The following is a 288,358-nucleotide window of genomic DNA, read 5'->3' on the forward strand; positions in this document are numbered from 1 at the left end:
CTTGTGGACTATATATAAACATCTTTATGTAAAATATCTTACTCAGGACAGTACTAAATAAAAAAAAAAAACATGCATTTTGTATGATCTGTCTTATTTTGTTAAATTGTTTACATTTTCACAGATTCTGCAACGGGTTCCCAAAATTTTGCATGCCACTGTAGTTGTAATTGTTTCTATACTGTACAAACTGTATTTTCTATCCCCTAACCCTTTCCCTAAACCTACCCTCACACAAAACTTTCTGCATTTTTAGACTTGTAAAAAGAATTGTAGTATGATTTAAAGAGGACATATTTACACAAACATACCATACTTATCTGAATTGATGGGTTAGTATGTTCATCATGTCCATCATGTCCACCAGAAAGAAGCAAAAAGAAAACAGAGATAGCATTAGTATAAAAGTTACTGAGTTACATAAATAACAGTGGCATTTATATTACAGTTTTTCACATTTACCTATTTGATAAACCGTATTCTTAATAGCCTAAACCAATTTGTCAAATGAATCACTCTTTCTGCAAAACCTTAAACACTGTTTGCAGATCTCATGCACTCTTTTTCCAAAACTCAAAACACATTCTCACTCAGTAAGACACAGTTTGCTCTGTAATGAACTTGTGATGCAAATCCTTAAACACAAGAAAGCAAAAGTTAAGCACAACTGCAACATGACTGTCATCATTTACACACAATAATTCAAAATTCTTCACACTTCTTTCTAAATATTTAAATATACAAAATATAAGCCAGTTCAAAGTGCACAGAAGGCACGGGTGCATCTGTCAATCTGAGAGGTACAGAAGAGTGTGAATTTATATATATATATATATATATATATGTATATATATATATATATAAACAAAAACAAAAAAAATGGAAAAATACACACATATATGTATGAGTGTGTATGTGTATATATATATATATATATATATATATATATATATATGTGTATGTGTGTGTGTTTTTTTTTTTTTTTTTTGGTTCTTTTGAGTGTGTGTATGTTTATGTATATTTTTTGCTAAATAATTATTATTTTTAAATAATTTCTTTTTTTTTTTTTATAACTACATGCACTGGACACTGTGTTGAACACAGGTGCAATGATTCTGAAGCGATTGTTTGATTTTGCCAGAAGAGTCAGGGGTTCAGTGAATTTAGTTTAAATATTTGGACTTGTGTTTAAGGTTTTGAGAAAATGAGCGATGGTTTCAAAAAATGTGTTTTAGCAATTCAGAAAAACTGTAATAGATAAACAATATGTTACTTGTTTTTCCCTGATTTTTATTTTTTTGACTAAGAAGGTATATTTGCTCACCACTGTAACAGAAGAAAGGCAAACTGTCAAAGCAGTTCTCATCTGTCCACTGGCCAAAGAATTGTAAAGACACTGCTGTACAGTGTTCAGCTCCATTCAGTGGTTGGACACTTGCACCATTATCTGGTTGTGCATCAACACCTTGAGTGTATGGCAGCCAATATGTGAAGGAAGAGTTGCTCTGATCTGACCACAGTCTGTTTCTGTGCAGACCAATCCATACATAACCATAATAACCATAATAACCATAATAACGATAAAAACGTGTAACATTCATTATCTGTTGACGCTCTGTCTCATTTCTCACACTGGCCAGGTCTGTGTATTTCTCTCTGCAGTAGCTCTGAGCTCCAGTCCAGGTCCTATAATCGGATACCCAGATATATTTCTGAGAGGCATTTCCTCTATCTAAAAAAAACAACAACAACAAAAACATAATTTAATGGATGTATACGAAAGCTTCAGTATCTCTCAGGACTGAAAACAATTCTAAAATCTTCAAGCTTTGACTTCAGTCATACAACAAACATTTTTTTTTTTTTTTTTTACCTATAATGTCTTACCATCATAGCAAACAAATGTGTAATATTTGCCACATGATGAATCAAACCAGTTTCCATTGGAATCTATGTAAACACACAGTTCATTTTCTCCGTTGTTCGGTTCATGATACCAGTTTCTGAAATCTCTCTCTCCTTCCTGATAGAAATCATTGTCTTCCAGTGACCATCTCCAGCTGTTCACATCATCATACAGTCCAATCCAGGCTGAAACATTGTAACTCCCATTAACTGTGTTAATCAGCCTGTTCATTTCCTCCATGTTCTCAATGGTGGCCAGATCAGTGTAATTCTGTCTGCAGTATCTCTGAGCTTCAGTCCAGCTCATAGACTCATTCACAAAGTGATACTGACGGGATGATGCTGATGCTGTCAAAGTGGGGAAAAAGAGTGAAGATAAATGTTTAAAAATGTGCATTCATTCATAAATATTCTATAGATAATGTGCTTGTAAATGTTTACTAATTCATTCAGAACATTAGTTAACATAAAAATTAAAATGGTTAATTTAATTCAACATTCAGTTAATATATGGTCATGAATTATATGAAAAACTACAAATTATTTGTCAGATGTAATGTGCATTTGAATGCTTAGAAATGTCATTGATTGTTGTTTAAACCACTTTACAGACTGTGGTTTAATTAGAGTTAATGAATCCTATGCCAACATGAATAATGTATAAAGTACTTAATATTACTAACATTATTACAAAATTTGCAAATGTAAAAAATTGCATTGTGATATACAAATCATTTTAATCAGTTTAAACAGCAGTTTAATGGCATTCAAAGCCTTTAAGCATTCAAATGTACATTAATAAATAAGCTCTTAATCACTGTATAATATCTGTTAAAATTATATGTAGATTCATTGTAAAATATGAATTGAATGTTTAATGATATTTGTAAGCATTTTTATTTTTGTTAACTAATGTTCTGTTAATCATTATGTAATATTCAGTAAGTTCATTAGTAAACATTTACAAGCACATTACCTTATATTGTATGAAAATATATTATCTAATAATCTGCTAAGCATTATAAAATGTTTGGTAATGATTTATGTAGTAATTATAAAGTATTGCCTTTTTTCCTAACACATGTAGTTTTATCTTCTAAAATAATTTGAAGTTATGTATTTCTTAACAAAGGTACGCAGCCAGCCTAAGAGTGTTTGTAGCAAGACTGTCGTTGTCTAAATGATCTGCTCACCATTGTAGCAAATGAAAGGTAATGCAGTGTTGCAGTTTTCATCTGTCCAGTTCCCAGAATCACTAAATGACACTGCAGTGCAGTATTCACTGTTTCCAGCATTATCTGGCTGTCCTGTTCTCCAGTTACTGAATGAAGAGTTGCTCTGATCTGACCAAGATCTGGTTCTGTACAGTCCAATCCAAAAAGAGAAATAATATGGAAATAATGATAGAAGTTTGAAGTTTTCGGTCTCATTCCTGATACTGACAAGGTCTGTGTAATGTTTTCTGCAGTAACTCTGAGCTGCAGTCCAGGTTTGGGACGGGTAAACAAACACATAACTTCTATTAGCATTCGCTCCTCCTGTGGGAAATATACATGCATATGATAAATCTCGGTATCATAAATATATTGTTTTTAAAATGTTAAAAAGTCAATAGCAGTTCTCACCATCATAGCAAACAAAGGGAAGTGTATAGTAACAAGGGGCTTCACTCCATGTTCCACGATATGACATGTACACACACAGACTCTGTCCATATGAGTTCACTGGTTGCTGAACAAACCAGCTTTTAAATCCTCCATCAAGCACTACATTATCCAGAGACCATCTCCAGCTGTTTACATCATCATAGAGACCAATCCAAGCTTTGCCATAGTAAGTTCTATGTACTCTTTTAAAGAGCCTGTTCATTTCCTCCATGTTATCAATGGTGGCCAGATCAGTGTAATTCTGTCTGCAGTATCTCTGAGCTTCAGTCCAGCTGATAGACTCATTTACAAAGTGATACTGACGAGTACACGAAGATTGTGTGCAGGTTCCTGTAAGTTTCAAATATAAAACAGATAATTATATTTATTTGATATATATATATATATATAAATGGTTTTCTCTGCAGAACTGCAATAAAAATGAGAAAGATTTTTACATGTAATAAAAACTAATGAATAAAGTAGAAATTATTAAAATTATAATTAACTGTATATTATATTATAACTATATCTATATTAACGCCTGCTATTAACAATTTGAAGAACAGCTTTTGCATTTTAATGCAAATTAAAAAATGTAGTAAATCAATTATAATAATAATACATTTAAATATAAATAAAATCTATACATTAAGTGGACATTACAGAAAGTGTTATTTGATGAACACAAGTGATTAAAAAAAGACCAAAAATAAACTTACTGTTGTAGCAGATGAAAGGCATGTTGGATAAGCAGTTCTCATCAGTCCATCGACCTAAATGACTGAATGATACAGCAGTACAGAGCTCAATACCCCGTTGGCCATAAACATTTTCACCATTATCTGGTTGTTGTTGTGAGTAGGGAATAGCTGGTCTCCAGTCTTCATATTTAATAATCTGACCATTTGACCAAATCCTGTTTCTGTACAGTCCGATCCAGACTCCTCCACCTGCTGTCTCAAGAATCCTCTGGTTCTCAGTCTGATTTCTCACATTGACGAGATCTGTGTAATGATCTCTGCAGTATCTACGAGCATCTGACCAGGTTTTCCCATCATTGATTCTTACGTAACTCTGTGTTGCATTCCCTCTACCTAAGATATAATATATATAACAAATTATACATATGTACAGAAAAACTCACAAAAAAACCTACAATAATAATAATGAAATGTCCTTACCACCATAGCAAACGAATGGCAGGATGTTGTCACATGACATATCATACCATTTGCCATTATAATCCATGTAAACACACAGTTGTTTCCCACCATAGTTGTCTGGTTCATGATACCAGTTCCTGAAATCTCTCTCTCCTTCCTGATAGAAATCATTGTCTTCCAGTGACCATCTCCAGCTGTTCACATCATCATACAGTCCAATCCAGGCTGAACCATTGTAACTCCCATTAACTGTGTTAATCAGCCTGTTCATTTCCTCCATGTTCTCAATGGTTGCCAGATCAGTGTACTTCTGTTTGCAGTAACTCTGAGCTTCAGTCCAGTTCTTAGACTCATTCACAAAGTGATATTGGCGGGAAGATACCAGAGATGACACTGTGGAGAAGGTGTAAGATGTTAACATTTAACATTTTTTGACAGTCCTGGCCACTAAATAGATATCCACTCACCATTGTAGCAAATGAAAGGAAACCTATAACGGCAGTATTCATCAGTCCAGCTCCCAGAGTCACTGAATGAGACTACAGTGCAGGATCCAGCAGTATCTGGCTGTCCTGTCCTCCAGTTACTGAATGAAGAGTTGCTCTGATCTGACCAAGATCTGGGTATGAATAATCCAATCCAAACACTAACATCATAATTCTCAAATAAATACTGGATTTTCTGGTTTTCAGTCTCATTCCTGATACTGACGAGGTCTGTGTGATGTTCTCTACAGTATCTCTGAGCTTCAGTCCAGGTTTTGTACTGGTAAACCCAAACATAACTAGCACTACCATTCCATCTTCCTGAAACATTCAAATACAATATTGAACTTTAGTGAAAGTTGATTTTTTATTTTTTTATACCTATAATACAACACAATTGTTTTTTTATTGTCCTATACATATTATTAATAAAACTGCTTACCATCATAGCAGATAAAAGGATGATGATAGAAACAGTATGATGTAAACCATATGCCACTGTACATAGACACACACAGACTTTGTCCTCCATAATTGTCTGCTCCCACGTTATACCAGTTCCTGAAGTCTTTCTCTCCCACCTTGAAGAAATCACTGTCCTCTAGAGTCCATTTCCAACTGTTCAGATCATCATAGAGTCCAATCCAGACCAAATCAATGGAAGCATCATTCACTGTGTTTATTAACTGGAGCGTCTGTTGTTCATTTTCAATGGTGGCCAGATCAGTGTATTTCTCTCTACAGTATTTCTGAGCTTCAGTCCAAGTTTTGGATTTATTCACAAAGACATACTCATGAGGAACACTCAAGGCAAAGGTGAGAAACCCTTTTAAAGACAAGTTTAGTGTTTCAGTAAGAAACCAAATATCAAAGGGGTCAGTTTAAATATCTGTATTCTCCCAAATTATTAAAAAAAAAAACAGTAACTATAAAAATTCCACATCATAGTTTTATATAAAATGTCAGGTTAATTAATGCTAAAATATTTTATGAAAGTATTCATCTTACCCGATAACAGAAGCAATGGAAACATAGCTGTGGAAAATAGTATGCACATGTAAAAGCAATTAAATAATTGTATTTATTTTCACTACTTAACTCGTCTTTTCTCTTGCTGCTTTTGTTTTAGTCTTGCTGCTTTTGTTTAAGACTGACTGTCTTAATATTTATAATCTTTACTAATGTGGGAGGGATCATTTTTATCAGCACTCCTGATAATAAACCTGTTGGGTCACATAACTGCTGTATTAAATGTAGCCAAAACAAAATGAAAACAAAAATCTTAAACATAAAATCTTCCACATTCTGCTGTTACATGAAACAAATGCTTTACACAATCCTTGTTCCAACTCTGTTCCTAAATAATTCTACATAAAATTTCTAAATAACAACTTAAGACTAAAGCATTCCTGCAGCTCTTATGTTTGATTGATCAACAATATCTTAACAAATAGATTAACAAAATATAAAATTAAAATGTGAGCCCTGGTGATCAAATCCCCTAAATCTAAGAAAAACATTTAAATTGCAACAATATCATTGCTAAGGGATTTCTTAACTAAACATCTTGATTCTACAAAAAATCAAGAAGAACACTTTGGATAATATGAATACAGACAACTTACATTAATCATTATTTAGCTATTAACAAGAAACAAGAACTGATCATGTTGGATTATTTGCATTAGCTGTAAATTGTCTTATTTGTTAAACTTTTGAATATATCAGACAATAATATAAATAAAATAATATATTAGTAATGCCACTTAAAGGTCAAAATTTCTGTTAACAATAGCTTATCCCATATGAAAATTAACCATTGTTTTACTACGAAAAAAAAAAAAAAAAAGAACATGGTTACTACAGTTAAACTACAGTCTTGCTACACAACCATGGTTTTGCTACAAACCGTAGTTTAACTATGGTATTTGTAGTAAAGCTGTGGTTATATAAATGTTAATCAACACACACACACAAAAAAAAACATGATTACTACACTTTTACTATAATAAGACCATGGTTAACTTTTGTAGGGGAGAGAACATGCTGAATTTAGGTCAGTGATAATTTGATAAAACATAAAACCTAAAACCATTTGCAAGAATGCTCTCCTAACCTCTCATAGACCAGTTTTAAGATTTCTCAAATGCATTGTGAAGTTGCAAAGAAGTCTTCATCTGATAAATTCTTCCTGGAGCTGAAACGTGATTTGATCTATGTGAGATATATCTGACCTAAATATATCAAAACAAGATCTTTACATAATATTGCTGCTGTTGTTCTCAAAGTAATTTTATTTATTTATTTTGGGTTAAGAGGATACTGTATATAAAACAATAAAAAAAGGAAAACCATTAAAACAGCTGAGTGTTTTACATTTTTATGTTAATATACTAGTATCATCACAGTCTCTTCAATGTGACCAGTACTGAACATACAGTAAATAAGTGATGTGTTAAAAAAAAACACCCATTTAGGATTGAAAACAGCAGAAAAGAACACAATTGACTCTACAAACATACTTTTTAATGGACGTTAAGTACAAAAGAAGTGCCTATTATGTATATTTCAGATGCAACAATAGACATGTAACATTTAATAGATAACTTGTAGATAACTACAAATTAAAGATGTCCACTTCCAGAACAAAAAGTTACAGATAATGTACTCACCCCCTTGTAATCCAAGATGTTCGTATCTTTCTTTCTTCAGTCATAAATTAATTGTTTTTTGAGAAAAAACATTACAGGACTGATATGGTGCCCCGAGTTTGAACTTTCAAAATGCAGTTTAAATGCAGCTTCAAACGATCCCAAATGTGGTTCAAACTCCAAACGACTGAAGAAAGAAAGACATGAACATCTTGGATGACAAGGGCGTGAGTACATTATCTAACTTTTTGTTCTGAAAGTGAACTTCTTTAACAATTTGAAATACTAGCTATGAAATTAGCTTTCCCTATTTTATTTGAGGAACATCGATTTGTAAGTTGTATTTGTTGAGGAACACTTGTGTGTAAATTGTATTTTTTCGGCTATATACAAGTAGCTCTTTAACACATTTCAGAAACTTTTCAGATAACACTGGCTCCAATGAATATCTTTTAACATATATCATATTAAAACATCACTTGTAAAACTATTAAGATGAAGATCAAGAACTGAAGAAAATATGAAGATCATTTTCAAGTTCACTTAAATTTTAAATATTTTATTACTTTAATATAGTATTTTCTGTAATATTTTATTATGAAAAGTTATAATATTATATATTATATATACTATTAAAGCCTTTTAAATGAAAAACTGGTAAAATAATTATTTCATTGCCAGTAATTAAGAGAAAAAAATCTGTTTACTAGTGTCATCAGTAGCAGTATTGGTAATACTAGTACTAGTACAAAATATTTAAACAAATATTTAAAATATACCGTGTTTATGTTGGTTTCTACTTTAGTTTGGAGATTGGACATGTTACTAATTGCTACTAATTACAAAAGTAATCAGTTGACTGCTCTAATTTTTAATAATGTGAATTTCTATATTGACTGTTGAGTTGAGTACTTGCCTATATACTGAATACTACCTATACCTGAACTAGTTCAAAACCAAATGCAAAGACACATGGGAAAAGGAGCACAATATAAATTGAGCAAAACACATGAGAATCAGATGAACACAATCAAGCCAACAAGGACTAGATGGGTCTGTTCGAAATCACATACTCTCTTGAGTAGGTACTTTGTTAAATAAGTAATTACTTTGCGACCACAAAAAGAGTATGTTCTATTTAGTATAAATGCGTGTAGTATGAATGTAATCTGAATGTACCACATTGGCCATGTTTTCATTGTCACGTGACCTACCAGTGTCAGCTGTGTTGCTTCACTGCAATTCACAATATAAGTACTGTGAATTCAGACATACTTATTTGGTCACATACTGTTTTTTGCCTACTATACAGTAGGGATGTATGCGATTTTGGTTGCAACCAAGGACTAAACAAGGGGATCACATGGCCAACGAAATCAAAGACAAAGCCATGTGCTCAAGCACAAGACAAAGAAACATTAAACAGTGACAAAACAGACTGTTAGGGCAGGACTCTGAGACATTAACTTTAAAATGCAAAATAAAATGAAAAGCTTGTTGCATACCATATCCCTCAGTACATCATTTATAGAATTTAATTTTGTTTGTTCACACCACAATATATTATGTAGCTCTCTGTTTTTGTGGTAACTGTGTCAATCAAAAAATGATCCTGACTGGAGATATTATTCTCAGTGGCAGGGTGTTTAGATGTTTTAATTTTTTATTTTAACTAAACTGTTCCTTGATCAACACCAGTGATCTTTATAGGTCCAGAACTAAAGAAAGAGACCCACATTCTTGTAAGTATTTATTAAATTGTATGATAAACCTTCAAATAATATCAAATACCTCATGATAACTTAATCCATAAAACTGATATGCAAAATTTCTAAACAACTAAAGAAAACTCATGCCACCCACATGTACAGTAACATTTCCTCCAGACACATTTGTTCTAATGTGTACTGTTGTACAGTAACACTCCATTGTACTGTAGACAATACAGTTGTATTCCTGAAGTGCCAAAAATTCTCCAAACAGCTTGTCTTGTTGGGTCATATGGTGCTGGAGTCTATCAGTGTCTTAGGCTGAATTAACAAATTATTGCAGCAAAAATATAAATGTAAAACAAAAATAAGTCATTGCAGCTAAGATCTCATAACACAAAATGTTTGAAAATTACATTCTGATAATATGAGTACAGTCAATCTACAATCTAAAGTGAAAAGTCTGCAGTGAAAACATAATCAAAATGAACATGATTGTTGTTATAATTATTATTGAGATATGAAGTTCAGAATTTCTGTTATCAGTAGCAGGTCCAGTATGAATGTCTAGTTTCAGAGTTTGAAAACAAAACAAAACAAAGACATGAAATTTAACCCATTTTCTTTGTGTGCTGGAACACTGTCCTCATCTCTCATGGACCGATTTTGTAATAGTTTCTCAAATTCATGGTGAAGTTGCTGGGAAGTCCTCGTCTGATAAATTCTTCCTGGAGCTGAAATGTAATTTTTTTTTTTCTCTGTGAGATATTTCTTAATTAAATGTATTACAACAAAATCTGATAATATTGCTTCTGTTGTTCTTAAATTGATTTATTTTCTCTGTGTGTGGATACTATTGTTGTACTACAATAAAACTTTAAGTAAGATTGAGTGTTTTATATCAACATGTTTCTCACCTGTAGAATCACCAGCTCTTCAATCTGAGATTCTGACAGATTCTCCAAACTTGTAACTTCCACTCTCAGTCCCATCACTAATCAGAAAAAAAGAGGTCAGTAGTGCATAAACACACATGTATGTGTTTTACAGGGACTACATAGTTGTGATTGTTTTTATACTGTACAGACTGTATTTTCTATCCCCTCACACAAAACTTTCTGCATTTTTAGATTTTCAAAAAGCACTGTAGTATAATTTAAAGAGCACATATCTACATAAACATACCATACTTATCTGAATTCATGGATCAGTGTGATGTTCATCATGTCCACAAGAAACAAGCAAACAGAAGACAGAACTAGCATTAGCATAAAATTAATTGAGTTACATATAACATCCCTTATTTTTATTCTTTTGACTAAGAAGGTATATTTGCTCACCACTGTAACAGAAGAAAGGCAAACTTTTAAAGCAGCTCTCATCTGTCCACTGACCAAAGTATTGTAAAGAGACAGCTGTGCAGTGTTGAGCTCCGTACATTGGTTGGACACTTGCACCATTATCTGGTTGTGCATCAACACTTTTAGTGTATGGCAGCCAATATGTAAAGGAAGAGTTGCTCTGATCTGACCACAGTCTGTTTCTGTGCAGACCAATCCATACATAACTATAATAATGTGTAACATTTATTATCTGTTCATGCTCTGTCTCATTCCTCACACTGGCCAGGTCTGTGTATTTCTCTCTGCAGTAGCTCTGAGCTTCAGTCCAGGTCCTGTACTCAGATACCCAGACATACTTCTGAGAGGAGTTTCCTCTACCTAAAATAAAACACAATTGAGGATATATATATATATATATATATATTTATATCAAGTGGCAACCTTCTGGTCTCTTTCTTAAAACCAACATGGAAGTGGCTCAAAGCAATTCATTGACTGGGTGCTAGAGACTGGCTCCAAAAATGGAGCTAATGTCTTACCATCATAGCAAACAAATGTGTTATGATTCCCACATGATGAATCATACCATTTTCCACTGGAATCTATGGAAACACACAATTCATTTATTCCATTGTTCGGTTCATAATACCAGTTTCTGAAATCTCTCTCTCCTTCCTGATAGAAATCATTGTCTTCCAGTGACCATCTCCAGCTGTTCACATCATCATACAGTCCAATCCAGGCTGAACCATTGTAACTCCCATTAACTGTGTTAATCAGCCTGTTCATTTCCTCCATGTTCTCAATGGTGGCCAGATCAGTGTAATTCTGTCTGCAGTATCTCTGAGCTTCAGTCCAGGTCTTAGACTCATTCACAAAGTAAAACTGAGATGATGATGCTAATGCTGTCAAGGTGCGATAAAATGGTGAAGATAGAATATTAATAAGTTGCATTAATGGTTATGCCTCAAAATGACATGAGATAATGTGCTTTGTGTTTAATGTATTTGCTCATTAACGTATTGGAAATGACAATGATTAACAGAACGTTAGTTAACAAATTAAAATGCTTAATTTCATTAAACATTTGATTCATATATATAACATATACATATCATGCACTTTATAAAAATCTACAAATAATTCTAACAAATGTTATACACTGTTTAACAGCTTATTTATTAATGTGCATTTGAATGCTTAGAAATGCCATTAAACTGGTCATTTAAACCACTTTACAGACTGTGGTTATGAGTTAATGAATCATGTACGAATAGTGCAGTTTTACAAAATTTGTAAATATAAAAAGTGCAATAGATGATATATAAATTATTTTATTCAATCATTTAAGTATTTAAATGCACATTAATAAATAAGCTGTTAATCACTGTATATATAACATCTGGAAAAATCGTATGTAGATTCATGGTCATATATGAATTGAATGTTTAATGATATTTGTAAGCATTTTTATTTCCGTTAGCTAGTGATCTGTTAAGCATTATATAATGTTTCTGAATGATTCATTAATGAAAGTTATTATAAAGTATTGCCTTTAAAAACATTTAGTAGTTATATCTTGTAAAATAGTGTCAACCTCATATGATTCTTAACAGTGGTGCACAAAATATCCCAGACAGCTGAGAATGTATTGTATGTTTGTGGCAAGACTGTTGGGGTCTAAATGATGTACTCACCAATGTAGCAAATGAAAGGTAATGCAGTGTTGCAGTTTTCATCTGTCCAACTCCCAGAGTCACTAAATGACACTGCAGTGCAGTATTGAAGGTTTCCAGCATTATCTGGCTGTCCTGTCCTCCAGTTACTGAATGAAGAGTTGCTCTGATCTGACCAAGATCTGGTTCTGTACAGCCCAATCCAAACATTGTTATAAGGTAAAAGTAATGACTGAACCCTGTAGTTTTCAGTCTCATTCCTGATACTGACGAGGTCTGTGTGATGTTCTCTGCAGTAACTCTGAGCTTCAGTCCAGGTTTTAGACTGGTAAATAAACACATAATTTGTACTAGCATTTGCTCGTCCTGTGGGAAATATACATGCATATGATATATCTGGGTATCATAAATATATTGTTCTTAAAACATTAAAAAGTCAATAGCAGTTCTCACCATCATAGCAAACAAAGGGAAGTGTATAGTAGCAAGGGGCTTCACTCCATGTTCTACGATATGACATGTACACACACAGACTGCTTCCATACCAGTTCACTGGTTGCTGAACAAACCAGTTTTTAAATCCTCCCTCTAATGCTGTATTATCCAGAGACCATCTCCAGCTGTTGATATCATCATATAGACCAATCCAAGCTTTACCATAGTAAGTTCTGCGTATTATTTTAATGAGTCTGTTCATTTCCTCCATGTTATCAATGGTAGCCAGATCAGTGTAATTCTGTCTGCAGTATCTCTGAGCTTCAGTCCAGCTCATAGAGTCATTCACAAAGTGATACTGATGAGTGCATGAAGATTGTGTGCAGGTTCCTGTAAGTTTAAAATACAAAACAGAAATATATTTGATTTTTCTCTACAGAACTGCAGTATATAATTAAAAAACAAAAATTGGTTTATTGTGAAGATTTTTTAAAAATGTAATAAAAACTGATGAATAAAGTCTTAACACCTGCTGTTAGCAACTTGAAAAACTGCTGTTTCATTATGCAAAGTTAAATGTGTAGTAAATGATTTTCAAGTCTTTAATAGTAATAATAATAATAATAATAATGATTATAAATATATGAACAGTTCAGATGCAAAACTAGCTAAAAGCCACCTCGGTCAAAAATGAGATAATGATACTACGTGAATGCTTTTGACACATAGTATACATCAATCAAATACTTTTTCTTCATATTTGCTAAATCCCAGCCTCTGCTTAACTAGAAGTGCCGGTACTTACGTAGAAACCTATACGTTGGAGCCTGATAAAAATGCTTATTTTAAAGAAAAATGTCAGATGGATTTAGAGGCTTTTGCATCTAAACTCTTCATATATGAAATCTATGCATTAGACATAATTAGACATTACAAAAAGTGGTATTTGATGAACATAAGTGATAAAAAGACCAAAAATAAACTTACTGTTGTAGCAGATGAAAGGTATGCTGGATAAGCAGTTCTCATCAGTCCATCGGCCTAAATGACTGAATGATACAGCAGTACAGTGATGCAAACCCCACTCCCCATAAACATATTCACCATTATCTGGTTGTTGTCCTGAATCGGGAATAGCTGGTCTCCAGTCTTCATATTTGGTAATCTGACCATTTGACCAAATCCTGTTTCTGTACAGTCCGATCCAGACTCCTCCACCTGCTGTCTCAAGAATCCTCTGGTTCTCAGTCTGATTTCTCACGTTGACAAGATCTGTATAATGATCTCTGCAGTATCTACGTGCCTCTGACCAGGTTTTCCGATCATTGATTCTGACATAACTCTCTGTGGCATTCACACTACCTGAGATGTGAAATATAACAAATTATATATGCACCAGAGCATGTAAGCGAAGCGTGTTGTTTTAAACACCTTAGCAAACCTACCTAAAATGCAAAAACTGAAAAAGTGTATTTGATTTTCGTTAACTTTATTTCTGTGAAAATATCTGTTGCTGTGCGCACACACAAGATGACGCACACACACAAGATGAGATCTACAGTTATTAACAGATATTATTTAATAACTACGGAGCTCCGAATATATAATTCGAAGGAACAATTCATTTCTGCGACGTCGGCAGGTTTTATTATTTTTTAATTAATTAACTATTATTTATTCATTTTAAGCAATAATAATTTTAATAATTAATTACGAAATATTATAATTCGTTCCACGATTTAGGCCTACTAAAACTAGGGAACGAACGAATCAATTTGTGGCAGTTAAGCATAAACAAGAGAACGAATACTTAATTCGTGGCCATAATTTAGACTAAAGGAGAAAAATTATTCTTAATTTGTGGCCATTATGTAGGCCTAGCATAAAATATAGCTATTCTAAATTTGTGGCCGTGATTTTGTCTACATGTCATGATCAGGGCTCCATACAACAGAATATAACCTTGGCCTACCTGTTTATCTATTCATTTATATAACTAGCTCACCTTTTGCTGCACTACCATGTTTGCATAGCACACCGTCCTGCTTGATGGCAATGTGCCGCTTCAGATTCCAATTAGAATCTTTGCTAACTTTCACTCCCTGCACTCCCTCTCAGTTTCTTCTCCCTGCTCATTCTTAACTTTGATTTTTACTTTACATTTGTTATGCGATATGGGAAAACCCGTCGGATGTCGCGCTGGGACGTTTCCCTATCGATACTACACTCGTACTGCGTCGATTAGACGCTATGGGAAAAAGTCCTTTTTTCTCCTTGACTAAAGCCTTTTTTAATAATGCAGTGAAACTGCACAGCCATTGGATCGTGCAGAGAAATGAAACGAACCAATGCCTCGGCAGCGGTGCTGCACGAGCCTATGGCAAAGAAGCCCGCCGAAGCCCGCCAGAAGGGGCGGGGCCAATGGCTATATAAGCAGCCATTTCGCCATAGGAACCCAGATTTCTTCTCCTTCAGCGACGACTCTTCGCGCTTACGAGACAGAAGCCCTCACCGTTGACAAGCACCTGCAGCGGAGTGATTCTGCAACTGACTCACCGCTCGGTTGACGTCGGCTGCAGCGCATCTTCTCCCCTGCCGTCATCCGGCCCTTTATCTCTCTTTTCTAAAAGAGCAAATTAGGCGTTGTTCCAAATGCTGCACCGTTTTTGTCGTGCATGCAAGGCCCCCTTGCATGCTGCTGACACTCACGGCGAGTGCGTCTCCTGCTTGGGAATTCCCCATGTGGAGGCGGCACTTAAAGAGACGGAATGTCCCCATTGCGGGGATATGAGTCTCCCCTCTCTGCGCTCGCGGATAGCGTTCTTTTCAGACTCCGCCCCTCGCGCCCTCCCGTTTCCTCCTTCACAGGAACCTGTGAAGAAGAAACAGCGGGGTAGAGGATCTCAGCGCACGGAGTTAGATGAGCTCACGTCGGCTCAGCCCCCGCATGCCTCACCTTCTCCACAGAGAGAGGATTCTCCCGTTCTCTTCACCCGCCCAGATCTGTGTCCCTCAGCGGCTGCGAGTGATCTGGTATCCTTCAGCGGGAGTGAGGATGACATGCTGGACAGCATGTCATTGGCTGCATCGGACGCTGAGGAGCTGTGGGACTTTATCAATGACCCCGCCCCCCTACCGTCTATCGATACCAGCAATCCCAGGACCAGAACTGGCATGGACGCCGAGCTCTTCCGCGTTCTGACCAGGGCTGTGGACGAGCTGGGACTGGAGTGGTCTCCTCCAGAGGAGCCCCCACGCAGCCTCCTCGATGGGTGGTACCTGCCAGGGCGCCGCCAGGCCCCTCGCCAGCGGGCTTCTCCGTTCCTCCCTGAGGTCCACGAGGAACTCACCAGATCTTGGCGCGCCCCCTACTCAGCGCACCTCGTCTTCCTCCGCCCTCACCTTTGTCGACGGCGCTGAAGACAAAGGATACGAGAAGCTACCTCCCCTGGATGAGTCAGTGGCCGCCCACCTCTGTCCGCCCACTGCTATCGGCTGGAAGGCTAAAGCTTCCCATCCGTCCAAGCCGTGCAGAACAACTTCGGCCCTCGCCGGACGCGCCTACACGTCGGCCGGACAGGCCGCCTCAGTGCTACACTCCATGGCAATTCTCCAAGTGTTCCAGGCCAAACTTCTCGCTCAGTCAGACAAGTCTGCCCTGGACCCCACCACTCTGACAGAGTTGCGAAGCGCCACGGACTTGGCTCTGCACGCTACTAAAGCCTCGGCGCCACCTATGGCTCACGCTGACAGAGATCAAGGACGCGGATAAGGTCCCCTTCCTCGATGCTCCTATCTCCCCCACAGGCCTCTTCGGGCCTTCTGTGGAAGGATTCGCCGAGCGATTTTCTGCAGCTCAGAAGACGTCCCAAGCTATGCGACACTTCCTGCCAAAGCGCTCGAGCGCCACGGCTGCTTCCGGGTGCTCCAAGCCTACACCGCCTCAGCAGCCTGTGAGACCTGCGTCGACCGCTTCCTCCGCCGCCGCCCGCCGCCGCTGCCGCCGCAGCTCAGCCAGCCAGAGCCGAGTCGAGACTACGTTCCAGCTCGGCTAGACGCTACCCCTTCCCCAAGCGCCAGGGACCACGGCCCAAGCTGGCGCTGGATCCGGCGCCTCCGCCGTCGTCCTGATCCAGGCGAAAGGAAGAGGAGAGGGCAAAGTCTCGCGTTAGCCGGACCACCCCCCAAAAGGCCTCTGTTAAACCTTCAAGCACCCCGCCTAATGCCGGGTGCCGAGGTCGATGTGTTTTGTGTAAAACCGGTTGTAAACACTGGGTCCATTTTTCTTGTGCCCACACAACCAGTCACTGTGATAGCGAACAAAATAAAACACAAACATTCTCAAAAAGAGAGCAAATTTCCTCTTCCAATCATAAAGGGTGTCTCGTGCCATCACAATGGCCAGCTACCCGAACCAATTATACCCCTGGCCACTCGGGCAGAGGCCTGGCAGACTATCCCCGGAGTGTCAGATTGGGTTATGGGGATAATAAAAAGAGGCCATTCACTCCAGTTCGCTCGAAGGCCCCCGCGCTTCAGCGGCGTGGTCCCCACCGTGGTAACGAGCAGGGACACGCACGTCCTACACTCGGAGGTGTTGATATTGCTGGGAAAAGGCGCCATAGAGATAGTCCACCCAGCCCAGAGCGAGTCAGGATTCTACAGCCGTTACTTCCTCATCCCCAAGAAGGATGGAGGTCTACGACCCATCCTCGATTTAAGACATTTGAATCGGGCCCTCATGAAACAGCCGTTCAAAATGTTAACCTTGAGGCAGATCCTATCGCATGTTCGCCCAGGGGACTGGTTCCTTTCACTGGACCTGAAAGACGCGTACTTTCACATCCAGATAGCCCCCCCATCACAGACGATTCTTGAGATTCGCCTTCGAGGGTGTGGCTTATCAATACACGGTCCTGCCCTTTGGCTTATCCCTGGCTCCCCGCACGTTTACAAAGTGCATGGACGCGGCTCTTGCCCCTCTGAGACAGAAGGGAATCAGCGTCCTCAACTACCTCGACGACTGGCTCGTTCTGGCCCAGTCAGAGGCGGAGCTGTTATCTCACAGAGCCCTTCTTCTCAGCCGCTTAGAGTGCCTAGGACTCAGGGTCAATCTGACCAAGAGCGCGTTGCACCCCAGCCGACAAATCTCGTTTCTGGGAGCAATTTTCGATTCGACTCAGTTGAGAGCTATGGTTGTGCCAGAGCGAGCTCTGGCAATACGGCAACTAGCGGGCTCGTTCAGGGTCGGAGCCCTTCACCCCCTCAAGAGGTTTCAAAGGATGCTAGGCCTTATGGCTTCTGCATCCCCAGTGCTAGAATTGGGCCTGCTGCGTATGCGGCCCCTTCAGCGTTGGCTGAAACCACGGGTTCCACCTCATGCATGGTGTCACGGACGTTTGCGTGTCAGGGTGGACCAGGCCTGTGTGGAAGCCCTGGTCCCCTGCAAAAACCCACAATGGTTGGAGAGGGGCGTGCCCTTGGGGTCGGTTTGCAGAAGGAAGGTGGTCACGACAGATGCCTCCAACAAAGGTTGGGGGGCGCTGTGCGATGGCAACCCAGAAGAAGGGTTTCACATCAACTGCCTGGAAATGCTGGCAGTATGTCACGCCCTTCGCTCATTCCTGCCAGACCTGAAGGGACACCATGTACTGATCCGCTTGGACAACATGACTGTGGTGTCCTACATAAATCGTCAGGGGGGACTCTCCTCCAGACACCTCTTCACCCTGGTGAAGGGCCTTCTGAAATAGGCTCAGCTCAACTGGCCCAACCTCCTCCTGTATGCTTTTCCCCCGACATCCTTGATTCCTCAGGTACTCAAGCGAGTCAGGGAACAGAGTCACAAGCTCCTCCTGGTGGCCCCTCTTTGGAGGAACCAACCGTGGTTTTCAGAACTGTGCCAACTGCTTTGTGCAGCCCCTTGGCCGATCCCCCTGAGGCGGGACCTCCTCTCTCAGGCGAACGGGACAATATGGCACCCCCAGCCCAGTCTGTGGGCCTTACACCTCTGGTGTCTGGACGGGAGTCTGAGAATCTCCCAGAAAGAGTTCTGAACACGATCTCCCAAGCTAGAGCTCCGTCTACAAGACGCCTCTACGCCCTTAAGTGGTCTGTCTTTTCCACCTGGTGTTCTACCCGTGGCAAAAATCCAGCCTCCTGTGACATATCTGTGATATTGTCTTTCCTTCAAGAGCTGTTGGATAAGGGTCGCTCCCCTTCCACACTCAAGGTCTATGTGGCTGCTATAGCGGCTTTTCACGCCCCGATAGCAGAAATTTTTGAAGGGGTCTAGGAGGATGAATCCCTCTCGTCCCCACACTATCCCTACTTGGGACCTATCTACGGTCTTGAGGGCTCTGAAGAGCCCTCCCTTTGAACCGTTGTCAGTTGCAGATCTCAAACCCCTGACACTTAAGACCACCTTACTGCTAGCCTTAGTGTCAGTCAAGCGCATAGGAGATCTGCAAGCACTCTCTATAAGCCCCTCCTGTCTTGAGTTTGGGCCAGGCGACTCCAAGGTCATCCTGAAACCAAGACATGGGTACGTGCCTAAGGTGCCTTCTACTCCGTTTAGGGCACAGGTTGTTACGCTCTCTGCTCTCCCTTCCTCAGAAGGTAATCAGGAGTTAAGTCTGCTCTGTCCAGTCAGGGCATTGAGAATATACATTGAGCAATCCGCCCCTTTTAGGCAGTCGGATCAGCTCTTCGTCTGCTTTGGTGGCTGCAATAAGGGACACCCGGTCACAAAGCAAAGACTCTCTAGATGGATAGTTAGCTATTACGCTAGCCTATTCCTCCTTGGGCCTGGAATGTCCCGTCGGAGTGCGTGCCCACTCAACTAGAGGCGTGGCCTCCTCTTGGGCATGGTCTAGCAGTGTATCCATTGCAGAATTTTGTGCGGCGGCTGGCTGGGCCTCGCCGTCCACCTTCACTAGGTTCTACAGCCTAGACATCCCCGCCTTACAGGCGGGAATCCTTTCTGCATGAGTAAATCACAGGAGGACGACCTCAGGCCAAGCCTTGTCTTACTCATCATAAATGGGCCCCACGGGGCCTAAATACGAGTTCGGCCGTTCTCTCCATGGCATGGCGTGTATGGATCGGTTCCCATAGCGTCTAATCGACGCAGTACGAGTGTAGTATCGATAGGGAACATACTCGGTTACTGTCGTAACCTCGGTTCCCTGAGATACGGGAACGAGTACTGCGTTACGAGCCATGCCATGTCGCTGCACGACCTAGTCGTCGCTTCAGTCGAAGTAACCTGGGTTCCTATGGCGAAATGGCCGCATATATAGCCATTGGCCCCGCCCCTTCTGGCGGGCTTCAGCGGGCTTCTTCACCATAGGCTCGTGCAGCACCGCTGCCGAGGCATTGGTTCGTTTCGTTTCTCTGCATGATCCAATAACCGTGTTTTTTCACTGCGTTATTAAAAAAGGCTTCAGTCAAGGAGAAAAAAGGACTTTTTCCCATAGCGTCTAATCGACGCAGTACTCGTTCCCGTATCTCAGGGAACCGAGGTTACGACAGTAACCGAGTACGTTTCAGGGAATTCGAAATGTGTTTTTTTTTTGTTAAAATTAGGATTCATTAAATTATTATTCTGTAACGTCTTGTCTATCATCTCTGAAAATATCTTGGCAAAATTCACTTGTTTAGTGCAGAAAAATGTGTTGCAGCAAGCAGAAATTACTGACTTTCTCTTATGTTAAGAACTCGAACCCCACAAAAACAGTTAACCTATCACAAATAAACCACGTAACATATTTAATAAAGGTGTATCAATGCACATTCCTGCCTGTCCTGTGTAAACTACGGCACACAAAGTTTATTTATTTATTTATTTATTTTATAACTTGAGGTGGCGGAGCGCAACAACGCAGTCTAAGGTACTGTAGCTGCTCACTTAAACAATCTTACTCATCTCATTCTGCTCAATCTTGGTGATGTCAGTGCCCTAAACGATGTTATAATGGACTATTTCACATCTAGAGATGGAGGTTTGGATGATGAAGTTACTAAAGAGGAGGAGTCCGATGACAGTCTGTTTTTTGGACAGTGCGTGAACAGTTGCACTGCGCTGGCTTTTCTAAAATGTAATCTCGAAACATACAAGGGGTGAGCAAAAGTTTAGAAACTATACCCATGATAAACAACGTCAAATTTACTGTCCCTCCCATAGATGCGGCATTAGAAACACCCTCGCATAGCGTTAACTAGTTTTTTTGTAACTTGATGAAAAGGTGATATAGTACAAATAGTGTTATAAATGTACATACATATTTTTTAAAAAAAAAATATAAATAACTATAAAAGGAAGGCTTTGAAAAGGGTCCAAAGGCGCTCAGAATCTCTTAAGGAAATGCTCCCGCTCCACTTCGCCCACATGCTCTGATATGCACAGAAAAACTCACAAAAAAGAGAAATATAATAATAATAATAATGAAATGTCCTTACCACTATAGCAAACGAATGGCAGCATGTTGTCACATGACATATCATACCATTTGCCATCATTATGCAAGTAAACACACAGTTGTCTCCCACCACTGTTGTCCGGTTCATGGTACCAGTTTCTGAAATCTCTCCCTCCTTCCTGATAGAAATCATTGTCTTCCAGTGACCATCTCCAGCTGTTCACATCATCATACAGTCCAATCCAGGCTGAACCATTGTAACCTCCATTAACTGTGTTAATCAGTCTGTTCATTTCCTCCATGTTCTCAATGGTGGCCAGATCAGTGTAATTCTGTCTGCAGTATCTCTGAGCTTCAGTCCAGCTCATAGACTCATTCACAAAGTGATACTGACGGGATGATGTCAAAGATGACACTGTGGAGAAAGTGTAAAATGTTAGCATTAAAAAAAATATTGACAGTCCTGGCCGCTACATAGACATCCACTCACCATTGTAGCAAATGAAAGGAAATCTATAATTGCAGTATTCATCAGTCCAGCTCCCAGAGTCCCTGAATGAGACTACAGTGCAGGATCCTTCAGTATCTGGCTGTCCTGACCTCCAGTAACTGAATGAAGAGTTGCTCTGATCTGACCAAGATCTGGTTCTGTACAGTCCAATCCAAACATGATAATAATAATAATATTCATTCTGTAATAAATACTGGATCTTCTCGTTTTCAGTCTCATTCCTGATACTGACGAGGTCTGTGTGATGTTCTCTGCAGTAACTCTGAGCTTCAGTCCAAGGTTTGTACTGGTTAACCCAAACATAACTAGCACTGGCATTCTGTCTTCCTGAAACATTTAAATACAGAACTGAGCTTTAGTGAGATTTGATTATTTCAGAATACCTGTAATAAAACACAGTTCATTGTTTTTCATTGTCCTGTAATATTAATAAAACTGCTTACCATCATAGCAGATAAAAGGACGATAACTGGAACAGTATGATGTACGCCATATGCCATTGTCCATGTACACACACAGACCTTGTCCTCCAAAATTGTCTGGTCCTGGGTTATACCAGTTCCTGAAGTCTTTTCTCCCACCTTAAAGAAGTCATTGTCCTCTAGAGTCCATTTCCAACTGTTCAGATCATCATAGAGTCCAATCCAGGCCAAATCAATGGAGTCATCATTCACTGTGTCAATCAACTGGATTGTCTGTTGTTCATTTTCAATGGTGGCCAGATCAGTGTATTTCTCTCTACAGTATCTCTGAGCTTCTGCCCAAGTCTTGGATTCATTCACAAAGACATACTCATGAGGGACACTCAAGGTAAAGGTGAGAAACCCTTTAAAAAAAAAGTTTAATTTTTTAATAAGAAAACAAATGCCAAAAGGGTCAATTTAAATATCTGTATTCTCCAAATTATAAAAAATAAATTACTGTAACATTAGTAGCTAGAAAAATTCCACATCATACTCTTTTTATTTTTTATAGAAATATTTGTCTTACCTGATAACAGAAGCAATCGAAACATAGCTGTGAAAAATAGTATGCACATGTAAAATCAATCAAATAATTTTATTTATTTTCATTACTTAATGTTTTAAATGTCAGGAGGAAAAGCCATTCTAAAAATGGTCAGTGTACCTTTTGATTTGAAGCCTCGTCTGTTCTCTTGCTGCTTTTGTTTTAGATTATCTGACTGTCTTAATATGTATAGTGTTCACTAAATGTGGGAGGGGTCATTTTTATAAATACACCTGACATTAATAAAACCTGTTGGGTCACACAACCGCTGTATTAAATGTATATATAAAAAAACTTAAACATAAAATCTTTCACATTCTGCTGTTACATAAATAAGAATCATTTGAATTTTCTGAACTTGTGAGTGCTATGACCATTTAGACCGTAAAACAAATAACTTACAAAACTGTACATTTTGCATTATTTTTTATAAATTGCCTTATTTGTTACAAATTTAAAATATATCAGACAATAATATAAAATATTGGTCTAAATTTCTGTTAACAATAGCTTAACCCTTACGAAAATTAACCAAAAAAACAAACAAAAAAAAAAAAAGCTAGTTAAACCATGGCAACAACAAATTAAAACAAAGTGGTTATACAAATGTTAATCAATATGCCAAAAAACATAGTTTTACTATGATAAGCTGTTACTATGACTTTTTTGGAGACAACATGCAGGATATAGTTCAGTGTTTGATGAAACATGAAGCCTAAAACCCTTTGCTTGTGCAGGAATGCTGTCCTAACCTCCCATAGACTGGTTTTACAATAGTTTCTCAATGCATTCCTAAGTTGATGGGAACATGATGTTCATATGGCAGAAATCTTGCAGTATGACGTGTACTGATACAGATGAACATGATGAACAATGATTATGTTGTAATCAAAATAGTAGGTCAGGAAAATGTGGTAGTTTTGTCAACTGGTTTAGGTTTGGCATCATCGGAGTAATAAGTAGCTAGTGGAGAGATTGTAAAATTGGGGTAATTTGATCATATTTTCATGACCTGGTAAGGACTCTTGCAGCTGCATTTTGGACTAACTGTAATTTGTTTATCAAAGATGCAGGACAACTACCTAGCTGTGCGTTAAAATAATCCAAACTAGAGATGGAAGAAGGCCATTTTTGTAATGTGAAATATGATTTTCAGAAGACAGATATCATATATGCCGTTAAAAATGATGCAGTGAATGAGAACAGTTCTGGTTCCCTGTTTTTATTTGAGCTCCTTCATATGAGGCATGTTACACCTAGGAATATTCTCTTGCCATTTTCTGTCACAGGAACTACTTTTTAGCGGAAGGATAGCATTTAATGAATGTACTTAAAAAGGTAACATATTAATATAGACAATACATTTTTGGTTTTAATTTGTGTGCCAACCATTTTATAAAAGCAAAAAGGTACTCAAGGCGTGCCGTACTGTAACTAAGTCACAGTTGAAGGGTGTTGTTAGGCACGACAACCGGTTAGGCTTGTCTAAAAATATACGTTTCTCAGTACTACTGTTTGTTGAACTCTTGTGCAAAAGTCACACTTACTCATGCTGCTGTCACAAAAAAAATATCACACTTACAATTATGGTCATAAATGTGCTTCTAGTTGTGCTTCTAATAATCACAGTCATAACTGTATGATTACAGCAACATTTGAAAAAAAAAAAAAAAACATGCGGAAATGTTGCTTATATATGTTTATAGAACGGATTCTAAAAAATGCATTGTGAAAATGTTGCCTTATGTTATAAATTCTTCCTGGAGATGAAATATGTTATTCTTCTGCTTTGCACATAGCTATTTCTAGATGCAGAATTCAGATTCAGTTGTAGATACACTTGAATTCAACCATTAAAGGGGTCATCGGATGCTAAGATCACTTTTACATGCTGTTTGAACATTAATGTGTGTTGGCAGTGTATGTACAAATCTACCCTAATCTGTAAAAATAATACCCCCTTTTTCAAATCGAGCCATTCTCAGATGCCTGTCATTGTGCGTGTTTGACAAGAGTGTCTTACCTTAGATCAGTTGTAACACTCGATGTTTTGATGACAGAGCAGAGATGTAAGTTAGACAAGAGTTGAGCGATTGAGGTGTTGTGTTGCTGGATGTAATAATGAACGTCGTTGGTCGTCATTTACTCCTGACATCTGAGCTACTGAAGATGCAATGGATTACGTTTGTTTGTGAAGGAAATGCACCTCCCGATCTGCATATATCCGTCTATATTAGTGCAAATAATTTGTGATCCAGTGAGTATAAGGGTTTTTTTATGAATCTTTGCGATTGCCTTTCCTAATAATGTGCTAGTTGCGAGTTTAGTGTCTAAATTTGGCTAAAGTAAACAGGCTCGTCAATCCACAGAGAGAAGAGAGGGGCGGGGTGAGCAGAGCTCTTTTGTATTTAAAGGAACCACCCCTTAGAATGAGAGGATTTTTGCAGACCTCATTTTGACAAGGTAAAAAGGGTGTTGTTTTACAAAACCACTGGGAATTTTTAATCAAAGTATATTAGAGACTTTTCATTAAGACTCAAAGAATCATATCAACCTGTGGAAAATGGGCATCCGATGACCCCTTTAAGCAAAAACCAAGACCAAATTCTCATCACACAACAGCCTCATGAGCAAATGGCACTTCTAACTAACTGACTACACTACTTTGAATACAAGTAAAGAGTTTACAGTTCACATCTGTTCAAAACTGTTTTTTGTATACAGAGATGAATGTTTTATCAGATAAACAATTGGTATGTTACACAGCAGTAAATGAGTAAAAGATGACCATTTTTGTTTGGTACTAACATTCTTCAAAATATCTTTATTTGTGCTCATTTTAAGTGAGTAAATGAGTCATACTGACTACCTGTATAAACTCTTTAATCTGAGATTGACAAATTCTCCAGACTTGTAACGCCTACTCGCATTACCATCACTGATCAGGTGCCAATACAGTTGATTTCTATATGTTTTGTCTAATATCAAAATAGGAGGTGCAGTTTTACCATATATTTTTATTATGGCTTCACATTCCAATCTTTTGCAGACCTCTATACAGATACAAATACATGACTATAATAGTAGAGTAACTTGATACATAAATCTGTATTCACATTGTGCAGGAATGTTGTCCTCTTCTCTTATGGTCCGATTTTATGATAACTTCTCAAATGCATTGTGAAGTTGCTGGGAAGTCCTCGTTTGATAAATTCTTCCTGAAGCTGAAATATTTGATTTGTTCTCTGTGAGATATTTCTGAGCTAAACATATCATGACAAGGTCTGAAAATAATATTGCTGCTGTTGTGTTTTACACTGACATGTTTCTCACCTGTAGAATCACCAGCTCTTCAATCTGAGACTCTGACAGATTTTCCAGACTTGTTACTTTCACTCTCAGCCCCGTCACTGATCAGAAAAAGCAGTAGTTAGTGCAAAATACAATCCAGCAATCAAACAATCAGTCAAGCAGTCTGGTGATGTTGATGTATGTGTAAAAACACAAATTTTGTCCTGAAAGCAGCAGAAAGAAGCACATATCTGTACAAACATACCATATTCATCTGAATGGATGAGTCAGTATGATGTTCATCATGTCCACCAGAAAGCAAACAGAAGACAGAGCTAGCATTAGTATAAAAGTTACTGAGTTACACAATGAGTTTCTTCAGTGTTTTTTTTTTATTTTTATAAAAGTTATTTTTTACCACTGTAACAGAAGAAAGGCAAACTGGCAAAGCAGTTCTCATCTGTCCACTGGCCAAAGTATTGTAAAGATACAGCTGTGCAGTGTTGAGCTTCTTCCAGTCCTGGGACATAAAAACCATTATCTGGTTGTGCAGCAACAGCTTGGGTCGCTGGAAGCCAATATGTGAAGGTAGAGCTGCTCTGATCTGACCACAGTCTGTTTCTGTACAGACCGATCCATACATAATAATTATAATAATGTGTAACATTCAGTATCTGCTTGACGTTCTGTCTCATTCCTCACACTGGCCAGGTCTGTGTATTGTTCTCTGCAGTAGCTCTGAGCTCCAGTCCAGGTTGTATAATGATATACCAAAACATACTTCTGAAGGGAATCTGGTCTACCTAAGAAAAAAAAAAAAAAAAAAATGTTTATTAAATGTATTATTAATTAATGTAATAGATGTATGTAAAATTAAATTTATAGCTGTAAACAAAAAAAAACATTTTGAAAAAAACTTTCTAAACTAAAAAAATCAAAGAATGAAAAATGTAATGTCTTACCATCGTAGCAAACAAATATGAAATTGTATTCACATGATGAATCAAACCAGTTTCCATTAGAATCCATAAAAACACACAGTTCATTTCCATCAATGTTGTTCGGTTCATGATACCAGTTTCTGAAATCTCTCTCTCCTTCCTGATAGAAATCATTGTCTTCCAGTGACCATCTCCAGCTGTTCACATCATCATACAGTCCAATCCAGGCTGAACCATTGTAACTCCCATTAACTGTGTTAATCAGCCTGTTCATTTCCTCCATGTTATCAATGGTGGCCAGATCAGTGTAATTCTGTCTGCAGTATCTCTGAGCTTCAGTCCAGCTCATAGACTCAGACACAAAGTGATATTGGCGGGATGATGCTAATGCTGTCAAGGTGGAAAAAAGGATGATATAGATAAAAAGTTAATAAGATGTACAAATTGCATCATAAAGGTTCCATGATTTTGAACTAATAATAAACGTTTTTAGAATGTTTGTAGAGTAAAGAGGATTATAATATTAACATGAGACTAAAAAACCAAACAGCATATCTACTTTTTTTTTAACCAGTTACATTAAGTATGAGACAAATAATCTGTAGCAGCACTGTGCACACTACTTGTGTAGTGGTTTACTCTTAATTTTTTTTTTATTTCATTACAGTAATGAAAGTGGCAAACCTATGTTTTCTAAAACAAAAGCATAACAGAGGCACATATTATTACAGTCAGCTCAGAATGTACTAAATGTTTGTGGCCAGACTCTAGGGTCTGAAAGAAGTACTCACCACTGTAGCAAATGAAAGGTAATGCAATGTTGCAGTTTTCATCTGTCCAGCTCCCAGAGTCACTAAATGACACTGCAGTGCAGTATTCACTGTTTCCAGCATTATCTGGCTGTCCTGTCCTCCAGTTACTGAATGAAGAGTTGCTCTGATCTGACCAAGATCTGGTTCTGTACAGTCCAATCCAAACAGTGTAATAATCAAAAATTAATGACTGAACCCTGTAGTTTTCAGTCTCATTCCTGATACTGACGAGGTCTGTGTGATGCTCCCTGCAGTAACTCTGAGCTTCAGTCCAGGTTTTAGACTGGTAAACATACACATAACTTGTGCTAGCATTTGCTCTTCCTGTGGGGAATATATATGTAGATGTAATATATCTTGGTGTCATGAATACATTGTTCTTAAAACAAAAAAGTCAATAGCAGTTCTCACCATCATAGCAAACAAAGGGACGTGTTTGCGAGCAAAAATCTTCACTCCATCTTTCTCGATTATATGTCATGTACACACACAGACTCTGTCCATACAAGTTCACTGGTTGCACAACATTCCAGCTTTTAAATCCTCCCTCCAGTGCTGTATTATCCAGTGACCATCTCCAGCTGTTCATATCATCATACAGACCAATCCAAGCTTTGCCATAGAAAGTCCCACGTACTGTTTTAATAAGTCTGTTCATTTCCTCCATGTTCTCAATGGTGGCCAGATCAGTGTAATTCTGTCTGCAGTATCTCTGAGCTTCAGTCCAGGTCTTAGACTCAGACACAAAGTGATACTGACGGGTGCATGAAGATTGTGTGCAGGTTGCTGTAAGTTTAACATATAAAACAGAGAAATGCATTTGATTCTTCTCAGCAGAATTAATATAAAATATAAAAATAAAATATACTGAGCAAATATATACACTGACTTCTAACACCACTTTTTGTAATGTCTAAAAAGTAAACTCACTGTTATAGCAGATGAAGGGCATGCTGGATAAGCAGTTCTCATCAGTCCATCGGCCTAAATGACTGAATGATACAGCAGTACAGAGCTCAATACCCCACTGGCTAAAAACATGTTCACCATTATCTGGTTGTCGTGCTGAATTGGGAATAGCTGGTCTCCAGTCTTCATATTTGGTAATCTGACCTTTTGACCAAATCCTGTTTCTGTACAGGCCGATCCAAGCTTGATATCCACCTGCTATCTCAAGGATTCTCTGGTTTTCAGTCTGATTTCTCACATTGACGAGATCTGTGTAATGATCTCTGCAGTATCTACGAGCTTCTGACCAAGTTTTTCCATCATTGATTCTTGTGTAACTCTGTGTGGCATTCTCTCTACCTGAGATGTGAAATATATAACAAATTGTAAATATGCACAGAAAAACTCATGGAAAAATTAGTAACACATCTCATAAACATCAAACAAATGTCTTTACCATCATAGCAAATGAATTCCAGTATGTTGTCACACGGCAAATCAAACCAGTTTCCATCATAATTCATGAAAACACACATTTCATTTCCCCCTCTGTTGTCTGGTTCATGATACCAGTTTCTGAAATCTCTCTCTCCTTCCTGATAGAAAACATTGTCCTCCAGTGACCATCTCCAGCTGTTCACATCATCATACAGTCCAATCCAGGCTGAACCATTGTAACTCCCATTAACTGTGTTAATCAGCCTGTTCATTTCCTCCATGTTATCAATGGTGGCCAGATCAGTGTAATTCTGTCTGCAGTATCTCTGAGCTTCAGTCCAGCTCATAGACTCATTCACAAAGTGATACTGACGGGATGATGTCAAAGATGACACTGTGGAGAAAGTATCAAATTTTAGCATTTAAAATTGTTGACAGATCTGGTTACTACATAGAGATCTACTCACCACTGTAGCAAATGAAAGGTATAATGCAATGTTGCAGTTTTCATCAGTCCAGTTCCCAGAGTCACTAAATGAGACTACAGTGCAGGATCCTGCAGCATTATCTGGCTGTCCTGTCTTCCAGTTACTGAATGAAGAGTTGCTCTGATCTGACCAAGATCTGGTTCTATAGAGTCCAATCCAAAAATTCCGATAATAATAAAATAGATACTGGATTTTCTGGTTTTCAGTCTCATTCCTGATACTGACGAGGTCTGTGTGATGTTCTCTGCAGTAACTCTGAGCTTCAGTCCAGGTTTTGTACTGGTCAACCCAAACATAGCTAGCACTGGCATTCTGTCTTCCTGAAACATTTAAATATGGTATTAAGCATCCATGAGAGCTATAATCAAATGTAACTACTTTTTTCTCCGCAATTGTTACATATTATTAGTGAAAGACATACCATCATAGCAGATAAAACGCTCTATAGAGGAACAAACTGATGTATGCCATACTCCATTGCTCATATACACACACTGATTTTGTCCTCCAGAATTGTCTGGTCCTGAGTTATCCCAGTTCCTGAAACTTTTCTCTCCTGCCTTGAAGAAATCACTTTCCTCTAGAGTCCATTTCCAACTGTTCAGATCATCTTTGAGTCCAATCCAGGCCAAATCAATAGAATCGTCATTCACTGTGTCTGTTAGCTGAATTGTCTGTTGTTCATTTTCAATGGTGGCCAGATCAGTGTATTTCTCTCTACAGTATCTCTGAGCTTCTGACCAAGTCTTGGGCTCATTCACAAAAACATACTGACGGGGAATACTCAAGGCAAAGATGAAAAACCCTTTAAAGACAAGCTTAATCAGAAACTTTACAATCAGAAAATAATGAACTCAAATGGGTCAATATTAATAACTGTATTCTCTAAATGATTAAAAAAAAAATACTGTAACATCAGTAGCCAGTCAAATCATCATACTCTTATACAAAATGTCAGTTGATGATATTGAAATATTTTTTATCTTACCTGATAACAGAAGCAATGGAAACATGGCTGTGAAAAGTATGCACATTTAAAATCAATCAAATAATTTTATTTTCACTACTTATTACTTTAACATTTTAAATGCCAGGATGAAAAGCCATTTTAAAAGTTTACCTTTTGATTTGGAGCCTCGTCTTTTCTGCCACTGATTTTGTTTTAGATTATCAAACTGTCTTAATATTTATAGTTTTTTCAAAAATGGGAGGGATCTGTTTATCTGAACGCTCCTGACATCACAAAACCTGTTGGGTCACACAGCTGCTGTGTTAAATGTGCTCAACATAAATCTTCCACATTCTGCTGTTACATGAAACAGATGCTTTACATAGCAATTTTTTTTTTCTCTCAGAATAAGAATCATTTGACCTTTTTAACTGCAGATGTCTTTGTTGGTTTGTGGATATAATGTATAATATACTACAACTTAAAAACCATGAAGAAAGATTAAGTATGATAAAACTTCATACAGTATCAAATCATTTCTCATGACCATGTGGACCATAAAACAGAGGAATACATTTGCTAAATTACTAACAACTCAAGACTGAAGCGTAGAAGTTATTCCTGCAGCTCATTCTTTGATTTATCATTATGTTTGATCAACAATACCTTAGCAAATAGAATGACAAATTATTGCAGTCAGATTATACAATTAAAAGTTTGCCCAGGTGACATGTCTTATTTGTAAAACATCTAAAATATATCAGAAAATAATGTAAAATATCATTTAAAGTTCAGCATGGAGAACATGCCCATTTTTTGTGATAGTTCGATAAGCATGAAAGCTAAAACCATTTGCTTGTGTGCAGGAATGCTGTCCTAATCTCTCATAAACCAGTTTTACAATAGTTTCTCGAATGCATTGCAAAGTCTTGATCTGATAAACTCTTCCTTGAAGTTGTGTGTGACATTTTAGATGCTTGTAAATTTCACTCTCAGTCTAGTCAATGATTGGTAACAAATAAAGAAAATGGTCAATACAGTATGATTTCAAATAAAACAAAATCATCATTCTTTTAATTATTTACATTCAGATCAAAATATCACATTTTGTCAGCTATATTATACTGTACTCTAAATAATTTTCCATCAACACTGAAATTTAAGCAACATTGTATGTATTTTGATTTATAAACCCTTTCACCGGTTTAGAAGGTCCATTAAACAACACATGCCAAAGACAACATTTTGGAAAAACAAAAACTGTATCATTCACAACTGATTTTTGCTACAATTTTATGCACAAGTATTGAGCCCACAACTGCAGAGCGTTGTCCTTCTCCATCAGGCATTGATCTTACGATAGTCTCTCAAATTCATGGTGACGTTGCTGGGAAGCCCGAGCCTCATCAGCTCCTCTTGTAACTGAAAATATATGAGGTTTATGACAGTCATGTGTTATATATCATTCATATTGTTTAAATATCATTGATTTATTTCATTTATTTAAATTTGTTTACTAAAGAGCTTTTGAAATGAAATGTTTTTATAGAAATTTATATTTAGTATCAGTCAACTAAAAGTATAAAATACAATGTTTATGTAAAAACATGATAAATATTCATTACTGTAGGTAAATGAGCCATATTGACTTACCTGTATAATCACTAGCTCTTCAATCTGAGACTCTGACAGATTTTCTAGACTTGTAACTGTTACTCGCATTCCAGTGACTGATCAATAAAGTAACAAAATTACAAAACAGGTCAGATATTATTATAGGTTTATTACACTTATGCATTACAAGTTAACAATTTTGTATGATGTAATTGGGAAAAAAAAACACCCGCAATGTAAAACATTTTGGAGGACAAAACTTCTACTGGCTCAATTAAATGATGTAAACTGAATATCATTTGAACCAAACACAATTTTTTTATTGCAACAATCAACATAAAACCTTGGGTTTTGACCTCCAAAATTCTGCTTTTACAGTGCATTATGTGTTGAAAACTGCAGAAACAAAGCACAAAACTACACAAACATACCGTACTCATCTGAAAAAGTGGTTTGATGTGATGATCATCAGGTTCAGCAAAAAAAAAAAAAAAAAAAGGCTTGCATTAATAAAAATGTAGCACAAGTTGACATATAGTTGTAACGCCAAGCCAGCAGAGGGAGCCCTCACCCTAGGACTGCCTGCATGCTCCCTCTGCTGCTTCTACTGTTACTTCCTGTTTGACACTATTTAAAGACTGACCATGTGCTCTATACTTGGCGAAGTATTGCCAGTTTCACCTGCCTTACCGAGCGTTTCTATATTTACTCTGTTGGATTACCTGTTGCTACCTTGCTTTGTTTATGGACTCTTGAGTTTACGGATTACCCCTATTGGATTGTTTGCTGTTTCTGGACTGACTTCACGGTATTCGACCCACTGCCTGCTTTATCTCTCTGCTGCTTGGATTACGTTTATGTTTTGTATGCTGTTGGACTGCTTTTCTGGTTAACGACCCTCTGCCTGTTTCCACGTTTATGTTTGCTGTCGTTTGCAATAAACTTCTGCAATTGGATTCAAACGCCGCCTCAGCGTCCATGTTACAATAGTACACTTATGATGCAGACTTTTTTATTAATATTTTACAGAATCTACATTTACATCCACATTTCTGCTTTTGTGTGTAACAGCCTGTATGAACTTGCTTACCACTGTAACAGGCAAAAGGCAAACTGGCAAAGCAACTCTCATCTGTCCACTGGCCAAAGTTTTTTAAAGAGCTCAGTGTTGAGCTCCATTCAGTCCTGGGACATTTGCACCATTATCTGGTTGTGCAGCAACACTTCGAGTTGATGGAAGCCAATATGTGAAGGAGGAGCTGCTCTGATCTGACCACAGTCTGTTTCTGTACAGACCGATCCAAACATACCCATAATAATAACTATAATAACGTTTAATGGTCAGTATCTGATGCTCTGTCTCATTTCTTACACTGGCCAGGTCTGTGTATTTCTCTCTGCAGTAGCTCTGAGCTCCAGTCCAGGTCCTATATTCATTTATCATAACATACTTCTGAGTTGTGTTTTCTCTACCTAAGACAAAAACATATATTTAATTAATAATTACATTTGTTACTTTGTCTGTCCTTCTATTTTCATAATACATATATGTATACAACCCAATACATCTGTAGTATTATACTATCCAGAATGATGTTTCAGAGTGGTGTACTTTTTTCCCTACCACAATACTGACAGTAAAGTTTGTTGCGACTTTGACTTAGTGTAATGATTTACTGAAAGGAAACTCAATATGTACATGTACAAAAAGACATTTTAATTTGGAATGTCTTACCATCATAGCAGACAAAGATATAATTACTGTTACATGATGAATCAGCCCATTTCCCATTACTATCCATGTAAACACACAATTCATTTCCACCATTGTTATTTGGTTCATGATAGAAGCTTCTGAAATCTCTTTCTCCTTCCTGATAGAAATCACTGTCTTCCAGTGACCATCTCCAGCTGTTCACATCATCATACAGTCCAATCCAGGCTGAACCATTGTAACTCCCATTAACTGTGTTAATCAGCCTGTTCATTTCCTCCATGTTATCAATGGTGGCCAGATCAGTGTAATTCTGTCTGCAGTATCTCTGAGCTTCAGTCCAGGTCTTAGATTCATTCACAAAGTGATACACATGGGTTGATGCAGATGCTATCCAAATGGGAAATAGTGTAAAGATTAAGACATACCTTTATTTTAACAGTCCCTTAATTTGTGATGTGTCTCAGTGTTTAAAATGTTAGGTTTTTAGACTAGAGAGCTACTTACCACTGTAGCAAATGAAAGGTAATGCAATGTTGCAGTTTTCATCTGTCCAGTTCCCAGAGTCTCTAAATGACACTGCAGTGCAGTATTCACTGTATCCAGCATTATCTGGCTGTCCTGTCCTCCAGTTACTGAATGAAGAGTTGCTCTGATCTGACCAAGATCTGGTTCTGTATAGACCGATCCAAACCACTGAGTATATTGGAATTACTGACTGAACTCTGTAGTTTTCAATCTCATTCCTGATACTGACGAGGTCTGTGTGATGTTCTGTGCAGTATCACTGAGCTTCAATCCAGGTTTTGGACTGGTAAACAAACACATAACTTGTACTAGCATTCGCTCTTCCTGTGTGGAAACAATTTAAATATGTAATTTATCATGGAATCATATAAATTTTCAAATGACTGGTTAAAAGTCCAGAAGCATTTTATACCATCATAGCAGATGAAGGAAAGTCCAGAAGAGCAAAATGCTTCACTCCATGTTCCCTGATAATATGACATGTACACACACAGACTCTGTCCATACAAGTTCACTGGTTGCTGGACAAACCAGCTTTTAAAACCTCTCCCTAATGCTGTATTATCCAGAGACCATCTCCAGCTGTTCATATCATCATACAAACCAATCCAAGTTGATCCAAAGTAAGTTCCACGTACTGTTTTAATGAGTCTGTTCATTTCCTCCATGTTATCAATGGTGGCCAGATCAATGTGATTTTGTCTGCAGTATCTCTGAGCTTCAGTCCAGGTCTTAGACTCATTCACAAAGTGATACTGACGGGTACATGAAGATTGTGCGCAGGTTCCTGTGATTTTTTGTTTTTTTTACAGCACAGAAAAAGTGGGGCATGAGGTCACTGATAATGATAAACCATGATATTGTGAACAGATTAATGCAAACTAAATTTTGTGTGAAATGCATGTGCAGCCTATTTTAGGAGGACTTTGAAGAAGAAGAGTAAAAACTGTATTGCTGTGCTTGGGCCCCTAATTAAGAGTTGTTATATCTTTAGTCCATTTGGTGGAATTTTATTGTAAAAAATCACCATTATGGTGATTTAGTTTTTCTTGTTCCTACCATATAATTGGAAACAACAAAGCAAGTGAACTTACTGCTGTAGCAGAAGAAAGGCCTACTGGATACACAGATCTCATCTGTCCATCGGCCTGAATATCTGAATGATACTGCAGTGCAGTGCTGATATCCCTGTTCATAAGCAAGGTTAACACCATTATCTGGTTGTGCCTGGAACCCAAGAATTTGTGGCTGCCAGTTTTGATAACTGGTATTTTGACTGTTTGACCAAACTCTGTTTCTGTACAGGCCGATCCAGGCTGCTCCACCTGCTGTCTCAAGAATCCTCTGGTTCTCAGTCTGATTTCTCACATTGACGAGATCTGTGTAATGATCTCTGCAGTATCTACGAGCTTCTGACCACGTTTTCCAGTTATAGATTCTGATGTAACTCTGTGTGGCATTTACTGACAGCGAGTTGTCACATGATACATCATACCATTTTCCATAATAATCCATGTAAACACACAGCTGGTTGCCCCCACTGTTGTCTGGTTCATGATACCAGTTTCTGAAATCTCTCTCTCCTTCCTGATAGAAATCATTGTCTTCCAGTGACCATCTCCAGCTGTTCACATCACCATACAGTCCAATCCAGGCTGAACCATTGTAACTCCCATTAACTGTGTTAATCAGCCTGTTCATTTCCTCCATGTTATCAATGGTGGCCAGATCAGTGTAATTCTGTCTGCAGTATCTCTGAGCTTCAGTCCAGCTCATAGACTCATTCACAAAGTGATACTGACGGGATGATGCTAATGCTGTCAATAGAGGAAACATATTATTATTATCATTATTATTATTTTATGCATCAGACTATCCTAAATATTTATAATAGAACATTATACACATAATATAATGGAAAATATTTATAATAGAACAAACATTTTAGAATATCTAGTATTTTGTCTGTCTTCCTTATGCTTTAATTAACTTCTCAAATTTGTGTAGAATCTTATTCTCCAACATGATTAAAAATCTTATCTTTTTTTGTATTCCAAATAATACAGGTTTGGAATGACAGGAGGGCAATTAAATATTCATTTCTACTCACCACTGTGGCAAAAGAAAGGAAATACATAATTGCAGTTTTCATCAGTCCATTTTCCAGAGTCACTAAATGACACTGCAGTGCAGGATCCTGAAGTATCTGGTTGCAATGTGCTCCAGTAAGTAAATAAAGAGTTGCTCTGATCTGACCAAGACCAGGTTCTGTACAGACCAATCCAAATATTGGAATAATACAAATTATTATAATAATTCTGTAATAAATACTGGATCTTCTGGTTTTCAGTCTCATTCCTGATACTGACAAGGTCTCTGTGATGTTCTCTGCAGTAACTCTGAGCCTCTGTCCAGGTTTTGTACTGGTACACAACGAAAGCATAAGTAGCACTGGCATTTTCTCTTCCTGAAAGACATTTATATCACATTAAGTTTAGAAAGAGTTTGGTTAGGTTGTATTTAATTTAGTTCACTGTTTTATACATTTTAATAGAACAGCTCACCATCATAGCAGACGGTAACAAATCCAGCGGAGCAGCTTGTCGTATACCATAACCCATTGTTTATATAAACACACAGATTTTGTCCTTCATAATTGCTCGGCCCTGGGTTATACCAGTTACTGAACTCTTTCTCTCCCTCCTTGAAGAAATCACTGTCCTCTAGAGTCCACTTCCAAGTGTTCAGATCATCATAGAGTCCAATCCAGGCCAAATCAATGGAATCATCATTCACTGCATCCATTAACTGGATCGTCTTTTGTTCGTTTTCAATAGTGGCCAGATCAGTGCTGATTTCTCTCTACAGTATCTCTGAGCTTCTGCCCAAGTCTTGGACTCATTCACAAAGACATACTGACGAGAAACACTTGAGGTGAAGGTGATAAAACCTGCTGAATACACAGAAGTTTTTTTTAGTTGTGATGACGTGACCATGCTGCATGGTACTGTCTTAGTTATCTCTCTGTTACCACATATGCAGAATGGCTGACTACAGAATTTCCATTGCTACAGTGGCTTTGGTAAGCAAACATTATACTGATGTGTCAGTATAGAGGCAAAATGCAGTATAAACCAACAAAGTGGATATTCACTTCCTAGCCTGGTCCAATAGGCCACGTATTGATGACACATTTTGATTTTCTCAAAGTGACCTCTCCATCAGTGGCGTAGCGGATGGGCATGCAGGGCATGCAGTTCAGATTAAAATACAGATTAAATGTTATAGGCTTTATTTTTTCTGTTTTTTTCTTATTTTTTCTGTTTATTTGACCTGTTAAACGGCCTATTACGCCAAATAAACAGAAGCATGATTTTTTGTTTATTTGGCGTAATAGGCCATTTATAAGCAGAAATTGACTTCGGCGTGCATATGAAATGTAATGATCAGGGGTGTTGGGTAGGTGCATATTAGACTATATGTACGCCAAAACTGCGTATCCTAATATGCACGCCAAGTCAGTTTCTGTGTATATATAGTACGCAAAATAGACACAGAAATTAATGCTACTGATACGCATTTTTATGAGATCGGACTACTACGGAGGAACAGTGAGAGAGCGGTTCGAGCGAACGCTAATCAATTGTGAAAGCACCGACTCAAAATACTTATAGTGAAAGAAATGACATGGCTGGTTAATAGTGATGGGTCGTTCTTGAACGATTCGTTCATTTTGAACGAATCTTTAATGTGACTCGGGACGAACGAGTCGTCTCGGGGAGTGATTCATTCAGTCGTGCATGTGCAACATCCTATTAGGTTCTGTACTGGAATTAGTTCACCTGTTTCGAATCTTTGGGTTTTTCGAGTTGTTCGTTTTTATGGGGCTGTCACGTGATGAACAAACGACTCGAATCTGAAGACTCGAGATGATCCCCCCACACAACATTTCTGATAAATATTGTTGGATATTTACGATTTGAGATCGGTGCAACTTTCTTCCGAGCAGATTCAATTACTCTTAAAGGGATAGTTCACCGAAAAATTAAAAATTCTGTCTTTAATTACTCATCCTCTTGCCGTTCCAAACCCGTAAAACATTTGTTCATCATGAAATCCGAAAGCTTTCTGACCCTCCATAGACAGCAAGGGTCCTACCATGTTCAAAGCCCAGAAAGGTGCCATGAACATCGACAAAAAGGTCAATGTGACATCAGTGTTTCAGCTGTAATACTTTTTGTGCGCAAAAAAATAAAAATAATGACTTTATTCAAGCCATTTATTCTTTCAGAGCCTTAAAAGTTGTAGGACCTTTGCTCACTATGGAGTGTCAGAAAGCTCTCGGATTTCATCAAAAATATCTTAATGTGCGCTCCGAAGACAAAAGATCTTACAGGTTTGGAACAACATGAGGGTGAATAATGAATGACAGAATTTTCATTTTTGGATGAACTATCTCTTTAACACATAACACAGGAAAAACTGATAAAATAATCTTTAGAACCATCAGGATAATCCTGACTTTGATTATCTTGTAGTGTGTGCCCCACGTTACTTTACTTGCCATGTCCATGTTTGTATGAATCATGAGTACATTACATGTTCATACAGTATGTATAGTAGGACAACCATAGTTTATGAACTGTTAGAAAGTTGTCAGAGCTGTCTAAAGTTTACTAGTAAAATAAATGTACGGTGAAATAAGATGATGTTCTGAGATAATAACTGCATCATCAAACTTACTTGCCACGCACCGTTTTTGTCAAGTCGTAACATTACAGTGTGTGAACTCACTATGAACCCTGCTACAAATACCATTACAAACCATCAACCTTTAACCATTAAAACCATTAAAAATGTGGCATATTCCATTAGTATTGAGTGGTTTTAGTCAGCAATAGAAGATAGAAAGTGACAAATTAACAGTAGAGTCCCACAGGGTCCATTACAGTCTCCATTAAAACCAATAAATACATTACAAATTGTATTTGAAAGCTATGTCTGCATTCACAGGTGCCCTTTCTACTGACATGAACGTAGACATGAACGAACACTTTTGAAAGACACACAGACTGAGGTCATTCTTATTTTAAAGTAATTCAAAGTGACATCATTGTACCCAATTTACCCATAAAATATTTATAGTACTGTACTTAAGGTATTGACATGTATCTTTTATGGTCCAAAGTTGCCTTTTTAAGGGCACCACCACAGTGAAAAGCAGTTGTACCTCAGTCTATTTTTGCAATTTTGGTTACATTTTTTTTTGATAGTCCACTTGCAGTTGCAAAGTTACTTACTGTTAGTAGAATGTCTAAAGTGGACTATCAAAATAAAGTGTTACCCATATTTTTCCTGACAGTGTAAGGACTAATGTAGTTAGCCGAAATCAGGAGACTACACCATATAATGACTCTTTTATTTACATTGTGTCACTTTGTTGGTGAAGGTAAACATAACACTGTACACCACACTTTTCACTATTTGTGAATCGCAGCAACTGTAATCATAATTGTGTTTCAACACTTCTGCATGTATAGTACTTGTTTCATATGTAAAGACATGCCCTTAAAAACTGAATGTTAAAACCAGAGGGTCAAAAACAGGTTAGAAAATTGACATTTATATCCACCATTTCCCTGAGTAACAAATGAACGCCATCATGATGGGTTCTGTCTTCCATTTGGGTGCTCTCTTGTTCCGATCTCCATAGAAATCAGTGTTAAAACTGGGTAAAAAGATAGACTGAATTAATTAAACTGAAACTTTTTTCAATACAACTAAATATAATGTGTGCAAAGTTGTATCTATTGCATAATATTTTTGGTCCCACTTTATATTAAGTGGCCTTAACTACTATGTACTTGCATCAAAAAAATAAGTACAATGTACTTAATGTGGTAATATTGTATTGCAAAACACTTTTGCTGCTATTGAGGTAGGATACGGGTAAGGTTTAGGAGAGGTTTGGTGGTATGGGTAGGTTTAAGGGTGGGTTAAGGTGTAAGGGATGGGTCAACAGTGTAAAATGTACAAATGTATTTACAGAAATTAATTACAGATGTAATTACATGCAGGTATTTTTAAAATCTAAGTACAATGTAAATACATGTAAGTACACAAGTACATTGTATTAAATGATTAATTTTGATGTAAGTGGGACCATATTTTTCAATTGGCACTGATAACAATGGACACATACATATTCGTTTTTCAACTTGTGTGCTAGAACCAAGTGTGCCAGACACATTCCTGAAAAGTGAAGCCAAAACATTTTAATCTCCCCCTGCTGCAGTATAGGTCATAAACCCTACCCCCTTCATGTAAACAAATGAGACATTCAAAATGTCAAACTTTATTTAACATTCAGTACCACTGTTATGCATAACTTCAAAACAAACACAAAATCCCCCATCATCCTATATATGATGTCAAAAATCACTGAAATAATATAATGAGTATATATTGAGTATAATGTTACTGTTTTCACCTGATATGCCTTTACATGAAAAAAGCGATTGATTAAAATATGCATAAGCCCAATTTCCCATCATTCTAATGTTAAATCAAGCCACAATCATTTTGATACAAAGCCTTTCACTGATTCAGTAGGTTTATTGGAACATCCTCTGTCAGGGATTGATCATCCGATAGTCTCTTAAATTCATGGTGACGTTGTTGGGAAGTCCGAGCCTCATCAGCTCCTCTTGTAACTGAAAGTACAGTATATGAGCTTTATGATAATCAGGCACTGATATGTCAGTCATGTATCAAATGTATTTAATTTTATTCAGAATTAAAAGTATTTATTGCACTGTTGCCTAGAGATCTTTCGAAATGAAATGTTGGTATAGAAAATCATATGTAGTATCAAGAAAGTGAATAAAATGTAAGATGCAATGGTAAATATTTATGTAGGTAAATTAGTCATATTGACTTGTACTTACCTGTATAATCACAAGCTCTTCAATCTGAGACTTTGACAAATTTTCAGACTTGTAACTACTAAAACTTGCATTAAATCACTGGTCCTTTAAAAAAAAAAAACTTTATTTAACATCAAGGTCAGGTGTTAAAATGAACAATTATTACACCCATACTGTAAAAGATTTTAGAGGTCAAAACTCAACAAGTTAACTTACTATATTTTTTTTTTTCTCATTCTCAATTAAATCATGTAAACATAAAACACCAAGACCTTCAAAATCTTTTACAGTGCATTATACATTTAAATTTACTTAAACATACCATACACGTCTGAATAGGTGGGTCGATATGATGATGATCAGGTTCAGAAAAACAAACAGAAGGCTTGCATTAGCAAAACTTTGGCAGAAGTATGACTTGCTACACTCATTATGCATTTTGTTTATTTTTATTTTACAGAATCCACATTTACATGCATTTTCTTGTTTTTGTGTGCAACAGCCTGATTATTCTTTTATTTCATTAAAGCAGGTATATTTGCTCACCACTGTAACAGAAGAAAGGCAAACTGGCAAAGCAGCTCTCATCTGTCCACTGACCAAAGTATTGTAAAGACACAGCTGTGCAGTGTTGAGCTCCATTCAGTCCTGGGACATTTGCACCATTATCTGGTTGTGCAGCAACACCTTGAGTGTATGGAAGCCAATATGTGAAGGTAGAGCTGCTCTGATCTGACCACAGTCTGTTTCTGTACAGACCAATCCATACAGTATACCCATAATTTACATAACGTGTAAGGGCCAGTATCTGTTGACGCTCTGTCTCATTCCTCACACTGGCCAGGTCTGTGTATTTCTCTCTGCAGTAGCTCTGAGCTCCAGTCCAGGTCTTTCCCTGAGATACATAGACATACTTCTGAGTGGCGTTTTCTCTACTTGAAATAAAAACATAAATGTAATAAGTTTTAAATTCACACTTTTACATTACAATACACTGACATTTACCATTATTTTTAAATTTACAGCTTGAAAATCTTTATTTTGCTACAAGTGCCTGCTTGCATCTACAAGACACTCTATAAACCTAACATTTTTGGGTGGTACAATTGGTTTTTGACCAAGACCAACTAAGCCAAGCCTTCGCTGTGTTGAGACTTTGACTTAGCATCTAGTGTTTTACCAAAATCAACATGTCAACATGTAAAAATAAAAAAAAATTCAAATGGAATATCTTACCGTCATAGCAGACAAATGAGTAATAATAGCCACATGAATAATCAAACCATTGCCCATTATAATCCATGTAAACACACAGCTGGTTCCCTTCATAGTTGTCTGGTTCATGATAAAAGTTTCTGAAATCTCTCTCTCCTTCCTGATAGAAATCATTGTCTTCCAGTGACCATCTCCAGCTGTTCACATCATCATACAGTCCAATCCAGGCTGAGCCATTGTAACTCCCATTAACTGTGTTAATCAGCCTGTTCATTTCCTCCATGTTATCAATGGTGGCCAGATCAGTGTAATTCTGTCTGCAGTATCTCTGAGCTTCAGTCCAGGTCTTAGACTCATTCACAAAGTGATACTGACGGGATGATGCTGATGCTGTCAGGGTGGAGAAAAATGTAATAATGAAACATGTTTAATCATGTCACACATGTCATACATCTTATTGTTATTTGTTACTTTGACTCACAGTTTGAAAAATAGCAGAGGTTTTTTTTTCAGTCTAAAGATCTACTCACCACTGTAGCAAATGAAAGGTAATGCAATGTTGCAGTTTTCATCTGTCCAGTTTCCAGAGTCACTAAATGACACTGCAGTGCAGTATTCACTGTTTCCAGTATTATCTGGCTGTCCTGTCCTCCAGTTACTGAATGAAGAGTTGCTCTGATCTGACCAAGATCTGGTTCTGTACAGTCCAATCCATGCAGTGTAATAATTTGAAAGTAATGACTGAACCCTGTAGTTTTCAGTCTCATTCCTGATACTGACGAGGTCTGTGTGATGTTCTCTGCAGTAACTCTGAGCTTCAGTCCAGGTTTTGGACTGGTAAACAAACACATAACTTGAACTAGCATTCATCTTCCTGTGCAGAAATAATTTAAATATGTCAGATATCATGAAATTAAAAAAATAAAAATAAAAAAAATGTTTAAATTACTGGTTAAAAGTTCAGTAGCATTTCATACCATCATAGCAAACAAAGTAAAGTCTATAAGAGCAAGAGGCTTCACTCCATCTTCCCCGATAATATGACATGTACACACACAGACTCTGTCCAAGCCAGTTCACTGGTTTCTGAACATACCAGCTTTTAAATCCTCCCCCTCTAATGCTGTATTATCCAGTGACCATCTCCAGCTGTTCATATCATCATAGAGCCCAATCCAAGTTGATCCATAGTAAGTGCCACGTACTGTTTTAATAAGTCTGTTCATTTCCTCCATGTTATCAATGGTGGCCAGATCAGTGTAATTCTGTCTGCAGTATCTCTGAGCTTCAGTCCAGGTCTTAGACTCAGACACAAAGTGATACTGACGGGTGCATGAAGATTGTGTGCAGGTTCCTGTGAATTGTTTCACAGCACAGAAAAAAATAGTTGCCATGAGCTGATAATTGATGCACCAGTAAACAATGATATTGTGAACAAATTGTCATTGTACAAATTTGTTTAATTAACAATTTTTCTGTCATGATTACATACCAAATGCAATGGATTGATATAAAACAGATTAAATATGTTGTATATTTGTTCAAATTTAGAGAAAGTTGTTTGAATTCAAAGGTGTTTGTTCTCATTCTAGCAAAGCAAGTGAACTTACTGCTGTAGCAGAAGAAAGGCATGCTGGATACACAGACCTCATCTGTCCATCGACCTGAATATCTGAATGATACTGCAGTGCAGTGCTGATATCCCTGTTCATAACCAAGAGAAACTCCATTGTCTGGTTGAGCTTGTATGCCAAGAATTTGCGGCCTCCAGTTTTGATAACTGGTATTTTGACTGTTTGACCAAATTCTGTTTCTGTACAGTCCGATCCAGACTCCTCCACCTGTTGTCTCCAAGGATCCTCTGGTTCTCAGTCTGATTTCTCACATTGCAAGATCTGTGTAATGCTGTTTGCAGTATCTATGAGCTTCTGTCCAATTTTTCCCATCAATGATTCTGATGTAATTTTGTGTGGCATTCACTCTACCTGAAATAACAAATATGACAAATACATGCAAATGTTGGGACACTGAAAATAAAAAAAAAATCTAATTTATATAGAAATGGACCTTACCATCATAGCAAATAAACGACAAGGGTAGGGAACATGATGCATCAAACCATTTGCCATAATAATCCATATAAACACAGAGTTCCTTCCCCCCAACATTGTTTGGTTCATGATACCAGTTCTTGAAATCTCTCCCTCCTTCCTGATAGAAATCATCGTCTTCCAGTGACCATCTCCAGCTGTTTACATCATCATACAGTCCAATCCAGGCTAAGCTGCTATAACTCCCATTAACTGTGTTGATCAGTCTATTCATTTCCTCTGTGTTATCAATGGTGGCCAGATCAGTGTAATTCTGTCTGCAGTATCTCTGAGCTTCAGTCCAGGTCTTAGATTCATGCACAAAGTGATACTGGCGGGGCGATGTTAGTTCTGTGAACAGCAGAAAAAAAAAAATCCAGAATGACCTAGGCCTTTGACGCACTAAATGATTTTCTGTCAAACAATTTTTAGCCTTATAATCCTATGAACACACACTGGTCAAAGTTGTCAGATTTATTTTTTTGCACACATTTAATGAAATAATCATATTCTAAATGATATGATTAGTATTGAGTGAAAAGTTGAATTGAAAATTGACAAAGTAAAAATTGTTCAAAGAAGTTCACATGATCAGTGTCCGGTTTTTTTGCTTATTTGATCAATGGTCTACTTTTGTGGCATGTTTTTGGGTGCCAAGTTTCAGCAAAAACCAGCAAAGGACCAGCTTAAACCAGCATCAAAACCTACATAACCAGCATTCCAGATACCAGCATATGTTGTTTTTTTCTAGGAATAGATTACTTTTTGACAAAAATAGTATGTGACAGGTAAATGTTCTTACGCAGGTGCAGAACACACATTTACCGGGTTTTGATTTTGAGGATGCTCCATATTAATTGGGACTAGTTAAATAATTGTAATGACACTGCACCATAGAGGATTTTTTTGGACAAAAATAGTTTGTGACAAGCACAAGAGCATCTTGTTCATTAATGGAACATCCTATCATTTTTGGGGATCAATGCTACAGATTTACTTATTGAATTATTGACCTCAAAATAGTGCAGAACAGTAAATATTTCTTTTTCATGTTGTATTGTAAAGCTGTAATTTTAAATTAAATATATTTTGATTTTTGGACCATTTTTTCTGAAATGAATCACGATTAATCCCACCTAACATCGCAATTTTTAATTCACAAAACATGTCTTGCAATACTTTCAAATCAAGGAACAACATCTGTAAAGTATATTTTTGACATGATTTTCATGCCATCTTTAGAAAATGACTGAAGGCAAGTATCATCTGATACAAACTCTTGTCTCTATGAATGTTCTGAATGTTTTTCATGGCCCTATAGCCATTCAACATTTCAGTATAATTAACAGCTTTCAATTTAACATTTATTAGACTTGTAATTTAAGTGAACTTTAAACAATGTTCACATAAACCCATTATACTAACTGTGCCCTTCAGCAAGAAACATTAACACTAAACACAAACACTAAAATCTAAATTAAATAAAATATGAAAAAAGCACAAATGTCAGGGCATGTGAAAACTTCTTTTCGGTGCCAAAACAGTTTCAGACCACAGAGCTGGTTAATTTTTTTGGCTGCTTTGCAAGCAGTTCTGCCTGGCAACAAGATGGAACTAATGCTTTAATTGTTACTCTTAAATAATAAAGGGGGACATGCACTCTTTTTTCAGTCAGGTTGCAGTAATCTTTTCCTCAGTCCACATTATCTGATGTGTACGACTCAATTACATCAATTTCATTTAATTTAATTATTTAAGTACGGTCCAATACACAAACAATAAATCAAGTAATTTTAAAATTCAAACTAGAGTGTACCTAAACATGGTGTTTTAGGACACCAATTACGCAATCCATTTAAGGGAATGAGCAGTGTTTCAACCAGACTGAATCAACTTATTTTAGGTTTCAGTTTTGTTGTTCACATTGTACTAGTAAAACAATACATTTAGCAATGCTTAATTTGAGCCAGAAAATGTTCCAGAATGTCAGTATTTGTTTTTAAATAACAATCCATTCAAGTATAATTTGCATTAGATCGTGTTTGATTTATATCAGAACACATAATGCAAGCGTGGGTTTATGTAGATCCATTCCTTTCCCACTATTGGTCCTCAGCATATTTTTGACCAATCAAACATGGTGCATATTGCAGGTTATAGATCCCAATCCAGATCATTTATAAAGAAAAATACACTCACTTAACATATTCTTTAAAATATCAGATAGTTGAAGACATGGTAAGTCATTTTTGTGAATATTTTGAATAAAATCTGAAAACCGAAAGAAACCGGAAGTCTGTCATACAGCACTATAGTGGCTGAGGTGTCAATGTAAACAATAGGAAAACAAACAATAAAGTGACCATTCTAAAATAACGGTCATTTCAAATGTTTATTTACACTTGGGGGTCAGATAGAATATTTTAAACTCACCAGTGAAAGGGTTAAATATGATACAGCGCTTTAATAGGCTATAGAAGAGCATGCACTACGAGCACAGTGTAACAGCTGACAGGACAGGAAGATTTGTTTTTATTGACATATGACAAAACAACATCTCATCTGTCTGCAGTTCACTGATGTTCTACTAAAGCTCTGATCGTCACCGGTAAAGTTTCCGTGCTTCTAAATAAATGCAGTTTTTAGTGGTTGTGGGTGGGGTGGCCAAACCTAGACCCATCCCTGTGTTAACTGTGTTAAATATTTTTAACGCGTTAAAATGAAAAAATGAATCGCATCCGTTAACATTGCTAATTTTGACACCACTATTTTAAATATAGTCTCAAACTTTTGGACCCCATAATGTATGTTTTCTTGAAAATTGTGCATTGAGGCAATAGACGATGGATGTCATTAATTAGTATCCAAAGTAAAAAAAAATATTAATATCTTCTCACCACTGTAGCAAATGAAAGGAAATGCATAATTGCAATTTTCATCTGCCCATTTCCCAGAGTCACTGAATGAGACTACAGTGCAGGATCCAGCAGTATCTGGTTGCCATGTGCTCCAGTAAGTAAATGAAGAGTTGCTCTGATCTGACCAAGATCTGGTTCTGTACAGCCCAATCCAAGCATAGTCGTTATAAGTCGTAATGGACTGGACCTTCTGGTTTTCAATCTCATTCCTGATACTGACGAGGTCTGTGTGATGCTCTCTGCAGTATCTCTGAGCTTCAGTCCAGGTTTGGGCCTGGGGAATGAAAATATAAGTAGCACTGGCATTTTCTCTTCCTGAAATAAATGAATGCCGTAATAAAATTAGAGAGAGGTTAGTTTGGTTGTTTTCAGTTGTTTTCAGACCATTGCCATGCACATTATAATGAAACAGCTTACCATCATAGCAGACAAGAGGATAATATGAACCGGTGCAACTTGTTGTATACCATATCCCTCTGAACATATACACACATAAACGTTCACCAGAATTGTCTGGTCCTGGGTTATTCCAGTTCCTAAAGTCTTCCTCTCCTGCATTAAAAAAGTCACTGTCCTCTAGAGTCCATTTCCAACTGTTCAGATCATCGTAGAGTCCAATCCAGGCCAAATCAATGGAATCATCATTCACAGTGTCCATTAACTGGATCGTCTGTTGTTCATTTTCAATGGTGGCCAGATCAGTGAATTTATCTCTACAGTATCTCTGAGCTTCTGCCCAAGTCTTGGATTCATTCACAAAGACATACTGAGGGGCACACAGCGTGAGGGACTTAAAAGAAATGCTGAAAATATTATTGACTCCAGGTGGAGATACAAAAAAAAAAAAAAAAATGCACATTCTAAAGCACATTTTTATAAAGCTGAGTCTTCTTAAACTGTGCTGATTTCTGTACCCAATGAAATACTCTCTAGAATGAGAATATGTCTTTAATACTTCCTGCAACCAACTAATAAATAATGTTTATGGCTGACTTAAATAAAGCTTAATTGACTTAAATTTGTTTTTTAAATATGCTAAAGAAAAGAAAACTGCACACTACAAGGAAATAGTTAATGTGGGCAAGTGACATAACCGGAGTTGCAGCTTAAGACCAGTAACACCATTGACACCAAATATCGCAACAAATCTACTGGGCGGGGGTTTGATTGTTCAAAAATTGACCACTGCAAGTTGCTGATGGTTTTTAAAATGTTTGTTTGTTTGTGCCTCAGTACCAATAGTCAGTTTGTGTGCAATGTGTCCATATTTTTCCAATTGAACCATCTAAACAATTTCACAATAAAAAAAATTCTGAGGAGAGTGAAAGACAAGAGGATGACGATTTGGTTTCGGAATGAAATGCAACAATACCTTTATTGAAAATATTTGGATTTTGAAAAGCCTGTTGACTTTTGCCCTTTATCCAAGGTGATTTTGAAAATTCTTTTTATTTGGTTGCAATGTATTTGCAGATTTTTAGTTTGTCATGTTTAAAATTTGTGGAAGTTATTTGTTTTATAGTTTTATAGTTTTATATTAGACCTATAGCATGATGTATTTTTATTTGTTTTGTTAATAAAAATTGTGTTTAATTGTAACGTGGGGAAAAATGTGAGCTTTTATTAACAGGACGAGACAGAGACATGGTCGAACAGGCAGGGTCAGCACAACAGCAAACAGGTGTAACAAAGGCGAGAAGTGGGGATTGTCCGTGTAGCAGGCGTGGGTCGATCTGTGGCGAACGTAATCCATGGGGGGAAAGGCGGGGAATAATCTGTGAAACGAACGAGAGTTCAGAAGGCAGGCGGCAAGACAGATGAGACGAGATGGCCAGGCGAGAAAGCTAAACACAGGGAACTAGGGAACTAGGGAACAAAAGCGAATCAACAATGAAAACACAACAATAACCACAATACTCCGTCGCAAAAGGATTCAGCAGCTTTACACACGGACAATACACAGGTATGGACACTACAAAGATACTGTTCCGACTCAAGCAAGGCCCGCGTTCACTGGAATGTTATGTTTGTAAATTCCTTCCCATAGCGAGCTATTCAGACCTCCCGGACTGTCTTTTAGTCAAAATTTTTTGTGATGGCATAAATAAGCCTTTAAAGGCGAGACTGAGATGCGAGGGTCCGCGTTCGTCTCTGGCTGCTTTTATGGACTGTGCTTTATTGACTGTGGGCTCATCTTTCACGGTGGGTGTCGTGGATGCCGGGCACGCAACCCGCTCGTGAAATGGCGGCTTCACCGAAGCACACTCTCGTAATGGCGGCTACTACGGAGCCCGCTCTCAAAATGGCGGCAGCGCCAGAGCGCGTCCACATAATGGCAGCTACAACGGACCCCGTTCGCAATATGGCGGCCGCGCCGGAGCACACTCATGTAATGGCGGCGATGGCGGAGCCCGTTCACAAAATGGCGGCAAAAACTGTGCTCCGTCACGTCACAGCTGCTACCCCTGAGCTAAGCAAAGCAAAAGCTGTGTTTCCCGAGTTAAGTCAAGTTACAGCTGCATTTCCCGAGTCAAGTCAAGTTGCAGCTGTGTCTCCCGAGTCAAGTCAACATTCCGAGTCCAGTCAAGTTACAGCTGTTGTTCTCAAGTCCAATCAAGCTTCCGAGTCAGGTCAAGCTACAGCTGCTGTTCCAGAGTCAGGTCAAAATACGGCTGTATCTCCTGGGTCAAGTAAAGTCACAGCTGCCACTCCAGAGTCAAGCAAAATTACAGCTGCCGTTCCTGTGTCAAGTCAAGTTACAGCTGTATTTCCCAGGTCAAGTCAAGTTAAAGCTGTGTTTCCTGTGTCGAGTCAAGTCAGAGCTGTCGTTCCTGAGTCAAGCAAAGTCAAAGCTGCCATTCCTGATTTAAGCAACATCAAAGCAGCTGTTCCTGGACTAAGTACAGTGGTTCTTGTGTCAAGCAAAGTCAGAACGGATTTTCCTGAGTCAAGTCAAGCCACAGGCGGTCTTAGTAAACCAAGTCACGTCACAGTTGGTCTTCATGAATCGAGTCCAGCCACAGCTGGTCTTCACGTGTCTAGTCAAGCCATAGTCGATCTTCACAAGTCAAGTCAAGTCACCACTGGTCTCCACGAGCCAAGTCAAGTCACCGCCGGTCGTCACGAGCCAAGTCAAGTCACCGCCGGTTGTCACGAGCCAAGTCAAGTCACCGCTGGTCTCCACAAACCAAGTCAAGTCACAGTTGACCCTCATGAGCCAGGTCAAGTCTCTACTGGTCTCCACGAACCAAGTCAAGCCACAGCTGATCTCCATGAGCCTAGTCAAGTCACAGTTGATCTTCATGAGCCAAGTCAAATGATTGCTGTTCGTCCAGAGTCAGGTCACGTCCCATCTGACCGCCCAGAGTCAGGTCACGTCCCGTCTGACCGCCCAGAGTCAGGTCACGTCCCGTCTGACCGCCCAGAGTCTAGTCACGTCTCGTCTGACACCCCAAAGTCACAGCCTATCATGATGGCCAGCATGCTGGACCCACCACTAGTGTCAGTGCGAGCTGCAAACATCCCAGTGGCATCAACGCCTTCTTCTTGGACTATTCTCGTGTCTCGCCCCTACATACCTGTTTGCCATTGTTGGACTCTGCCTGCTTGACCATGTCTTTGTCTCGTTCTCTAAATAAAAGCTTGCATTTGGATCTGCTCGCCTCTTGTCCCACTCCCTACGTTACATTAATATAAGTGAGTTTGTCATTGTACTGATTTGTTGTGTCTGTTCAAGCAATTGACACTGAATTTGAAAGTAAAAGTAAAATGTGCAGAGGCATTTACAAGCTATTTGAAAGCAAAGAACAATGAGGAAAGGGGGGAAAACTCTAATGAATTACCTGCCCCCTCAGTGACACCAGAGTTGTCCAGTGTTGGGTAAAGTAATGCATTACAATATTGCATTACTCCCTTAAAATGTAACTAATTACATTGCTAAGTTACTTTTTATGGAAAGTAATGGATTACTATACTTGCGTTACTTTTTTAAATCTGGCCAGGGCTTGATTGTTTTTAATATAAAAAAGTTTTATTTCGGCAGACGTAAAAGCCCTTTTACACCAAAAGTAAAAATGAATATGCCTCAGGCTTGAGGAAAAGTAAATTCATGTCTGTACAGTATAACGCAGGAGAAGAAAGTTCAACACACTTAAGCAATAAAAAAAAGCACAAATGTTTATCTTGAGTAATTTTTGCTTATTAGTACGGTTGAATTGGATCATCAAAGATCAGCATCAAAGACACTGGTTAATAAAATGGGATTAAATACATAAAGGATATTTGGTTTATTTAACATTTAATTATTGCAGTTTCGCATCATATTCTGAGTTGCATTTCACTATTTTATTAATTTTGAGGAATACTGAATCTGTTTTGTTTTTTGCAAGTAAGATGAATTAACACACGTTCACATTTATTCTAGAACTTCAGTAACATCCTACTCCTGATTTCTCTTAGCATGGGGATAGGAGAGCTGTCAATCAATAAATGGGAAAAAAAAGTAACTCAGATATTTTACTGTGAATTAAAAAGTAATGCATTACTTTACTAGTTACTTGAAAAAAGTAATCTGATTACGTAACTCAAGTTACTTGTAATGCATTACCCCCAACATTGGTGTTGTGACACATCGATTAACCGGTGAGAAAATTACCTCACCATCACAACCTACCACCCACTCAAATAATTTCTTAAATGATCAAGATGAAGCTAAAGATAAGTAAAAATGTTCCATAGCTGACAACACTAGGAGTGAAAACATGGCTGTGGAGTAAAACTAAGCCTGTTTTATTAATATTATAAAAATAATCTATACATTTGTTACGAAAGTAAGTAACAAAATTATTTACTGTTAGGATTTAGTACTTTAATACTTAATCGCCTGGCTTGGTGTCTGTGACCATCATTCAGTATGTGATTTTCTATGGAATCTGTTGACTCAAATCTGCAGACTGGCTCTGACGTTTGCCAACTAGTGTCAGTTTGACTGTCAATCAGCGGAAAATCGGGGTAAAAATTGTGTAGTGTATTGCAGGCTTCAGGAAAATCAAATAAGCACATTTCTGACAATGACCATGTTAAAAGAACTGATTTTCTTGCTACTGCTGAGGTACACACACACACACACACGCACACACACACAGAAAATTGATCAAAATGTAATAATTTAACAGGACTGCAGAAACAGAAGTGTTTTGTAGTGGTCGACTGTCGGACCCTCTCCCCCCACATATATTTTTAAATAACCAAGATAAGGATTAAAAATAAGTAAAAGGTTCCATACCTGAGAATAATACCAGTGAAAACATCCCTGCAGGAAATGACGCCTGTTTTATTGTAATAGTTAATTTATACATGTGTTTAAAAAAAATAATAATTAAGCAGCCGTTTTGTCAAAATTGTTCTTTACCATTAGGATTTCTAGACTTGCAAGTCCTCTGTCTTGCTCATCAGTTTATGCTGGGGCTGTCTTTATATCTGCTGCAAAATGTGGGTGGCTTCTTTAAACTCACAAAACCTGTTGGGTTGCCACTAATCTATCAGAAATGTACAAATTATAGATGGGATCGGTAAAAAAAAAACCCTGTTAGACTACATTAGTAGAAGCATAAAGTAAGAGACATTCTGTAATTTAAAGAATACATGAATAAATTTCTGTTCAGCAGCTTTCCATTCAATTTCTACAGTAGCTTTTCATACAAAAAAAGGCATCAGATCACCAAAAAATATGAATCCAGAACTTCAAATCATGAAACACAAGGGAATCGTGTACCAAAGCACAAGACAAACAGTAATTAGACAGGGAGAGGTAATAAAAAAGCACACCCACATGAAAACTTGCAAGTTACACAAGACCAGTACAACAGCAAGATATATATATATATATATATTTGCCATTGTAGTGAAAGAAACCATCCAAAAATATAATCTACAGCTAGTTTCAGATTGTGAAGTGTTAACCTGAATTTAGTAGCAACATTTATCTAACCTACTCTACTAAAATGTATGTATAAAATTTTTATTGCATTATTGGTGATTGTACTAAATTGACATGATGGGGCTCAATGTGTTTTAAAATCGAATGCAACAGTTCATACTGTTCGTACATAATCCAAAACCAGATGAACAAGATGCCAGAGAGTTTAAACAAGCTCCGTGAGATCATTGGCTACAACACGAAAACTGAAAGTGAGGAACACATAAAACCATATAGAAAACCTCTGATGTTCTGAGACCTTAATCAAAAACACCTGTGTATTTACAACATTTCCCTTATCCACCTGAATCCAACAGCTTTGTTGAGGCTTTGAAGTAATAAGTGCATCATCAAACGTTTTTCGTCCTACATGCATGGTAACACTATAGAGACACAATTGTCCCAGGTCCAGCTCTTAACATTATGTGAACTGACAATGAAATGTTTCTTTAAAAATGACAAATATAGCCAGCATTTTATATTGTGCTAGGATCTTTAATTCTTGAATTCTTTCAGCACTTCAGCACAAACACCACCAAAACTGATGTACTATACAAGCCAGTTTGCACATGTTTACATACTGTTTTGAAAACTGATAAACTTAAATTTAAAGCTTAGCACAGTACAAAAAAGTATGAATAAGACAGAAATTTGCAACAGTTGTACAGTAATATCATATAGAAAAATATTCTGAATGTAAAAAATAAAATATTATCAAAGCAGTTGCATGTAGCTGAACATCTTCACAAGTGTTAGACCTTCATTACCATCTGTACAAAAGGGGAAAACTTTGGACCATATAACATATGCTGCAGTGAAGTATAAACAATAGAGAGTATTATGCTTGCTCTGTAAAGACATTTTACAAAAGAAAACACTGTATAATGCTACCTGTTGTTAGTGGGGTTTTTTTTTAGGTTGTTGTGTTTTGAGTGATAAAGTCCATTGGTTTGGTGAAACCTTTGCTAGTGTTATGCAAGAATGTTTTAAGACATTAATGGTGTTTTGGTAGTTTTAGCGCATTTTAAATGTGTCAAGTTGAAAGATGGTTAGGAGAAAAGTGACTTTAGTATTGAGAAATGTATCCTAGCAAAAAAAAAAAATGTAAAGGAATGTTGTGGTTTCAGATCAAGTTAAGCTCTACTAACAGCATTTGTGACATGCTTTTGATTGTCACGAACTGTGTCAGAGGGACGATGCAGAGACATGGATCAAGGAAGTGTTTAATGTAATCAAAACACCAGGGGTAATCCACACAAGGAATAGCATAGACACACAAACTTGATGTATTTGAGACCCGACAAAGACAGACAGCACAGACTGAGACTTAAATACAGAGGAAACAATGACAATTAACTTGATACACCTGAACTAAATGACATGAGACAGAAACTGGGTTACACAGAGCACATAGGGAGAAAAACACACACACAGTCTAGGGGTGTGGCAGACAGTCCAGGGGTGTCCTTGCGCCACAAGAACAGCAAAGGGAGGGACGGATGGGAACTTAGGAGGAGGCTCGGGTGGAGGACAGACACCTGGGAGGAGGATGGCAAACAGAGTCCAGGGTGAAGACGACAGAGGAGGAGGAGGAGACAGGAGGACCCATGGTGGAGCCGATGGAGGGAGGAGTCATGGTGGAGGAAGGGCTGAAGCGCCCAAGGCAGAGACGGAGAGCCGATGAGCCAGGGCAACGAGGAGGATCTGGAGGGCCAAGGCGGAACTGATGGCTCAGGTGACCAAGGCGGAGGTGGGGGCCTGCTGTGTGGGTCAGACATATTTGAGACCCAACAAAGACAGACAGCACAGGCTGAGACTTAAATACAGGGAAAACAATGACAATTAAAGGGTTACTCCACCCCAAAATGAAAATGTTTTCATTAATCTTTTACCCCCATGTGTCTTTGTTTGTCTTTGGAACACAATTTAAGATATTTTGAATGAAAACCCGGACGTTTGTGACGGTCCCATTGACTGCCAGGTAAATACCACTGTCAAGACCCAGAAAAGTATAAAAGACATTGTCAAAATAGTCCATCTGCCATCAGTGGTTCAATCTGAATTTTATGAAGCGACAGGAATACTTTTTAGATTTTATTCAACAATTTGTCTCCTCCGCATCAGCGTAGAGCCATTTTGGAGAATATCCGCTGGACGCAAACTGCGTACGCTGTTCTGTGTCAGCCGCACCACACGGATACGTTTTCTACGCTGACATGGAGGAGACGAATTGTTAGATAAAATTTTTTTTTTTCTTAGCATACAAATAGTATTCTTGTCGCTTCATAAAATTCAGATTGAACCACTGATGGCAGATGGACTATTTTGACAATGTCTTTCATACTTTTCTGGGTCTTGACAGTGGTATTTACTTGCCAGTCAATAAGACAGTTGCAAGCCTCCTGGTTTTCAAAACATCTTAAATTGTGTTCCGAAGACGAACAAAGCTTTTATGGGTTTGGAACGACATTAATGACAAAATTTTCATTTTGGGGTGGAGTAACTCTTTAACAAGACACACCTGAACTACATGACATGATTAACATGAGACAGGGGTGTGACACATATCTGACAAATCTAACATTTCTTTCGATTTTAGAAGCAAACAGGAGTCAAGCACTAACATTGGAAGTTATGCATTATGGAAGGTTAAAAAAAACACAAATGTTGTAAAGTTGTGCAGACCATTCTTTATAAAAATGTATCCTGAATAAAATTAAGGCTGTTGTTTACAACATGCAGAACAGGCTAGATTTTTTAATTGTTAACTAAAACTATTAACATATTTATATTCACTAGAATTAAAGCTGAAATATAAACTGGATTAAAATTAAATAGCTATGAAGATATAATTAGACTAAATTTTAAGCAAAGATCTTAAGACATCGCAGGTGCTTAGGTCATCTTAAAATGAACAGTTCTCTTCTGTATGAGATACAGTAATCTTATCAACCAGATCTAACATGGTTTATTAAATTAATAAAAGTGACTGTTATTCTTGTCTGCTGAATTGTTGAATGATTGACAGTCTATAGCAAATGACATCTTTGTTTCACTCTTCCTGTTTTGTGGTTGATGCAAGTATATAATTAACTTTGTTGTAGATTAAAATAGAGATTAATATTAACTAAATGGTGTGTGAGTGTGTGTGTGCACGTGTGTACCTGGTATTTATCATGTTATGGGGACCAAATGTGTGTATGTGTGTGTGATGTTTCTTTTGCCTTTTCTTTGGGCAAATATCCAATCCCTGCATAATTTTGGGAAAATGTGCAAACCTGTAACCCATTCATGGATAGTTTTGTTTAATGTTTTAATTATATATTTAAAACCCTTGTTTAAGCTATATTTCGAAATACTGGTAACAGTGTTGAAATAATTGCAAACCCCACTGAAAGTTAATAGAAAGTAAAACAACTAATCACAACAATTTAGTTTGAGCTTTTTTTATGAATTTCAACTCTTCTCTGACTTCCTCTGACTTTGTTTCTGTGTTCAATACAAGTTTACAGCATGGGTCAAATCTGTGCTATCTGTCTAAAAAATTATATTTAATTTTATCTGTGTTATATGTCATATGCAGCAACATTGTGAACTTTTAAAGGCATTATTATGCAAACACATGAGTAGAATTCTCTGCATAAAAACTCACGACTGGAAATCAACGTGCCTCTTCATTTCTGTCCAGTACAGATGAAAATCAAATGAAATGAAATGTAGATAATGTTAACAAGATAATGTTAACAAGAGGTGACAGAATGCACATAACTAAGCAACTGAGCGGTCCATTTAAGACACAGTTATTACAAAGTAGCCTAGTATGTCCCAAAGCTTGCCTAACATTTTGCTACATACTCAAAAGTATGTACTTTTCCTTACAAAAAGAGTACATATTTTTAGGGCTTAGTATAAGTAGGTGAATTGGGATGCAGCATTAGATTTTTATGAATAAATGGTAAACTATGGTAGCAGGGGTTCACTTTCCTCCATGCTACACCTCACCCCAAGTGTATAACATGTTATTAACTATATCTATAGGACAATACATAATTCTTACCCTCTCACCACAAGCCTGGTTCCAGAACAAAATCAGTGCTTCAAATTTGTGGGGGTTTTACATTAGTAAACATTTTTAGTGTTATGTTAACATACAAAAGCTAAGACTTTCAGAATAAACTTGTAATGTTTTAAGAATAAAATAGAATGAAGTCATATGACATTACAGATAAATAAAGTCTGAAAGAACATTAAAGCTTCTTTTTCAAAGTTCTAAACTTTATTGACACAACATTCATAACATTGCATAACTTGCAAAAAAAAAATAATTTTATTTTTCTGATTTTATATTGAAAATATCATACTCATGTCAGCAATTATTAGTATACTTAGCATCATGTAATTGTTTAACCTGCTTTGCTTTACATGTAAAATGTATTGAATAAGCTATGTACAGCTGTATGCACTATATACTCATGTAACTCATTTATTTTAAATTTGTAAAAGTGATTATAGTATTGCTTAAGAAAGTAAGTATTGGAAAACATAAAGTGTTGTCCTCTTCCTTCAGGGGTTGATCTTATGGTAGCCTCTCATATGCATGGTGACGTTGTTAGGAAGTCCAAGTCTGACCAGCTGCTCTTGTAACTAAAAATACAGTATATGAACTTTGTGACAAACATTTCATGTGCTGATATCCAGTCATATTATTTACATATCATTAATCTATTCTATTTCAAATTATTTATTGTACTAGTCTATAACTGTTGTGGTAAAAAAAGTGTGTATGTATGAGTCATTAGTATCAAAGTATCAAATCTAATGTTTATGTGAAAACATGATAATTTTTAAAACATTACTGCAGCTAAATGATTCTTATTGATTGTTGAGTTGCTTACCTGTATGATTACCAGCTCTTCAATCTGGGAATGAGGCAGACTTTCCAAACTTGTAACTTTTACTTGCATTCCCATCACTGATCAGTGAAAGAACAGACCAGATGTCAATACAGTTTTAAAATTAAAATGTGACTATTTTAACAATTTAAATTCCAAAGATCATTAATTTGTATGTATGAGTATGAGTAACCCTTGTTATGAACTGAAAAAGCAGATGGATCATAAATGTATTTAAACATACCATACTCATTTGAAAACTTGGGTTGAAGTGCTGGTCATCCAGATCACCAAATAACAAACAGAAGATTATAGCATTAGCTCTTTGTACCCTCTTTAACAAAATCAACATTTGTTTTGTATGTAAAAGATTGATGTTTATTTTTTAATGATGTTCATAGTATATTTGCTCACCACTGTAACAGAAGAAAGGCAAACTGGCAAAGCATCGCTCATCTGTCCAGTGACCAAAGCTTTTTAAAGACACAGCTGTGCAGTGTTGAGCTCCATACTGTCCTGAGACATTTGCACCATTATCTGGTTGTGCAAAATCACCTTTGGTCCATGGCAGCCAATATGTGAAGGAAGAGCTGCTCTGATCTGACCACAGTCTGTTTCTGTACAGACCGATCCATACATCATAACCATGAATAGTACCATCATAACCAGTGAAACATTCAGTATCTGTTGATGTTCTGTTTCATTCCTCACACTGGCCAAGTCTGTGTGTTTCTCTTTGCAGTAGCTCTGAGCTCCAGTCCAGGTCTTACTGTTATATACCAAAACATATTTTTGACTGGCATTTACTCTACCTAGGATAGAACATAATTGAAAGAATTGTAATCAGTTAGTCAGTTTGTTTCTTTGTTAGCCTATCCATCTTCTTCTGCCAACACATGGAAAGCTAAAGCTAAGGGGCCAGTGAACACTGGCTAGAAGAAGATTTAAATATGTTAAATGTACATTTAGAGAAAAAAATTGTAATATCTTACCATCATAGCAGACAAAATAGTAATTAGAGTCACATGAAATATCAAACCACTGCCCATCACCATTCATGAAAACACACAGTTCATTCCCTCCAGTGTTTCTTGGTTCATGATGTCAGTTTCTGAAATCTCTCTCTCCTTCCTGATAGAAATCATTGTCTTCCAGTGACCATCTCCAGCTGTTCACATCATCATACAGTCCAATCCAGGCTGAACCATTGTAACTCCCATTAACTGTGTTAATCAGCCTGTTCATTTCCTCCATGTTATCAATGGTGGCCAGATCAGTGTAATTCTGTCTGCAGTATGTCTGAGCTTCAGTCCAGGTCTTATTCTCAGACACAAAATGATACTGACGGGATGATGCTAATCCTGTCAAGAAAGGGACAAAAATTGAAGATAAAAATAAAACATTTGAGCAAGTCAAAATTTCCCTTGTCTGAACTGAAAACAATGCCATTGATTATGTTATTTATTTTATTTTTTTCAGGATATAGATCTACTCACCACTGTAGCAAATGAAAGGTAATGCAATGTTGCAGTTTTCATCTGTCCAGCTCCCAGAGTCACTAAATGACACTGCAGTGCAGTATTCACGGTTTCCAGCATTATCTGGCTGTCCTGTCCTCCAGTTACTAAATGAAGAGTTGCTTTGATCTGACCAAGATCTGGTTCTGTACAGTCCAATCCAAACCTCTGAATAATATGAAAGTAATATCTGAACCCTGTAGTTTTCAGCCTCATTCCTGATACTGACGAGGTCTGTGTGATGTTTCTCTGCAGTAACTCTGAGCTTCAGTCCAAGTTTTGTGCTGGTCAAAAAACACATAACTTGCACTAGCATTCACTCTTCCTGTTTGGAAACAATTAAAAAATATTTATTTTATTAAAAAATATTTATTATAATATTATATAGAATTGATATTTCTCCTATTTTAAACATGTTGCTAATTATTCTAATTAAAAGCTCTCTCTGAATGTTCTCACCATCATAGCAAACAAAGCGATATGTAGAGGAGCAAGATGTGTCCATCCATACCCCCTGGTAATTTGACAAATAAGTACATAGACGCTGTCCACCTGAATTCACTGGTTGTGAAACATACCAGCTTTTAAATCCTCCATTTAATGCTGTATTGTCCAGTGACCATCTCCAGCTCTTCAGATCATCATACAGACCAATCCAAGCTTTGCCATAGTAAGTACGTACTGTTTTAATCAGCCTATTCTTTTCCTCCATGTTCTCAATGGTGGCCAGATCAGTGTAATTCTGTCTGCAGTATCTCTGAGCTTCAGTCCAGGTCTTAGACTCATTCACAAAGTGATACTGAGGGGTGCATGACAATTGTGTGCAGTTTCCTGTGAGTAAATGCAAAGCATATAAAAAAACAAATACAGATAACAAAAAAAACAGTATTCTAATACCATTAATTAACAACATAATAGTTTACAGTATTCTATGCTATCACACTATTCTGATGCTATATGCTTTTATTCTCTTTGTTGTTTTTTAACTAATTCCTATTGAAAAAATATTTCCAGAAAACATGACCACTGAAATAGTGGGCAGGCACTGTTGGACTCCACTTCATTTTATAGCAAAAAAAAAAAAAAAAAAAAAGAAAAGAAATTACAGGATTGTGAAAATAACACAAAGCTTTGTTGCCACAATTTTAATGTCACCATTAGTAATTACTGTTCCCTTTGAAGACATGAGGGTTTGTAGTGTTTAGAGGTTGTTGTTTTTTTTAATTCATAATAAAAGTTAAACCCATTTATTTAAAAGCATATTGTCTTCAGCCTATATAACATAACATGTTGAAATATTTATACAAGGAGCTGCTACAGGACAGTCCTGCTAAGAAAATGTTGTCCGGAAAATGACTGAACTTACTGCTGTAGCAGAAGAAAGGCATGCTGGATACACAGACCTCATCTGTCCATCGGCCTGAACGGCTGAATGATACAGCAGTACAATGCTGAAAATAGCGTTCTGCCACAAGTGCGTAGAAATATAATCTTCACCATTATCTGGTTGTGTTCCATAATCAGGAATCTGAGGCCTCCAGTTTTGGTAGCTGGTAATCTGATGGTCAGACCAAGTTCTGTTTCTGTACAGGCCGATCCAGACTCCTCCACCTGCTCTCTCAATTATCTTCTGGTTCTCAGTCTGATTTCTCACATTGACAAGATCTGTGTAATGATCTCTGCAGTATCTATGAGCCTCTGACCAAGTTTTTCCATCATTGACTCTGATGTAACTCTGTGTGGCATTCTCTCTACCTGAGATATGAAATATGACAAACATATACAGTACAGTATGTACATTAGCCCAATTTCTTAGTCCAATTTCTATACAATTGAAATGTCCTTACCATCATAGCAAATGAAATTATGTTCTGTAAAGTCACATGGGAAATCAAACCACTTCCCATAATAATCCATGTAAACACAGAGATTGTTCCCCCCAGCATTGTTTGGTTCATGATACCAGTTCCTGAAATCTCTCCCTCCTTCCTGATAGAAATCATTGTCTTCCAGTGACCATCTCCAGCTGTTTACATCATCATACAGTCCAATCCAGGCCAGGCTAAAGCCATTACTGTGTTAAAGCCTCCCATTAACTGTGTTGCCAGATCAGTGTCTGTTCATTTGAGCTTCAGTCCAGGTCTTGACTCATTCACAAAATCATATGGTGGCCAGAGTCAAAGTGTAAATATTTCTTCAGTGGAATTCAAACATCTGAGCAAGCAAAATATCATTTTCTGAGCATGAATAATATTATATTAAAAATTTCTGTGAATATGAAAATGAAAAACAAAGTTGAGTGATTGAAAAGTTGACAAAGGTCAAGTGGAGTTATGAAGTTCCATAGTATGGAGAAAAAAAACACTATGCACGTCAAAGGGGACCAGCAACTGAAAGTGAACTATCCCTTTAAAATGCAGCGCAACCTCAATTCCTACAGCTTTGCTGACTCATCTACAGAAAATTGCCAGTGGAACTGTATCACTCCACTTGCAGCACTTCTTAAAGGGGTCATCAGATGCCCATTTTCCACAAGTTGATATGATTCTTTAGGGTCTTAATGAAAAGTCTCTAATATACTTTGATTAAAAATTCTCAATAGTTTTGTAAAACAACACCCTTTTTACCTTGTCAGAATGAGCTCTGCAAAGATCCTCTCATTCTAAGGGGTTGTTCCTTTAAATGCAAATGAGCTCTGCTCACCCCGCCCCTCTCTTCTCTCTGTGGAATGACGATCTTGTTTACTTTAGCCATATTTAGCCGCGTTTAGCCGCTAAACTTCCTAACTACCATGTTATAAGGAAAGGCGGTCACAAAGATTCATAAAAAAACCCTTATACACACTTCTGCTGTAAGTGAAGCTGGATCATGAATGATTTGCACGCACATAGACGGATATATGGAGATCGGGAGGTGCATTCCCTTCACAAACAAATGTAATCCACTGCATCTTCAGCGGCTCAGATGTCGGGAGTAAATGACGACCACTATGTTCATTATTACAACACCTCAGTCACTCAATCAGAGATATTCTTCGGAGTCTAACTTACATCCCTGCTTCGGCATCGAAACAAGGAAAGTTACTGGACTGTTACAGCTGATCTGAGGTAAAACGCTCATGTCAATCAACTATCGTGGGAGCGGCCTCTGTCGGTGTGACGCCACACCACAGGCATCTGAGAAGGGCTCGATTTGAAAAAGGACATATTATTTTTACAGATTAAAGTAATAGTATTCAATAATAGTATTTGGTATTGTGAAACAGTCTGTGTGTTGGTAATGGTGATTTTGAAAGGGACTGAAACAAGATTGTAAGCAAGGACATTATTTTTACTTTTAACAAAACCTTGTAAGAAGCAACCAACAAGTGCATTGGCCAGTTTTATCATGCAAAATTCTTTTACAGTTGAATGGATACTGCAAAAAAGATATCGCTCTCCTCAGCGGACATTCAAACTAATGTTTGAAGATTGAGCTGAAGAAGGAATGCTGTATCAGATGCAGATAATCACACTCCCTCAGTCCATCTCTTTACCATATCACTCTACATAATACAATAAGCTTGAAATTATGCAATAGTCCTTCATTACTAGTTCTTAAAAGTTCTCGAATTAGTAACGGAGGCTTGGGCTCATCTGTTAAATGTCAAACTGTCATGTAAATGCAATATCACACTCTTAGCCAAGTAATATCACTCTGGTATAAAAATGGTATATGCTTTCACTTTAATTTTTAATGAAAAAAAGTTTTGTTTGTGTTTGTATCTGCTTATTTATAGGCAATTATTGTTATAGATACTATCAAAACTAGATGTTTAAAAGATGTTTAAATCTACTCACCGCTGTAACAAAAAAAAAGTGAATGCAAAATCGCAGTATTCATCTGCCCATTTCCCGGAGTCACTGAATGAGACTACTGTGCAGTATCCTGCATTATCTGGCTGATCTGTTTTCCAGTAAGTAAATGAAGAGTTGCTCTGATCTGACCAAGATCTGGTTCTGTACAGTCCAATCCAAGTTTCATAAAGAAGAAACGTTTGTAATAAATATTGCATCTTATCGTTTTCAGTCTTACTCCTGATACTGACGAGGTCTGTGTGATGTTCTCTGCAGTAACTCTGAGCTTGAGACCAGGTTTGGTACTGGTTAACCACAACATAGGTAGCACTGGCATTTTCTCTTCCTGAAAGAAATCATTATCATTAAGTGACAGGCTCTCTGCTTTTAGTATTGTTCACTGTCATACACATTTTAATGCAACAACTTACCATCATAACAGATAACAGGATAAAATGAAGAGCAGCCTGTTGTAAGCCATGCGCCATAGTTCATATACACACACAAACGGTGTGGTGTAGAAATATCTGGTCCTGGGTTATTCCAATTCCTGAAGTCTTTCTCTCCTGCCTTGAAGAAATCACTGTTCTCCAGAGTCCATTTCCAACTGTTCAGATCATCATAGAGTCCAATCCAGGCCAAATCAATGGAATCATCATTTATTGTGTCTATTAACTGAACCGTCTGCTGTTGATTCTCAATGGTGGCCAGATCAGTGTATTTCTCTCTACAGTATCTCTGAGCTTCTGCCCATGTCTTAGATTCATTCACAAAGACATACTGACGATCGACGCTCAAGGTGAAGGTGAAAAACCCTGTTAAAGACAAGTTCATCTTTTCAGTGTGATCAGTCTATTTATCTCTACAGCATGTGTCAAACTCCACTCCTGGAGGGCCACTGTCCTGCAGACCCTTGCTCCAACCAGCTCCAAAACACCTGCCTGGAAGTTTCTAGTAATCATGAAGACCTTGATTAGGTTCTGGTGTGTTTTTAAAATCTGCAGGACAGTGGTCTTCCTGAGTTTGACGTCTCTGCTTTACAGTATTTCTGAGCTTCTGTCCAAGTCTCAGACTCATTCACAAAGACATAATGAGGGGCAAACAGTGAGAAGGCAATGAAAGATGTTGGAGTGCTCTGATTTGCCAGCTTCCCCAAAGAGGTTTTGCTTCCACATCGAAACACACAGTGTCCCTGCTACATGGCGACAACACTACAATTCACTTAAGACTTGCCTTTTTTCTTAGTGTATTTCATTTGGCAAGCATTATGCTAAAATTTCAAATGTAGACATAAGTAATATATTTAAAATGTCTTTATCTTAAAATTTTTTTTTAAAGGTTTTACACTTTGCTTATGCTGACAATAGAATTTGTATTAAAAATGTTGTATTAACTCATTTGCATGAAAAAGTAGGATTCAAAATAGTAGGATTTAACTAATCATGGTTTTAAGAAAAATACATAGAAGTACAGACAATACCTGAGAATAGAACGAGTAGAAACATGGCTGTGGAGGGAAAAGTAAGATGCATGAAGTTTTAAGTTTTAAAGTTTTCAATCATAAACGTTAGTAAAATACACGAGAGCCGCTTTTATATACCTTCAATCCTACAAGTCTCCTGTCTTGCTCTCCAGTTTCTGTTTGCTGTTTGTGTGTGGGTTTCTTTATACTTGAGCAACTTCAAAAATGTGGGCGTTCATTTCTTTAGTTTCACTTTAGCATTAAAGACCTGTTAGATGGCATAATTAAGAAACTGATCAGATAAACGCAGTAATACAATTACCACACTCTAGGCGGTATTGACTGACTGAAGCATGTTCTTCAATTTCTTTGGGGTGAATTCTAGTAAATTTGGACCTTTTAGATAATTATCAGTTTAAAATCAACAAAAATAAATAATTTCCAAAATAGTCTTTATAAGTTATATAATGCTTTACTATGGTATAAGAAATATATATGAAATAAATCTTTATGAAATAACTCTTAAAGTTCACACTCTCAGTTATGTTACATTGATTTCAAAATGTCTGTATGCAACAAAAAATATTTAAGCTTTCATGCTAAGTTTCGCTTATATACATGTCCTTTATTAACCTATGCTCAGGCAAATATATTCCATGTATGCTCATATAAAAAACAAAATCCTGGTTCAGTGCAAGTTAAAAACAGGTTAGGCTGAACTAACAGCATTTCTTTTCTCATCCCTTATAATGTAAAAACAAACAAACAAACAGATGTCAAGTAGAAGCACTAATGGAAATCTATAAGGAAATGAACTGTCTTATTCCTCCAGTTGAGATCCTGCTACTTTTGCATGGCATTTTCTCTTTTTAAGATAAAAACATAAATTCAGTTTATTTTTTACTTTGCCTGGCTATCCATCTTTTAAATGCGCATATTTATATCATATTTATATGAGTGGGTGGAAGCCAATATGTAAAGGAGGACCTACTCTGATCTGACCACAGTCTGTTTCTGTACAGACCGATCCATACAGTATATCCATAATAATACCCATAACTATAATAACATGTAATGCTCAGTATCTGTTGACACTGTCTCATTTCTCTGGCCAGGTCTGTGTATTTCTCTCTGCAGTATTCATCCTTATGGCTGTACTATACTAAAACTTAAGACCCACGAATCAACCACAGTTTCCTTTCAAAATTTCAAACTTTATTTAATTTTACAGACACAACATTCAGTACCATTATTATGCATGAATTCAAAACAAACACAAAATCCCCAATCATCTTATAGTCATATATTTCGTATTCAGATCATATTGAAAAAAAAAAAATCATTAAGTAAAATGATTATAATGTATTATAAAATATTGTTTTCACCTGATATGATTTTACATGAAAAACTATTGATTAAAATATGTTTAAGCCCAATTTCCCATCATTCTGATATTAAATTCAAGCTACAGTTATTTTGATACAAAGCCCTTCACTGATTCAATATGTCCACTGGAGCATCCTCTGTCAGGGATTGATCTTCCGATAGTCTCTTAAATTCATGGTGACGTTGTTGGGAAGTCCGAGCCTCATCAGCTCCTCTTGTAACTGTAATACAGTATATGAGCTTTATGATAATCATGTGCTTGTATATGTCAGTCATATTGTATCAAATTTATTTTATGTTTTTATTAATTTAAATTTAAATAATTTCTTGCACTGTTGCCCAGAGTTCTTTAAAAAAAATTGGATATAGAAAATCATATGTAGTATTAATAATCTAAAAGTATAAAATGCAGTGTTTATGTAAAGCCATGGTTAATATTCTTTAATGTTGATAAATAAATTATATTGACTTTTACTTACCTGTATAATCACAAGCTCTTCAATCTGAGACTCTGACAAATTTTCTAGACTTGTAACTTCTACTCGCATTCCCATCACTGATCAATAAAAAAAATCAAAAATAAAAATTAACAATTATTTCGCCCACACTGTAAAAGATTTTAGAAGTCAAAATTTTGTGTTTCAGTTCTCAATTAAAAAACGTAAACACAAAACTCCAAAACCTCCAAAATCTTTGCAGTGCAAAATGTATTGCTCCAAAGTCCCTTGATTGAAACTAATAGATCACATATATACAGTACTTTTACATACCATACACGTCTGAATAAGTGGGTCGATATGATGATGATCAGGTTCAGCCAAAAAAACAAACAAAAAAAAACAAACAGAAGCATTAGCAAAACTTACCAGAAGTATCATATGTTACACTCATCATGCAGACTTTTGTTTCTTTTTATTTTACAGAATCCACATTTACATCCACCTTTTCTTGTGTGCAACAGCCTGATGTTCATTTGTTTATTTATTTATTTTTTAATTTCATTAAAGCAGGTATATTTGCTCACCACTGTAACAGAAGAAAGGCAAACTGGCAAAGCAGTTCTCATCTGTCCACTGACCAAAGTATTGTAAAGACACAGCTATGCAGTGTTGAGATCCCCACTCTCCTGGGACATTTGCACCATTATCTGGTTGTGCAGCAAGACTTTGAGTTGATGGAAGCCAATATGTGAAGGTAGAGCTGCTCTGATCTGACCACAGTCTGTTTCTATGCAGACCAATCCATACATTATATCCATAATAATACCCATAATAATAATCATAATAACGTGTAAGGGCCAGTATCTGTTGATGCTCTGTCTCATTTCTCACACTGGCCAGGTCTGTGTATTTCTCTCTGCAGTAGCTCTGAGCTCCAGTCCAGGTCCTTCCCTCAGATACCCAGACATACTTCTGAGTTGCATTTTTTCTACCTAAAAAAACAAACAAACAAAAAACATAAATTGAATGAATCAGTTCATTGGTTAATACATCTGGCTATCCATCTTTTAAATGCATACAATTATATCTACAATCTCACATTTACAATTCCGTAAAGACTGAACTTACAATTCAATGTGAACATTTAACCAGTGCCTGCTTGCATAGATAACATTCAATAAAAGTGTTTGTTTTTGGTCGAGGTCAACTAAGACCCTGTTCAGACTATTTTTTTGTTGGTTGCAACAGTCACTGTGTCAGATTATGCAATTTTGACTCATAAAATCTTGTGGTGTCGTGAACAAGAAACATGTCAGACTACACGATGCTCCTGACCATTCTTTGCATGCCATCTTTAACAACGTGCATTACAGTGAACACAAATCTGGATTGCATAAAGTGTGGACTGTCAAAGAGAACTGTGGTAAAATTGTTTTTATATTTTTCACTCTGTTGCAGTAGTCCCTCATAAATGCATGAGTATAGTTGCCATACTGTAGCTTCACAAATATTTCCTCCATTGTAAAATTCCACCTAGCAGGACCAATACCATTGTCTCTCTACCATTTCAGCATGTTTGAAAGCTTGTACAAAGGTGTTTCTGTGCTCCTATTGGCTAGTTTTACAGATGTGATGGAACTTGTGGACGACGGAAAAAAATAAACATGCTTGTCTTTCTGCGTTGACATCATGAAGCATCGCAGACATGACGTGCACTATGACACACTACACAACTGAATCATGCTTTACAAAACATATTGATGTATCGCCACGACACGACCAAAATCGGGCTAAAATCGTGTAGTCTGAACCGAAGCTTTGGCCAAGACATCTTCCAGAGATCTTACCACAGTGAGAGTGATATTTGTTGACCTAGCAGATAGTGTTTTACCAATAGGAAACTTAATATGTACAATATGTATATAAAAAAGACAAATGTCTTACCATCATAGCAGACAAATGTGTAATAATTGTCACATGAATAATCAAACCAGTTTCCATTATAATCCATGTAAACACACAGTTCATTCCCAGCAATGTTATTTGGTTCATGATAGAAGTATCTGAAATCTCTCTCTCCTTCCTGATAGAAATCATTGTCTTCCAGTGACCATCTCCAGCTGTTCAGATCATCATACAGTCCAATCCAGGCTGAACCATTGTAACTCCCATTAACTGTGTTAATCAGCCTGTTCATTTCCTCCATGTTATCAATGGTGGCCAGATCAGTGTAATTCTGTCTGCAGTATCTCTGAGCTTCAGTCCAGCTCATAGACTCATTCACAAAGTGATACTGGCGGGATGATGCTGATGCTGTCAGGGTGGAGAAAAATGTAACGATACAAAAGAAACATGTTTAATCACATCACACCTTCATTTTATCAGTCCCTTTATTTTGAGATGTTATAATACGTCTTAATCTTATTAGAAACTTTGTCTCACTTTGTAGTTTTTTTTTTTTTTTTTTTTTTCAGTTTAAAGATTTACTCACCGCTGTAGCAAATAAAAGGTAATGCTACGTTGCAGTTTTCGTCTGTCCAGTTTCCAGAGTCACTAAATGACACTGCAGTGCAGTATTCACGGTTTCCAGCATTATCTGGCTGTCCTGTCCTCCAGTTACTGAATGAAGAGTTGCTCTGATCTGACCAAGATCTGGTTCTGTACAGTCCAATCCAAACAGCTGAATAATATGGAATTAATAACTGAACCCTGTAGTTTTCAGTCTCATTCCTGATACTGACGAGGTCTGTGTGATGTTCTCTGCAGTAACTCTGAGCTTCAGTCCAGGTTTTGGGATGGTTAACCAACACATAACTTGAACTAGCATTCACTCCTTCTGTGGGAAGCAATTTAAAAATGTGATAAATCATGTAACCATAAATATTTTGTTCTGATTACTTCTTTCAAAAAGCAATTCTCACCATCATAGCAAACAAAATAATATCTATAGGAGCAAAAGATTTCACTCCAGGTTCCCTGGTAAAATGAGATATATGCACACAGACTCTGTCCATTCGAGTTCACTGGTTGCTGAACATACCAGCTTTTAAAACCTCCTTCTAATGCTGTATTATCCAGAGACCATCTCCAGCTGTTCATATCATCATAGAGTCCAATCCAAGTTGATCCATAGTATGTGCCACGTACTGTTTTAATCAGCCTGTTCATTTCCTCCATGTTATCAATGGTGGCCAGATCAGTGTGATTCTGTCTGCAGTATCTCTGAGCTTCAGTCCAGGTCTTAGACTCATTCACAAAATGATACTGACGGGTGCATGAAGATTGTGCACAGGTTCCTGTGAATTGTTTAACAGAATAGTAAAAAAAAAATAGTTGCCATGAGCTGATCACTGTTTTAGGGGAGCAAGGGACAGAGCCTAACAACTTAACTTTTGACTTTCTCAGTTTGTGTAAATCCACATGGGGTTCAGAGTATAGTTTCTTATCCGCATTAATTTTACACTTGTCTAATACAAATATGTCACTTTGTTTTATAATTACAGTGTATACATTTTTTTGTCATTTACCTCAAAAGAATGGAAGTGTAACATAACCACATGATATATGACAACTTAAAATGTTATCTGATCTAATGAAAAAATATACATGACAAACTAACATATTTTGTCAGTGAAATAAAATTATTAACTTTTTCAAATAAAATAATTTTTAGAATTTGATGGGGTGAAATCGTGTTCTGGGTGACAAATTTGTTTGCGGGACAAATCGTCTTCCTTCATCCACGATAGTGTGAGAAATCGCAGCAGTTGTGCTTTGTGTGGTGGGTAAACACGCTACTGCCTGTGTTAGTTTGTGCCCCGTGCTCCCCTATCAATAAACCATTATATTATGGACAAATTGTCATTGTACAAATTAGATGTTAATTAATTATTGTCCTGTCATGTTTGCATACCAAATATAATGGATTAATTATAAAACAGATGAAATATGTTTTATATTTCTCCAAATTAAATCTTTCATGTTGGATAAATGTGATGAGAGTCTTTCTCATTCCTAACAAATAATGGCATCCAACAAAAAAGTGAACTTACTGCTGTAGCAGAAGAAAGGCATGCTGGATAAACAGACCTCATCTGTCCATCGGCCTGAATATCTGAATGATACTGCAGTGCAGTGCTGATATCCATGTTCATAAGCAAGGTTAGCACCATTATCTGGTTGAGTTTGTAACCCAGGAATATGTGGCCTCCAGTTTTGATAACTGGTATTTTGACTGTTTGACCAAGTTCTGTTTCTGTACAGTCCGATCCAGACTCCATATCCACCTGTTGTCTCAAGGATTCTCTGGTTCTCAGTCTGATTTCTCACATTGACCAGATCTGTGTAATGATCTCTGCAGTATCTACGAGCTTCTGACCAGGTTTTCCTGTTATAGATTCTGATGTAACTCTGTGTGGCATTCACTCTACCTGAGATATGAAATATGACAAATGTATATGTACATTAGGTCTAACTGAAAAAAAAAAATCTAATGTCTAGAAAAGAAATTAAATGTCCTTACCATCATAGCAAACAAATGACAGTGTGTGGTCACATGAGATATCATACCATTTCCCATAATAATTCATGTAAACACACAGTTCGTTACCCCCATTATTGTCTGGTTCATGATACCAGTTTCTGAAATCTCTCTCTCCTTCCTGATAGAAATCATTGTCTTCCAGTGACCATCTCCAGCTGTTCACATCATCATACAGTCCAATCCAGGCTGAGCCACTGTAACTCCCATTAACTGTGTTAATCAGCCTGTTCATTTCCTCCATGTTATCAATGGTGGCCAGATCAGTGTAATTCTGTCTGCAGTATCTCTGAGCTTCAGTCCAGGTCTTAGACTCATTCACAAAGTGATACTGATGGGATGATGTTAATGCTGCAATAGAGGAAACAAATGAAGTTTATTTTATCCTTCCTTCCATCCATCCATTCCATTTATTTTATTTTATTTTATTTTATTTTATTTTATTTTATTTTATTTTATTTTTTTTTTTATGTATCATAGTATCCTAAATATTTCTAATGAGTTCAGTGGAAGTCCAGTCTGAGACTGCTAGCAAAGCATTAAGCACTTTTCTCATTTATTGAAAGCTTTATTATGATAAATTACATAAACTGTATTGAGTGATTTGTTTATTTATTCTTTTTTTTTTTTTTTTTTTTTGATCTATTGAACTTAATTGCTATTGTTATAGTTATTTTCCTTGGTGTGAACCGCTTATAAGATCTACTCACCACCACTGTGGCAAAAGAAAGGAAATTCATAATTGCAGTTTTCATCAGTCCATTTTCCAGAGTCACTAAATGACACTGCAGTGCAGGATCCTGAAGTATCTGGCTGCCATGTGCTCCAGTAAGTAAATGAAGAGTTGCTCTGGTCTGACCAAGACCTGATTCTGTATAGTCCAATCCAAACACTGTAATAATAAAAATTCCGTAACAAATACTGGATCTTCTGGTTTTCATTCTCATTCCTGATACTGACGAGGTCTGTGTGATGTTCTCTGCAGTAACTCTGAGCTTCAGTCCAGTTTTTATACTGGTAAACCAACACATAAGTTGCACTGGCATTTTCTCTTCCTGCAAAATATGAATATCATATGTAGTTCAGAGAAAGGTTTGTTTGGTTGTTTTCAGTTTTGTTCACCAGCTTATGCATTTAATAGAACATCTCACCATCATAACAGACTGTAGGATAAAATGTATTTGAGCAGCTTGTTGTATACCATAACCCATTGTTTATATAAACACACAGACTTTGTCCTCCATAATTGTCTGGTCCTGGGTTATGCCAGTTCCTGAAGTTTTTTTGTCCAACCTTGAAGAAATCACTGTCCTCTTGAGTCCATTTCCAACTGTCCAGATCATCATAGAGTCCAATCCAGGCCAAATCAATGTTATTATCATTCACTGTGTCCATTAACTGGAGAGTCTGTTGTTCATTTTCAATGGTGGCCAGATCAGTGTATTTCTCTCTACAGTATCTCTGAGCTTCTGCCCAAGTCTTGGATTTATTCACAAAGACATACTGGGGAGCACACAGTGTGAGGGTAACGAAACCTGTTGAAAACACAAAACACATAATTGCCTTCTGCTGAAATCACATTACCACATCACACAATACTATCTCAGTTATGTCCATTATCAGACACTAGAGCTACACCCCAATTCACCTACTTTGGGACATTTTACGTCATAAAATTACATCTTTAATGGACATCTTTAATGCACATTTTGTCAGAGAATGATGACATGAAATAGAGCAAATTCTAAATTCTGCACTGTTTCAGGTTCACAAATCAAGTAAGCACATTGAATAATAAGTGACAATGAGCATGTGAAAAGATTTTCTTACTAATATTTGCAGTGATTGACTGCTGGAACCCCTCCTACCACGTATATATTTAAATAAGAAAGATAAGGATTAAAAATAAGTAAAAAGGTTGAGAAAAATAACATGAAAACATGGCTCTGTAGAAAAAGTATGACTGTTTTATTGTAATAGATTGTTTCTACGTGTGTTAAAGAACTAATTAAGCACCAGTTTTGTCAAAATTATTGTTTATCATTAGGATTTCATGACTTACGTCCCCTATCTTGCTCACCAACTATTGTTTTTAGCTCCCTTTATATTTATTGCAAAATGTACAGTACTGTGCAAAAGTTTTAGGCCACTAGTATTTTTCATCAGCTAAAAAATGGTTTAAAGTAAGTTATTTCTATCTTTTGCTGTAGTGTGTCAGTAAAAAGGGCAAAAGCTGCTGTAAACGCAAAGAATGGTCGCACCAAATGTTGATTTCATTTAGTTAATAGAAGGTAATTGATAAAGAAAATCTATTTATGACAGCATCCTCATTTTACAGCATTTTTACACAAGTGCCTAAAACTTTTAACAGTGCTGCAGCTTTGCAGGTAGGTTACTTGAAACATCCTGGAGACTTTGTCACAGTTCTTCTGGATTTAGTCTGTCTGAGTTTGTTCTGTTTCTTCATGTCATTCCAGACAGACTGGATGATGATGAGATCAGATCTTGCACTCGCTGTTGTCAGACTCCTTGTGCAAACAAAAATCTCACTGGATTATTACAATTAATGGCAAAATGAATGTTTGGAAATGTAATCTAATATTTCCTACTGACACACTACAGCAAAAGACAGACTTTAACTGACTTTAAACCATTTTTCAGCTGATGAAAATACTAGTGGCCTAAGACTTTTGCACAGTACTGTAGGTCTAACTATCTTGTTTAAAATCAAAACCTGCTGGGTCACCTAACTAGCTACCACTATGGTTTTGTTCAACAAGAGATTTACAAAACATACATTAGATCTGTATGTGAACATAACTTCAACAAACCTGTTAGACATATATTTTTTTTTTTTTTTAAGAAGGTTGAGACTGTATGTGTTTTTTACCAAGCCATGTTTGAAAGTCTTATCTGCTATGGAATCACAGTCTGGTTTGGAAAGTTGTCTGTCCAACTGAAAAGCAAACCGACACATATTCACAAAACAGCCATGAAAGTTATATGAATAAAGCAATATGTACCCATACAGACTTTGTACGAACAGGCAGTGACGAGAAGAGCAATAAGTATCAGCACTAATTCTGAACACCCTCTTTTTAGCGAATACCAGCTGCTGCCATCAGGAAAGAGACTGAGAATGCCAATGTGTAAAACCAATAGACTGAAACTTTCATTTGCTGCACAAAAACATACATTAATTCAGTGATTCATACATTTGTTTAAATAAATAACTAAATTAAGTAATTAAGTTGCCTGTCACACTAGCCAGTTTTTTTTATTTTCTCTTTTTTATGTACATTTTTTAATCACAAAATGCATAATGTGTGACTATTTTCTTTAACATCACAAAACCTGTTAAAGAAAAAAAGACAAAAAAAGGAACAAAACAAAATTATTACATGAAATAGGGAAATTTCTAAAGAAAAGAATTTTGATTTAAAAAATGCACTGTGTCAAGGTCACAAATCAAATAAGCACATTTGTGACAATGAGCATGTGAAAAGATTTACTTACTACTTATTGAACTGATAGTGACTGAAAAATGTCATGAAAATGTAATAAGTATTTTGCAGTGATCGACTGCTTCTCCCACATATATTTTTAAACAACAAAGATTTTAAAAAATAAAATAAAATAAAATAAAAAGGTTCCATACCTGAGAATAATACCAGTGAAAACATGGCTCCACAGGAAAATTATTCCAGTTTTTTAGATAATTTTAACATGTGTTAAAGAACTAATTAAGTACCAGTTTTGTCAAAATTGTTGTTTATCATTAGGATTTCAAGACTTCATGTCCTCTGTCTTGTGTGCCAGCTTATGATTTTGGCTCCCTTTATATTTGCTGCAAAATGTGGGTGTGACTGTAATCTTTACAAAATATACATACTGTAGGATCTGTATGTGAACACAAGCTTCAACAAACCTGCTAGACTTATGAAAGTATAAAGTTATAAACATGCTGTAAATTGAAGAATACATTAATACATTTCTGTTAAGCCATTTTTCATTCAATCTCTACATCACCTTTTCATAGAAAACAAAACTAAAAAAATCAGGATCTTCAAGAAATATGAATCCAGAACTTGAGATCATGAAAAACAAGGAAATCTGCCACCAAAGTCGAGACCTGACAAAGCACAAAAACAAACAAACAGTAATTAATAATGGAGTGGTATTTTTTTTAAGTCTAATAGTCAGAAATTACAAATCAAAATAAATAAAAGTAACACACCCACATACAACACACAAGAGCAGTACAACAGGGAGTTCATTTCTTTTCAAATGAAAATATTGTTATTATTATTTTTAACATTAAACCAGGTCTCTTCTCTATTATTCTATGTAACAAATATTTCAAAATAAATAAATTAGTTAAATAAAAATATAAATAATAAAAGTACAGGTTATGTCAGATATAAATATCAGATGTGTGTCATGGTTATGTGTAAAAAAAAAAACGGCAACATTTGTCTAACCTACTTTACTAAAATGGACCAGCATTTACAGAGTTCTGTCATAAAATCATCATTACAAAAATAAAGTTTAACTTATTCATGTTCATAAATATGGTTTTAAGCTACCTTTTAGTATTGTTTTGATAAACATTACACAATATAATATTAAGAACACATTGCTTGTTACAGCAATGTGAATTGGTGTGTGTGAATCTGAAGGTGTCAGAATAAACATGAAAACAGTTACCTGCCACCAACTAGCAAATATACAAAATCATATTTATGGTTGTGACTTAACTAGAGGTTTTTTTGTTTTTTTCAAAGGAATAATTTGTTATGTCCAATTCCAGCTTTGTGTTTCAAGATGTCAAAGAAAAGAAGACTTATCTTTTTCCTGAACAACCAATGAGTGGTCACTTTGCAAACTGGGCACTGTTTACCATGTCTGAATTAAGCGGGTAACATGCTAAACAGTGATCACTCTTTAAACATTTTTACAACATCATTTTTAAAGCAGCAATGCATGCTAAGAATGGTTTGTTCAGATCGCTCACTTTGGGTAGGTTTGGGTCCCCAAACCTGTTGGATTGCCTAACTAGCTACCACTATGTCTTCGTTTAACAGACATTTACAAAACATAGATAGGATCTGTATGCGAACACAACTTCAGCAAAACTGGTAGAACCTGTGAGTTCACGTTTACTAGCTACACTCTTAAAAATAAAGGTGCAGCAATGCCATAGAAGAACCATTTTGGTTCCACAAAGAACCATTCAGCCAAAGGTTCTTTTGTGAAACTGAAAGGTTCTTCAGATTCTAAATGTTCTATATGAAACCATTTAAACAAAAAAGGTTATTCTATGGCATTGTGAAGCACCTTTATTTTTAAGAGTGTACCATATGAAAACTGAAAGTGAGGAACATATGAGAATAACCATATAGAAAACCTTTGATTATCTCAGTCCCTTATCTCAAAAACCTGTGTATGTAGGACATTTCCCTCATCCACCTGATTCTAACAGCTTTGTTGATGCTCTGAAGTAAACAGGGCATCATCAAACTTACTTCTCACCCCCTTTTTTGTCCTACATGCATGGTAGCACTAGAGACAAAATTGTTCCAGCTAGGGATCCAGCTCTTAACATATGAATTCACAATGAAAAGTGTCTTTGTAGCATTTCATATCTTATTTCAAATCAAGTTAAGCTCTGCTAACAGCATTTGTGACATGCTTTTGATTGTCACAGACATATCTGAAAATCTCTCTGTTTTGAAAACAAACAGTGCTCAAGCACTAACAATGCAAGTTATAAACTGTACTTATAGGACAATACAGAATCATAATTCTCAAGATTCTAAACTTTATTGACACCACATTCATAACAGTGTTATACATAACATCAAATAGAACTAAATCTTCATTTTTTAATATTTTTCTGATTTCATATGCAGATCAAAATAGCATGCATTTGTCATAAATGATTAGTATAATCAGTAGTATGTACTTGTTTAACCTGCTTTGCTTTACATGTAAAATGTTTTGATTAAGCTATGTACAGATGTATAGCACTATATACTCATGTAACTCATTAATTTTCAAATTTGTAAATTACATTATAGTATTTCATGCTTAAGAAAGTAACTATTGGAGAATGAAAAGTTTTGGAAATACAGATGTGTCATCCAACTTGGTCAACTTGGGTGTGATGTCTTTCCCAGCTTCGACATCTGACTTCTAAGGTAAATGGAGCTTTGAATTTGTCATGGTTTAATGCGTCTAAATTATGTCTCCTCATAACTAACACTACTGCTATCGAACAACATCAAACATTTAGAATACGTATTAATTAAACTAAAAATGGATGGAAAACATGTATTTAAGGGGAAATAAAATTCCTGGCACTTTGGATGTCTTGTTCATCGTATTTATTTTCATATAAAGCAACAGAATTTAAATTACATTAAATGTATAAACAACAAAGCACATTGTTGTGAATCACACAATATCAGCCTTTGATCTTGTCGGTGACTGATCCACTGCAATCCATTATTTGCTACGTCTTAATAATTAGTAAAGCAATAATTCACCTTAAAGTGAAAACCCTACTTCGTATGATCTGTCTGTTTTCTAAGTCCAGATAAAGAAAATAGCTACTGTATGTGCAAAGCGTATCCATAATCGTACTTATTTTTGTGCATGATTTTAGTTACATGTACTTAAGCACCTTACTAGGTAAGGAGAAGAAGGTGCCGGGTTCACTATTTTAATCTTACTTTCATCTCTTTGGTTGTACTATACTCAAACTTAAAACCCATAAATCAACCACAGCTTATACTTTCAGAATTTCAAACTTTATTTAACTTTACACCCAACATTAGGTTCCATTGTTATGCATAACTTCAAAACAAACACCAAACATCTTATTTTCATATTCAGATCATACTGATGTCAGAAATCATTGATATAATGAGCATAATGTTATTACCTGATATGCCTTTACATGAAAAATTATTGATCAGACTATATACAGTTGTACTGTAAGCCCAATTTCCCATCATTCTGATATACAATTCAAGCTACGTTCATTTTGATACTAACCCCTTCATTGATTTAAATGGTCCATTAAAACAAAATAAAGCATAATGACAACATTTTAAAGGAAATATTTCATGCACATTTAAGTATTGAGCCCACAACTGGGAAAACTGCAAAGCGCTGTCCTCCTCCATCAGGGATTGATCTTGCGATAACCTCTCAAATTCATGGTGATGTTGCTTGGAAGTCCGAGCTTCATCAGTTCCTCTTGTAACTGAAAATATACGAGCTTTATGACAAACCTCTCATGTGCTGATATGATATGTCAGGCTTTTCATTTAAGTATCACTAATTTATTCAAATTTAATAGTATTTAGTGCACTATTTCCTAGAAGTCTTTTGAAATTCAATTTTTATATAGAAAATGCTATGTCATATCAAACTAAAAGTATAAAATACAATGTTTATGTAAAAACACGGTAATTATTCATTACTGTAGATGAATGTTTCATATTGATTTTGAGTTGCTTACCTGTATAATCACAAGCTCTTCAATCTGAGACTCTGAAAAATCTTCTAGACTTGTAACTTCTACTCGCATTCCCATCACTGATCAATTAAAAATAAATAAAAAGATGAAAATGTTTACTTATGCACTACAATTTAACACTTTTGTTTGATGTATTTGATATATAAACTTGTAAAAGATTTTATGTTGACTTGCTACATGGAAATTTTCTGTTGGCTCGATTAAATACTGTAAACCTAAAACTTTTGCAGTTCATTATGTATTGAAAACAGCAGAAACAAATAATCACATATCTAAATAAACATACCATACTCATCTGACGAAGGTGGGTTGATAGGATGGTCATCAGGTTCACCAAAAAGCAAACAGAAGTTATATGTTACACTTATGATAGCGTATTTTGTTTCTTTTTATTTTACAGAATCCACATTCATATCCACATTGTCACTGTTGTTTTCTTGTTTTGGGGTGTAATAGCCTAATGTTTCTTCTTTGTTTATTCTGTTTCATTATAGAAGGTAAATTTGCTCACCACTGTAACAGAAAAAAGGCAAACTGGCAAAGCAGCTCTCATCTGTCCACTGGCCAAAGTGTTGTAAAGATACAGTTGTGCAGTGTTGAGCTCTTTGCTGTCCTGGGACATATAAACCATTATCCGGTTGTGCAGCAACACCTTCAGTCCATGGTAGCCAATATGTGAACGTAGAGCTGCTCTGATCTGACCATAGTCTGTTTCTGTACAGACCGATCCATACATAATAATAGTAATTATAACTATAATAACTTGCAGCGGTCAGTATCTGTTGGCGCTCTGTCTCATTTCTTACACTGGCCAGGTCTGTGTATTTCTCTCTGCAGTAGTTCTGAGCTTCAGTCCAGGTCCTTCCCTCAGTTACCCAGATATACTTCTGAGAGGAGTTTTCTCTACCTAAGATAAAAACATAAATTTAATAAGTCCGTTCATTTGTTACTGCATCTGGCCATCCATCATTTAAATGCATGCATTTATATCTAATACATTTATATCTACAATGCACCTGCATTTACAGTTTTTCTCAATTGTTTAAACACATTTCTTGAAATTATGCCTCTTTCTTGCAAAACTCTAAACGCAAATCCATAACTTCTAACTCAGTTCCCCAAACTTACTATATTCAGGTCAAAATGAAGCTCTCCACTCAAAACAACTCAATCTTGCTGAAAAAAAAAACTTTGCTCTCAGACATGACACACAAACCCTCAAAAACACACACAATACAACACAGTTTTACACACTGATGAGATCAATTCAAAACAGTACTACGAAAAACGGTAATAAGTGTTGCTTGGGGGGAAAAAAAATCACGATTAACACCACAAATGTATGCATTTGCAAGTGTTTTAATCCTTAATTTATTGTACTGTAGAGTACAGTACAAAACAGCAACAACAACAACAACAAAAATAATTATTCTGCCCCAGCATCCTGTCTTTGGTCTGGGACAGGCCAAAGAACCTCTTCAACATTACAGGCTAAATTGGCCCTGGACAGGCAGTGGGGGTAAAATCCTCTTGCATGCCTGATCCAACCCTGGCACGCATCAACTAAAATATATGAGACGGCTTGTCTTCTTGCCCTTGCCCTTCCTATTTCTCTTCCATATTATCGTCATTCTTCTCCTTCTTCTCCTCCTCTTTCTCTTTCACCTCCTACTCTTCCTCTTCAAAATTACACATTACCATATGCAGGATATCGATTAAAAAAGACCAGATAGGATTCACAGTTACACTTTTACTAGTGGTCTGACAAAAATATATATAAATAAAACCTTTTCAAAGTCATTGTGAAATAGAAAAGAAAAAGAAATATGAGCAAAGGCGAAAGTCTATTGTTAGAATTCGTAACTGTTGTGTTGTCCTCTGTCTATATATGCTTTCCAATTGAAGGTTCATGAGATGTACCTTTGAGCTATTTCAGAGAACTGCTTTATCATTGGTTGATCTGTAGTCTCTACATTAGTGAAAGTCAATATTCACTTGAACAATTCATGGCAAATTTACAAGTCTAATAGAAATGTGTAGAATACATTTTGAGCAACATGACAATAGCAACTGATAATGTAGGAAACTGCAGACAAATCAGTTCCATAATCAGTTGCATAAATGTACCAAAGCAAAAGCAACTTGTTCAAAAATGAGAAACATTTTATGATGTGCACAAGTGACTAGATGATGTGGAGGTTGAACAAGTAGTTTTGAGAATTTCATTTCTTATTTGAGAAATGCACCAAAGCGACTGTGAAAAACTGTAAGCTGATTGATGTGTGATAATAATTGTGTGCCAATTGAGCTCAAACTTTGCAGACTTGAATAAACAATATTGAATGCTTTGCTTTCTAAATGACCACATGGTGTAAGCACTGAGAAATGTAGGGATGTGTGCTGTAGAGTTTCAGTAACAGTTCATCAAATCTGACTCATGTGTTAAAGCAGGGGAATAGTGTTTATAGTTTAGGGAAATAGTTATGTTACGGTTAGTGCTGGACTGACGAGACTGGAAACGAGATACGATACAAACAAATAACAATTTATATAAATCTTCGTAGGAACAGGCAGGAACAGAACGAGACATACACACACTTCAAAATAACGTCAAGGACCGACAGCAAACTCAGAACACAAGCAGACTTATAAAGGGTGGGACTAATTACAGACAGGTGTTGACAATCATTAGGGAGAAACCAAAGTAAATACAACAACAGGGGGAGACAATGGGAGAAACCAATGACAAACACAGACATGAATGTGACATTACGCCCCCCTCCGAATAGGCGTGTCTCGCGCCGTACAACATACAACAAAAAACAAGAGAGTAGGTGGGCGGTTCAGGAGTCCATGGCATATCGAGGAGTTCAGGAGGCCATGGCCGGACAGACAGTTCAAATAAACATAACAGTCCAGGGGGGTGACGAAGATGGAAGGAGTCAAGGAGGAAACAGGAGGGACCCGGAGCAGGAGAAGCAGAGGGAGACCCAGACCCCGACGGAGGGAGGAGCCATGGTGGAGGAAAGGCTGACGACTCCAGGGGGCCGACCGACGGAGGCGGAGCCGCTGGCGGAGGAGCCCGAGGCGGAGACGGAGAGCCGAAGATCCAGGGCGACACCGAGGATCCGGAGGGCCAAGGCGGAGCCCAAGGCTCTGGCGACCAAGGCGTAGGTGGAGATCCGGAGGTCCGCGGCGGAGCCGGAGCGACAGAGGCTGGAGGCTGTGCCGGAGGGAGGGAGGAGTCCTTAGGAGCCGGTGGGATGGAGTGACGAGGCGCAGCCGGAGGAACAGAGTCCTGAGGTGACGGAGGGACGACGACCGACCAGGGCGGAGCCGGAAAGACGAGGGATCCCGGTGGAGCTGGTGGGCCGACGGGCGACGATGGAGACGAGGGCGCTGAGAGCCGTGGTGGAGCCGCAGGGTCGGAGGGCTGAGGCGGAGTTTTGGACTCTGAGGCTGGAGGCGGAGATAAGGGATCCCCCAGCCCTGACGCCGATGGAAGCTGGCAGACCCGCGGCGAGCCCACTGCACAGGTGGAAGACTGAGGGTGAGCAGAGGGGCTGTCAGGGGACAGCGGTGAGCAGACAGACGTTGACATAGGCAGAAGAGGGAGGGGGGTGGGGATTCCATACAGGCAGGCATAACGTGACAGGTAGATATTTCTGTAAAGAAGTCTATTAAATCCCCAGAGTCATTTTCTAGAACTTCCATAGAAAAATCAATTAAGTCCCCAGAGTTTTCTTCCAGCTCACCCCCAGCAGTGGTGCAGTGGGCAGGGCTCTCCATAGCCCTCACTTGCTCCATCTTGCACTCCCCCGTCACGGTAGTTGTGGCTGGCTCTCGCACCTGATCGGACGTGTAGGGCTCTGGCTCTGTGGCGATCTTTGACTCTGTCGCTCGTGGCTCTGGCTCGTCATCCGCGGTGGGCTCGGGCTCAAACTCCGCGTGTCGAGATGCTGGTTGGCTGGGCTCTGGGTCTGGAGTGGGGCTGGTGTCATCCTCCGTGGTCAGCGAAGATCTGCAGGACACCAGCACCCACTCGATGTAGTTGGCAAAGCTCTCTCGTGGACCCTCCCCGGACAGCAGCGCTTTCGTGGCGATGTTTAGTCCTGCACGGTAGAAAGTGCAAAGGCTGCTGTCCGGGTAGTGTGTGAGTGGTACGAGGTGGACGAAGTCTCTAGTGTGGTTCACGAGAGAGCGATTCCCCTGCTCCAGGAGAAGGAGGAGGACGGCGGGGTTATCCATAACAAAAAACCAAAACAAAACACTCAGAAAAAAAGCGAAAAATATTGGTCGGTCCTTCTGTTACAGTTAGCGCTGGACTGACGAGACGGGAAACGAGATACGATACAAACAAATAACAATTTAATATAAATCTTCGTAGGAACAGAACGAGACATCCACACACTTCAAAATAACGTCAAGGGCCGACAGCAAACTCAGAACACAAGCAGACTTATAAAGGGTGGGACTAATTACAGACAGGTGTCGACAATCATTAGGGAGAAACCAAAGTAAATACAACAACAGGGGGAGACAATGGGAGAAACCAATGACAAACACAGACATGAATGTGACAAGTTATGTGCTTTTTAAAAATGGCGCTATGGTTTTGAAATTTTATTTTAAAAGCCTGGTTATAGTGTTTTAGAAATTGAGAAAAACTGTAAAAAGCACAATTTTTGGGTGCCAAAACATGTTCCAAGGACAATAAGATTTGCTGAGACTTTGACTTAGTGATTAAGGTGGACAAAGTAAATGCAATATGTACATATGTGACCCTGGACCACAAAACCAGTTATAAGTAGCACCTACAATGTAATTGTAGCAAAATTATGGGTTAATTATATAGGTCAAATTTATTGATATTTATTGATTATGCCAAAAGCCATTAGAATATTAGGTAAAGATCAAGTTCCATGTAGAAATTTTGTAAATTTCCTACCATAAATATTGATTAGTAATATGCATTGCTAAGAACTTCATTTGGACAGCTTTAAAGGCGATTTTCTCAATATTTCGATTTATTATTATTATTATTATTATTATTATTATTATTTTATGATTATTATTATTATTTTTTTTTTTTTTTTTTTTTTTGCACCCTCAGATCGCAGATTTTCAAATAGTTGTATCTCGGCCAAATATTGTCCAATCCTAAAATCCTGGAAAGCTTATTAATTCAGATGATTTAGATTCATTATTTCAGATGATGTATAAATCTCAATTTTAAAAAAAAGACCCTTATGACTGGTTTTGTGGTCCAGGGTCACATATAAGAATAAAATTTTCTATTGGAATGTCTTACCATCATAGCAGACAAATGTGTAATATTTGTCACATGGTGAATCAAACCACTTTCCAAAATTATCCATGTAAACACACAGATCATTCCCCTCATTGTTGTCTGGTTCATGATACCAGTTTCTGAAATCTCTCTCTCCTTCCTGATAGAAATCATTGTTTTTGAGTGACCATCTCCAGCTGTTCACATCATCATACAGTCCAATCCAGGCTGAACCATCATAACTCCCATTAACTGTGTTAATCAGCCTGTTCATTTCCTCCATGTTATCAATGGTGGCCAGATCAGTGTAATTCTGTCTGCAGTATCTCTGAGCTTCAGTCCAGCTCTTAGACTCATTCATAAAGTGATACTGGCGGGATGATGCTAATGCTGAGAGGACAGAGAAAATGTAATGATATAAGAAGAAACATGTTTGATCAAGTATTTTTGTATTATCAGTCAGTTTATTTTGTGGTGTTCTAATATATCTTATTTTTATTTGTTGTTTTGTCTCACTGTTGACAAATGGCAGAGATGATTTTGTATTGTCATGTATTGTATTTATTTATTTTCCTGGCTACTTACCACTGTAGCAAATGAAAGGTAATGCAGTGTTGCAGTTTTCATCTGTCCAGCTCCCAGAGTCACTAAATGACACTGCAGTGCAGTGTTCACTGTATCCAGCATTATCTGGCTGTCCTGTCCTCCAGTTACTGAATGAAGAGTTGCTCTGATCTGACCAAGATCTGGTTCTGTACAGTCCAAGCCAAACAACTGGATAATATTGAGTTAATAACTGAACCCTGTAGTTTTCAGTCTCATTCCTGATACTGACGAGGTCTGTGTGATGTTCTCTGCAGTAACTCTGAGCTTCAGTCCAGGTTTTGGGCTGGTCAACATACACATAACTTGTACTAGCATTTGCTCGTCCTGTGGGAAGTAATTTAAGTATGTGACTGATGACAACCGTACATATTTCATTCTAATTACTTTGAAGTCCAACAGCAGTTCTCACCATCATAGCAAACAAAAGGATATTCATTGTAGCAAGAGTCTTCACCCCATGTTCCCCGAAAATATGACATGTACACACACAGACTCTGTCCACCCGGGTTCACTATTTGCTGGACAAACCAGCTTTTAAAACTTCTCCCTAATGCTGTATTATCCAGTGACCATTTCCAGCTGTCGATATCATCATATAGACCAATCCAAGTTGATCCAAAGTAAGTGCCACGTATTGTTTTAATGAGCCTGTTCATTTCCTCCATGTTATCAATGGTGGCCAGATCAGTGTAATTCTGTCTGCAGTATCTCTGAGCTTCAGTCCAGCTCATAGACTCATTCACAAAGTGATACTGACGGGTGCATGAAGATTGGGTGCAGGTTCCTATTTTGTTTTACAGCACAGAAAACAAAAAGGTTGCCATGAGCTGGTAACTGTAGTATCAATAAATCATGATATTGTGAACAAATTGTCATTGTACAAATTAGTTTATTCATTCATTTTTCATTTTCTTGTTACGATTTAATACTAAATTAAATAGATTTTACAACAAAAATGTATTTAAAAAAAAAACATAAAAACATTAATAAATATGAACTTTGATGATTTAGTAAGAGCAACTTAACATTTTAACAACATTTTATACAATCAATTTTAATATATTTGAATCCACATATTTATAGGTCTTTAGCATTAAACATGCTGATCTTTCATGCAGAAGAAAGGTGTTAAAAGACTTTATTTTTCCTCACAAATAATGACATCCAAAAAAGCAAGTGAACTTACTGCTGTAGCAGAAGAAAGGCATGCTGGATACACACATCTCATCTGTCCATCGGCCTGAATATCTGAATGATACTGCAGTGCAGTACTTATATCCATGTTCGTAATTTTGACTGACACCATTATCTGGTTGTGCCTGGAATCCAAGAATTTGCGGCCTCCAATTTTGATAACTGGTATTTTGACTGTTTGACCAAATTCTGTTTCTGTACAGTCCGATCCAGACTCCTCCACCTGTTGTCTCAAGAATCCTCTGGTTCTCAGTCTGATTTCTCACATTGACAAGATCTGTGTAATAATCTCTGCAGTATCTACGAGCATCTGACCAGGTTATTCCATCATTGATTCTTATGTAACTGTCTGTGGCAGTTTCTCTACCTGATATTAAATATTACAAATGTTTATGTGCATCAGCTCTCATTGAAAAAACAAATTCTAATGTGTAAAAAAAAAAAAAAAAAAAAAATTGAAATGTCCTTACCATCATAGCAAACAAATGGCAGTGTGTTGTCACAAGACATATCATACCATTTCCCATCATAACTCATATAAACACACAGTTCGTTACCCCCATTATTATCCGGTTCATGATACCAGTTTCTGAAATCTCTCTCTCCTTCCTGATAGAAATCATTGTCTTCCAGTGACCATCTCCAGCTGTTCACATCATCATACAGTCCAATCCAGGCTGAACCATTGTAACTCCCATTAACTGTGTTAATCAGCCTGTTCATTTCCTCCATGTTATCAATGGTGGCCAGATCAGTGTAATTCTGTCTGCAGTATTTCTGAGCTTCAGTCCAGCTCTTAGACTCATTCATAAAGTGATACTGATGGGATGATGCTAATGCTGTCAATAAAAGAAACAAATTAAGTTTGTTTGTTTATTTATTTATTTATTTGTTTGTTTTAATGTATCTAAGTATCCTAAGTATCCTAAATATTCCCAATGAATTGTGAGATGTGTCCAATGTGAGACTGCTAGCAAAGATTAAGCACTTTTCTCATTTAGTGAAACCTTTATTATTATAAATTATATAAACAGCATTGAGTGGAAAATTGAACTGAAAAATGAACACAAATTTCAAAATATATAGTAGTATTTGGTTTATCTTGTTTGCTTTAATAACAGTAGCCATTAAACTGCATGAACATGTCTGTACTTTCTTGTGATAGATGTCATGTACTATGCAAGCTAGAAAATGTTAAAGCCAATGAAAAGATTTTGACTTTTTTTTTTCTTCTTTTTTTTTTGACAGTGACAGAATTAAACATTTTGTGTGCACTATTAAACCTTTAGAGCCCCCTTCACACCAATGATTATAACGGTAACTACATTAGCATCCACACCAATGCACAATAAAGTTCTGTTTATAAGAGCACTACAGTTATATTGTCTGACACTTTAAATGCTCAAGTTTTTTTTTCCTATTCTCATGGAATTAGAATGATTTTTAAAACTTTATCTTTATCGTTATTGCTATACTTCTCGTCCTTGGTGTGAACAGCCTTTAAGATCTACTTACCACTGTGGCAAAAGAAAGGAAATTCATAATCACAGTCTTCATCAGTCCATATCCCAGAGTCACTAAATGACACTGCAGTGCAGGATCCTGCAGCATCTGGCTCCCACAGTTCCCAATAAGTAAATAAAGAGTTACTCTGGTCTGACCAAGATCTGGTTCTGTACAGTCCTATCCAAACATTGGAATAATAATAATTCCGTAATAAATACTGAATCTTCTGGTTTTCAATCTCATTTCTGATACTGACGAGGTCTGTGTGATGTTCTCTGCAGTAACTCTGAGCTTCAGTCCAGTTTTTGTACTGGTAAACAATAACATAAGCTGCACTGGCATTTGCTCTTCCTGAAAAACATGAATATAATTTTTAGTTTAGAGAAAGGATGGTTTAGTTATTTTCAGTTTTTTTTCTCTGTCTTATTCATTTTAATAGAACAGCTCACCATCATAACAGATTGTAGGAGACAATGTAGTGGAGCAGCTTGCTGCAAACCATATGCCATCATTTATGGAAACACACAGACTTTGTCCTCCAAAATTGTCTGGTCCTTGGTCATACCAGTTCCTGAAGTCTTTCTCTCCAGCACTGAAGAAATCACTGTTATCTAGAGTCCATTTCCAACTGTCCAGATCATCATAGAGTCCAATCCAGGCCAAATCAATGTTATTATCATTCACTGTGTCCATTAATTGGACAGTCTGTTGTTGATTTTCAATGGTGGCCAGATCAGTGTATTTCTCTCTACAGTATCTTTGAGCTTCTGCCCAAGTCTTGGATTCATTCACAAAGAAATACTGAGGGGCACACAGTGTGAGAGTAAAGAAACCTGTTGAAAACACAAAAGTTGTCCATGTTGAGATCACATGACCACATCACATGATACTATCTCAGTTATAGTCATTATCAGACACTAGAGGCCCTGTCCCAAATCTTCTAAGTCCACAATTTTGTAATGTAATGCTGTTTTAACTGTCGGGTAGAAGTCTGCTGCAGAGCTCACCTTAATGTGGGCTTGGCAGAAATGTGCATCGAGGTTGCATAGCGGCCACAATAGGGGCACTTGCAAGCACTCTTCTGAAATGAATGGGACAGCCTATGGTCTTGTTGACTTAATAGACAAGCGCATACAAGCAGCCAGCTTGGGAAGTCCCCAAGAAATTCCATTTCCACATCTTCCACAAGTGAACAAGGATTGCATAAGTAACTGAGACCTTTCTGTCGGTCACTTCAACGTATGTCACAACACTGAAACCATGTTATAAAGTCTGGTGATGCATATGGTGACAGGACCTGCGTGTCATACAAATGTCACCACTACATCAAAACCTACCCAGTGTCCCACTGGGAGCATATACCTAAATAGGGATCAAATGGACAAGCTACACCAGTAGGAAGGTAGAAGCTGCCATGTCTGTTGCTTTGAGAGTATCTGTGTGTTCTCTCCATTTAAAAATGGTGTACCCATGGAAGAATGTTTGCGGTAGGCCCTACCTATTTTGTTCTTTTTATTCTAGGAATGGACTGCTACAGCTGCAGATATAAGACATGCTTTGTGCAGGGGAAGACACGCCCAGCCCACAGCTCTACAGATGTCTGCTAGAGAGGCACCGTGTGCCAACGCCCATGTGGTCACAACACTCTGAGTTGAGTAAGCCATCACTCCGAAGAGGTACGGCTTGCCTTGCGATTGATACAATGCGATAGTGTTCACCGTCCAGTGTTGATTTTTACACAAACAATAAATAAATCATTGTTGATGATGGTTTAAATTACAAGTTAGAATTTTTACATTTCTGAACCGTCTACCAAAGTATAATTTAAACTGGAAATCTAAATCTAAAACTAAAACGGACAGACTTTCTTGCTACTAAAACACACACACACACACACACACACACACACACACACAAATCATATAAATTTAATAGTTAAGCAATAATACAAAAACAAGTATTTTGCAGTGGTTGACTGCCTGGACCCCCTCCTCCCACATATATTTTTACATGACCAAGATAAAGATTCTAAGTAAGTAAAGTAAAGTAAGTAAAAAGGTTCCATACCTGAGAATAATACCAGTGAAAACATGGCTCTGGAGGAAAATTATCCCTGTTTTATTGTAATAGATAATTTATACATTAAAAAAAAAAGTGATTAAGCACCAGTTTTGTCAAAATTGTTGTTTACCATTAGGATTTCAAGACTTCAAGTCCCCTGTCTTTCTCACCAGTTATCTTTGGGGCTGTCTTTATATTTATTGCAAAATGTAGGTGTAACTACATTCTTCAGTGTCACAAAACCTGTTGGGTTGCCTAACTAAATGTAAACAAACATCTCTCACCATAAGCCTGGTTCCAGAACATAATCAGTGCTTTGTGGATAAATAATGGATGAAATTAATTAATTAATTAAGTAACAAATAAATACAGTTTTTATAAAACCTATAACCTAACAGTAGACATGTTTGGTGTTATGTTAAAATAAGAAAAGCTAAGGCGAATAAACTCTTAATGTTTTGATAATAAAATTACAGGAATAAAATTGTATTATGATATTAAAGAACAAATGAAAGTCTATAAGAACACCAAAGTGTGTTTTTGAAGATTCTAAACTTTATTGACACAACATTCATAACATTATGCATATAACATCAAATAAAATTAAATGCTCACTTTATTTAACATTTTTTATGATTTCATATTCAGAGCAAAATAACATACTTACATAAAAAAGAATTAGTATAATGACTATTATGTAATTGTTTAACCTGCTTTGCTTTACAAAATGTCTTGCTTAAGCTGTGTACAGCTCTATAGCACTGTATACTCATGTAACATTCATTTTAAAAGAGATTATAGTATTTCATGCTTTAGTAAGTAAATATTAGAAAATAGAAAGTGTTGTCATCCTCTATCAGGGATTGATCTTACGGTAGCCTCTCAAATGCATGGTGACGTTGTTAGGAAGTCCAAGTCTGACCAGCTGTTCTTGTAACTAAAAACATATAAGCTTTATTGTAATGTTGTCTATAACTGTTTTGGTTGAAAATGAAAAGTTTCTATAGGAAGTTATATAAATTGGTCAGTAGCAAAACAAATCAAAGTATCAAATACAACGTTTATGTAAAAACATGGTACATTTTCATTACTGAAGCTAAATGGGTCACATTGACTGTTGCTTACCTGCACAGTAAATTTGCCCGAGTAAAATTTACTCAAATTGAAGAAAATTTTACTCTGTGCCAGATAACATTTGGTCCCTCTCTGAAAAGAGTAAAAGTTACTCTTTTGATAGAGTTGTTTTTCCAGAGTTAATTTTGCTCAATTTGGTGTTAATATTTTACTCTCTCCTGTTACATTTGACTCTATTTAGTGTTTTTTGAAATTAACTCTTGTACTATTTTACTCAGTTCAGAGGTACAAGAAATTTACTCTGCTACTTTTTAACTCTGTTCAGAAGAAAGTCAAATTTACTCTGCCAAAATTTACATCTCTTCCAGAGTTGTTTTTTATCAATTATGAGTGAACTTTAAAGACTAAATAACTCTATCCAGAGTTAATCTTTTAAATTACATCATTCATATTCTATCCTCAAAAACCCCTAAAAATAGAAATGAAAAACTTGCTTTTCAATCTGAAAAAAAAAAAAGAGTCTACAACAAACTGTATACTCATGTCTCACAATTTTATTTTTTCAATCTCCTATTTAAATAATACACTTACATTTACAATATTACACTTGTGATCATGATCATTTGGTGGTTTCTGCATCTATATCATAGACAGTGTTTTGCAGAAAGCTATACACAATGGACAGGTCTTACAGAGTAGAGCATATTGGACAATTACAATAAAACAAGACTGGACCCTACTTCTCATCAGCCCAACAACAAGTAGATACAGCTGGAGACTCTCTCGAATGCCATCCAACTGCCCTTGGATACTGGTAACAGTCTGTAAATGAATGAAAACACATTATTGCCAATGTGACTTAAAAGTTAGTCAATATACAGCATGAATAAAGAAACAAATGAATAAAGATGTCTGTCTTCCACCAAAGTTTATGTTTTACATAATTCCAACAGATTGTTACTAAATATGTGAAGTAGAAAATAGCAGCACAAGAACAATAATTTAGAGGACAGGTGATTAAAAAGATTTCTCCCAAAAATGAAAATTCTGTTATTAATTAATTACTCTCATGTTGTTCCAAACCTGTAAGACCTTTGTTCATCTTTGCAACACAAATTAAGATATTTTTCAAGAAATCTAAGAGCTTTCTGACCCTGCATATACAGCAAGGGTACTGCCACATTCAAGGCCCAGAAATGTAGTAAGAACATTGTTAAAATAGTCCATGTGACACTGATTCTACCATAATTTTATAAAGCTACAAGAATACTTTTTGTGCACAATAAAACCAAAATAACTACTTTATTCAACAGTTCTTCTCCCCCAAGTCACTGTCCTCCACCATTAAAGACAGTATCATGATGCATGCGCATGCTTTGTAAACAAACGCAGCGCATGCGTGTTCCTGTGTCAGCAGCATCACACGTATGCATCAGGGTACTCTCGATTATGGCGGAGGATGGTGACTTGAAAGAGAAGAATTGTTGAATAATTATATTATTTTTCTTTGCGCACAAAAAGTATTCTCGTAGCATTGTAAATTATTGTAGAAACACTGATGTCACATGGATTATTTTAACAATGTCCTTGCTAAGTTTCTGGCCTTGATCGTGGTAGGACTCTTGCTGTCTATGAAGCTCAAAGATCTCTCAAATTTTTTCAAAATTATCTTCATTTGTGTTCCGAAGATGAAAACAAAGGTTTTACAGGTTTGAAACAACATGAGGGTGAGTAATAAATGACAGAATTTTCATTTTGGGGTGAAATATCCCTTTAAGAGCCTTTCTGAGAAATAAGCACGTTCAAGATCATACAGTATTACAATATTATCAACTAGTGTCATTTGATATGCTTCATTAGTAGCTTCACCTTGATGAATTTCACAAGACGATCACGCTTGCCTAGCTGAGATCTTTCCCGGTCTTACGTGGCGGTGACTTGAGAGGGTGGCAAAAGGTGAACCAGCATCAAAATGGAAGACAATTTGCTGTTCCAACCTGGAGATACAGAAACAAAATAAAAATTTATTTTAGGTTTTTAGTTTTTCATCACAACCAAGTCTTGATGACTACAGATGTGTGGATGAACTGAGCTGAAACCTCTACAAGTATTGAAATGAAGTCATAAACTTATACATTATTTTTTTTTATTCAGAGTCCTAAATGAAGACAATTTCTAACTGTAAATCTGCAACTCCTGTACTAGGCCCTTGCGAAAATATCAGGGTAGAAGTGTTGGAAAATAAATTGAAAATATTTGCAACAGCTACTTACATAACGAAACTTGCTCCTGGGGTCAACCAAGCATAGGAATAGGGAGATGATTCTCTTCGCAGATTCTTCCTTTAAACTACAGGAAGGGCTTTTTCTACACACACACAAACATAAACCAATAACATCATAAACATCAATTAACAAAGTACAGTATAAACAGCCTACCCATGTTCATTTGTCAAATGTGCTACCACGATTTTCACCATTTCACCATTATTAATGAAAAGTATTAAAGATATTAAAAATGTTAAAGTTTCTCTTACCACGTTCCCAAAACATTTGAAATGTAAAAGGTTTTGAAGAAAAAAATATATTTCTTTGAACTTCATTCTGACAATGTTGTTGGTTTACATCCTGAAGAAACCAAAAAGACAAAGTTACAAAGTTAAACACAAGGCAATAACACTCAGTCAGATGATGAAAAAACATTCATTAGTGCACTACACAACATGAGTTATCTTTGTTCACTAATATGTTTTTAATTTGTAATAATTGCTTGGTTTATATCTTTAATGTATATGGCCTAATTGTAGGCTAGTATTAACATTGCACTGCACTGTATGTCCCATTTCCAACGTTTTTCCCCTCTTTCTCCGTCACTGAAGTGGAGCGAAATGAAATATTGTTCTTATAAATTCTTCCCATTATTTCCGTAATTAAAGTTTACATATTAAAATGCTTGCAAACTACAATGAAGTGCAAAAGTTATTGTACGTGTTCCGCAGTGGTCAAAAAGGATTCAATCGAATTGTATTTTGAATTGAAACACTGACATTCTGCAATAAAATCACCGACTAGCCCTCGTAAATGTTAAAAATACCTTTCGTTCTCATGAGAAACAGTTAACTTACTGTCTAAATAGGACTAATCCACATCAAAATGGCCTTCAACAATCCAGTTAAGGCTAACGTTAATTTAACTCTTTTCCGAGTCAAGTACATGTGGTGAACTCGAGTCTATCGTCACAATAGTTTAGTGGAGAAACATTGATAGGCAGCTAACGTTAGTTAATTTCAATTAACGTTCAAAATAAATGTTCAAAATATATATGTTAGCTATTTGATTTCAAACTTTGCCTAACATTAACTAGTTTTCAAGCTGACAGGAGAAGGCAAGCGATCTCTTAAACATTCAAAACACATGGCAAAACGATCCGAGCTCAAAGCAAAGGCGAATATAATTAAAATAAACAGTAAGACTTTGAAACTTTACTTACTTTACCATCCAGCAGAAGCGTGCCGTCTTCTAAACCCAAACCAGCAGCAGTCGATGGCCGTGATTAACAGTAATGGCGGATCAACGAAGGGATGAGAGTAAATTGGGGAGGAGTCACAGTTACTCTGTAATTTTGCTCCCACTCTACGGATAAATTTTACTTTGTACACTCAAAATAGAGCAAAAACAACTATTTTTGAGGAAAAAAAATTTAACTCTGGAAAAACTACTCCGCCATTTTTCCTGTGTGTATAAGTTGCTTACCTGTATAATCACAAGCTCTTCAATCTGGGAATGAGACAAACTTTCCAAACTTGTAACTTTCACTTGCATTCCCATCACTGATCAGCAAAGGAACAGACCATGTGTCAATACAGTTTAAATATTAAAATGTAAATATTAAAGGCACTTTAATTTTGTAGGATGTATGTGGTGAATAACACCCATTATGAACTAAAAATAGCAGGAACAAATAGATCTATTCAAACATACCGTACTCATCTGAAAACTTAGGTCGAAATGCTGATCATGGTTCAAAAAAAGCAAACAGAAGATTATTGCATTAGGACAGAAAATAAATAAAAAATAAAAATTGTGTGTAATAGCTTGAAGTTTATTTTTTATGTTTATTTAATGTTTATTTGAAGTTTATAGTATATTTGCTCACCACTGTAACAGAAGAAAGGCAAACTGACAAAGCAGCTCTCATCTGACCACTGGCCAAATTTCTTTAAAGACACAGCTGTGCAGTGTTGAGATCCAAACATTCCTAGGGCATTTAAACCATTATCTGGTTGTTCGTAATCCACTGGAGCCCCTGGGAGCCAGTATGTGAAGGAAGAGCTGCTCTGATCTGACCACAGTCTGTTTCTATACAGACAGATCCATACAGTATAAACATAACAATTGCCATAAACACAACCACTTGTAATATTCAGTATGTGCTGATACTCTGCCTCATTCCTCACACTGGCCAGGTCTGTGTGTTTCTCTTTGCAGTAGCTCTGAGCTGCAGTCCACGTTCTGCTGTCACGTACCAAAACATACTTTTCAGAGGCATTTACTCTATCTAGGAGAGAACATAATTTAAAGAATTGTTATTAGTCAGTCCATTTGTTTCTGTCTGTGCCCATCCATCTTTAAAATGCGTACATTTTTAACGACGCGCATTGATATTTGCATTAATTTATGAATATGAGCATAAAATAATAATTTGAATGTCTTACCATCATAGCAGACAAATGTGAAGTAATTGTCACATGGTAAATCACTCCATTTCCCATCACCATTCATGACAACACACATTTCGTTCCCTCCTCTGTTGTCTGGTGCATGATACCAGTTTCTGAAATCTCTCTCTCCTTCCTGATAGAAATCGTTGTCTTCCAGTGACCATCTCCAGCTGTTCACATCATCATACAGTCCAATCCAAGCTGAACCATTGTAACTCCCATTAACTGTGTTAATCAGTCTGTTCATTTCCTCCATGTTATCAATGGTGGCCAGATCAGTGTAATTCTGTCTGCAGTATCTCTGAGCTTCAGTCCAGGTCTTATTCTTAGACAAAAAGTGATACTGACGGGATGATGCCAGTCCTGTCAAGATGGGAGAAATGTTGAAGATAAAATGAACCATGAGCAAATCAAACTCTGTCCCTTTAGACTGGTTAGTCTATACAATTTTTTTTTTTTTTGCAGCGTAGAAATCTACTCACCACTGTAGCAAATGAAAGGTAATGCAGTGTTGCAGTTCTCATCTGTCCAGCTCCCAGAGTCACTGAATGACACTGCAGTGCAGTATTCACTGTATCCAGCATTATCTGGCTGTCCTGTCCTCCAGTTACTGAATGAAGAGTTGCTCTGATCTGACCAAGATCTGGTTCTGTACAGTCCAATCCAAACAACTGAATAATATGAAAGTAATGTCTGAACCCTGTAGTTTTCAGCCTTATTCCTGATACTGACGAGGTCTGTGTAATGCTCTCTGCAGTATTTCTGAGCTTCAGTCCAGGTATTAGACAGGTAAAGAAACACATAATTTGTACTAGCATTCGCTCTTCCTGTGGGGAAACAATTTAAATATGTGATATATACTGGATATATATATATATCATATCATAAACAAGTTATTTTTTTAAAAAATATTTTTTTAAAAGCCAACAGCAGTTCTCACCATCATAGCAAACAAAAGGAAGTCTAGAGGAGCATGAAGTTTCACTCCATATACCCTGGGAGTTTGATAAGTATGCACATAGATTCTGTCCACCTGAGTTCAGTGGTTGCGAAACATACCATCTTTTGTAACTTCCATCTAATGCTGTATTATCCAGTGACCATCTCCAGCTGTTCAGATCATCATATAGACCAATCCAAGCTGAGCCATAGTAAGTCCCACGTACTGTTTTAATGAGTCTGTTCATTTCCTCCATGTTATCAATGGTGGCCAGATCAGTGTAATTATGTCTGCAGTAACTCTGAGCTTCAGCCCAGGTCTTAGATTCAGACAAAAAGTGATACTGACGGGCACATGAAGATTGTGTGCAGTTTCCTGTGAGTACAAAATGCAAAGCATAGGAAAAAATGTTGACTTTAGCTGGTCAAAAAATGTACCAAGAAACTATGAAATTGTAAACAGAGATGGTCCTCCCACACTGTAAAAAACAATTTGTTGAGTCAACTTAAAATAATTTGTAACCTGGCTGCCTTAAAATTTTAAGTTCAGTCAACTCAAAAAGGTTTATTCAACTTGAAATGGTAAATTATACTAAGTGACAACTTTTTTATTTGAGTTGAATCAACTTAAAATTTTAAGGCAGCTGGGTTACTTACCGATCTGTTAAGTTTAGCAAACGCAAATATCTAAGTTGTTACTTAGTACAACTTAACAGTTCAAGTTGACTAAACTTATTTTAGTTGACTGAACTTCAAATTTTAAGGCAGCAGGGTAACAAATTATTTTAAGATGACTCAGCAAATTGTGTTTTTTATTTTTTTTACAGTGCATGGACAAGACATTCTAAGTTAACATACTGAGTATCATGAACTTCTGATGCCCAGGCTTTTTAAATAATTCAGACATAATGCTAATGTTGTCCACTAAGGAATCAAAGGATAGCAAATGCTTGTAGTTCTCATAGTCTAATGGTTCAATGGATTTGTATTTCATTATAGTTTTATAAAGTTTAATAAATCTTGATAATAAAAAAATAACTTATCTTCAAGCTACTTACAAGTCATTAATCTTTTATCATATGTTTTATATATCTTAATTGAAAAAATATATTGAAAACATACTTGTCAAGTTGCTAGACATGACTGGATGTATTGCTGTCTAACTGTAGCTAAGAGACAATATTATTTAGCTGTTTTATATAGTAAAGAATAATACTTTAATAAGGAGATGCTTGTAATATATTTGTAATGAGACATGGCTATTTGTGTAATTGTGCCATCTACACAAGCCATGTGTGCTTGGACCCTGATAATTGCCACTTGTTATATTTATTTATAATTAATGTATTTTCCAACTCAGTATAGCTTTTTGATAATGTTTTCTTGCAACAATTTGTAATGATGATGTTTTCTTGCACCATTAGTAATTACTGTTTCCTCTGAAGATGTCAGTGTTTGTAATTGTTAGAGTGTCGAAGAATTTCAGAATTTAGCCCATTTATGAGCTTGGTGTCTTTAGCCTACATTAAACATTTTATAATAATTATACAAAGCTGCTACAGGACTCTCTCATTCCTGTTAAAAAAAATATTTACAGAAAGCAAGTGAACTTACTGCTATAGCAGAAGAAAGGCATACTGGATACACAGACCTCATCTGTCCATTGACCTGAATGGCTGAATGATACAGCAGTACAGTGCTGAAAACCACGTTTTTCCACAGCTGTTTGAGCATAACCTTCACCATTATCTGGCTGTCCCACAGAGTCAAAAGTGTAAGGCCTCCAATTTTGGTAACTGCTAAACTGATGGTCAGACCAAATTCTGTTTCTGTAGAGTCCAATCCAGACTCTTCCACCCGTTGCCTCAAAGATTCTCTGGTTCTCAGTCTGATTTCTCACATTGACGAGATCTGTGTAATGATCTCTGCAGTATCTACGAGCCTCTGTCCAGTTTTTCCAATCATTGATTTTGATGTAACTCTGTGTAGCATTCTCTCTACCTAAGATATGAAACATGACAATATATATGCACATTAGCTATCACAGAGAGAAAAATCTCCTATTTCTAAACAATTGAAATGTCCCTACCATCATAGCAAATATAATTCATTGCTCCAAAACCACATGACATATCAAACCATTTCCCATCATAATCCATGTAAACACACAGATCGTTCCCTCCAGAATTGTCTGGTTCATGACGCCAGTTTCTGAAATCTCTCTCTCCTTCCTGATAGAAATCATTGTCTTCCAGTGACCATCTCCAGCTGTTCACATCATCATAAAGTCCAATCCAGGCTGAGCCGCTGTAACTCCCATTAACTGTGTTAATCAGCCTGTTCATTTCCTCCATGTTATCAATGGTGGCCAGATCAGTGTAATTCTGTCTGCAGTATCTCTGAGCTTCAGTCCAGGTCTTAGATTCATTCACAAAGTGATACTGGCGTGATGATGATAATGCTGTCAGGGGAGGAAACAAATAAAGTTGTATGTCTACAGAGGTCATCAACTGAAAATTTTCCATGCACTACCATTATTTACATGTACATGCTCTATTTTCATGCACTAATTTTGTACTGATAGTATGTTAAAAGCACATTGAATGCAACATTAGTAAATTAGTGAATTTGTTTTGAACACTAAATTGTAAAGCAGCAGAACAAAATTAAAACTGGCAAAGAAGTTGTGCATCCAAGGCAAACACAAAATATCTGAAAATTGCCCCTGTATCAGCCTCCCTTGATAACGTTTGACTGTGCACAGGCTATCACCTACACTGTAAAAAACAATTTGTTGCGTCAACTTAATGATTTGTTACCTGGCTACCTTAAAATTTTAAGTTCAGTCAACTCAAAAAAAGTTTATTCAGCTTGATATGTTAAATTATACTAAGTGACAACTTAGATATTTGAGTTGATTCAACTTAAAAATTTTAAGGCAGCTGGGTTACTTACCCATCTGTTAAGTTTAGCAAACACAAATATCTAAGTTGTTACTTAGTACAGCTTAACATTTCAAGTTGACTAAACTTATTTGAGTTGACTAAACTTCAAATTTTAAGGCAGCAGGGTAACACATTATTTTAAGCTGACTCAACAAATTGTGTTTTTTTATTTTTTACAGTGCAATTGAAGTCCATGTTATATAGTTCATTTCAAGCTAACTATCAAGTTTATGGTCACTCAATGGAATTTCTGAGTAAAATATAACACTCATGACATATTGTTTCCAAACTGTTGATTGATCAATGACATATGAGACATGATACGGATTTTGGTATGTTGTACTGTGACTTTCAACATACCTTCTAATGTTCATTCATACTTATTTTGTGCTATAACTAGTATTAAAGAGAAAGAGATGATCAGCAATGCGTTGCCGCTTACAGGTGATCTGTCATGGCACATTAAAGAGTGCCAAAATGGTATTTTGTTTGAATTTCCTCATTGCAAATTTTTGTATATGAGGCATGCTACAATGTTCTGTTCATTCATATGCTGAAAACAGCATAGACCAAAAGATCGATTCATCTGCTTCTGTGTAGTTGATTTGAACACAAAAAGTGATATACAGACTGTTCATCTGTTCATAATTCATAATTAAAAAATGAAAAGGTGAACAAATAAACCTGCATTGATCATGTTTGATTTCAGCCAAGGGAGAATAATTTTAACATAGTCACATTAATCTACTAACAGCATGCTTTTGAAATGCTAGTACTAGTTATTACATTAAGGCAACAGGTAAAAAATGTGATAGACTACTATCAAAACAAGTAAAGATGTTTAGATCTACTCACTGCTATAACAAAAGAAAGTGAATACATTATTGCAGTATTTATCTTCCCATTTTCCAGAGTCACTGAATGAAGCTACAGTGCAGAATTCGGCAGTATTTGGGTGTCCTGTTTTCCAGTACGTAAATGAAGAGTTGCTATGATCTGACCAAGATCTGGTTCTGTACAGCCCAATCCAAGTTTCATAAAGAAGAAACGTCTGTAATAAATATTGCATCTTATTGTTTTCAGTCTTACTCCTGATACTGACAAGGTCTGTGTGATGTTCTCTGCAGTAACTCTGAGCTTCAGTCCAGGTTTGGTACTGGTTAACCACAACATAGGTAGCACTGGCATTTTCTCTTCCTGAAAGAAATTATCATCATTTAGGATAGTGACAGGCTCTTTCAGTCTTATTTACTGTCATATCAATTTTAATGAAGCGGCTTACCATCATAGCAGATAGCACGATAATAAGAACCAGAGCAGCCTGTTGTTTGCCATATCCCACTGGACATTAAAACACACAAACGGTGTCCTCCTGAATTGTCTGGTCCTGGGTTATTCCAGTTCCTGAAGTTTTTCTCTCCAGTCTTGAAGAAATCACTGTCCTCTAGTGTCCATTTCCAACTGTCCAGATCATCATAGAGTCCAATCCAGGCCAAATCAATGGAACCATCATTTATTGTGTCAATTAACTGAACCGTCTGCTGTTGATTCTCAATGGTGGCCAGATCAGTGTATTTCTCTCTACAGTATCTCTGAGCTTCTGCCCAAGTCTTGGATTCATTCACAAAAACATACTGACGATCCACACTCAAGGTGTAGCTGAAAAACCCTGTTAAAGACAAGTTCATCTTTTCAGTGCGATCAGTCTTTTTATCTCTACAGCACGTGTCAAACTCCACTCTTGGAGGACCACTGTCATGCAGAGTTTTGCTCCAAGCAGCTCCAAAACACCTGCCTGGAAGTTTCTAGTAATCCTGAAAACCTTGATTAGCTGGTTCAGGTGTGTTTAAACTCTGCGGGACAGTGTCCCTCCAGGAACTGAGTTCGACACCACTGATCTACATTGTCTTTGAACTTCTGTCCAAGTCTCAGACTAATTCACAAAAACATAATGAGGGGCAAACAGTGAGAAAGTAGTGAAAGCTGTTGGAGTGCTCTGATTTTAAGTTAACGCAAAGAGCTTTTGCTTTCACACTGAAACACACAGTGTCTGCATAACATGGCGACAACACTACAGTTCACTCAAGTAATATCTTTAAAATATCTTTGTTTTTAAAAAAGCATTTTTGCTTATGCTGACAACAGAATTTTTATTACAAATGTTGTATTAACTAATTTGCATGAAAAGAGTAGGATTGAAATAATCCTACATTTATGAAAAATACATAAAAACTACAGACAATACCTGCGAATAGAACGAGTAGAAACATGGCTGTGGAGGGAAAAATAAGATGCATGATTTAAAGTTAATAAGTTTTAAACTGTAAATGTTTATAAAATATGCAAGAACATACCTTCAGTACGTCAAGTCTCCTGTCTTGCTCTCCAGTTTCTGTTTGCTGTTTGCACAGCTCTCTTTATACCTGAGCAATCTCAAAAATGCATGCAATCATTTTTTTAGTTTCATGTTTGGCATTAAAAGACCTGTTAGATGGCATAATTAAGAAACTGATCAGACGATAGCAGTTAAGAAATACAATTACCACATTTTAGACCATAGTGACAGACTGACTAACGCATGTTCTTTAATTTCTTTGGGGTGAATTCTAGTAAATTTGAATCTTTTAGATAATTATCAGTTTAAAATGAACAAAATGTCTAATTTCCAAAACAGCCTTTATATGTTAAATCATGCTTTACTATGTTGGTAACAAATATATATTAAAGAAATAGATATTAAATAACTATAGTGCACGCTCAGTTATGATAAAATAATTTTAAAAATGTCTGTATACAACAAAAGATATTTAAGGATTCATGCTCAGTGTTGCATATACATGACTTTTATTAAGCTATGTCCAAACAAATATATTTCATGTATACTCATTTATAAAAAAAAAAAAAAAAAAGGAAAAAAAGTTAAAAACAGGTTAGGCTCAACTAACAGCATTTTTTCTCATCCCTCACAGTGTAAAAACAAAAAAAAAAAAACAGAAGTCATGTAAAAGCACTACTGGAAATCTATGAGGAAATGCATGTGTTTATTTAAGCTGTAAAGTCACCTTAGCAATGGGGACTACTCTTCTAGGCAGATGAACGGCTGTGGTATTTGATTTTTTTTTTTTTTTCTGTTTTAAACAATCATTTTGTGGTGTCAATCCTTTGATTTTCATTTTGGGCACTTATGTAAACATATGTTGCCAGAATTTGGACTTAGTAGTGTATTTTGTCTTAAGTACCTCTTATATAATATAGTATGAAGAGCATATAGAACGTGAAATTATTTATGTATGCAGAGGTATATTTTTTATTTTTATTTTTTGATGCATTAAAATCTTTATAAAATCTTTAGATGGATATTTTATGTACAGTTTGAGGCCCTAATCTCTACCATACCCTAAACCATAACCACTTTTCAACATAACAAAAAGTAAGCGGTGATCATCTTTTTTGTCAGAATAAGAATAATTATATAGATATATTTAAGCCATTAAACCCACTCCTAAACCTAACCATTTATTGATAATACAAAACTGCATCAGGTTCAGTCACAACAACTTATTTACAATATAATATATACTATATATTATTTACTATTACAGTTTACACAGCAGAAAAATGTTGTTGTCAAACTTGTATTTGAGTGCTTAATACAGTTACATTTACACACGGATGTTTACGAGAGTGAAAACTCACGACTGCATTTTCAGCGAACTCACACCATGTCTACGTTGGACGCAACTGTTGTTGCTCACGTCGCAACATCAACGCAGCCATTGCAAATTGTCGCAAGCATTTGTCTTTTGTGTCAGTTCTTATAAATAGAACAAGGCTATTGGGAGATTCATTGACAGAATCACTGTTTATAATAAGTTTTATTGTCTTCAGTCATGTTGTCGCACCCCTCATGTTTTGGTATAGACATGATATCAGTGTGAACAGAACTTCACTGGACAACTTGTCTGTCATGCCAGACATTGGCTATCTGTTCATGCAGTTTTGAGTGGAAAGCAGACTCGTGTCTGCAGCTCTTTCATTTTAAATATTTAAATTTCGCTGTGGCGTTAAAAGGTTGCCATGTTAAAAGTGGTCAAAAGACACATGGCATTTGAAGTCACTGACGTTAAGTCTGTGTCGTAGCTCTTGAGGCTGAAGCTGATGAGTCTGAAAATAGCTATGTGCAAAGCAGAGGAATTAGATCAAGCCATTAATAGGAAAAGTTCATGTTTGTTTACACTGATGTTTTTTATGCATGTATGTGATTTATTCAGTGGCATGTTAATGTGCCTCATCATCTGACAGTAGGTTCTACTCAGACTTAAAACCCACAAAACAACCGCAGCTTTCCTTTCAAAGTTGAACACAACATTCAGTGCATTGTTAAGCATAAGAAATAAAATAAAAAAAAAACATAAATGATAAATGATAAAATTATATTCATGACCTTTCATTTATTCGGAGATGTCACATTCAAAAATACAACAAGCATATTGTCCTGTACTGTTCATTATATTTTTCCATCAACATTAAAATTCAAGCTGTGTTCATTATAAGTATTTTGATTTACAAACCCCTTCACAGATTTAATAGGTCCGTATAATAGCTGCTCACATATTGTAGTCCAGAATACAGTGTAATCAGACTTTAGACATCAATATATTTTAAGATACTGAAAAAAACCCCACAAAACCAGTCATAAGTCGCACAGGTTTGTAGCAATAGCCATCAATACATTGTATGGGTCAAAAATATAGATTTTTCTTTTATCCAAAAAATATGGATATTAGGATATTAAGTAAAGATGTTCTATAAAGATATCTTGTAAATTTCTTATTGCAAAACGTAATTTTTGTTTAGTAATATGCATCGCTAAGAAGTTCATTTGGACAACTTTAAAGGCAATTTTCTCAATATTAAATTTTTTTTGCACCCTCAGATCCCAGATTTTCAGCTGTATCTTGGCCAAATATTGTTCTATAACAAACCATACATCAGTGGAAAACTTATTTATTCATCTTTCAGATGATGTAGAAATCTCAATTTCAAAAAATGTCAAAACATTTGAGCATGTCAAAACATCTCCAGGGCGCCAAAATCCCTCAGACCCCAAGGGTTAAACAACACCAATATGCCAATATGTTTGAAAAACAAAAACTGAGATTCATTCATTTGTAAAAGTCAAGAGATTATAATATAATTTCATGTTCAAGTAAGTATTAAGCCCACAACTGTATTGGAAAGTGACTATCCTCCTCCATCAGGGACTGATTTTACGACAGCCTCTCAAATTCATGGTGACTTTGCTGGGAAGTTTCGTCAACTCCTCTCGTAATTGAAAATATATGAGCTTTATAACAAACTTATCATGTGCTGACATGATATTCAGTCATCCTAAATATATTTAGTTTATTCAAAATTACTTTGAAAAGTATTTATTGTACTTTGTTTCCTAGAGTTATTTTGGAAAAACTGTTTTTATAGCAAATTATGTAGTATCAATCAACTAAATAAAGTATAAAATACAATGTTTTATAAAAACATGGTAGATTTTCATTACTGAGTCAAATTTACTTTTTCAGAAAATTTAAAAATGTTCAAATTTAAATGTTCTTGACGTCTTTTACTCGCATTCCCATTACTGAAAAAAAAACAGGTCAGGTGTCAGTACACTTATGTACTACATTTTAAGATTGTGGTTGAGGTAAATAACAATGTAAAAGGTCAAAATGCAAAAATGTATGTTGAGTTGTTGCACTGAAAAATTCAGTTAGCTCAATTAAATTATGTAAACTGAATGTCTTTTAATACGGATTTAATTCTAGCTGAATCAAGTGAAAATTTATAATCCAAAGATTGACATAAAACTTTTCAACCTCCAAAATCTTTTACAGTGCATTATGTATTAAAAACAATGGAAACAAACATACCATACTCATCTGAATCTGACGTGTGATGATCATAAGGTTCAGCAAAGAACAAACAGAAGGCTTGGATTAGCAAAGTTTTAGCATAAATTCTATATGTTACACTTATGATACGGACTTTATTTTTTTCAGTTTAATCCACATTTACATTAATTTTCTTTTGTGTGTGTGTGACAACCTGATGTTTATTATTTTATTTAATTAGAGAAAGTATGTTAGCTCACCACTGTAACAGAAGAAAGGCAAACTGGCAAAGCAGCTCTTATCTGTCCACTGGCCAAAGTACTGTAAAGACACTGCTGTGCAGTGTTGAGGTCCCCGCTCTCCATATACATTTACACCATTATCTGGTTGTGCATCAATGGGAACATTCCATGGCAGCCAATATGTGAATGAAGAGTTGCTCTGATCTGACCACAGTCTGTTTCTGTACAGGCTGATCCATACAGGAGTACTTTCTGCAACATTCATTGTTTGTTGATGCTCTGTCTTATTTCTCACACTGGCCAGTTCTGTGTATTTCTCTCTTCAGTCCAGAACCTTGCCTTAGATACCCAGACATACTTCTGAGTGGCATTTCTCTATAAGAAAATAAATAAATAAATCCCATTAATTTGTTACTTTGTCTGACCATCCATCTTTCAAATGCATATATCTACGAAGTAAATATGTATATATAAAAAAGAAATTCTGTCTTACCATCATAGCAGACAAATGAGTACAAATCCTCACATAATGCATCAAACCATTTTCCACCATAATTAGTGTAAACACAAACTTTATCCCCAGCATTGTTGTCTGGTTGATGATACCAGTTCCTGTAATCTCTCTCTCCTTCATGGCATGGTTATTTTTATTTTTCATCTGTCCAGCTCCCAGAGTCACTAAATGACACTGCAGTGCAGTATTGACGGTTTCCAGCATTATCTGGCTGTCCTGTCCTCCAGTTACTGAATGAAGAGTTGCTCTGATCTGACCAAGATCGGGTTCTATACAGTCCGATCCAAACAGTGTAATAATTCAAAAGTAATAACTGAATCCTGTAGTTTTCAGTCTCATTCCTGATACTGACGAGGTCTGTGTTATGTTATCTGCAGTAACTCTGAGCTTCAGTCCAGGTATTGGACCGGATGACATATTATTCCAGTTCTTGAAGTCTTTCTCTCCCACCTTAAAGAAATCACTGTCCTCTAGAGTCCACTTCCAACTATTCAGATCATCATAGAGTCCAATCCAGACCAAATCAGTGGAATCATCATTCACTGCATCTATTAATTTGATTGTCTGTTGTTGATTTTCAATGGTGGCCAGATCAGTGTATTTCTACAGTATCTCTGAATTTCTGCCCAAGTCTTAGATTCATTCACAAAGACATATTGATGAGAGAAACACAACGTGAGGGTGATGTAACCTGTTGAAAATACAAAACTTGCCTACTCAGTTATTTCCCTGTCTTAAGACACATTCACATATGCAGAATGGCTGGCTGCAGAACATCCAATTCTACATTGGCTGAGATTGACTGACCATAAAAAAAACACACCTCAACATACAAATCTTGAACATGGTAAAAACTAAAAACTATCCTCCTAAAAACAAATAAACAAATAAACTTTGTTCAAGCTACTTTTAAACATTTGTTACAAGAACTTTTGAACATTCATGCTTCCACCCACCACACATACATTTTTAATTAACTAGGAAGATGATAAAAATAATTAAAACTGTTTCATACCTGAGAACAATACCAGTGAAAACATACCTACGGAGATATAATTATACCTCGTTATGCCAAATTCTGTATTATTGTAAACACCTTTGTTTAAAAAAAAAAAAAAAAAACAACTATTTAAGCACTAGTTTTGTCAACACTGGTATTTATATTTAGATAAGACTTCAAGTCTCCTGTCTTGCTCTCCAGTTTATGTTCAGAGCTCTTATTATATTTACACCAAAATGCAAATTGTGGGTGTGACTATTTTCTTTCACAAAACCTGCAAGGTGGCATAAATAAGCTACCTGTATGGTTTGTTTAACAGAAATGTACAAAATATAGATACAATCCGTATGTGAACATAACATCAACAAACCTGTTAAACTATGTCTATTTAAAGTTTAAAGTAAGAGGCATGCTGTAAACTGATTTATTTATTATTTATTTATTTATTTATTTATTTATTTATTCTGTAAATGCTTGTCTATAAATTTATCTTTATAATACATTATAGAAACATGAGTCCAGAACATGAGAACATAAAAAAAGGCAAGGGACCAACGTCAAGGACTGAACAAAGACGAACAGTAATCTGTAAGGGAAACGTATCGAAAAACAAATAAACAGAAACAACAAATCAAAATGACATAACAGAAAGTAAATATCTAACCTGCTCCATGGAGCAGCAATTACGGAGTTTTTGTCATGAAATCATTATTATTTATAATAAATGTCCCATGAAGCTTGACCAAAACATTGATATCTTATCCACCACTTTCTTTTACATTTGTTCTCACTGACCTGTAAATTCTTATCAGATCAATTGTGATGATGAACACACATGATTATTGTTGCTGAATGTGTTTTAAAAATTAAACTACCTGTCTGTACTTACATAAAGCAGAACCGGACAAACAAGGTGACAGAGAGTTTGGATAAATCCTGTCAGTTCACATTTTTTCTGGCTACTGAAAACTTAAATGATCAAAAGCAACTTACATTGCATTCAAGGTACACATTTACATTTTATCAGTTCTTGCTTTCCTTTGAAATCTAACCCATAATTCTCTACTGTTTGAGCTACAGTAAAGCATACATACATACAATGCATAAAATACATTCTGTGGTCTACAAAATCTAAATACGTTTAGAATATTGTGAATTAAATAGTAGTTTCTTGTCTATCTTAGTAATGGATAATGTATGTCTACATTCCCAAGCCTATGTTTTTATGAATCATTATGTGTAAACACATAGCACACATTTCATCCATTTAAACCAAACCTTAACATTATGACCTGCAATGAAATGAAATCTTTAAAAATGACAAATACAGCCAACATACCGTGCTACATGATCTTTATTAAGCTATGCATGGGAAAATGTTCACATGCGTCATTTCTGTTGAGATAAATATAGACTCATTTAAAACTCAAAAGCTAGTAAAGGGATTTTGCGGTTTCAAAACACGTTAAGCTTTACTAACAGAATTTTTGACATGCTTTAAATTACCACAGACGTATCTGACAAATCTCACATATTTATTTATCGATCAGTTTTGGAAAGTTTAAAAACACAAATGTGTGTTTTAATAAAGCACTTCAAAATATCATTCTTCCATACAGAATGGTGTCTATTTAAGCGGAAGTTGTGCAAATCATCCTACAAGTGTGAATGCACCTCTCATCGGAATACTTACTCGTACCTGCAGGAATATATTAACTTGGCCTGAATAAAATTAGTCTGGCATCTTTAACATGCAAAGACACCGGTTTATTGTCATTAACAACAAGCAAAACTATTTAAAAAACTGTTAATTGAAACAAATCTAAACTACAATAAAGCCCAAGTATTACATGAAAAAAAAAATGTTGTGTTGGCAACTAAGCTGAAGCACATAAATAAATAAATAAATACTTAAAGAACACTGAAAATATAAAAATAAAAGCTATTAAAAAATATTAGTCAAAACTTATAATACTAAAATAACACACAGACAGAGGGCTTATTAACAAATTATCATGTAGTTTTGTTTAATGTTCAAACTGTAAACCCTGCTGAAAAAAAAAAAAAAACAGCTAAAACCAGCCTAGGCTGGTTGGCTGGTCTTAGCTGGTTTTAGCTGGTCTCCCCTCCTGGCCAGGCTGGTCTTAGCTGGTTGTTCCAGCTGGTCTCTCAGCCTGACCAACTAAGACTAGCCTGGCCAGCTAAGGAAGTGGCCAAAACCCCTCTAAAACCAGCCAACCATCTTTAGCTGTTTTTTTTCAGCAGTGTATTTAATATTTATACTTAGAAAGTAGCTTGCTAGAAATCAGTTTTTCGATGTGACCCAAATAATCTACTGGTTGCAGAGCTGCAAAAGTTGCAAACCCTGTTGAATAGAAATAGAAAACACAACAACTCATATAAATTTGGTTTGTGCCCCAGAGCGCGAAGTTTACTTCCTTTCACTGAGCATTTGTATAAAAAGAAAAAAAGTCAAGTTCTAAACGGAAACAACCCTGTCTCATGCATAAACAAAATATACTTATCACATTATAGCCCAATGTAAACTACTTAAAAACCGTTACAGGCGTTTAACTTAAGTATTGTTGAATGAATACCTACTGTCTGTTTCTCTGCCTTTTTTTTTTTTATCCAAGAAAAAAGATTGAACATTACACAAATATTAACAAGTAAATCCAGATACACAAAATATCAAAGCAATCTTATACAGTAGAACAGAGCTCTAAAGGAAGAGAAACAAATAGATAATAATAATAAACAAATAAATAAATAAACATAAAATAAAACAAAAAACATAGAAACAACTAAACAATAGTTCACATTTTCTTCCTTTTTCCTTAGGACATATTCAAAGGTTGCAGCGGGGGAGCTATATCATAAAAGAATTTCACCATGAAATCTAACAATATGACATTCTTTTTGTTATTAATTTGCTTTAGAGACTTTTTTTTAAAAAAAATCTCCATTTCTGATAAAAATAAATTACACTTTGGTACGCATTTTGCAAATTTCTGTTTATGAATATAATATTTACCTTGTAAAATGTAAAAGTTAACAACATAATCATTTTACTTTTGTGTGAATAAGTACAAATAACATCTTTTAAAGAAAGCATATAGTTGACATTTCTTTGCAGAAATAGAAAGGCCCCTAACATCAGACCAAAATCTAAGAGACGTTTCTCTGACTTTCTGTTTCTGTTTTGCATTTACATCGTGGGTCTTTATCTTTGTTTTCACGTTGATGTTTTCGTCTTGAATTGGAACGATAGTCATCTGTTCTATCTAAGTGCATACCAAAAATGTTTACATTTTATAAATTCTCACAAATTAAATCCAAATAATTTTTAAACTAAATTAAAACAGCAGCACTGCATTCTAACGAAACACAACGCACCGAATCTGCGACTCTAAAACGTAACATTCTTCAACACGCCATATTTGTTTCAGCAGTGTGTTGATATGTGTTGGAGCAGTTGTTAGCAGACATATTTTATTTCACTTTTCCCACCTTTAAAGAAATGGTTATACATTTCTAGCAGTTTATTACTTGTTTTACGTGTCTTACGGATATTATCAGGAATGTACCGGCGCGGGGGAGGCAAGACGGACCATACTAAAACGACTAAGGAGCAGAGCGACAGTAGCAAGTATGCGGAGCTGCTGGTGTTCGGCTACGCCTGTAAGCTGTTCCGGGACGATGAGAGGGCCATCTACCACGATCAGGGCAAACACCTTATCCCATGGATGGGGGACAAGAACATCATGATCGATAGGTCGGTTAAACAAACCTAATGGGAATCATTACTTAACCAACTTAATGTCTTCCAAAGGGACCTTGGATGTATTTGTTGTTTTGCAGCACAGGAGGAGCTGATGGCATTGTGTGATGTTTACATGGCCAAACGTGAATAAAACAAACTTGACATTGACAGATCTAAGATAACTTGCTTGGATTGTGATTATTTGTAAGCTCAATGCACTGACAAATATTTCAACAAAAACTTTAAATCAGCCTAAGACGGTTTGCTGGTCTTAGATGTTTTAAGCTAGTCCCCAAGCCTGACAGTGTAAAAAGTGCCCAGACCCCTCTAAAGCTATCGAGGAGAGCAGCAAACCAGCTTAGGCTGGTTTAAGTTTGTTTTTTTTTCTTTTCTTTTTAATACAGGGTTAGGGGATGTTTGAAATCCAAAGCAGAGTCCTTGCTCACTTGGCCCTTATATAATTTTAAATTGAAATATAAATATGAATGACTCATTTATTGTACAATGTTACAATAAGTGAATATGAATCTAATGTACTGGTCATGTGAGGCCTCTGCTTATTAGCACTTGAGGGATTTTCTGTGGTTGCGTTTATTCAGTTAAACGCAAACCACAGCAAATTCAAATTAGATTAACCTGCCACTGTAAATTAGTCCGTGCATTAAGGTGGTTCTCACAGTTGATTACGAATTCTGTCTTTGTGCATAGATCCCAAGTCTAACATTGTTCTTTTGCAGGAAGTATTGTTAACACATAGTCAGTCAGATATTGCATTCTTTATCTGTTTTGTCTTTTTCCTCCACACTTTTTCCAGTTCAGCTGCAATCCTGTTATAAAATGTTACAACTGGTAAAGAGCCAGGAGTGTGTTGCAACGCAGCGGGTTGCATTGAGCCACCTTAATCTGCATGGATCTGTTTTCTTGTTTCCAATGTGTATGTGTGTGTCTCTCTATCACGTAATACAGAACTTATTTCCTCAGCAATTAAGGCTAAGGGGTCCCGCCAGGCCCCGATTGCCACCTCATCGCCCACTTCTCTCTTTTGCCGAAGAAACTGGAACTGAGAAGTGGAATACAGGAGCGAGCGCAGGAAAATTTCCTCCATATGGGTTCTTACGGATAGGTATTTATGTGCTCGGGCTTGTGTGGATGTACATCTTTTACAGTATATGTAGGAATGATGAAAAGTCTCAAAAACTTGGAATGGTTTGTTAAACCATGTAAGGTAAGATGAGAGTTGTTGTTTGCGTTTTTTTTTTTTTTTTTTTTTTAATTCGTTCTTTAGGCCTGTTGCGTCTCTTCATTAGATGGATTTAGTAAGTTTATCATGCAAGTGCACTCGTCTGTTGACCCGTATACCATCTGGAGTGCATCACATACAGTAGGCCGTCTGCTTTTTTTTCGCGCCTCCTCTTGCAAACCTTGTAAGCGAAGTAGCATTTTGAAAGAGAAGCATATATGTGAATATAAAACTTGGCTTTACTTTTAGGGTTCTTCAGTGTGGTGAGTATTTCTTGTATGTAATCCAATGTTAATTTCCTCTCGTCTTTAACCACGTGATTCGTATTGCAGGTACGATGGCCGCGGTCATTTACACGATCTTTCGGAATATGACGCAGGCTCGTGGAATCACGATTACCAGCTGTCTGAGGAGGAGGCCAGGATAGAGGCTCTGTGTGATGAGGAGAGGTACCTGGCCATGCACACTGATCTACTGGAGGAGGAGGCCAGGCAAGGTAAATGCAGATTGATCTATCAACTCCATCAATCTTTATGCATAATTCAAGCGTGTGTAGTTTGTGTCAGCTTGAGTGCAATGTTGATTTTTACACATCTTTTAGACCTTGTTTTTGGCCTTTTTTAAGTCATTTTTATTCGTGACTCAAGTGGCATGTGGTTTTTGCTCATTTAAGATACTTGTGGGTATACCAGTTTTTATTTACTATGTTTTTTTTCCATATTTTTCAGAAATATTTTTTCAAATGAGTTTTTGGCTTTTCTTTTGTTTTTTTTTATATGTTAAATTTTTTTGGTCAACAGTGCTTTTTAAATTAGAATTTATAAAAAAATATATTTTTCGTCAAGATTAGGCAAATACTTTACATATAAGAGATTCTGAAAGAAAAAAATTCTTATAAATACTTTTTATAATAATAAAAAAAATTATAAAAAAAATAACATTTCCTGAAATACTGATAACATGGTTGCAAAAATACTCATTGTAAAATAGAAGCTTTTTAACTTGTGGTTTCAGTCATTTGGACCCTATTTGGGTGCAGCATTATTTATTTACTAGCTTTATTTGAAACAATCACATTTTTTGACTTTTTTCAGATATGTTATATTAATATAGTTTACATTTTTCTTTCATATTTTTTATATATTAAATATTTTTTGTCAAAAAATGTTAATTTGTAAATCGTTTATTTTTCATCATGATGCACATTTTCCATTTTGTTTTTGTTGGCAAAAAAACAAACAAACAAAAAAACAATCTTTTTGTCATTAATTTCTCAAGTGCGCATTGTCATTAGGCAAATACTTTACCTATTACTAAGAGATTCCGAAATACTTTTTCTTCTATATTTAATTTCTTATAAATACTTTGGTATAATTAAAAAAAATATATTCTAAAAAATATTTCAAATTTACTGAATTACTGATAACATGGTTGCGAAAAAGCTAAATGCAAAAAACAAAATAGAAGCTTCTTCACTTGTGGTTTCAGACTATTGGACACCACTTAACCCATTTAAAGTTTATAATTTTTTTAAACTTTTTTTATTATACGTTCATGATCTGTAAACCTTTTCTGTTAATGTTCTATTAACTTAAATAATAAATAAATAAAAAATAGTCTGTTTAGCAGTTTCACACTTTTGAACCCCTCTAACTTAAAGTAAGCTTTTAAGTAAGCTGTTAACTTTCTGTTAACTTCTTCCTTTAGAAAAATGTGCAACAAAAGTTTTTCCACTAGCAATTTCAGACTTTTGGATCCCACTTAACCCATTCAGCCCATTTTCTATGCACTCATAAACTATGGAAAACATGTTCTGAAACCACAACATGTCTTTCTGGTCCCTTTGAGAGATTATTTCAATGTGACATATATATATGTTGAGTCAGCTTAAAATAATTTGTTAACCTGCTGCCTTAAAATTTTAAGTTGAGTCAACTAAAATAAGTTTAGTCAACTTGAAATGTTACGTTGTACTAAGTAACAACTTAGATATTTGTTTGCTAAACTTAACAGATGGGTACGTAACCCAGCTGCTTTAAAATTTTAAGTTGATTCAACTCAAATATCTAAGTTGTCGCTTAGTATAATTTAACATTTCAGGTTGAATAAACTTTTTTGACTGAACTGAAAATTTTAAGGCAGCCAGATTACAAATTATTTTAAGTTGACTCAACAAATTGTTTTTTACAGTGTAGAAGAGCATAAAGAGGCCCTTTCATAGTGGCAGTGGCAGAAAAAAAAAGACATTTTCAGTCTGGAAATAATTCATCTAGCTTGTTTCACTTAGGACAACCAGATCATGTAAACTCTGCTTTTTATGGTTGTCGACTTTAGACTGGTGCGGTCAGGCTTTAAGTGCTTTTCTCCAATATCTTTTTGATTGTATTACATTTAAGAATTGTGAAAGGTACTTGTGCTTGTTTTGTACACGTCGAAGAGCGTAAAACTGACATGGCTGAGTTTTCTTTTGGAATAAATCAAATCAAATAAGTTAAGTCCATAGCATGTGAAAGTGTTGTTCTCTGGGTTATACTAGGTCGCCAGACTGGCTACCATGTTAGATTGTCATTGTCTTGTCATTTTTAATGGTGTAGATATGTTGGTTAAAACTTGTTGTGAAATGTTTATTTTCTAGAATGTGGTTTAGAATGAAGTTTGTACCTTGACTACACCCAGCAGTTAAACTGTTTATTTCATTGAGGCACATTAATGTAATGCCCGACCTGTTTAACACACGACAATATCTTATATGTGTTATAAGAAAGCAGTAAGCAATGTATTGCTTCGGATGCACTGAAATATCATTCAGAAATCTCATTAAATTCCTTGTTTGTTTGTGTGAATGAGAGATTTTACAAGGGCATCAATCATGGCTCATCCAAATAACTTTTTAGAGCTAAAAAATATCTGTTTTTTATTCCTTTTCAGAATGTTGTTTCTTAACTTCTTGGTCTTCTAACTATTCTGATGACTCAAACAGAGCTAAATCAGTATGGCACGTATACACACTCAGTATATACTTCAGCAGGTTAAAAAAGTCTAAAATGATGCTCTTCGACTCAGTTCGCAGTTTAACAATCTTTAAACAGAGGTGTAGAGTAAGTAGGACTGAATTATGATGTCCTTTGCTGGTAGTGTCAGTATGCCATAGTCATTATCTCTGTAGTCATCATGTGGGTTCGCCCTTCAGGGTGAGACCTAACCTCATTAAACTTTTATCAATCTGTCTACATTAACATCCTATAAACTGTAATAAAGCATTGTGATTGTCTAATATTGGATTGTCCTTGTGCTCTATTGCAGTTTTAGTAGTTGTGATTCTGTAGTGAGATCATTAAAGTTGAGAACTCACTGTGGCTATTTGGTAGGAATATATGAGGGTGTCCATTCCAAGTTTTCCAGTTTTACATAAACTGGGTTTTGGATTTAGGCTAGGGTTTACTTTCAACTACCCATGAGACATTATGCACTTTTTGTGCTGCTTTTTTGCTATAGATAAACTAGATGTAAGAAAGAGAAATCTAAAGATTATATTGATTGCTATCTATTTATTTATTCGCTATTTTTTTTTTTATTCTGTGTATTAATCAATCTAATATAATAATCAAAGAACCCTAAAAAAAGATACGATTTTCACAAAAATATTAGGTAGGGATGTATGATTTTATCAGACCGATCTTGGAATCGGTCGATAATGGCTTTAAATGTAAATATCAGCATCGGCCCAGTATGAAAAATTATGGCAGTATATCTTGCTGATAAGAGGAGTATGTTAACTCGCATGTGCTCAGGGTGTGCTAGCGATTAAATGTTGTCAGCAGTCTGGCTCATTTTTGAAGCTTTTCCTGAATGGTGATTAGATTCATTGTTTTGGATCGCTGCATTTAAACTGAGAATGCACGTTCAGAATGACACATTCGGTATGTGTAATAGAGTAAAAGCAATAGCACGTGCAGTTGCTGCTGCGGCATCCTCCACGGGTCCTAATGCCTGTTCCGTAAGGAGTTTTAATTCCGTAGGAAGTGCTGTTGGCCTGCTTCTAATAAAATGAAAATAAAATATGCAAAATAACATTTAGACTGTGTTTCTGATTAAATAAAGCAGTTGATGTTAATTGATGTCATAAAATCAAGAGTATGTTTTAATTTAAAAATCGTTCGCTGTGCGTTTCCCTGAAAAATAATGCACACATTAGAACGTTCCTCAGCCAATCAGATTCAACATTCAACGGCCCCGTAGTATAATACTTTTTATTACACGGCTCTGTGGAATACTCCATTCTGATTGGTCAGTCACCGAGGCATGTTAAGGTGCGTTCACGCCATATCGGAATTACCGTGATTACGAGATCGCCAACAAAATAAAGTGCAGCTCTTCCAAAGCATGCAATGACTGTGGCAACTTTAACATTTGAAAGGATACTATGGCAAAGTTATCGCTTTCCTTATTCAAACTGATATTTTTTCAGAATTATATGATTGACCTGAAGAATGAAAGCTATATCATACACTTGGAAAAAAAAATGCAATAAATATTATATAGTTTATTTATAGTTATTTTCAAAGCTTCAATATACTGTCATTATAAAAGAACTTCGGTATTGTTTATTTAATTCTAACAAATAAGTTAATGTTAAAAATGAACCAACATTTAAAATAATAATAATTTTTGCACAGGGGAGACTTGGTGCTGTTTCCAAACAAAAGGAAATATATTGGTATCAGCAAAAATCCAAATTTGTGCATTCCTAATAATAAGCACTGTGTGTTTTTAGCAGCATTGGCTTCTGAAAATTCGGCTTTGCCAGCACAGGAATAAATTACTTTTTAAAATGTGTTTAAAATGTTAATATTTTTTCACATGTTTTTTTTTTTTTTTTTTTTTTAATTTAATGCAGCTTTGGTGAATGTAAGGGACTTTCAAAAGCATTACAATTCTGACCAAATTTTGAATGCTGTATGTAAAAAAAGAAAACAATCAAAAAGCATTTCTATCTGAATTAGGCTAGTCCAGTAATAATTTGTTTAATCAATTTTTTTTAAGCCCTTTAAGTGTCAGTTGGAGCAGTTTTAAAACAACCATTATATTTCCCAACATAAATCCGTTAATCCAACAGCCAGCTTTATAGTGTTTGAAACTTGTGAAACAGCTGTAAAATTGTGAAGAAGAATATAAAGAGTTTAAGGACGATGAGCACTGCAGTAAATTCAGAAGTGTGTATATATATTTTTTCATGTTTGCAGAGGAGGAGTACAAAAGGCTGAGTGAAGCCTTGGCTGACGAAGGGACCTACAACGCAGTGGCCTTCCGTTACAGCGCTGACTACTATGACCCCTCCCAGCCCACTGAGGAAGACGAGGCCAGCAAAGAAGCAGGTGGGATCCGTAAGAATGTAGAAACCACACAACTTCAAAAACCACATACTTACTTTGAAATGCAGTTTGTAAGTCTGCCTGAGGAGATTCGGTTTCTCAGACAAGTTTCTGTGCATACTTTAGCCTACGAACTTCAGAATGCTCCCGGATGAAAAGAGGCCATTTCCCTTAGGTCAAATAAGTATCATTTTTGAGCCTCAAGGCACTGAAAAGCTCAAAGTTTTTTAAAGACTGAGTGAGGCAGGCAGTGGATATGCAGAGACTGTTAATGACCAGCAAGGTCCGGCGGTTCACCACTACAGGGTTTTAGCAAAAACATCACACTCCATGGCTGATTGCTTTATAAATACAGGAGCCTGGAATTAGTTTGAATCCTCAGAGCTCGTCTCGAGCAGAATTTTGGTGACAAATTAGTTTCTAAAACAAACAGTAATCACCCTCAATGCTTTTGTACTCCTCATTCACACCTGCTCGCTCCAGCACTCTTCAGAGAACAAGACTTGGCCCACAGCACATAGTCTTTATCCACCCACTCATTACACATACATAACTAGGGGCATTGATGTCTTTTTCTTATTGTGACTGTGATGAAGTCATACATTTTGGAGGTGCTGAACTGGAAGCCATACACATTTCTTTCCACCTCAGCATCAGAGGAAGCGCATTAACAATCATCATCCCCAAAAGTTCTCCTCACGGAGCGCTCACAAGTAAGCACAACGGGAGCGTTTGAGAGCCGCATCTGTCAGCGGATCCGTCTATATGCAGATGTATTAGGGATCCGCTGGTGAGGAGCGTGAAGTGCTTATCATTGTAGCCAGTCACAGTCATGTCTGTTGAGCGTGTGAACACTATGGCCAATCAGTGATGTTTAAAAATCGACTCAACAGCGCTCAAATGTTAGCGGGAAATGGACTTTTTTAAAATTTCAGAACCGAAAGTACCGAACCCGGTACCGTTTGACAGCCCATTTGAGGAAAAACTACCATCAAATGCTAACTGAAATTCAAAGATCTTCAAGACAAACCGCCAAAATAAAAATTTGGTTTAACTTGAAGAAATTATGACACAAGTATATTACTGTTGTATGCTAAATTGTACTTCTGAAAGAAGTAGTAGTAATAATAATAATACTGTTGTTTTTAAGGAATATCATACAACCAAGATATTTTTTCATTCATTTTTTTAATTTACACAATTCTGTTGTGCAGCAACTTGTTCGACCAAAAAAACATGTTTTGTTGTAAATTATATTTTCAAATGGTTATATTTTAGAAGATTGATGAAACTGTTAAAATTCTATTTATCAATTACACTAAACATTTTTTCATTTTTAATGATAAATTTGTCACAGAAATCCATAAATCCATCACAGAATCAGTAAAAAATTGAGAAAACATAATTTAGGGAAAAATAAGGCGTCCTGAATTAAAAAGGTAAAAAAGTTATGTTTACATTCATTCTCAAGGTCTAATAAATGCAGTGCTATTGTATGATATGTAAATATTTTTGGCCATGTTACCCTGCCCTGTTTCTGAATTATATCTATGAAATATTCTATGCTTTTTACTTTAAGACTGGCAGAATATAAAATTTCATCATGTTCTTTAGTGTTCTCTGTATAACTAAACGCTATTTAATGGCAGTCTATTATTGTGGTATAATCTAAGCATTAAAAAAAAAAATCTGCATTGTAGATCTTATGCCACTTACTCAAAAAGCTTTGTGAGACTATGCGAGATGATTTGATTGTAACCATTAGTGTAAAAAAAAAAAAAAAAAAAGTGACGTCTGTTAGGTTTAAAAGAGCTGTTTGATTTATTAGTGACTAATGTGGGCCTTTGTAACTGCTAGATTTGATTATTTCCTCCATTAATGCACCAGCAGTGTGTTTCTCTCTTCTGCCCCCATTTCCCTTCACATTGAATTCAGCATCAAATTTTAATTTGGTTTTTACCTGTCTTGGCCAATTCGTGGAGGCAGAGGGTGGAAGAGTGCATAGAGGCAGCAACAGTAAACAGAGCTGACGGGGCTTGTGGTGTTTCAGAAAGTTGTAGTAACTCAAAATGAAACTTAAAGTGCCTCCGGTTCTTTCAAAGTGCCTTTAGTTAAAGAAGCTGCATAGTTGCATCTGTGTGTGTGTGTGTGTGTGTCTCTTCCTGCTCCTGAAACTCTGATTCTTTGTGATTCTTTTGCCTTGCCAATCTGATTTTGTCTGTTCATTTTGTTTTCCCACCTTTGCCCTTCTCTCAGATCAAGAGCAGCAGGAGGAAGAAAGCGAAGAGCCATTTGTGGCGCCCCCTGGCCTCCTCATCCCTCCAGATGTAGAGCTGGTGAGCAGATTTTGAAGCATTCCCGTTTTTACACAGTTTCACTTAGGGATGCACCAGTAGTAAAATTCTGGTCAATAGCCATAAGACAGTTATTATTAGGAATGGGGGGAAAAAAATAAATTCACATTTAGTCTTTAGCGATTTAATCTTGTAACGTCTAGGAAGTGAAAGTAAAATGCAAGCGTGCATTCAAAAGCGATTTCAATCCCCGCATGATAATAATGGCTCCCTGCAATTTATGTACTGAACAATTACCCAGCGATTTCTTCTTATTCGGACACATCCCTAATGGGAAGTGTAATTTATTTATTTATTTTTTTTATTAGGAAGTTAATAGATAATAGGAGACACAGATTTCTTGAGTCAGGACTACCCATACTGTAGACTGGTGTGTTTTTTGTATCACACCAGTCTATAGATCGATATTTAATTGAATCGTGACCTCCAAGAATTGATATGAATCGAATCGTGAGGTACCGAAAGATTCCTACACCTAGTTATTATTTTCATGTCATGGCCTTTCATAGACAAATGACTAATGGCTTCTATGAATTCAATACTGTATTATCTGAATAAATTAAAATAATGCACCAAAAATGGAAATCATTCATTTTAAATGCTGTGAGTGAATTAAAGGAGAAGTTCACTTCCAGAACAAAAATTTGCAGATAATTTACTCACCTTCTTGTCATTCAAGATGTTCATGTCTTTCTTTTTTTCTTCAGTCGTAAAGAAATTGTTTTTTTGAGGAAAACATTTCCGAATTTCTCTCCATATTGTGAACTTCTATGGTGCTCTGAGTTTGAACTTTCAAAATGCAGTTTAAATGCAGCTTCATAAATGAGCTCTATAAATGATTCCAGCCAAGGAAGGGTCTTATCTAGCGAAACAATCAGTTATTTTCTAAAAACAATACAATTTATATGCTTTTTAGTTTGAAATGATTGTCTTGTCTAGCTCTGCGTGAACTCTGTGCATTCCGGTTCATGACAGCTATGTCGAAAAACTCCCATCTCATTTTCTCCTCCAACTTCAAAATCATCCTACATCGCTGTTTTACCTTTTATTTGTAAAGGATGTTTGACCCTCCTTGCTCGTTCACTTTGTAAACACTGGGTCGGTACTTCTGTAGCGATGTAGGATGATTTTGAAGTGAAATGAAAATGAAGAAAATGAAATGGACATTTTTTGGGACATACCATAACTATATTAAACCTGAGTTTACATAGAGCTAGACAAGACAAGCATTTGAGGTTAAAAAATATATAAACTGTAAATTGTTTTATTTATTTATTTTTTTTTTAGAAAATAACTGACACTTCTTCCTCAGCTGAGATTGTTCAGAGCCCTTTAAAGCTGCATTTAAACTGCATTTTGGAAGTTCAAACTCACAGGCACACTATATGGAGAAAAATCCTAAAATGTTTGCCTCAAACATAATCTCTTCACGACTGAAGAAAGGGGGTAATCTTTGATGACAAGGGGGTGAGTAAATTATCTGTAAATTTTTGTTCTGGAAGTGAACTTCCCCTTTAAGGCGTCACAGCTTTTAAATTGAACGGGATTAAAATAAATATTTATTTGGAGATTTGCTAAAGATTACATATAAGAGTGTTTTTAAAGATTAAATTTAAGTGAGTTAGATGTTGATCTAAAAACCTAGGAAATGAGCACACAATATTAAATATTCAATATCGGGGATGCAGAACAATTAAAGTGGTGGTTCACTCAAAAATGAAAATTTTGTCATCATTCACTCACCTTTAAGTTGTTCCAAACCTGTTTTTTCCCTAACATTCTTCAAAATATCTTTTTTTGTGTTCATCAGAAGAAATTAATTCATACAGGTTTGTAACCGCTGGAGGGCTTGTAAATCATGACAGATTTTTCATTTTGCCTCTAAATGAAAGCCTCTAATATTTGCAGAAAATTGATACTGAACCAATACATTCTGCATGCCTACTTGTAATCACCATTACGTACATATTTTAATTAAATACGTACTTGATTTGCATTTTAATTGTTGGATGTCTGATAACTGAAGCCGAAAGATTGTTGATTTGCACTCTGCAAGAGACCATTTATGACTGTGTGTCAAGTAAAGACTCTGTTGTCTGTTCTTTTCTATTCAGAAGTTTCTGATTTTGATTGAGGTATAAAGATCTTCCTTTGTATAACCGGCGTGCACACGGTGGGATGCAAACGTCAATCTGTACAAACCAGACATGGGCTTTTATCTCCGCAGGATCCCTCGTTTGGGAGCCACACACAATCACTGATAATTTTTTTTTTTACTGTGCCTCTAGCTGAAAGCAAGTTGATCCCTCAAATTATACTTCTCTAAAAGCTCAGGAGTCTCGATGCTCCTCCTTTATCCTCTTAAACCGTGGATTTGTCAGCGCTTTCCCACCAAGGCCTATTGGAAACAGCAACATAAATACTTCACCATTCAGTGAGACACTTGGAACAACCAGCACTTTTTTTTTTTTTTTTTTTTGGTGGAGGGAGATATACATCTCAAGGTTGGAGGATTAGTTGAAACCTTCAGTTTCACAGCCTTGAAAAGCCCAATTAGTTTCAAGTCTGCGAGGTTCTTTGAAGGAGCATTGTGAATTATTAATCTTCAGCCGCTCTGATTACCTTGCTTATTGTACAGCAAATAGCTTGAAGCAACAAAAGAATCCGATTTTCAAGACAAACGTTGGGTTGTTTATCTTCAAATTAGCAAGTCATTATTTGACTCTCTTGGTCTCTGGGGCTTTGAAAGCAATAGATTCTCTGTTTACCTGGACGTTGGAACTAAAGTGCAGGCTTTCGAAAAATTCTGCTCTTGCAATATTCATTCTTCCTTTCTAATGAAGGATATGTGTCATTTGGACAACTATTGGTGCCATTTGTCATTTAAAATACAGCCTCGCTGTAAATCAGCTCAGCGCATGAATATGATTTTGTCTGCAGCTTGAAAGATTTGTGACTATTTTAAATCTGCATGTGTAGCTGGAAATGAATTAATGACGTCCCTGGTTAGATTCATAGAGTGCCAGTCCACACTCCCACGTAATTTATTTGTGTAAACTGCAGTAGCTAGAAAATCCTGCGCCTGAAGTAATTGATAATAAATGTTCTATACGTGTTTTTCCCTATACATATTTTCTAATTAATCTTTATGTTTTAAAGTGGCATATTCTCTTATAAGCTTAATCAGAATTTCAGTCTTGTTTACCCTATTTCTTTGCCATCTTTTTCAGCCGGCAACCACCAAGACGCACGCTATTATCGAGCGCACCGCCAACTTTGTATGCAAGCAGGGGGCCCAATTTGAAATTGTGCTGAAGGCAAAGCAGTCTGGGAACTCCCAGTTTGACTTCCTGCGGTTCGACCACTACCTGAACCCTTACTACAAACATATTTTACGAGCTATGAAGGAGGGGAGATACACTGCGGCATCAGAGAGCAAGCAGGACCAGCAGCAGGGTAAGTTTTTTTTGTGTCAGAGTTTAATTTGACATGATAGTTTGACCTTGTTAATTCCCTTGTAATTCTGTGGACATTATTTCAAACAAAAAAGGCTTTCTTGAAAATCAAAAAAAGAAAATGCTCTAAAAAAAGACTGTAGATTCTAGAAATTCTAGAGATGATGATGTTCTTCGGTTTGACTTTTATCAGTCTTTGGTTATTGTAAATCAAAAAATATAGTGATTTGCTCTGTTATACAACACCCGCTTTTCATAATTCAGTTTGCTCTTTGGAAAAAATGAAATGTCTATTTTTGCTTCAAAATACACTACCACTCAAAAGTTTGGAGTCAGTAAAAAAATTTTGACAGAAACTAATACTTTTTGTTTAGCAAAGATGAATGTAAAATGAATGCTGGAAAAAGTATCACTGCTTCTTCAAACTAAATATTAAACCGCACAATTGTTTTCAGCATTGCTAATAAGACATGTTTTGAGCACCAAATCAGCATATTAGAATGATTTCTGGAGTAATAACTGCAGTAATAACTGCTGAAAATTCTACTTTGCCATCACAGGAATAAATTACATTTCAAAATATATTAAAAAACTATAAAAACAGTAATTTTAAATTATAATAATATTTTTACCATATTAGTGGTTTTATTGCATTTTTTATCAAATAAATGCAGTCTTGGGAAGTATAAGAGACTAAAAACATAGGGTTACACTTTATTTTAAGGTGTCCTTGTTACAGCATAATTGGGTCATTCTATAATTAAGGGTACAAAAAGTTTTTCAAAAACCCAAACATGACCTTACATAGCTGCTTTAAAACAGTCTATATTGTATAAAATGATATATAAATAAATGTGATCTGTAGGAATAAAATAAGATGGTGTATAAAATACCATCTATGTTTGCTGCTGTCCACCATGTTACCTTTACTGAGTAACACAGTTGACGGGTAACTTAGTTGACATTTTTAGCGTTTTGGGCCTATACTCAACATGGAAGCCTTGAACTACTGAGCATATGGGATGTTTAGAAATATATTTTCATATACAAAACATAAGTTTTAGTTAAATTGTCTTTAGTTAAATTTGCAGCAATAGTACTTGTGTAACACTGTTGACAGCCAATTTAAGACACAGGTTTGCTAGTTTAACCAATATTAGGGGAAAGAGAGGGAACATAACTTCTAGTGTTCCATTCATGTGCTTCTAGAGGAAATATCATCATACTATGCAAATTATGCGAGAATGGGACAAACCATTCCTTTTTGAGGAGGGGTTTTCTAGTGGGTAACTTAGTTGACAATGGATTTCGGACACAAATAAAACAAGTTATATCACAATAAACACTTATTATTTTTGAAGCACATATCCAAAAGTCTTAACCTAATCTAACTGAAGGCAAAACTATGAAATTAATTTATATTTGAGGTCATTTTCATGCTTAAATGCAGAGTAGAATGAGCAACTTTACAAAATCGGACAGCTGAATACCAGGGTTGTATGTGATATGAACATCATTTTTGAACAAAAGATATGGCTTTTTCAACATATAGTGGTGTGATTTGGAAAAATATAATTGTGTACTAGAAACTACTGAGTAATATTAATTAACTACATGTACTTACTATATGGTTAGGGGTTGGCTTAGGGTTACTTGCATGTAATTATGTATAGTTAATTTTTATTATAATAGTAAGTGCATGTAACGTGTAACAGAGACACCTTAAAATAGTGTTACTGTAGGCCTGTCAAATGATTAATCATGATTAATTGCATCCAAAATAAAAGTTTGTGTTTACATAATATTTGTATGTGTACTGTGTGTATTTATAAGTTATATATAAATACACATATATACATGTGTATATATGTTAAAAAAATCTCTCTCTCTCAGTCTGTCTGTCTCTATAATGCAATTAATTGCGATTAATCGTTTGACAGCCCTATTAATTAATTAATTAATATTATTGACCCAAAACATTTGAACAGTAGTATATATCATTTTGTGTTGTATATTGAACATTTAACAAGTTGAATTGAATCAGTAGTTTTTAGAATAATTAACAAATGTGATATTACACAATCCAATCAATTGGCTCTTTTGAAACAGAATCAAAGTCAGACGATTCTAACGACGACGATGATGATGATGATGGGGATGGAAGCTACCTGCACCCGAGTTTGTTTGCAACCAAGAAGAGCTCTCGTCTGGAGGAAATAATGAAGGTATGGCTTCAAACATACCCCATGCTGCTTAGAAATATTAATACATGCTTTTGACAGTTTTCAGCCTGGATTACATTTCTTTTTTTATCAGACGTGTTCATAACTAAAAGACCCCACTATGCACACTGTGCTAAAACATACATTTTTTGCACTCAGTTAACCTAGCTAAATAGACTGTTACTATTATTTTCTAATTCGATGGATAAGTGTTCAAAGCAATAGATTTCAAAACGAATGTCAAATTGCTCTTAAGTTGTTTTATTCCTTGGCAGAACTGGGCCTGATATGAAAGCATCTGACATCAAAGTGTTCCCTTTTTATATATTTGTTCAAATAAGGATATGAAGTTCTCATCAGATGCTTATATCTTTGATTTCTTCATTTAATATTCTGTATGTTTAATCTGAGTTGCTCTGTCATTTTTGTGAGAGTGGCACAGAGAGACATTAGAGATAAAAGCTTGTAAAATAAACTAATGTTATCTGATTTCGTTTCCTAATAGCTTCTTCAGCATTCATCTTGACGTATAAAGTTTGCGTTTCGATCATGAACTTTATATAAACTTTTTTTTTTTTCTGTTTTGCAAGACTGATCTAATTTATTTAAAGGAGCTAAGTCGTGGTTATTAGAGCCTAATACTGCCAGAATTGTCAGAAATGATTAAACTAAGTTTTCTCATGCTAAAGGAAGAGTGAGTGTTGAACATTCATCTCTGGTCTTACACTTGAGTTCACTCTGCATGTCATGTTTTTCTGTGGCTTAGTCAACCTGTGTGTTCTGGATCTTCCAGAAAACGGGATTTATGCCACCCGCATGTTATGGTGGATTGATAACTTAATAGCGGCTCAAGTAACCAGTCATGCATTCTTAATAACGCAAGCAGCTTTATCAAGTTTACAGTTTGCAGAGCATGTGAAAGTAGTCAATGTAAAAACATAACAGATAAGATTTTTATCAAAGATTTTAAGATTTTTTTTTTTTTTTTTTTAGTCTTGTCAGGCAGTTAGATTTAGATTTTTAGATTTTGACCTACCCTGCTTAAATAAATAAATAAGTAAATAAAAAAATAAATCAATAAGACAATTACATACATAACTTTCATTCACATTTAATGAAAAAATAGCCTTGAATCATTTATATAATAAAATATAAATATTATTTATACATTTCTCAGAATATAATATATATATATATATATATATATACACACACATATTATTTGTTGCATTTATCTTTCTCCAGAAAAGAATAAATAAATAAATGTTATATATGTATATGTATATGTGTGTGTGTGTGTGTGTATATATATATATATATATGTGTATGTGAATTACAGTTATGCATGTAATTACTTGTAATAAAATTACTTTTATAATTTTATAATTTATATAATGATTATTTAATATAGCATCTAAATTCATTAGGTTTATTAGCTTTTAAATGACCAAGAAATTGTGCATTTCTAATGAAATTCCTGGACAGCTATAAATTCATAAACAGACATGCTGGAAAAATGATGGCATATGGTGGTTTGTTTATAATTTTCAACCCGTTTTAAATTATGCTTTGAAGACTATCACAAATCATTTTTGCAATTTCCACCAGGCTTCATTTATGTTAGTCAGCTAAATTACTTTCTTAACATATTTAAATGAACAGAGATTGCCATATGAATGTTTAATATATCACAGAAAACTAGATGTTTTGGTTTTTATAGCATGAAAGCATATGATCAACAAACCTTTGCTCTGTTTTTATGATTTCTAGCTTGGTCCTTCAGAGATTTTCTTATGCATACTTTTCTCCTCTCTCATACGTTTTCTATAATGGAAATGTGAAATAAAGCCAAATTCATACCCAGAGGGTGGAACCTTTTCTCCCCCAAATTTTATTCATTTATAAGCCCTTGAAGAATGATTTCTGCTGATGTGATGAATATTCAAGAGCTCTAACTTGTAATATCGCACCTCTAGTGGTGAAAAACAGTATTTCAACAGTATATCAGCTTCAGCTGCACAAGCTTATCACCTGAAAATTAAAATTGTCATTGTTTCCTCACCCTTATGCTGTATCCCAGAACATAAGTTTGTTATTCAGTGAGCAACAGGCCAGCAAATTGGATTTCGAAGCCATTGTGTCATAATACCATGTAGGCATTTGTAGAGACTAGACTGAAAATGCACTGGGAAGGCAGAAAAGGCTGCATCTGGTGAATGGTACTTAAAAGGTCATCTCCTTAGGGGACAGAAGGGAATCCAGTAAAATGCATGTTCAGCACGTCTGCTGAAAAGAAGTGGTCTCACAGGGTAGGGAAGGAAACCATTCATGCAGGACGGCAACAGAAAGAAGTGATGACAGCATGCAAAAGTCTATAAAGCATGGAGTGACATCCAGTGGCAGGAAGTACTGAGGAGAGACGAGCGCAGACTTGAAATCTTTGGTTTATAGTGACATCCCAGTATGCCAGACGTCTTATTCTTATGCAATTTTATACTGGCTAGCTTATACACAATTGGAGCTGTGTCTGATCACACAGACAAGGAAAATACCTAAATGCAGCCAAACTCTGTGAGAAGCCTGGAAGGATCTGCCACAGAGCCACCTGAAAAAGCATGTGCTACAAACAGTGATTTGCTTCCAAGGGGCCTTGCAAAAACACTAGCTAGATTGATTTATTGACTTACTCTATTTATATGGTCTTTCTATTTTTTTTGTTATGTGTAAACAGCTTGACTTTGTGTTTTCATGTGTTATAGCCTTTGCAGGTCATGGACCCAGATCACCCGCTGGCAGCGCTTGTTCGAAAAGCCAAACAGGAGAAAAATGGTGCTGCAGCGATGGCCACCAAAGCAGAAGAAGAGCATCAGTCTTCGGCGGTAGCCGCACAGGCAGAATATACATCTGACCGTGAGTATACCGTCAAATCAACATGTGATCTATAGAACTAACAAAAGGTCCTGCAACAACGTTTTAGAACTTAAAGAGCTTAGGGCTGCACAAAATTAAAATAAAATAAAATAAAAAATAATTATTACTAGTTGTGCACCATTCATTATAATAATAATAATAATAATAACAATAACAACAAAACAACAATAATAGTAATAATAAATAATGATATATATTATATTAATAATGACCAACACACATATACTATCACTCAAAAGTTTTTGAACAGTAAGATTTGTAATGTTTTTTAAGACGTTTCTTCTGCTCACCAAGCCTGGATTTATTTGATCCAAAGTACAGCGAAAACAGTAAAAAAAAAATTATATTTTTTGCTATGTAAAATAACTTTTTTATTTGAATATATTTTAAAATGTAATTTATTCCTGTGATTTCAAAGCTGAATTTTTAGCATCATTACTCCAGTCACATAATCCTTCAGAAATCATTCTAATATTCTGATTTGCTGCTCAGAAACATGTATTATTATTATTATTATTATTATTATTATAGTTGAAAATGGCTAATTTGATAACTTAATAGCGGCTCAAGTAACCAGTCATGCATTCTTAATAACGCAAGCATCTTTATCAAGTTTACAGTTTGCAGAGCATGTGAAAGTAGTCTGAGTTAATGTAAAAACCTAACAGATAAGATAGATAAGATTTTTTATCAAAGAGGTTTTTTTTTTTTTTTTTTTTTTTTTTTTTTTTTTTTTTCAGGACTTGTCAGGACTATATTTTGACCTACCCTGCTTAAATTAATAAGTAAATTAAAAAAATAAAGCAATAAGACAATTACATACATAACTTTAATTCACATTTAATGAACAAAATAGCCTTGAATCATTTGAATTACATTTAATTTGTTATTTGAATTTTTCAGGTTTCTTTGATGAACACTTTTGGTCAATTTAAAGCATCCTTGCTAAATGAAAGTATTAAAAAAAAAAAAAAAAAAAAGGTTATACTGACTCCAAGCTTTTGATTGGTATGATGTTACAAAAGCTTTTTATTTTATATAAATACTGATCTTTGAATTTTTCTATTCATCAAAGAATCCTGAAAAATGTATTCAGCTGTTTTAAATATTGATAATAAATCAGCAAATTAGAATGATTTCTGACGGATCATGTGACACTGAAGACTGGAGTAATGATGCCGAAAATGTTACTTTGATCACAGGAATCAATTGCGTTTTAAAATATATTAAAATAGAAAGCAGTTTTTTTTAAATAGTAAAAATATTTCACAATATTGCTGCTTTTACTGTATTTTGGATCAAATAAATGCAGGCTTTAAAATTTAAAAAAATGAAAACTCTTCAAAAACTTTTGACTGGTAGTGTATATATAATTACTAAAAGAATAAGTCATAAATATTTAACAACAATCATTACCATGTCTAAGTAAAAAAAAAAAAAAAAAGATTACAACTTGAATAACAGTTTTTACACAGAATAACTTATTCATGGAAATTTCTGTATGCAATTTTATGACATGCTTTAAAAAATTTCACCTGCACCGTATACCGTTAACCATTTTGGCTGCTTTACTGAAAGAACAGAATTATGTTTTAACACTTGGTGAACATAAATGGGCTTGACATTTGCAGTGTGCTGAGACTTAAAATGCACCATAAAGCTTGACGCAAACTGAAACTGCAGCTTGATAGACTTCTGTTAGTTTTTTTTGGATGAGGTAGGTCATTCTTGGCATGTCTCGAGTTGATGAACAAAGACATATGTCTACTTGAGAAGAGCCTTTTAATGGAAATGAGTGAGGACTACAATGCCAGCTCTTTAAAGACTGTGGCAAATCATTAACATCTTGAATTATTTTTAGGATGATTGATTTCCAGGGCGTCCTTGAGTGAAAATGGCAATGAAGCTGACCCTTCAATGCGAGCAAAGTTCATTAAATTAAGTACTAAAGTGGGCAGACGGCCCATTGTGCCCTCCTTATCTTCAGTCAGTTCTAATTCAACAACTTTACGACGTTAAAGGCAGTTTTACTTTCGCCACTTGAACTGATTCTCACTACATCCTCTGATTTTTGCAGCTGTTGAGCACCATAGCCAATCACAGACATGTTCGCTGTGCGCGTGAATTCAATGGCCAATCAGAGGCGCTCAAATTAGTCTATAAGTCTATCAGTAACAACGTCTGCTTCTAATGAGTAGGTTTCAAGCAGTCTGAACCACAGATGTGTGCTTCCTGTTGTTGGTGCCAAAATGAGTGCACCTGATGCTCAAAAAGCAGCTTTAGAATCAAAACGAAAAGTAATCTGTGGTAATTTGGAATAATATTGGATTCGCTTGCTATTGCAGCACTTGCTTGCAGTGTAGTACCCGATATACGCTGCAACTAGAACAGTCCTATTATAATCAACAGTACAGATAAGAGATTCGTGCAATAATAGGTTTGCTGATTATAATGGGAAGGGAACATTCTGCTTTTGTGTAAATCTGTAAAAAAATAATGCTAATAAAAAAAAAAAAAAATGTTGTTTTTGCTACTGCCAAAAAAAAAACAAAACGTGAAGATGAAGTCTTGATATGCTGATAAAATGGAAATGAATTAATTTAGAAACAGCGTTCTCAGCTTGTTCTCAACGCGATGACTGCATAATGCAGATGCCCCTTTCTAAATTAGTACTTTAATGTAAATTCTAAAAACCAGCAGTGTTATTTTAGTATTATTTATAGACTATTATAGCATTTTTTTTATCATTTTGATTTTTTTAGTTATATAATGATTTTCAGTATATAATGTTAATTTAAATAAAATATTAAATATTATTAATTTCTTTATTTTAGATTTTCAGTTTTAGATGTAGCTTACATTTTAGTAATGTTATTATGTGCTTTTTTATTTGTATTTTTTGTTTGCTAATCGTAGTACTTCAGCTTCTGTTTTATTTTGAGATATGTATGTATATGTGAATTTAAATAAATTTCAAATGTTAATTTAAATAAATCAAAAAAAAAAAAAAAAAAAAAATATATATATATATACATATATATATATATATATATATATATATATATATATATATATATATATGTATGTATGTATGTATATATATGTATATATATATACATATATATATATATATATATATATATATATATATATATATATATATATATATATATATATATATATATATATATATATATATATATATATATATATATATATATATATATATATATATATATATATATATATATATATATATATATATATATATATACATATATATATATATATATATATATATATATATATATATATATATATATACGCACACACGTTTATAAATTAAGAAAAATATTTTTAATGCAATACTTTGTGTCTTTTTGACAAAATAAATCTGCTAGTGCTTGCCATCATTATTGCACTTCCAAGTGTTAAACTGTATATTTATATTTATATCATCATGTGTCATCATCATTTAGGTTGGCAATTCCAGCTGTTATTGGTAATTTGACTTGGTTTGATTATTGGTAATATGAAAAAAATAATAATAATTATTGAGTTATTGATAGCCCCACCTATTAATAATAAAAATAAATAAATAAATAAATAAATAAGCATTTTTAATTGCCCAGCCAAATTTTGATGGCAAGTGCCAGCTGATTTTTTTTTTGGACCAAAGTGAATAACAGAAGGCTTTTGTCCTCTAGAATCCCATGGTGCTAAAACTTCCATTTGCCGTTAGCTGGTACTCTTACTTTAACTCGCAAGGATTTAAGGTACTGTGGGGAGCGAACAATTCGCCTTTTATTGGAAATGGAGAATTTAGCGCTCAGCTGGTGAGACACTCAAGCTGGGACCGTTGATTTGTCTCAATTAGCCTGACTGAAGGAGCTCTGCTGGTTTCTTGAGGGAAGTGCCACAGGATTACAGTGCCCGAAGGCGCTTGAGTGGGCCAGTTTCTCAAAAGAAAAGCTACTTTGACTGCAAATGTGTATTTTCTAGGATTAACAGCATGACAAAGAGGTTCTGTAGGCTTAACCACAGTCATCCTATAATCTCTGTCCAAATGTGAGGGTTATTTTTCCAAGGCACTGGCCTGTATCTGAGGTTTGCTGTGTATTTGTCTTTGAGGGACGCTTGGCATTAAATTTGTTTAAAGTACGGTAAATGTTGTTCCGTCTCTGCCGGAGTCAAGTTTGAATTAGTTCCCCTTCTTGATATATTTAAAATGGTTGCTATCAACCCCAGCCCAAGTTCCAACCATGTGGTACACTCAAATGTCAAATGCTCAAAACTGCTTTATGAAAACAGATTCCTTTGGTTAACTGGCGGCAGGATGTCATGTCATGCACACTCAGTGAATATCCTTGTTTGCAGCCATAGCTTAAGAAGACTCCAGATTTATTGTGTCACACACACTGTCCCGCTCATTCCTCCCAGAATGCTCTGCTCATTGCCTGTCATTCGCCCCGGCGCCACACCATGCCAACCTCGCCCTCCCCATTACTCCGGTAAAACATCGCTCTTCTGCAGAAAAGATCAGGCCGTTTTGTCCGTTTCACATCACTAGAACAATTACGCTCTTATTTCATCAGGGTTCAGTAGACCTCGCTGATCCGCGTCCATTCAGCTCGGCTGATTAATGCAGTTTATTAAATATGTTGACAGTGGGGAGGTGTGACATTTGAACCGCTCTGTTACTGGACTAAGCTGCTGCCAAAACTGCAATCCCAGTAGAATAAGTTGTCTGTTTTTATTTAATGAGTCATGAGGGTGGTTAGATCAGTGTCTGTAGGAACTGCATAATTGGGTTAATGTGTTATTGTTATAGAACACCATACTGAACCACTCTGACAGTGTTTACTGTACAGCAAAGAAATTGTTTTGGCTGGGTTGTGATCTTACAGTCGAATGACTCTTCTGAGCCAGGTCTTTTTTAAATGAATCAAACCACTCACAAATGAGTCACAGATGAACTCACTGGCCCAAAACAGATTACTCTCTCATTGAATCAGTTGAAATGGGTTTTGAATGAACTTACTCACTGACATACTGCCATACAGCTTAAAATGCTTGGAGTCTGTAAGACGAAATGTTTCTCTTATGCTCGCTGAGTCTGCATATATTTTATATTTTAAGCTAGTAGAAACAGTAATGTTGTGAAATAATAATAATAATAATAATAATAATAATAATAATAAATAATAGTACAATTTAAATTAACAGTTTCTTATCTGAATATGTTTAAAGGAGTCATCAGATGCCCATTTTCCATAAGTTGATATGATGTAGGTCTGTAAAATGTTTGAGTTTGCCTAAAATGTGTGTGTAATTATGTATATATAAATACACACAAATTAATGTATATACTTAAGAGAAATGTCATTTATTTACAAAACATTTTTATTTATATATAATATAAATTATATAAAAATTATAATAAATATTAGGGCTGTCAAACGATTAATCGTGATTAATCGCATACAAAATAAAAGTTTGAGTTTGCCTAATATGTGTGTGTACTGTGTGTTGTTATTATTATGTGTATATATAAATACAAACAAATTAATGTATATATTTAAGAGAAATGTCATTTATGTACAAAATATTTTCATTTATATATAATATAAATTATATAAAAATTATAATAAATACTAGGGCTGTCAAACGATTAATCGTGATTAATCGCATACAAAATAAAAGTTTGAGTTTGCCTAATATGTGTGTGTGTACTGTGTATAATTATCATGTGTATATATAAATACAAACGCATATATTTATTATAATTTTTATATAATTTATATTATATATAAATAAAATATTTTGTACATAACATATTTCTCTCATACATATATACATTAAATTGTGTGCATGTGCATGTGCATATACATAATAATTACACACAGTACACACACACATATTAGGCAAACTCAAACTTTTATTTTGTATGTGATTAATTGCGATTAATCGTTCAACAGCCCTAATAAATACATATACTTGTAAATATTTCTTAAATATATACATGAATGTGTTTGTATTTATATATACATGATAATTACACAGTGCACACACATATATTAGGCAAACCTAGACCTTTATTTTGTATGCAATTAATCGCGATTCATCGTTTGACAGCCCTAGAAATAAGTCCATACTTTGGTTAAAATTTCTCAATGGTAGTGTAAAACAACACCCTTTTTACCTTGTCAAAAATAGCTCTTTTAACAGCAACCAGTTCCAGTGCATGTCCCTTTAAATGCTAATGAGCTCTGCTCACCCCGCCCCTCTCTTCTGTGTGGTGAAGAGCCATACTCCAGTGTTGCCAAGTCCACGCTTTTCCTGGGCTACTTTAACACTGTTGAGTTTGTTCTTTTTGATGTCCTGGGGACCTCAATAACGTTATATTGAGCCCCTGAAATTCGAATTTACCAGGTTTAAATTTAAAAATTTAAAAACCTCGAATTTAAAACGTGTATTTTATCCCCCGGAACATGATTTTTAACGGCCAGAACACCAGCTCATGCGTCAGCAGCACCACACGTATGCATCGTGGTACTTCCATGAACGTGTGTTGAAGACTGACACAGAAGAGAAGAAATTGTTGAAAAAAGTTGTTATTTTTATTTTCTTTACAGTATTCTAATAGCTTCATAAACTTTAAGGTTGAACCACTAATGTCACATGAACTATTTTAACAATGTCCTTACTAACTTTCCAGGCCTTGAACGTGGTAGTTGCGTTGCTGTCTGTGCAGGGTCAGGAAGCTCTCAGATTTTGTCAGAAATATCTTAATTTGTGTTCTTATGGGTTTGCAATGACATGAGGGTATTTAATTAAAGGCAGAATTTTCATTTTTGGGTGAACTATACCTTTAATGGAGTCTTATGTTTGACATTTCATGCTAAGTTCTGGTCTCAGGACCATTTTGGGTTACAGCTTCTCTTAGCCAGCTGAGGTGTCTTATATGATTCAGAACATAATTCATCGAAGGGAAGTCGCTCCCAGACTTATTTGCCAGAGTAAGCGTAAATTTGTTTGCGTTTGAGACGTGTTCCCTGAGGCATTGAGGATTGTCTGTTGATTCTTCAGGCTGATCTTTCTCAAATAGCGCTCGAGTCAAATCCAGCAGCACATGCTCGACTCCAGATCTTCCACAGCTCTCTGCCTCTTTATCTCCACAGGGAGACGTCGTAAACGATTAGATTCCATCATTGAAAATGAAGCCTGCTAAGCTGGAGGTGGAGTAAGGACCCGTTTGTTATGAGATATGTGAATTCTGCTGTGGTTATTACTGAGAAGGGATGTCATTCAGTTATATGGTTATTGTGTAGTCTGAAGGAAACAGGCCTGTCAAAATGACTAAATTATCAGCCGTTCATAATTAGTAGATCTAATTGCTGGTATTTGCTGAAACTACGACTGCCACTTCCAAACACAAATTACAAAACAAATTATTTTAATTACTTAAATATATTTCAAATACCTTTATATTTAATTAAATATTATAATTAAATGTTAATGTTTTAATTATTGGTGTCAAAATTAGCACGTTAATACAGGTGATTACTTTTTTTTTTTTTTTTAATATTTAATTTTGTTAAATATTTAATGCAATTAACGCAGGGGTGGGGCTAAGTTTGGCCACCCCACTCACAACTGCTAAAGAATTGCATTTATTTAGACACAAAACATCTTTACGAGCACATCAAATGGGAGACTTTTCAGACGTGCACTCCAGCATCACCTCAGTGCCAGGCCCAAGTCAAACAAATGTGCCGGCACACGCTGTGTTGGCTATATTAAAGCGCTGTAGCATATTCAAACCCAAATGAAACTATGAATATCCAATGTCATAGTCATGTCGTCAGTTAAAATGATAGTTTACCCAAAAATGAAAATTTGATGTTTATCTGCTTTACCCCCAGGACATCCAAGACGTAGGTGACTTTCTTTAGTAGAACACAAACGAAGATTTTTAACTTAAACCGTTGCAGTCTGTCAGTCATATAATGGCAGTCAGTGGGATCCACGCCATTGAGAGTCAAAAAAACATACACGGACAAAACCAAATTAAACCCTGCGGCTCGTGACGATACATTGAAGACATGAAACAATTGGTCTGTGCAAGACACTGAACAGTATTTATATCATTTTTTTTTTTTACCTCTGATCCACCGCAATGTCAAACTGTCCTGAGCGCGTTCACAACAGCCCTTGCGTGACGCGTCAACGTGCTCTGGCATAATAGACGTATGCGCGGAAGCGATCTGTCGCACGTATACGTCACTCATAGTTTACACAGTGAGATTGTGGGTACTACGACTACTCAAAATGGTAATTACTTCTGCTTATCCTGATTATTGCAGTGGATTAAAAACTAAAAGATTACGTTTGCTTGCCCGAACTTATCCGGGAGTGTTGACTTTTCACAGACTCCCAACTTTTGAGCCTGATCAACTGAAGTTATGGTTGCATGCTCTTGTATATATGCCAGAGCACGTTGACACATCACTCGCCAGCTGTTGTGAACGCGCTCAGGACAGTTGGACATTGCGGTGGATCAGAAGTAAAAGAAAATGCTATTGGACAGACCGACTGTTTCATGTCTTGACCACTCCACTCCACTTTTTTTTTTTTTTTAATAAGGCTCATTTTCCAGCTCCCCTAGAGTTATAAATTTGAGTTTTACCGTATTTTAATACATTCGGCCGTTTGCCGGATCTGGCGGTAGCACTTTTAGCATAGATTAGCATAGATCATTGAATCTGATTAGACCGTTAGCATCTCACTCACTTTTAAAATATCAAAACTTTTTGGTCATTTTTGAGCGAGATGCTAAGCAGATAAACATTAAATTTTCATTTTTGGGTGAACTATCCCTTTAAGTCATGAAGTTAGAAAAAAGGTGATTAAAGCTGGCTTAAACTATGCATGTAAGTATTTATTATTTATGAGTAACATTTAAAGCTGTTTCAGATCCACGTCAAGTTCAGCAGCAGCAGCTTTTAAGGTAACAGCGGTCACAATATCCTAGTAACCAGCTGCTGTGATGTCTGTTAATCAAACAACAAATTTAAAAAGAGGTAATCAATAACTTCTGTAGTTTTAAGCTATATCTTTATTTATATTAGAATTTAGTGTTTTATAACTTTATTAAATTAGGCTGTATTTTCTTGCTGAAGGGCAGAGCTATATGACATTTATTATAATGGGTTTTTGTGAAGATTGTTTTAAGTTCACTTAAATTAGATGTTATTTTTTAAAGTCTAATAAATGTTAAATTGATAGCTCTCGATTTGTACTGTAATGTTAAATGGCTTCAGTCATAAAAAAGATGTCATATATATATCTATCTATCTATATATATATATCTATATCTGTATCTATATATATATATATATATATATATATATATATATATATATATATATGTGTGTGTGTGTGTGTATATATATATATATATATATATATATATATATATATATATATATATGTATGTATGTATGTATGTATATATATATTGAAGTAAGTGAATTATTGCAGTATAAAAGTATAATTAAAAACTTTAATGTTAGAAGGTATTAATCACGATTAATTTCAGAAAAAAATGTGCGATTAATTAGTTAATTTTTTTAATAGATTGACAGCAATAGTTTTAATGTTTTGCTATTATTTACAAAACAAAACTGTTTATATTAATATTTACCATACTGTGCGCTTAAGGGGTTTATTTCGCAGTAATAACCGGCTGTGCATCATCCTGCTTATTACAGTCTGCCATATAAATAAATAAATAGGGATGAAATATTGTTGCATAGTAATGATCTTAATGTAGTTTTATTAAAAATTTCATAATTGTGAGTCACAGTCCTAGTTCTGCCACATCATAAAATGTGGAGATACACATGCCACACACATCTCTCACTCTTTCCTTCTTTCTATTCCTTTTCTTGCAGAATCTCTTTGTGTCTCTCTCTTTTTTCTTTCCCTTTGCTGATTTCTTTTTGGCTCTCGCCCTCTTGCGCTCAGTTCCTCTCTCTCCTTTTCTCCCCACACTCACATGCGCATTCACACATCCCAGTCAGTCATGAAGTAAATGTATCCAGATCGCCGCCGCCCCGTCCTCCCTCTCCCCTTCCTCTTTCAGCTCTCTTTGATGTGTGGCTGCAGTCAGACAGAATGCTAAACTCGCCTAAATGAGCAGGACTAGTGGTCTCTTCTAGGTCCTGAACAGCCCTGACTTCAAGAGTACCCAGGAGATGTTGTTGCTTTAATTCCTCTAGCTTTAAATGTCTTTATTGTTTCTTTTGTGGTGTTTCGTCATTGTCAGAGTGCTGCGGGTTCGTCTCTTTACCTTTGTGAAGTGTAAACACCTCTTTGCTCACTTGAAGGAATAGTTCAGCTGAAAAAATGTATATGTTGTCATTTACTCAGCCAAGCTATAAGAGAAAACTAAACCATAAAGCCTTTAAAAAAAATGTGCACATAACAAGATATTTTCTGTATTTGCCTAATAGCACAGCTTTGGTTGTGTTGATCTTAATAGTGCTTGAACTCATGGATCTGTTTGCTTTGGCTTCTTATTAAACTGCTTTGTTTAATGGTTCTTTTTTGCCGTTGTAACAGTTGACTGAAGGGAAGGAGCAGCGCTTGACTGTAATTAGGCTTTATTAAGTGTTTTTCAAGAACTGTATGTCTTTACATGCTTGCCATCTCAACATGAGGACAGTTTGATCCTAATTATTTGTGCTAGAGCAGAACAAACGGATGTGATTTTTCTCTTCCGCTGGCTTTTTATCTTCTACTTGAAAAGGAAATTTAATTATGCGGACAGTGATCCAAACGTAGATTATTTTAATTCTTAATTTGCATCAACTGTTCCCTCAGTGTACTTTTGCCGCCATGTAACTAAAGCGGAAATGCTATTGATGACTAATTTTTAATGCAGGGCTCAACAGAGATCACCAAAAACATTCAGACAAGTAAAACTTTGAATGAAGCTCTGCTTTTACATTTCAAATGGGACAGAGAAAAAAAGGCCTTGACTCAGTTATTAAGTGAGGCAGACATACAATAATTATATATAGAAATGGTTATATTAATTCACTACCATTGAAAGGTTTGTATTTTAAGATTCTATTGCAAAGAAATTCAGCTCTTTCTAACTTGGTATTAAATAATATCTAATTTTCCACAATAATAATAAGCAGCACAACCATTTTCTACATTGAATCCTTATTTGAATAATTTTTAAGGGACAAGTGACACTGAAAACTGGAGTAATGGCTGCTGAAAATTTAGCTTTGCCATTACAAAAATAAATAACATTTTGAAATATATTAAAATGGAAACCAACTATTTTAAATTATAATAACATTTCAGTTTACTTTATTTTTGATTATTATTTGATGATCAGCCTTGGTGCCCCTGAGAGGCTTATTATAAAATACTTAAAAAAAAAAAAAAAAAATCTTATTGGGGGAAAAAAAAAAAATATATATATATATATATAAAATATATATGTATATATGTATGTATATGTATATATATGTGTGTGTGTGTGTGTGTGTGAATTCTTATACATAATAAGAGGCTTATTATAAAATACTTAAAAAAAAAAATCTTATTGGGGAAAAAAAAAAAAAATAAAATATATATATATATATATGCATATATGTATATGTGTGTGTGTGTGTGTGTGTGTGAATTCTTATACATAATAAGAGGCTTATTATAAAATACTTAAAAAATCTTATTGGAAAAAAAAAAATATATATATATATATATATATATATATTTATGTATGTATGTATGTATGCGTGTGTGTGTGTGTGTGAATTTTATATATTTTTATATTAAATTTTTCTTTCTAATATCCTACTGTGTCATACCATTCAGGTTTGACTAAAGAAAGAAACAGAGAAAAATAAACAAAAAAGGACAGTAAGAAATAATGAAATTGAAAGAAAAAGAACGAAAAAGAGAATGAAGAAAAGAGAGAGAAAGAAAGAAAGAAAGAAAGGAAGAGAAAAATAAATGAAAAAAGAAAATGAAATTGAAAAAAAAAAAGAAAGAGAAAAAAAAAGAAAGAAAGAAAGAAAGAAAAATAAATGAAAATAGAAAGTAAGAAAGAATAAAATTGAAAGAAAAAAGAACAAGAAAGAAAGAAAAAAGAGAAAGAAAGAAAGAGAAAAAGAATGGAAAACAAACAGGAAGGAAGGAAAGAAAGAAAATAAGAAAGAAAGAAAGAAAATAAGAAAGAGAATGAATGAAAGAACAAAAAGAAAGAACGAAAAAGAGAACGGAAAAGAAAGAAAGAAAGAACGGAAAAGAAAAAGAAGGAATGAAAAAGAAAGACAGACGGACAGAATGAACGAAAAAGAAAGAACGAGTGAAAAAGAAAGAACGAATGAAAAAGAGAAAGAAAGAAAGAAAGAAAAAGTAAGAAAGAAAAAGAAAATAATAAAAAGAACGGAAAACAAAGAGAAAGAAAGAAAGATAAAGAATGAAAGAAAGAGAGAACGAAAAAGAGAACGGAGATGAAAAAGAAAGAAAGAAAGAAAGAATGAAAAAGAAAGACAGACAAAAAGAACAAGAAAGAAAGAAAGAATAAAAGAAAGAAAGGACGATACAGAAAGAACGATACAGAATACATTACCTAAAATGTGTAACTTAGATTACGTTACTAAATACATTTTGTGCATCTGATTTAGTAACTCTGTGTGTGTGTTTATTTCACACAGCTAATGTGGCAGCTATGTATTATGGCTACTGTATGCTGCCTGACGGAACGTACTGCCTTGCCCCGCCGCCTCCTGGGATTGATGCCAGCCCTTATTACACCTCGATGCCTACTGGCATGATGCCGGCTCCTCCCGCATCTGGTCCTCCTCCTCCCCCTGGGACTACACCTTCGTTGGATCCTGCGGCTGCAATCCCATCAGCCCCTGCTGCTGGTCCAGTCACGGTGTCAGCTCCTGCATCTGCTCCGCTCTCACATTCTGCTCCTGCCGCCCCTCCAACTTCCAGGTGTGCACCCTACTGTCTCTGCTTTCTGCAGAACTTGACATATTTCAGGAATCCAATATTTGGCTTTATTTTTCTTTTCATCCATCAGTTCTCGACCTCCTCAAACCACCGTTGCACCGACGGTGCCGGCGGCTGCTGCCCCTGTCGCAGCCATCATCCCTCCGCCTCCCGACATCCAGCCTGTCATTGACAAACTAGCTGAGTATGTGGCCAGAAACGGGGTGAAATTCGAGAGCAGTGTGCGTGCCAAGAATGACCTGCGGTAAGCAATTATGTTCCTGCTCGTTACAGCCATCCTTCAGATACGAAAGTCTCACCGCTCCTATTAGATCACTGTAATATGTAATAACTATAAACCTCTCTCTGTGTGTATGTGTGTGTTTTCTACACCCTAAAGGTTTGACTTCCTGCAGTCCTGGCACCAGTACAACTCTTATTACGAGTTCAAAAAGCACTACTTCATGCAGAAAGAAGGCCTGAGCTTGCAGGAGGTAGTTTCATGCTTTGTTGTCTTTCTTTTTTACTTTCTGACACTAACACTTTTGCCTGATTTCGTCGTCAAAAATAGTTTGAAACAAGTCACAACTGAGCCGCTGCGTATCTCCATTCAGTCACAGCGGTGTTTCGTTAATAAATGAACGTGCGTTTTTAAACAAATCTAGTGAGTCAATGATTCAGTTTCCCATTCATAAAGATACTCACTTGCTTTATTCCTGAATGAATCAGCCGTTCAAACGAATCGAATGATATGATTCAGTAATTAAATCAGTGACTTGCCGCCACCTACTTGCAGAATTAGTTTTTATTTTTAAAGTATCTTTGAAGTTATTTAAATCATTTAATATTTCTGTATTCAAAATGTTATATTTAAAACATTAATCTCAATATAAATGTATGAATTTGATTGCACTCATGCCACCTCTGAGCCTCATTAAACATATGAAAATACACCTACAGGCCACTTTTGTGGTATTCTTTGCCATCTGTAGTACAAATTAATTTTGTTAATACTGATTTAATTTAATTTAGTAACTTATTCTTATTCTGTTGTTTTAATTAGAAATTTTAAAAAGCTTAAAATACTTTTTTAAAAATGTTGACATAAAAGATGACATACTTTTAATAAAGATAGAAAAATCTTTATTGATCAGATTTTTTGATTATTGATTAGCAGGTGCTCTTAATTTTGACTGTGCTCCTAAATTTTTTTTTATGTAGAAAAGTAAGCGCAGAGCTCTGCTATTCCTTAAAAATATGTTTGTTACAGGAACAAGCCCTTGTCCTGTTTGAACGGCCTCTGAGCGTGCATAGGACCTTGTCTTTGTGATACTTACAAACGGTTTTGCATCTTTATGGGATGCTAATAAAACAATATGGCATATTTAGCATCTCATTAACTACTCATTTGCTTTGAGAAATTGATGTTTACCAACTTAAATAATCATGTTTCATAACCTTCAAGCTTTTTAATACTTGGTGGCTCTTCTCCAAGGCCACTTCTGCGGATTCTGCATTACTGATTCACCCCCGTATATTTCTGTTCATTAATTTCGCACATTTTCAGCTAGAGAGCCTTGATTTGACATTGCTGCATGACTGCATCAGTAGAAATATTCAAAATCATCCTTATTCGAAATGCAGTGTGTGGAATTTGAGAGAAATGTAGTGTTTTACCAACCGTTCAAGACGGTAACTTTCTGTGACTGATGGTTTCTTGCGTACCGGTAGGATAAAACAATTGTAATATAGATGCAAAACCCAAAATATCATTTTTCAAGAAAAAACCTAGTTTAATGTAGACAAATAATAAGTCAGTGCAGTAGGCAGATTAGCGCCTCATGGTCCTTTTTAGTAATGTAGAAGCAGTGCAATACAATACAAAAATGCCATTCAGTGTAATGGTAATTCAATAAGGCAATTCAGGACAGTGTAAAGAGTGTAATATAAGGGCAATTAGTAAACAGTAGAGGTTTTGTGCAGTCAATACAGAAGCAGTTTATGCTGATCCTTGCCTTAGTTTAACACTGATGTACTACAGAGAGAGAGATTCGGCAGCTGTTTTTTTACCAGATATAATGTAGAATGCAAAAAATGAGCTTGCTGAATCATTGATTGAATTCTAAAGAATTTTCATAGACTGTTTTTTAGTGTTTAGTCTTGAAAAAAAAAGAAAACTCTGTCATTAATTACCCACCCTCATGTTGTTTCAAACCCGTAAGACCTTCGTTCATCTTTGGAACACAATTTAAGATATATTCTATGAAATCTGAGAGCTTTCTGATCCTGCATAGACAGCATCGCAACTACCACGTTCAAGGCCTAGAAAAGTAGTAAGGACATCAATAAAAAGTCCATGTGACATCAGTGGTTAACGCAAAAATGAAAGTTAGCCCATTATTTACTCACCCTCCAGGCATTCTTGGTGTATTTGAGTTCCTTCTTTACGACAAATGCAATTGGAGTTATATTAAAAATTATCCTGCCACTTCCAAGCTTTAAAACGTCATAGGCTGGTGTTTCTCTTCATCAGTGCAAAACAAGTGCAATAAAGTGCATCCATCCATAATAAAAAAAGTGCCTCACACGGTTCCGGCAGATGAATAAAGGCCTCCTGTAGCAAATTGATCTATTTCTAAGGAAAAATATCCATATTTTAAACGCAAGAATCGCTGTAATCTAGCTTGCGCCAGCTGCTCGTACGCGGCATTGCGCATGCGCCGCTCAGACGTGACTAATGTGAACGTGCCGTTGCGAAACCAAACCAAAACAACGGTCACAAATTAGAAGTACGAAACGAGGATTTGTGAAAAAAAATGTCGGAGGATTTCGATATAAATCAAGAGGAGACTGGTTTTCCTTGGCTCACTACAGGAGGCCTTTATTCAGCCCCCGGAGCAGTGTGAGGCAGTTTTTATTAAAGATGGAAACACTTTATTGGGCATGTTTTGGATTGATCCAGAGAATCACCTACACATTGCCATGATAGAGCTTGGAAGTGCCAGGACAATTTTTAATAATACTCTGATTGCATTCTTCTGAAAGAAGAAAGTCATATACACCTATGATGCCTGGAGGATGAGTAAATAATGGGCTAATTTTCATTTTTGGGTGAACTAACCCTTTAAATTAAGCTTGTGTTTTTTAAAAAAAATACATTTTTTCTAATAAATCTTGATAAGCTTAACCATTTGAATTATTAACATTGAACTGATTATTGATTAATCCTTAAAGGGTTAGTTCCTAGGTATATATGACTTCCTTCTTTCAAACGAATCCAAACAAAGTTATATTAAAAAATATATATATATTCTGGCATTTCCAGGCTTTATCGTTGCATGGGCCAGTGTTTCTCTTCATCAGTCCAAAACAAGTCCAATGAAGTGCATCTATCCAAGGCTTTCTGTAACGAATCAATGTATTTATATAAGAAAAATGTCCATATCTCTAAAACGTAATAATTACTTTAATCTAGCTTGCGCCGAAATCCTCTGACATTTTACTATACAGTGCTCGTTTTGACCTTCTAATTCAAGACCGTGTTTTTGTTTTGATCTCTCCATGGTGCGTTCGCGCTCGTCACTTCTGCGCAACGCCAACATATTACGTCATCCGCCTAGAGCTGCTTCCGAGTACAACCAGCCGGCGCAAGCTAGACTAAAGTGATTCTTATGTTTTAAATATGGATATTTTTCTTACAAAAACACATCGATTCGCTACAGGAGGTACTTTTTATTATGGATGGATGCACTTTATTGGACTTGTTTTGGACTGATGAGGAGAGACATCCACCCATGCAATGATAAAACTTGGAAATATAACTCTGACTTAATTTGTCTGAAAGAAGGAAGTCATATAGGATGCCTGGAGTGTGAGTAAATTATGAGATTAAAATTATGGGAGTAAATTTTAATTTTTGGGTAAACTAACCCTTTAAATTTTAATCCTTGGATATGAATGAATTTTCATAATTAGTGATTCGTTGATAATAATTCATGATTACTTGTCAGCATTTCACTAGAATTTAATTAAGAATGTTTAAGTATTTCCTTGTATTTTCCACATAATGTGTAATGTTTTCTGACAGCGTGTTTGTGTTATGAAAAGTTTACTTTAATACTGATTTTATTACCATTAATAATTGTTTACAGAAAATGTTTCTTTCTCTTATTGAAACTGAAGTATGTAATTATCATCTTAAATTAGTCTCTCCTGTTCCTGTTTCATGTGCATTTATCCAGCTGTATTAGTTTTGAGGTAGAACAATTTGTTTGTTGACCTATGAATAATTATTCACCAAATTATTTTTGGAAATCCATTTGATAAAGCCAATTGCACACTTCAGCTTTAACATCGCTGCGTGTATTCAGGCTAATCCAAGTTTATTAGTGACTGGTCTCAGTCTGTGAACAGCAAATGATGCCAGTCTTGACCGCTGACTGCCAGAAAATGGCATCTTGATATATTTACCAGTCAATTAGTCATGGTGACTTGAAAAAGATGTCAAGAAGGACAGAAATAATTAGGACTGTTAATTCTCATCTTGATTTTTTTTTTTTTTGGCCATATTTTCCTTTATTTTTAACTTTATTTGTTGTTGTGTGTATTCAGCCTCTAATGGTGTGTGTGATGCTGTAAATCCATTATGCTAAAACTACTTGTTGTTTTCCCTGTCATTACTGCTTATTAACTCGCTGGTCATCCTTAATGGATTGAGAAGCAAGATCGACTTAACCGTGCAGCTGTGCATTATTGAATATAAGGAACGTTCCAGTGAATTGAATTAGAGTAAGAGGGTTTTTATGGATACATCTGCCTGTAAGTGCTCAGAGTGGCCTCTCTGTATTTCTCCCACGCATAGCACAGGCTAATACAAATTTTGTAAGCAAGTGATAGACTGACATAATGTTTATAGTAGAGGAGGCGGGATTCCTCATAATATCTGTATGGTACAACACATTGCATGCTTTAAGCGATCATTGACCTGTGATCTCCGTAAGCGAATCTTATCTTAATGGACACGTTTTCAACTCTAACTTGATATTACATGCGTGGAGTTGAACGTCAAAGTAATCTGAATTCACAGTTGGAGTAATCAGTATGTTTTTAGGTGTATTAATGTGGCTTTATGTTTAAGCCTGCAAATCAAACTATAGAACATGGTGCTCACAATACTGAGGTCATGGGTTCAATTCCCAGGAACTGCATTAACTAATAAAATGTAGACATTGAATGCAATACAAGCTGCTTCAGATACAAGCTTCTGCCAATGCATAGATGTAATTGTAAAGAACCTTTTTTAAAGACCATATCAGTATATGGTCTTCTGAATATTAATTATGTTTGCCCAAGGGAATTACATTACTTGCCAATAGGAAGACATTAAGTATGTGCTAATCAACTGGCGAATTAAAGAATCGTATTATTTTAAAGGCGCCTTTCATGAATATTTATTAAGTTACTTGACTGGACGCTTATGGAAGGTTGCCAAGCAACTTCTGCATGATCTAGTTAATATTCACTATACTGTAAATTCACTGGGTGTTCATACATTATGAAATAGAAAAAAGTGAAAGGACTCGAAGATGTACTTGCATATATTGCATATAATAGCCAACTTAAACTCGTTTTATTAGGTGGAATATGACAAAAAGCATCCAATCACTGTTTAAATACGTTATAAGTATGAGTTTTTATGATGGTGTTATAAGATTTGGTATCAGATGTCGCTAGCACAAGTTTACACACATTGAGTTGAGTCTATAGCTGCTGTTTTTCCACAGTGTGATTATGATCAGCAGTCTGACTGAAGATGCTCCTTTTCTTAATGAGACCACCGGCTGCGAGCTTTGGCTGTGTGCCTCTGTTGGTGTGTGTTTAGGTCAGAAATGTGAGGATCAGGTTCTGATGTGCGGTTTTGTGTGCGCTGCACTGCTTTCATCTAGGGCTAAGCAGAGACTTTGGGAGCTCAGATTAAATCGATTCCTTTTCCGGTTGCCATGGCGTAGTCATCCCTGCAAACTCTAGCTGTTTGATAACTCAGTGTGTTTTTGAGGGTAGAGCTTCTGGTTTGGTCAATTCACTAATTGATTGAGGGCTTACCTTTTATGTTCTTACTAGTTCTTACTTCTTACTATCAGTTAAACATGTTAATTTAGTGTAATTAATTATTTTACATTATTTTTTTTATTTATTTATTTATTTTTTTTTTAGTAATTAATCATGCCTCATGATCCATATTTAATGTGTGACTGTTTTGTGTTATTTTTCAAAATTCAAGCCTGATTTAATTTGATTAATTAATTAGGCATATGGAATTAATTACATTTTTAAACATTTAGATTGACAGGTCTTGTTCAGAACAAACTTCAGACTAGGGATGTGCAATACATAACATCTATGATCATTTCACGATTGTTGATTTTGACATTATTGAGTGTCACTCACTTCGCAAAAAAAAAAAAAAGATGAAACCTATTAGAAGGCAGTTTAAGTATAATCAAAGTTATGAGGCAAAAATATCCCTGTATGATTTTTTTTTTTTTATTTATAAGATATGATATTGTTACATAATTTCACACAAGCAAGAGCAATGTTTAATAGCAAATGAGATATTCATTTTATACAACAGTTAAAAAAACAATAAGTTAATATTGAGTTACATTTTATACACAATTGTCTGTTTATTTCTGTTTTGGTCATGAAAATAGTTCAAAACAAAGATGTTTTAAATGAATAAGCTTTCCATTGATGTATGGTTTGTTAGGATAGGATAATATTTGACCAAAATACAACTATTTGAAAATCTGGAATCTGAGGGTGCAAAAAAAAAAAAGAAAAAATAAAAAAATTGAGAAAATTACCTGAAGTTGTCCCAGTGAAGTTCGTTGCAATGCATATTACTACTCAAAAAATTAAGTTTTGATATATTTATAGTATATTTATGGTATAGAATTGTTATTTGATATATTTATGGTATAGAAATGTACAAAATATCATCATGGAACATGATCTTTACTTAATATCCTAATGATTTTTGGCATAAAAGAAAAATTTATCATTTTGACCCATGCAGTGTATTACTACAAATATACTTGTGCTACTTAAGATGTTTTCTAGTGTAGGTGTGTATCAGAGCAACACTGTGATGTTTTGTTCTTGAATGAATTTATTTTTTAATGAATCATTTGAGTCAGTGATTCAATGATCGATTCATAAAGACTTCGTTTCTAAGTGAATCAGCCATTTTTAATGAATCATTTGAATTAATGATTCAGTGAGTCACTCGCTACTTCAAACCAGTTTTATTGATTGTCTTATGGTCAGATATATTTACCTGCAGGGGTTGTTTTACATGATGTAGTTGCAAAAAGAAAAATATGGAATATGAATATACGCTCTTAAAAATAAAAGTCCTGAAAAGGTTTTTGTATGTCATAAAAGAACCATTTTTGGTTCCTTTTAGTTCACAGTTCAACAATTTTTTTCTTAGTGTGAAGAGCACTTCAAAAAATATACAGAACCTTTTTCCACTACAATGAACCTTTTGTGGAATGTTAAGGTTCCATGGATGTCAAAGATTCTTTATGGAACTGTAGATGCCAATAAAGAACATTTTTCCTCTATAAAGAACCTTTTGTGGAATGTTAAGGTTCCCTGGTTGTCAGAGGTTCTTTATGGAACTGTAGATGCCAATAAAGAACTTTTTTTCCACTAAAAAAAAAATATTTTGTGGAATGTAAAGGTTTAATGGATGGTAATGGTTCTTTATGGAACTGTAGATACCAACAAAGAACATTTTTACACCATAAAGAACCTCTTGTGGAATGTTAAGGTTCCGTGGATGTCAAAGGTTCTTCATGGAACTGTAGATGCCAAAAAAGAACCTTTTTTCCACTATAATGAACTTTTTGTGGAATGTTAAGGTTCCATTGATGCCACAGGTTCTTTATGGAACTGTAGATGCCAATAAAGAACCTTTTTTCCACTGTAATGAACATTTTGTGGAATGTTAATGTTCCATGGATGTCAAAGATTCTTTATTGAACTGTAGATGCCTACATAGAACATTTTTACACCATAAAGAACCTCTTGTGGAATGTTAAGGTTCCGTGGATGTCAAAGGTTCTTCATGGAACTGTAGATGCCAAAAAAGAACCTTTTTTCCACTATAATGAACTTTTTGTGGAATGTTAAGGTTCCATTGATGTCACAGGTTCTTTATGGAACTGTAGATGCCAATAAAGAACTTTTTTTCCACTATAATGAACCTTTTGTGAAATTTTAAGGTTCTATGAATGTCAAAGGTTTTTCATGGAACTATAGATGCCAATGAAGAACCTTATTTTTAATATAAAGAACTTATTTTTAAGAGTGTACTATCACTGTATAAGAAGAGATGTTAGATCTACCTACATGTGTCTAAATATGGAGTTTGGAAGAAATGAGGAATGAAAGGAAATAAGAGCTTAGGAGATTAAGGAAAAAGAGGAAGGAAAGTGTTTTAGTGGGAAAATTAGACAAAGTGTTCCAGTGTCGCAATCAACGCAACAATGCTGTGCTCACAGCAGGATCTAATGTTATTTGCTCGCCCTGCCAGTAATATTGTCTCCAGAGACAGAGCTGGGCTTCGGCTTTAGCTAATTTCCTCACTTGTTCAGAACTTTTTGGACTATAAGCTGTGCAGTTTTTTTTGTTGTTTATTCATTTTGAATGTCTTCCACTCTTATTTGTACTTCCAACTGGGTGGCAGTCATTCCAGCTGCCGGATGTGTTGAATTCTTCCCAACCTCTTAAAGCCTTGGCTTTGCTTTGGGTGCATAAAATTCGACATGCATTCCCTAAATTAACTGGGTAGAGAGTTTTGGAAATCCCTTAAGCTCATTGTTGGACTGCTGGTAAGCATTGTCTGAAAGAGTGATCAAGTGGTTCCAAGAAGTATTTAGACTCTTTTAGATGCTTAAAGTAGTAGTTCATCCAAAAATGAAAGTTTTGTCATCATTTATTCATACTCACGTCAGTCCAAATGACTTTCTTTCGTGGAACACAAAAGTAGGTGACTCTATTTTTGTCCATGCAGTCAAAGTAATCAAGGTTCAGTGTTGTTTGAAGCCCAGTTTTCTTCACAGTCTTTTTTTTTTTTTTTTTTTTTTTGTGATCAACAAAAATGTTATTTAAATTTGAAAACAGCATTAGGGTTAGAAAATGTAATTTTTAGATTTAACTCTCTTTAAAATGTCTGAATATCATTACATAAGATAAGCAAAGTACCAAATCAAGTCACATATGCTATGTACCACACATTTCTTTTTTTTTTTTTTTTTTTTTTCTTTTTTTTTTTTTAATATTTGGCCTACCGTCTCCAGTATCTTTTATGCAAAATACAAGATTATGCAAAATACAGTTTCATGGTCTATAATATTTATGACCAGTAAATTCTTTCAGTTCAAGGCTGGTGTCGCAGAAAGTTTTGCTCTTCCTGCATGAGTAATTTGTTTAATATCATCTTAAATTGCACGTTTTATCACGTCATTAGAGTGAATAAGCGAACTGATGGAAAAACCGAACCATGTCTAAGCGCTGTCAGATGAAGCGAGGTTGCAGTGCATCTGCATTCATGCACACTTCTGTGCTTTCTCATTTAAATCATTTTGGGGGATTTTTATTTGCGCGGTCAGGATAGAATCCGGAGGTTCAGAGGAAGGACAGAAGAAGCCCCAAGCCTGTGAAAATCAATTTATTCTTATAACTTGTGTGCGTACCTCAAGGACACCATCCCACAACCTAATGCTTTGAGCATCATACTACGCGATGGGAGTTTATGTGGTTAGTCATATTTCACTAACACCCGCTGCCTCATTAAAACCTGTGTCCCACCAAGTGCCTGAAAGCTTTTTTTAATGCTTATGGGTGAATGAAAGTTATATCAAATCAATAAAAAGGACAGAAAATCCCAGTCACACGAACAAAAGAACCACAATCGAATATCTCAACACAAACTTTTTTTGCATTGCATGATGTTCCTTTATTCCTCCCCACTTATTCAAAATCCACAGAGAACACTTGGCATGGTTCGCAAAGTTCAGCATCCCTGTAAATTCATCAGTCTCTGCCAGCATTTAAACTTGATGTTCTGGGATCTTCTTCAAAGCGAGTGACATTTGGTTCAGATTTCTCCATCTCAGCGAAGTCTGGCTGCTTTAAGTCAGCTATATTTAACCACACTTCATGTGTTTTCCCCCCTTAGTATATATTTTTTGGGAATATATGAGGGAACTTGTGTTGGAAAAAGCTTTCACAAGGCAGAATTGTGTCTGGAGACTCTCAGGGACTGCTGTGGCTTGACATTATTAGAAGATAATGTATTGTCCTGGATGGTTCAGGCGCTTGGAATTATTTTTAAGGTCAGGCAAGGAGTTTGACCTTAAAACTGGCAGGTTCTTAAAGTCACGATTCTTGTAATTGCGACCCAGTCTCGTATTTAAAACTGTCTGCTTTAGCCGTCATCACAGTTCTTGAAGTGTTCTTTTTGAAGAACATGTACTTATGTTTAATAGGGTCTCTTTAAATGTGGTAATGGTTGTTCCAGAGCCCATTGCCCTGTTTTATTCCTCCTTATCAGACCTTTCTCAGACAAGCTCTACATGTCAGTTCTATTAAACCAAGTCAAGTATGGCACTTAATGTATTTATCAAAGAAAAACAGAGTCTGGTGAGTATGTCAATGATAGCATGATGTTGCTTCTCGGCTTTTATTAAAGAAGTCCACTTCCAGAACAAAAAATTACAGATAATGTACTCAACCCCTTGTCATTCAAGATGTTCATGTCTTTCTTTCTTCAGTCGTAAAAAAAATATGTTTTTTGAGGAAAACATTTTAGGATTTAATGGACTGCTATGATGCCCCGAGTTTGAACTTCCAATATGCAATTTAAATGTGGCTTCAAACGATCCCAAATGAGGTTGTAAATGATCCCAGCCAAGGAAGAAGGGTCTTATCTAGTGAAACGTTATTGGTTATTTTCTTAAAAAAAAATACAGTAAAATACTTTTTAATCTCAAACGCTCGTCTTGTCTTGTTTTGCCTGAACTCTGTGTTTTGGTTCAAGACAGTTAGGGTATGTCGAAAATCTCCAATCGTATTTTCTTCCTCAACTTCAAAAATAATTTCAAAATCATCCTACATCGCTGCAGAAGTACCAACCCAGTCTTTGCAAAGTGAACATGCAAAGAAGATCAAATACCCTAAATAAAAACGTAAAACAGCGGGACAATTTTGAAGTTGAGGGAGAACCTTGAGATGCTTTTTTTTTTTTTTTTTTACACACCCTAACTGTCATGAACCGGAAAAAAAACAGGCAGAGTAAGACGAGACGAGCATTTGAGATTAAAAAGTATTCAAATTGTATTTTTTAAAATAACCTATCGTTTCGCTAGAGAAGACCCTTCTTCCTCGGCTGGGATCGTTTGTAACCGTGTTTGGGATCGTTTGAAACTGCATTTAAACTGCATTTTGGAAGTTCAAACTCGGAGCACTGTATCAGTCCATTATATTGAGAAAAATGTTGAAATGTTTTCCTCAAAAAAATTAATTTCTTTACGACTGAAGAAAGAAAGACATGAACATCTTGGATCGCAAGGGGGTGAGTACATTTTCTGTAAAAAAAAAAATTCCGGAAGTGAACTTCTCCTTTAAAATAAATAAATTCAAGTAGGTTTTGTTTTTGTGTGGTGTTCTAGAAACCCGAATAGGGAGTATATTTTTAGCTTGATTTGGTGAGGTCCTTGTTCATATTTCCCTGTGTAATAATCAAGGCATTTGGCTGGTCCCTCAACTTCATAAATCATCAATATTGTTTTGTGCTGCAGCTTTTGAGTTTCTTCACAAGACATAAAAGCTGCACCGCCAACCATTCCAGCTCTGAGGTTTTGGCACGCGGTCATGTTTAAATGAAACCGTCGCCTTTTAGCTGCTTTTAATGAAAAAAACATTTCTCTGCAGTTCCAGACCTCTGTGTAACTGAGCTTTTCATTTGTGTTTTTTTTTTTTTTTTCCTTCGCTTTCTTTTTATTGCACGTAATGGAAAGAAGCGGGTTGATATTTCATTTGTCGTAAAAAAAACCATCTATATATATATATATATATGTACACATTTCGTTTTCCTCACCAACATTAAAAGATGTTATTAAAAATTGGATCAAAACGCTCTTCTTTCCACAATACTACATTTCCTTCCTCCACTTTTTTTATACATTAGAAGTAATTCTGAACTGCACAGAGCTTTCTTCGTTTCTTCTTCTGCTTATTACACTGCTCTCTAGAATACTTGATTCTGACTGGCCGATCGCAGCATCTTGCTGATATTTTTGTATAATGACTACTGAACTATATATGTGCATGTTGTCCCTGGCAGCCAATTTCCTAGATAGCTAGTTTCATCTGTCATAGCACAGTGCATTCTTTTTATGTTAAAATAATTTCAACTTAGATCAATATTTTATGTTCTTTTTATTTATTTATTTGCTTTTATTATTTATTTATAAGCAGCCATGTATTTAGCAGGATAATGAACTGTCATTTGGTCATTATCGCAAAGTAAACCCTTTCAAGGTCTTATAAAATCACTCCACTTTGGGATCCAGATCAGCCTGTGGAGGTTTAATTTGCGATAATGAGTGGCGTTATCCCTTACATATAATCTTTGATATATTTTAATAAATGTGATATTCATGTTTTTATTAAATATTTTACAAATTCTTTCTGCGTTCTTTCTCTGAGTTTTTGCCTCTGCCCATATTTCATGTTTTTTTCTTAAAGTAAGGAAAATTAAAGCTTTCATTTTTAGAAGTGTTTATTTCTTACCCTCTGGCATGGTTTCGGCATTCCCTTTCATATCCAACGGACTGCTTTAAAAACATGAAAAGTAAAAGACAGGAATTATCTTTGTTGTGGTTTTTGAGCGTTGTAAGGAAAGGACATGCGTTCATTGCATGTCTTCCGTACATATTTCAAAGTATGTAATTCTGAAAATTATGTTAATATACATTTTTGTGTTTTGTTTAATCAAAAGAATTATGACTTTTTCTATGATTAGTGGTGTTACCTGGAGGCGGCTGAAAGAAATGGAGGCTGTAATAATCTCTTCATGTTTTACTTTGGCAGATGGATGTGCGCTACTCATGTCAGTGACTTTGAGAAATGCCTTAGAGCGTCAGTATCTCAGCTACGACAGTGTCGCTTAAAGGCTGTCTGCACATTTCTAGCAGTGTGCCACTTTACAGCCCCCTCTAGGGCACTTTTTCCTCAGCTAAACCATTTTTGATCATGTGTCCCTCGCTCTTTTTTATGTACATCCAAGGCTACAGCTTTCCTTTGGTTTCTGGTGACTTACAATGCATGAAGAAGAGAATGAAATCCACAGGGTCTCGAATATAGACTACAGACAGTATGTGGAGGAGGAGACTGACCACTCGTAGAAAAATGAATCAGAAACGGCCATGCTTAACATGGTGGGTGTAGGAAAGGATGTCATTCTTTTGTAGGAAATGAAGCATTCCTTTAATGTCTTAACAGTCTGTTAGCTTGTTGGTAAAGGCTTATTCTGATCTGTGTCACATGATCCCTCAGAAATCATTTTGATATGCTGATTTGATGTTTAAGACACATTGAAACACATTAATAAATAAGAATAAATAAAGGGGTCATCGGATGCAAACTTCACTTTTACGTTGTTTGAACATTAATGTGTGTTGGCAGTGTATGTACAAATCTACCCTATAATGATAAAAAGTCCATGCAGTGGTTTTTAATTAATCTGAAAAAATAATATCCCCTTTTTCAAATCGAGCCATTCTCAGATGCCAACAGAGGCCGCTCCCACAATAGTTGATTGACATGAGCGTCTTACCTCAGATCAGCTGTAACAGTCCGACCTCCATTGTTTCGATGCTGGAGCAGGGATGTAAGTTAGACAAGAATATCTCCGATTGAGGTGTTGTGTTGCTGGATGTAATAATGAACACAGTGGTCGTCATTTACTCGTAAGTTTTGATTTATTTATGGTAGGAAGTGTACAAAATATCTTCATGGAACATGTTCTTTACTTGCAACATGCTCACTTCTTATCTCAAGTCTTACCTAGTTCACTTAAGGACCAGCTAAGGTGCCTGGGTATCTGCTTTCTATCAAGTCCCAAGACTCCCGTATTCTCTCGTACCTACTTTAAAAGCCAGCCTGTAATTACTGCAACTGGCAGGCCATTAGCGGCGGTGCAAGAACAAACAGCAGCTCTTCCTGTTCACTTCTGTGGTGATTAAGCAAGCATATTTGCAAACCCCAACCTCTGTTTTAAGCCTATGAGCCGAGTCTTTGTCTTTGAGCGTCTGCTTCATCAATTATAGATCTTATCTGTAATTAGAGTCTCTCTGTCAATCCTAGCATTTTGTACTTTGTAACCTCCTTTATTATGTCTGTTCTAATTGTAAAGAAAATTATCCAGTGTGTTTAATCGAAGCCTTGATGATTGCAGTCTTACAGTATGAGCGCCCCAGTGTTTCTGCGGTTATTTTCGAAATAATTATTTTGTCTCATTCCTCAGTTTATAAAAATTACAGATGGGTCACAATGGATGACTCATTTAAAAAAATAAAACACTTTAATGTGCAAACACCTAGAATTGTATTTTTCAAAGCTTTTATTAATCTTGGTTAATGTTATTTTATAAATACACTTATTCATTGCTAATCCATAATAAATTGTCAAATGGTAATTTATACAATTTGAAAGGTTAAAAATGTATTACATGTAAAAGAAATGAAGTTTTTTTTTTTTTTCCATGTAGTGGACTTTAATGGGGATCAATGGGTTAAAGGTCCAAATTGCAGTTTCAATGCCGCTTCAAAGGGCTCTACACGATCCCAGCCGAGGAATACGATCTTATCTAGCAAAACGATCGGCCATTTTCTAAAAAAAAAAAAAAAAAATGTATATACTTTTTTTTTTTACCACAAATGCTCATCTTGCACTAGCTGGACGCATTAAGTAATCACGTTGGAAAGGTCATGTACTGACCCAGTGTTTACAGTGCGAACACAATGGCATTGGTTCTAGAAGCAAAGTTCTTTTTTCCTCTGATTCCTTGGCTCATGCCTAGTCAAATGCTTACCAAAATTTTAAATTCTTCAGGTCAAGATTTTTCGCAATTTTGAATTTTGTGAAAAATCTACTTTTTCAAACTCACTATGTGCGGTTTGTCTGATTTTCACCAAAACTGGCTCAGATCATATTCAGACAAAGCTGGCAAAAAGTTATCATTAGCTTGTTGATATACCAAACCATTTTCGGGAAAGCATGTTAACGAATTTGACAAAATTCACTCAAAAGTGGACTTGAGACTATATCTTCGCAATGCTTTAGCAGATTCGAACCAAATTTGGTACATGCTATACTTAGGGCATGTGAGTTGTTTCAGCACAGCATTTTTGTTTATAATTTCTGAACAGTTTGACCAAAATTGTAAGTGATCTCGTTAGATTCATACAAAAATCGAACAATACCCAATTTTCCTATCTCAGCCATTTGGAGTGTGGACCATTTTGAATATTGTAGTAAAAAAATGTATATTCTTTTTTTTTTTACCACAAATGCTCATCTTGCACTAGCTGGATGCATTAAGTAATCACGTTGGAAAGGTCATGTAATGACCCAGTGTTTACAGTGTGAACACAATGGCATTGGACAATTTTGAAGTTGGAACAGAGTTTTCGCTCTACTCTACCATTTTGAAGTACACAGATGAAGGACTAACCGTGCTTGACCTTTTCAACATGATTACGTAATGCGTGAAGCTGTCCTTAAACCCTCTCTTGGCCCATGGACCTCCACTGAAAATGTCTTGTCCCATAGTCTTCCATAGTAAATACCTTGCCCTGTAGATTTCCACTGCAAATGCCTTGCCCTCTGGACTTCCATTCTAAATGTATTGTCCCCTAGACTTCCATTTTAAATGCCTTGTCTCATTGACTTTCACTGTAAATGCCTTGCTCCATAGACGTCCGTTGTAAATGCCTTGCCTCATAGATATCTATTGTGAATGCTTTGCCGCTGTAAATGCCTTACCCCATAGACTTCAGTTGTAATTGCATGGCTGTAGACATGTTTTTTGTTTAACGTACAAATTGAGGCACTCATTGAAGGTCTCGCTCTCCTCAGTTACCATTTTTTTTCGTTTCACAGTTGTCCTTACCATATCTACAAATATTTTATCTAGTCCAGTTAGCTCTGCGCTTGCAGCTTGAAAGCCATTGTTCCTGATTTGTTCTTGTGTGCCTTTGCTTGGTCTGCAGTACTTCAGCTCGTCTTTGAAGAGGTTAAAGAGCCAAAGAGCGCTTCAGTCACCCTGCTTTCTTTGTTTGCCGTCTTTCATTGTGTTCTGCTCTGGGGAAGTGAACCTCAGTTGCACCTCTCCTCTCTCACCCTTCCAGCCCTTGTTATTCCAATTTGTTTTGTCGTTTTTTTTTTTAGCCATTGTTGTAGTGCCCTGCTTTTCTGTGAGGAGAACGGGAACACTCTGACAGGGCGGCAGTGGATTCGTCAGATAACCCAGTCGTCCTCGGGCCATTGCGTTGATGGCTTGATTAGTGGAAATAATCAAACTGTACACAAGGCCTCCAACAGCTCATTTAAACTGATTAATTAAGAGAACAGAGGCAGCATTACTAAATATGTCACCTGTTTCTTCAAAGCAGTTTTCTGATTTGTTGTCTTCCTCTATCTGGAACACACTTTTGTTTTACTTCTGACTTTTCGAAGTAAGAAACCTACTTTTCTCGTGTTGTTTTTGCTGTCACTTTTTGTGCTCTCTGCCACCTGAACTTTTAGAGAATCCTTACATGTTGTTACGAAAGTGGTTTTGCCGCTACTCAGAAAAAAGTCTGTTTTGTGAAAATTGTACTTGAAGTATAAGATACGCTAGAGTTTTCAGTCTGTTTGACATCAAAGTTCAGTTCGGTTTGCATTGAAGTTACTTTTCGAGTTAGAATGTGAGAAACCTCACTGAGGATTCGATTTGAAAAACATTCCCGTTTTAATTTGCCCAAGTGAACCGTTATTGATGATGTACTGATGATGACCACACCTATGGGGCATCAGTCCCACAGCACCAAAGCCTTTCCTGTTGGTGCTTCTTACTGAAGAAAAAGCTTTAGTTGAACAGCTAGCATTCTTTGCGTCGTTGATAGCCGTTTGCTTTTGCAAACATACAATTTCTTACAACATGCGATTTGACAACAGGTTTTAACACATGATTGTATGATGTTCGTTCTGATTTTTCAGCTTATGATATGGACTGAAATGTACTGCAGTTGAAATCTTGACGCATCTTCAAATAAGATGAGATAAAACAACGTTGTTGCTCAAACTTTTATTATGGACCTTTGGTGCTTAGCCACCTATTGTTTACGTATTCTTTCTTCTTTTTCTTGTTTTCCTCCTGCTTCCACTCCAGGAGTCAATGGCAGCCCATAGAACCGCTTGCGGGAAAGTTATAAAATTTGGCACACAGATAGAGGACAGTCTCAATATTAACTATAGCAAATTTGGAGTCTTTATCTCAAACTCTCTAGCGCCACCGATAGGCCAAATTTGCACTTATATTTCTGCTAAGGTTCTAGAAGCAAAGTTCTTTTTCCTCTGATTCCTTGGCTCACGCCGACTCAAATGCTTACCAAAATTTTAAATTCTTCAGGTCAAGATTTTTGAAATTTTGAATTTTGCGAAAAATCTACTTTTTCAGACTCGCTCTATGCGGTTTGTCTGATTTGTACCAAAATTGGCTCAGATCATATTCAGACAAAGCTGGCAAAAAGTTATAATTTTCGGAAAGCGTGTTAACCAATTTGACAAAATTCACTCAAAAATGGACATGAGGCTATATCTTCGCAATGCTTTGGCAGATTCGAACCAAACTTAGGGTGTAAAAGGTTCATACAGGTCGAATGCATACCAGAATTTACATTTCTACAATTAAGATTTTTCGCAATGCTAAATTTTCCGAAAAATGTACTTTTTCAAACTCATCCTAGACTGGGGAACCTCAAATCTGCCCCATGAGATCCACTTTCCTGTAGAGTTTAGCTCTAACCCTAATCCAACGTACCTAAACATGCTAATTAATGTCTTCAAGATCATCACAAAATCACAAGTAGGTGTGTTTGATCAGGTTTGAAGCTAAACTCTACAGTGCATTGGCCCTCCAGGGCAAGATTTAAGGAACCCTGTTTTAGACGGTTTGTCCAGTTTTCACCAAAATTAGCTTAGATCATCTTCAGAGCATTCTGGCTAAAAGTTATCAAAAGCTTTTTGATATACCAAACTGTTTTCGTAAAGCGTGTTAATGACTTTGACAAAGTTTGTGCAATGAGGCTATATCTTCGTAACGCTTCAGCGGATTCTGACCAAACTTGGTATGTGTTATAACAAGCATGACATGAGGGCACTTAAGTAGTTTTGGCACAGCACCACCTACTGGTCAAAAGGTATTAAAAAATTATCTTTTGTGCTTGGTAGTTGATACCCTTTTGAATGGTGGTATTATATGATTTTATCTTCTGCTTTATTTTTGCTATTTATACTCCCCATTTTTTTTTAAATATCACCTTCTTTCTAATTGCCGTGAAAACTAAAAAATCTAAACTTAAAAATAAAAAAGTTACGTTTTTGGACTTATTATACAAGCTTTGCCGCTTTGCTTTCAACAATTTTCTTTTTAGTTTATTCACTTATCACTGTGTAAAAACATTTCCCTTTGTTAACTGTTCCTGTTGTTTAACAGCAACTCTATTTTAAGATAAACAATTGAATTTCATGTCAACCTTTAGTTGCCTTTTGTTCAGATTTTTATCTTGCAATCCAGCATCAAATGGAGAAAAACAAGAGCAAATAATATATTCCATTTCAGATGCCTTTCCTTTGTATTTGTTACCTAGCTACAGAGCTAAACAGCTGTCAAACTGTGTAGATGACGCAACCACACCGCTGTTCAGTGATTACAAAGTGAAAAGGAATCTGTGGTGTCAGGGTATTGGGGCTAAAATGTGAACTCACAAATGTGAAGATATTCTGAGAAGTAAATTGTGTGAGGAATTTGTCTGATTTAACAAGATCACTAAAGAGTGTATTTGATTATGGGAGGATCATTTTTTCTTAGAGATGATGGTAGAATTATATTTCCAGTGGCATCACATCTCTTCGTAAGCCTTCATGAGTGACACCTACCATGATACTCTAAAATTTCAGCATGCTAACTCTCCCATAGTCACATTGCTCATCCGTGTTTTGCTATTATAGAGCTACTTCCACATGCCATGGTCCATCAGCGTGCATTTCTTCTGCTGACTTTACCCATAAACAGGATTAAGGGATTACTGCCTTTATATGAGAGGATGAAGACATTCTGTATGGCACCATCTCTACAGGGGAGAATGTGTTTAAAGAAACCCAAGGCTGAAGAAGTAATGTTGCTCACAGGGGGAGACTATAGAACAACCCTTGATTTGTTATTAATGTTCATATGATATTAATTCGGTGATTTAAGTAGACGGGAAAGGTCTTTAATGAAGGACTGTCTGGAAACCAAAGCACAATGAAGTTCTCATTTGGAAGGCAGAGCAAACAGGCGGAAATAAATGGACTGCTTAGGAGAGAGCTTGGAATTCACAGCAGTTTTATTCTTTATGTAGGAGTAGACATGGGAATTGTAAGGATTTGAATGATTCTGCAGGTGATTTTGACTTTAAATATGTATTTATATACTAATGAATGGAATGGCATGAGAGTCAGTAAGATTGAGGGTCATTTGTTTTTGTTTTCTTTTCCCTTTTTACCAATTAATTAAAAAAATTGTCTGCATTCTTTCATGCACTGCACACTGATTTAAATGTTTTACTTAAGATATTTAAAAAAAAAAATCAATCTAAGACTAAATAAGGGTTTCTTAACACTAGGTTGGAGTACAGGCTACACTGAAACATTCACTCTCCCCACAGTGTCTCTCTTCCCCACACAGTGTCTCTCTTCACTTTTTTATCGAGTGTCTGGTCACAGATCCAATCTCCAGCTTTAATTCCTTCATCTTGTCTTTCATCTTTGGGCGAGAGATTTCTAACTGGGTTTAATGTCCTCCTGACCCTTCATCTTACCCAGGGCTACAGTGAGGATCTACAGACACTTCTTTAATAGAGCTGTAAAATATTGAAAACTTCCATTAGGGACACTAAACTTTCAGTATCTCTCTTTCGTTCTCTCACTCGTTTTTTTCTTGTTACATAAAAAGCCGGCAGTGAGATTACGTGGGATTATCACAGCGTGTGTGATTCTCTTTATTATTAGTGGCTATGCCCATTAGCGTACAGCAGTGTAGAATATTCATTTGTACTCTTCCGCTGACTCAGACAAAAGAATAAAACGCAAAGATTTGGGTCAGTGTAAGGAAAACAACATCTCATTAGTGTGGAAACACTGTACCTCATTAATGAGTTTTTCACCACCCACAGTATGGAGGACAGTCTTCCTCATTTATTGAGGTGGAGCTGGACATTTTTGAGCGTGCAGTCTGCTGGCAGATGGTTGATAAATGAGCATCAGGCATGCATTGCTCTTACGCTGCATGACCGTGAAGGATCATTCCGTGCTTTTCTCCACTGCAGAACGTTCCTGAGATTATACTCGTCTATCAATGTAGCTCCCAGAGTAATACTCAAACTCTGATTCTCATCCTAATAGAGCTCAGACCAAAATGCATATTACAAGTGGGAAATGCTTGTTTTTATTTTACTTTGTGTAAAGGTGAAGTAATTTCTGTGGCTTAAAACATAAATACAAAAATAATTATTGTTTCCAAACAAAGCTTAAGAAAGGAAGGAAGAATAAGTCAAAATGGGAAGAAGGAAAGAATAATAAGGTTAAATAGAAGGAAGGAAGAATAAGGTAAAATGGAAAGAAGAATAAGGCAATATGCAAGGAAAGAAGGAAGGAAGAAAGAGTCAGGTAAAATGGAAGGGAAGAAGGAAGGAAGGAAGGAAGCAAGGAAGAATAAGGTACAATGGAAGGAAGGAAGCAAGGAAGTAAAATGGGAGGAAAGAAGGAAGGATGGATAAAGGTAAAATGGAAGGAAGAGAGGAAGAATACGGTAAAATGGAAAGAAGGAAGGAAGAATAAAGTAAAATGGAAAAAAGGAAGGAAGAATAAGGTAAAATGGAAAGAAGGAAGGAAGGAAGAAAAAGGGAAAATCGGAGTAAGGAAAGATTAAAAAAAGGAAGGAAGAATAAAGTAAAATGGGAAGAAGGAAGAAAATGGTAAAATGAAATGAAAGGAAGGAAGGAAGAAAAAGGGAAAATCAGAGGAAGGAAAGATAGAAAGGAAGGAAGAATAAGGTAAAATGGAAAGAAAGAAGGAAGCAAGGAGGAAGAGTAAGGTAAAATGAGAGGAAAGAAGAAAGAAAGAATACAATAAAATGGAAGAAAGGGAGGATAGAACGAAGGAAGAATAAATGAAAGGAAGGAGGAATACTGTAAAATGGAAGGAAGGAAGGAAGAAAAAGGGAAAATCGGCAGAAGGAAAGATAAAAAAGGAAGGAAGAATAAAGTAAAATGGGGAGAAAGAAGGAAGCAAGGAAGGAAGAATATGGTAAAATGAAAGGAAGGAAGGAATGAAGAAAAAGGGAAAATCAGAGGAAGGAAAGAAAGAAAGGAAGGAAGAATAAGGTAAAATGAAAGGAATAACGAAATGAAGGTAAAATAGGAAGGAAAAAAGAAATGTAAAATGGAACAAAGGAAGGAAGCACGAAAGGGAAAGACAGCAGGAAGGAAAGGGAAAACAAGAAGAAAGTAAGGCGAAAGCAGGAAGAAAGTGAGGTGGAAAAAAACAGGAATTAAGCAAGCGGGATGAAAGTGAAGGGGAAAGAAAGCAGAAAGGAAGAAGAGGGAAGAAAAAGATTTTTAAAAAGCACACAGAAAGAACTTTAACATCAAAAAATTACACATGTGGCCTTAAAAGGATGAGATGGATTCTCTCTCAGGCTCTTCCTGTAGCCTGAAGTCCTTCCATTTCCCTCTGTGCCTTCTCTTTCTCACCTGTGAACAGTATAGAGGAATTACTGGCTCAGAATAACCACATATTCAGTACAAAGAAGGTCCTTTAAAATACTGTCAAGCTCTTGAGAGAGCCTTTGTCTGAAAACTGAGAGCTCAGGATTTTCATCCTTAACCTGTGCCTGCAAAGTAAAGTAACTTTGGTGTCTCTCTTCCCTGTCTCTCTCTCTCCATTCCTGTCGTTCTGGCCTCACAGGGTTCGCTGCTTTACAACAGTGGGGAGGACAGCACAGCAAACTGCTCTTCTGACAAGCAGCAGAACGAGGGCAAACTCATTAAAGGTAAGACTGCGCTCCATGATGGAGCCCCCCCACCACCTGACCTCTGAACATCCTTGTCAGCCATACTGACATTTCTGAATGTCCTCATGCACCTACATAACAGCACCACCCCATGTCTCTCCAATCGTTAATTGCTGTTGTTATGCTCAGGCTCTTTCACTTAACGTTTAAAAATGGCGTGCTGACCCCTATGTCTCCGCTGATGTAAATATAGATGAAATATTGGGCTTGACTGTGATAATCACATCTTTGACTGTAATGACAGTACCTATGCTAAGTGAGGAAGGTTAACGACAGCTACTAGATAAAACGTCTATTATCACCCACTTTCCAGCGTCCTTTGCACCCATCTGCTTTGCAATAAAGTCAAAAGAAAATGACCTTCTGCCTCTGGAGAAGAACCGTGTGCGACTGGATGACGACTCGGATGAGGATGGAATGAAGGGGGAAGTGCAAGAGGGAGCTGAGTTGGCGATAGGATTGGTTGAAGCAGCCAGAGAGCCTCCTCAGCCTCCATTGGTTGAGGAGAAGAAACCAGTACTGTCCCAGGAGGAGCTAGAAGCCAAACAAGGTAGGTCAAAATCTTCATTAAAGAAATGGTTCACTCAAAAATAAACTCCTGTCAGCATTTACTCACCAGCTTGTGGATCAAAACTGTAGAAAAGGTGAAATGTGAAGAGCATTCTTCAATAAAAAGTTCCACTGTACACTAAAGTCTAAAGCATTAATTGATTTCAGTGGCAAATAAGCTCATTTAAATGTTTATTGATGAATAAAGGACAGGAAGAGAGAAGTAAGGTAGGCAGGATGGAAGGACCATAAAAGGAATGGAAAAAGTCAAGATAGGAAGAATGGATGGAAGGAGAAATAAAATATGGAAAGAATGACCAAGAAACGGGAACCGGAAAAGGAAATGCCAAAAAGAGGAAAGGAAGGTTGGAGAAAGGGATATGAGGAATGGAAAGGAAATAAAAATGAAGGAAGGACCAAGAAACAAATAACAGAAAGAGAAAAGAAAGAAAGATGGAAGATAGGAGGAATGGAAATGAAGGACAAAAGAAGGAACAGAAGGATCATGAAAAAAAAAACGTAAGGGGGAAAGAAGAAAGATTGGAAGGAAGAAAGAACAAACAACATGAAGAGGAAGGGGAACGTTTTTACATTTCTTCCTTCCTTTCTTTCTTCCTTCCAAAAGATAAAATGAAGAAAGAAAGAATGAAGCTCAGGAAGATGGAAGGAAATAAGGTAGAAAGTAATGTAAAATTGAAGAAAGAAGAACAAGGTAAAATGGAAGGAAGGAAGGAAGGAAGAAACGTAAAATCCGTTCCTTTGTTTTTACATTTCTTCCTTCCTTTCTTTCTTCCTTCCAAAAGATAAAATGGAAAGAAATAAGGAAAGAAGAATAAGGTAAAATGGGAGGAAGAAAAGAAGGAGAGAAGGAAGAAAGTAGATGCGAAAGAAGGAAGGAAGAATAAGGTAAAATGGGAAAAAAAGAAAAAAAGAAAGAAAGAAAGAAAGAAAGGAAAGGAAAATGGAAGAAAGGAAGAATAAGGTAAAATGAGAGGAAGGAAGAGAAAGAAAGAAAGAGAAAAAGAAATGAATAGGGAAGAAAGGTAGGGAGAAAGAAAAAAATGAAGCTGAGGAAGAAGGAAGGAAAAGGGAAGAATAGGAGGAATAAAATGGAGACATGAAGAAAAAGAAAGATCAAGAAATAGAGAACAGAAAGAAGAAAGGTAGAGAAGAATGAACGGTAAGAGGAAAGGAAGGAAAGAGAAAGGGACAATATGAGGAATGGAAAGAAAATAGAAATAAAGAATGGACCAACAAACAAACAGGAAGAGACAAGGAAGGTAGGAAAAAAGAAAGAGCTAAGGAAAGAAAAATGATAGGAAGAATGGAAATGAAGGACATGAAGAAGGAACAGAAGGATTATGAAACAAAAAACAGGAATGGGGGAAGGAAGAAAGAGCATTAAGAGGGAAGAAATATGAAGCACAGGAAGAGAGGAAGAATGAATGTGAGAAGGAAAGAAAGTGGGAAGACAGGAGAAATTAAAATGGAGACAAAGGACAGTAAGAAGTAAGAACAAAAAAGGAAGGAAGAGGGAACAATGAAGAAAAGAATGATGGTTGGGAAGAGATAAGGATGGATCAAGGAACTAAAAAAGCGGAAGAAACAAGGAAGTGAAGGAAGAACTAATGAAAGAAAAGGAAGGAAAAAGAAATAAGGAACAGAACGAGCGAAGGAAAAAAGAACGAACTAAGAAGGAAGAGATAGGACAAAATGAAGGCCAGGAAGAGGGAAAAATGAAGAATGAGTGTGAAGGGTAGGAAAAAGGAAGCATAAAAATAATAAGTAGGCAAAGAAAAATGAAGGAAGGATTATTTAAATTTAATGGTGCTCTATTGAATATTTTTGAGCTTCGAAGTCTCCACGCTCTTTTATTATGTGGAAAAGAGTGGTCAGAGTATTTCTCAAAATAAATAAGTTAAAGGGTTTTGGAAGAACGTTAAATCAATTCTTCATTTTTGAACTGTCCCTTTAAAACCACTTAACTCTTTTCTGGACCGTTGTTTATCTCTTGAAATGCCAAGCTTATTAGCATGTTCCAGACTTGTCTGTAGAGTTCAGGAGTTAAGTTTCGCAAGTGTGTCATAATTGAAATAATTCGTTGTCTGCTGTTTTCAAGGCTGTTCTTTTGCAAATGTTCTGAAAAAAATGTTCAAACAGAACCGATGAGTCAGTTTGTGGAGTATAACGAAAATAGCTCACGCTGATTTCCCTCTCCGTAATTGTTGCAGCCCAAATGTAATTTCTCACTGGCCAGAAGCTTAGAAGCCCAGACGCCTTTTACTGTAACAAGATAAGAAATATTGAGAAACAAACTGTAGTTTATCAAGATCACATTAGTCCAAGAGTTACCGGATTTTGCTGCACTGCTAGGACTTCCTCATCGTTCTTTTGACCCTCAGAGACTTAAAATAGTGAGCTAGATCGCCGTCACATCACGATGACTGGCAGCACATTAAATTACTCCGGCGAGGGTCAGGGATCTGATGCATATGGACCACGCTTACCAGTGGCAGTAACTGTCCTCAGTAATTAAGAGGGAGTGTTTCACACAAATAAAATGAGAAGGACACCTCTCAATCAAAGATACTGACAACTGGTAATGAAATCTGCAGATGTGCATTAGAGACTGTAAACGTTTTTTTTTTTTCCCTAACAACAGGACATTTTCAGACCAAGTATGCTACCAACATGCTACCAAAAATGTCTGCAATTGATCAAAATGCAGTAAAAACAGTAATATTGTGAAATATTATTATTAACACACTGTTTTAAAATGTGTGATGTAAAGCTGAATTTTTAGCATCATTACTCAAGTGTTCGGTGTCACATGATTTCTAATTTGCTGATTTGCTGTTCAAGAAACACAAAAACACAGGTTTTAATAAATGATAGATATAAAGACATTATAAATGTCACATTTGTATCAACTGAATGCAGAAGTTTCTGTATAAGTTAATTTTTTGATAAATTATTATTATTATTTTTTTAATTAATTAAAAAATTTTTTACAAAATGTTATATTATAGCAATTGAATTAAATATAAATATTTGGCTTTTATATTTATTTAAAATTGCAAATATTTATCTTTAATCACCAGGTTGTTGTTTTTTTTGTTTTTTTTTTTGGCACCATGACTTTTTTCCAAGATTTTTTGATGAATGTAAAGTTTAAAAGGGTTGTGGTTAAGGTTTTTATGTAATATTGGTTGTGTGTGTGTGTGTGTGTGTGTGTGTGTTTTGTTTTTTTTTCCTCCCAGGTCTTATCTGATACTTTAAGTTAAAAGGATAATACTTTTAAGTTAAAAGGATAATTACCCAAAAATGAAAATTCTAGTGCTGTGCAAAGATTAATCGCATCCAAAATAATAAATAATAATATGTTTGCATAATACAGCTGTGTGTACTATGTATATTTATTATGTATATATAAATTCACACACATGCATGGATATATTTAAGAAAAATATATTTATATATAATATAATATATGAATAATTAATATATTCATTATTTATTCCTCTATTATTTATTAAATTATTATATCAATAAAAATACATACATGGAAATATTTTCAGAATATTTACTGTGTGTGTGTGTGTGTAGTTATATATATTTAATAAATATACATGGTACATACACATATATTATGTAAACAAGCACAGCACTAGAAAATTAATTTATAATTTATTAACCCTCAAGTTGTTCCAACCCTGTGTGACTTTCTTTCTTCTGCTGAACACAAAAGAATGCAGTTGACCAAATAGTTGCTGGTCCCCACTGATTTCCACAGTATGGAAAAAACTACTATGGAAGCCAATGGGGACCAGAAAATTATTATCCTTTAATTAAAGGGATAGTTCCCCAAAAATGAAAATTCTGTCATTAATTACTCACCCTCATGTCATTCCAAAGCCATAAGACCTTTGTTGATCTTTGACAGTTACAAGAATACTTTTTGTCAGAAAAAAACAAAATAATGACTTTCAAGTATTTCTTCTCTTCCGTATCAGCCTTTGATGTGCGTTCACAACAGTGCCACAATGCGTTATGGTACTCTCCTGAATGTGCAGCGAAATTGTTGAATATTTTTATTTTTGTTTTCTTTGTCTGCAAGAAGTATTCTTGTAGCTTCAAAAAATGAAGGTTATTTTAACTGTGTCTTTAACAATATCTTAATTTATGTTTGGTTGTGTTGTGTTTGGGTGAGTAATTAATGAAAGAATTTTCCTTTTTGGGTGAACTTTCCCTTTAAAGACGCTGATTAAAAATGTAGTTTATTAAATATATCAGTATTAATATATACTTTTTAATATAGAAAATAAAACAAACCAACCCTCAACTTTTAAATGGTAGTGTGTGTATATATAATTGTTTTGCTGTATTGTTACATGTTTATATTTTATATTTTGGATAGTTCATCCAAAAATGAAAGCTTTGAATGATTTATTCACCCTCATGACGTTCCAAACTCGTTCGACTGACTTTCTTGTAGCACAAAAAGAGATTTTTTAAATAGATGGACTGGCTGCTGGTTTCAATATAATGAAGGTCAGTAGGGATCCATCTTAAAAATGACTGAAAAAGTCATTTTTACATCTTCACGTCTGAAGTCATATGATTTAATATGATGGTATAATTGTGTGAGACTTAAATTTGTCTAAAATTTTCCCTTTTGTCATCGGCATCTATTGAAAAATGACAGTTTTAGATGTAAAACGTCACATTTGATTTCTATGATTTGTCCAAACATCATCAGCTAGTGGGAAGACTTAAGTGTGTAAGTATACAGACTTCTTTTCTTACTATTTTTTTTTTGGAATGTCTGTGCTTGACAGCCCCAGTTCTCATTTAATTTCATTATATGGAAAAGGCCTGAGCCAGGATATTATTCAATAATTCATTTTCCATGGAAGACAAAAAGTCATAGACTTTGGAACGACACAGGGTGAGGAGATAATGACAGATGTTCACTTTGGGTGAGCTATTCGTTTAACAAGAGATGCACCTTTCGTTATTACATGCAGGCTTTACATTGGTTTTCTTTTCCCTATTAAAAACGAATTATTTAAATGTCATCATTGACACTGGACTGCACACGGCAGACACTCCGGCCGTGCGCTGAGCATTAATGCTCCTGGAACGCTGGGGTAATTACAGTAATAAGACCAGATGCCCAGAGGAAGTTTACTGCATGAGGAAGTGAAATAAATGGCACTGCAGCAAAGAAGGCCTCACTCAGTGGCAAACTAGCTTAGATTGCATGACTATCGACCCATCCGGAGGAACATAATCTGTATTGATGAGCTGTTAAAGAATCACAGATGCACGATTCAGCAAACGCTCAGTCCGTTTCATGTGTCCATCTATTACCTTTAGTTTATTTACTGAATGGAGTAAGCTTGTGTGACCATGAGTGAGAGTTTTATTGGGTCGACTCGCTGCTGTTGTGGTCACGAAAGCAGAAGGGCAACGTTTTTACACCCCTCGTGTATTTACAGGAGTTTACCTGTTTATATTTCAAATTGTAGTTTCAAATTAAACCTCAAAGGTAGCCTTATTGGATTTTGTCAAAATGTTATTTGCTGCCTCAATTGCAGATTGACTTCTGAAGTGTGTAGATGAGAAATTATGCGGGAGAAGGGGACATTTGCAGGGAAATGCAGAAAATTACCAGAGCCGTTGCTTTTAGAAATGCCACACGCAAATTACAGGTTTTAAGTGCTGTGGGTTGCATTGAAAAGGCTTGTCACACACGTATAACGTTATTGCAGTCCTTTATCTAGGAATGCACACAGGCGCTTTGAAAAGGGCTATGATCAATAATATAAAAGAATAATTACATATGGCTTTTTTTGTTTGCAACCTGAATGTATTTTAGGCTAATCAAATTTTTGTAACAACTATATATCAATGTAAAACCTTGTGGAATAGATGAACAATCATTATTTACTTACTTATATGGATTTCTTTCTTCAGTGGAACATTATTTATTTATGTTCAATCATTTTTTTTTTTTTTTTTTTTTTTTTTTTTTAACTGAGAGTGTTCAGTGATTCAGTTTTATTGTAGTACCATGATTTATTAAGTGCTATTATTTATAACTTATTAATACTTTGAATTAACACTTTTTTTTATAGATTTTTTTTTTTTTTTTGCTAATTTTATCTGCTTTCGTCATAGTATTCGTTTTTTAAATATTTGTATTAGCTTTATTGTATACGTTTTAGTAATATGTCAACTTAAATTTTAAGATTTTTCATATTATAGAGAGATAGATAGATAGATGGATGGATTTTTTTTAATGTTCTTTTTTAATAGAAGTTTCTTATGCTCATCAAGGTTGCATTACCTTGATCAAAAATACAGAAAAAAAATAATATTGTGAAAAATTATTACAGTTTAAAATCATTTTAATATATTTTAAAATATAATTTATTCCTGTGAAGCAAACTTGAATGCTCATCAGCCATTACTCCAGTCTTCAGTGTCATTCTAATATGCTGATTTATAACTTTTATTATCAATGTTGGAAATACTGCATTTTTTATTTGGAACCTGTGATAATTTTTCAGGATTCTTTGATGTATAAGAAGTTAAAAAGAACGGCATTTATTCAAAATAGAAATCTTTTCTAACAATGTAAGTCTTTGCTGAACACATCCTTGGTGAATAAAAGTATTAATTTCTTTATAAAAAAAAAAAAAAATATGACTGACCCTGAACTTTGAAAATGGTGGTTTATTATTGTTACAGAGGATTTCTATTCTGTTTTTAGCTTTTTTTTTTTTTTTTTTTTTTTAAAGAATCCTGAAAAAGTATCACAGGTTCCAACAAAATGTTATAGTCCACCTGTAGACAAAATTTGTATCCCTTAAAAATGATCTTTGATCATCAAAATGACATATTTAAATGTTTTTTCTTGTGAAAATAATTTTCTCATGCCTTAAAACAGCTTGAATGTAACTCTACCCCCTTGCCTCATTTACTATACGCGGATTTATGAATATACAAATTAGCCCCGCCCCCACACAGTCACACCAGCCAGAGCCCTCTGATCCGCTAACTGATCTATAGTAAACGTGATGTAATGGCAAAACGCGGATAATGACTGATAAAACTATGTTTTTACTAGCGGACAACTACAGTAGATACTGTAACATTTGTTAAAGTTACTTACTTGACGTTGTTGTGCCCTCAAAATGCCTTGAAGGCTCGAATGCAGCCTAGTTTGTGATTCCATTTCGGTAATGTGCAGACGGCAATGTTTTGATATATTTATGGTAGGAAATTGCCAAAATATCTTCATGGAACATGATCTTTACTTAATATCCATAATGCCATAAAAGGAAAATCAATAATTTTGACCCATACAATGTATTTTTGGCTGTTTGTACAAATATACCCACGCTACTCAAGAGGTTTCGTGGTCCAGGGTCACATATGTATTTTCACTTACATCCAGAAATCAACCCTAGATCTCATGATTTAGTTAAAGGCATATATCATAATACCGCACAAGTAAAATGTGCCTCCCTTTCCTCTTTTCTTTTTCAGGAGCACATCTGAAATAATTTACGAGTAGCTGCTCTTTATTTCATTGCGGTTTGTCTCTGAGCTCTCTCATTAAGGCGAGGGCACAGTGCCTTGCACTAACAGAGGATTAGGTTAAATCGTAACAGGACGGGCAAGGCTTCAAGATTGTTTTTATTTCAAAGCTACGCAAATAACTTATGATTGTAGAAATACTTGTGGAAAGCAGCTTTGCTGATTGAGGGGCATCTCAAACAAGTTTCTTTCCAAACTTATCTTTCTTTGCCGCCGTTACACATAGTATTATCTCACTTGCAGTGATGTAATGAAGGAGAAGCCTCTGCTTCCTCTCCAGTTGTGTTTGTTCCCGAGTTATACGTGATTGTCCGTGGCAGGGGGCCTATTTTTAGTGCGGACACAGACAGGGCTTCTCTTCATGTTCTTGTATAATATAATGACTTGTTTTTTTCTCCGTTTTCCTTTTGTTATTACTGTTCCCATGAACAAAACCAGACAAATTATGCATGAGTACATTACCTACTTGAGATGGCTAAACGTAGACACCGTCAACCGTTATACAATCCGTAGCCTTTAACACCGAAGTGAATGTCAGAAGGGATAATTCTACCGCGGTAGATGCGAAACATTAAAATGTGACGCATTGTAATCTTGTAGCTTTTTAAGCTCAATGCAGTTTTTATGAGGCGCACTGGCTTACAAAACCAGGTAAGTCACGAGCAGCCTCGTCTAGAAAAATGTTGCTTTTGCTTAGTAGCAGAAACCCAGTTCACTTGTGCATGCAAGCTCCTTTGCCAGTGCTTTTAGTTGTCGGAGCATATGGTGTGTATCAGGACAAATGTGTGTGTGTGTCTGACCTTTCTTCTTTTTTCTCTTCCAGCCAAGCAGAAGCTAGAGGACCGGTTAGCAGCCGCAGCGAGAGAGAAACTGGCCCAGGCCTCCAAAGAGTCCAAAGAGAGGCAGCTTCAGGCTGAGCGCAAGAGAAAAGCCGCCCTCTTCCTGCAGACTCTGCGAGGGCCAGAGGCTGAGGTCAAGCGTACTGAGGAAACCGCTGCTGCGCCTGAGGTTTGTTTTGCATTGTCCGTCCACCACATATACCTAAGCTTCCTCTGAATTCTTAGACTAGTATGAACTGAATTTGAAATGCGTTCAGATGTGTATTATCTGCTTTATCCACCATATTGACATTGAACTTTGACTTTTAAAAGAGTGCGATTTAACCACAAATAACAATTTCTTGCTACACAGTGCTTACGCTTGCAAAGAGCTCTTCGTTTTCGCTTTCATTGCATTGCTTGACATGCTCGCCCTGACGAAAAATTCACTTCAGAATCACGCACCGTGTCGTCACGGGTGTAGATTTTAATGTTTTTATTTTATCAGTCAGCATCGCATCAGGATTCCTACTCGATACGCTGTTCTGATTTCCTTATGGTTTGTTTAGTCAAAAAAAGCAACAGTTTATCGACCCATCAAGAATCTTAGGGAAATGCTAATTTCAGCAAAGTGATATTCCTGACAAGTGTTTTTTCAGCAATCCCTGAGGGTCAAATGTGACTTTGTGTGCTGACACAACAGATGAGATGAAATGCAAAGGTATAGATGCTGTTAATTCTATCCCTGTTGTGTTTTTATGGACTTGCAAAAGGAGTCGTTCCTAATTATGTTGTGCTGACAAAGCTGGCGTCTCCCAGGAAAAACGTCTGTTTGTACTTGTGAGTTTATTTGGATTTGTTTGTCTTGTGTCAGTGTTTATATCCATTGAAGCAGCGCTGATAATTTCTAAATCCATCAAAGCTTGACTGAAAATTAAAAAAAAATCTTCTATAGTTCACTAATTGCTATTGAAATGTTTGGAACCAGTAAGTTTTATTTTTAATGAAATAATTAATAAATAAAACATTAAATAAATTATTTATTTTATTCAGCAAGGATGCATTAATCAAAAGTGACAGTTAAAAACATTTATGTTAGAAAAATCTCTTTCCATTATTTTGAAAGCTCTATTTATCAACGAATTCTCAAATAAATGCATCACCGTTTCCACAAAAAAATACATATATACAAATACAATAGTTAACAATTTTACAATATAACCGTTTTACTGGGTTTTTGATCCAATTAATTGGAGCCTTGATGTGCATAAGAGACAACTTACAAAAAAAAAAATCTTACAGACCCCAAACTTTAAAAAAAAAAAAAAAAAAAAAAAGTGAAAATTGGAAATTGTAACCATTTTCTCAATTAGTATAAGTTCCAATTTTCTGTGGAATGTTACAGGTCCAAAAGCACCATAAAACATGATTTTCAGTGACAAATGTAGAGCCCTATGAAATCTGATTTATTTTTTTCCCAAATTCCACTTTTTTTTCTGTTTTAATTTTTTTGCTAGACTAAATGGTTAAATTAAATTTTATTAAGCAAAATGCATGTCTAATTAACTGAAATCATGAAACGTACACAGTTTAACTGGAATTCATTATTTTAACAAAAAAAAAAAACGTTGAACAAAAATTACATATTTAAGGCCATATGAAGTACATTTTATTTTTTCTCAAAAATTACTTTTATTTTTAACAAATGTCCATTTTAATTTTCTGGATTCCAGTTGAATGGGTTCATTAAATTTTAATAATCAAAAGCATCTCTGAAATTATTGTATAAAAACTTTTTTATGGTACTGTGTTGTTTATTTACATTTTTCTGGTAAATAAATTCTGAAGGAATTTTATTTATTTTTTTTGCTAAACATTCTTTAAAAAAAATAATGTTTTAATAATAATTTTATTCATTTTATTATTTTAGTAGTAGTATCATTACATTAAGTAATATATTTCTGTCACAATTTCTTCAAGTTAAACTGAACTTTTATGTTGAAAGGTTGTTATGAAGACCTTTAAATTCTTGGTTTATATGATATAACGATAGTTTTTCTTAAAAGAAACTGTAAAATGTTCATTAAGTGACTCTCGGAGCAGTTCTAGAGATTGTGTATACGTTCATGTACTCATATGAGTTTACAGAGGCAATCTTTATTCAGTCTAAATTTGGCAATTTTCGTGACATTCCACTTTATACAGTAAATTCCATTTTTATGACTGGATTCCACGATTCCGTCAGCATTTTCCATGATGCGGAAATCATAGGACGCTACAAATGGCTTCTTAAAGTCACACAAGTTGTATGGACCACTGTTATGGTACTTTTTTGGATCTTAATAGCAACCCAGCCACTATTTATACTATAAAAAAAATCTCCTTTTTATGTTCCACAGAAGACAGTCATATGAGTTTGTAGACACCCATTCCTTTAAGGACTCTGAGTAAGTTGGGTTTTAAAGGATTTCTGTCTTTCTCTATGGCTAAATATTGCGTATCGTGTCTGCTTAGAGTGGTTTCACAGCAGGTGTTTTTGAGATCGTAACCATGATCTTCCCCCAACTTTTGCTATAATGGCCAGCGCTGCCTATGTGCAGCTCATATTTCCCCTGATCTTCTCCACAGGCTGCAAACACAGTTTCTCCTCCAGAAAGTTTGCTCCATGGTGTCCACAGAGGGAGAACGAGAAATTCAGAAGCGTGAGAGTGAGAGACGCCATTAGGAGAAGCGAGCGAGAGTAGGAGTAGGAGAGTGGTGAAGACTAATCTCGCCGTTTGTCTCCACAGGCGTGCGGTTCAGCTCCACATTAATGAGGCCAATGAAGCGTGAAATCAGAAGAAGCAGCTGGTGGATGCAGGACTGCTTCCTCTGGGCTTTTACCTGAGACTCTCGCTCACATATACACAACACTACTCGTACATTCCCAACCAGCTAATCCATTATGAATGTCCCTTCTGCTTCTTATTCTTGGACACCCAATTACTTCACCGGGACGCTTATTTAGTTTCCAACTTATTACTTTACTTTACCCAAGGCCTGATTTCAGATGCATCTCCCAGTAGCTTACGGCAGTTCTGTCATTCACCCTTGGGAAAGAAACGAAGATAGAGCGCTAAAACTTTCGCTTGCATCTAAATCGTTTTTGTCCTAACCAGCCCTGTCCACAACGTCTAACAGGATATTTTAAAAATTATGTATTTTTAAAAATATGTGTAGGTTTTTGCAATCTAATCGGGAAATAATTTTGTAAATCTGGCCCAAAGTATTTGTTGATCCCTTGGCTTTTATTTCCGGTAGCCCAGCTTGTTGTGAAATCTCATCCAAGGAGTCCAAACTACTGCTCTTCACAGCCTTACATTAAACATGAATTATCATATGATTGGCTGTGATTGTTTCTCCCTTTGAGTGTGAATAGATAAATTGTTTGTTGCTGGAAACTTTGCACCGCTCTTGTTTTGGACTTGGTGTAATGTTGTTCCTGACTAAATGCTTGAAGTCCAAGAGCCGTGTTAATTTTATTGTTCCTCTCCTAAAAACCTGATTTATATTTATGCATGCTTATTTGCCACCGTGTAAATATGGATGCGTCCTGCCTTTATCTGCTGACTAGACTCTGTTGAACCCACTTTACGGCTCCAAGGATTTTCGCTGCGTCTTCAATGCAAATCGGTGCGATCAGTCATTGCTCATGACTGCTGTATCATCCTTTACGTTGCCGCACCATTATCTTTTGCCCATCTTTTTCCGGTGACTCAGTAGTGGTAATGATTTCAGTCAATTTCAGTTTAATGCCAGCTGTGATGGAGCCGATTGCCAGCATTGATCTTAGCTTCTTTTGGCTTTTTTTTTTTTTTTTTTTTTTTTTAGAAGTAGTGATGAACCAAATGAGAAGTTGGAACAGGAAATGTCACATCAGGATTATGTGTTCTGGAACCAGTGTAATAATTATAAGGCTTCTTGAAAACTGATTAGTTCAGGCATTCCACCAACTAGTCGATTTTGAAAATGTTCTGTAAGACATAAGTTCTGTACACCCCTAATTCCTTTCTAGATCTTTCCGCAGGTGAGAAAACAGCACAGCTGAGAGACGCATTCAGAATGCACAGTGCTCCCATTGTGTTTGCAGCTCCCTCCATTCAGATATACAGCCTTTGGCAGTTTACTGATTGCTATGGCAACAAAAATCAAATCTAGCCAATTCAGCATGCATCAGGTCATGTTCCCTAGCTTTTACCAAACCAAGGACGTGCTACAGTGTCTATAGATTCATTTAATAACCGCAAATAGCTGCGTTTTACAGAGAACTCTACAGAGGCCAGGGTGTTGAACCAACAGCAGCTCGTTCCATCACAGCCGGCCGTGACTGCAGTCCTGTTTGTTCAATGAGAGTTTTCTGTTTCTTCTGGAGATAGCATAGAGTGCTTCTGGCAGAGTTTGTATTTGTAGTATTTCATCTCTTGTTTGCTGGAGAACATGATTGTGCCACAAGATCATAGAAAAACGTGAGAGAAAATAAAACAGCCTTGATCTGCACTGCTGTCGCAGGGCTTAGAAAGATAGATTTGGTGTGACAGACAGGAACGCTTTAAAGTGGAAATAAGATCCTGCTAATTGTTTGATGTTTAGCTACAACCTTTGTCACGGTAAATGCTGTTTGGCAGGTCTCTCTCAGAAAAAGCCAAGTTTAAAATGGGAAATGTGGACAGTCATCTGTGCAGCCAGGTGGCACTTTGCAGCGAAGCCCGGCAAACTCTTTCTCTGCTTCCATCAGCAACTTCTTCCACATTGCCTCAATGGTTTTTAGCTCTTTTGTTTTATTTATTTCTTATTTTTCTTTGGTATTATTTATTGAACATTTGTTTTATTGTTTTAGTTTATATTATCCAGTTTATTCAAATTTCTTGTTTTATTTTTTTATTTCATTTTTCTTTGGCTTTTTCCTCATTATTAATGTATAATGAAATAGCAGCTTGAATGGAGAAAAAACATTTAATGTTTTACATCAGTAACTAGGCATGTATAATACTTGGAAATGGAAAATAATGTTGAGTATTTAAAAGCAAATAAGCTATATAAATAGTAAACATATTGTTTACTGTTATTCTAATATATTATATATCTCGCATACACTTCTACGTCATCAGTTTTTGTTCTCCCATTGTCTCTTGAATTAAAAAATAAATAATTTAATAAACTACATCATAAAGCAAGCAAGTATAAGATAATAGAAATTAAAATTGATTGATTAAAAACAAATTACCCGAGTTGAATTATTAGACAAAGAACATCTGCCAAAGCGCAGTTTATGCGACACTTTCTCAGTCTGTTCTGAGCTTTAGCAGGATTTACTGAAAATATGTGTATCTGAATCGATAAAAGCTGATACAGGGATACATTTGTCCAGTTTCAGCATTTTTCTCCAATAGATTTCAATCATTAAGAGCAGCTAATTTGAGAACGAAGCAGCCAAAGAATCATTTATTGAATGTTGGATGGGAGAGCGAGAGCAGGACGTTCAAACATGCATTTCCTTCGTGAGCTCATGTGTCTTTTTTCTTTGCTGTGACCACCATAATGTTGTGATGGAAGTCAATATTTATTCATGTTTGTTCATGATCATTGTGTTATTTTGTTCACGGCTTCAGACACGCTGTGATTTGGAACACCGTTTTCTCCTGATGGCATTGGTTTTGTCAAATAGTCTACTGTGTTTTTTGCATCTGGTTGAGTAAAGTGATAGATAATGTTTTAGCTTTCGTACAGCTGAATTGAAATGATGGACCACGTTTTGAAAGTGAGAGCTAGGATTCAATATTCAGGAGCACTGTTGTTTATTCTTTTGCCATTTTGGTCGCTATGATTTTTTTTTTTTTTTTTTTTAAATTCAGACATGAAATGTTGTCTAGCAAAACATGATGAGAAATAATGTAGCATAGCATTTAATAATATTATCTTAAATCAGGGATCTCAAATTGCTGTTAATATTTTAATATTTTATCCTTAAGTCCAGCCTACAGTTTTAATTTTCTCTTTCTGCAGTTTGCTTGTGGCCTCTAGTGTTGTCACGATACCAAAGTTTTGACTTCGATACGATACCTGACTAAAATATCACAATACTACTACAGAACCGATACTACTAAAGTAATTGAATAATAGATGATCCAAATGGAGATCATAGTTATTTTATCTATTAAAACAAAACATTTCATCCCTCCTTTTAAAAAAAGGTAGAGATTTTAGCTATATTGGTAAGTTAGCTTAAAGGATAAAGCCAAATCTTATTTCATGATATAGTAATTTTATTTCACAGCAACAATTTGTATCATGACATAGTCATTTTTTGTTATTTTATCTTTGTTATTTATAAGAACCTAGATACAAGTAACAAACTAAAGGACAACTACAGTAAAACAAAGACAAATGAAATAAAGAAAATAAATTCATTTAAATATTTCTAGACTTTATTTTAAAGGTTACATAAAAAAACATGTTTATCAAAAAGCATATCTAATTAATTGAAATCATGAAACTTGCAGAATTTATCAGCAATTTATTAAAAGTTTAACAAAAATTATGTTTTTAAGGCCCTATGAAATACATTTTTCTCATTCAGTTTTGTTTGTGAATCTGTTTTCCATAAATTTTCTGGATTCTATTTTAATGATTTCATTACATTTTAATAATCAAAAGCATGTCTAATGGATTTATAAAGGATAATTAGATTTGATTAAAAAATTATTTATTATAGGCTGTTTATTTATTTATTTATTTTTCAGAAATACTGTGTTTTCTGATCATTTTGTGGTAAATAAATTCTGGTAAATATTTCTTAAACATTGTTTAAATAATATTTTATTATCAGTAATAGTGCTATCTTTACATTAAGTAATATATTAATATATTTCTGACTATCAAGTTAAAGCGAACATTTATTTTGATGGGTTGCTGTGAAGATCTTTAGGGTCTTCATTATATGACGATAGTTTTCCGCAAAAGAAACAGTAAAATGCTCATGAAGTGACTCTCAGAGCAGTTCTAGAGATTTTGTTCATGTACTCATATATTGAGGTGGCAGAGGCTGAAAACACTGCGAGCGTCACACATATGTGTGTAGTAAACAAAACTGCGCATCTGCGCCATTCACTAACACAGACACGCTGAAATACGGCTCTTTTTAAAATGCATTCTTAAAGTACCGGTACTAGTAAAATGCAAAATCGTACCAATTTTAAAAGCAGGGTATCGCAATACTTTTTAAGTACCGGTATAGCGTGCAGCACTAATATACAGTGTTTCCACAGGCCTAAAAAATAAATATAACCTAGTCTATATATTCTAGTCTAACAACAACAAAACAAGCCTATGTGCTTGAAACTGTCAAAAAAGTTTGGCTATGTATATGTGTACTGACAGTTGCTGTGTCTGCAATCTCTCTTGTTTGCTTGTTTACAATTCACTATATAGTGGATTCCATGTAGTAGCTGATATGCAAGGAAAAATGTACTCAAAGGAATGCAATTGTTAGTCCACTAAACTTTTTTTGGTAACAGGCAGTTGAGTTTGACTCTTCAAGCACTGCCGTCATGAAAGAATTATGATATTAACTTAAGCAATTCTGTGTTCAAGATCTAAAAAGAGACTAAAGACAGAACCTGTGAGTCAGCTTGCATCTTTAGAAAGAACATGGCAGGCCTCGGAAGACATGGGGAAAAGTAGACAAAGAGAGCTCCTTTGTCAGTGTCTGCATTCTTCAACGCTGCTATTTGCAGTATTATAGAAATGCACTTTATGTACAACAAGAAAAACTGGTTTTTCCTGCATTCCTTGTGAGAATGTGTAGCCGGAGGGTTGGAAAATTGAAACACAGGGAGCTTGTCTTGCATCTCAAAAGAATCATTTTATTTTATTTTATTTTGAAAGCAAGTATATTACATAATGGAAATAAAAATCAATTCATTAAAAATAAGTTCGCCGAGTTGAAATAATTGGACAAAGAACATCTGCCAAAATGCAGTTTATATGCAACTGTTTCTCAGTCTATCCAAAGCTTTGGCAGGATTATTGTTTTTTTTTTTTTTTTTTTTTTTAATTTTAGTATTAATGTTATTTTAATAATCCTATTGCAACAGTTTCTGTATAGTGTAGTCCAAAACCAGTCTATTTGTCTTTCCCTTCAGACAAGAACAAAATACTCCAAATTAGCACTTTGGAAAAACTGCTAAATCAGTGCAGTGTTTTCTGTGCTTCATTGCCATTGGATGTTCTGCCAATAGCAGTACAGCTTTGGGAGGGCCGGCTTGCCAGCATATGGTTTGGAGTAAGTGTCCTCTGACCACTGTTCCGGTGTCAAGCATTGGAATGTTTACGGCAAAACAAAGCAGCCGATCGAGCACGCCTCAAAACTGTATTGGATTTGTGCTTATGGATCTGTCTGTCACTGTGAGACCTATCAGGACACCTTATCCTGTAGTCACTTTTTGTGTCCGTGTGCATCCTCACGCCTCTGTGCTCTTTTCCTTTAAACAAATACTTTGCTCCGCAGTGTAATCCCCCACTTAACACTCACAGCCAAACGCTAGTTTAGCATTGATCGATGGGCTCTGACAGATTACAGTTTTAAAGAACGCTGTTCTGACTAGACTGACTCTAACCTTCATCACAGCTCTCGGGATTTCATCTGAAGTACGTCTAAATGGGCTGTTGGCAATATAGCTGATTGGATTAATTGAAAATCTAGCTTATAATAGCTGTGATTACTGTTGGACCCTTGGCTTAGTGATTCGCTCGTTTTGTTTTTTCTGAAATGATTTGTTTTTTTGTTTTTTTTTTTCAAATAACCGTGGCTGCCTTGCAACATTCTTACAAAAAAAATGTTCTTGGTCTTTTTTGTTTGTTTTGCTTTATTATATGACGCTTTAGAGAAGTCAGCATTTATTATAGGCCGGTGACTGATGAAAACAAGCTGTGGTGGAATTAAAAACCTACCATCAATTGGAAGGCCTGTTTTCGGTTAAGGCAAATATTTTATTGGAGCCATCCTTTTTTTCCTGCTCGTAGTCACAAGACAGAATTAAAAAGGGGAATGGAATCGATAGACCCTGAGGAAATGAGGCGATCTGAAACTGTTGAGGCTCCTCGCCGCCGCTGTGCCTGTGCTCGCTCTAATTAGTTTATACATAAATCCATGGCAAAGATTTAAGAGCCCACTATAACTTTTATCCTGACCTAAATGGAGTAAATTGGCTACGGATTAGCTCTCAGCGAAAAGAGAAGAATTTTTACCTCAACAAAGACCTTGTTTTCACTAGTGGACCATTTGTCACAAATCCCAAATGTCATTCAGAAGAGAGAAACTACTTCTTAAATGGGTTAGTTCATCCGTAAATGAAAAGTCTGTCATCGTTCATGCACCCTCATATCTTTTGAAACCTGTTTGACTTGAGTTATACACTCTTAAACATAAGTTTTTTTTTTTTTATTGGAGTTGAACATCAAGTCTTTCCATTGCACAAAAGGTTCTTAATAGTGGAAAAAAGGTTAGATTGTAAAAATGTTTTTACACTAAGAATACTGAGAACTGTTCTATGAAAGCTTCTTTAGGGAATTCTATGGCGTTGCCTTGAAAACCCCTTTTCGGAATTTTTTTTGGATGCCCATTTTCCACAAGTTAGCATGCTCAAAACAGCTTGATTTTTGACCTTTCGCAAACAGGTTTATTGACAAGCAATCTGACCAATCATATTGCCGAATCTGGCATTTTGTCTGACAAACTAATCAGACAGGAGTAGATTAATATCGGTGGACTTGAACTTGAAAAATTCGGTGTATTGGCATCTTTCCGCAGTTGAAATAAAATATGTTCTTATGTTCATTCATGTTTATTTCATGCTTTAGGTAAAGAAGAAAAGCTGATCTGTTCACATGTCATTGGCCTAATAAGGCAATACAGTGGTCTGTTTTCACGTTTTCCATAAGTTGGCATCATTCTTTAGGGTCTTTGTGAAATGGCTGCTAAATACTTTGGTTAAAATTCCTCAATGGTTGTGTAAAACAACACCCTTTTTACCTAGTCAAAAATAGCGCTGTTCACAGCTCCCGTTTAGGAGCATATCTCTTTTAATGAGCTGCTGCTCACCCAGTCTTCTCTTCCATTTTTGTGTATTTGGTGCCGCATTACCATCAAAAGCAAAACTGATCCACGGCGTCCTCAGTGCCTCTGATGTCAGGAGAAAATAAAGACTCTTATGTTCACTTTTACATCCAACTACAAAACGCCTGCATTTCTTACGAGACTTTGTTGTCGCTGAAGCTGCTTGAGCACAGAGAAAATAGCGGACAGCGTACAACTGGCTGAGGATGGAAATATGCTAATACAGGACGGTCTGTCAATGGTTGGGGGCGGGGACTGAGTAGTATGATGTCATAATGCTCAGCAAATGATAACAGCTTAATAATTGAACCTTCGCAAACAGCTTGATTTGACAGGCGATCTGACCAGTCATATTACCAGTTCTGCCGTTTTGTCTGACAAACTAATCAGACTGGAGTAGATTAATATCGGTGGTCTAAAACTTGAAAAATGTCTGTATTGACGTCTTTCCGTGGTTGAAATAAAATACGTTCTGATGTTCATTCATGTTTATTTCATGCTTTAAGTAAAGAAGAAAAGACGATCGGTTCACGTCAACAAGGCAATACAGCGATCTGTCACGAAACTTTAAAAAGCCACAAAACGGTATTTATTGTTGGAATTTCTTACAAATGACATTTTAAAGCTGAGACCTTGTTTCATACCAGAAGTAACCTGTTCTGTCTTGTCTATTGGCATGTTGTCAAGTTTCCTCTTCGTTACGCGATGTGAGAACATGATGTGTAGTGTGGGAGCAGCATTGTTTGTCAGACGTAGCAACAGTAACTAAAGGAGGGTAGGTTTTTGCGAAGGGTCAGTTGAGACTGTTAAGGTTTTTTGGGTTTTGGGGATTAAAAAAAATAGTGAATGGATTTTTATCATTGTTGGGTGGTTGTGTGCACACTGCTAAGATGCGAAGTGAATTTAGCGTCTGATGTCCCCTTTAAGAGTGCAGTACAGCTGCTGTTTTTTAAAGTAAGATTTCAGTGAATAACAACTTAAATTTCCATCTGTTCTTCGTACAAATACTTCAGACTCAGAATATAGCACAAGAGTCGTGTATACTGCTTTTACGATAATTTTGTGGTCCTTTTTTTGTCTTTTGGTCCCCATCCACTTGCATTGTATGAAGCAGCTCAGGCATTCTGGTATCTTTTTTTGTATTTCGCTGAAGACAGAAAGTCATACAGCTTTGGAATGTCATGCGTAAATGCCCATTTTTATATGAAATGTTCGTTTAATAGTGGTGGTCTACTGCTTTTTTAGCATTTTTACTCCCCTTCTGCCTCTCTTGCTTTTTCCCTCTGCCATTCTTGTATGTTTTATCACAGGGCTCAAAGCATGTTTGTGCAGATGATGTCAAAGAGAGGTTAGGAGAGGTTGCCTCAGTCCCTGGTGTGCTGGCATTTTAACACAGAGCTTTTACAGCTCTGACAGCAAGATTTGAATGACTGCATTTGTGTTTGGATTTGTCAATGCTTTTGTATGTTTATCTGAAATACTGTATGTTGGCTGTGCAGTCTTCAAAATGGCATATTTTTGGCGTTTTCATTCTTCCTGGCTCACCGGCCGGGAAAATTTAGATGCGTCTCAGGCTTTCACTCAGTATGTTGTCGAGAATTATTCTGGGTGCTAAATAAACAGGCGGCGTGTAATCATTAAAGCCATATATTTCACCTTGAGTGTATTCGGATTAATTAGGAAATGTTCCGGCCTGGAGAAAATCTTTGTGCCAGCTGGTCGTTCTGCCATCTTTCGTTTGACGAATGCACCGTAAATTGTTCACAGTGGACTGCCGACTTTCCAGCGACCCTTGTGTCATCAGTTTTATGTTGACTGTTTTATTGCCATGGCTTTTAGTGTAATCCTGTTTCTTATTATTGACCTTTCATTATTAAGTGGAACACACAGGAATAGTTTACTGGATGCCTGATCATTGCCGTTCTCATTGCCGAGAAGGATATTAGATGCAACAATACGGCCACCTTGTTGACCTTGGCTTTTGATTTAGTGTTTTCACTTAGGACTGTGCGCATTGTTTGAGTCAACCGCAAATTGTCCCAGTTTAAGAAAGAACAATACTCAGAAGCCACTGCAGATCTGAAATAGAAACCAGGCCAGTTCCCACCTCCCTTATTCTTGTATTTCCTGTCCATCTTTATTGTAAGATTCCAGTTTATTTTATTTTCATTTTAAAGAGCAGGTTGTGTGCTCGGTGTGACTTTGTAGTTTCTAATAGAGCAAAGGTTTCCCACCTGGTGTTGGTGATGTGAAGAAATATAGAATATGTCAGTCATTTTTAAAGGGGAGCTATTATGCCCCCTTTGAAAATATGTAATATAAATCTCAGGTGTCCCCAGAATGTGTCTGTGAAGTTTCAACTCAAAATACCTCAGAGATCATTTTTTATATAATTTTAAAAATGCATATTTTGAGTAGAAGAAGAAACACGCTCGCTGTTTTCGTGCATGTATCTTGCAAATGCAAATGAGCTGCTGCTCACCGCCCCTTTTCCAGAATAGGGTTGTGCCTTTACAGCTCGTACCTCAGATGCAAAAAACATCTGTTTGGTTTTGGTTAACATGTCTATCTTGCTGAAATCATGCATTTTAAAGCCATATCAGTTTAAGCTTCTGATATATGGTTTTCTGAGTGCACACATCGAAGTATGCACACAGAAAGCAGCTATCAATGTACTCTTTCATGTCTTATTGTGCTTAAATTGTCAAATACACACAAGTTTATGTTGAAAGCACTGTAATATACAGTAAATAAATTAATAAACCCACTGCTGTCATCCCCTCTGAGGCTGGGACTCTAAATAGTGATCTGTGCTCGTCTGAACTGTTAGCAAGCTTTGCTTGAACTTTTGCCATGACATTAGAACTGGTACATTGTTGTCATTTGCGAATACAAAATAATGGTACAGTGGGTGGAAACGTGCAGGTTAAAGGGCGGTAATATAATAATAAGATAATATAATAATTATAGTAAGGGAGCAAAATTTGAGCTGCTCGTTTTTTCACATGCTTGCAGAGAAAGGCTTACCAAAACAAAGTTAATAGATTGTCCTTTTCACATTTTCTGAGTGGGTAGATGCACCGGGAACCTGATTATAGCACTTAAACATGACATAAATCTGATTTTCATGATATGTCCCCTTTAGTTTAGTTTATTTAAATGTTTAGAACAACCAGCAACATGTTTTACGTTCTATTTATGAGTGTGTTCATCTTTAAAAAATCCTGTTAGTACTTTTAAATGATTGGACTCCACTTACCTGGCAAACTTCTGCAAAATTCACCCTCAAAAGTGTTGTTGTAGCAGCCAGACACCTTGTTAACATGACTTTTTTGGGCAAAAAAAGAAAAAACCCTTGTGTGCCGTTACAGCTCTTGCCAAGTCAGCCAATCAGATTAGAGCTTGCCAGGTCTAGAAAGCACTTTCCGCCATTTAAGCAGTATTTATCAGACAGTGAGTATAAGGGCAGCAGACATCTGACACTAAGACTAAGGTCTCCCTAGTGTCACATTTTCACTGTCTTCCGTGTGTGATAGTTTTTACCCTGGAAGTGAGGCTGCCGGGAATTGTTTGATGTGCCCTTAGTGTGTGTCTGTGTATCTGAGTGTGTTCACACTCCCAGTTGCACACACTCCTGCCCCAGGGCTGTGGTGCTTCTCTTTCCTCTGATGTGTGATTTACCATTTAATTGATTGGGCTCTTTGTATCCGAGCTGCTCTTTTAAAAAGAAGCCCTCGTGGGAGAGGTGTTTCCAGCAGGTACTGCTTTAACAAGACAGTCAGCACTCAGGAGGGAACGCGCTCCTGATTAGTGACAAAAGCAGGGGTGCGGAGGTGAGACTCGGTGCCGTTGCACTTCCTTTCTGTCCGTGTTAAATGAGAATGCAGGGATTGGCGGTGTCAGCGAAGCATTTCATGTCTGTCATGGCTGGGATAGAGATTTCTGCAGCTGTGGTTGAACACTCTGCTTTTTTGACAAGTGCAAATTGTGTAGGGCGTACATCATTTGGCTTAAAAATTCATGAATTATTTTCCTTTTTTTCCCCCTTTAAAAAAAAAACTGCAAGCAACCCATAGGCTGATTTCATCACTGTGTGATGAACACTGTGTGTCTGTGGTGTTTTCAAAACATAGCTTTGTTTGTTTGAGAATCCCAACCAGCTCAACACGGCAACAGTGAGTCAACCAATGGTGTGAGTTTGGGGTGTGGCTAATTGTTTCTTTTGGGGTTTTTTGACCAGTGGCAGATGGGGTGGGTTTGTTTAAAGAAAAACAATACAAAACATAATTTACTCCCTCATGTTGTTCCAAACCAGCGTGGTATTATTTCTATAGAACACAAAAATACTGAACTGAGTTATTTTTCGCAATTTATTGCACTTAAGCAGTTTAATGCACACAAAGTAATTTTAAATTGTTCATAGACAATATTTGTTTTTTAATGTGGTATCAAAATATGGTATCTCTCACCCATTTAAAACCCCATTGAATTCAAATGTATAGACAAAAAGAGTTTAAACATTCAAATATCTTCATGTCAAGTCATACTTGTTTGAAGCAACGTAATGGACGAAATAATGAATAGTTAGAATTATTATCATTAACTATTCCTTTAAAAGCTATTTTTTTTGTGTTGGTTTAGTTGACTCGTTTAAGAATGGCTGATTATGTTGTTTTCTTCCATGTAATTTCACGCAATTGCACTTTACAGTTTTTGAATCGCAACAAGTCGGCAGGTCACCGTTTTTTCTAGCAAATTTGCTATTCAGCTAAGCCTTTGTTATAATAGTTCCCTTCATGATTGCCTGACAGTTAAATAATCAGTGTTTCTTTCATAGTTCACTTCCCTGGTGGGAACCTTCCAGAACATCAGAACCCCTTGTGTTGCTGTTACTTTGCCAAGCAGCTTTTGACAGATGTCCATTCATCATATTGGCATACTACAGAAAAAGAAGCTCATTATTTTGAGTTAAAAGCAGTATGTCTACCCCTCTGAACATGAGAGCTCCAGCAGCATTGAAACATTTATGGATTGTTCACAATGACCAGCCAGTTTTTCGATTATTAATTGTTTCCTTGATTAATGTTCACTGCTCATCCAACAGTACTGACCAAAAGAGACGGCTGAATTCAGCCATCTTGACTTGTTGAACTACAGCCATTTCTGTTTGAATCGCAGATGTTCCGTATGCCTATTTGATGGGAATTCTCACTATTAACAAACCATTAACTATGACCTCAACAAACTCCTAATTTGCTGATCATTAATAGTTGGTGAAGTATGGGGGATGAAGAATATGGTCATGCAGAATATGTACTAATAAACAGCCAATATGTTAATAATAGGCATGCTAATAAGCAACTAGTTAATAGTGAGAATTGGCGCCTATACTAAAGAGTTACCAAAAGTATGTGCACCCTTCACATTTATCTGAATTTCTGCATGATTTAAATTTAATAGACATAGCCTGCTATAAGAAATACACATTTTCATGTCTTTATTGAAAACACTACAGTGCAGGGTGGAAAAAATGCAAACTCTTACATTTCATAACTTGTAATTCTCTTACAACATATCCTGATAAACTTGGGAATTCATTTTTTTCCATTGATGATAGCAAGCTTTTTAGACCCTGAGGCATAAAAGCAACCCAAATCCCAGTATAATGTTTTTTGTCCCCTCAACCAACTCAGCTTGGGTTTTATCTGTTATCTGTTATTATTTTGCACAGTAGAGCGGTGGAACATCCTGGTGTCCTTTTGCAAACTTGCAAGTGTTGTTTTGGAAAGACAATTTGTCTTACCAAGGACTGATGAACAACACAGCCCTTTCAGCAGTTCTCAATCTGAGATGGTTTCAGCACTCTTTTGCTTGAAGTTTGGTTCATGTGAGGTGGTTGAACTCAAGGATACCCAAGTAGTCCTTTGTCTAGATGTTCACATACTTTTTCCACCCTGCATTGTGAATATTTTCACGTTATGTTCAAAAGACACAAGAAAATGTCTTTCTTTGTGTGCTTTTTGTTAAAACAGACAGTGTTGAAGGTTAGAGCACAATCTATAATAAATCCAGTTCATCAAAACGGTTCAAGTCATTTTAATGTAGCACTGTTATTAAAAACAGGACATGCTGCTTCACTCAAATGATTGAAAAAATGTGACCAGCTTGCATTGTTTGAATGGACTTTAAGGGAATTTACTTTATATTAGCCTCTCAGTCAATTCTTTTCCCCATAATCCCTCGCTTACCATCCAGCATGATGCAAAGGCTTTACTACTTCCTTTCAGTTGTGTACTACTCCTCTCCCGTTCCAACTCTCAGAAATCAACAAATCATTCTTCACTCCACAGCACTTACTTAGTTTTGCATTTCACTGTCCAGTAGACGCCAAAGTGATTTGGCAGGTACCAGACCGTGTCTACAGAGTAGTGAGATTGCACACGGCTCTCAGAATCTCTAAAATCCCTTCATCGTTAGCCGGCCTCAATCAGAGATCCTGTGGGAGGAAAGTGTCCTAATGTTCCTTACGAATGTCGGGTGAGATTAAAGCTTCCCTGTGGTCCCCAACACCACTCCAGTGCTCCTTTTAGTGTGAAAATGCTTCAGACTTTCTCTACCATGATTTGAAGATCAAATGTGTGGTGTTGAATTTGTATTTATAGGGGTAGACATTTTTCTTGTGGCAAAGAAAATTTGTGAAGTAAATATGAAGTCCATTCCTCTGTAATTACCAAGATAATAGCTTTTTAGACTCCCATTTGATGTGACATATTGTGTGTGGAGAGAAATCGTAAATAAATTCAACTCCTGCTTCCCTGAAGTACCTTTGGAACGATTGTTCTAAACTCCAGATGCTCCTGCAGAATTAGAGAAACAATAGCCTTTCGTTTAGAAAAGCTAAAGAGAATCATAAATAATGGTTAGTTTATGGAAGCCCAGGCTAATTAGCGTAACGCTGAGTGTCAACTTGTTGTCTGTGCCAGAGTAGCTGTGCCTCAGTATCCAAGGAATCCCAGAAGAGCAAAGTAAACTGTGGCAAAGATCAAAGAGACTCATTCTAGGTGTCATTATTTGAATGAAAAAGGGGGTCTGTACTTTTTCCTGGCTATAGGAGAGAGAGAGAGCATCGACTAACCAGAAAGCTGTGCTGCTACTCATGCATTTAAATGGCTCTCATAACACACTGAATCTTCCTTGTGCAGTCAATGTTTGGGGAAAATCTGACGAGATTGAGGTGATTGTGTCAAAAGCTGAGGAAGACGGATCTGCTGACTCGCCTCTGATGATGCTTTCCCGCCCTTTGTGACCCGGAGTGTGTATTTACTGTGAAAAATATATACAAGGAAAAGGCTTCTGGCTGTAATTGCACACTTCCACCTGAGGCACTTCCTCTATGACTTTTCCTCTAAGCTGTCAGTCCAAACACTTTCGATCCAGCGGAGATGGTTTAAAAAAAAAAACAAAACTACTGTGGTAAAAACTTCAGTTTCTGGCAGTGTCTCCAGAGAATGTGAACTAAATAGCAGCAATTTAGCCCACTTACGTTTGTTTTTCTCTGCAAGTATGAAGAACAGATGGATTAAATATGCTGCGCACTTCTCGCTGCAGACAGAGCAGATGAATTTAGCACCGGGTTTTAATGACTTCATACATTTGGTCTTCTGCTGTTCTAGGTATCACTTCTTTACTTGTCACGAATGTGTGTCATTGGCTCTTGTTGTCCTAGTGTGTGTCTCCAAAGAGGCAAGGGAGGCAGTGCCTCCTCAAAATACTGGATGAGAAAATATTACAAAGGACAAAATATTAGGGCTGCTTTCGACTAAAGATTTTTCTGTGTAATTAGCAGTTGTTCCATAAGCCATAAAAGCATATAAATCATAATAACAAGCATTTAATTGCCTACATACCCTAATAAGCGGGAAAAAAACTTGCCACAACGCACTGGCAAATATAATAATTACAAATGTTTCAGGGAAAAACGGCAAGGAGACTGCATTAAAATTTTAATAATATATTGATAAAGAACTGCTTTCTTTGTTTTTGTTTTTTTGGCTGAAGAAATGAAGTCGGCGACACTGACTTATAATCTCCGCAGTAGTGATGTGCCTGATGCATGTTTCATACAGTTTACATAATCTGACAATGTTTTTTTTTTTCTAATTTAAATAAAAGTAGAAATTTCACTCTCTATAGAAACATGTTTCATGTTTGTAAGACAAGTATACATGGAGTTTTGAAGTTCACAGAGACGGCAGAAAGTGCATTCTGTTTGCTTTAATTATTTTACAAAAGCACAACGTTTCGTTGTTATTCTGAGTGTGCACAAATAAATGTAGAGAATCAAATGATTTACAGAATCAAAAGATGTAATACTTCTATCTGTATGACCAAAAATTATATTTGAAGAGCAAGTGACTGCACTGGCGTGTCCATATGTTATGTAGTAAGCATGCTACGGTTTAGTTTGCACACTCGGCACAGACACTTGAATAGCGCACATTTTTCTAGGTTAACGTTAGATTTAGCGGCCGTGTAAAGTTTTTACTACTTGCATATTTTAGATGATAAGCCATATTTGAGGTCGACGAATGATAGGTGAGTGTTTGGATGTCCTGCCTGATGTAATATATTACCACATAGACCAGCTGTTAACGATTTGTCCTTTACAGACTGCGTGACTTCGCCACTTCCTGTGGGATTTTTTTTTTTTTTTTTTTTTTTTTTCCTGCAACTAATACAGATTTGGTCGACCAAGCCTCTTCTCATTGAATAATGGTTAGTCGACTATTAGGAGGAAGCCCTACAAAATATAACGTAAAAACGTGTATAAATCTCTCATTTTTCTAAAAAAACATTGTCCAACAGTGCCACCAGCAGGTAAAGTTACAGCGGGAGTCTGTGTTTCTCTCGCCTCCACTGAATTTTAACAGACCCCCTAAAATGCACGGATAATTGAGAATGAATGGGGGGAAAGTCACATGAGAAGAGGCGATGCCTTAATCGCAGTGTGATTGGATATGACTGGTTATGTACGGCTGTGATTGGTTAATGCGATAAATCCAACCTCTTGTGTTTGTTCGCATTCCGCGTTTGTGAATCACTCTGAATGAACAACATAATGGGAAGACTAATTTAAACAAGTAAACAAACAACTCACACACTAAAATTTAACCACTCTGTTATGTCAAAATAAGACTTAAAATGGCTTTAAAACATGATCTGAGTTTTCAGTAATCAGCAAGTAACTAAGTAATCAGTGAGTAATCAGCTTGGTGAAATTTGACCATTATTTCCAGAGCTTTGATGACTGATGATCTGAAAAATTCAAGAGTATTTAAAAGTTAACTTTGAAAAACAATAGCTGGACATAAGTTCACAAATCAAATATATTGAATTGTTAATGCATTAAGTTGTTATTTTGGAATAAATGTAAATTGCTTAAAAAAACTAACTTGATGAGATCCATTTTGGCTTTATTAAATAGAAAATTGATTACATTCTTAATGTGAAATTATAAAACAGATTTTTTTCTAATAGTGTATGTTTATTTAACCAAGAAAATGTGACTGGGTCATTAATTTACATTTGATTTAAAAAAAAAAAAAAAAAAAAAAAAAAGGCTTTGAGGACTTTGCCTTCTCATTTCAGAACACCGCCACACACCATTGCCGTTTGTTTAATTAAAAAATATTGCTTTTATTATCAAAGTAACTTTATAGTTTTATTTTTTTCTCCCTTTCGGGAAGATGTGAATGATCTAATAATAATCATAATAATCATAGTTATTATCTTTTTACAGCATTTCAATAAGTATCTTGTACAATTAGTTTGATTATTTATTTATATATTTAATGCGACTTGATGAGAGCAAATTAGATGCTCTAAATTGCTCTTATTTGGGCGAAACTTGTAAGTGGTACAGTTTAACCCATTAACAGCTAATATAATTCTAAAAGAGGAGACATGCCCATTTTGCACTCATATTCCCCAGTGTCTTTACTGAGCAAGTCTGTGATTAACCCCTTAAGCTGTCAGAGCGAACTACCACTCAGAGACTGTTTCTTTACTCAGGCTGATTTTCTTTTAGTCACAGTCTGAGGCTGAACAAACTCAGTGTTCAAACTCAGTATAGATCAATAGATGACAAATACAGTCTTCAGTTTGCAATTTGTGCCATGTTTGTGTGTGAAAGACCAAATGAAAACATTTGCAAAAGAAATAAAAGGTTAGACCTTGCCGTTTGTCTCTTAGCTTTCTCTAGCACTCAATCTTCCTCACTCTCTCACTTCTTAATAGAGTTCCAGTAGCGGAACAGCGGCCGGTTTTTATACTGTGGGGATTCGGAGGAAGTCTTTCTCCTTATTAACATGTGCAATGACTAAGCTCTATAACTTTGCTGACCTGGCATTCTCAGCTCTTCTCTGTGAGTGTGTACTTAGCACTACTTAAAAGGGAAGGCATCACTATTGGCATATCTTGGGTTATGGATTTTGACAAACCCCTAACCCTACGTATTAACTTTTTAAGTCGTCCTGCACAGTTAGTCCTATGAAGATTGTGCTCATATCATCATCAGTTTTTTAAGAAATTAGAAGAATGTTAGATGACAAAACTGCAGAAAAATCCCACAAATGTTGTAGTCACCCAAGCCATATCTAGTCACCAAAACAGCATAGAGACTTGAGACTGTCCTCATTTGACTTTGACCAGTAAGCAACAGAAAATGTAAAAAATATTCACATGGGCTTGATATTTCAGAGGGCACTTTGTCCCTATCTCTCGAAAACAGAAGTGAGAGACTGGACACTCATGCAACGCTCTCTTTTGGGGTTTATCTAGCCAAATGTCAACCCAGAGCCCCTGAAATCAAACCCAACCCTGCGTCCCATTATGTAACTCCTGCTAGAGTTATCAAATTGAATGCACTTTCTTATCTACAGCACCTACTCCAACACCCTCTTGCCCTGAGCCGCACTATCTTTTACATAAGAGATGTTCCCGGGGTAGATAGCGATAGAAGACTATTTCTAGATTAATTGGGACACGTTTAAAAATACTTCAGGATGATATTGCGTCCTGGTTCGGTTTAAGCTCTCCAGAGCTGTATTATATGACCTGTAGCCCTTAGATTTCAAGCCTGACTTTATTGAGTCCGTCTCCTTTTCTGCCTCAAGATAAAATAGACTTTTTATTTCCTCGTGTGTGATGAACCGAGACCCGCAGATGTGGTTTCGACGGCGTGAGCTGCAGCATTGATTGATGAAATTCCATTTCTGATGTGAATCCAACAGCAGAGGGGATCTCATTTAACCAGACAGACACATATTGAAGTGATTACGACAGAAGAGAACGGCCAATTATGTTTCTGCCAGACCCATATTATGCTGCGAAACAACCAGTATTTTTAATTAGCGGGGTTGAAGGAGTGAAGAAGGAGTGAAGAAGAGCTATTAGGACCGGGGATAAAGCAGACACAGACACTGCTCTGGGGAGCCGTCCACATATATAGCAGCATTGGTTCCTTTCACATCGAGACATACACTGATGGCAAAAACCGTTCTAAATTGGATACAGTCCCCAAAACCGCTCAAAGCCAGTTGTGGCTCTATTGATTGGGGCAGATGCACAAATTTAAAAAGCCACTGGGACCACCTTTCATCTCGTATGTATCCTGAGAAAGCAGCTGATTAGATTTTGCTCATTAAAATGCCAGTTCCCTTTCATATGTCCGTCTGAGTTGCGCTTTAAGTCTCGTGTGTCTAATTCCTCTTCCTTTGTTGTGTCTCTACAGCCATTGGTGTCCACCCTTCCCATGAGCGGCATCCCTCAACACGCGTCTCGTATACCAGGCTTTGACTACCAGCCCTTGGAAAGCGCACTAACAAGGAGTGCAAACGCCCCTGCTTCTCACGTGACCATTACTTCCTCCTCATCTTCCTCCCGTGGGCCTGAAAGGGATCGGGATAGGGATCGGGATCGGGAACGGGACAAGAGGAAGAAGAAACACAAGAGAAGGTCTCGCTCCAGGTCCCGCTCACGCTCCAGATCCAAATCCAAAACCAAGCACTCTTTGCCCAGTGCCTACCGCACCTTCAGGAGATCCAGGTACCGGCTTGGGAGTTGTAACATATTTCCAGGAACGATTTGAACTGTTGAAAAGAGCTTGTTAATTGCTAATGGCATGTACCTAGGGCTACATTTAATGAAACGTAATTATGGTTTTAAACTGCCTTTTCCGCCTTTTTATCCATCCAAAATGTGTTAATCTAAGTTGCCTTTTAAGTTAAATGTAAAATGTGGTTTTAGGGCTTAAAAGTTGGAATTAATCATTTGGAAATTTCACTTCTCAAAGTTTGAAATACATTTGGACCCTTGGGTTAATTTTGAATTTCTGTAAAAACTGGCTGTAAAATATGATCTGATCTTCAACCAAGTCATAACTTTACATCTGCTTAAATAAATAAAACGCAAACAGTGAGACGGTTTTATTGAACACACAGTGTAAACATTTAGAGCAGGGTGGACAGTTCACCCAAAAAGTTTCTAATTTACTCATCCCCATCTTGTTCTTAGCCTTTCTTCTTCTGCGCAAAAGAAGGTATTTTGAAGAATGTTAATAATCAAGCATTGACCTTCATTACATGCAAAAAAAAAAATGCTGACATTTTTCAAGAGTCTTATCAAAAGTCATAATGGTTTGGAAGAATACAAGGGTTGGAAAATGGTAATAGCATTTTCATTTTTGGGTGAACTCTTCAAATTGGGTCTCAGTGTGCACCAAATGATTCCTGTAATTGCAGCTTAGATTTCAGATAGGAAAATCTGGAAGAATTTAGGAGGGTCATTCCGTGTCCAATCAGCCAAATTTTGGTCAGAATTTTTTCTGAAGATATACGTGTATGATGATGAAAGTATAATGACCTTCATCTTTAAAAGAAAAAACCATCAGCTTATTTAAGTATTTGCTCCAGGGGCCATATTGAGATTGGAACATCTCAGGAACCGAACCATATAGATGCCAAAATGAAAGTTTGTGAAGATCCAAAATCTAAAAGGGCATTAAGATATCTCTAATACTTCTTGACTTACGCCCATGCAAACGCTGGAGAAAAAACTTGAAAATTTTCCAGTGGTCACCAGTGGCATATAATGCAACAAAGATTGCTGAAGTCAATAGATTTTACTAACAGACAATCTAGTCTCTGTGTAAAATAATATGAAGTCATTTTTAAACCTCAGGTAATTCAGCACTGAATCTCAAGTGAATTCCCCCCCAAATTTTGACCACTATCTACAAAATAGTGGATTACTCAGTAAATGTGCATCTGTGACATTTAATATTTTAGCTTTCACTACTAAACATGTTGATCGTTTTTTTTTTTTTTTTTAAATAATGACAAAGTCAAAGATTTGAGACAGGGACCTCTGGTTGAGTTGGCACGGAATGACCCAGGAGTGACTTTGACTTGAAGAACAAAAACTGACCAGCGTGTGCAGAAATCAATAGTAAATCAAAGGTTTCACATTCTTTTTCCTGCATCTGTAATCAATAAATAGATGTGGGAAAAGTTTTATTCCCAGAAACTTGAGGCAAGGATGCAATACCCCACCTCTAAACTTTTGTTCACCCCTCCGCCGCCCTCATTTTTTTTCCGTCCTCTTTATTGGAAATCAAGGCCGATTTGTCATTATCTGCTGCTGAAGTTGCAGTAATTACAGTCCCCTCATCACGCCCGTCCTGACACGCCGTAATATAATTTCTGGAGATTAAATCATTTCGGCCCCAGCATTTAAATCACTTACAGTGTGTAAAAGGCCTCGCTTTCTTCTTGCTCTCTCTCTACATCTTTCACAGTCGCTCGCTCTTTTCCTTGGTTATATTTCCATGCAAACTTGCCAAACAAGGGCAAAAAGTGTGGCAATGACTCAGATGAACTTGCTAGAAATATCGTAAGGAGTAAATGCACTTCCTCTAAAACGAGATAAGGAATGGCCTCTCTCCCTCTTCCTCTATGTGTATATATAAATATATTTTGTAGAATAAATCTCGTGTCTGTGCAAGAGAAAGATTGAGATGAGTTTTGGGCAGAAGCTCTTCTTAGACTACTAATCTAGTTTGGCTGAGCCCCTGTGGGGCTCTGTAGATATCGTCTTGGCTTTAGCCATGTTCTCCAGCTAAGAGCTATATGAGAAATCTTTCTTTCCCTGGTGGTTTTCTTATTCCTCTGTTATTGAACTGCAGTTCATCCGCTTACTTCATAGACTTTGCACTGCTGCGCAGACTGCAGCGTCTGCATTAGGATGACAATCCCATCTTCGTCTAATCCAGATCGTCTCAGCTCAGAGTTAATTTCTCATCGGGTACAGCCCCTTCATGGCCTCCTAGCATTGCCCTTTGCCATTAGTCCTCAGATGACCTGAGATAATGAGTGTCTGGAGTGCCACAGCACCTTTGTCCACACTCACCCCGTGTGTTATCTCCTTCCACAACGTGTCATTAGCAGACACAGACTCGTACGTTTTTCAAGCCACACACGTGACCTCGTGCTTTTGACCTTGTTCCCTGATTGCTGTCGAGCGGCTGTGGGCCTTTAGACTGCTTGTTTTACAGCAGGTCAGCTCCTGTTTGGACCGAGTCCTGGTCAAGTGTGTCTGAGTATCGCCACTCCAGTAGAGGAAATGAGTGTTAAAGTGTTCAACTGTCACCTTTTGTACTCTTCCCCAGTAATTGCCATTCTTTGTGAGCTGATTTTGAATTTAAGAGGAATTTAATAAACTGTTTGTGTCATTTAGTTTTGCAGATATTGAGGTAAAGAGCTAAAGTGCAAGCCAAGCTTTCAAATACTAGGAAGCAGGTTTTTAAAGAGAGTGTTTTTAGGTTTAAACTCAATTCAAACTTGTTTTGACTTAACTTTGACTTGACTTAAAGAGCACATTGGCTGTTCAGTTATCAAGCTGTTTTAATTTTCTGAGCAGTATGATGACGAGGAGCTGTAGCGATGGCAATGTATTGTAAGCAATGCAGGTGTTTTGTAGTTGGATGTGAAGGTGAACATAAGAGTCTTTTTCTCCCAACATGCTCCACAATGCATTAGGAGCTGGGGGTGAAAACTTTTGGAATTTGAAGATCAAGGTAAATTGTATTTAATTTGTCTTCAGGGAAACTGAAGTATCTTTTGTTGCTTCCGAAGGGCAGTACTAAATGGGAAAAAAATGATATTTCTGCAAAATAAGAAAAATTTAGACGACATCATCCTGTTCAAAAGTTTTCACCCCCGGCTAGAAATGCATTGTGTTTCCTTCTAGAGCATCACTGAATGTTTGAATCTTTTTTTAATAGTTGCAATTGAGTCCCTCAATTGTCCTCAGAGTAAAAAGATGGTTCTTAAAATCATACAGTCGCTGCTGCAAGGAAACAAGAAAATTACTAATTTGAGTAGACAACTTTTATATATATGCAGCATTAGTAAGTGGTAGGCCTATAAATCAGACTTCGCCACTAACCTGAGCCTGTTGTTTTTTATTATAGCCTTCATTAATAACAAGCCCATATCTCAGTCGGTGACTCAGACAGTGAGCATGGACTTTGAAATAGTAATCCCAGGGCCAGAAGTAATTATAAAGCTCCCCATTCTGACATCAAACATGACCAGTGCTTCGCCTTTAATTTTTGCTACCGCTAATAATAATACCGGTGTCAGTATTTAAAGCTACTCACTCATTGTTATTTGCTGCCTCCTGACACCTGACATCTCTCGTCTCCGGCCTGCATGTCAACAATACCAGGAACCAGCTGCACATTTATCCTTAATGAGTATATCTGTTCAGTCTAGCAGAAAAATAATAAAAAAGAAATTCACACTGGACACAATTATAATAAATGGATGCAAATGTATTATGCTGGGGAAGAAATACTTTCCTCTTCATCAAATAATATCTTTGACACCCCTGCAGTAGATTATTAATGATTAGATTTAATATCTGTTTTTCTTTCTTTCTCCTGTCTGTTTAAATATATCTCTCCGTCTCTCTCTTTGCCTGTTCCTGACCCCCACATTTTTATTGCTTTATTTGTTTGAAATGTGTGCGTGTGTACGAGATATTTATTTCAATTCACATTATCCTTCTGTGTGGGTATATACACGTATGATTACATTTCAACCTACGCACAACTCTTTATAACAGCCCATCCTTTTTGTTAGTCGATGTGTTCGGCAACAGCACAAGCATTTTCCAGCGTTCAATGAGGCTCGTTTTGTATCGTTATTGAATGTTAAATTATGATGTGGCCATGCCCTGTAATGAATTATATTCATAATTCGTATTAAAATGAAACCGAATTGATATTTTATAAAATGTTAGGGGGAAATAGAAACAAGGGGTTTGCTTTTTTCTCCGAATTTTATTTGTCAATTTCACTGCATCGCAGTAGACTGCAGTACTTGCTGTCAAGAAAATCTGCTATAAATGTCTATTGCTCCTTCATTTACAGCTGTAAATTGTAACCACCGACACTTTTGACATTTATGATTCGCCATCTGAGATACACTCAGGTGTAGTGTCAGTCCCAGAAGGCTTGCACTGGAGAACAATGCTCACTGATTTGCCCAATTTTTTTGAGGTTCATGACATTTCACTGTCGTCTTCATGATGTTTACAGTAATGTCTGCTGTTTATGGCACATAAGTCTAGAACTGTCAAAGATAAAAATGTGATTTCTCGTGACAGGTGTTTCAGAGATTTATGCCAGATACTGGCAGGACATTTTATGAGCTGTTATAATAAAAAAAATTCGAATAGCTTGCAGCATGTTTAATTACCATTAAAAATTAACAATGAAATCTCACTCACGAGCAAAACAGTGTTTAAATATATAATTTTTTTATGTCCTGGTATTTCTTTGTATTTATATCATCTGGTGTATTTCAGTACATTTCAATTTTTTCGAAACTTTTTTAATTAAATGTAATTACTATATGTAATAGTTTCTGTTTACAGTAATAACCTTTCTTCAGTGTTCAAGAGCTCAACTCCTCAGTTACTTTTTTTTTTTTTTAGAATTTTCTCCATCTGTCACAAAGGTTTTGAAAAGGTAATGGAGAGCAAAGAGCAAAGAACCAAAGAACCATCATCAACTGACAGTTAATTTAACAGCATCAAGATGACTAACCTGTGGGTTGATTTCTTGAGCAGAAGTTGACCATGTTTTTTCCTTTCAATCATTTTTTTTCTCTTTCCTCTCTCAGGTCTCAGTCTCGTTCCCCCAGCCGTAGAGACAGGCGAGCTCGCTCTTCGGACAGAAAGCGTGAGGAGAGAGAGAAGGAGAGCTACGGTCCAAGCACCTACCGCCTTGGTGGCAACCCAGCGCTGAGCAGAAAGCGCTCCAGATCAAGGTGGGGTGGCACTTTTTTGACAATTTATGAGACTTTTTTTTTTCTTGTTTTTTTCGTATATATTTATTTATTTATTTTATGTATTTATACACTACTTTTATTTAGTAAGAAATTAATACTTTAGCAAGGACACATTAAAAAAACATTTATAATGTTACAAAAGAGATTGATTTCAAACAAATACTGTTCTTTTTATGAAAAAATCCTGGAAAAAAAAAGAAAATGTATCACGGTTCTCACAAAAATATTAAGGAGGACAACTGTTTTTAACGTGGATAATACAATTATACAATAATAACAACAGTATAATAGGAATAACACTAATAAAAAGAAATAATGAAACGGTAATATTGTGAAATATTATTTCAATGTAAAGTAGCTGTTTTTTATGCTAATATATTTTAAAATGTAATTTATTCCTGAATTTTGAGCATTATTACTCCAGTTTTTAGTGTCACATGATCCTTCAGAAATCATTCTGATGTGCTGATTTATTGTCAATGTTTTTGTTTTTTTTTTTTTTTTTTTTTAAATAAAAAGTTAAAAATAACAGCATTTATTTAAAATAGAAACCTTTTGTAGCAGTATACAGTACCGTTCAAAAGTTTAGGTTTAGTACATTTTTATTCTTCCCTTTTTTTTTTTTTTTAAAGAAATTAATACTTTTATTCAGCAAGGATGTGTTAAAATTATTAAAAGTGAAAGCAAAGACTTACATTGTGAGAAAAGATTTCTATTTTGAGTAAATGCTGTTCTTTTAAACTTTTTATTCATCTAAAACTGAAAAATGAATGACAGCTTACAAAATAAAAAAAATATTAAGCAGCACAACTGTTTCCAACATTGATAATAAAAGTATAAATCAGCATGTTAGAATGAATTTTGTAGAATCATGTGACAATAGAGTAATGGCTGATGAAATTTCAGCTTTGCATCACAGGAATAAATTATATTTTAAAATATATTAAAATAGAAAAACATTATTTTAAACTGTAATAATATTTCACAATATTACTGTTTTTCTGTATTTTTGATCAGTAAATGCAGCCTTGATGAGCATAGGAGAATTCTTTTTAAAAAATTCTACTGATCCCCAATTTTGAATGGCATTGTATATATGTATTTTTTTAATTTAAAGATTTACAGGGGCACACTGCTGTGAATTCAAAATATAATGACAGCGGGTAGAACATGTGTTTGTATTAACGGCAGCTGTGATAAGGCCTCATTTTAAACCCTCTAGCTCTATATCATCACAAGGAAAAGCTGGCTGATTGTCAGCATGCATGCTGCTGTTCACAGTGGGTAAAAAGTGCTTTCCTGGTGTTTCCCCAGAGTCTGCACCAAGCATGATCTTTTCATTCACTGTAATCCTTCTATTGAAGAGTCCTGTGAGACTCCACTCCATGACACCGCTATCATCACCCTTCCCTCTCTCTCATTCCCTCTACCTTCCCATTATTTTCTTACCGACACCTAAAAGGTGCTAAAGCACCAAAGAAAGAGACGGTCATGGTGACTTCTCAGATCTCACTCGGCTTTTATGTCATTGGTTTTTATCTGGGCAGCCCACTCTCTCCAGTGCTCTTTAAAGCTTAGCTGAGACGTTTCTGCATATACTACTGCTGAGGAGGTTGCAGAAAGCAAAAACAAGCTTTTTACACATCTCCTGCAAAGAAAAAAAAAATCAGCATCTTTCGTTATACCCTCGACCCTTTCTAGTTTGAACCGAGGGAAGAATTGAGAGCGAGAGATGGATGGTTGGATCACTTACAGGGTTTTAGTGAGGTTTGGTTTGTCAGAGTGATGATAGAAGCGTCTCAGATGCAGAACCTCGCTTACATGCAAGCAGAGGAAGATTGAGTGCCTGAGTGCCTGTCTTGGACCAGGCAGCAGCTGTTGCATGCAGCATAACGGTCGGGTTATGGAAGTAAAATATCATTTATTCTCTCCATAGGAAAATATATTCTTAACAAAATATGTAAATCTTTCAAGACAGACCAACCACAAGCTCTGAGGTTAAGCGATGGTGTATGCTTCTGTAAAAACCATAAGTCACTGCTTCCTATTTTTTAAAAAATAATTTTTATTGCCTAATTCTTTGTAAATAAGAGAGGTTCATTCATGAATAATTTATTTGTATATTCAGTTGAATATTATACTTTAAAATGCTTTAGAATTTGTAGTTATTATTTTTAAACTAGATAGAGCGACAGATAGATAGATAGATAGACAGATAGATCTAGATAGATAGATAGATAGATAGATAGAGCTACAGATAGATAGATAGATAGATAGAGCTACAGACAGACAGATTGACAGACAGACAGATAGATAGATAGATAGATAGATAGATAGATAGATAGATAGATAGATAGATAGATAGATAGAGCTACAGACAGATAGACAGATAGATAGATAGATAGATAGATAGATAGATAGAGCTACAGACAGACAGACAGACAGACAGATAGATAGATAGATAGAGCTACAGACAGATAGATAGAGCTACAGATAGATAGATAGATAGATAGATAGATGGATAGATGGATAGATGGATAGATGGATAGATAGATAGATAGATAGATGGATGGATGGATGGATGGACGGACAGACAGATAGATAGAGCTACAGACAGATAGATAGAAGTAATAAATATACATACAAATAAATATATATTACATATTTTACAATAACATCAGTTATGATTGATATGATTCACAATGGTTTATGAGAAGAGGAGTTTTTTTTTTTCCTCATAAAAGGTGTTTAGTACATGGCATTAAACCTTTGCCTTTTTTACACTTTTTCATTTTGGCTTCAAATCAAAGTTTCTGCTCTTCTGATTCATCTCAGAACTGAATGGCTTTGTTCATGGCTTAGAAATTTTATTAAAGTTTTTTTTTTAAATATCTTTTGAGAAAATGAATGGCGAAATTCACTGTTGAACTCCATACTGCTCTCCTGTCCAATAAGATACAAGATAATCATGCCAGTCAGATATAGTAGGCGAGAGGCCTTATGCGTTTCTGTCTTTTATGGATAAACTTGGATCTATTTTCCTGTACTGATTCAATTAGTCATAATAGTTTATGCCTCAGGTGGAATTCTTGGCACGTCTGCAGCAGTGCGTTTTTAACCTCATTGTGTCTCCTAGGACTGCTTTGATCCACTCTCCAAACATGTCTTGTCATTTTGCTACAGTGCCACAGGTAATTAGAGGTCACTGTGCCCATTAACTGAAATTGGGTGCTTCTTTAAAAATGTATTTTTCCAACTAAAGGACAAGCCTAAGGTATTCAAATGAAATATTCATAAAGGACAGCTTGAGAGATAAAGGCCCCTTGATATGGACTGTGTGCTTTTTCTCTGGAGAGAGACACACACGCTGTGGCTGTTATGTATGTGCGAAAGGCCTATTCCAGCCCCCTCGTGTTTTTAAGACTCCACAGTGTTACCTCCTGTCAAACAGAAACTCTCACTGAACTGCTCTGTCCACAGAGCCACAAGAATATGTGTGTTTGTTTTGAGCTGATCTGTTATTTTAATAACATTTTAATAATTCTTTTTCAGGTCACCTCATGAAAAGAAGAAAAAGAAGGGTTCAAAATCATCGCACCAGTTTAAGGGTTCCTCCTGTTCGCCTTCGGCATCCCCTGACAGAGGCGGAGCCATGGCCAGAGTCTCTGCAAGCCCCTCCCCAGCCACAAGCCCCGCCTCCAGCCTGGGGAGGTCCAGGTAAAGCGCATCTCGCTCTGGTCCCATTACTAAACAATCATTCAGCGTGAACCTCGCGAGGGAGCCGCCCACCCTCTGAAGCTCAGCCCGCTTCAGTCGGAATCATAGATTTCAAGCATATTTTTTTCCCTCTTTGTTGCAATATTAATTTAAGCTTTGCCAAGAGCACTGTGTGTGAGACACATAGACACAGTAGCTTTTTGATTTGGAAGTTAAAATGGTTTTAGGTATGATTTGACGACTAATTACCTGTTGAACAAAGGATGAAAGCTTCAGATGCACAGAATTTGATGGAATAATATGCATGAATTGAGTTTTTTTTTGTGTATTATAGAAAGGTTTTGATTCAAAAAGCTAAGAAAACACCACAATGCAAAAGGTTATTGGAGATAGGGACTGACTTTTTTTTTCTGTTTCAAACAACAAGTCAAGTTTCATCAAAAAGTTGGTTTTAAACTCCCTCGGCCTTCAGTTGTTTTTACTGCTTTTTCTTTACCTCCCAGTGCGTGTCTCTCTCTAGACTTTGTTTTATTTGTGCAGTTGTTGTGTCTCTTCCGGCATTGGGTGAATATTTCATGACCTTCTGCTGGTCGCTCAGTTTCAGCCTGAGATGACTGCAGTAGCTACGTACTCACCAGTCGTCATGAATACTGTATTAAGGCGTTTTTCACAAACCGTGCCAATTGGCAGACCTCTGTCTGTCTGTCACTGTCTCACGCTCGCTTTCTTTTTGTTTGTTAACCAGGGATGGCTCTCAGGAGAAAGACAAGCAAGTGTCCTCCACTATTGTCTCTTCGGTGCAAAGCAAAATCACTCAGGTATGTCATTAAAAAATTATTAACTTCCATATAGCAACTAGTGTTAATTTTGTCAGCCATTTTTAATTTAGTCTTAGTCCTGTGTCAGATGTACTTTTTAGTTATCATATGTAGTAAATCTTTTCCTGTTTTTGTTTAGTCTAGTTTTAGTTTACCAAATATCTGAGCATTTTAGTCTAATTTTAGTCAGTAAAAACATTTTCGTCATGCTGTATACTGGTTAAATTGATAAAACATTGCGTGGTTGCCAGATTGCAAAAATTAAGCAAAACACCAGGCAGAAAATGTATCCTTTTAACAGAGAAGCTGTGATTTGGGGATATCTGGCAACTTTCGTTTTAGTCATAGGAAAAAAACTTGTCAACAAACGTTTTTCTTCATAGTTTTCGTTAACAAAATTAACTGCGGCTTTCACTTGATAAACTGCTCCTAAATATAATGTATAAACTTTAATTTTCTGTGAAGCTGCTTTGCAACGTTTTGTATCGTGGAAAAACGCTATACAAATAAACGTGAATATCTGGCAACCACACATGAACGCTTACATAGTAGAAGCATGTACAGCAGTAATATTTCACGAAAAAATAAGGAGTCGAAAATAAAAAGGCATTTTTATATTGTTTTATTTTTTTAAATACATTTTAGTTGCATGTTTTATTGTCATTGATGTTGCATGTTGATATAGTCGTCATAGTTTCGTTTTAGTCATGGAAAAAAGCTTGTCAACAAACTTTTTTTTTGCATAAAATTAAGTAAAAGGAAAATGTTTCCTTTTAATTTTGGGATGTCTGGCAACTTTTGATCTTATCTTGTAGTCGTGAGAAAAAAGTTTGTCAATGAACAGTTTTAGTCCTAATTTTGGTTAACAAAATTAACACTTATAGCAGCTATGCTTTTGTGTAAACTCAAGGCTTTCACTTGATAAAACACCTCCCAAATATAATGTAGAAACTTCAATTTTCTGTGAAGCTGCTTTGCAAAACGCTATACAAATAAACATGAATATCTGCCAACCACACACATGAAAGCTCACGTAGTAGAGGCATGTATAGCAGTATGCAATAATATTTTGGTATTTTATTTTGTCAGTCTCGTCTTTTATCGTCAACGATACTGCATGTTGATATAGTTACAGTTATTGTTTAGTGATTGTTTTAGTAGACTTATTGTCATCTCATCTTCATCTCGTTTTAGTTATGGTGAAAAAAAGCTTGCCAACAAACATTTTTTTCATCAAAATTAAAACTAATAGCAACTATGCTTTTGTGTAAAATAGGGCTTTCACTTGATAAACTACTCTTAAATGTAATGTAGAAACTTTAATTTTCTGTGAAGCTGCTTTGCAACAATTTGTATCATGAAAAGTGATACAAAACAAAAGTGAATATCTGGCAACCACACACTTGAAAGCTTATGTAGTAGAGGCATGTACAGCAGTCTGCGGTAATATTTAGCGAAAATAAAGAGTCCGCAAAAATAAAAAAGACATTTTTGTATAGCTTTTTTTTACTTTGTCATCTCATCCATGTCTCGTTTTAGTCATGGGGGAGAAAGTCATAGTTTTTATTAACGAAATTAACACTAATAGCTACAAACCTTTATGTAAACTAGGGCTTCACTTGATTAAAATGTGTAAATAAATTTTATATATATATCAGTATTTGCAGAGAAATGTCATCAAATGAAGATATTAGTGAAGACATGGCATGTTTTATTTAGATTTTATTTATTCACTCATTATATAGGACACTGGAGATTTATAAATATATAATGTAATATTTTCTTTTTACAATATAGGACATTGAAAAACATTACTTTTTTGTGGGTTTTCTATGTAAAAGTGGTATAATGCGCAAGTTAAAATTATTTAAGAACATGTCTTCATATCCTGCATTCTTTTCCATTCTTTGGTGCAGCACTTTGCGTTTTAATGCAACATGTTCTATGCAAATGCCCCCTTGGACTAATATTTTAAAATAAAGGTTTGATTACATTTTTTAAGTTAAGCCGTTTCAGATTGAATTGATTTGTAAGGTTGAGGGTTTAGAAACCTCTAACCAGAATGCTTACAGGGCTACCTTGCAAACACTGTAATAAGCTAAAAAACACAAAAGTTTTGCTACCTTTCGTTTTAATTTAACGCCTAAGGGGAAGACAGACCAAAATTGTGTAGCAGAGCTGATGAGACCCTTAGACGCTTAGTATGGCTTTAATATATGTAATTTAGAGCCAGACGGTCTCGGTGGTCTGTGTTTGCTGAGCCTTACGTGCTGAAACTGAGAAATACAGTGATTTGGTTCCATGACCCTGTCGCCAGGGGTGGCTATGTAGGTGTGTGTATGTTTATGGGAGAAAGAGAGCTTGTCGCTATTGCATGCTGATTCAATGCAGCTGTCAGTCCCCGCAAGCCCTGTTGTGATCTCTGGCCTTGTGCGGCGAGGATGAAATGCAGAGCGTGCTTGCTTACCTTCCTTTTTCTTATTGTTATACAGAGCAGATGAAAGCTAGCTACTATATGCGTATTTTAAAAAGCAGCTGTGTCAGAAAAGAGGACTTGAGAAATGCAAAATGTACTGTAAGTGTATAAACAAAGTACACCGTACTGCGTTTCGCTTGCAGCCATCTGGTCTTCAACGAAAAGAGAAGTCAGCAGGATAACAGTCTTTTTATTCACCCTCTCTGTACTGAAAAAGTGCACAGTCTTGACATGGTTTCAGATCTTTTGGAAACCTAATTCACTTCCGTTTTCTCCCGGCGCATGAAATCAATTCTGACACCTAAAAACTAGGCCAGGACTTCCAGGGGGCAACGTCTTGCGAAAACGACTTGGCTCTTATTAAAACCAGCAACTGCTGCTTGAATCAATAGCTTCGTTTCACCTTGACAAATAACTACCGGCAGAAACTTCTTCAGGCCTGTGCATGCTTGCATTTCGGTTGCGTGAGGAAGTCCCTTTGTCCCCATTTCCCCCTTCTCGTTCAGGCACCGAAAGCTCTGGGCCGCACGGACCACCCGTAGATCCTGCTGTAGGGAAGCAGGTTTCAGCTCGGCTCAGTTTGATCCTTTGCCCATAGCCCTACCTCACGCAACTACATCAGATCCTCCAGAGGAGAATGTTCCAGCGCTGACATGCACATCCAGACTATTGATAGAGGAAGGAGTGCTCTCATGAGGCGCTCCGGTAGAGACTGGCGGGGTTTTTTTACAACCGGCAAATGAAAAAGCTGTAACATTAAAGGCTGGGGAAGCGTGTTCTCGATCTTAGCACTACTCCCCTGGGATTTTACGAACCCTCTATCCTGCCTGTCAGACGAACAACAAGGGAGGCTGGTTTATGATTCTCCCTGAGGAACACAATAGTCTCTTTTTCTTTTCTAGTGCTTTGTGCTGTCCTCCCCATGATTAAAATTTTGGTGCTCCTTTCTTATTTGCCACTGTTTAGCATGGGTGGCGTGATAAGCGTGGCAGGTGACTGATGGTTTGATTAGGAGGCGTTTATGGGTTGCAAAATGTGCCCTGGCAGGTTATGAGAACATTACTGTTGTTGTGCGCAAGATAAGAAACCAAAAAGCATTGCGTTCCCGAAAACCCCCCACTGTGGCTCTGGGGGAAAAGGCATTTCTTGTACTAACTGATGTGAACAAAATGTAAAGGTACAATAAAATGAGACTGTACCACAGCTGTGTCCTTTCCACCTTACCTTATGGCTCTCAATGTTGGAGAATGAGAAAGAACGACCTTCCCAAAAGGTATAGTTCACCCAAAAATAAAAATTCTGTCATTAAAGCAGTCAAATACGGCCTTTGTTTTTATTTTGTACTGTACTCTGAGGTCCACTTATAATGTTTTCAAGATTTTTTTACATAAAAAAAAAACATAGGTAATGTACTCACCCCCTTGTCATCCAATATGTTCATGTCTTTATTTCTTCAGTCGTAAAGAAATTATGTTTTTTGAGGAAAACATTTCAGCATTTTTCTCCATATAATGGACTGATATGGTGCCCCGACTTTGAACTTCCAAAATGCAGTTTAGATGTGGATCCATGTGGATTCAAACGATCCCAAATGCGGTTGTAAACGATCCCAGCCGAGAAAGAAGGGTCTTATCTAGCTAAACAGTTTTCATTATTTTTATAAAAATAATGCAATTTTTAATTACTTTTTAATGTCAAACGCTTATCTTGTCTTACTCTGCCTGAACTCTGTTTTTTCCAGTTAATGACAGTTAGGGTATGTCGAAAAACTGCCATCTCATGTTCTCCCTCAACTTCAAAATCGTACTTTATCGCTGTTTTACCTTTTTTGTTGAGGGTGTTTGATCTTCTTTGCATGTTCACTTTGCAAAGACTGGGTCGGTACTTTTGCAGCAAAAGAGAAAATACTTTTAGAGAAAATATGATTGGAGTTTTTGTGGGTAATTGTAAACGTATCCACGGTAAAATGAAGTGAACAAAGGACCGAGTTCTTACTGACACTCTGGAGCTTCATTAAAAATAGTTAATCCACTCTTTCTTAACGTTGGGATGAGAAGGAAGGCAATGCAAAGACTGTTTTTACCACAAATTGGCACTGCAGAGCATCTTGATTTCTTCAGAGCCATCTTTATTGTTTGGTTTCTGCATAGACCTGTACGTTTGTCTTTCTGGTCAACAATATGCAAGAATTGGTGGGCTGGGATAAACAGGCAGCAATGTTGATCATCTTCTGCAAAGGCAGAGCTTTTCTACCTATTACATCATAAAGTAGAACATTCCAAAAGCTGTTGTTTTGGCAGACTGCCTTTAACAAAAGCTGTTTTTAGACTAACAACAAAGTTTTGAGTTCTGAAACGTACAGGACGTTTTAATAGTACAGTCACCTCTTATATGTCAAAAGATCAAGAGAATTTTGGTTTCTCAGTTCATGACCCCTTTAATGACTCTCATGTCGTTCCAAACCTGTAAGACCTTCATTCATCTTTGGGACACAAATTGAGGTATTTTTGATGAAATCCAAGAACTTTCTGATCCTGCATAGATAGCAATGTGACTACCACGTTTAAGGTCCAGAAAAGTAGTAAGGACATTAAAGTAGTCCATGTGACATCAGTGGTTCAACCCTAATTTTATGAAGCTACAAGAAAACAAAAATAATCACTTTATTCAACAATTTCTTCTCTTCTGGTCACTCTTCGATGCATGTTCACAAAAGTACTTTGATGCAGCATCGAAAGCTCTCGGATTTCATCAGTAAAATATCTTAATTTATGTTCTGAAGAAGAACGAAGGTCTTGGAACGATGTGAAAGTGAGTAATGAAAGGCAGAATTTTCATTTTTGGCTGAACTATTCCTTTTCAAACTGTAAGCTTTCCACACAAGTAACCTTTGAAGAATTGTGCAAATCTTCTCTAATCAGCAACTTCTCATGCAATGCTAGCAAGAAAGTATGGACAACATCATCATGAGAACATGATTGGAGATGAGAAGACATCACCTGGAAGGGCTTCATGTAGACACCAGAGTAAAAACGAAAGAAAGAGACCAAAAAGCACCTGCAACTGAATGGTAGAAGCAAAAATTGAAGACCCTTAACCACCTGGGACACCATTCTGAAGCTGGCCTAAAACAGACAGGAGTAAAGGGCCATAAGAAGAAGACTAAATGGCAGAATGTTTTTAAAAAAAAAATGTGGAGTGAGTTCAGAGCGGTATTGGATGTGAGATTTCAAAATTGCTTTTAAATGGCCTGGGCCTGTGATTGAAGTGCACCCTCCTTGAACTGAAAGTGGGGTGATCCTCTGAACTCTAGAAATGTAGGTACAAATGTGGGTTATCTGTCAAATTGGTTGAAGGTCTGGTCCCAAATAGCTAGAGAGAAATCAGCCGACTGCAAAAAGCAGCTCTCAGTCCCAATTACGACTAGCTCATGTTTGGTCATTCGATGTCAGAAAGCGGCGTCTCTTAGGTTTCTATTCCGCAAGAGTACAGTTAGGTGGCCATATTTTCAGATGTCCTCAGACTTCAGCCAGCTGTGGTCTCATAATGAGCTCTACTCATACTGAAGATATCCTCCTTTCATTGAAGTAATCTGCTCAGGTCAGCTGGAAGCTTAGAGAGCCCTTTATCCCAGCTTAGTCCTGACATACTAATGTACTGGATCAACACACTATGATCAGAGAGACATATTCTCACCAGTTCCTCGTCTTTAAGCAATGTATATGTGCTCTAGTAGTGGAGTATGTGGGAATTTGAAATTAATTGGTCACAATACAGGAAGTTGATGAATCGGAATCCTTTTTAGGTTCATTCTGAATGGTGCACAAACCTGCTGGGTGGTCACGTGCAAGATTCCCAATCCCAGACCCTGATTTAGTCCATTTTACTCACTATTTAATACCATCAATGTAATTTTACCAACCTTATCTCATTACGAAAACGTACGTGTGGGAAATTTTTCGCAAAACTGAAAATACGTACCGCCATGTACGTTTCTTGACATTTTCTATGTGAAATGTGCATTAAGTGGTGCTGTAATTCTAATGCTCGTACCATCTGCACTACCCCTTCCCCCCCAAAAAAAATCGAATGTGATGTAAAAAACGCAATCACAAGCATCTAGTTTTAGCTTGTTTTTCGATCTCTCATCTTTCAGCTCTTTTATCGTGAGCCATTTTTTCACAGGATTCGTACCCAAGGATTCCGCATCCGTCCAGTCCAGTTTCGTGCCGGCTGAGCTACCAAGCAAGCTTGTTGCATTCGGAAAGCGATAACTGTGTACGAAAACGATTACAAACATTCGCTGTTTTACCGCCTCTAGTGTTCATTTCTGTTATAAACTGCAGTGGTATGTACTTATCGGTACGTATTTTGCGTCTTGCGAAAAGTTCCCACAGGTACGTTTTCGTCATGAGATCAGATAAAATTCTGCAGTTTTGCTTCTTCAGAATGACTTTCATAATAGTTTTCACCCCATGAAGTACACCAGCACAGCCTTCTCTCAAGAGGCACGTTGGTCCTTGCCTCTGTTGTTTGTGCATTTCTCGACCACTTGTTTGTTTAATGATTAATTCTGCAGGGGCTTTATTGGAAATTCAGGGTTAATAACTTTCCTTCGACTGGACGAGGGGGTGGAAAGCAGCGTAGACTTGAATTCTGCAAACGTCAATGAGCAAACCTTGCTCCTATGACAACCGTGCAATTCCAGCCACCTGTTTCGAAAGATTATTTTACTGATTTGATATGTAATGCCAAGTTGAACTGCTTTCAAATTTGAAAGCAGTAAAGAACCCTGAAGTGATTTCACGCCAGTGGCAGAGAAAGGCGCCATTATGAGGAATATATCTGTAGCTTAACTGATGCACATTTTATTAGTATTATAAAGTAATATTATAGAAATATTTTTCTTCTTGTTTAAATGTGATTAACATTATAGCGCTTAACTTCTACTGAACCCACAAGGAACTTTCTTAATGCAAATTCCACTTCTATGAAATCAGTGACACCATTTAATGTGCATATTCATTAAGCAAATGTTTATTCAAGTGCCAAGCTGTGCGTTCTCTGGTGTCACATTCTCCCTATGGGCTCTTAGCATGCAACCGGCCTTGGGTAAGGTAACCTGAGCCACATAGAATGAGGGTAGGCATTTGAAGAGCAAAGATCCAGCTCTATTTGCCATTGGCCTTCTCTTCTATAGGATGCCACTAGACATCCGTATGCATATCTAGCATGTTGGATTCTCATGCATACAAAGCCAGAAGCCAATCTGAATTTCAAATTACGGAAAGTTGTCTGCAAGCTTATGAATTTGTGTTTCTGTTTTCGTGTCCCGTGTTTAGGTTCTCTCCCCTATGAATTCTGTACTAACTTTTTCTCCATTTCTCCTTGTTTGTAGGACCTCATGGCGAAAGTGCGAGCAATGCTCGCTGCCTCCAAAGGCCTTCAGCCGAACCCCTCCTGAGTGAGTTCCAGCACATCCAGACAGGATCAATCTCCAGCTACATCTCGCAAGACAGTGACATCCTTCTGGCTAACTGCTGGACTGCTGTTTACCTGACAAGCTGCGCAATGCTGGACGCTTTTATCCCTTTACGTATGCCTGTTTGGACCTTGCGTTAGATGTTTGCATTTCGCCTCCAGATTAGCATTAGGCATGGAGATCTATATTTCAAAGGTGCAGGTGGAACCCATGCAGGTGCAACCAGTTTTAGCTCTAAAGCAAAAAGAAAGTATTAACGGCGTAATTCCTTGGATGCAACTAAAACGTTCTTTACTTTGTAACATCGTGTCTACCAGAAGGACACCGTTATATCCTTCTGTGAAGGATAATGCTGTTTGTTTCTCTCCTATCTCCTTTTTTTCCTCCGCCTCTGAGCTCTTTTCGATATGAAGTCGTTTGCTTTTTCGGTTCTAGTTTTTTCCTTTCAATATGTGGCCTTCGGTTTTTCATTTCTAAGTTTGTACGGGCCTAATTTTGAAGCTACTTTGTAAAACAGTCAATAAAGTTTGAATTATGGAACACGAGTGTGGTTGCCTTACTTTCCGCAAGCAACATCCCGTCATGTTCGCCTTTTTGCTCCGTCTGTTTTTCATTTCCTGCACCTGCGAGCTCTGGCCTTTCGACCGTCGGCACATGTACTGCATCCCAGCATGCACTCTGCATGATAATTAGGCCCCAAGTTCTCCTGAAGGGTCCATATGAGTGGGGCTCTCAGGAGATGGAGAGAGCAAGAGCGAACGGTGGGAATCATGGTCCATTTTAAGTGAGCCTTTAATCTCGTGGCGGTTCAACCCGCAGAGGCGATGCGGCGCGGCGCGGCACAGCGAGTCTCATTTGGTCTTGCGAGAAAGCAAAATAGACTGGTTAGAGATCCCTGGAGCAGGTCCCATCCAAACCTGTATTTATGCTCGCTCCCAAACTCTCTTGACTTGGAAAACTTGAAGCTTTCCCATGTTCCGATTAGTTCTGATTCAGGTAGGGAAGTGTTTTCCTGGGCACGGAGGAAGTGTTTCTTACCAAAAAAAAATCCAAAATTTCAAAAGTCCATCTGGCGTGCTTTTTATTGATCATCTGGGTGTTCACTGTTCGCTCCGTCCCGTATGTTCAGCTAAACCTGCACAATTTAATCAAGGCACTTCATTTGCTCAAGTCATTTTTGATTTGCATTATATCAAAAATGTTCTCGTTTGTAAATTGATGCTTAATGTTCCATAATTGCACCAATCACGATAATCGCAATGCTACGTGCTTTTGAAAAGGGCAGCTTTGAACTAGACTTAATAATAGACTCTGCATTTTTATTACTCTCACGATTGAATTTGAACAATTCTCATTGCATACTTTGGATCTTATGAACAAAATGTATTTTTAATATATAAATATGCATTATTGGTAGCGGTAGCAGCAGTATTAGTATATAATGTGTCTTTATTTCAATAGGCTTGTAAAAGCCAAATGTTTCTAAAATGAAATTCATGCTTTACAAAGGTTTTGCTGTTAAGTGTTAAGTGAGCCGTTCACTTTGAAACAGACCTGAATGTCTATTCCTGATGGCCTTTTCCCTTTTTCCATTATTCTGTTTATTATTTCTATCCTTTTATCGAATACATACCGAGTCTTGGAAATAAAAGGCTTTGCTAGAGTGGCGGTTTAGTTTGTCGCTGTTTCCCGGAGTACAATATTTCATTGTGACACGGTTGTTACGGCCGATTTTCAGGCCAAGTCTTTATAGGCAATTAACTAATTATAATCATTAAATGGAACTGTATTAGCTGGATTGAAACCGAAGGCGCCATCTCTGGAGGGTTGTTTTTGCCACCGACATTGACCTGTTGTCAGAGGCGGTAGACAGAAGATGGGTTGACTATGCAGGCCGGGACGTCTTTTTTCTTTCTCGCCCAAGAGCTTGTGTTCATCATTACACACCAGCAATCTGCTCAGCTACAGCGGGTAAACACATAGCTCATTTCTGGCCAAGGCTTCAGTCATTCCGGCCTCGTAATGGCCGCAATATTCCCTCCAATAACTGGATTGCCTCGTATAGCATTAAATAATGGATTTATATGCAATTAAATGCACCTCATAACATCATTGATTTGATTCCGAAGGGCTGCGTTCAAGCTTTCGCCCACTCGTGCTGTCTGAGTTTTTGTGTACGACAAATTAAATGGGTGTGTGGTATCCAAAAAGTCACTTACAGGGCAGAATGAGAAGGCTGTTAAGATGATTTGTTGACTTTATGAGATTTGAGAACTCCGGTGAAATGCTGGAACAGCCTCCTGTAGACAGAATCAAGAATTTGGGTGTCTTGTCACTTTTTTGCAATCTAATCTACGGTCAAATGAACTTGGGTTGAGAATGACGTTTCCGGGCCTGTCCTTAAGTTTTATTTCCCTTCGTTTCCCACCGCAGTGGAAACCCCGCTAGAATGAAAGGAGCCGTGCGGCAGCACGTTGGAAATCCAAGCTGGACCTAATTGAGTATGTAAAATTAAAAATCCAGAAGCATGTGTCTGAGAGCTTTTGATTCTCTTGATGTGGTTATTCAGCAGAGGGTTGTTGCGCTTTCAAAGTTGTGGCCTGAACTCCTTTAGCAGCTTTGCTGAATTTCCCACAAGGGGAAAAAAAACTCAGCCAGCTGTGATATATCCTGAATATTATGAAACTGAAAGGCCTTTATGGAAGTGCAGAGAACATTTTCCGTGTGGAAAAGAATATACACGAACACCCTAATCCTCAAAGGCATCATTTTATGTGATGTAGGTGTTGTTACTGTAAAACACGTCAGTGTGGTAATTGAGATGTTTTCTCTCTCTGCATGCAGGGATGTGTGAATTGTGCTTCTTAAATGCAACGTATAACATTAGAAAGAATGAAAATGACCATTGGAATGAGTTTGTAAAGGTCAGCTGATTAAATCACTGTTTATTCAGTGCTTTTTTTTAATCTAGTGCCACTGTTAGTCTTTATCGCTCTCTGCTGTTTACCATATTCAAGGTGTCCCTATTAAAGTGTTGCAGACTGTCTTAAGTCTCACACTTGTCCTTCAAGTATCAATTCTATCCCACACAGCCTCAGGAAATGGGTTGCGTTATCTCTCCTGTGGCGAAACCATGTGATCACTCTAGCTGGGCTGTCTGCAGATTTATCCTGCAGATGTGAAAATTTGTGAGATGATATCACCCGTTTCCAGTATAAGGTTACGATTTAATTTAGTTTTTGTTGCTTTAATACATATTTTTGTTTTACCCACGCACATTCCTTATTGAGACGATTTTAATAAGTATAACCATCTTATCTGTCTTCAGTGAAAATCAATTAACACGGACGTATTAATAATTTAACAAATGATGCTTTCTCAGTCTGACACGATCTGTTGTATTAATCATTATTATAATCGATATATCAAATTTTAATTATCACATTGATGCACAGACCTCAATCAGAAATGAAAATTCTGTCATTGATTACTCACCCTTATGTTGTTCCAAACACATATAAGACCCTTGTTCATCTTAGAACACAAATCAAGATATTTCTAATGAAATCCAAGAGCTTTCTGACTCTACATAGACGGCAACGCTACATTCAAGGCCCAGAAATGTAGTAAAGACATTGTTAAAATAGCCCAAGTGACATCAGTGGTTCAACCGTAATTTTATGAAGCTATAAGAGTACTTTTTGTATGCAAAGAAAACTAAAATAACGACTTCATTCAACACTTTATTCTCTTTTTTGTTGGTCTTCTCTTTATGTTCATGTGAGTACTGATGTTTGGATGTGCTGCGGCTTGTTTACAATCAGAGGAAGATGCATGTTGTACATAAAACAGTCTTTGTAAACATCTGAAGATTTTTTTGCCCAGCCTTACAGATGATGAACTAAGAGGACGACATGCAATTTTTTGCCCAGCCTCACATGGACTAGTTTTACAACAAATAAAACCAAACATGTACCGATAAAGAAGAAATTGTTTTTACTGATGTTATTTTTTTTCTTGAACAACAAATAAAACCAAAAAAACTACATTTAAATGATGAACTAAAAGAAAGATGAACTAAGTTTAACCATGGTATTCATAGTAAAACTGTAGTTTTACAAATAGTAATCAAAACGCCAAACAAAAATTACACTTTTGAAATGACATGGTTCAGAGTAATTAATGAGAGAATTTTCATTTTTGGATGAACTATCCCTTTAAGGCAGATTAAAACAAGGCTGTGAGGGACTAGACTTTGGACTTTACAAAGGCGCGCACTTTATAAACGTCCAAGATCACGTAAGTTTCAATTAGTGATGGGGAAGTTCGGATCATTTTACCGACTCGGAGCTTTGAGACTCGTTCAGCAAAATGAACGAATCTTTTTTCGAGTCATTTCGTTCATTTTAGCAAACTATAATTAAAATGTTACGTGTTATTTCCCTAACACATCTACTGCTCACACAAACGTTGATCACACTACAAACAAGACAAAATTATAATGCTATAAGAAACAGTAAAGATTAAAGCTCACCTCACATCGTATCTGACAAGTCTTCGGGTTTGAGTTGTTCGGTTCATCACGTGACAGCCCCATAAGCATAACCAATGCAGTCTGAGCCGGAAAGAGAATTGATTAGTTCATCTCTCGAGTCTTCGGTTTCGAGTCATTCGTTCATCACGTGACAGGCCCATAAGCTTAACCAGTGCAGTCTGAGCCGGAAAGAGAATTGATTAGTTCATCCCTCGAGTCTTCGGGTTCGAGTCGTCATTCATCTATAGGATGTTGCGCAAATGCGCATGCGCGACTGAACGAATCACTCCCAGAGACGACTTGTTCTTCCCGAGGCACATTAAAGATTCGTTCAAGATGAACAAATCGTTCAAGAACGACCCACCACTAGTTTCAATCATTTTTTTTTTATTTATGTTCGGCTGCATTACGGTTTATTTAATTCGGAAATGATCCGAAACGATTCGGCTGAGGACTTGACAAACGCTGACAAAGTAATTCAAATTCGTTCATAAACGAAACATCATTATGAATGGCGTTGTGCTTCTAGATCACAACGGGTGTTAAGTTCTCCTGGGAACGTTAGCAGAATGCAGCGCGCCAAAGACGTGCACACGTAAGCAATGGCGGCTGCCGCGATCTCGCTGTTCGTTTTCTAAAGGTTTGACATCTGCCCTGTATTGTTTGTAAGTTAATTACTTACTTTGTAAGTTACTACTTCTATTACTTTGTAGTATATGACTCGTTAAGATTTAGTGCTGCTGGCAAAAATGTATGTTGCTCGTTGATTGCTGAATTATTAAAAGTGAATATGCCTATCCCTGTCTTTCTACATTAAGATTGGTTTTTGAAAACCTGAGATGCATTGCAGCTGTTAATAATGTCCCTTGAGATGCTGTTCACTGGTTTGATTCTGTAGCGTTCTCTCTTCTCTCTGCCTGTAGTAAGTTACCATTTCAATTTCTCTACCACAGTATTTCTTGGGGCCATCTTGAGGGCTCCCTGTAACCTGCCAAGTCAAGCCGGCTTGTCCTTTGTGGTGTTGGGACAGTGGTTTGTGCGGTCGAGGGAGAAAAAAGGGAATATTTTATCAAAGCCATTGACTGAAATGTTTGAGTGGACATTTGCAAGTCAAATAGTCTGTGGGATCTAGAGGCTTGACTAGAGCAGGAATCTTGGGAAATGTTTAACTGCTTTATTCTAATGCTTTATACCTCTGTCTCATGTTATATCAGTGACTTCGGTTTGATGCATCAATTAGAGAGCATTTATAAAAAGCAGAAATATAGCCTTGACTCTCACACATGGCACTGTGTTTGAGCAAGTGCGTCCCTGAGGTCCTTCACCTCATAAAGGGTTGATTTGAGTGGGGCGGCTTCATAAATCCTTGTAAATCCATTCCTGGTGCTCAGACAGTTCTCTCATTTTTTTTTAACACCTGAAACATTGTTATTTTAGCTGCTGGATGAAGTAGCTCTCCTCTAAGTGCTCTATTTCCCTCTGTCTCCCCCCTCCCCTGTCTTGTTTATAGAAGTGCTATTAGTCTGTAGCTAGTCCATGTCCAGAAAGCACCATTTGTCCAATGCTGATCTTGAGGAGGGAGATTTTGTCGAGGAATTATGGACTTGTATATAAGTCTTATTATACAGCTCAAGGATTCTGGCTGTACAATGTCAACAGAACTGCTCAGTTAGCTGAGCTGCACTCAGAAATATTTAGGCCTACATTTACAAATTATGCACTTCAATTGCATATAAAAGTTGCATCAATTTGGATTACACACTTTTAACATGAACTAATCAATTTAATGTGATGCATATTTGTCAGTCAAACATAAATAAAATGGATTTAATTTCTGTACTTAATAAATCATGGCATAGTTTATTATTTGCATATATTTGATCTTATTAGAGGTTCAAGTGCGTAGTGCTGAAACCCTATTGTAATTGTTAGAATGGTCGCGGATCAGTGATCTCCACGTAAAACTGATCGTGCAGACCAAACCGTAAGTTGTAGAGACTGGAAACTTGGAGGCATGGTAGTACTCACACCACATACAACATGACCAAGGCTCAACCTTTTCGGTCTGACGGGGGCGCTGCAGCGAACACTTATGTAAGAGCTCAATCTGAGGTCACAGGGAAAAAATCACAGAGCTTGGCCACTCATGAAACATGGCCGCCATTTTTGAGCCTGAGCACCTGCTAGACATAGTTAACGGAGGCCGATCGTAACAAAACTCAGTGGGCCTGTTCAATTCACAGCCCCAAAGATCTGACAGAAATTTAAAAGAAATCAGCCACTGGGGCATGATATTGCATTTTACAAGGGTGTAAATGATTGTATGTCTTGCGGTTTTTCACACATACATACAATATTTATACCATGCGATAGAACTCCTCATTCCGGACAGCTTTGCCTCTAGAACCACTGCTGTCTATCAAATCGTTGAGACGATGTAGAAAACCTATTTTTGCGAACTAGTCCTAGGCTTTCACTCATCTGGAAAAAAACACACACTGCAGTACAATTCTCTACACTCTCTAGGCCAGTAATGATTAAAAAAAATGTTGAAATTTACCCTTTGGGAAGCTATAATGGGGTCGTTTAGAAAAGGGGCCTGTCCAAATTTACCTAAAATCCTGTAAAGTCTAAAGAAAAACTCAAAACTTCACGAAACCTGCTGAGCGCATGCGACAGGTGATTCTAAACAAGCATGCAAAGTTTTAAGGGGATCAGACCACAGCTGGCACTATAACAGTCATAAACATTAAAAAGCATAATATTTCTGTTAAATAAAAAAAATGGTTATATGTGCTTAAATGCCTTAAAGCGTTTGAACCCCGGTAATCACTGATTGCAGCTATGTTTAAAGTACATTTCAAATGCATTTTTTCCAAATTGCTTAGAATTGGCATAAATCTTTTCATTGTGGGGGAAAAAAAATACATTTATGAAGTTAAAGTATAAACATGGTGTGAAATATGTCTAGATATTTGTGCTATCTTAGTGTTTTTTTATTTGGTGTTCTCATGAACGTGTGTCAAAGAATGTAGTTATTTTTGTTTTCTTAGCATACAAAAAGCATTCCTGTAGCTTTATAAAATTATAAAATTATGGTTGAACTGATGTCACATGGACTATTTTAACCAATGTCCTTACTACCTTTTTGGGCCTTGAACATGCCAGCTGCGTTGCTGTCTATGCAAGGTCAGAAAACTCTTGAATTTTCTCGAAAATATCTTAACTTGTGTTCTGAAGATGAATGAAGGTATTACGGGTTTGTAATGACAATGACAGAATTTAAATTTTTGGTTGCATTGCCATTCTATTAAACTTGTTTCAGAACTACATGAGGCTGAGTAAACGATGAAAGCATTTTCATTTTTGGGTGAACTGTCCCTTTAAACATGGAGGTCTGCTACAGTGAAGGTTAATGATGGCTGCTGGCACTGCCCACCTCGCTAGATTGAGGACTCAATCAAATGCCCCCCTCCAAACGCCAAACTCATAAATTCTCCTACCCAGTGTGCCCAGCGTGCTGCTAAATGTCATTTTAACTTATGACCTTGCAGTAGAGGACCATGTAACTTAAGAGGGGAGAATGCGAGGCTCCAGACACCTGTGGAACGAGCCGTCTGGTCGCCCTGCGAAAAAGTCCCAATCAAAACAAATCAGCTTCAGTTTGCGCCTGTCTAATTATCCTCTTATGAATACGAACGAGCGCTTGCCTCCACGGGGTGCGCAGAATCGCAGCGAGGTGGAATATCTCCTCGCTTTTCTTTTGATTTCTTTGTTTCTGTCATTAACTTCCTACAGCGTCCTGAGAGGATGTTTTCAATCTTGTACTCTTTGTGTTTCTTGTGTAATGAGAGAAAAGAGCGTTTAACAGGGTTCGATCACATTCTTGAGCTTGGGCTGCTGCGCTCTGATTTCGCTCTCTTCAGCGCTGCATGTTCAGACTGATTGAACTAGGAGAGAGCAAACGAGTGCCTCAAGCTTTGTTGCGCTGCCTTTCACAGCCCTAAAGGCGGATACTCGCTGGAGAAGGTGACCCATGAGATTTCAGAGGCTTTTTTCATTCTCTGTAATAGAGCTGACTGGTTGAGGAAGACTTTTAAAAAGTAATATCACTCTCCATTTCTCACATGTCTTCCACTTTGGGGTTTGCGGTGCAGTGTATGTAAAAAGGGAGGCCTTGTTCCAAATGGCATACTTAATGTGGGCTTGTTGTCTCTTGGCTGTTCTGCAGTCGTGGGACTGCAGGGTGATGTAAAATCAGATTTGGAGTCTCTGAGTTGAGTCCAAGTCAAGTTTGAAGTCTTTCAAGGACAAGTTTAAAGTCAAGTTTTTTGCTTTTAAAATAGATTTTTTTGTTATGGAATCACCAGTTATACACTTTAGGCCAATATTGATAAGCTGACAGTTGATTTATGTTGGCTGATAACTGATAAATATCTGATATTTCTAAATAAATAAGAAATGAAACACTAAAAACAAGATTCAGTTGTTTCCAGAGCAAATTTAGACATAACTTCAAGTGCAGTACAGTATGAAAAATGGATATTGATTTTGAGATTTAACAAAGATTATTTTAAACAGTGTTATTAAATTATTGCTAACACTTAATAATAAGGTCTTATTTGTTAAATGCACAGTATGTAATTTTCACTGCTAGAGGGTGCATATTTAAAACAAACAAAAAACAAAGGCGTTGTTTGATGATGCCATGGTTGAGTGTGGTATTATGGGAGTTGTTGTCTTCATCCCCACCAACTAGGGCCCTATGATTTCCAAGATGTGGAAAACACGAACTGAATCACAGAATCCTGTCATAAAAATTGAATTTGCTTTATAACGTGGAATCATGGAAATTTGGGTGAATAAATCAAAAGTAGGTTAGTACATTTAATCAAAACGCAATATGGACTAGTGTCTATGAATATTAAGAAACAAGAATACTATTTAAATGAGTTCTGCATATCTCTGGGTGAATGAATGCCGCAGACGCGCGGTTAATAAACATAACCTCTAGAACTGCTCTGAGTCATTTCATGAGCATTTTACCATTTCTTTTGAGAAAAAAACTATTGTCATATCATATACAAACAGAAACCTTAAGGTCTTCACAGCAACTCATCAAAATAAAAGTTTGGTTTAACTTGAAGAAACTGTGACAGAAATATATTACCTAATGTAATGACACTACTACTACTAAAATTGTTATTAAAACATTTTTTTTTTTAAAGAATACTTCCCAGAAAAATATAAATACACCGTTTTTATGGATTTATGGAAACGCAGTATATGTGGAAAATAAATGAATGAATACAATTAAAATAATAAAATAATACAATTAATTCTTTAAGTTTAAATTAATTAATTAGACATGCATTTGGTTATTCAACTCAGTCCATAGAATTTATGGAAAGCACAGAATCTGGTAAAATAAAATTGAATTTGACATATTTCGAAGGGCCTTTAAAATTGAATTTTTGTTAAACTTGTAATAAATTGCTGGTGTTATGTAAGATTCGTGATTTCAATTAATTAGACAAACATTTTGATTAATATTTTTTAATCAAACCATTGAAGAGTCCGGAAAAATTAAAATAAGATAAAATAAAATAGAGAGATTTCAAAGGAAATCTAAATGTAAAAATAGAGTAAATGACAGATACCTGTGTATGAAAAACATATCAGATAACTAATAAAAATATAGTTTCACTATACACTCTTGTTCAAAAGTTTGGGGTTGATAGAAGTCTCTTTTACTCAACAAGTCTGCATTTATTTGATCATATATAAATACAATAAAAAAAAAACAGTAATATCTTTCATTTAAAAGTGTTTGCTAAGAACATAATGAGAGAGATCACTCCTGTACACTGTAAAAAATAAAAAAACACAATTTGTTGAGTCAGCTTAAAATAATGTGTTACCCTGTTGCCTTAAAATTTTAAGTTCAGTCAACTAAAATAAGTTTATTCAACTTGAAATGTTAAGTTGTACTTAGTAACAACTTATATATTTGTGTTTGCTAAACTTAACAAATGGGTAAGTAACTCAGCTGCCTTAAATTTTTAAGTTGATTCAACTCAAATATCTAAGTTGTCACTTAGTATAATTTAACATTTCAAGTTGAATAAACTTTTTTGGAGTTGACTGAACTTAAAATTTTAAGGCAGCCAGGTTACAAATTATTTTAAGTTGATTCAACAAATTGTTTTTTACAGTGTACAGAGGTGATCAGTTCAAGCTCCACTGAGAATTACACTAAAGGCACAAAACCTTCGTAAATACAAATGCTCTTGTTTTATTTCCCTGGACAATGAGACTTTTGGGTTTTATATGAGCTTAGCTTGCTACGATTTTGTATGTTAGGTAAAACTGATGTAAGAGAGACATTGCTGAGGTCATGTAGGTGAACCCTTGACATTTTCACCTCAGAGTGTCTGGTTCTGATTTTGCAGCCGCCCTGTGTTTTCACACGGTCTGATGAAGATCTCATACTTGGATAGGTCCACATTTGTTGACCACTTTTGACAAATGATCTGGTGTTAAAAGACACCAAAGCTGCTTCTAAAACAAAAACTAAAGTAAACCAGTTGATCATGGGGGCAAAGTGATCTCTCAAGCGAACTGCAGTTTTTTAGACAATGCATGATTGCAACATGATTACAATGCGGCGAGGAGCGTAATTTACCTGCCTAGTGTGCCATTGTGTTTGTCCTGTGGCAAACACCCACCCTTTATCAGGGAGAATAATGGCCTCATCAGTTCTCGTCTTTCTTGCCTCTGCACAAGCGCGAATGTGCCTTACTCTATGGGGCGGATAGCCGGGGAAGATACGGTATCATTTTACTCTGAGAAAGGCATTTTGTTAGGGCATGTGATGAGGCATGTTCGGCGTCTCGAAATCATGCATCTCCTCCGCAAGATTGCATTGAGCTCACCTTCAGGCGCTGCCGCTATCAAAAATTGTTTTCCTTTATCTTCGCAACATAGGGAAGCTGACGTATCCATGCTCCAAACTGAATATAACAGCTTCGTACTCCAACTAATTGGCTCCCACATTTACGCTGAAGGGCACTTAGATACATAATCATTTTCGGTGCGAGTAATGTTTCCCGTTATGTTTGCCCTTTCATTTTCCCATTCTCTTACACCCTGTCAGATTCTTCTTCCGTTCCGTCTCGGTATCTTTTTCTCACTCGCACACAAATGAGCACAAACGCGCAGTTGGATTTTAGATGTTCTCAGGGTCCCCTGTGGACTCTGGTGTCCATATGGCAGAGAAAAGAAACTGGAGTGGTCAGAATCCACTTCAGTTAATTGCTCATTGTGTTTTGTTTCGTAGCATTCAAGTGTTTATTCGAGAAGATATTCCCTGTAGGATTCAGCTGGACCCGTGGCTTTTTGTTTTGAAATGTTTTATTTATTTATATATATTTCTTTATTTTAAAGCATCGGAAGAGGAGGACCGTAGGGGCTTAGCCTGATTACGTGTTAGGGGCCGTATTTGATCATGCCTTTGCAGCTGTTTGCTAGCTATGAAGAGAGAAGTGGCTTCAAAAGAGTACGTTTTCAGTGGGGAATCACATAATGCAGGTTTCGGCCTCCCGTGGCCCTGTAAACAGACACTGCTAAGTGCTTTGATTCTTTATACCCCACTTTTTGTGCTCGAGACCAAGACTTTCACTACTATGGTAGGTCTCATATGCATTAATGCAGCTTTCTTATTTGAGTGTGGGTTGGTGGGAATGAAATGGAGGGATTTGTGGGGAAAGAGCTACATGCTCTGCGAAGACAGATCAACAGAATCCAGTCACACTTAAGTGGATTACTCTGGCTGAATTTAATTGCGACATTAGTAAAGAAGGGACACTATCTGATCATTTTATGGTCCGTCTGAAGCCATATAGTCTAATTTTGTCTAATTACGTTGTAGCTCTGACCTTATGGGTGTCTTGGGAGTCTGGGACATGGAGTTATTATTGCTCCTTTGACCTTATTGGTTTATAGTTTCTATTCATGTGTAAGACAAGAGTATTGCTCTCTGAGATTTCTTTTTAAAGGGATAGGCCACTTTAAAAGTAAATTTGTCATTGTTTGCTCACCCTGATTTCAAATCTAATTTTTGAGGGCCTAAACATACTCGAAAGTATATGAAACTTTGCCCACACACTAAAAGTGGTTTTGAATTTTCTCGGTAAGTTTTGTGCCGTTTTCGCCATTTTCCGGTGTATTTAAACAAACTCCTCCTAGAGGTTTAAACAGATCAACTCCAAATTTGGTCTGTGTAATCTAAAGTTTTCGTTCTTGAGTTTAAGATCTTGAGTTTTCGTTAAAGGGCGTGTCCTTTAACGAAAGTTGTTATAATTCAGGCATACGATGTCCCATCTGCACCAAAATTTATGTTTAATAAGAGTCCTGTCCTGAACACATGCCCATGCCCATATTCAGTTATAGTTATAGCACCACCTGCTGGCAACAGGAAGTGACATGTTTAACACTGTAATGCTGTGGTTTTAAACTCCTCATAGAGATTTAATAACATCAACATTATATTTGCTCAGTCTATTCTAAAGACCTTTGTGATGTTAAATTGCGAAGATCTTGAGTTTTCGTTAAACGCCATATCCATGGCAGCCTGAAAACGTTCGTATTTCGCCATGTTAAAGGAAGTTGTTATAACTCTGTGATACAACGAACACATCTAAAGGCCAATATTCTGTTATAATCATAGTGCCACCTGCTGGCAACAGGAAATGATTTGTTTTACATTAACTTAAAGTTCACCTGCTGGGTAAGAGTCCTGGCCTGAACACATCTGAAGGCCAATATTCTGTTATAATCATAGCGCCATCTGCTGGCAACAGGAAATGACTTGTTTTACACTAACTCAAACATACCATGTGTGATCTGCACCAAACTTCATATGTTTGGTCAAAGTCCTTGTTCTACAGTCCTATATTCTACATGCCAATATTCAGTTACAATCATAGCGCCACCAGCTGGCAGCTAGTGAATGTTTGAAAGTTTGGCACATATGAATGACTTTGACATATTCCACCTATATTTACCACTTTAAATGCATATTGCGTGCCGTTCACTGTTTTCCTAAAGCCACCGGGTGGTGGCGAGCCCAGGTGTGAGGGCCCTTTCAACACTTTAATTATGTTTGTTTTTTTTGCACACAAAAAGTATTCTTGCAGCTTCATAAAATTCGGGTTGAACCACTGATGTCACATGGACTATGTTAACAATGTCCTTACTACCTTTCGAGTCTTGAAAGTGGTAGTTGCGTTGCTGTGAGGGTGAATAATTAATGACAGAATTTTCATTTTGGCTGACCTATGCTTTTAAGTTAAAGAGCAGGCTATTTTCTTTGTAGTTTTAATTACAAATAACATTTTTGATTTTAACAATAAGCATTTTTTCCGCCACATTTTATCATCTTCCACAGAGGAAAAAAGCCTGTATGACAAAGTTTGAAATGCCATGAGAGTGAGTAAATGATGACAGAATTTTCATTTTTGGTTGAACTAATCCTTTTCCAACATTTAATTCCTGTCAGGAGACTACTGCAGCATACCAAAGCAAACCTCCGCCGAACACGACTCTAACCTTCATTTTGTTCATATATTTCCTCTCGAGCCCAAGCCTTACTTTAAATAAATAAATAAAAATGAAGGGTCAGGACTTTCCGCTGACTGGCAGGGCTAATCAGCACTACTGCCTCTCTGCCAGTCAACCCTGTATCGGGTTTGTAACAGCATAATCCTTTTACACTAATGCAAAGGATAACAGGGGAAAAATAGCAGCGCTGTGACATTGAAGCCAGACAGGCTCTTGTTTTCACAGTATTGCTGGCATGGAGTTGAGGTTTCATTCATAATGCTTTATTGTGTGACGGCCGTTTTGAAACGTGCCCTCCTTGTGACAGTTAAAACGGATAGGCCAACGAGAGACATTTCAGGAGCTGTTCATAAGTTACAGAGGGGAACCAGTGAAGCAGAGTGAAACTGAAATTAATGTTTCTCTGCACAGGGGCCGCCAAGGCCATATCAGCACAGGAAGGGCCTGTCATTTAACATGCCTCGTCGTCTTTAATTAGAATCTGCCTCTCAAAAGTAACTTGTGTTTGTGGCTAAACATACAGCTGGCAGCTCTGTGCATAAAACTTTGGTCCGGCCTGGACTTCCCTGTGGTGCGTGTGTACTCTGAGAAAAATTTCTCTGGCATGTGCTGCGGACGTTTTTGGAGGCATGCATGTAGACACATGTGAACAGGGGATTGAGTTTAGCTTAAATTGTGCCCCATACAGCACAGGAGCATGAACTTTGACACCTGTCTCACAGTATGGGTCACTGAAGCCTTTGATCCAGTGATTTCATTGCAACACAAGTGTGATATAGTGGCATACATGTACATATGCATGTGTCCTGGATGTTCCCCAACAAAATAAATATGTCAAAGGGGTAATGAACTGTCTTTGTTTTTTATTTTGTACTGTTCTCTGAGGTCCACTTATAATGTTATCAAGATTTTTACATCAAAAACATAATTTAGAAGTAATAGGCTATTTTCTGTCCTGCTCTTAAACCCCCCTCAGCAGAACACTCTGTTTGAAGGAAAGGAAAGGATGTGACGTGTGGCCAAGTATGGTGACACATACTCGAAATTTAACCCATCCAAGTGCACACACACACACACAGTAGTGAACAAACACCCGGAGCAGTGGGCAGCCATATTGCTATCGCTGCGGCGCCCGGGGAGCAGTTGGGGGTTTGGTGCCTGCCTTAAGGGACTCATCTCAGTGGTGGTATTGAGGGTGGAGAGAGCACTGGTTATTCACTCCCCCCCACCTTCAATCCCTACCGGACCTGGGACTCAAACCTGCAACCTTTCGGTTACAAGCCCGACTCCCTAACCATTAGAACACGGCTAAATAGATGTGGTGGATTGTAGACTCGGAAGTAAAAGCCCCACTGATGTGACTGGCTAACAGCGTACATTCATTCCTCATAGATGGTCATTTAGTTTCAGTCTTTTTGGAAGTCCCGCATCAAATTAACCGACCTGCGCATTTGCCTCTGGTAAACACTATGTGCGAATTGGTGGGCGTGGCTAAACAGGCAGTGATGTCAATCTTCTTCTGCGGAGGTGGTGCTTATCCACACTATTACATCATAGAATAGAACATTTCAAAAGCTGTCGTTTTGACAGACTGCCTTCAGTTTAAGCTGTTTTTAGATTAACAACAAAGTTTGTTTTTGTAGTACAGTGACCTCTTATATTCAAAAGATCAAGGGAATGTTTAGTTTCTGCATGTTCTAATAAGTAATATGGTTTCAAATGAGGTTAACTAATGTTGAAGATTACCTGATAGGCTGTCGATTCATTAAACGATTAGCTGTTTCCTCTAAAAAGCTGATTATTTAGTGTAGGAAAGCCTCTTCTCCAGTAACATCCATTCAAGAAAAATGTACTCTGGTCTCCTTTCCCATGTACTGCCAAAGTGGAAGCGTTAGCATTAGCCGTTAAGCTTTTTTGGCTGTAGGGTTGCCTTCTAGTGACTTTGTAGTAAGCTTGCGCTGTGCTGCCGTTTGAACTTTTAGCCGCACGGATAAATGTGTAGTAGCGCTGCTTTATTCCATTTCTTTTTTTATTACGATTTTTACATTTTTCGATTTTTCGACAACAGGACAGTGGAGATACGATAGGAAGTGAGTGGGAGAGAGAGAGAGGGGGTGGGATCGGGAAAGGTCCATGAGGCGGGATTCGATTTTGGAACACCCGAGGTGCGATTGCACCATATGTCGCACATAAGGCTATCAGCGCCGATGTTTCATTCCGCTTTTGGCGCATAAACATCATATTGAATATTTATAGAACTCTTGTTATTGTTTAATCAAGTAAAATTATATTGTATGGATATCAAGGAAAGTTATGTGGTACAATCTTAAAGGGTTAGTTCTAGGGATGGCGAAAACTAAAAAATTTCTTGACCGACCACCGAGCCTCATTAGCCGGTTGAAACCGGTTAACCGATTAGTTTAAAATATGGTACGCTATTTGAAATAACAGCCATTTCAAGCCGCGCCTGCAATTTCGCAACTCTGTCGCATCTCTCTGCCGCTCTGCCTCCCGCACACACACACACACACACACTGCCACTCACGTCACTTTTTTAAAATCCCCTACAGCGCGAAACATGAGTCCCGCAAACGCGGCGCCGAAGAGCTTGTTGTATGTAATCGTAGGACAAATGGCTCCTTAGTTTCAAATGGTTTGGGTACAAGGTGATCGCTTTGAAAATAAAGGCGTTTGTCTAGGTTAGAAGCTCATTTGAAACATTGCCACGGCTCATTTAAGAAAATGACAGCTCCGAAGAGACGCCGCTCTAACCTCGAGTGTTTTAGCCTGTTGCCTTTACTTTTCGCAAACCTTGTGAGCGCGCGAACCCAAACGCTGTGACCTCGCGCCAAATGTTTTTATTGGTTTATTAAGTACAAACAGGCGAGTTATGAAAAATTGAGTGTGAGGGATAATTTGTTCACTTAACACAAAAAGATGAGGAATGAGATGGCTAACTGTAGTAGCGTATAGTCCACTGTCTATAATAGCCTAATTTAGATATCACTTTTTTTTTTTAACCGACTACCGACAACTTTGACCGGTTATCGTTGATACGGTCAACCACCGGTCAAACGGTCATCGGTTAACATCCCTAGTTAGTTCACAAATGAAAATTCTGTCATGAATTACTCATTTTAGTAGTTTAATAAAATTACGGTTGAACCACTAATGTCACATGGACTATTTTAACGACGTCCTTACTACATTTATGGACCTTGAACATGGAAGAACCCTTGCAGTCTACGCAGGGTCAGAAATCTGTCGGATTTCATCAAAATATCTTAATTTGTGCCATGAAGACAAACAAAGGTCTTTCAGGTTTGGAACAACATGAGGGTGAGTAATCAGTGACTTGGGTAAACTAACCCTTTAAGATAAACTCTAAATGACACATAAAAGCAAAATTAATTCCGATGTGATGTAAATCAAACAGTCTCTTTGGTCAAGTAGATGGTTCTTGACCTTACCTTAGTCACCTCAGTATTTTGGTTTCTGCTCTGGGTGATTTTTTCGATAAATATTTTGCCATCTGCTCTGTCACTTTTGGTCGTTCCCCTTTTTTAAAGTTTGGCACATTAGGCGGCATGGAATCCAGTAGGCAGAGAAATCGATCTGCTTTTCTTTCCTCACAAAAGCAGTAGCTTTGAGATGCACTGGGACTCTGGGACTGACCATTGTTTAACGCTTTTTACAGAGTAGCTCACGAGCGGCTTTGAGGGGTGCGCTGCCTGCCGTCTCTCAGCGGCTGACATCCTAAAAACCAGCTCCATTGTTCGCTGTATTCTAAACCTGTCCATCTCCCAAAAGGAATTGTGTTTGCCTCTGTGGATGAAGCATGTGTAACCACTTGTGACTTTTTTAAACCAGGCTTATATGGATCAGCCCTCTCTATAAAAAGACCAGCTAACAGCATATTTCTCTGCAACACACATGCACAAAAACTCATCTGAAGAGTATGATCAAACATGTTTCCAGACTCTTGTTGTACACAGAATGAAAATTTCATTCAGCCCCAACAACAAAAGCTCCATTTTTTTCTGTAGCTCTATGCTTATAATTATTTTGTTGCTTGCTGTGTCTAATTAGCGCATAAAGGCTACACTTGTTGTTTTCTGGATTATCTTTGGCTTTGAAATCTAACCCTTAGGTTCTTGTTAGATTGAATACAAGCCTCAGCATGAATGTTTAGCATCAATGTTAGCCACATTAAGCTGGATTCAGTCTCTTGGTGAAGCTTTTTTTGGACTGCCCTCCCCAGATACCAAGGAACTCTCTTTAGACCCGTCAGCCTTTGAGAGAATCACTGTCTTCTGTCTTGCGCGCCACACTCGAACGCATTTTGGATCTTTGCTCCCTTAAGAGGAAAGAGCAAAGGAAGAAGTGATTGGGCATAAAGACGCTTGCTCTGTGCTCAAAGAAGGCCCAATTTAAGCGCTCTATCATGGGACCGATGCCTTCAATGACGGGTACCTGAAGGCATGAACAGACCTGATGTTATGCAAACTGTTGAATCTGTTACCTGCTGCTTGATCGTCACTCAGGTACTATTTCAATATTGACATAATTGGCTTTTATTACCAAAGAAAAGAGTTGACGTAAAACATTTGTTATTTTAGTGAAAATTTCACCAGACATGATGTGTGGAGACGTTTCAAAGCTGTAAGAAAGCGAATGGCATCTTGTACCCGTCTCCAAGGACGTGTCTACATTATCCTGCTTCAATTCCTCCTACAGCAATCTGGTTATATGAAGGCCTTCAGGAAAAGAAAGACATTTCATTTCAAGTATTATCCTAAAGAACTTCCTTTGACATTCACACGCATGTGTACTTGAAACTGGGCATTTGCTGTCATCTTTTCTAGTGCTAAGCAATGGACTTCTCGTTTTCTCGAATTTTACTTTTATTTCAATTGCTAATGCAATCAAAACATAATGGACAGAATGTGACTATCGGCATGAGCTTATTGCCTTTTTCAATCCTGGGAGAACAGAGGTTATTAAACCGGTCCTGAAAGAGAGCTGATGTGCCAGTAATGCACATCAGTTTTGGTAACGGATAGATGGATATTGGCCACAGGGGGAGAGAGTTGTAGTGATTATTTGCGGCAACATTATGTGCGATTCTCAAGTTGCTCTATGTATTTCAGTCATGCATTTTATTAAGTTTCAAAATAGATGGATCAAGATTCGGATGGCGGTAGGAGGTTTGGTTGGAATCCAATTAGCCATTGTCAGCCACATTGCAGTTAGACTGTGTTTTCAGGCTCAGACCAATGTTTGCATGTTTACGCAGATTCGCACATTTCTTTGGAGAAATAATCCCATTTTATGAAGCAAAAGAGACTATTGGCAGCTCCTTGGGAGAAATTATAACAATGACAAGTTATCAATTCTCCCTTTCTCCCTTCCGTAATGATAGCTCTCAGTTGGATTGGATTTGAGCCAAATCCTCTTCTCTGATCTTATTGATTTACCAGACTGCTTTAATTGCAAAGGTAGTTTTAAAGTCAGAGAGCAAATAGCTTTTATATTTTATCTTATATATAATCTTTATGTTCTTTCTTGAGTTTGAGGGCTAAACGTTTTCTTTTTTCCAAGCTGAAAAGGCTGTGAAATTGAGAAGATACATTCATAAATTGAATTGAAGCAATTTTTTTATTTTGATTGTAGTTTTATATGATGTTGCATCAAAATGTGAGTTGTTAAGCGTTTACACGTGTTTACTACTGTAGTAATTGTTACTCTGAGTGCTCTTCTTTCGAGTTGAGTGAATGTGAAGAGCAGCGGGGTTGATGAAGAGCACTACACTTTGAGGACCATCGAGTGACATTATTAAAAATGCTAAATTAGAAACTATGATTTCAGTTAAAACAATGTTGGTTATTTGCAATTATATAATTTATTATCTGTTTGAGTTTTGACTGTTGCTCATGTTTTTGTTCAGCATGTCATGTCATCATTTTTCTGTGCTGTTTCTGCTGTGTCACTGGTCTTTAATTTGATGTATAGCTGCTCTTGACGAAGCTGCCAGCGTAATCCTATTCACCAACCACACGGCCCATTCTACAGATTGTTCATCATTAATTTGCTGGATATGGCTCAATGGCCCCGTGCCTTTGGGTGCAGATTAAAAGATATCCGTCCAAGAAAATGTCAGTAGATTCCTTTTTGATTAAGGTGGGTGGCTTTTATTCGCTTAAAAAGAAGCGCTCCCTGTCCATTGTGTGTGATATTAATGGGTCAATTTGGCCCCTTGGGCCTTTATTACACCACTGAAATATGAGTTTTTTCATAGAAAAGATTTTCTGCTTGTTTTCTTTTTATCTCCTGTTTTCCTCATGTTTCTTTATCATCATTTTCGTCATGGTTTTTTTTTTAGCTTTTGTTTGTGTGTTTGTGGGATATTTTGCACAGTTACCCAAATATACCCATTTTAAAGGTCTTAAATACAATAAAATAAGACCAGATAAGATAAGAGATTATTATATTATATTATATTATATTATATTATATTATTTTTTTTAGTTTATGTTTGTATAGGGGTGTGTGTGTGTGTGATATTTTCCACAATTAACTAAATATTCCCATTTTAAAGGTCTTAAATACAATAAAATAAGACCAGATAAGATAAGATTCTATATTATATTATATTATATTATATTATATTATATTATTTTTTTTAGTTTATGTTTGTATAGGGGTGTGTGTGTGTGTGATATTTTCCACAATTAACTAAATATTCCCATTTTAAAGATCTTAGATAAATAAAATAAAATATATATTTTTTGGTATTATATTATATTGGTGTTTACCTAAAATATTCTCTCATATTATATTATATCATATTATATTATATTATGTTTTATTTTATTTTATTTTAGTTTTAGTTTTAGTTTTTGTTTGTATAGGTGTTTGTGGGATATTTTGCACAATTACTCAAATATTCCCATTTTAAAGATCTTAAATAAATAAAATAAAATAAAATAACATAAAATAAAATAACATAAAATAACATAAAAATAAGCTTTTCTGGTATGTTTTGGTTTGGTATGCACAATTAACCAAATATTCCCATTTGAAAAATCTTGGATAAAAAATACAATACAATACAATACAATACAATACAATACAATACAATAAAAGCTTTTTGGTATTATACTATATATACTACATTATCTCATATTATATATTATATAAATTATATTGTTATATCAATATTATATTATGTAATATTATATGATAAAAAAAATATTGTGCCTGCTTTACTCAATACAATTGAGGCAACTATTTGCATCAGCCTTTTAAATATTTTAAACTTATTTTATTTTTGTGTGTTATTTATTAAACTTTACGTGTTTTCAGCTTGCACTCTTAAATAATGACAACTCAACTCAATCATTAAACATTACTTTTTTTTTTTTTTTTAAGTAATATTTATCTATTTGTCCTCATAAGCCACAAGTTACTGTATTTAAATGTTAAATATGTATTTCTACAATAGTGTAATGATACAATAAACAGTTATCCTAAAACAAAGCTACCTAACATCCATTCCATATAGATTCCATTCATCGCTGTTATTAATCTTGACTTTTCAAGATCACAAAAAAAAAAACAGAAAAATAAGAATGGCCTCCATTATTATTGTAGGATACTGTTCTGACCTTGTAAATTAATTAGTACTGCATGTTTCTGAACATGATTTGTCAAATCTTCATTTTTATACTAGTCATTGCACGTGATTGAACTCACATGTGGTTGAAATACTGCCATTATTTTTGCTCTGATTCAAAAAGCTTTGTACCCAAAGGTTTTAATCTCCTTTTTTTTTCTTATCTGCACAGGAGCAGCATCAGAAGTGTTCAGCACGGGCAGAGGAACATTGCTTATTTTCAGTATGGTGATGTTTTAAATTGGTCCACTTCTCAAGAAAGCTTGTTTGTGAAACCTCCATTAAATTTGCCACTGAAGCCATCTGTTTGCGTCCCATGGTGCACTGATGAAAATGATCAAATTAGAGATCAGCGAGTAACAATACTGGCGTGCGTGAGTCTAGTGGCTGTGTCAGACTCTGACCTTTTCCTTTTGTAGGAGTATCATGGAAGTCTGGTTAAAGAAAGTAAATGATAACAGAAATACAACAGCAGAAGCCATAAGTCAAACGCAGCTGTCTTGTTAGCCGTCTGGCACCAGAAAACCCGCCGGACAGTGATGTCACAACGAGACTTGGAAAGAGAAAACCGTCTGACTGCTACAAATGAGCAGCCTGGATATACACACTGTGTTGCCACCAATCTGGATGACAGATTCACACCAACATTTTGGGTTTTGTCACACAGACTTCTTGTCATTCTGAAGTTGTATGATGACTTCTTTGGGTTGGGATTACTTAATATCCCATCTTTGTACTCTTCAGCGTAACATATGGGGAGGAACGCCTCATCTAAAACTAGTCGCCTGGCAAGGGAATATCTGTATCTGCTCTCTCTTTTCATGTGGAAAATTACATGGCATCTCAAATGGTACAGTCGGAGTCTGAGGAAAGCGCTTGCCAAACGTTGACAGATCTTCCGCTTCTCTTCATTTCACATTGGTGTTATCTCACTTCACACAAAATCTGGGGCGGAACCGAGCACCACATGTGGCATGTTTAATTTAGGGCACCATGTCCCTGTACTTGTGTGCTGAGTTAAAGAGCTGTGACTCTGGGTCTCATTCACTAATAACTGCATACAAGTTGCAAACGTTTTATGTAAATTTGAAACATCAGGATCATATAATATCTTGCATATTTTAACAAAAATATGATTTTGAAAACTACAGTATGTACAAATTATGTACTTATTCAAGTGTGAAGAATGAGTGGTTTTCAATTACAACCAACACATTCTCACTCCCAACTCATCACATATTAATGCTTGATCAGACCCTTTTTGACATTCAAGTTACCCCTTTAGCGTCACTTTTGGACGTGCAGGGTCCTCCACTGATTTCCATTGTTTGCCTTAATTTAATGGTTACATGCATTTGTAAAAAGTATACATAATTTTATATACATTTATACTTTCATTGGAGCACCTAACCCCACCCCTACCCTAAACTTACCCACATCTGAACAATATAAAACACGTAACAGGCAAATATAAGTACAGTCACGGGTATTTATTGCAGAAACTGACCATAAACAAGCAGTATAAAAGCATTACATTAAACAAGACGTGTTACATTCCAAGTCTTCTGAAGCCATACGGTATCTTTATATGACGAAGAGAGTAAAACATAAGGTATAATCGCTGAGAATGATTCTTCTGGGCATTTTTTAAATTTATTTCCACACAAACAGACTGAGCTCAGTGGTTTCTTATTTAAAGCAATGAAGGACCCTGCATGTCGAAAAATGACACATGACAAGTGTCCTGACCAAGCCTCAATATGTGACGAGTTGGGAGTGAGAATGTGTTGTTATAACCTACATTTACAACAACCTGGAACTTTGTGATTTTTGTGTTCACACACAGGTTTTATGCGCACATTGGCACGCCAAAGAGACTTGAGAACATGAAGGGCTTTCTGAAGATAAGCCCCTTTCCCTTCTCCCGTTTTTTAATCATGAAGGCGACAGTGACTCGGTAATCAAGGGAAAAGCACCAAGCTCCTTTCCCGCAAAGATCCAGCTAATTAATGGAGTACTTTGGAAGGGTTAGTTATCAGACCGTAGGGATCCATAAATCAGAGTCCCCTCGCACTCGTTTTCCTTATAGATCCGGCGTCAGTATGGATGCAAAGAAGCCGGCACACCCTAAACTTGTCACTCATTCACATGGAAGGACGCATCTGAGCCCAAACCTATTAGCAAAATGGTTTTAGGGTGAAAAAGAAGGACCAGAAGAGGTGAGAAGGCCATTACTCAGCGAAGGTCAGCAAAGTGTTTCCGACACCAAAAGGGGAAGAAAAGGAACCAAAATGCACTGTACAGCGCTGGAGTGGCAGCCCCAAGAAGTCAGTGAAGCAAGAAAGATAATCCAGTTAAAATGAGAAATGTGAATGTCAATGCCCCTCCATTTGTCTACATTAATCCATCGGTAGATCCATGTGCACTAATGGTTAAAGTGATTAGGATTGATATTTTTAAGCTCCACTAAAGCCACCAGATGCACTTGTGATATCGACAGAATGTTTTGTCGCTTTGCCTAAGCCAGTAACTCTTTTGAAAGCCTTTAAAAATAGGAAGGGTCATGCGCTCATCGCTGGCTAAATTTAGGTGCATATTTCGGACCTCAGAGTGTTGTCTACTGGGTGTTGAATGGGAATGCTCACTGATCTGGCACAGTGACTGGCCTTTGTCAAGTTTCACACAAAGTGGGGCATGGCATGTTGAGAACTTCCCACTGAGGGATCCTTCAACCTTTCAACTCAGTATACCACCCACACTGAGACTCTGTTGCCCTTTTTCCACAACAAGAAAAGTCATAGTAATCGTAAATGGAACCGTTCAGTGAATTTCCACCCAGTCGCAAATGCTTGCTAAATTACATTTAAACTCCTGAATTTGAAATGGGGTAGGGAACAAGACTTCAGACAAGAATTTAATGTAAGAAATTAGAATTAAAATAAATTGGAATTCAAGAAAAAGAAAATTTAATTCAAACTAGGGTTTGGGCAATATGGCAAAAAAAAATTAATTAATTAAAAAAAACAAACAAATATATATATATCAACTTGAAAATGTAACTACAACATGATTCAAGTAACTTTTTCTTTATTAACCCTCTACACTATAAAAAAAAAATAAAAAACACAATTTGTTGAGTCAGCTTAAAATAATTTGTTACCCTGCTGCCTTAAAATTTTAAGTTCAGTCAACTAAAATAAGTTTAGTCAACTTAAAATGTTAATTTGTACTAAACAACAACATAGATATTTGTGTTTGCTAAACTTAACAGATGGGTAAGTAAGCCAGCTGCCTTAAAATTTTAAGTTGATTCAACTCAGATATCCAAGTTGTCACTTAGTATAATTTAACATTTCAAGTTGAATAAACTTTTTTTTGAGTTGACTGAATTTAAAATTTTAAGGCAGCCAGGTTACAAATTATTTTAAGTTGACTCAACAAATTGTTTTTTTACAGTGAATTTATGCTTGTAACTTCTTCATTATGAATGTTTATTCCTAGGTCCGTGAGCTGGGACTCGAACCTTAGGCCACATGAAGTGCAACGGCGCTACATTTCACCACACTGCCCACAAAGCTAGCGGCGCCAATGTAATTTAACATTTTAAGACTAACGACACTGTTCTGTGTTCTCGTTTTTAACATAATTCACAGTTTACTAATAGTTTTTTCAATTATTATGTACTGTTATTGTCATTAAGACTATATTAAGAATTTCAACTTTGTTTAACACACCCTTAACATTGTCCAATCTCAGCTAAATTTGGTTTTGTTTCCATTTCTCATTAAGGAGTCTTGAATGGGAGGGTAAGAGCAGATGATTTCCAAAGACCAAAAATAAGGGCCACCCTAATAGACAGGTTATGTGGGAACATAGTCATCAATATGACAGTGGTAACATAAGCTTTGAAAAAGAATAGCCAATGGAAAGGGAGGTAACTGAGACCCACATTACCTCAAAAATGGACTTGTCCCATAGGCAGAGCTCTGCCTACTGAATTACTGTCTTGTATGTTGGCCTCAATGAGTAAAAATACTGACATTATCAGCGTGTTTGAAGTTAAAACCCCCAACTTCAACGTGCGGCAGATGTCCCTAAATTGTGGGTGTCACTTGTGACAAGGTGTGTGATTAGAAACCTAAGGTGATTTGCAGCAATATCGGTCTCCTCCTCTGTTGGCTGTGGCTTTGAAAGGACAAGATGGAGCGTGCCGTAAATCTGCCTCCTCACTTAAACCCTGGGACATAATCTCCTTTAAAGAAGTGCACCATCTTACAAGGAAATAGGCAGCGGTTGTAACAACCTCAAAATCTGAAAAATTATTCTTGCAGTCACGTTACTCTGAGGTTGCCTGGAATGGATTTTAACACTGTGTTTGGGAAGCAAACATCTCTGTGTTCTACTAAAACATGTTTTCTCGGTCTGTAGCTCTTTCTGGCTCTCTTGCTTTTTCTCAATTTGTCTTTTTCCTTTCAACTCCTTCTCTCTTAAAAATAAAGGTTCTTTATTGGCATCAATGGTTCTATGAATAATAATAACAATAATATCTTTATTTTTATATAGCGCCTTTAAAGCAGTTTCTCAAGGCGCTGTACATAATAAAACAAGTAAAAATCCAACACCCATAATAACCAATTCAAATCAAACTAAGATATAAAAATCAGAACAGTTTTTAAGTATGTTCTGTGCATCTCTAATTTTTGGAGGGAGTGCATTCCTTTACTTTTAAGAGTGTTCTAAGGTGTATAATACCATGGCGAAAATTAACCATTAGCATTCCCATTCATCTCCTATTCCCATTCTTTTTTGGAAAGCGTTCAGTTCTGAATCTAGGTTTGTTTATAAGCCAATCAGCTGAGCTCAAGAAGTCACGTGACTAATGAATCTTGAATTGTAGGAAAAGCACATCATAACAGCATGGACTGACTGATGGCACTGCAAGAACCTGCATTCGCAAGAAAGCAGGTTGTAATTTCTGAATGATTGTCACATTGAGGAGTGAAAAGGTCTTAAATGTGTTTCTTTCAGCCATCTGTTGCATTGCCTTTGACATTTAAGCTCAGATACTGGCTTTGAGTATTTCTGTGAACTTCAGTGTGTGCTCTCACTTGCTGTCCTTACACTCTTATGGTGCCATTTCTTAAGGTTTGAATTGTTTGGAGAAAGGTTTTAGGGACAGAGCAATGATATGTAATTGTTAAAAGAAATTGTGTGTCAGAATGTCCTAAGGCCCAGCAGTTGGACAACACAGTGTTCCATGTCTTTTGAGTAAGTGGATTTTTATTTTTCTTCGTAGAATGGCATTTCAAACTAGATTTGAACTTTTGAATGGAGCCGCAAGATTTGGAGTATTGTTCGTGTCTGTAGCACAAACGGTGCAGGGTGAGTTGCGTGCCGATGTTTTAAACTTGTAAGAACACTGTTCAACACTTCTATATTGAGGTAATTCATTTCAGCAGTTGTCCAGATGTGCTGTTGGACGCAATGGGAACACTCTTGTATACTGATTCTCAGAGTGGAGCCTAAAAAGGCTCTAGTGACCTCTGATTGTTTATACGTACTCGCCACCAAGATGGAGAGTTTTCTGAAAAATGACATCATTATAAACACAGATGATTCCGGACCCAGCTGAGTGACCCACATTTCGAGCCGATGAATTTCACCCCATTACGTGAGCCAGAATTTTGTTTTTATAATGAGAATCTCTCCGTTTCTCTGCGCCGCTTGATATCTCCAAGCTCCCGCTCACTGACACTGTAATTGTTTTGTTAAACTGCAACAGGAGACTGGCACAAGTCTCCCTTAAAGAAAGCCGTGAAATTCGAAGTCTACGACCGGGAGCTTTGATCAGCCGGCCATGCTACTGTGTCTTCAAAGCCTCAGATTTGCAAAACCTGTCTCTACAGGAGAGTTTCTGCTATTACAAGCTCATCAGCATATTTAGCCTGGACTGAGACATATCTTCATTTAAGCCAATTTGGGATTCTGCCACCGTAGATAGTGTTGGTGCTTCACTGCTTTTAATGTTTCCAGACTTTGATGGGAAGCTCTTTGGTTCCCAGGAAGCATTTGTAGCTGAAGTCTATTTTGTACTTCAGACCCTCAGGGAATGAATTTAGAAGGTTTATGCATGAAGTCATTCGGTTTAAATGGTACGGTCTCACAATGTGTTGGTTGCTCTGTGAATGCATTATTTTGTCAAATAGGACCTTTTGGGGGAAAAATACAGTACATTTGTTAGGGTTAAACTGTGTCAATATGAACAATTTATAGTTTGAATACAAAAAGATTTATATGTGACCCTGGCCAACAAAAACAGTCTTAAGTAGCACAGGTATATTTGTAGCATTAGCCAACAATACATTGTATGAGTCCAAATGATCAATTTTTCTTTTATGCCAAAAATCATTAGTTTTAAGTAAAGATCATGTTCCATAAAGATATTTTGTAAATATATCAAAACTTGATTAGTAATATGCATTGTGAAGAACTTCATTTGCACAACTATAAAGGCAATTTTCTCAATATTTTTGGCACCCTCAGATTCCAGATTTCCAAATTGTTGTATCGCAGTCAAATATTGTCCTATCCTAACAAACCATACGTCAGTTGAAAGATGATTATATATAAATCTCTGATGTATAAATTGACCCTTATATAAAATTGGCCCTTATGACTGGTTTTGTGGTCACATATGATTGCAGGAAAATAGGGTTTCTAATGCACAATCTTTTTCCAAAGTCTTATTTTGCTGCAGAACTTCTGAATATAATGAAACCATTTTTACCATCTTGGAATTGTTTTCATAATAGCATTTAGTACTGCATTTGGAGCCAAAGCTATTGATATTTTATGTGGTTTTATATTTTTTAGACCTGAATAAGTCAGATTTTCATATACTTTTTGTTAAATATAAGTAAAGTTTGGGTTTGTAAGATAAATATTACGAGAATTAAAAAAATAACATAACATTTAGATGATACATTTTTATGATGTACGGCCCTGTGAAATCTGTTTTGTTTTTTCCCAAATTCCATTCCATTTTTTCCCCCCTGTTTTCCCGTTTTTATTTTTCTGGATTCTGTTTTTTTTTTTTTTTTTCATCTTCATTTTTGTAGACTAGGTTAAATTTAAAGAAATATTAATCAAAAAGCATGTCTAATTAATTGAAAGGATGAAACTTACACAATAACAGCAATTTATTAAATTTAAGGCCCTACGAAATACATTAAACTCAGTTTTATTTTTTACCAAATTCTGTATTTTCTGGATTCTGTTTTAATGGTTTCATTAAATTTTAGTAACCAAAAGCATGTCTAATTAATAGATTTAAATGTATTTATTAATTGGTTTTAATAAATCAAATTAATTATTATTTTAATTCTATAAATACTGTGTTGTGTATTTACTTTTTTCTTTTAAATATTCCTTAAAAAATAATGTTTTAATAACAATTTTATTATTAGTACTAGTACTATCATTACATTAAGTAATATATTTCTGTCACAGTTTATTCAAGTTAAACCAAACTTTTATTTTGACGGCTTGCTGTTAAGACCTTTAAGTTTCTGTTTGTATATAATATGAGGATTGTTTTTCTTAAAAGAAACCGTAAAATGCTCATGAAGTGACTCTCAGAGCAGTTCATGTGTCCATTTATTCACATATTGAGGCGGCAGAGGCTGAAAACAGGAAGCTGAACGTGCACTTCAGTATGTATGTAGTAAACGAAACCGCGCATCTGTGCCATTCATTCACAAAGAGACACGCACAGCATGTAAGATTCCTATTTAAATAGTACTTCTGATTTATTCATCCCAAAATGGGCAAATTCCATGACATTCCACGTTATTCAGTAAATTCCATTTTTTGACTGCATTCTGTCGGCCTGCTTTGACCACCACTCTTAAGGAAAGGTGGATTTGGATCATACTTATCTCAGGAAATGCATAGCATGTGATCTGAGATGGATACAGTTTGATACAATTTTTAATTGACACTCCTGGGGTTAGCTGTAATTACTGTATCTATTCAACATGGAAAAAATAAACACTGCTTTTATATACTCGCTATTTTCAAACGAAGCCACAGACAATGCTGGTCAGGCATCTTAATTTGTGCACTGTTCCTGATGACTTTGACTGGGAAACTTCTAATTAATTAAAACCGTTGTACACTGAAGTTTTAATTAGGATGGCCAGAATGTGGCAGTGATATAAAACGTAGCTCCAGTCGCTGGTTCATTATTGAAAATAATTGTGTCGCTTCCAGAGCGCTGTGGCCAGAGATTTCCTAAATGTGTAAGCGCAGAAACTCACAAGAAAAAAAGGACAAAAATGGGTGTGTTAGGATGGTAACAAACAGTCCCAGGTGCTTTGTCGGCAGAGTGGGACGAGCTCCACACCAGCACGGTATGAAATGCGGGTCGGCACACTGCCAATGATCCTGTCACCCTCGTACCGCACTGGGAATAAAATAATCCGTAAGCAAGTGACAGGGTCTGGGCTGGTTTAACGAGCTTAGAGCAACCTTACAGAAGCAGGTTGATGGCTAGCATATAAAAGAAAGGTGAGCGGGAGGGAGAAAGTAATAATGGTTTGAATTAGTAGAGCCCGTCCTCCTTCCATACTCTCTGTGCCAAAACTGATATAATTAGCCACCTCCTCACCCATCTCCTCCCAGCGCCTACCTCCCCGCTTGCTTTTCGTCTATTTTTACGCACCTTTCTTCTGATTAGTGTCACACTAAGGAGGCTATATAGCAGTAATTAGTCGAGCTGCTAAAATGCTTTTAACCCCACAAGCTTTCTCAGAGCATCGGGCCTAATATTAGATTAGCTTAATTGGTGTGCTATTAATTATTATTAATTAATGCTGGCCGCATTCTAACCCCGGGGCCACTATGTTCACTGTAAAACGAATGTGTGGAAAACGAATGCGGATTTAGTTCGTCACGTATTTATGCCTCACTCACAGGCAGCGCCCGCTGATGAGTTCTGGTAATGATGCGACATCAGCCGCTGAAATTACCGCATGTGTTTCGAGATCTGGGGTGGTGAATGGCGCAGACTTTACCATCAATTCCCAAGATGCATTCGATTCCCGCATCTCCTGTGGCGAGCCTGTTTGTTATATGTCAGGCTTGTAACACCATCCTGCTGCTGGCGAGCCAGAGCAGTGTTAAGCACCTCATGCACAATGCACATGCATACAAATCTCACTGTACTGAAAATGAAAACAATCTGCGCTTATCCTATAAGGGAATTCTGGAGGAATTGTAGCGTGTGCCTGGAATGCGATTACACCTCTGATACACGGATGTCGGCAGAAAACGACAAGCGATCCATTTGATGATTCTGGCTGAAGTGGCAGCTAAATATATTACAGCAGACTATGAGAAATAGGGAACAGGTGCTTTTTCTTCTTTTTCAGGTGCCCCTATTGTTTAAATATTCAAAGGCATTACATATGGGCATATCTATTCTCAATTTGCATGTCTGCTATCTAAATGACTTATCAGATTTTAGTATGCAAGATTGCCTCCAGGTTGCCCTGCAGTTTAATTAAACAACCAGCCGTTTCGTTTTACAAGATGGTACCGGTCAACATTTTACAACCCACAAGTCACCAAAGACATGTTATGTACTTTCAGGTCAAAGAGCAAATCTCTTGAACAAACCCTTTAAGAATAATTCAGAGTTGTATAGATTAATATGAGCCCCAGGTTCAATGCAAGAAGTGGAACTGAACGTGTGGTCTCAGCACATTGCCTCTCCATTCATCATATTTAATGCTCACATTTCAACAAATATGCCTGCAGTTTAAAATGATTAATTAGATTATTAATCAACGGCACAATCAGTGAGAGCTTTATTTGGTGGATTGGTTTAATCTTTCAAACAATTAGCTTTTTACACAATCAGTGAATAACTTGCTAAATGCAGATGATATAATTTTTAATCTCCTATTTTCTCAACTAAGTGGTTTGATATAGATTATAAAGCCGATTGTAAACTTAATTTAAAGAGAAACTGAATTTTAACCTTTACTGTTTTGATAATTTTGATAACTGTAAATCTTAATGTGTTGGCATGTATATTTTTCTAGCTTTAATTGTAAAGTAATTCATACTTTTTACTTAAAGGGGTCATCGGATGCAAAGATCACTTTTACATGTTGTTTGAACATTAATGTGTGTTGGCAGTGTATGTACACATCTACCCTATAATGATAAAAATGCATGCAGTGGTTTTTAATTAATCTGTAAAAATAATATCCCCTTTTTCAAATCGAGCCATTCTTAGATGCCGGTCGTGTGGCGTCACACCGACAGAGGCCGCTCCCACGATAGTTGATTGACTTACCTCAGACCTGCCCTAAATCAGCTGTAACAGTCCGACCGCCATTGTTTCGATGCCGGAGCAGGGATGTGAGTTAAACAAGAATATCTCTAATTTAGCGATTGAGGTGTTGTGTTGCTGGATGTAATAATGAACATAGTGGTCGTCATTCATTCCCGATATCTGAGCTGCTGAAAATGCAGTGGATTACATTTGTTTGTGAAGGGAATGCGCCTCCTGATCTACATAAATGCGTCTATGTTCGCGCAAATCATTCATGATCCAGCTTCACTTTTTTTTATGAATCTCCGCAATCACCTTTCCTAATAATGTGCTAGTTAGCAAGTTTCGTGGCTAAACTTGCTAAATGCGGCTAAAGTAAACAGGCTCGTCACTCCACAGAGAAGAGAGGGGTGGGGCGAGCAGAGCTTTAATTTAAAGAAACAGTCCATCAGAATGGGTTAATTTTTGTAGAGCTCATCTTGTGGAAATAGGCATCCGATGACCCCTTTAATAAAAACTAGTTTTAATTGCTTTTTTCCCCTGTTAAATCAATGTTTTATTTTATATGATTTGGTAGCTAAACTAAACTGAAAGGTTTTTACTATAGCATTTTACATTGTTTACACTGTTTTCAGATATGTACATTTATACGTACATGTTTTTTGTTTATGTTCTTTCTTTTTCTTTTTTGGTGGTTGAGAGAAAATCACTTTTCACAGGAAAACTTGGGCAACCACAGACTTGTGACACAGCAAGGGTGTCAAAAACTAGTTTGCTACATAATAACAATGTTTTTGACCCCAGCTGCCCAGTTCTTCTCACGGCTAGCGCATGTCTGAACCGATGTAAGAACTTGTTTTAGTATTGTTTGAGTATTTGCTATTTAGAAAGCTACTTACAATATGCTGACCACACACCTTTAAAGCGATAGTTTGCCTAAAAATGAAAAATCTGTCATTAATTACAAACCCTCATGATGTTCCAAAGTCGGAAGACTTTCGTTCATCTTCGGAACACAAATTAAGATATTTTTCATGAAATCTGAAAGCTTTCTGACCCTGCATAGACAGCAACACAACTGACACGTTCAAGGCCCAGAAAGGTAGTAAGGACATCATTAAAATAGTCCAGGTGACATCAGTGGTTCAACCCTATTTTTATGTAGCTACGAAAATACTATTTGTGCGCAAAGAAGACAAAAATAACAGCTTTATTCAACAATTTCTTTTCTTCCATTTCAGTCCATGATTCACATTCTCAAGAGAGGTCTTCTGACGCTTTCAGTTGCATTGCTGTCTATGCAGGGTCAGAAAGCAGAAGGGATTTCAGAAATATCTTAATTTGTGTTCCAAAGATGAATGAAGGTCTTACGGGTTTGGAAAGACATCAAGGATGAGTAATTGACAGAATTTTCATTTTTGGGTGAATTAACCCTTTAAGTACTATGCTTAGATATAATTGTGATGGGATTTACATGTGTCACATAAGGCGTTCTTTCTGCAGTTGACTCCACCACAATAGTTTTACTGGCTCATCACTGAGCTGCAATCATGGTATCCTTTCTGCTTCAAACAATTGCTCCAGATGTAATGCACTAGCCGCTAGGCCTGTTATCAGAGGTGAGCTACAGGGTGACAGAGGAGAATGGAAGAGGTCTAAGCAACCATAAATCAAGAGACTGTCTGGCACGGTTTAACACCCCACCACCCCTCACAATCATCTACAAGCCAGTGCCGCGAAGACAAACGTGTCTGATCGAATCTGCTTCAAGCTGACATGCTCAAGCCCTTTTAATTTCCTTTCTTTGATTGAAATACACAATCTCATCAAGATAGAAGGAGCTTGAAAAGGGCTCATAAATGACAGCAATTAAGGTAAAACGCTCCGTATCCAAAATGTCTCGCTCGAACATTGGTGTGTGGTCTGTGCTGGGGTTTGTGTATTCATGTTTTGTTCTCTCTGAATTGTAATTAGGTTTATAGTTAAAATTGCACTTTTAAAATATATGTATTACAATCATTAAAAGATTAGTTCACTTCCAGAATCAAAATTTCCTGATAATGTACTCACCCCTGTGTCATCCAAGATGTTCATGTCTTTCTTTCGAAAAGAAAAGGTTTTTGAGGAAAACAGGATTTTTCTTCTACCTTTTTAAACTAAGCATGCATGACCTTTCCAATATGATTACATAATGCATAAAGATGTAGATGTGCATTGCAGAGCTAGTGCAAGATGATCATTTGTGGTTAAAAAGTATATATATATATATTTTTTTTTTTTTTTAGAAAATGACTGATCATTCCGCTAGATAAGACCCTTATTCCTCGGCTGGGATTGTGTAGAGTCCTTTGAAGCTTCATTGAAACTACAATTTTGACCTTCAACCCATTGGCTTCCATTGAAGTCCACTATATGGAGAAAAACCCTGGAATGTTTTTCTCAAAAACCTTCTTTTCGACTGAAGAAAGAAAGACATGAACATCTTGGATGACATGGGGTGATTCAATTATCAGGATTTTTTTATCTTGGAAGTAAACTAATTCTTTGAATTTCAAAGCTTTGCTTAATTTGTAGGCCAACCTGGATAGATAATTTGTTATGGAATTTCTTGTAATTTCAAATGGGTTTTTTTTATAGCAGTTTTGGGTTCTCAAACTTTTCAGTCTGGATCAGATGTGACTTTGCAAATTCTTCCTATTTAATATGAACATTTGTAGCCTATTTCATTTCTGTAATGTAATGTATTTCTGAGTATTTCAGACATTTCAGTTGGACTTTTTAAAAAAAATAGATTAAATCTCTAAGTAGAAAACTGAAGAGATGTTAGTGTTTTGTTCTATTTTTGTTCATTTTACGCTTTTAAAGTTCACAGCGTTCAGCAAAATTCATGTTTGAGGTCTAACTGTGTGTTATTTATGTTTTAGGACAAAACAGGAAGCTTTATTTACTCATAAACCCAAAAGCCCCAGTTCTCTGTTCCAGGTTGGGCTACAAATTATTGAGCTTGTTGCATTTCCTATCCATTCAGAGGCCTTTGTTGTTAGATTTAAACTTTAGTATTCTTGTAACATCACTTTACATGTTCAAGATCTGAAGTTGTTCTTGAAGGTAAAGGGCAGGTCTATTGTCATGAAGTGTCTTCTTCCTTTACTGTCAGTATGTCGTCTCACGCTGTGCTCTTTCTTAGTGACGTTAGAAGTGTCACTAAACTGAAAAAGGCCTTGACAGGGTGATAACAATACTTTCTTTCAAACTGCTGTGTGTCCAAAAAAATCGAATTGAAAGGACAAGAAGCAGGGGTTTTAAGATAAGGTGTTTGTTTTTTTTTTCTGTAACAAAAAAACAACACTGGACAAAATGTGAATGGCAGAGAGATGTTGTACTGAATGAAAGAAGGCATTGGGATGCTACAAGACGACAGCAGGTGAAAGAATGGCAATACAACTGAAGCATCCTGGGGGTTTTAGTCTCAAACTTTTTAATTTAGGTCAGATGTGAGTTCACAAAGTGAAGGAGACGACATCTTCTGTTGAAAAGGTGTTTCAGTTCTTCCAAGTCAGCATGAACATTCATAGCCTATTTTGCAGTATTTCATGAATATATATATATAGAGAGAGAATTTTCTATATTTCTGCGTAAACATAATGCAAAACATCATCAGATTTTCACACAAGTCCTTCCAAAACAATCCAATCAAACAAACAAGACAAAAATATATACTTTGTCATTTAGTTATTGAGAAAAATGATGCAGTGTTACATATTTGCTAGGTGCAAAAGTATGTGAATCTTTACTTTCAGTATCTGTTGTGACCCCTTTTTGAAGCAATAACTGCAGGTAATGTTTTTTTTTGTAACTGCTGATCAGTCCTGCATGATGACTTATAGGACTTTTAGCCCATTCTTTAGTACAGAAAAACTTGAACCCTGTGTTGTTGGTGGGTTTCCTCCTAAGAACTACTTGCTTCAGGTCCTTCCACAACATTTTAATTGGATTAAGGTCCGGACTTTAACTCAGCCATTCCAAAACATTACCTTTGTTCTTGTTTAACCGTTTTTTGGTAGAATGACTTGTGCGCCTGGGGTCGTTGTCTTGCTGCTTGACTCACTTTCTCTTTAGATTTTAGTTCATGGACAGATGTCCTGACATTTTCCTTTAGAATTTGGTATAATTCAGAATTTATTGTTCCATCAATGATGGCAAGTCGTCCTGGCCCAGATGCAGCAAAACAGGCCCAAACCATGATACTACCACCACCACCATGTTTCACAGTTGGGATAAGGTTCTTCTTATGCTGGAATGCAGTGTTTTTCTTTCTCCAAACATAACACATTTTACTTGTGTTAAACAGCAGCACTGTTTTTTTTGTAGAGAGTTGTGGCTTTCTCCTTGCAGCCCTGCCATGCACACCATGGTTGTTCATTGTTCTCCTGATGATGGAATCATGAACTTAAACATTAACCAATGTGAGAAAGGCCTTTAGTTGCTTAGAAGTTCTTTGCAACCTTGGAAACTATTATACATCTTGCTTTGGAGTGATCTTTGTTGGTCGACCACTTCTGGGGAGGGTAACTGTGGTCTAGAATTTCCTCCATTTGTACACAATCTGTCTGACTGTGGATTTGTGAAATCCAAACTCTTTAGAGATGGTTTTGTAACCTTTTCCAGCCTGATGAGCAACAACAACTCTTTTTCTGAGGTCCTCAGAGATCTCATTTGTTTGTGCCATGAGTCACTTTCACAAACATGATCAGATTTTAACAGATCCCTGTTCTTTTAATAAAACAGGGCATAAACTGACACCTAATTGTCATCCTATTGACTGAAAACACTTCTGAACAGATAGATTCTAATTCAAATTAACTGCTAAACCTAGAGATTCACATACTTTTGCAACTCACAAATATTTAACGCTGGATAATTTTTCATAATAAACAAATAACAGAGTATATATTTTCATCTCATTTGTATAACTGGGTTCTCTTTGTCAATTTTCAAAACTTGTGTGAAAATCTGATTAACTTTTTGGTCATATTTATGCAAAAATATAGAAAATTCACAAACTTTCAAGCAGCACTGTAACAGCAGGGGAGGAGTCAGGAGAAAGTAATTGGTGATGTCATTAAAAAAGAAAGTTGTTTAAGTTGGAAAATGGATAGAAGAGTAGGGCTGCATTTTTTATTTAAGTACAATCCTATTAATGTAAATACTTGTGCTTTCTAAATATCTGTTTAATAAAAGGCGTTTTTGGCAAGTGGGTCTCCGGATGAGGTAAGCTGAAGCTAAAACCAGCTAAAAACCTTTTAAAATCACTTTTCTAACCCCTCTGCTTTATGAGGCACATGATAAAGTATCTCCTAGTAATATAATAAAGAAGCAATTTCTTTGTGTAAGTGATGCTTATCTTCTGAATTATTCTCTAAAATGATGGCATTTTCTCATTTGTTGACAGCGTTGGAATGGGCAAAGTGGCCATATTATTGATCAATGAGGCGGGGGGGCTGTCTCTTTAAGTCTGTAGTTTTCACTGTGGTTATTTTTTATTTTCATAGGGCAGTTTCGATTTATTTTCTATGCCACAAAACATCCCTTTGTCCTTGAGCTGTTTGCTTTAGCGCTCAACACTCTCTCTCTCTCTCTTTCTCGCTGCATCTCGACGCCCATTCAGCCACAGGAAGAGATTAATTAATGCCCAGCTGACATTTCTGTCTGTTTGTTTGTGTTTTTTACACTGTAATCTTAACCTGTCCAACGGGAATGCCCATTAGGCTTCTACTGGAGCTGCGGATTTGGCTCTCTGCGCTTCAGGATGAAAATGCTGTGCATGGAAAATATAGGGCAAACCGAGGCGAGCCTATGAAAAGATTTGCGATGTGCTGCAGTCAGAAGCTCAGAATCAGAATTTTATATTAGGATGTATGTATGTCTATTATAAGACGGATTACAGACTGTTTCACCCAAAGCAATGGCATTTAGATTTAAATGAATATGGCTGCTTTGTCATTGATTTGTTGCACGGTCTAGTTGAATTCCACATGACGATTCCTGCTGTTTGAGTTCTTCTTTAACTGTCATTCCTTACTCAACTGTTCAGTTACTGTACAAGCTTTTGTTTTATCTCTCCAGTCTTTTGTCTTAATAGAGAACACAGATTGAACATGGTGCTCTCTTTCTCTCTCTTTCTTTTTTCTTTCTTTCCTCAGCCAAATCAGACTCCAGCCGTGCATAACATTAAGAAACTTTCAATAGAGTTTCAAAAAGGTCTCTGCATTTTAAATCCTGAGTACTGTTTGCCCAAGAACTTAATACTGTATTTGTTCAGAATAGAAAACAGTGTTGCTGCTCTGTATCTTCCACTGAAGACATCAGATGATTGACAGCCTGTGTTCAACTTACACCTGATTGAAATTTAAATGGGCTAAACATAGCAGTGGCTATTTTGTAGATGCCTGCGTGATTGTTCCCTAGACTGTTTGTTTATCCAAGCTATTGTTTGCATTGGTATTTTGATTTAATTATTAGCAAGGAAAGGCGCCAAGCAGATGGGGCAATTGCTAGTCATCTGTTGCTATGACATTTCTCTCCATCACATCTCCATCACAAGGCCCAGCTCTCTCCAAAGAATTAGTTACTTTTTATAGTCATGAATGAATATGAATCTTTCATATTCACTGATTTAGAATTTCCTTCCTTCCTTCCTGTATTTATTTGGCAGGATTTACTGACTGGCTATAGTACAGGCAAATAAAGATTTGACACTGGGATTTAAAGGAGCGTATCATTTGTTAAACCCACTGTTTAACAAAAAAACTGTTACCTCTGTTTGTGAATGAAGATCTGCTGACTGACATTGACTGAAAGAAAGGGAGCATGTTGTTCACTCAGTTTGGCACAACTGTAGCCTAAAGTCTGTTTATTTGGGTATTTTTGCCTTTTTCAGTAGCTTTTTTAAAGTCATGCGGAGAAATTGATTTGTTTTCTGAATGAATTATATGAGTGAATGATTCAGTGACTCTTGCATGAAGATGGTAACTTGATTCATTAAGTGAATCAATGTTTTGAGTGAATCTGAGTTTTTGACCTGCAATGCAGAAGAGTTACCAAAAATATGCCTGGAACTTGCATTCATGCAATATTTCCACAATTGGCAATAAAAACTATTTTAAGAGCCTCTTTGTAGATCTATATACATGCCATTGTAATAAATATCACTTGTTTTTTTGTTAACTATTCAGGGTTTGAATGAATCTGTTGATTCGATGCAAAAAGACGCTTAGTGCTTGCCAGCTACTGATCTTGCTACAAAAAATAGAAATTGTTTCTTGAACAGAGTTAAAAGATTCGAGTCACTGGTATGAATCAAAATAACCACACTACAAGCCATGCAGGGATCTATTGTTCTCATTATAATGGGGCACAGCTCTTGCTTGTTCCTCTGCAGATCTGAAAGCTGCAACAAAGTAGTTTTTCATTTGCCTTTTTCTCTGCAATGTGTACAACAATTATACAATATTTAAGGCGTGAGATAGACATGTTACACTGTGTTGCATTGTAAGTACTCCAGATTAGTACAGTTATGATGATCATGCCTTTGAAACCCTGATGTGCTTGCCTTGCTGCCTTTTGAAATTTAATTATAATGAGCTTGGGAGTAAAAAAAAAAACAGCTTTGTATTTTAGAGCTACAGACTTTGCAGGCAAAGGACTTTGCTTCTGGCAAAATTATACTCTGTGTGTACTCTGTGTATGTTTAATAAGCTGCCAGTGCACTCTTCTGAATGAACACCAGTACAATTTGATCTTGTTGCTCTTTAAAGTCAAATGTATTTCTGCACTGGTCAACACACTGATTAGTTGGTCAATTCATTGATTGAGTGAAAGATATTATATTGATTGACTGATTTGTTTAGTCAGGGTAGCAAGCATCTGTTATGTATGGAAGCCTGTTACTGCAACTGAATATAAAATTTAAAAAAAGGTCATTGGAATTTCAAAAACTTTTTTTTGAGTTGCATTATACAAACTCGCAATTCTGACTTTTTTTTCTCTGAATTGCATGACATAAACTGGCAATGCGAGTAATAAAGTCAGAGTATCTGGATATAAACTCGGAATCGAGAAATGGTCAGAATTGTGAGATAATACTTGCAATTCTGACTTTTTTCTTAGAATTGTGTGACAGACACAACTGTGAGTTATAAAGTCAGACTAGCGGGATTTAAACTCGCAGTTGTGAGAAATAATGTCAGAATTGACCTTTTTTCTCTCAAATGCAAGTTTGTATTTCGCAAACTTTTTTCTTAGAATTGCGTGATATAAACTCTTTTGTGAAAAAGTCAGAATTGTAAGAAACAAACTTGCATTTGCGAGAAAAGTCAGAATTGTGACATACAAACTCGCATTCACAAGAAATAAAGTCAGAATTGTGAGCTTATATCAGAATTATGGGAAAAAAGTCAGAATTGTGAGAAAAGTCAGAATTGCGAGATACAAATTCGCATTTGCAAGAAAAAATACTCAGAATTTCAAATTTTCAATTTCAATAGTCAAAGTTTTTACCTTGCAATTCTGACTTCATTTCTCGCAGTTGTGAGTTTATCACAATTATGACCAAAAAGTCAGAATTGTGAGAAACTTACATATGCAAGAAAAGTCAGAATTGCAAGATACAAACTTGCATTTGCAAAAAAAAAAAAAAGAATTGCAAGTTTCAATTCTGACTTTATTTCTCGCAATTTCCAGTTTATATCCCACTATTCTGACTTCATAACTCTCAACTGTGAGTTTGTCATGCAATTCAGAAAAAAAGTTAGCTTGTATTATATCATTGGGAGTGACATAAAATCACACAATTCTGACTGTATAACTTGCTTTTTTCTCAGAATTGTGTGACATAAGCTCACAATTACGAATTATACAGTGGTTATAAACTCACATTTCCAGGAAGTAAAGTCAGAATTGCGAGACAAAAACTTCCAATTCTGACTTTTCTTGCAAAAAGACGTTTTTCTTAGAATTGCGTGGTATAAACTCACAACTGTGAGAAACAAAGTCACGTTTGTGAGAAAAGTCAGAATTGCGACTCACATTTACATGCAAATAAAGTCAAAATTGCCTAGTTTTATTTTGCATTTGCGAATTTATATCCCACTATTCTGACTTCATAACTCACAACTGAGTTTGTGATGCAGTTCTGAAAAAAAGTCATAATTGTGAGTTTATGTTATATTATTGGGAGTGATATAAACTCACATTTGCGAGAAATAGTTAGAAATGCGAGTTGTCTCGCAATTCCAACATTATAAAGTTATTTTCTCAGAATTGTGATATAAACTCACAGTTCTAAGTTATAAAGTCAAGTTTGTATCCTACAATTCTGACTTTATAACTCACAATTGTGAGTTTATATCATGCAATTCTAAGAAAAAAACTACCTACCTTTTTTACATCCAGTTTGTGGAAACAGCTTCCACTGTTATGCCTTTGACTTGCTTAGTTAAAAAGACATTTGATATTGAGTAATATTATTTGATTTGTCTGCACTGAAATCAGATAAGAACAAAACTTGAAGTGACTTCATAATTAATGAATTTTGCAACGTTGGCACTTATTGAACTGAATTAACATTGAACTGACTTGAGCTAAATGATGACACTTGTCTTCTGTAGATATGCTTAACTGAATTGAACTCGTTTTACAATGGATTAACTGTACACAGTTATTGAACTGAAATGAATCAACACTCAACTGCACTAAATAATGACACTGTTTGAATTTGCCAAATATCTGGATCATTGATTCTGTTCTTTCCTGTTTACTGCTGCTTTGAAACATTCTGTATTGTATAAAGCGCTATAAAAATAAGGAAGACTTGGTTTTGACAGTGTCAGAATGGTTGGATATTAAACACGAAGAATTCTAAACTTTGCATTCAACATGTATTCATCCTCAATTGCATGTATCATGAATGTTGATTAGTTTCTTTTCTCATGACAGCAGGCTAAAAGGCTCTCTAGAATTTTAATGATCGCATTAGGCAGCGAAGGCATTGTCATGGGCATTCTTTGAAATGAGAAACTTATTTAACCCATCCATCCATCATCTGTTTAGCCATGAGATGACTAGAATTTAATGTGATTCTTAGTATTCCTTTAATTTAACTCTGACTTGTCACATTGACAAAATGGTGAACCAGGGCTGTTACTTAAATTCAAAGGGCCAGGACGTCTTCAGGCCAAAAGGCCCTTGTCACAGGACCGTGAACAGCAGAATGTAATTTATTACACGCCTCAGAAAGACAATTAGGTATTCTGCATTTAAAATGTGCAAAATCAGATACGCCCAACACTGTTTCTCTCTTTATAAGCGATATACATGGAGGGAGGCGTTCCATTAAAGCTGATGTTAACAGAATTAAGTGCGCTAAGTTAACTTTTTCCCCCAAAGTGTGAGCTCAGCAGTCTTTTCAAGACGTCAAGTCTGAAGCCGGTAATCACTGGACGCCTGCGTAAAGGGGGGTTATTCATTTGAATTAGAACCCTTGATAATCTTCATCTGAATTTTTCTTGACAGATGTTTCGTTTAGCGGCGCAACCGTGCATTTGATTAGCCACATGCAAAGGAGAAGCTGTCACGCACTTGACACCAGCGATCCTCTGTCCTCCCTCTCTCTCTTTCAGTCCTCTTTCCCCACACCATCTCCATTAATCTTTTTCCGCCTTCAAACCACCGTCTCCCTTTATGCATCACGTCCCCACACGCCAGTCTCCTTTACATGGTGTTTTTAGTCGACAGATTTGCTCCACCGCTCCTGTCCTTCATTACCTGAGGCCAGTGCTTAATATTTCATATGTCTTTGCATTACATTTCAGGGTTGTGTCCCTTGAAATGTGCATTAAGCTTAAAGCCATAACTCTGTAATGTGCAGGCTTGTGATTAAGCGATAAGAGCTCTTACGGTCTGTCAGGTGTGCCGTTACCTATGATGCATGATTTACCCTCAGCTTCCTTTAGATTATTCACTCATGGAGAGATTTGTAGCAGCACTGTTCTTTGTAAACTACAAAAAGTATTTGTACTTTAAACACACACATAGTGTGATATTTAGAGAAGGCACAAAGCAGTTATATAACTGAAAGGTCACGCTTACATTACAGAATTCGTGTTACTGTGTAAACTGTTGTGCTGACTGAATACAGATTGAATTTTATGTACAATTTGATTTTTACATTTTCATTTTCTGCAGAAAAGTTAAGGTTGCTTTAGTTCATAAGCGTGTGTTATATTGACTGGAAATAGATTTTGAATAGATTTGTTGTTTGTAATACTGGGACAGTTCATATAAAAATTAAAATGATCTACTCACCCTATGTCGTTCCAAACCTGCATGAGCACAAAAAGAATATATTTTAAATAATGATGATAATCAAATGTTGGTATCAAAATTTTGGTTACTACTGCAAAAAACAGACACTTTTCAAAATGTTTTCAAACCAAAAAGTTTGGTTTCTTAAAGGTATAGATCACCCAAAAATGAAAATTCTGTCATTAATTACTCTCCCTCATGTCATTTCAAACCCGTAAGACCTTCTTCGTTTTTCTTCAGGAACAGAAATTAAGACATTTTTAATCAGATGCAAGAACGCCGGCTCTTCTGTCAGCAGCAGCATGCATTGTGGTGCTCTCGTGAACACGCACTGAAGAAAGTGTTGAATAAAGTCGTTATTTTTGTTTTGCTGGTTTATGCTGGCCCTTGACCAGCAACATGACCAGCATAAACCAGCAAAGGACCAGCATAAACCAGCTAAGGACCAACTTAAACCAGCTAAGGACCAGCTTAAACCAGCATCTAAACATACCTAACCAGCATCCCAGCATCAAAACATACCAGGGTTGTGGGTTTCACCAGGGAGTTGTGCTGCTGTCTATGTTAAAAAGCTTTGGATTTCATCAAAAATATCTTAATTTGAGTTCCAAAGTTGAACGAAGGTTTTACGGGTTTGGAACGACATGAGGGTGAATAAATATCCCTAAATAAATAGCTATTGTAAGACACGTATCCACTGACCTCTCCAGACTGACGGCGGATGTAGAAGTTCCATCTTGTCCTAGTATGGGTAGAAATTAGAAGTTAATTTCATAATCTTAAAACAGTTAGAAAATGCTAATATATTTGCGCGCATAAGCTAATTAATACTCATGAAGTAAAGCATTTAGTGACGCCAAAACTAGAACATCTGTGAACCCCCCACCTGTCTCCGGAACTTTTTGAACCAAAGTGTCATTTTAATTTCAAATTAATTATTTTATCTTAGAATAATTTGAATATGATTTTAAAGTAAACTTGTAATGAAAATAAAAAACGCACAGGTCTCAGCTGGAGGACAGTGCCCCCGCAGAGCCCCCCCTCCCATCTGGGAAGTATACAAGTTCTCATCGCGCTTGCCGCGCATCAGTCCGCTGTGTTCGGCGCTGAGAGCGCAGCACCTCTTCTCTGACAGCACATGCACTGATCTCAAAGGGCTTCGGATTAGGACTGAACGTTTCACTTTTGGTCTTTTGAGAGTGTATGCGTACACGGTTCATCTTTTAGGCTCCTTGGTAAATCGTGATGACCACAGTGAATGACATTTCGTTTGGAGACTGGGGTCCCTGAGGAAATGAATTGTTCTGTATTGTGTTGTATGTGATGTGTTTCACGTGTCTGCGCACCACAGTGAGGTAGTTTGACTGACACGTGTTTCCACGGACCGTTAAATGCCCGGGATCCGGCTTTGGGTGATCGATACGGTGGATGCGGCGGAGAGAAAGACCGTTCTGTGATCACCGAGAGCGGGGACAATATGAAGTCTCTCAGAAAGTGGAATTCCGCCCGGACCATTTGGATTATGTATCCAGAGATGATTCTTTTTCCAGTTCTTTGGTTTTTATCTCAAACTCGGGCGGCCCCGTCTATAACAGCCGAGCAGATGGATATGGGGGTGGTAGGTGCTCTCTTTCAAGCCTGTCTTCCGACTAATAATTATCGTTTAGGGAAAAGGCGTGAAAGAAAAACCTGTGGCCTGTGGGTATAGATAATTACACATATTTAGACACGTCTGTGAAATCGAAAATGTATTCGGACTTACACTCCCACACGTCTGCATCTACACACGAACGGATTTATTTCATTTATGTCTTCACAGAAGTCAAGTTTCCCCCGCGCCGATTCAGCAGCGCCAAATCGTGCGTGAGAGTGCTAAAGAAATAGTTCAGCCAAAAATGAAACCGTGTCATCGTTCACTCACCATCATTTTGTTCCAAACCTGTGTGACTTTCTGTCACACACAGAAGGCTGGCGGTCTCGGTCACCATTCACTGCATTTTTCTTTCCATATAATGAAAGAAAGCGACTCTGAGGCTGTCGTTTCCTTCAGTGTACCGCTGAGGAAAGTCAGTCATACTAATTTGGAATGGTATGAGGGTGAGTAAATGATGGCAGAATGGCTGAACTATGCCTTTAAATATCGAACAGCTCATTTGTGGGTTATTTTCACATTCGTCACCCGATTATATGTGAAGTATAACTTATATATACACCGTATATCTCATTCACACATGTATGTTCAACAGTATTCCTCAATAAGATCATATTTCTGCAAAACGTGTTGAGAACGTCTGTAGGCTATGTTAAACTTTAATGTCCAGATGCTTACAGGACTACACTATTTTTGCATTTGTCTTTACCTGGAGCCAAAATCATGCTCTTCTCAGGTACTTTTCCCTTCAAACTCGGTTTCAGAATAAATCCTTAACGCGTACCGAGCTTTGGAGAGCGCGAGTGAACTGTGCACATCTGTTCGTTTGACAGAGAAGTTGTCTGGAGAAATGTTCGTTTACTGATTAGGATTTGTTGGGTGAGAATTTGTCCATTGCTAAAACTATATGTAACGTATTATTAAAGTATTTATTGGTACATTTCACAATATCAACTCTTTCAGAATTGTGTAAAATAAGGATAGCGACTATGTGGCGCAGTCAAAACAAAAAAGTTGCTTACTCAGCTTTAGTTGCGTTCAGTCATCTCTTAAACTTTTTCTTCCTTTTACACATTCATCTCTGAAAGAGGCGTCATGTACCTGTTTTGTTTTCTGAGGATAAACTTGGCTCACTTTGTACCCTAGGTAAGAAAATCAGCATTTTTTTAACGACTAAGGGGGTTTGTGTATGATGGATTAGTCTAGTTGTACAGGATCTGGACTCAGATCCTGATTAAATATGTTTTTTTTTAATAACCCAAGCGAAATTTACTTCCAGCTTTAACTGACAGATTTGTTTTCCATGGGAGTTTGAGTTTGACAGTATATGCATTTTAAATGCAGTGGTTTGGAGAATGTGCAATTCAATTGGACTGACCAAATTTTCAATAATAATCATGCCTAATAAACTACAAATCCAATCTTTCTTTTTCCTAAAGTTTCTAAAATACACGTAAAACATCCCAGGTGCTCCATGTGCAAATTGAATGGGCATAAGGTTGTGATCTGACATTTGTATTTGTGTGTTTATCTTTCCTGGATATACATCAGCAACAAAAGCATGTAATTTCAGTTAACAAGAGTACTCCAATACTCGCTTGTTAAGTTGTTCTGTTGTATATTTGATTTTCTCTCCAAAGAAATGGATTTTCCTAATCAATATCCTTTTATCTTTCATATCCAGTAACTTTGCAAGAAGTATTCATAAAGTGTGCGTATTGATCACTTGTGGTCAAATTTCCTTTTGCTTAAATAACCTCTCGTAGTAGAAACTTTTAGCAGCATCCAATAAGTTTTTCATTTAAACTCTCAAATGAATGGCAGCGAGTTTAAAGTCTTAGTTTTTTTTAATGACCCTCACAAATCTAATCTTGCGCTACTGAGCAGCTGGTCCACGCATATAATGAGGCTGTTGAAGTCTGTCAGCGTGTGACACTGCATGTCATCAAACCTCTGATCATTAAATGTGGCATAGAAGCTCTGCAAAGGATCTCTGATGAGTTACAGCTCTCTGTGTCGGCAGCTGATAATAACATGACACGTACAGAAAGACACTTCTTTCAGATTACATCTACCCTTTCCTGTAGACGACAGTGCCACTGTTGTTGTTAATTTTGCACCCCAGACCACTCGTTCTTGAATTTAGACTTCTGGAGTCTTGTCCACCTCCAGGGAGGCTGGCTATTGCTTTGCGGGCTGTTGGCACTGCAACACTTGACAGGCGCAGATGATGCTTTTAGAGATCTAAAAGCCACGGGTGATGGCACAGATGGTGTGGTATTGTTGGGCTGTGGTGGACGGGTGTTAAGTAAGGGCGTCGTGATGGAGCAGATGGGCACGTGGCATGATGATTGGTTTTAAGACTGTTGCTCGGACTGTACAGAATGGGACAAGTCAGCACAATAATGATTACAAACCTCATGCGACACAGTGGACCCCTCTCAGCATCCCTTCCCTTGAACAATGCAGCTAAAAATGATAATTCACATCTCATTTACATATAATTACAAGGATAATTTGTGCGCGCAGGAGAATATTTCACAAAAAATTCAATTTAATACACAACACATTTGTACACTCTAAAAAATGCTGGGTTAAACTGAGACAAACTCAGCGATTTGGTTGTTTTGATCCAGCAGTTGGATTAAATGTTTAATCCAACCTTCTGGGTAGTTTTATTCAACTCAGTTATTGTTTAAAATTACTATATAGAACCCAAAATAGGTTGAAAACTAAAAAGCAGACACAAAATTACTAGAAGCATCAGCAATGATCAAAAGGTGAACATTTATTAATAAGCAAAACTTATTAAACTTATTATAAAATGTTCATTTATTAAACATATTAATAAATGTTAATTTACAACCTATTTTGAGGTTTGTCGTTTGAATAAAACACCCAAACCAGCTCCATATAAGAACTTTCCACACAACCGTTACTTTACAGCCCGTCATTGCATGCGAGACAATTTGTTTGTTAAAAGATTCATGCACTGATTGTCATTGCTGTAATGTATTTGATTTTGTCTTGTTATGTTAATGATTATTTTTGATTACTTCTCATAATTTAAATTTCAGTGCTATAGTAGTCATGATACTATGGAGACCCATTTCAAGTAATTGCGAGTTAAATCAGAATTGTAAATTATAAACTCACAATTTTGAGAACATATCAGTCTTTTTTTTTCCCTCAGAATTAGACTTTATAACTCACAATTGTGAGTTTATATCTCAGTTCTGAGAAAAGGCACAATTGCAAGAAAAAAAGTCTCGAGTCTCGAGTCACGAGAATCCTGCTGTTCTGACTTTATAACTCGCAATTGTGAGTTTATATCCAACTGTTCTGACTTTATAACTCACAATTGTGAGTTTAAATCCAGCTGTTCTGACTTTATAACTCACATTTGTGAGTTTATATCATGCAATTCTGAGAAAAAGTCAGAATTGTGAGTTTATATCCAGCTGTTCTGACTTTATAACTCGCAATTGTGAGTTTATATCATGCAATTCTGAGAAAAAAGTCAGAATTGTGAGTTTATATCCAGCTGTTCTGACTTTATAACTCGCATTTGAGTTTATATCATGCAATTCTGAGAAAAAGTCCGAATTGTGAGATTATATCCAGCTGTTCTGACTTTATAACTCAGTTATGAGTTTATATCATAATTCTGAGAAAAAAAGCCAGAATTGTGAGATAGAAACTCGCAATTACTTTTTCAGAAAAGGTCTTCAAAAAGATTAAAAACTGTACTAAAAAAGTTTAGAATTTTGGCTCTTTATTCTCACTCTACAAGAAATTCTACCATGTATACTTTAAATTTTTAATTAAAAAAATACTGAATGTTTTTTTTTCTTTTACAGTTATTTGAAAGTAATAATAACAATTCCACATTGCGAAAAGGGGTCTATACTTTATAAACATATTTTTTTCATTTTTTATTTATTGTCCACCTTTTTGTAAAAAAAAAAACAGTTGGTATAACATGCTGCTAAGATGTTTTTCTTGCTCTTTTATTCCGCATTACGTTGCATTCTGTTTTTAATTCCTCTGGGTCAAAATAATGTAATGTCTTTAACGAGGGCACCAGCTGGACCCGTCAACAGATGCATGCAGCAGCGCCTGGGCTCCACTGGCTGCCACCCTCACCCGTGCCGCACTCATTATAGTACACACCACATATTAGCTCACGAGCCCAGAGTGACACATCCTCAACTGAGCCAAAGACACTCGGCCACCTCTGCTGTCATGAGCCTGTCCATCATTCACAATGTCAATTTGACCAATGTGCTCACTCACTGCCTCTCACTTCTAATTACCCAGAAAGACTTCAGCATGAGTGGGGCGGGCCTGCGATTGACATCCAAAGCGAGGTGGCCGAAAGCCAGCGCAGGCCCACAGCAGAGTAATCAAGAGAAAGGGATGAGTATAAGAGCACAGCCTTGGAGACTAAAAGGGGCCATAGCATTTAGAGAACTGGTAAACATTAAATCAATAGCATTTCTCTTTGGCTAAGATAGACCTGTCTCTCTGGAATAATGTACTGTGGATTGATTTGCAGCAGCAGTAGATCAGGTGATCTATTTTTCTGGAAAAAACTCCCATTAGTCGTACCTGTCAGTCGGAATTGGCTCCATTTTGCATTTCCTTACCGCTCAGCAACGGGATGTAGTAACTATTCTGGTGCCTGTTCGGATGGGCCTGTAGTTTGGTGCATGTCCTACTTTAGGCTGTTGTTCTGGATTCTGGTGACCTCTAGTCTTTTGCCAGGCATCTAGAGTTTGGGATTTAGGACGAGGAGATTATTTCAGGAACGAGGTCTGTCGAGAGGTGGCGGAGGTGTGGATGAGAATAGATTTGGCACTGTGAGGCGGGAGAGTAATATGTGTCGAATTATGCACCTGCTAAACCTGCATGCCTATAGTCATATTTTTGACTGTCTATTAGGCTGCCTAATTAGATTCTCTCACAACCTGGAATATACCATGCTCTACTTCCAGGAAATCAAGTTTAAAGTTTGGGAGTTGGAGTCGCCAACAACTACAACAACACTAATGTATCTTTCTTCCCAAGCTATCATACTGTTTTTGATTGTGTCCAGCCCAGAGTGGAGAAAAGCACTAGGGAGGAATAGAAAAGGATGGAGGCTCATCACTCTCTTCTCACTCCTGTATTATAACCCATTCGAAAGAATCCCTGGATGGTGTCTGTAGATATATAGGGTGTCAGACAGGCAGGCCTTTAAGGAGCCTCAGATGCTGTTTCTCATTGGCACCCAGCACAGCTCATCTCTCGGAGACAAGTATCTTTTAAGACTTGTGCTGCTTTCCGACCCTGTCGCCTCTAGATGACATGAGCAGCAATCTGGATGCAGGGTCAGGCACATGGTTAGCGCTTCTTAATAAGAACCATACCTTGTGGCAAACATGTAATCCAAATGTCTTTGGTAAAAATGTGTAAACCGCAAATATTACAAAATATGACAACGTGTATAAATCACTAGATTTTCTACAGCAACAACAGCAGGTAAAGTTACAGCAGGAGTCCGTGTCTTTCTTGCCTCCCCGTTGAGTTTTAACAGACCCCCTAAAGCGTGTGGTGAGTTTGGTGGGGGTTAATTAAGAACGAATGGATGAAAGTCACATGAGATGAATCAAGATATGATTGGATATGACTGGTTATGTTTGGCTGTGATTCGTTCATGTGATAAATCCCACCTGTTGCACTTTCCGTGTTCACGAATCAGTCTAAATGAACAATATAAAGACTAATTTTAAAAAGTAAATGACTCACTTAGATATATCCACTTTGTTGCTTCAAAATAAGATTTAAAATGGCGTGAAAACTCAATATATGGGTGTTTTTAGTACGTAATCAACTTTAAAGTAACTCTCTGTGTCTGTGACCAATATTTAGTGAGCTTTGACTGATGATCCGAACAATTCAAAAATAGTTAAAAGTTAACATTTAAAGGGGTCATGAACTGAGAAGCCAATATTCCCTTAATCTTTTGACATATCAGAGGTCATTGTACTATTAAAACTACCTATAAGTTTCAGAACTCAAAACTTTGTTGTTAGTCTAAAAACATGTTACCAATGCATGTTTAGCCCCGCCCACCGATTTGTGCATAGTGTTTACCAGAGAGGCAAACAGAATGCAGAAACCAAATAATTAAGATGGCTCTAAAGAAGTCTCTGCATTGCCTTCCTTCTGAGCCCAGTGTTTGGAAAGAGTGGATGAACTTTATTTTTAATGAAGTTCCAGACCGCGTCAGTAAGAACTCGGTCCTTTGTTTGCTTCATTTTACCGCAGATTGGTTTACAATAACCCATAGCATCAGCAACGCAACGCTCGTTCCATTATCTCAAGGAACAGAAGTTACGCCAGTAACACAACACAATTCGATGTGGGGTTTTGAAAAAGATTTGAACTAAAAGACGATGCTTTTCCGACTATGTTGGATCCGACAGTGATGTCGCAACAAAAGTGAGAGTAACTTTTTCATTACGTGGTCACTATTGCTTTGTCTCTGCTTACAGATCTTTTGATATGTATTAAGTAATTAATGCTTTTTAAATGTGAGGAATGAATGTACACTGTTAGCCAATCATAGCAGTGGGCGTTTACTTCCGAGTCTACAATCCGCTACGCCTATTCGAACAGAGCATTCTGCTGAGGGGGTTAAAAATAGGACAGAAAATGGCCTATTACTTCTAAATTATGATGTTTTTGATGTAAAAGTCTTGATAAGATAAGTGGACCTCAGAGAACAGAACAAAATAAAAAAAACAAAGGCAGTTCATGACCCCTTTGAAAAGAACAGCTGAACATAAGTTCACAAAAATATATATAGTTTAAATTGTTACTGCCTTGAGCTATTATTATAGAATAAATATAAAATGAAATTAGATTAAAAACACTAACTTGATGAAATTCATACTTGGCTTTAATAAATAGAATATTTAAGTAATGTAGTATTTATTTAACCAAGAAAAAAACTTTTGATTTTGCTTTCTCATTTCAGAACACCACCGTGCACCACTGCAATGTATGTACATTGAAGTGTGCCAGCATTTTGTTCAGCATATACACTGACAAAAGAAACACCTAAAATAGCCAGTCCTCTGTGCACAGTAATGAGGTATTTTTGGTATGGCCCCTATGAACATTATAGGCCGAGGTAGTGATTATACTGAAAGCCTCAATGGATAAACCACAGAGAAAACAGTGCCCTGTAATAAGTCAAATGCATGAGGGAATGAAAAGAGCAGGACCCTACGCCAGGAGCTAGCTTGGAGTACTAACAGATCAAACTGTGTGGTAAAGGGACGTACTGTAGTTGCACACAATATTATGTGCTTTCCATTGAATCACACCAGTTTCAGGACTTCAATACCAATGCTGTTCAAGTCTAAAATTGCTAAAGAAACCCCTAAATTAACTCCATGTGCACTCTTGGTCTTATTTTAGCTCAGGGGTACCCCAATCCTCCCCAGGCAGGCTGAGATCAAGAACGTCTTTGCCATGGCTGTTCAAGCAACCAACCGGTTCTTGTAATTACGGTGGTTTTGTGCTGGTTTGGCGTACTTCTTCACAGCTTAAAATAACCCACTCCGAAACAAGCACCCATGAAAAACCAGCAACAACAGAACTTGTCTTAAATTGCTTGCAGAATTGTTTAAACAGTCACTGAAAAATTTTAAGAGAGTGTCATTATTTAACTCTACAGCCGTCCCCACCATAAACACATCAGAAAAAGGCCAAGTGATTTTTAAAAACACCCTGTTGATTTTGGTGACAACCCCATTATGGCCTCTACTAAGTGTGTTCATTTTTCAGGTCTTCAGAGGCACACAGCAGGTGCTCCTGTGGTTTGTCTCTCATTTGCATTTTTTCACTTCCCAACCAGATGACAAAGAAAGCGCAGAGAAGGATGGAAGAAAGGCCGTCTTTGGATGCAAAGAGTGCCAGAAAAATCATTTTGAGAGAGTGAAGGCTTTTGATGTGTGCAAAAAAAGACACTGTAAAGTTCAAATGGCATAGTTCCTTCCACTTCTGGTCCCCGTGAGAATGGCAGAGAGAAAAGAAAGGTATGTTTGAGCCAGTAAAACCTGTAGATTTAGACAGATTTAGGATGCATGACCATGCCATGGTCAAATAGATAAGAGGCCGTATAATAAGGTATTCTCTCTGTTTCACCAAGAATTGATGACTTGCCGCAGCATTTGAATTTTCCCACAGTTAAAAATGGAATATCAGCATTGCTAGATTTAATAAATGAAACTTTCATTGAAATTACCTCATGAATACACACATTTTTTTATGGAGGAACTGAGTTAGGGTGCTGGCACATCGTGATTTATTGACTTCAAATGGAATGGTGTGTCGCAAGAACGTTGAGGAAAAAACGCAAGGGTTTGTGAACGTTTTTTCTTATTTTCAGCAGGTCTTTCCATTGAAGAGATTAGACTTAGTTAATTGAATTGTGTTTAGATAAATAACTATATTACACAGTATTACTTTTATATAAGTACTGTGAAATAAGGAGACTTGCCAGACTTGATCCTTTATCAGCCCCTTGCCCTTGGAAAGGCTCTTAACCTCAGGGAGCTTTAATTGTACTGTAGTCTTTTAGGATAAAAGCTATAACCACATTACTGCTCAACCTTCATTATTTGAACACAGACATGTGTTGAATGTATCCATGTTATATAAAACCAATCACCTTCGAATGTCTTTTGTTATGACCTTTTTGTTGAATTTACTTGAATCCAGTGAGTACAATTTAATGAAAGCATGGCCAACATAGTTGCGGGGAACCACTTGACATGGCATTTTGATGGAAATCTAACATCTAATACTTTTGAGTGCACAGTGGAGGATTAAATTGCTATAGAGCACAACAGCGACTGACCACTTTTTAAGCAGCCTTGGTTTCAGAATATTTTTTTATTTGTCACATTCATTTTCATAAACAAAAAGAGTGAGAGAGAGAGACATTCCAGTAAAGCGTTCTAAGAACTAAACAAATGGATGAATCATCAGCAGTAGGGATTTTGTTTTACAGAAAGGTATTTAAAGTGTATTGGTAAATATTTTAGAGAGTTGGAGAGTGTAGGTTTGCAATGCAAACAATGTGGGAATTCGTCTGTTAAACAAAAATGTTAATGAAGTGAATATTCTCAGTACAGCGCAGCTAATCTCATAGCTCATGGAAGGTTTGTTTTGAAGGGTTTATATCTTTATATTAAACGTGGTAGTTGCGCTGATATCTATGCAGGGTTAGACAGCTCTCAGATTTCATCAAAAATATCTTGATTTGTGTTCCGAAGATGAACGAAGGTCTTACATGCAGGTTTGAAATGACATGAGGGTTAGTAATTAATAATGGAATTTTCATTTTTGGGTGAACTATCCCTTTAAGAACAATATATGGAACTGTTTGGCCTTTGGTTGACCTTTCCACAGTGTTTGACATGGGTAACTGGGGACCGCTGTAGGGGTGTCTGCTAAAACTTTGTTGTTTCAGAGTTCAGTGATGAGTCAGTTGTGGATGAGTCAAGGCTGCATGCTGACACCTTTGCCATTTGCACTGTACTGTATATTGCATAAGTTGCCCCAAGGATCTTGACAGTAGTGGAGTTATGAACTGGATGAATGGATGAGAAGCTCTTTACCATCATAAGGTTTCGAGCAAGTTTCAGGTAAACGATCTCTACAAAGATCAACTAAAAAAAGTGTTGAATAAATCCAGCATATGTTCAGAAAATATGGCTAACACCCACATCATCAAGCAACAGCTTTGCCAAGATGGTATACAGATGGCGGAGGTGCTGAAGAGACAAGACAGAAACGATTCAGGAGGCATATGTCCATGTCTGCCCCCGCTAGCCAATTACACTCATATTATTTGTCATGAAATTTGCATGTTCCAAAAAAAAAAAAAAAAGTACAGAGCCAACCAATGACTTTAGAGGTAGAATCATTATACTGGATATGATTCAGTACCATTAGTAGGCAAGGAAGCAAATTATCACATTCTTCTGTTTGTTTGTTTATCAGGAACCTCTTGTGGCTGTTCTAAACTTTTTTTGGCTACTTGTTTGTCATGTTAATATCTCACAGTTGCTAAAAGTTGCCTTTTGGACAAGTTTTTAGGTAATTTTGTGTCTCTTTTGGATTGCTGTGATGAGTAGTTGGGTCAATGGGGCTGTCTGCAGAGAAAAATAGCAGTTTTAAGTGTGCTTTTATGATAATTTCTGTTCTTAGCGTCTTGGGGAGATGAAATACAGAACACATAAAGCACCAAAAAAAAATACAGTTCACAGCCACCAAGCTAAGGTGAATATCTTACCTCTTAACAGTGCTGGGAAGTAACAAAGCCAAATGCACACTAAAAGACCCAGTGTCTTGTTTTCCGTGTTTGTTGATGTGCTTTTTCAATTTTTTTGTAATTCCTTTGTCAGTGTAATTTTGTTGACATTTTGCCATAATTAGTCTCCTGTTGCTTTATGTATTAGTTTGTTTGAGAAGCGTTGAGAGCTAGTTAGAAAAAGAATGATCTTGTAATTGACTTGTAATAGTCTGGGATTATCTGTATAGTGTGCAAGACAATGAATACTGAAAACGAGAGTCTATCAGACAAGTTTAAAATCTGTTGTAGAGCCTGAGACCACTGTGCACACTGAGGGGGAAAAAACAGTTGCAGGTGGTATTAGTGGGTGGAACATTGTCATTCTAGAAAGCATCTGATTGGGCAAAAATCTGTGTGCAACACGAGTCATCGATATTTTGCTCCATTTAACTAGAAGAAAAAAATCGTTTTAAAAATGTGTATCTGCTGTAAGTTCGTTTAGCTTATAGATGGCCTCGAACTGAATGAAAGAATGGAATAAAAGCTGCACAGTTTCAATTGTACAAGCTGAAGACTTACAGTACTCATGTATTACTCATGCTATAGAAATCTATCCAGTGAACTGCAAGTTATAAGAGAGTCAGTTAAGACAGTATCAAAGCATGGCAGAAGCCATATATTCAATGCTTCAGCAGACAACATCTATTTTCTCCTCCTCTTTTCATTTGCAGAGGTCAGAAATCTTCTGGAAGAGATGTGTGTACAGTGCTCAATGACAGTTTTATTGCTCTTTGTGCCCATTCGGTTTCACAGATAAGTATGAAACAAACCCTTTGGTTTGTTGATAGTTATCTTTATAAATATTGGAGGATAACTCAATGCCACTACAGTACATACTACATTACATTACAGATAAAAACTGAATCTGTGGACCATGACTACTGTTTAGAGGAGACTGCATCCACAAACATAATTACTGTATCACTTTTACAAATGGCAGCTTTTTTTTTTTTTTTTTTTTTTAAGGAAACTTGCATGGCTTAATATATGATGTATGATAATGTTTGTGCCATGGCGTCGTATGCGAGGAATGAGGAGTAGGGACAAGGAAAATCTGGAACATGCACTTTTATTTAAAAATCCACACAAGGAAGAGGAACGGGCAGGAACAGCAGGGAAACCAACGCAAAACGACATGAAAAGGCTTAGAATACACAGAGTGACATAAACAATAACCAACAACCAAACGGGGAACACAACCAAACTTAAATACACAGACCAATCAGGGGGAGACAGGTGTGAATGATCAAACAGTGACGTAATAATTGAAGACGGAACAGGAAAGACCAAATAAGGGCATACATAGGGAAAACCACAAAAACAGTCCACAGGGGTGTGACAGTATGATGTATCTTACTGAAATATGTAGTAGAAAACCCATGAAAAAAAAATGTTATTTTTAAAAAATCCTCTTTGTTTCATACATATTTTAGAGTATGGGGGGCGCCATTATTAGATGACATCAAATGGTTGCACTTGGTGAGCTACTGGCAGGGTTGCCAGGTTTTCACAACTGAACCCGCCTAATTGGTACTGAAAACTAGCCTAAATGCGTTAAAAACCGGGTTCTAGGGGATAAAATACATGTTTTTTTGTGTTTCTCTGGTTAATTTGCATTTCAGGGACTAAATATGACATTATTGGGGTCGCTTTAACCTGTAGACATCAAAAACTACCCGCGGCTAGTAGCCCAATTCCGCAGGAAAACCGCAGACTTGGCGACACTGGCTACTGGTGCTACCTGTTGCTGTTTTTACCACAACATAACTTGAAAATTAAATACTGATACGATGACCACAGCTTCTGGAAGAGCTTACAGGTGGTGATAGATAATTGCGTAGGCTTAAACCAAATGGCATACCATGTATTTTTCCCACAACGAGTCTAAACGGCCTAGAGTGAAATCTGCACTGAGAAACTCTGTTAGTGGCTGCAGCTTCATGACAAGCATTGGCATGTTTGCATCCTGCCAGGATGGCATCTAGCGTTTCTTGTCTCTGCCATTTGTAAGCTCTTTCTGTAGCTGTGTTCTACTAAAAGCCTCAAAGGCATCAGGGCTAAAGAGGAGAGAATAAAGGCGTGGATCTTTAGGAAGTTTTATTTGTCCACTGGCATGTTCGCATTCTTTTCTCTTCTTCTTATCGCTAGGAAAGCAGTGAAGACTTGCATCGCTTCTCTTGTTGCTCTTCGACTTAAAATTACAACTAAAAGCTGCACAATGTGGCATCGTATTAGTATTTTAATTTCCGAGTTGTGTATTCCAATTTGTGTAGTGGTAAAAATAGCAACAGGTAGCGCTAGTAGCTTACCGAGTGCAACCATTTAACATCATCAAAAATAATGGCGCCCCCCATAGTCCAAAATATGTATAAAACAATGTGGATTTTTTTGTAAAACAACACGGTTTTTCCCATACTATAGAAATGTGCAGAAATGGACTTTCAAAAATGACTTACCCTGAGAAGTATTCACTGAAGTAAGAAGTGTGACAACTAGCCTACCAGATAAAACGCTCTGAAAACAATCAAATATAATTTTGCCCTTTCCCATGTTTTGTAGATGTTGATGTATTTGTTGACATTTAAACACAGTAACGTCTTGAATTGTAAAGTCACTGACTCTTGTTTCAATTTTCAATTTTTCATTAACAGAACCTTTGCGGGCTCCTGGTAATTTCATAAACCGTTTTTACTATACAGTTGACCTTCTCTGGTCGGGACTCATTTGGTTGACAAAAGCGACATTAGGGAGTATGTTACTTTTCAGGGTGGCCTTCTCATCCATCACCTGTACGCTTCTGTTCTGCACATTTATCTGCTTGAAAGTGAACATCTGTGGTTATGCTTTGTTGAAGTGCCCTGCAGCAAGGCCTAATGCTTACGTCACAGGACTCATGAGTCTGGCCCCAGAAAAGATAGGAATTATGAGCTAATTAGCAGTTGTTAGTAGCTCAGGGCCCTGGGATGATTTGTAACAAGAGAATGGATGAGACTCCGTCTTTTGTTGTGGCCTCTCTAATGATATGACGGACCATCCCTGATCACACAGGCTCATCCACATCCACTCGCCCCCGTTCCGCCGCACGGAATACGGAGGAAATAGGCATCTAATTTCATCTGGTTCAGGGCGTCTTGCAAGAATTGATTCACTCATTCTGACAAGGACACAAAAGCTATTTTTACGCCCTCCTAACTGAGTCACTTTATTCAGCTGTGTATGTATGTTTGTTTGGGATAAGCTGAGATATTATTACAAGAATGTAAAAGCAGTCAATTGTCTACTTTCAGATTGCCTCTCCATTCCCCCAAGACTGATTTAGCGGTGAGGGAATGTTCTTGTACAATTCTTCCAAAATGTATTTCTTTGAGTTATTCAAGTAAAAGTAAAAGCTTCCTTAGTTGATGGGGAGCAAACAAGTAACAAACACATGATGTCTTATTACATTGCACATTCACTGTTTATCAAACAGTGACATTTGTCAGTCTAACGCGGAAAACAGCGTGCGCATGGAAACTTGAAGTTGACTGCAACTTTTCATATCTTCCTAGGTTATGTTAGTTTCTATGAATACACATATTCTGCTGTCAACACTCAGCCCCAGTTGCCACCATTCCTCAGGTCTGTCTCAGACAGAACGCTTCCAGGCTCTGTATATGTATGTGTATGTGTGTGCGCGCGTTAATCTTCATCACAGTGATATGTCTGACCGCGACAGCTGCTCTAGAATTGCGTTGGTACTGTAGCTCACAGATAGAACCAAAGCAAAAGGCTTTTCAGAAAGTATTAATCAAAAGTTTGGACCCATTCATTATTTTTACTATTTACAACAGTAGTAAAGTTACCAAATGTTGTCATTGCATCATTTCCATATTATATAAAATACTAATTAAATATATCTTTGTACACAATATATACAATTTGTTACTCTCTATCTATCTATCTATCTATATATATAGTACTGTTTAAGAATTTGGAATTAGTATGATTTTTGAAATAAAAGAAACTGATGCTTGCATCCAGCAAGGACATTAAATTGATCAAAACTAGCAGTAAAGGCATTTATAATGTTATAAAAGATTTCTTTTTCACATAAATGTTGTTCTTTAGAGCTTTCTATTCATTAATGAAACCTTGAAAAGTATCACTGCATAATATATATGCTGAGAGTTCAGCTTTTCCAACATGGGAATGGAATAAATTACATTTTAAAGTATATTTAAATAGAAAGCAGTCAATAATATTTCCCAGTATGACTATTTATACTGTATATTTGATTAAATAAATAAATAAATAAATAAATGCAGCCTTGGTGATCACAAGGAACTTCGCATTAACCCAAACTTTTAAATGGTAGTGTATGTACACACACACCAGATAACCAAAAATTGTCCGTCATTGACGGATTTTTTTTTTTTTTTATCAGTGATGGAAAAATCTGAAGGCGTCCGTCATTTTGACAGATTACACTGAGAGTGAGCTATTGTAAACTGTAGCTGTAATTCCTACCCCGGTCCAGTTGGTGGCGAGTGCGTTCCAGTGTAGCAGCAGAGCACAGGATACATAACAAAAAACAAACTGAATGTTTTTTTCGTATGTTCGATTACGCACAGGCGAGTACACAGAAGCTGTACGCCACATTAAAGAGTGCCAAAACGGTATTTATTTCTTGAATTTCATAATGAAATGGACACATTTTGAAAACTGAGAATTTGTTTCATATCAAAAGTAATACGAAAACGCACTATGTGCTGGTCATTCATCAACTGAAAACAGCATAGACCAAAAGATCGATTGGGATTTAAGAATCGATATCAGTTCATTAAAATGAGAATCTGTTAAAATCTAGAAATCGATTTTTTTTATTATTTATACTATTTTTGTTTATTTATTAAATAATAGCCCTGGCGTTTTTTGTTGTTTTTAAACACCACGCTGTCGTCCTGTAGGTTCATGATTAAAAATGAAAATGTGAACAAAAATAAAAGCAATTAAATGTGTTATTCTAATTTAAATCTGAAAATTAAAGTGACGTGAAATAATATATTATGACGGAATTTTCACGGCCCTGTCCTGTTTTGACAGACAGTGTTAAACGCAGTCTCTGACACATGCACACATACAGAATATATAAATCACTCGTTTTCCTAAAGTAAAACTGTCCAATAGAGACACCAGCAGGAAAAGTTACAAAGTCCGCCTTCCCTGCGCCCACTGAGTTTTAACCAAGCGGCAACCTCCCGGTCCCCCTCTTGAAGCCAACACGAAAGTGACTAAAACTGCAATTCATCGACTGGCCGCTAGAGACTGGCTGCAAAGGGCAGTCGGTCCCATAGAATCCCCATGTTAAAATGCCCAGCTTTACAGCAGAAAAAAAGTGTTTACAGCCTGGTACAAAAAGTGGTTTTGGTCTGTATAGCTAATTTTGCCCTTCATGTCAACTGTGAGGGGGTGAATTTTTTTTTATAACTCATCCGTTTAAATTATGTTAAGCCTTAAAATTCTGCATAATTTAGGGCGTGGCCACTTGAGTGACAGGTGGATTGCCGCTGCTCTCACCACCGTTGCGCTAGGCGGGGCGTGGTTTCAGCAACCAGCTCCACCCACGTCCCGCCTCTTTGCCCATTTACAATTATCCAGGAGTGACGTGCAGTGACGCGATTTCAAGATGGCAACGGCCAACTCCCGCCCACTAAGAGCTTCATAAATGCTCTTCAGAAACCTACGGGTGACGTCACGGACACTCCGTCCATATTTTTTACAGTCTGTGGTTTTAACAGACCCCCTAAAGCGGTGAGTTTGTTAGGGGGTAATAATTGAAAATGTATGGGGGAAAGTCATGTGAAAGGAGGCAAAGCCTCCATTGCGATATGATTGGATATGACTGGTTATGTTTGGCTGTGATTGGTTCATGCGATAAATCCCGCCTCTTGTGTGTTCTGTGTTTGCGATTCAGTCTGATTAAACAATATCATAGCGTTAATGGGAAGACTAATTAAAAAAGTAAGTAAACAGCTCGCACACTTTGATTTAACCACTGTGTTACATCAAAATAAGACTTAAAATGACATGAAAACATGATCTTTGGTAGGTTTTAGTGAGTAATCAGCTTGGTGAAATTTAAAGTAAATCTCTGTCTGTGACCAGTATTTACCGAGCTTTGATGACTGGTTATCCGAAAAATATATATACTGATATTTCACGAAAGATCACAAAAAATGTTGTCCAATTTTTGACTGAAACTGAGTGCAGCAGTAAGATTACATACAACAAAGAGTCTACTCTTTCATTCTGAAGAGTTAGTTTTCCCGCTTCAATTCTCTGGAGCTTTATTAAGAGCATATTGGAGAGTCTGTCAGGAGGCGCTGTGTATCTGTATGACTTTTATGCCCACCGTGCTCTATGTGGAACATGTAATAAATAACGCTGTCCGTGCTCTGTTCCAGACATATTCTTTCCTCCAATTGTGAGCTTTGGCTAACTGCCATTTCAGACTGCTGGCCAAAAGGGATACAACTTCAAGTGCTTACGAAGGCTCGGGCTCACTCCGGCACTTACATTTAACTACTGTAATAGAAAATTGTTCCTGGAGTCAGGGTTTGTTTATTTTAAAACCAGTGCCGGCTCTTGTTTACCATTCGCCGCTTCCCGTCGGGAAAAAAAATCCTGATCGTGAGCGCACATGAAAAGTGACTACTAGCTGCTTTGATGTGGGATTTCATCACTCCATTCTAACTAAATATTTGATTGGAAATATGTTGTTTGAAACTCCATATACGAGCGATGGAAATACCTTCTTGGCAAATTGTGCCAACAGAAGCAGACAGATCAAATGCTGTTAACTTCAGCAGGGATTTTCACCCAAAAGTCTTGAGTGAACGTGAGGTGCCCAAGCTTTGTTGAACAACCTCACTCACTTTCTCACTTATAAAAGAGGAATTGGAATTAGAGAGAATATGTCAAGTGACAGAAGCTGGAAGCGTGGCGAGGAATACCAAGGAAAATGGGCCTAGCTTATTTAAATGTGCATAGCTTGTTTCCGAATGGCTCCTGCACACCATTGAATATGAATTGATTTTCGAGTCTCTCAGCAAATGTGGTTTCTGTAATGGCATTGTGCTTGGTGTTCTCTTTGGAGGACGGCTAAGGCTTTGAAACTCATTGGCAGTAAATACAGTTGCCTCAGTCGTCCATTATTCACAGCTTTTGATGGAAGATCAGGGCCTGAAATTAACTTTTTAGGTGAGTTGAAAAACTCATAGTCTTCAGGTTAATTCATATGTATTTGTGTAAGTTTATTTACTGGCCGTGAAAGGTGTATTTGCATTAGTCTGTCAGAAAAATTTGTATTTGTCAAAATGACAGTTGTGTGTATGTGTGTGTGTGACATATACAATATGAATATAGAATATACAAGATGAGTCACTGTCTCATGGTGAAACTGCATCTGCTGCAAAAATGTTATTTCTCATTTATAATATTTTTTAAAAAAATGCATCCTAGATAAATGTATTGTAAACCTTCCATTGGGAATGTGCAAGTGACAAATGTGTGCTTGGTAGAAGTGGTGATATCTTGATTCGAATTGCTTACACTACCTTTCAAAAGTTTGGCGTCAGTAAGATTATGTATTCATTTATTTGTTTATTTTAAATTCATTTTTTTAAAAAAGGTGATCATTTATTCAGCTGTGGTTCATTAAGTTGACAGTAAAGTGACAGAAAATATATTTTAAATTATGCCTGTTTTTAAACATCATATTAGGGCTGTCAATCGATTAATTGCGATTAATCGCAATTAATCGCTTCCAAAATAAGTTTGTGTTTGCGTAATATATGTGTGTGTGCTGTTTATATTTATTGTGTGTATTTAAATACACACACATGCATGTATATATTTAAGAAAATTTTATATTTATATATAAAATATTTATATGCAATCTTAATTATATATAAATTTTATATAAACATAAATATTTTAAAAATATAAAAGTTTGTTTACGTAATATGTGTGTGTACTGTTTATATTTATTATGTGTATTTAAATACACACACATGCATGTATATATTTAAGAAAATTTTATATTTATATATAAAATATTTATATGCAATCTAAATTATATATAAATATATAAACATAAATATTTAAAAAATATATACATGCATGTTTGTGTGTGTTTATATATACATAATAAATATACACAGTACACACACATATATAATGTATACACAAACTTTTATTTTGGATGCGATTAATCACGATTAATCGGTTGAGCCCTATATATAAAATCAATATTGGGGAAAAAATAAAGTAAAATTATGAAGACTGGGCTAATAGCATTAAAAAATTCATTCAATTCATTCAATTGATATCATCACAGCAATAAATGAATTGAAAAAATACTATAATTTAAATTATCTTAAATAGTATTAATATTTCATAATTTCCTACTGTATTTACTGATTTTGTTAGTTACCACCCACTATTAAACTACATTTTGAACTGCATTTGATGATTGCCAAGTTTAATTTTAAACTATTCTGCTTCTTCAATTCTAGCCCTTTAGCCCAGTAACCCATCTGTGACGTCTTTTTGCTATGCAGGTTGACCCCTATTGAGCCGTAAGGAGATAAAATTAACCTGGAACGTTACCCTGACACAGAAGGTGGCTGTTTGAAGAAGCTGACATATTGATCCCCTCCGAGGGTTTAATGAATCTGCTTGCATGTGTCTACCAGTGCTTTCCACTCAAATTTAATGGAGTGTGACGTCCATTAGCTTCTGCTCGCTGATGTTTCAGATGAGACAGATTTGACAAATTCTCACTTTCATTCTCTCTCTATTCAGTCTTTTTGTTCTCTCACTTCTGTGCATCTCGTAATAGTGGTTCTGCTCCAGTATTTGTTACAGGGAGAAAAAACACAATAGAGATGTCTATCACCACAGAAAATAATTTTGAGTTGTTGTTGGGGTTTTTTTAAAGGTTACAATTAAGGCACTTGCAGCTGAAGTACATATGGTCAAGCAGTGTGTTTTATATGACACAGGTTAGTTCCAAACTGGTCATGAAAGTGCAGCTCTGGTAAACCTGGTAGCTTTTCTCACAATATGTGCAAAGGCACCAGAAAGGGGGGTGGATGCATCTGTAACTGTATTTACAGTAGCCCTGTTTACATGGAGTAAACTCCACCCGCAGGAATTGCGCTGGTAGCACGTAACCATAAGCTCATCCACATAGAAAAGCTGTACCACATGAAAATGGATGATTTAGACAACTTTACGGGTCAAATAATAATGGGTTTTGCCTGAATAATTCATGAAAGTGCTTTAACAAAAATATCAGCTTCACATTTAGGCTTTTAAACCCTCCAGAATGCTGTCTTGAATAACATCCATTGTAAGTGCATTACTCTAATATACATACATTAATGTATGTATGTATGTATGTATGTATTTATCTATTTATTTATTTATTTATTTATTTTAGATGAATAATAATAATAAGAGGAAGAAGAATCTTTATTAGAATTAATAACATTATATTACCTATTAGTTGAAATAAATAAATAAATAATAGTTAATAGCTAATAATAGTAATAACTATAATAATAGTTATAATTATTATTATTATTATTATTATTATTATTATTTAACTATATATATATATATATATATATATTTATTTATTTATTTATTTATTTATATATATATATATATATATATATATATATTCCTATATATATATATATATATATTTATTTTAACTAAGGGTTGAGTCTTTAGTAATTAATAATACATTACTCATTAGTTGAAACAAACAAATATTATTTATTTATTTATTTATTTCAACTAATGATTGAGTTGTTTAACAATAACAATAATAAGTTAGTCATAAATGAAAAAAAGATTTCAACTAATAACAAAAGTTTATTATTATTATTATTATTATTATTATTATTATTATTATTATTGTAAGTAAGGACTGAGTCATTGTTATTAAAAATATAATTAATAATATGTGTTTATTTATTTATTTCCGTATAATAATAATAAGAAGAAGATGAATAGTCTAACAAAAATTAACAAAAATAGATTGCTCATTAGTTGAAATCAATAAATAAATATTTTATTTATATTACTTTATTAATATTGTTTATTTATTTTAACTAAGGGCCGAGTCATTATTTTAAAATAATAATAGTAATATTTATTTATATAGCCATTTAACAACAACAATAATGATAATAGTCTATATTTATTTTAACTAAGGGTTAAGTCTTTATTAGAATTAATAATAATACATTATTTATTATTTATTAATAATACATTATTACAATTACTCATTAATTGAAAAATAGTTTAACTAATAACTAGTCTACAATGTTTTTTTTTTTTTTAACTACGGACTGAGTTATTATTATTATTATTATTATTATTATTATTATTATTATTACTAATAATAGTCTATATTTATTTTAACTGAGGGCTAAATCATTCTTATAATTAATTAAAATAAATGTCAATTCAAATTTTGAAAAGTTGACACTTTCAGTGAACTGGAAGGACAGACAAACAGGCAGCATGCCGTCTACTCAAAAGTAATCCACGAGTGAAGGACAGATACTCCCCACATCTCCAGAACTTCAGCTTTGCCAGACACAGGGAATTTAATATTGAAGAGACCGTAGTGCCTTTAAATCATGTGTGTGTATGTGGGAGATAGCTGAAGTCAGAGTGGCAGAGATGGAGAGGTTCCTCTCATATTTTCTAAAAGAAATCTCACATACCCTTACTCCTCTCTGCTGCACGTAAAATATACATGAAGCTAAATACAGGGTGCTCATATGGAAACACATCCACAAAAGTTGCACCCCATAAACCAGTGGAGACGTTCTCTATGGGTGCCAGAGGAGGTTAAAGCAGAAGTTTTTGATATGTATTATTAGCACACATACCCCACTGATTCAACACCTGTGCAATATTGATCAGCTCAAAGCCCTCAGGCTTTACTGAAAGCCTGCACATCTGAGCCTTTATATATCAGATTGCCCATTTAATTGTATGTGTGTGTGTGTGTATGTGTGTGTTTGTTGCTTTCTGTAGGTGTGTCTGCCCAGAGCACAAAACTGGCTGACAGCATAAACAGCATAACAGATAAATATTGTGTTAGCATCCCTTTTGTTAGAGATCATATAATGTTGTTATAATATCTGCACATGCAGAAAGCTCTCATAGGGCCTGATGGAATTTGCTGACTTTTCTCTCATATCTTCTGTGGTAGTTTTATTGGAAATGTGCAGAATTCAGCAAAATAGAGCTCAGAATGCTACACTCTTGGTGGTAATGAATATTCTAATCAAGAATTTACAATGTAGTTTAAAAGTTTAAAATGTAATTTATTCTTCTGAGAAAAGAATGTTACAGTATCTGAGTTTCATAAGCTGATAGAACTTGTATTTTTCTCTTTTTTTTGTCATCAGGTGGCCAACTTTGGATAGTTAATTTTACTTTTATTTCATAGTTCTATTTTAGATTGTCATCTGAAGTTTAAAGGGAAAAATAGATTATGATAAACACTTTAGAGTTTTAAAAAGCCTGTCAAATCGCATATTAGAAAGGGGTTTCTGTGTGTATTTACGCATATAAATGATTTAGGTTAATTTCAAAAGATTATTTGTGTTTTAAATATTCTCAGTTAAAAGTAAATGATTGATTCCAACCCAGTCTCATGAGAAAACAAGTATTTTACAAGTAGTTTCAAATGAATTCGTGTGATTTAATTCGTACAAAAATTTGCTACCACTTTGCCGCAACATCAAATACTCAGCGCCTGTTGATTTATTCATACACATACACTAACATTTAAGCTTTGATATGAGGATAAATAAATAATGATTTCTTTTTTGGGTGAACTATTCTTCCTAACATTTTGGAAGTGTTTTCTTGTCGCTGTCGCATTAGCTTTTCCTTTCATGTGGTAATAATCAGAGGCAGTCTGTGGAAGACACATGCCACTCAATGAAAAATGAATGGGAGTGCGTTGCACAACAAGACAGCTGCAGGAAAGTCTTTGATTTAAAAACTCTAGCCTTATTGGCTAAAGCATTATGTGGTCTTTTTTAATCTAGAACATGCATGTGCCTTTAAAGGGATATTTCACCCAGAAATGAAAATTCTGTCATTAATTACTCACCTGCATGTTGTTCCAAAACCGTAAGACCTGTTTATCTTCAGAACACAAATGAAGATGAAATCCGAGTGCTTTCTGACCCTGCATAGACAGTAACGCAACTGGCACATTCAAGCCCCAAGAAAGGTAATAAAGCTATTTGAACTCATGACGAAAACATACCTGTGGGAACTTTTTTACAAGATGTGAAATACGCACCAATAAGTACATACCACTGCAGTTTCCAACAGAAATTAACACTAGAAGCAGTACAACAGTGAGCACTTGTAATCATTTTCGTACACAGTTATGATGTAACAAGCTTGCTCGGTAGCTCAGTGGGCACGGAATTGGATTTAGGATGCGGAATCCTTAGATACAAATCCTATGAAGAACATGACTCATGATGAAAGAGCTGAGAGATCGAAAAACAAGCTAAAAAGGCATGCTCACAATTGCGTTTTTACGCCACAATCGCTTTTGCTCATACTATCAGGTAGTTTTAAGGTGTAGTGCAGATGGTATGTTATTTTAAAACGTCACAGAGCATTAGAGTTATAGCGTCACTCAGTGGACATTTCATATCGAATACGTCATGAAATGTACGTGGCGGTTGTATTTCGTATATGGGGGTTATTCATATACCAGCAGTATTTCTCACATGCTCATAGCAACATGTTGTGGATGCACTGGCAGTAGCAAGTCTCTACCTGCTTTGCCGCAGCAGCAGCACCATCTATTCCACTCTCACTCAATTTGTCCTACTGACGACAGACTCAAGCGAGTGGACTGTGTCAGAATCAAACGTGCATCTGTATACTATATCCAGTGTAGACAATATAGCGGCAGTGATTCTAATTTCTATTTGCTTTTGATCCAACACGACACTCGCATTTAGCGTGTCAGCCATTAAGGGAGAAGTCCATTTCCAAAACAAAGATTCACATATATTGTACTCATCCCACTGTCATCCAAGATGTTCATGTCTTTCTTTCTTCAGTTGTAAATAAATTATTTTTTGAGGAAAACATTTCAGCATTTTTCTTCATATAATGGACTGATATGGTGCCCCGATTCTGAACTTCCAAAATACAGTTTAAATGTGGCTTCAAACGATCCCAAATGCAGTTGTGAACAATCCCATTCGAGAAAGAAGGGTCTTATGTAGCGTAACGATCGGATATTTTCATAAAAAAATAATTCAATTTATATACTTTTTAATGTCAAATGCTCGTCTTGTCTCACTCTACCTAAACTGTTTTTGTTCCGGGTCATGACAGGGTATGTCGAAAAACTCTCATCTCATCTTCTCCCTCAACTTCAAATCGTCCTATATCGCTGTTTTACCTTTTTTGTTAAGGGTGTTTGATCTTCTTTGCATGTTCACTTTGCAAAGACTTGGTTTGGCACTTCTGCAGCGATGTAGGATGATTTTAAAATGATTTTTGAAGTTGAGGGAGAAAATTAGATTGGAGTTTTTCAAAATACCCTAAATGTCTTGAGCCAGAATACACAGAGTTCAACGAGAGCAAGGCAAGACGAGCGTTTAAGAATAAAAAGTATTTAAATTGTATTTTTTAAATGAAAATAACCAATCATTTCGCTAGATAAGCCCCTTCTTCCTCAGCATTTGGGATCGTTTGAAGCCGCATTTAAACTGCATTTTGGAAGTTCAAAATCGGGGCACCATAGCAGTCCATTATACAGAGAAAAATGCTGAAATGTTTTCCTCAAAAAACATAATTTCTTTACTGAAGAAAGAAAGACATGAACATCTTGGATGACAATGGGGTGAGTACAATATATGTGAATCTTTTTTTTGGAAGTGGACACCTTTAAGCTACTGAACGCCAGTGGGCGGGGCCTATGGTGAGAAGATAACTATTCGTCGATGACTTGCTCTGGAGGCAGTGTTTATGCAAATGTTTGTGTCCGGGTGACGTCACCTTGGCACCTCAGATCCAATCGAGCCATTTTTGGAGCTTGATTAAATAAATACTTTGTTTACAATGAGAAGGAGGTTTGTGTTTTATTGCAAAGACCTCTTACATGCCAAAAGAGGCAAATTTTTCATGTCATACCCCTTTGCTAGACCCCTTTGCTCTGCCAGATTGGTGACCAGGAATACCTTAAAAATTTCCAGTTCATTTCCAGGTTTAAATTAGATTTTAAATCCCATATCTCAACCTTTTGGACACCACCATATGTTACTGAAACGTAAGCTTGGCTGACAGTTCAGGAGATTTCTTCTTTTACCGTATTTCTGCCACCTAGCCAGTGGATGGATTGGACTGACTTGCTTAAGTTGTGTTGTAGTTAAAGCAATGTGCTATCATGCCGTGCTCAGAAAGTGTCAAAACGTTGATTCCTTCTCAGCTTGAGTTCCAGCAAAGTCAGAACCCAAGGGAAAGCGTCAAGCTTGTGTACACAGCCGCTGTCACCAACACATGCAGTAGAGATGTGTTATTGATACACTGTTCTGTAGATGATTACACAGGGACTGAAAAAAAACTTTGTCTGACTTTGCAAAGTACGTTGTTATTCTATCCTTGCCACGCTCGATTAATATATAAGCAACAAGGCAGGTTGTTAGACACAAGACACAACGTGTTGTTGTCGTAGGTGGTCTGTGTCTGAGAGATGATTGATCACAGTCCCTTGATTGTGTATTAAAGCAGTTCTGTTCTGAATGCTTGAAGTTGTTACTGTATTGATTTATCGGGCCTGTTTGTTTGTGTTGCCACTGCACTGCCACTCTGAATATGGATGACCAGGGAATGGCAGGCAGCTCAGCTTTATCTCCCTGCTTTTTTCATGCCCGCATCTTTCACTCACTCGCTCTCCCTCTCTTAATCTTTCAGCTTCGTCATGAAATTCAGCAAACATTTCAACGGCAAAGTGAATTTCTTCCCCTGTAAGTCTTTGTGTGTTTGTGCACTTGATTGTGTAAAACAAGCTCTTGAGTTTACGACTGGCTCTTGAATTCTGCGAGAGGATAAAACTGGCTTGCATTACTTTATTTTTTGTTCACCCTTCCGCTTGTTTACAATCTCCCAATCCTCTCTTGGTAGATTGAACTGGGCATTGTGATAGATGGATGGCTGGGTTTCCATTCTCTGCTTCAGCTGTGACGTTGCCCAAATTCTTCCTGTCTGCTTACCCTCTCGATTATACACTTTCCTCAGTCACTGTGGAACAAGCTGATATGTTTATCTGGATGGAGAAAAGCAGCCAAATCTTTGGTCATGTACACTACCAGTGAAACGTAATGACACGCTTGACTAAATTTAGTTTTTTGTGATCTTAAAAATGGTTGGATGTACGAAATTGCTTTAGTTGACAAATGTAAATTGTGCTTACCAATGAATTTGGAGAAAATGGAGACTTTTTCATTTAAAAAAGATTTTTGAAGTTTAAATTTTCGTTATTACATTCAGAGGTGGAAAATGCATGAACACATGTAGGCGGGCATGAAATGTCCCTTTTCGCTGATTGGTCAACCAAAGATCACAATCCATGCCATCATCAGTTTTTTCAGGTCTGTGCAACAGAGAAATAGTCATCGGCTTTTTTCTTGCTGTTTTCTTATTTTTCTGCTTTTAATATCAAGTCAAAAATAAATGTACACAATGTACACAAACCCCTTTATTTTATTATTATTTTTTTTTTTACAAATATTTATTTGTAAATGTCCAGATTGATAATACAGTGGATAAAGTGGCTTTAAAAATGAAGAAAAAATTCTTGCTGTTTTCTTATTTTTCAGTATTAAATAAAAAAAATATATATATAAATGTACACAATGTACACAAACCCTTTTGTTTTATTTTATTATTTCTTTTTTATTTCGTATTTATTTTATTTTATTTTACTTTACTTTACTTTAAACGTTTTTTAAAATTTAAAATTTTTAAAATTTTATTTCCAGATTGATAATACAGTGGATCAAGTGGCTTGAAAAATTAAGAAAAAAAATTGCGTTCCATTTTATCTAAACTAAAAAGTAGCTTTCTTAGTTTTCTGCTTTTAATATCGAATAAAAAATATAAATGTAGACAATGTACACAAACCCCTTATTTCATTTATTTTATTGTATTTTTATTGTTTTTATTTTATTTAATGTTTATTTTTTAATTTATTTATGTTTTATTGATGTGACATGAATGTCCAGATTGACAAAGTGGCTTGAAAAATGAAGAAAGAAAAATCTTGCATTCCCATAGTTTTAATATCAAATCAAAAAATATAAATGTAGACAATGTACACAAACCCCTTATTTATTCATTCATTCATTCAGTTATTTTGTATTTTTACTTTATTTTTTATGAATAAATATATTTGTTTTGTTTTTATTTTATTATTAATTTAATTTTATTTTTTTTATTATTTTAATTTTATTTTATTTGTAATTTTATTGATGTGACATGAAAGTGGCTTGAATGAAGAAAATGAAAATTAAGAAAAAATCTTGCATTTCCATTTTATCTGAGTGAAAATGGCACTGTTTTCTTATTTTTTTGCTTTCAATACCAATAAAATATAAATGTACACAATGTACACAAAGTATTTTATTTTATTTTAATGTCCAGATGGATGATCAAGTGGATAAACTGTGGCGGCTTTTAAGAAATCTAAAATAAGATAGTTTCAATTTAACATTGGTCACTATAAAACTCCCATGATTCTGTTTTTATTATTTCATTTTATTGACTTTGCTATAGTTTCACAATGTGGAAAACAGTCCAAACCTTTGACTTTCCGTTTATCAGACACCTTTGATCCAAAGCGAGAATGAATTTACTCTTTACCGAGCCAATCAGTCCTGCTGAAGTGAAGTGAGGTTAGTGCCTGAGTCAATTGCGACTTAACAGGAAAGTGGTGTCAGAAACTATCCATATCTTTAAACACTCCTATGTGGAGTTGACCCTGTCACCTTTATGTTAGCAGATACATATGATTCATCCATCAAAACCTTATGGTACCATGTCTACCAATATCATGCTATTTTTATAAAGCAATTTTCTTTTGGCATCTGCAATAATGCGTCTCAACAATATAGATGTCATTCTCAGATGTATGATGTGGACTCATCTCCAGAGTAATGTTCAATTGCGATACGGCCTTGGATTTCTGCTTCATATTTTCAGTAAAGCCAAGAGGTTGGATCAGGGAAGGAATGAAGGTGATATTTGGATAGCCTCACCCAGGATTTATTCTCACTTTCTTGTTTTGTAATCCTACTGTACATAAATCTTATAGAGGATAGCAGCGGGCCAAGAAAAAAACGACGCTTTGGCACTGCCTCCACTGCGTTGAAAAGCAAATACGATTTTCTGTCTAAAATCCCTGTTCTTTCATAGATAAACATCATTTGCCCAGATTTTTTTTATTAATTGCACGATTTTTGGGGGATTTACACATCTCGAAAAGGCCCAAAGGAGTCTTTTTTGGAGGATTAGATGGAGACCTTTCAGTTCAAACATTTTATAGAGATAACAGTTACTTCAAAGCTGGATAAGAAACATAATCTTAAGCTTAGGTTACTATGAAACTGCTTTTTTCTAAGATTTGTAGACGCTTTTGAGAGACTGTCTGTGAATGTTTATATATTTATGACAAAGGCACTGTTTTCTTATTTTTCTGCTTTCAATATTAAATAAAAAAGGGAAAGAATGCAATGTACACAAACCTTATTTTATTTTATTTTATTTTATTTTATTTTATTTTATTTTATTTATTTATTTATATATTTTTTAAAGGATGAGATGAACCCTGTAGTGAAGAAAAAGCAGCTAACACATGAACATCCTTCAGTAATGTTTAAAAAGTATCCCTTGATGTACCATAATTATGACAGGTGTCTGTTTAGGATATAAGCTGTATTTTCTTTTGTCTGCAGTATTGTTTATTTGTTTATTTGAGCTACATATGAAATAATGGCATTTCTAAAAGTATCCCAGTCTTCCATCGGTCCTGGCTGATGCAATGGCCAAAAACCGAAGCTTGGCAATAGTTGTCATAAAAAAGAAAACTGACTGTAGAAGAAAAATATTTTTCCCATTATGTTTTATTTATACACTACTGTTCAAAAGATTGGGGTCGGTACGAATTTTTGGAAGAAAATAATACTTTTATTCACCAAGGATGCATGAAATGAATCAAAAGTTACATTAAAGTCATTTGTAATGTTACAAAAGATTTCTATTTTCAAATAAATTCTGTTCTATTGAACTTACTATTCAATATTCATTCAAGAATCCTGAAAAAAAGTATCATGGTTTCCAAAAAAATAAAATGTTTTTTGATTTTTGAAGAATCATGTGACACTGAATAATGGCTGCTGAAAATTCAGCTTTGCTGAAGAATCTAATTTTAATATTTATTTAATTAGAAAACAATTTTAAATGTTAATACTATTTCACAATATATTTTTTTTTACAAAATAAGTTTTTACTGTATTTTTTATTTAAATGCAGGCTTGGTGAGACATTTAAAGAGTATATAATTAACAAATGTATAAATTATGCACACATATGTATCATGTATAATTAATATTATGTATTAAAAATATATTGAGGATTTATAATATGTATAATTCATTAAATAAATAATAATTTATATAAAATATACTTTACTGTTCAAAAGTTTGGGATCAAAAGTTACATTTATTAGACCAAAAATACAGAGAAAAAAACAGTAATATTATGAAATATTATTGCGATTTAAAATAATGGTTTGCTATTTTAAAATACTTTAAAACATATTTTATTCTTGTGATGCAAAGCTGAATTTTCAGCATCATTACTCCAGTCTTCACTGTCACATGATCCTTCAGAAATCATTCTAATATGCTGATTTATTATTAATATTGGAATCAGTTTTTTATTCTTAATATTTTTTTGTGATACTTTTTTTAGGATTCTTTGATGAATATAAAGTTAAAAGAACAGCATTTATTTAAAAAAGAAATCTTTTGTAATAATACGTGCTACCGTTCAAATGTTTAGGGTCTGTAATTATTTTCTTTCTTTATTTTTCAGAAATTATTTTTTGGTGTGTTAAATTAATAAAAAAGTGATAGTAAAAGCTTATATAGTTAGAAATAAATAAAATATTTCTTTTTTTTTTTTTTTTTTCTTTTTTTTTTTAAATGCTATCATTTTTAACTGTTTACTCATTAAAGAATCACAGGTTCCAAAATACATCGGTATAGTAAAATAGTAATGTTTCCAACATTAATAATAAATCAGCATTTTGGTAATTGGTAATGATTTCTGAAGGATCATGTGATACTAAAGACTGGAGTAATGGATGATGAAAACTTAGCTTTGGACCACATGAATA

The 288,358-nt window shown here is 36.3% G+C and overlaps 7 protein-coding genes and 3 long non-coding RNA genes across 14 annotated transcripts in view; 3 read left to right on the top strand and 7 right to left on the bottom strand.

Moving 5' to 3' along the window:
* Positions 1–573: 573 nt before the first annotated feature.
* Positions 574–48,610, bottom strand: LOC127152158 (macrophage mannose receptor 1-like). The gene is made up of 14 exons (XM_051092661.1): positions 48,245–48,610; positions 47,807–48,142; positions 29,405–29,779; positions 28,930–29,307; positions 28,411–28,785; positions 27,979–28,323; positions 27,431–27,577; positions 21,477–21,698; positions 14,004–14,378; positions 3,531–3,902; positions 3,099–3,443; positions 1,888–2,253; positions 1,325–1,732; positions 574–635 (listed from the first exon to the last, which is right to left on the bottom strand). The coding sequence occupies exons 1-14, from the start codon at positions 48,483–48,485 to the stop codon at positions 574–576; spliced, it is 4,347 nt and encodes a 1,448-aa protein (XP_050948618.1). The 5' UTR covers positions 48,486–48,610.
* Positions 48,611–58,058: 9,448 nt separating this feature from the next.
* On the bottom strand, positions 58,059–59,503 carry LOC127152440 (uncharacterized). Its single transcript, XR_007825076.1, has 4 exons — positions 59,111–59,503; positions 58,941–58,970; positions 58,700–58,776; positions 58,059–58,448 (listed from the first exon to the last, which is right to left on the bottom strand). It is a non-coding gene; the product is annotated as an uncharacterized LOC127152440 (long non-coding RNA).
* Positions 59,504–60,381: 878 nt separating this feature from the next.
* Positions 60,382–62,233, bottom strand: LOC127152437 (asialoglycoprotein receptor 1-like). Of its 2 annotated transcripts, none has more exons than XM_051093095.1 (4): positions 62,061–62,233; positions 61,580–61,968; positions 60,673–61,044; positions 60,382–60,538 (listed from the first exon to the last, which is right to left on the bottom strand). In XM_051093095.1, the coding sequence occupies exons 1-3, from the start codon at positions 62,128–62,130 to the stop codon at positions 61,000–61,002; spliced, it is 504 nt and encodes a 167-aa protein (XP_050949052.1). In that variant the 5' UTR covers positions 62,131–62,233; the 3' UTR covers positions 60,382–60,538; positions 60,673–60,999. The 2 variants fall into 2 exon arrangements, with proteins under 2 accessions (XP_050949052.1, XP_050949053.1); XM_051093096.1 differs by having other exon boundaries at positions 60,422–60,497.
* A 1,815-nt stretch (positions 62,234–64,048) lies between these two features.
* LOC127152159 (L-selectin-like) lies at positions 64,049–65,673 on the bottom strand. Its single transcript, XM_051092662.1, has 4 exons — positions 65,650–65,673; positions 65,530–65,556; positions 64,481–64,864; positions 64,049–64,395 (listed from the first exon to the last, which is right to left on the bottom strand). Exons 2-4 carry the CDS (start codon positions 65,552–65,554, stop codon positions 64,049–64,051), a joined length of 756 nt encoding a protein of 251 aa, XP_050948619.1. The 5' UTR covers positions 65,555–65,556; positions 65,650–65,673.
* Positions 65,674–66,730: 1,057 nt separating this feature from the next.
* LOC127152435 (macrophage mannose receptor 1-like) lies at positions 66,731–90,233 on the bottom strand. Of its 4 annotated transcripts, XM_051093092.1 has the most exons (12): positions 90,087–90,233; positions 88,469–88,852; positions 88,029–88,370; positions 86,984–87,352; positions 86,737–86,880; positions 71,390–71,623; positions 70,259–70,633; positions 69,829–70,173; positions 69,282–69,650; positions 67,668–68,329; positions 67,377–67,453; positions 66,731–67,118 (listed from the first exon to the last, which is right to left on the bottom strand). In XM_051093092.1, exons 1-10 carry the CDS (start codon positions 90,109–90,111, stop codon positions 67,899–67,901), a joined length of 3,018 nt encoding a protein of 1,005 aa, XP_050949049.1. In that variant the 5' UTR covers positions 90,112–90,233; the 3' UTR covers positions 66,731–67,118; positions 67,377–67,453; positions 67,668–67,898. The 4 variants fall into 4 exon arrangements, with proteins under 4 accessions (XP_050949049.1, XP_050949050.1, XP_050949048.1 ...); XM_051093091.1 differs by lacking the exons at positions 86,737–86,880; positions 86,984–87,352; positions 88,029–88,370; positions 88,469–88,852; positions 90,087–90,233 and adding exons at positions 71,860–72,228; positions 72,588–72,932; positions 73,029–73,412; positions 75,536–75,690 and having other exon boundaries at positions 66,737–67,118; positions 69,829–70,170; positions 71,390–71,767; XM_051093089.1 differs by lacking the exons at positions 86,737–86,880; positions 86,984–87,352; positions 88,029–88,370; positions 88,469–88,852; positions 90,087–90,233 and adding exons at positions 71,860–72,228; positions 72,588–72,932; positions 73,029–73,412; positions 75,536–75,690 and having other exon boundaries at positions 66,737–67,118; positions 71,390–71,767.
* A 467-nt stretch (positions 90,234–90,700) lies between these two features.
* LOC127152434 (lymphocyte antigen 75-like) lies at positions 90,701–102,139 on the bottom strand. Its single transcript, XM_051093088.1, has 13 exons — positions 102,113–102,139; positions 102,004–102,030; positions 101,041–101,427; positions 100,614–100,955; positions 98,903–99,274; positions 98,428–98,814; positions 96,815–97,189; positions 96,357–96,701; positions 95,869–96,237; positions 95,310–95,711; positions 95,135–95,164; positions 94,907–94,983; positions 90,701–91,017 (listed from the first exon to the last, which is right to left on the bottom strand). The coding sequence occupies exons 2-13, from the start codon at positions 102,026–102,028 to the stop codon at positions 90,937–90,939; spliced, it is 3,192 nt and encodes a 1,063-aa protein (XP_050949045.1). The 5' UTR covers positions 102,029–102,030; positions 102,113–102,139; the 3' UTR covers positions 90,701–90,936.
* Positions 91,691–94,783, bottom strand: LOC127152438 (uncharacterized). Its single transcript, XR_007825075.1, has 5 exons — positions 94,644–94,783; positions 93,691–93,781; positions 93,428–93,521; positions 93,024–93,151; positions 91,691–91,976 (listed from the first exon to the last, which is right to left on the bottom strand). It is a non-coding gene; the product is annotated as an uncharacterized LOC127152438 (long non-coding RNA).
* Positions 102,140–110,829: 8,690 nt separating the features above from the next.
* Positions 110,830–213,787, top strand: sfswap (splicing factor SWAP). Its single transcript, XM_051092707.1, has 18 exons — positions 110,830–111,177; positions 112,738–112,901; positions 117,649–117,780; positions 120,034–120,113; positions 123,362–123,587; positions 125,696–125,811; positions 128,568–128,718; positions 141,483–141,768; positions 141,857–142,030; positions 142,166–142,259; positions 164,107–164,191; positions 164,526–164,762; positions 173,193–173,377; positions 195,132–195,445; positions 200,587–200,733; positions 204,307–204,471; positions 205,217–205,289; positions 213,164–213,787. The coding sequence occupies exons 1-18, from the start codon at positions 110,984–110,986 to the stop codon at positions 213,227–213,229; spliced, it is 2,889 nt and encodes a 962-aa protein (XP_050948664.1). The 5' UTR covers positions 110,830–110,983; the 3' UTR covers positions 213,230–213,787.
* LOC127152209 (uncharacterized) lies at positions 160,607–164,009 on the top strand. Its single transcript, XR_007825058.1, has 2 exons — positions 160,607–162,979; positions 163,010–164,009. It is a non-coding gene; the product is annotated as an uncharacterized LOC127152209 (long non-coding RNA).
* A 44,098-nt stretch (positions 213,788–257,885) lies between the features above and the next one.
* mmp17a (matrix metallopeptidase 17a) overlaps positions 257,886–288,358 on the top strand; it is a 94,823-nt gene continuing 64,350 nt past the window's right edge. Inside the window, exon 1 of the mRNA XM_051093796.1 lies at positions 257,886–258,401. Coding sequence (XP_050949753.1) covers positions 258,261–258,401 — 141 coding nt within the window. The 5' untranslated portion in view covers positions 257,886–258,260. The remainder of the gene's footprint in view (positions 258,402–288,358) is intronic.

Source organism: Labeo rohita, chromosome 21 (genome assembly GCF_022985175.1).
Source record: "Labeo rohita strain BAU-BD-2019 chromosome 21, IGBB_LRoh.1.0, whole genome shotgun sequence".
In the NCBI taxonomy this organism is placed as follows: domain Eukaryota; kingdom Metazoa; phylum Chordata; class Actinopteri; order Cypriniformes; family Cyprinidae; genus Labeo; species Labeo rohita.

Coding starts and splice junctions, on each gene's coding strand:
- LOC127152158 (XM_051092661.1), bottom strand. CDS start 48,485: ATGGACACTGTGAATGATGATTCCATTGATTTGGCCTGGATTGGACTC. Junction 28,786..28,929: donor GCCCTTCATCTGCTATAACA/GTGAGTTTACTT, acceptor TTAAACTTACAG/CAACCTGCACACAATCTTCA. Junction 28,324..28,410: donor TCCCTTTGTTTGCTATGATG/GTGAGAACTGCT, acceptor TATTCCCCACAG/GAAGAGCAAATGCTAGCACA.
- LOC127152437 (XM_051093095.1), bottom strand. CDS start 62,130: ATGGATTATTATGGGAAGTGGTTTGATTTCCCATGTGACTTTACAGAA. Junction 61,969..62,060: donor TAATTTCATTTGCTATGATG/GTAAGGACATTT, acceptor TTCATATCTCAG/GTAGAGAGAATGCCACACAG. Junction 61,045..61,579: donor GCCTTTCTTCTGCTACAGCA/GTAAGTTCAGTC, acceptor ATTTACTCACAG/GAAACTGCACACAATTGTCA.
- LOC127152159 (XM_051092662.1), bottom strand. CDS start 65,554: ATGTTTCTACTCGTTCTATTCTCAG. Junction 64,865..65,529: donor TCTACTCGTTCTATTCTCAG/GTATTGTCTGTA, acceptor TGTCTTTAACAG/GGTTTTTCACCTTCACCTTG. Junction 64,396..64,480: donor TCCTGTTATCTGTTATGATG/GTAAGTTGTTGC, acceptor GATTTCTTTCAG/GAAGAGAAAATGCCAGTGCT.
- LOC127152435 (XM_051093089.1), bottom strand. CDS start 75,560: ATGTTTTCACTGGTATTATTCTCAG. Junction 72,229..72,587: donor TTTCTTTTGCCACAGTGGTG/GTGAGTAGATCT, acceptor CCTCTATTGCAG/CATTAACATCATCCCATCAG. Junction 68,330..69,281: donor CACATTTGTCTGCTATGATG/GTAAGACATTTG, acceptor TTGTTTTTTTAG/GTAGAAAAAATGCAACTCAG.
- LOC127152434 (XM_051093088.1), bottom strand. CDS start 102,028: ATGTTTCTACTCGTTCTATTCGCAG. Junction 101,428..102,003: donor TCTACTCGTTCTATTCGCAG/GTATTGTCTGTA, acceptor TGTCTTTAACAG/GGTTTTTCAGCTACACCTTG. Junction 98,815..98,902: donor GAATTATATTTGCTATGATG/GTAGGGACATTT, acceptor TTCATATCTTAG/GTAGAGAGAATGCTACACAG.
- sfswap (XM_051092707.1), top strand. CDS start 110,984: ATGTACCGGCGCGGGGGAGGCAAGACGGACCATACTAAAACGACTAAG. Junction 111,178..112,737: donor AAGAACATCATGATCGATAG/GTCGGTTAAACA, acceptor TTCGTATTGCAG/GTACGATGGCCGCGGTCATT. Junction 200,734..204,306: donor AGAAAGCGCTCCAGATCAAG/GTGGGGTGGCAC, acceptor ATTCTTTTTCAG/GTCACCTCATGAAAAGAAGA.